The following is a 277,365-nucleotide window of genomic DNA, read 5'->3' on the forward strand; positions in this document are numbered from 1 at the left end:
TAAAAGCCAAAATCATAAATTCCATAAATTCATCTGTAATTTCTGTGGGCACATTTATGTGTTTGGAAATATATTGAAAAAAAGGACTAAAAATACCAATAAATACAATTACCACGGTGTAACAAAATTGACAAAAATCAATACACTCATCGCGAGACCTAGTGAAGTTGGTAGGTCTAGTAGTACAGTACCATTTTTAGAATCTTCAATATAACCTAAAACCGGAAGATCTTTGGAAAAAACGCTTTTTGTTGACTCAGGCAGACCAAAAAAAAATTATATCTCAAATTTTTCTTAACCGATTTAATATTTCAAACTGTTTTGGAAAGAGTTTGCCTTTGTACTTTCAAAAAGTTACACACACTTTTATATTTTTAAGGGGAAATGTGTAAAATACATATTTAGATCTAAATACAAATTTTTATATCTTTTTAAATTTGTTTACGATTCACGATAATTTTTGACCCATACTTTATTAGAAAACATATTTTTTAATATATTTTTTTTTTTATTTATGAAACGTTGAAATCTGATAAAAACTGACATTTTTTCGTAAAATCAAAAATTTACCAAATCTCTCATTTCTAATGCAAATTGTCAATTTGAATAGTAAAGCTTATATTTGTGTTGCATATCTTACGTTGATATTTTACTTCAGCAATCATATTTTATTCATAAAAATATGGGTTAAATAAAAAAATATTTAAAAAATATGTTTTCTAATAAAGTGTGGGTCAAAAATTATCGTGAATACTAAAAAACAAGTCAGAGTGCTATATTCTGCTATGCCGAATCTTAAATACCCTCCACCTGTAAGCTACTTTTTATGAAAACCCTAATAAATATTACTAGATAAGTATTTAATAAATTGTGAAAGTTTAAATTGTGCTTCCGTGATGAGGGTGCTATCATTTAGAAATCATATATACCTTTTATGGAGATATGGCCAATTATTGGCCAATCCGAACAAAATTTCGCAGAATTATATCCGACATTAAAATATTAGTATATTTTAATGAATATATTGACAAAAGTGACTTAAGGAAGTGGACCTTATATTTCTTATATACACAAAATATACTTATGTACATTTTTTTATTTATGCGGAATTTAATTCCGATATCGTTATTTATCAAAGAAATATTTGATTTTCTGAAGTAGACAGATATGACCAATTATGGACCGATCCGGAAAACATTTTGAAGGGTGTTTCATATCTACTTTAAACACATTCATGACTAACATTATACCGATATCTTCATTCATAGCTCCCATATAAGGTCCACTTCCGAAAATCACTTAAACGCATATATTTCATTGAATTCTAAAGCTAAAGGGATAAAATTATAACGTTTTGATTACATTTAAATCATACTACCACTTTCTTATCGGATCGGTCCATTATTGACAGTGTTGCCAATTTGGCACTTTTAGTGCTAGATCTAGCACTTTTTAAACTCATTTAGCACCAAAAAAATTAATCTAGCACCAAGCACTTTTTTTTAGCATTTTTACATTTTTTTCTGTAATTTTTTGGCATTTTTTAAACATTTCGTATTTTAATAATTTTTTAATTAATTTTAACTATTTTTCAGCAAAAATATGTTTAACATTTTATTGTACTAAAATAGCTAACAAACAACACTGTAGGTACTAAAAAATACAACAGTGTGGATTATTAGTGTTTTCAACAATGACAACAATTTAAATAACTGACAATTGCCTACACACAAACACGTCATGCAAAAAAAAAACAAGTATAGTCGGGCGTGGCCGACCATATGATACCCTACACCAGTTATGAATATTAAATGTGATTTATTTTTCATAATAAAGCATTTATCTTCAATATTCCCTTGTTCCGATACATTTAAGCAATTTATGGATGAAAAACTAATTTTCTGAAAGAGGCTTTATATGGAGGCTAGGGGCAAATATGGACCAAGCCCGATAAAATTTTGTGAATATATTTATATTTACATAATATTTTATTGTGCTGAATTTCATCGCGATATTTGTGTTTATAAGTTAACTAGCTATACCCAGTGTGCTTTGCTACCCTAAAAGGAATATGTATAAATAAATACCAGATTTATTATATGTTACATATGAAAGATGTCAAGCAAATTATTGCAAGTTCGCCAGTTTCTATCTATCGCCAATTTCTATCTATCTACAAAAAATTTGAATAATATAAGAGTTTCCAAGATGCACGAAATTTTGAATTTAATTCATATATGTTATGCCAAGCCACCCATTGAAAGTCCGCCCGTTATGCTCTAAATGTTCACATCAATTTCAAAGTTCTCCATGTAAAATTTGAAGATTCTAGCTCTAATAGTTTCTCAGATATACGAATTTTTCTATTTGATTCATGTGGGGGCTTCAAGGCCCCGCAGATGAAAGCCCGCTCTTTTTTTCCTCCAAAAAGTTCAGACGAATATTTAAGTTCTTCGTGCGAAATTTGAAGAATTTAGTTCCATTAGTTTTCCAAATAAACGAATTTTTGTCTTTAATTAATATGGGAGGTGCCGCTCCCCTCATGGGTAGTCCGCCAATTTATTACCTAAAATGTTTAGATGGATGATAAAGTTTTTCCTGCAAAATTTGAAGATTCTAACTGTAATAGTTTCCAAGATAAGCGTATTTTTGTATTTAATTTATATGGGAGGTGCCACGCCCCCTAATGATAGTCCGCCTACTTTTTGTCCTAAATAATTATATTGACACTAAAGTTGCTCCGACAAAATTTGAGGACTCTAACTGTTATATTATCTAAAATATACGGATTTAATATTTTCTTAATATAGGCGTGGCTCCTCGCCCACTTGGAATTTCAAAATAAAAAGTACCCTATTACCTATTCCAGAGATACAGGAATACCCTATGAAAATTTGAATAAAATCGGTTCAGCCGTTTAGTAGTCTATAACGTTCAAACATACAAACAAACACACATTCATTTTTATATATATATAGATAAAAATATACCATTTTTTGTAATTACTTTACGTGAGAGGCGCCAAAATTGGGGACACTAGCTGTTATAGTTTTCTAGATATACAGATTTTAATAATTCGATTTTAGTATTTACTTCATATGTCCAAAATATTTGTATTTAAACAAAAGTTACTTGTACAAAATTTGGGGACTCTTCACGTGAGACCTCGCTTATTTGAAATTTCAACATAAAAAGCAATTATAACTCCTTCCAGACATACGGGATGATATTGTGAAAATTTCAAGAAAATCAGTTTAGCCGTTTTACCTGATTAAATAAAAAACCCACTTAACGATTTTGAAAATTTTAACTATAATAGTTTTCCAGATTAACAATATGTTAGATATGAGAGATGCCAAGCAAATTATTGCAAGTTCGCCAATTTCTATATATCTATGAAAAATTTGTATTTAGTTCATATATGTGGTGCCAAGCCCCCCATTGAAAGTCCGCCCGTTATTCTCTAAATGTTCACATGAATGTCAAAGTTCTTCATGTAAAATTTGAAGATTCTAGCTCTAATAGTTTCTCAGATATTCGAATTTAATTCATGTGGGGGCTTCAAGCTCCCCGGATGAAAGTCCGCCCTTTTTCCTCCAAAATATTCAGATGAATATTAAAATAATTTGTTCAAAATTTTAAGAATCTAGTTCTATTAGTTTCCCAGTTAAACGAAATTTTGTATTTAATTCATATGGGAGGTACCAAGTACCCCGTTGGAAGTCCGCCCGTTATACTCTAAATGTTCAGATGAATGTCAAAGTTCTTCAAGTAAAATTTAAAGATTCTAGCTCTAATAGTTTCTCAGATATAAGAATTTATCTATTTTATTCATATGGGGGCTCCAAGCCCCCCAGATGAAAGTCCGCTCTTTTTTCCTTAAAAATGTTCAGATTAATATTAAAGTTCTTCGTGCAAAATTTAAGAATTTAGTTCTATTAGTTTCCCAGATAAACGAATTTTTGTTTTTAATTAATATGGGAGGTGCCGCTCTCCTCATGGGTAGTCCGCCAATTTATTACGCAAAATGTTTATATGGATGTTAAAGTTCTTCGTGCAAAATTTTAAGAATTTAGTTCTATTAGTTTCCCAGATAAACGAATTTTTGTATTTAATTAATATGGGAGGTGCCGCTCCCCTCATGGGTAGTCCGCCAATTTATTACCCAAAATGTTTATATGGATGTTAAAGATCTTCGTGCTAAATTTTAAGAATTTAGTTCTATTAGTTTCCCAGATAAACGAATTTTTGTATTTAATTTATATGGGAGGTACCACGCCCCCTAATGCTAGTCCGCCTACTTTTTGTCCTAAATGATCATATTGACACTAAAGTGGTTCCGACAAAATTTGAGGACTCTAACTGTTATATTATCTAAAATATTTTCTTAATGTGGGCGTGGCTCATCGCCCACTTGAAATTTCGAAATAAAAAGTAGCCTATTACCTATTCCAGACATGCAGGAATATGCTGTGAAAATTTCAAGAAAATCGGTTCAGCCTTTTAGTAGTCTATAACGTTCAAACATACAAACATACAAACATATAAACATACAAACATACAAACAAACACACATTCATTTTTATATATATAGATAGATAGATTTTGGACATTCAAGTAATTTTCTGAAGGGGACTTTGTATGGGAGCTAGGGTCAAATGGGGCCCGATCTTTATGAAATTTGGCAGGGTCATCAAGACTTCTATAAAACTTAGTTGTGCCGTATCGATATATCTGTATATTTAACATAATTATGAGCTCAGAAGCCCTTTTCGGGGGTTCTGTTCTATGGGGGCTAGATGAAATAATGGACCGATTTTAACCATTTTCAATAGGCTTCGTCCTTGGGTCAAATAAAACGTACGTGCCAAATTTCATCCAATTATCTTGAAAATTGCGACCTGTACCTTGCGCACAAGGTTTACATGGCCAGCCAGCCAGCCAGCCAGCCAGCCAGACGGACGGACGGACATAGCTTAATCGACTCATAAAACGATTCTAAACGATTGGTATACTTTAAGGTGGGTCTAGGACGAATATTTTTGTATGTTACAAACATCAGCACAAACCCAATATACCCTCCCCACTAAAGTGGTGTAGGGTATAACAAATCAAGTAAATTTTTGTTTTAAATTAAACTAAAGTCAAACAAAAATTAAATAATAAAATAAAGTTTTTTAAAGTGATAACATGAATAAAATGTATGCCCAAAAATTCCGCAAGGAATGGCTAAGTAACGAAAAATTTGAGGATTGGATAAAAGAGTCCGAAGATTCTGGAAAAGTCTTCTGCAAATATTGCAAAAGCGATATTTTGGCGAAGTTTAGTTGTTTGGAGAAACAAACAAACATGAAAGTGCTATTGGGTATATTACAAAAAATAAACCCATTCCATTCAAACCAGTAAGCTGCATTATGTATGTACATTGCTGTTCATAGCTCAATTAAGCCAGTAGACCACTTAGGTCAACTTTGTAAAGCAAAGTTTGACTGCGCATCAATAAAGCTACACCGTACAAAATGCAGCAAAATAATAAAAAATGTCCTCGGTCCACATTTTAATGAAGAACTTACCAATGACATCGGCAATAGTTACTACAGTATTTTAATCGACGAGTCAACAGATGTATCTTTCACAAAAACTTTAGGTAAGTTTCTTTGGTACTTAAAGATCTTTAAAACATATATTAATAATATACTTCAGCCAAAGAATAAAAGTAATTGTTTCTACATTTTTAAATATCGAAGAAATTCCTAATGGAACTGCCGAAAGCATTGTTATTTCTTTAAAATATACCCTGCAAAAATTTAAATTAAATAATAATAAATTAGTCGGAATTGGTACTGGCAATGCCAATTTAATGATTGGTAAATATAAAAGCGTCCATGTTGCACTAAAAAAAAGATGTTCCTTATTTGGTTCTTGTGAAATGCGTATGCAGTAAACCAGTCTTTGAAAGACTTTTTACCCACAAATTTGGAATTTATTGTTTATGAAACATTCAACTGGTTTTCAAAGAGCTCTATTCGTCAACAATCCTATAAAACTTTATACGAAAATTTGAATGGAAAAGTATGTTTTTTTATTATTTCCATACTTCAGCTTAATTATTATACCCTACACCACTTTAGTGGGGAGGGTATATTGGATTTGTGCTGATGTTTGTAACATACAAAAATATTCGTCCTAGACCCACCTTAAAGTATACCAATCGGCTTAGAATCATTTTCTGAGTCGATTAAGCTATGTCCGTCCGTCCGTCCGTCTGGCTGGCTGGCCATGTAAACCTTGTGCGCAAGGTACAGGTCGCAATTTTCAAGATAATTGGACGTACGTTTGATTTGGCCCAAGGACGAAGCCTATTGAAAATGGTTTAAATCGGTCCATTATTTCACCTAGCCCCCATAGAACAGAACCCCCCGAAAAGGGCTTCTGAGATCATAATTATGCTAAATATACAGATATATCGATAAAATACGGCACAACTAATTTTTATTGAAGTCTTGATGACCCTGCCAAATTTCATAAAGATCGGGCCCCATTTGACCCTAGCTCCCATACAAAGTCCCCTTCAGAAAATTACTTTAATGTCCCAAATTAACTTATAAACACAAATATCGCGATGAAATTCAGCACAATAAAATATTATGTAAATATAAATATATTGAAAAAATTTTACCGGGCTTGGTCCATATTTGCCCCTAGCCCCCATATAAAGCCTCTTTCAGAAAATTAGTTTTTCATCCATAAATTGCTTAAATATATCGGAACAAGGGAATATTGAAGATAAATGCTTTATTATGAAAAATAAATCACATTTAATATTCATAACTGGTGTAGGGTATTATATGGTCGGCCACGCCCGACTATACTTTCTTACTTGTTTTTAAACCTACTTTATTTTAAGGAGCCGTTAAAAAATACTAGAATTTCAGACACAAGATGGCTGTCTTTAGAAATTGCGGTTGTAAGAATATTTTTCCAATGGGATGAACTAAAGTTACATTTTGAAATGGTAAACATCAACCAAAAATGCCACAAAGCTTAAATCTTATACGAAATGTACAGGGACGAAACAATTCATCTATATTTAATTTTTTTGAAACCAATTTTACATGAAATACAAATTGTTAACAAAGTCTTTCAAAGCAGTGAACCCAACGCGCCTTTTAAAAGAAATAACTCTATTAATTAACTTCCTTAAAAAAATATATTCGATAACGAAATTATAAATGTATTATACGACGATTTCGAAGATAAAATTTTGTACACCTGTAGTCTTGGTCATGAATTCGAAATGCATGTGGAAAAATTAAAAAACACAGGTAAAATTCGAAAAAATAAAATACAATTGCATCAACTTTGTTGTTGGATTAATAACCCAATTAAAACAAAGGTAAGCATACATATATGTAAATACGCATAAAAAATACATAAACTAAACCCTTCTTTATTTAAGATTACCAGACAATATAAAAGTTTTACAAAATATAGATTTTTTTTGAACAAAACGTTTTGAGTTCCCAAAAGGGCGAAATTTTACCAATTTTAAAATTATTTTGCATTAGCGAGGAAGAAATTGGAAAAATAATTGACCAATATTCCAACATTCAATATATAAAGTGGATTAATAAAAATAACACAGTATCTTTCTGGGCAGAGGTAAAAGCATATATAGATGCCGGAGGGAACAAGAGATTCGAGGAGATTGCCAATTTTGTTTTAAAACTTCACTGTCTTCCGTGGTCTAATACGGACGTTGAACGTGTGTTCAGTCAAATGCACATCGTAAAGACAAATATAAGAAACCGATTACACCTACAGACAGTCAATTCTGTTTTAACAATTAGGTAAAACTTTATTGTTAAATTTTGGTTTCATAACTTTATGATATAATTTAATAATTATAATAATTTAGATACGGATTAAAAGGAACCGGAAAGTGTTGTTACCAATATGATGTCCCAACGAATTATCTGAAATTAATTGGATGGAGTGAATGTTATGATTATAATAATAATGATGATAATGACGATGACAATGACTGGACTTTTTAAATTCATCAAACTATTTTCGACAACTTATGTGATGAAATATAAATTTTAAAAGTTAATTTTTTAATAGTAATTTAATGACTTTTTGTTTTTTTAAGAATTAACTTCCGATTTTTGTTTTTAAAAAAAATTTAACATTTTATTTTTGATGTTTTTTAAGGAAAGATGTATTTTCAATTTCTTTATTCATAATTAAGTATGGAAATGAATTTTAAAGAAATGCAGATCTCATAGTTTACTATAATACCAATTTTATCTATTTACTTTTCTTAGAACTTTTTTAAAATTTTTAGCACTTTTTAGCATTTTTTGGAGAAAAATCTAGCATTATTTCCCAATAATGTTTTGGTCACAACTCCCATATAAGGCCCACTTCCGAAAATTACTTAAAAGCACATATTTCACTGTCTCATAAAACTATTTTGATAAAATTCGACACAAATATGTTTTGTCTAAATATGGATGAAAATTTTTCCGGTTAGGCCTATAATTAGTCATAGCTCCCATATAAGGTCCACTTCCTAAAATCACCTAATCGCATATATTTCATTTAATTCTAAAGCTATATGGATAAAATTCGACTTGAATGTGTTTTGTGTACATACAAATCATTCCAACAAAGTTTTTACGGATCGGTCCATTACTGGTCGTAGCTCCCACATAATCCTATTTCCGAAAATCTCTTAAACGTATATATTTCATTGAATTCTAAAGCTATAGGGATGAAATTCAATTTGAATATGTATGGACCGGATCGGTCCATATTTGGTAATAGCTACTATATAAGGTCCACTTCAAAGAATCACTTAAACGCACATATTTCATTATCAAATAAAGATATCTTGATGAAAATTTACGCAAATATGTTTTGTGTACAAAAGGAAATTTTTCCGGATAGGCCTGCAATTGGTCACAGCTCCTATATAAAATCTACTTCCGAAAATCACTTAAACGCACATATTTCATTAATTAAAAATCTATTGGAGTAAAATTCGACTTGATTTCTGCAAATCACTTAATACCACTTAATTCGTTATTAAATGATTATATCCTATATAAAATTCGTCATGAGTATGTTCTGTGTATAGATAAATCATTCTATTAATTAATATAAATTTTTCTGGACCTAATCAAAATTAGTTCGACATGTGCATAAATGTTAGTAAATCTCAATACGGAAACAAAAATTTTGCCAAGTTATCTAAAATTAGATGTTAGTTAGTTAGATAGTTTGAAAGGAGGATGTATATACATCAAATCCGAAGAAATACACCTAGGCCTCTATCGGGCCTGTTGTGCGCTCCTTAACCAGTGCCTCAGGTGTGAATCGAACTCACACTTAACCTAAATGGGTTTTAATAAAAAGTAGCTTGCTGGTGGTGGGTATTTAAGATTCGGCATAGCCGAATTTTTCTATGGAAAATCTAATACAGCGTTGTAAATTTAAATAAATAATACTATTTTTATTACATATACTAATTAACCAACCCTACAAAACTTGAATATAAAATTTACAAGTATTGCCAACTAAAACAGTTATGCTAATTAAAATTCAAAATATGGTTCATTTATTTCTGTCCTAAATATTTCCATAAATAGTAAAGTTACTGCCACAAGTTTTAAAATTGTAAATGTGAGATGCACATACATATTTACCACTTTCAATGCCACTTTCATAACGACTCCAGTTCGTACTAAAGACGATTTTAAAATTTAAAGAAAATATTTTTAGCCTCTCAGTCGCTCAAATATTAAAATATAAAATATATCTTGAATATATATGTTAACGCAAAAAACATTGAACCATTGCAAAACCTTTTTTATTTAAACTGCTGACACATTTTAAATGACATGTAAATTACCAAAATTAACTAATATTGCAAAATAACAGTTTGATTACCATGCAATTGATGCCAGCAATTGCTTACCATGCAAATTAATATTTACTTTTAAGTTAATGTAAGAATAAAAATTGTATTTAAAGTTAGTTCTAATAAAAAAATTTACAAATAAGGAAGTATTTTTTTTTAACGAATTAAAATATATAATTTATAACTGGCGCCCAACATAAAAGGATCATCACCTTTAGTAAGAAACACCCCATAGGCTGTAACTAAAGGGACGTACCGGCTGCGCAAGAAAAGTACCCCATAGGCTACATAGAAGGAGGAAAAGCACCCCAAAAGGCTGCAAAATAACAGCGAGAAAAGGACCGGTAACAACCAACCGAGGAAAGCTAAAAGAGAAGTTGCTGACACCTTAGTAGGAGCTAAATTCAAAAAGGATCTGGTCGGACTTCAAGCTTTGCTATGAAAGCTGTTATAGTATTAATGTAAGAACAATAATATTTAATATCCTATATTTATTTTATTTTATTTATTTATTTATTGAACGTTATAACCGAGCCTAAAAGGCCATTTATAGTTAAACAATTCTACTGAATAAATCTATAATACAGTAATAAAATAAATAAATTAATCCCTTTATTCATAAGCAACATTTACCCTATAAAAGTTTTACAAAACAAAATTTCTATAAAAAATTTGATTTACAAACCCTTATAAAACTAATAATCAAAGTATAAAAAAAACACTTCTAAGGGAATAAAATAAAAAAAATGATAATGTGCCATACTTATTTCTAGAACAAATTTAACAATAACGAGATACAACATAGATAGGATAAAATTAGATATGAAAAATAATTAGAAAATTAGAATAATTATTGCTATGTATGTAATTTAAAAAATTATTTATTATTATGTTTTGACAAAAATTTAAATTTTATAAACAGGTCAAAAGAAAATGCTAAACAATATCATTTTCACACATGTATTTAAAAATTTTTCGTTTAAAAGTATGATAAGAAAATTCAAAAGTTTTCAATGTTCTTGGTAATGTATTAAAAAGTCGTGCAACTCTCACGTAATATGATCGTTCTAAAATCGAAGTTAACTTTGGAATTATGATTTGACAATTACGTCTTGAATGAGTGAATGAAAAAAACGACATCAAATATGTCAAATTATTATTTCTGTAAATCTTATAAAAATATAATAAAAGCCTATACTGGATATAATTAATAAATGAACAACCTAAGAATTTGGATATGTAATCTGAAATATGTTCGTTACGACGCACAGCGTATACATATCTAACAACTCTGTTAAACAACAGCAAAAGTTTGCGAATGTTATAACCTAAAGTACCACTATAAACCTCCATACCATACAAAAATACAGGCATGATCAAGGAATTAATAATTACACACAGTTACTAAAGTATACATACGGTGCGTAATATATATGATTTGATGAAAAAAACGAGAAAAATTTACGGTTTAAACTAAAACAAATGTTTCTTTTATTAATAAAAACAAAATAACGCAAAATAACATAAAAAATCAATTCAATATCTTAGGAAACTTCAATTATATTAAATTTCACATTATCATAAAGTTACTTAAATATACATACCGTCTTAAAAATATATTATAAAATCTATTTTTTAATATCGTGTGTGGCCTCCTTTGGCTTCCACAACAGCTGACAGTCTAGCAGGCATTGACAATGCTAATTTTTTGGTCGTTTCTGCTGAAATTAAATTCCATTCTTCAATCAACGCCTGCTTCAATGTAGGGATGGACGTTACATTCCTTTTTTTAACGGCTGGTTTAAGGTGATCCCATAAATGTTCTATAACATTTAAATCAGGCGATTGTGGTGGATGCTCTAATTGAGTTTTAACATTGTATAGCAACCATTCTTTTACTATCTTCGAGGAATGCTTAGGATCGTTGTCCTGCATAAATATGCCATTTCTCTCGAGTCCTAGTTTTCTCATGCTGGGGAGGTAGCTATCCTTCAAAATGTCAATGTACATGGTCTTATCCATAGTTCCCTCAATAAACCTTAGACATCCAACACCACCTGCGGCCATACACCCCCAGACCATTAAAGAGCCTCCACCATGTTTAACTGTAGAATTAACGTTTTGAGGTAGGAATTCCGTGGTGGGTTTTCTCCAAACTTTGGCACGTCCATCTCCTCCGAAAACCATAAACTTACACTCGTCAGTAAATATAACACGTTCCCAAAATGTAGGATCGCTTAAGTGGATATTTTGGTATTTTTTTGCGTACTCTAATCGTTTTGTTATGTTTACGGCTCTGAGCAAAGGCTTTTTTCGTGCAACTCTACTAACGTATCCATATTTTTTAATGCAGCGACGAACTGTTTGGGTGCAAATTTTAATTCCATGACAGGACTCCACTTGATGTTTGATCTTGACCGCACTTTGTTTCGGATTTTCTTTAATTGATCTTATAATCGTCCTTTGCATTCTCTCACTGAGCACAGAAGGACGCCCAGAGCGTGGTTTACTGGCATAATTCCCATTTTTTTCAAAATTTTTTATTATTGTTTGTACTGTAGATTTGTTTAAATTTAATATTTCACCTATTTTTTTGCAATGATTTCCCTTCATTTTTTAACTTAACAACTAATCTCCGAATATCTTCAGAAATTTCTTTTGTTTTTGGCATTTGTAATATTTTTTCTCAATTGTTAAGAAAATATAAAAAAAACCTATGTTAATCTCACCCAATCAACTTCAACTAATGACACAAATTATATTTTCATAAAATTCTTAGCGGCATTTATAACGGTACATCAAAAAAAAGTTCGTATGTATAATTATGTAACACTGCAGGAATGCATTTAAAGTGTTTCATGGTTGTATTATGAAAATACTGACAGAAATAACACAAAAAGTGTTGTTAAATTCATAATTTAAGACAAAACTAATTAAAAATATAAAAATATTAGATTAAGAAATGTAATTTTCTACATAAAACAAAATTTGTCGGCCGTATGTATACTTTAGTAACTGTGTGTATATACTTTGTTGGGTCTCAGATGACTATTTCTTGGTGTTACACACGGAATGACAAACTTATATAAACCCTCTATCACCACTGATGGTGGTGGAGGGTATAATAATCAAAATGATTTATCTATACACAGAACATACTCATGTCGAGTTTAATAATAAATTATGTGGCATTAAGTGGTTTTCAGAAGTGAGCTAGATATGGACCGATGCTGAAAAAATTCCTTATATGGAATGTAACCAATTATGGACCGATGTGGAAAATGTTCACGGATGATTATACACAACACATTCATGTCGAACTTTACCCAGATAGCTTTATTTATTTATGAATTAAGCTCGTTTAAGTGATTTTCGGATGTGAACCTTATATGGGAGCTATGGCCAATTACGGACCGATACGGAAAAAAATTCCTTAGAATGATTTATGTATATACAAAACATATTCATGTCGAATTTTATCCCGATAGCTTTATTTATCAATAAAATGTGTTCATTTAAGTGATTTTCGAAAGTGGACCTTATATGGGAACTATGAACAATTGTGGACCGATACAGATCTACGTCCGTAGTTTTGATTCCTGTTCATATAATGTCAATATGTACAAAATTTTGTGTTGATACCGATATATTTGGGAAGTTATTAGCGATAAATTTATTTCCGGGAATATGTACCTTTGTATGGGAGCTATGGGAAATTTTGGATTGATTGTTACAATTTTAAACATAATTAATCTATAGATGGAAAAAATAATCTGTGACAAAATTTGTCGAATTATCTTTGGTAGTTTCTGAGAAAACTACTTAAGAATTAGGGAAAAAAAACTTAATTTTTTTTAGGTAGTCTGAAATTTTTACACATAACTTTTTACGTTGTGAACCGATTTGGCTGATTTTCAATACCAAACTGCTTAGGAAAACAGTGAATATGGTTGATTTCATTTGCTTAGTTTTAACGTGAGCGTGTTTTAACCAGACAGACAGACCGACAGACGGACATAGCTAAATCGAATCAGAATGTCATAAGGACCCAGAATATATATACATTGTTAGGTCTCAGATGAATATTTTTTGGTGTTACACACGGAATGACAAACTTATATATACCCTCTATCACCACTGATGGTGGTGGAGGGTATAAAAAAATGACGGTTTCCGTAGATTTTATTGAGGATTGTTATGTATTAATTTTAACGAATTATATTAAATTCATCTGGGTTAAAATGTAAAAAATCTGAAAATTTCCCGAAAAACTAGAAAATTTCGATTACTTTTGCTGTAACACAAACATTCATGATATTCCATTGAAATCGTCCATTGAATCGGACCTTTCTTATGATACCTTTGGAAGAAATATGAAACAAGTCAGAGTGCTATATTCGGCTATGCCGAATCTTAAATACCCGCCACCTGTAAGCTACTTTTTATGACAACCCTTATAAATATTACTAGATACGTATTTAATAAATTGTGAAAGTTTAAATTGTGCTTCCGTGATGAGGTTATCATTTAGAAATCATATATACCTTTTATAGAGATATGGCCAATCCGAACAAAATTTCACAGAATGACTTATCGAAAAAAAACACACTGTGTCGGATTTTATCCGTATATATTTATAATTGAATGAAATATATTGGAAAAAGTGACTTATGGAAATGGGCCCATCCAAATGATGCAAATGATCCAATTTTTTTTTATAAAAAAGATTTCTTATATACACAAAATATCCTTATTCCGATATCTTTTTTATCATTGAAATATGCGATTTTCTGAAGTGGATCTTATATGACAGCTATGAACAATTATGGACCGATCCGAAACAAAACTTTTTTTATAGCCTATTTATACCCTACACCACTTTAGTGGTTTGTAATTGGTTTGTAACGCACAATAATATTGGTCCTATACCCACCTTAAAGTATACCAATCGGCTTAGAATCATTTTCTGAGTCGATTTGCCTATGTCCGTCCGTCTGTCCGGCTGCCCGTGAAGATAATTCAATGAAATTTGGTACATGATCTTCTATTGTCCCAGGGACGAAGCCTATTGAAAATGGTTAAGATCGGTCCATTATTTCACCTAGCCCCCATACAACTGAACCCGATGAATAGGGGTTTTAAGTTCATAATTATGTTTAATATACTCGTATCTCGACAAAAAACTGCAAAACCAAGTTCTATACTAGCCTTGATGACTCTCATGAATTATTATAGGGTCTCATTTAACCATAGCCCCTATACAAATTTGACTTAAATGTCCACAATTTTATTCAACAACAACAAGACCTTACATGGGATCCCAGATATCTTTGGGATCTAAGTTTTCTATAATTCTTCTGTCGGTCTGTCTGTCTGTTGAAATCGATTGTCTGAAGACCCCAGATACTTTGCAATCTAAATCTTCCAGAAGTTTCCTATTTAAATCAGCAAATTCGGTCCATAAGTAACGGAGATATGAGCGAAAATCCGACTCAACCTCAGAAAATTTAGTAAAAAAATTAAGGTCCAACTATAATGTGCATTAGCTACCTTAAGTCACTTGAAACTTTCAGCAAGTACAATTTGATTAGTCAACGCCCTTTTTATTAGTCTAGTCACTTTTCCACGGTCTAATCAATGAATTAGTCCTTGGACTAGTATACGGACCATTCTATTGACTATTATATAGTCTAGCCTTTAGTGTAGTATCTATAGATTATTCTATTGTCTAGTTTACAGAGACTCTATGAATTATTGTTTGTACTAGTATAAGGACTATTTTATAAACTAGACCAGGGGTCGGCAAACTACGGCTCTAGAGCCAAATGCGGCTCTTTGGATGTGGAGCTGTGGCCCTTTAGTTTCATAAACACTTTCTTATTTTATAAACAAATATTTATATATTTTAAAATCTTTCTGAATCGATTAACGAGCAGTGTTTGTTAAAACTAACAAAACAATTCGCAAACGTTTTTACAATATACACAACTTTTCATCTTTGTTTAATCGTTTTGTACGTAAGCAAAATAAAGCAAATTCTTTTTGGGCGAGAAAGAACGAAAACAAAACAATTTGTTTTCAGTCATTTCCTTGCTTTTATTTACCATTGTGCCATTTGGAATTGGTACTGGATCTCTAGAAATGCAGTTGATCAATTTAAAAAGTAAAGCTTTGGTTACGGAAAATTGTCAAAGTTTAAAAGCCAGTTGATAGAGTTAGGTAAAAAGCCAACTAACAAATGAATGTTTAGAGTCGTTTGTGAAACTTTCTAAAGCCATACAAACCTATCTCTCCCACTGAATTTGTTCCATGTATAAGTTAGTATTGTAAGAAAATGTTTAATTCTTAAAATTTTTAATTGAAAAGTTCAGTATAAACGAATGGGGCATCATGAGCGCTCCTACGAAGTGCCATTAGATAAGATGTAAATCATGATCGTAGTTAGTTAGTTAGTTTGAAAGGAGGATGTATATACATAAAATCCGAAGAAATACACCTCGGGCCTGTTGTGCGCTCCTTAACCAGTGCCTCAGGTGGGAATCGAACCCACCACCTCCGGTCTACCAGACTAGAACACTAACCACTAACCCACCGGAGGCCACTGATCCTACATTTCGAAATTTTCATGTTTTTCGAATTAAAACATATTTTTTGAAAATTGAATGTATCGTAATTAATTAATAATATGGAGAGTTTGGATACAGTTAAATACTAAAAACTTGGTCTATTTGAAAACTTCAATATTGGTCAATTATGTTCGGATCCTCTTAAAATATGGTCGAGAAATTTTGTTCTTATAAAACTTGTTTGTGTGAAATTTCGTCGCTTACTGCTATTATTAAGTCACTTAGGAGCGATAGGGTAATTTTCTAGTGGTGATCTAATATGGTGGTAGGATCAATTATGAGTCGATAGTCACCAAATTTGGTAAAGAGATTTTTGTTCTTGTTTGTATTGAATTTCGTCATAATACAGTTATTATTAGGACAGTTATGAGCGTTAAAATCAAATTTGGAAGATAGATATTGGTTCTTATAAAAGTTGTTAATTTCGTTGAAATATTGCTACTGTTAAGTCAATTATGATCGTTAGTCATTTTCTGAAAAGGACCTTATATTGGGGTTGGTAAAATATGGTTCGATGTCCGCAATACATCACAATATAATTTCTGTATGCATAAAAAAAACTTTATCTTGATTGCCGCCAAATTATTATATTACTTTATGCTGTATTAGCTGCGTCATCAATTTTCGTTATTTTTACATTTCCTGATATACTTCGAAAAGCCTTTTAAATTATAACACTGTCGCCCTACTCTAATAAACTTCTATATTTTTAAAAAATGTATTCGAATGACACATAAAAATTCAAAAAGTATTTGTAGTCAAAAATCTATAAGAAAGATTCCTTGAAGGATGTCCTGTAGATAATTAAATCAAAAATTATGTTTTTGAAGTGAATTCATAAAGTATTTCGTCATATGAAATCCAAAAAGCCCTAAGTTACATTGAACAAATTTTTTAGGAGAAGCAAAAAACCGTTTTTGTTTTGCTTACGGAGATATGAAACTTACGCCCTTGAGAATTTTTTTTCTGAAACACAAAAGGGCGTAAGTTACATTAAAAATAGTAAGTTTTAACATTTTCAACTAAATTCAGATGGGGGTTTGTTGGTCAAATAGACCGAAACATGGAGGCTTCTTTGTTTTCATAAAGATTTTCGGAAATTGGAATTTTTCTTTGAAAAAATTCTAAAACTGTTAAAATAATCTCTATATTACAAGGATTAGCTAAAAGTGCCATTTTTGTTTTATTTGATGCCAATTTATAACATTTCACAGTTTCGAAGTTAAAAATTTAAATTTTCATGAATTTTAAGGTAATTTTAGAACATAACCTTTTAGAATTTCTTTGATAGGGACACTACGGACTAATGAAGCTGGTTTGGGATAGTTTTTTACGGAAAAAAAATTTCGTAACTACTTTTTTATTTTATATTTACAAAAATTTCGTGTATATTACGAATTATTATGTAATAAAACCCTTTTTATACCCTACACCACTTTAGTGGGGAGGGTATATTGCATTTGTGCTGATGTTTGTAACGCACACTAATATTGGTCCTATACCTTAAAGTATACCAATCGGCTTAGAATCATTTCCTGAGTCGATTTAGCTATGTCCGTCAAACTACTATCAAACTACAGGTTGCAATTTTGATGATAATTAAATGAAATTTGGCACATGATCTTCTATGTTATCGGAGACGAAGCCTATTGAAAATGGTTAACATCGGTCCATGATTTCACCTAGCCCCCATACAACTGAACCCGACGAATAAGACTTTCAAGTTCATAATTATGTTTACTGTAATCGTGTCTCGACAAAAAGCTGCAAAACTAAGTTCTAGCCATTATGACTCTCATGAATTTTATTATTATAGGGTCTCATTTGACCATAGCCCCTATACAAAGCCCCCTTTCAAAATTTGACTTAAATGTCCACAATTTTATACAACAATAAATGGCTTAAGTATATCTGAGGCAAGGTACAATTCAACTTTAATGCTTTATTATGAAAACTAAATCACATTTTTTTTGTAACAGGTGTAGGGTATTATATGGTCGGCCTCGCCCGACTATAATTTCCTACTTGTTTATTTTTACGTAAGTACGAAAACTTTTCGTAATATTTTTTTCGTAAATTTAAGCAAAATTAAACATAATGATATTATATTAATTATATTAACATTAAATAAAACTACCACATTTTTATAAAATTTTGCAAAAAGTATAATATATGAATTATTTTCATAATAAAAAGAAAAATTATTTTAAAATGAACAAAAATGTTTTCATAAATTAATATTTCGTAAATTTTATCGTATTTATTCAAAATTTTTTTTTACAATTTATGTAAATTTATTTTCTTAAGATTATTTTGCATTCCCAGGTAAAAAAGATTGTGTATGGATCATATATGGATTCATATATGAAGCATATATTTTCATATATGTTCATATCCCAAAATTGGTGAAATTATGCATAATCTCCATATATTTTCATATATTTCCATATTATCCATACATGGAAAATTTTTTCATATATGATTCCATATTTGACATGATCACATATCGCCATTTTTCGGATATGAACATATATGAATATATATGGTCCATATATGATTCATATATGATCCATATATAATCATATATGATCGTATTTCGTTAAATTTGGTATATATTACGAAAGAATTTCGTGGTGCGAAGCAACGAAAGATTCGTACAATGTACGACATTTTTCGTATATATTAGGCATGAATCTTTTTCAGTGTATTGATATAAATTAAAAAAAATATATTTTTTACAATTGGTATCAAAAAACACAATTTTTATTGGAGTTTTGTACAATTAGAAAATTGCATTTGCCATCCCTGATGTACAATAAAAAACAGGTGATTCGTACGGAATGTGCGGCCAGCACGCAGCAAAAGTACTTCCAAAAGAATAACATTTATCACCACTTCAAAAGTAGCACTAAGTGAACTTTTTTTACCTTCTGAAGATGTGATGTTATATTTGGGTTTTTGTATTAAATGTTTCTATTAGTCTAATTAATGTTAATATCATTTAAGTCAAATTAGTTGTATTCAATAATATGTACTACAATTTCACTTTCGAACAACTTCCAAAAAAAAAGCTTTAAATTACTTCTTGGGAATGACTTCAGAAGTAGTGAATTAGGAACCAAATAAAAAGGACATCCCTCCTATGACAAACCAGTGTTAAAATCATCACTTCTTTAGGTCTTTTTCAGTACTTCCATGGAGTGAATTCTACTTCTTTTTCGCTTCTTTGCTTAAGCAAATACAATTTGACGATACTCTCTTTTAAGTACATTATAGTTTGTCACATACATAAGTTTTATATGTATTCGCGCAGTTGCTTAAGCTGACTTCAGCTAGAGTTTCCAGTAAAAAATATCCAGTAACTTTATCATAGAGGGTAATTTTTAATTTACTCTCAATCAAAAAATATCCCAAAAAGTACGCGAACGCAAATTTGTAAAAAAATTGCAAGTTTTTGTTTATAAACAACTACCCAAAACCCGGCGTGCTTTGCTACTCCTGTCGATATAAAATAAAAAATATTCAAAATGTATTGAAATACATTTCTTGTTTAGGAAAATTTTATTAATATTTGTTTGTCACTATCCAAAACCATAAAGTAACAAGTAAGAAATTATAGTCGGGCGAGGCCGACCATATAATACCCTACACCTGTTACAAAAAAAAAATGTGATTTAGTTTTCATACTAAAGCATTTAAGTTGAATTGTACCTTGCTTCAGATATACTTAAGCCATTTATTGTTGAATAAAATTGTGGACATTTAAGTCGAATTTTGATGGGGGCTTTGAATAGGAGCTATGGACAAATGAGACCCTAATACTTACAATTGAAATTTTTCATAATAATTATTTGCTATTCTAAAGCCTTGGGATATACAATATTTTTCATTTTCCCTTCAGACGCGTAGATATGCAAATATAAAGGTTTCCCAACTCCAAGCATGCAACATAAAGCTGACCATGTGAGAAGTATGGATTTTCGAGATTTATTCCACACACTTGTAGGGATTAACCCAGAGATTTGTTTATTGTCATCGGGAATGCCAAACGTATATATATTCAAAAATTCTACAGGATAATTGACGACATCATCATTATTTGTAACAGTATCGATGGATTTATATGTTTTTAAAATACCATCGATTCTATTCAAAATAACATTATTGATACGATTAACGTCAATGTTTTTGGGTGCCAGTAAAGCACGCTCACATAACCAATGCCTATTTTTGAAAAAAAAACGAGGAATTTTTCCCTTTTTTTAAGTAAAGTTAGACCAGACATCACACCTCTTTTGAGACATTTTATTATTTTTAGATTGCGTCAATAAATATTTGTAACTTTTTAACTATTATTACAGTTTTTAAATTATTTTTAAATTGATTTCATATTGCTAAGAGTTGCATTTCTAATAATGATATGATCTGTATTAGTTGTAGAGCTGTATTTTCTCACATCATAGCCGATAAAATAAAATAAGTTAAATCCATATACAAGTCTGAAAGTATTGAGTAACTACTTTTTAATATTGAGTACCCGAAAAATAGGGCAAATGCTCGATACTCGATACACTCGAATATCTCGGAATATGATACAACTAGAGTCCTCAAAATTTGTGTGGACAATTTTGACATCCAAATGACTATTTTATGGAAAAATGGGAGGAATTCAATACAAAAATTTTTATATTTAGGAAACGCTTAAAGCTAGAGTCTTCAAATTTTGCACTAACAAATTTGTTATCCATGTGAACATTTTGGTAATAAATTGGCAGATTAGAAATAGTGGCGTGGCACCCCCCCATATGAATAAAATTAAAAAAAAAACATCGTATATCTGAGAAAGTATAAGAGCAAGAATTGCAAAAGTTTGTACGGGCAACATTGAAATCCATATAAACAATTTGAAGGAAAAATGGGAGGACTAGAAATAGGGGGCGTGACACTTCACATACGAATTAAATACAAAAATATCTGGAAAACGCTTTAAATTTTGCACGACCACTTTTGTCATCCATGTGAACATTTTGGTAATAAATTGGCGAATTAGCAACAGGGAGCGTGTTACCTCTCATATGAATTAAATACAAAAAATTCTAATATATTTAGAATCCTCAAATTTTGTACGAACGACTTTTTCATCCATGTGAATATTTGGTAAAAATTGGAGGATGATATTATTATTATGGGAGGCTTTAATAATAATGTATTTGATCATGTCAAGTCCTTAAGAGTAGCAGGTTAAATCTTTCTCTGATTCATAATTCTATGCCTACACATTACTATGTTTGTCACAACTCTACTTCTTTGCTGGACTATTTTTTGGTTTCTTCTCCTGAATTGGCTGATCAATTTCAGTGTCCGGGTATAACACGTAATTCTTTAATTTTTTTGTCGCTCCCCAATTTGTTGGTAAGCTATTTTATGAATTTTATGATTATGATTCGGTTAATATTGGGTCCATTGAAGCTATGGCATCTGAATGTGGTTTTGATGGTATGTATTTAACCAGCAGCTGATTATATTGAACAATGGTTTACAGATAAAGTTTCAATATTCGCGAATTTTCTATTGTTTTATTTTCTTATTCTTCTATTGCTTATTTTAAATGAAATATCTAATTTTTTTAATATTTTCTGGATTTTGTTGGGTTTTTAATATAAACTTCATTGAAATGTATCCAGATATGCTCGCCACTGTATGTATATTTTAAACCGATTTATGACGGATTTTCATTTTTACCTCGTGTATCAATACCCAACATACCCCGGTATGTATAAAAATTATATGTCAGTTATCGAACAAAAATTAAGTTTCATTATAAATTTTATGTTTCATTACTAGAACTATATATATTCTTGTATCTTATGAAAAAAAATTACCTAAACAACAAATTTAGTTTCAAATACAGAGTCATGTGTCTTTATTCATAAATTTGAATGTGAAATATTTGTGGACCCTGTAACATTAACAAATTTGGGCTGAATTTGATGAAATAATTATTTTTTATTGTATATGGCTTATTAAAGTAAAATTTTGCTGATTATAATAATTATATTCTCATATAAACAAAAATATTTAAGATTAAATTTTAAAATTTAAATTTTTACCATGAAAAAAGTTCCCTGCGTACGAAAGCAAAAACAATTTCTTTACTGCTAATCGATCATATACATCTTAGTAAATAATATATATAAAGATTTGTTCAATTATCTTTCCCGGTCACTGAGTAATAGCTTCTTGAAGTCAAAATTTTGCAATGTCAAATTCTGTATAATGTACATTATACGTTATGAAGGCGTTTTTCTTGCATATGATATTTTTGTTAATAGGAAAGCAATAACAAAACTTAAAAAAATAGCTAAAATTTAATGGTTTATGATCAAAAAGTATTTAATTTATATATACAGACGTTTTATTAAATTAGTTTTAGGGCAAATCTTTAGGTGAAAGATTAGATTAGCCCAATGGAGGTGGTTTAAACTTAAGCTCGAAATGCAAAAGTGTAAACAGTTGATGCAAAAAAATTAATAAAATTTTTATAAATATAAACATTAAAATGTTCTATTTACTGATTAGTATAAATTATAGACACTTCAAAATACATTTTTTTGTTTTAAATTTAATTTTTCATTTAAAATTACAATTTCATATTAAATTTACAATTGTCTTCTTCTTTTTTATAAAACATGCATTTTATTGATAACAAACAGTGAAGTTTTCTGTTGTTTTGTATGGCAACACTGCGAAGTTTAACCTTGTACTAAAAAACATCAAAGGGGATTAACATAAGATTAAATTTATTTTTGGATTAACTAATCTGATTATTAATTGGCATTTGATTGCCATCTTAAAACTCCGCTCTTAATAATTATCTGAATTATACACTAGAAATGTATAAAAAGATGAAATAGCCATATAAATTGTATGACATACCCGGGTATGTTGGGTATTGATGTACGTAATTTTTCTCGGGTATAGACAAGACGGTTAAACATTTATAAAGTTGTTGTCTATTTATTGGTTCTTTGAGGATTGTGCACTGTGAGTTGGTAGTAGTTTATGAATGCATTTTGCATTCCTCTAATTGATGAGCTGAAATTTGTTTATACCTGACTTTTGGAGACTATATGCCTTATGTATATTTTCTAATATGTGAGTGGTTTTCCCTTATTGAAATCTTGTATGTTTTATTGATATTAACATTAATATAGCCTTTTTTGGTTATTACCTTTTTTTTGTAATTTGGCTGGTTGTTGTGTTCTTGCATTGAAGTACTGTGATAATGGTGCTTTTGCAGTTGGAAATTCGTTGGATGTTATACTGTTTTTGATGGCTTGGACTGTTTAGATTGGTCTTTGAATTGTGTTATCATTGATAATATTATTGTTATTTTTGGGTCTTGTCTTTGTGATTTTCCAATATGATGAACTGCTGATATTGTCATAATTGTGTTCAAGAATGTATTATGTGATTATTTAACTTTGGATTGAAGTTTTAACAAATTTAGTTGAATGCATAACTTTCAATCGTTATTTACTTGTTATTTCATATGTTGGGTGCATTACTTGAGTATCTATTGGCTGATTGGAGATCTTACTAAGTATGCATATATTGAGCAGTCATTAATGTTTTGACTTGTGATTGCTTGGATTGAGCTTATATATTTAAATTTTTTGTATATTGTTGTTGCGATCTGCTTCACTGTTTTTGTTTTGGATTTAGTAGAGATGCCTTCATGCCTTGTTATTGGAAGTTAATAGTTTGTATTTTCTTTTACATTTTCTTTGTATTAATTAGCTTGTTTTAACCGACATGGTTTACTTCAATTTGAATTAGTCTTGTGATTCATTGTGTCTTCTATAAATATGTATATCGCCTTTTGCTGATATGATTCTGATTTATGTTGTATTGATTAGTCTCTCTTTTTATTCGCTCTTATGTTTTAAGCGGTGCTTTTATACCCAAAACTGTAACACATTCTGGGTTCTTATTAAATTTTAGTTCGATGTAGCTATGTCCGTCCGTCCTTCAGATAATGACTTTAACGCTAAATACTCGCTTAACAATACGAGTACGCCGATGAAATTCGATACAAACATGTTCTATACTAATCGAAATCTCTAACAAATTTTATGGGAATCGGTCCATAATTGACCTTACCCTCCATATCAGGCCCCCTTAAGAAAATTACTTCAACGCTCATTACTCGCTTAAAAATACGAGTATAGCGATGAACTTCGAGAAATAACTTTAAAGCTCATGACTGAATTAAAAATACAGCGATTAAATTCGACACAAATATGGTTTGAAGGTGGGTATATAAGATTCGGAATTTTGTGTTTTGTGCTATTTTTATAAAAAAAAAGAATTAATTTTTATAAAATACATTTAAAAAATATTTTATGTACCTATTTTTAATTATTTTCCTACCAAAAACCCACGATTTGTTTTGGTATGTTGATGCTTGTACTTGGACTACTGTTTTGATATTATTGGTTGGTTCATATCATTTTGATTGCATTTATTACAGGGTACAGATAGCGATCGAATTCAATTCGCTCGCGAGCGAGTTTTATTCGAGCGATTTAAATAATTAATTTTCCGGCGAATAAATCTATTCGACTCGCGAGTTTGATTTTTAAACTCGCGATAAGAGTTGAAAATTTAAAGAGCGTAAAATAGAACTCTCTCGCGATTCGAGTCAAAACGAGTTAATCGCGAGTTTTATAATTTTGTAAATGGAATAAATTTAAATTTATAAGGCATAATCAATTTATATATAAATATGACATAACCAAATAAGTTTCCCATTAAAATTATCTACACAAATACATATGTATGTACCAGGGTAGGTAAAAATATCGCTCGCGATCGCTATTTTATTTATATCGCTCGTTTTAAAATTCAAAATCGCGAGTTTTATTTTTCAACACGCGACCACAATTTTAATTAGAGTTTTATGTGTTTTGCATTCGCTTCGTAAGCGATATTTACATGTTTTTGTTTTTTCAACTCGCTTACGAGCGAGTGGAAAACGAGTTGAATTCGAGTTAAATTCGAGCCGAAAATCAGCAAAGTGTGTGTGCAAGAAACAGGTTCTGTTGTGGTAGTAAAAAAGAACCAATAATATGGGAAATAATTATGTATGTGGTATTGTGTAGCCGTAGGTTTAATGACGGTCTGACAAAGCAAAAGTGGGAAAGTATAAGAAATATATTGTCTACCTTTTTATTTAAATGTGTATGTTTTCTATCTGTAGTTATGTATGTACATACAGTGAATCAACTAAGTTTTTTGCCTACCTTTTTTTAAGAGAATTTTGTTTTTTGTTCATAAATAAAATTCAAAAAATCAGGTAAAAAGTAAATTTATGTTTTCCAATTGAAAATAGAGATTATGTAGAATGGGAAAACCAGGAAAAAAATATAAAAATAAAAATTTTGGTGCATTTGTTGTTGCATTTTATTATTTTTCATCAGAATTTGCACGTCAATAAAGTATTTTGCATATTGAAATTTCTAGTTATTTCGTTGGGTTTTTCAAATTATTTTTTAATTGCTTTTTGGAATTTATTGTTTTATTGTTAAAAGGACACGTGTTAAGTATTTTTCAATTGTAATTTTCAAAAATCATATCCTTATTGTGTGAAACTGTGTAGTTATTTGCATCAAAAATGTTTAAAGGGAAATAATGAGGCAATTCCAATATAAAAATTAGTTTAGATTTTTAGAACAAGTATAAATCAATGAAATTCAATTATGAGATGTTTAATCAATCATTAAAAAATATAAAATATAGAAATTGATGAAATAACACAAAGAATTATTAAAAAAAACGCACTGCGTTGTCTTTCAAAATCTTTAACTGCCAAAGGAGAGCGACTTGTATCCAAGCAAAAACCATTGAAGTCCTCATTTTTCTTCTCCAAAGAACACTATGTTTAAATTTGGACCTCTAAACAGACGTTAGGTTGCTTGGACACAATATAAAGTGAACTATCGTGTGATACGGGAAAAATACTTAATTTAGATATTTACAAATAGAGGCGGTTCTCATCACCTAAGATCCACAAAAGCAATATTTTTCAGCTAATACATACACTTATATATAGTTAGAACCCAAATCAAGAATAACTATCCAAATCCAACTACGCCTACTGTATTTTATTCATAAAATAATGCATTCAAAATATGAGGTAGAATATCAAGATTCTAGCATGTAATAGTTCTATAGTGGTAAACGGTGATATCCCCATACTTAGAGTGGCTAGGATGGTACTTAGTGTTAGCTTTATTGAATAAGAATCAATATTATACAATTCTAAATGAAATTCACACAGTACTCCCCAAATAGATGGGGTTTCCGTAATGTAGTTTTTATTTATCAATACAAAATGACCAAAAACCGAGATTATTTTTGCTATAATCTATAGATTTATACCCCACTAAAATTTTTTTTTCTAGGTCCAAATCCATTGATTTCCTAATATATCATGTATCCAATTCAAAATTACTTATTATTTTCGAAATTAAATCAAAGAAACGATAGATTTCATGTTAAGTCAAATATTGAAAAATTCTTATAGGTATATAGGATAATAAATCGGTTAAGAAATGTCCAAACTTAGTCGTTCCACTACTAAAATATCTAAAAAATGTTATTCTAATACATAGGAGTAATAAAAATATAAAATTTTATAAAATAATGCAGCAATATTAAAAAATGAACAAAAAACCTAAAAAGCAAAATACTTTATTGACCTTAAAAATTAACAATACGTTCACATTTTATCAAAAATCTCATTAATTAATATCACGATTTTACTTTTTATGGTAGAAAATTAAAATATAATATATTCTTTAAAAAATACAACGAACAAATTGCTTTATTTTGCTAAAAATAATTGTTCAGATAAAGTTTTTTCTTAAAATTTATAAAATTTTACATAGGCAAATTACTTAATTGATTCACTGTATGTATATTGATGGACATGCAAGTGATCTTTAAAAATTTTTTTATTTATTACTGCCGGTTTCTCTAAATGCGAAAGAACATTTTCTTTCATACAAATATATTGAAAACAACAAATAAATTAAAAATTTTGTTTTTGTTTTCAATATATTTATAAGAAAGAAAATGTTGTTTCGATATTTTGAAACAGGCAGTTAGATTATTGATTGTGAATCAAATGGTTTGGAAAATTATTATGAAGATAATAAAACACGTGTTGAATGTATGTATGTACATACATACATACATACATACATACATACATACATACATACATACATACATACATAACATACATACTACAGACATACATACATACATACATACATACATACATACATACATATACATACATACATACATACATACATACATACATACATACATACATACAATACATACATACATCATTCAACACGTGTTTTATTATCTTCATAATAAAATTTTCCAAAACCATTTCATTCACAATCAATAATCTAACTGCCTGTTCACAATATCGAAACAACAACATTTTCTTTCTCTTCAAGAGGTACTTTTTGAATTTTCTATAATATTTATCCTATCCTATACATAAAATTAAGTATGTAAGGATTGGAGTAAGTCATGACCTATAAAAGCGGACTTTTTGGTACTATTTTGTTCTACAAAAGGTACTTTTTGAAATTTCTATAATATTGAACTTAGAAACATGAAATGTATGTAGAGCCCGGATTAGGCGATAACCTATAAAAGGAGACTTTTTGTTACTTCTTCGTTCTACAAAAGATACTTTTTGAATTTTTTATAATATTGAACCTAGAATCATTAAATTAAGCATGTAGAGCCCGGATTAGGCGATAACCTATAAAAGGGGACTTTTTGGTACTTTATCGTTCTCCAAAAGGTACTTTTTGAATTTTCTTTAATATTGAACCAAGAGAGGTGGCATGTCATAATGTCCAATGTCATAATGTCCATGGACATTATGACACACCAAAAAATGACATAACGTCCATGGACATTATGTCACTTTTTTAAAATGTCATAATGTCCATGGACATTGTGACACTTTGAAATCAGAAATGTATTGGAAAATTTGTTTAAAATTTAAGATAGGGACGCTCTTATCCCGAAAAGAATTGCTCCTAAATTTGGTAATTGTTACATTTTGGACTCCTATTAAAAAGTGTCCTGGATAGCCGGCCTTCGGCCGGGCGCAGGGGTTTCAAACTCTGGGGTATTTCGAACACCGGCTCCGCTAAATTAAGCCTTTTTTGATAAATGGACTCTTTGAAATCCATGGACTTTATGTCCCATTGCTCATGGACATTGTAACACTTTTGAAATTGTCATAACGTCCATGGACATTATGACTCAATTTAGTGCGTCATAACGTCTATGGACATTATGACATTGGACATTATGACACGCCACCACCAAGAGACATGAAATTTTGTATTTATAGAGAGAACATGTATAGTGGGACTTTTTGGAACTTTTAAGTTAATACCAGCGTTTAAATATGCAGCAATGGCACAAGATTTCTTTTGTACGACTATGTAATAAATATAAAAGTTTCAAAATTTTTCCTTACTTCACTACAAGAAATATTTGTTCTGTTTGCAATTTCTTTTAGCAGACACAAAATTTTTCAAAACAATCAAAATATATTTTTCTGTTTTAGCAGCGCACGCACACAACAGTCAAATTACTATTGCCATGGAAAAATTGTGCAATAAATTGTGTTGGTTCTACTACTGCCAGTAGCAAAATGAGCAACTGCCAGTTGCAATTTATCGTATTTTTTACAATATGGCGGCTCCTTATATTTTATATTCAATACATATTTCAGGTTTTCTTTGTGATTTGCTGTGCTTTTTCACTTTGTTTGTTTTTATAATAACCAGAAATTAACCCAATGTTTTCATGCTTCTCTTTGGTATGTTGTACTGTATTTGTTATTCTAGAATGTTGAAAAATTTCCCGTTATTGTGTTTGTTGTATACTTTTGATAAACAAATTGTTTCGTTTTAGTGTTTTTGTAATATGAGTTTATGTATGTATGTATGTATGTATGTATGTATGTATCTATGTATGCATAAATATACCTTCAAAAAGTATGCTATGGCAAAAAATTGCTGTACAACAGGTAGAAAACGAATACTGTGAATGTGTGCTGCTAGAAATTTCAAAGTAATGTTGCAATTTTTAGTAGCAATAATATCAAAATGTGATGTTAAAATATTTTTAGTATTATGTTGATAGAAATGTGTATTTTACTGCAAGTAGTTACTAATATACTTATTAGTAAATTTAAACGCTGGTTAATACAAATCTGGAGGAAAACGATTTTTTCAAAATTTTTTGTTTTATGAATGATACATTCTTTGGTTTTTATGCACATACGCAACACCTTGATTGATCGAAAATCTATAAAAGGGGACTTACTGATACTTTTTCGTTTTACAACTGGTATTTTTTGATTTTTTGTAATAATTTTTTGTACTGGCTATTCTATTTAACACATCATGGTGAAGGGTATATAAGATTCGGCACAGCCGAATATAGGACTCTTACTTGTTTTACTTAAATGTGTTTCTATAACATCTAAAATTAAAGTAAATTCACTTTTTTACAGGACAAAATATAGTATAAATTTTATATATCATTTAAATTACTGGTATATCAATTATTTTCTCTTTTTGGTTCTGATTAGTGTTTATAAAAAACCGACTTTTGGAAAAACCGGCTTTTCGGTTAACCGAAAATTGACCATTTCTAGAAAACCGGCTTGTGGGTTAAGCGAGTATAAAAAAACCGGTTAAACCGGTTAACCGAAATGTTTGAAAATCTTTAAAATATTATAATATTTAGTTGAAAAATGTCATTTTGCGAAATATTATGAATTACATATTAAAATTATTGATTTCGCCGAACTGTGATATTAATATTATTAATTGAAGTGACATAACATATGACACAAAAAGATTGCTGATGAGGAGCGTAGCGGGCCCGAAAATGCATTCCATTCTGCTGTTGTGTCCGAAAAATTATATTTTCAGTATTCTTATAATTAATAAATAAAATTTGGAAAATAACTTATCCCCAAGTGGGACTCGAACTTGAGCCTGAAGAATATTCAATTTATAATATTATGAATTACTTAATAAGATATTTGCACTTTTTAGTATACTATATATATGTACATTAATATATCATAAGAAAACAAACTTATACAGATCTGACGATATTATTGATTCGTTAGGTATATGGAAGTTGGCATAGGAGGGATAAATTGACCTTTGAATATATAATGCATCTATATCAAGAAAAATTGTATGTCAAGGACTATCAAGTATAAATATTGTTCAGGCTCGCGACGATTCATCGGAAACGGAAGTAGACGACTGTCTCGACATAGACATCGAGCCCCTGCTTTAATTGTGACCTCCCTCCGCTCGCTACGCCTGTCGTTATTCAAATTACTGTGAATGACACTTAGGAATATTGACAGGTGTCATTCTGACTTTACAGTTTGTGAAAAACCCCAGCAGCATAAATTCTCGGACAGCGGCAACAACCCTTATGTTTCGATTAATAAAGTCCGTTTTGAGAAAGTTTGAAAAACTTCTCAATTTTTATTATACTCACGCAGTAAACAAGTAAGTGCATCCTGCATTTTATCATCAAAGTTATTTATTCGTCTTAATAATAAAAAATTTCTTCATAAAATGGTTGGAATTTGCTTAAATAGTTAATTATAACCTACACCACTTTAGTGGGGAGGGTATATTGGATTTGTGCTAGACCCACCTTTAAGTATACCAATCGGCTTAAAATCGTTTTCTGAGTCGATTAAGCTATGTCCGTCCGTCCGTCTGGCTAGCTGGCTGTCCATGTAAACCTTGTGCGCAAGGTACAGGTCACAATTTTCAAGATAATTGGATGAAATTTGGCACGCACGTTTTATTTGACCCAAGGACGAAGCAGTGAGTAAAACAGAAACAAAACCAAAACAACAAAATCGATTTACTCATTTGGTTTTGTATTGTTTTTGCTTTTGAGTACATTATGTTCATTAACTCAAATGTACGCAGCTAGAAAAGAAAACAATGGGAGCAAAACTGAAAATTTTGAGCGAAACATTTGCGCAAACGTTTCCTGATGGTTTTGCTCATTACAAAAACATTTTTGAGTAAAATTAAAAGAAGGCTTGTAGATTTAAGTTTTTGTAGATACCTATTAGGAATACAGTAGTAATAAAACCAAAAACAAAATCAAAACCTTACAAATTAAATGAAATCCACACACACACACTTTATGATTCGTTCATAAAATACGTTTCTGCAATTGTTTTGTTCTCAAATATACGATTGTAAAGGCGAATAAAAGCAAGTAGATGAGCGAAAAGCCAATTGTTTTGTTTTCGCTCTTTCTCACTTGAAAAGTATTTGTTTTAGTTTTGCTCATGTACAAAACGATTTAAAAATGTTGAAAAGTTTTGTACATTATGGAAACGTTTGCGAAATGTTTCGTTTAATAAGTTTGTCATACTGTGTGTAACACCAATAAATATTCACTTGAGACCCAATAAAGTTATCGAGGGACTATATTCAATAGTTTCTATCTAAAATAAGTTTTCAGGAGAGCAAAAAAAAAACTGTTTATTTCGCTAGTTCGTGAAGATTTTTGAATTTTTTCTTCTACAATATATTTTTACGACCATATTCTAAATCGTTATATAAAACAATTTAAAATTTTGCATTATTTGCAAAATTATTCACAAATTTATATCAGATTGAGCTTTTTTTCTGCGAAATCTTTTTTTATACCCTTCACCACCATCAGTGGTGATAGAGCGAATATAAGATTGTCATTCCCTGCGTAACACCGAGAAATATTCATCTGAGACCCAAGAAAGTATGTATATTCTGGGTCCTTATCTGTCCGTCTGTCTGTGTGTCTGGTTAAAACATGCTCAAGTTAAAACTAAGCAAATTAAATCAACCAAATTCACTGAAAATATGCATTGTTGTCCTAAGCATTTAAGTATTGAAAATCACCAAAATCGGTTCACAATCTAAAATGGTATGAGTAAAAATATCAGACTACCTCGAAAAAAATTAAGATTTTTTCATAATTCTTCAGTCGTTTTCTCAGAAACTACAAAAGATAATTCGATGAATTTTGTCACACATTATTTTTTTACATAAAGATTAATTATGTTGAAAATCAAAACAGTCGAGTTAAACTTTCCATAGCCCCCCTAAAAAAAGGTACATATTTCCGGAAATGTAATAATCGGTCAAGAACTACCGGAGTCAGAGGGGTTCAAAGTTGGACATTTTGGTCATACAGGGTTTTATTCAAATGAGTGTAACTTTTCACCTATTGGTTCTAACAAAAATTGTCCAAAGGAGTTCAGATAGCAATTTCTTCATTATTTCCAAAATTTTTAGATTTTTTTAAAGTAAATTTTTGTTTAATTTTTTTTTTCCAAAATAGGCCCTTTTTTTTTGCGAGTGGGATATCCATCAAAAAAATGTGTTTTTAACCCTATTTTTTTTTCAAAATGGATCACATGACATGAAATTCCACATATGTATATATAAATCATTCAGCGAAATTTTTTTCGAATAAGTACACAATTGGTCATAGTTCTCCGAATTTTTTTCCGGATAGGCCCGTAATTGGTCATAGCTCCCATATAAGGTCCACTTTCGAAAATCACTTAAACGAGCATATTTCATTGATAAATAAAGCTATCGAGGTACAATTCGCACGAATATTTTTTGTGTATGTATCAATCCATATAAGGTCAACTTCCGAAAATCACTTATGTGCCTTTATATTTTATTAACTAATAAAGCTATCGATGTAAAATTCCACGTGAATATGTGTTGTATAAATCATTATACGATATTTTTCACGGATCGGTCCATAATTGGTCACACAATTTCATTGACAATAAAAGTTATTGCGATAAAATTCAAGTTGAATATGTATTGTGTATATATAAATCAGTATACGGAAATTTATCCGGGTCGGTCCATAAAAAGTCATAGCTCCCATATAAGGTTCACTTCTGAAAATCACTTAATACCACATAATTCATTATTAAATGATTATATCCGGATAAAATTCGATATGAACATATTCTGTGTATTGATAAATCATTCTGCTAAAATGTATTCCAATTGATCCGTTATAGGTCGTAGCTCCCATATAACGCCAACAACATCGTTTAAAAAGTCCATATCCGAAAATCACTTACAATAACTTTTTTTTAGACCTAATTACTAAATGATAGTACCCTCACTATGGAAACAAAACTTATGCCGAGTTAAAACTAGATTGTTAAATGGGTTTTAATAAAAAGTAGCTTGCTGGTGGAGGGAATTTAAGATTCGGCATAGCCGAATATAGCACTCTAACTTGTTTTTTTCTTGGTTCAGATACTTAGATATGCTGGCTTTAGTTTTATCCCTTTCAATCTTTCCTAAGTCATCCTCATGTACATATTTTTTTAACTTTTCCGCTATGGCCAAAAACGGCGATACCGACAGATTTGTCATTAGTAAAATAAGCCAAAAGAATTAAAAAATAAAAACTTATTTTGCTGTTTTATATTTTAATACACTAAACAAACTATAATAAACTAGATTATTAACTTAACAAAAAAAAAAAATAAACCAAATTTTTACTGATTTTTTCTATATTTTAACCAAATTTTGTTCTACATAACAACCATTACATATATTTGGCGAATATGCCCCATGGGCAGTTTTGGGGTTTAGTTTAAATTTTTATCGGGCTTCAAATTACATTATCGAAAATATTATTATGCCTTATTGTACACTATTATTGACATTCTATCACTGACCAATATATTTTTTCTATCACAAAAACTAAAAAAATTACACAGGGAAATATTTTTACAGCCCGTTGAAAAACAATTAATCTCACCTGCCTCCCATATGTAAAGTTAATCTTTCAAACTTTCAGGGATGATAGATAATCGATGAACGAAAACAAAATTTGATAATGCGATAAAATCGATTACTCGGTTTTCAAGTTATTCGCTGTTGGCAGATGTGCCCCAAATGCGATGATCCCCCTTCTACCCTACTTTATTTTGTCCGTAAAAAAGTGAATTTAATTTTAGATTATATACAAAAAATATTAAATAAAATAACTTTGTTTTATTGTTATTTTTGTTTGATTGTATATTATGCCGAATCTTAAATACCCTCCACCTGTAAGCTACTTTTTATGAAAACCCTTATAAATATTACTTGATACGTATTTAATAAATTGTGAAAGTTTAAATTGTGCTTACGTAATGAGGGTGCTATCTATCATTTAGAAATCATATATGTATACCTTTTATGGAGATATGGCCAATTCGAACAAAATTTCACAGAATGATTTATCGATAAAAACACACTGTGTCGTATTTTATCCGTATATATTTATAATTGGATGAAATATATTGGAAAAAGTGACTTATGGAAATTGATCCTAATTTTTTTTCAAAAAAAGATTTCTTATATACACAAAATATCCTTATTCCGATATCTTTATTTATCAGTGAAATATGCGATTTTCTGAAGTGGATCTTGTATGACAGATATGAACAATTATGGACCGATCCGAAAAAAAAACTTATTTTTATATAAATTAAATGTATACTTTTCTTATTAATATAATTATCTTTGAATGCAAAAATGAGGATTAATAATATTTGTTTGGTAAATATGGTCACCCCAACCAGTATGTAAACAAAAATTATTTATTTGAAAATTTAAATAATAATTTGTTTGTGATAAAAAACCAAAAAAGTGCATTTAAAAATAAAAACAAAGAAAAGCTGAGAATTGAAAGATAGATTCGCAGTGCGTAAAGTTTAATTGTGCTCCAATCGACAAATTTACGCAACAATTTTTTGTGGAATCGTTCGTCGTGCTAAGCGAAATTCGTCGTTCGTCCTAATTGTGCGTATACCATTAAGTATATCTGAGGCAAGGTACAATTCAACTAAATGCTCTATTATGAAAACTAAATCACATTTTATTTTTGTAACAGGTGTAGGGTATTATATGGTCGGCCTCGCCCTACTATAATTTCTTACTTGTTTTAAAATATCTTTGGATATTTGCATTTAAGCGATTTTCGGAAGTGGTCCTTATTTGGGAGCTGTGACTAAACATGGACCGATCCGGAAAACATTTCGCAGGGTGTTTCATATATACTTTAAACACATTCATGACTAATGTTATACCGATATCTTCATTCAGTTATGTAAAATTTGCGTTTACGTGGTTATCGGAAATGGGTCTTATATGGGATCTATGCCCAATTATGGACCGATCCAAAATACATTTTGCAGAGTGATATATGTATATACAATACATATTTATGTTGAATATTACTTCAATATCTTTATTTCTAAATTAGTTATGTGCATTTAAGTAATTTTCTGAAGTTGACCTTACATGGGAGCTGTGACCAAGTATGGGCCGAGCCGCAGGCCCATACTTGGGTGTTTTATATCTACTTTAAACACATTCATGATGAATTTTATACCGATAGTTTCATTCAGTTATGTAATATGTGCGATTACGTGGTTATCGGAATGGGCCTTATATGGGAGCTATGCCCAATTATGGACCAATCCGGAAAATATTTTGCAAAGTAATATACACAAAACATATTTATGTTGAATATTATTTAATATCTTTATTTCTTAATTAGTTATTTGTATTTAAGTATTTTTCGAAAGTGGACCATATATGGGAACTGTGATCAAAATCGACCTATACAGATCTACGTTGGTAATATGATTTCTGTTCTTATTATATACATATGTGCAAAATTTCGTGGTGATACCGATATTTTTGCCGAAGTTATTAACGATAAATCTATTTCCGAAAATATGTACCTTTGTATGGGGGCTATGAGAAATTTTGAATCGATTTTTTGAGTTTGAGCATTTTTGATCCCTGGGTAAAGAAAATAAGGTGTGACAAAATTCATTCCATTATCTTTAGTAGTTTATGAGAAAACTCATAACTTTTTACGTTGTTAACCGATTTGGCGGATTTTCAATCCAATAGTGAATATTTTCAGTGAATTTGGCTGATTTATTTGCTTAGTTTTAACATGAGAGTGTTTGAGGCAGACAGACGGACACAGCTAAATCGACTCTGAATATATATACTTTGCTTTCCATATTTAATAATCATTTAACCCTTTCACGCACAAAACTAAACCGCTAGACTTTTTATGGATATGACTTCACCACACACTTTATTTTGACGTATATTGATCATATTAGATGAAAAATGGAAAAAGTGTTTTCGAATGAAGTGACATCAAATTCTAAAAATAACTTATTTTTCTTTAGAAATAACCGTTTACTGTAGCTGCGAACTTAAAATTACGCTCTATATCGAGAAAAATGTAAAAAAAATCTTGGGACACCGGTGTCCCGTATACGCGAAAGAGTTAACAGATTTTTCTCTGAAAGAATATAGCATGAATACTTTTGAATTTTATTTTATCCGATCGTGTATATAGCAGAGGTTAAATTTAAAATAAATTATTTTTATCATATGTGCAAAGAATTAATTAATCTGAAAAAATTAGACTTTTAAAAGAAAACCCAAATTATAACTCATTATTATTTTTATAGAACGAATATGAAAAAAAAATTAAAATTGAATTGTATATATTTCTCTTTTAAAGGTCCTGCATTATCGATAACCGTAATTTCTCTAACAGCCCATATAATGAGAGTAGTTTCTCCGAAATTTGGGCAATTAGTATCTGAAGAAGCAAACCGTTACGGTTATCTACGTCACATACATTCGCGTATTATAACGAACGCAGAAGAAATTGCTTTCTACGGCGGCCACAAGGTGGAACTTCAACAACTTAGACAGGCCTATAATCGCCTGGTTAATCAAATGAACACAATATTTACGCAAAAATTGTGGTTTGTAATGCTAGAGCAATTCTTTATGAAATATGTGTGGTCGGGTACAGGCATGGTTATGGTTTCTCTACCAATATTAACTGGTGCTGTTACAAGCAAATCAACAAGCTCTTCTAATAACGACTCTACAGTTAGTGAACGTACTCAGTACTTAACGACAGCAAGGAATTTGTTGATTTCCGCAGCCGATGCTATTGAACGTTTGATGTCTTCATATAAAGAAGTTGTTGCACTGGCTGGCTATACATGTCGTGTGGCAGGAATGCTTGAGGTATTTGAAGAAACCGCTCAAGGAATCTACAGCAAAACAACTGTTGCAGAAAGCAATGAAACCCAGGGTATTATTGAATTCCGAAATGGCAAACCAATAGCTAAAGGTCGTATTATTTATAAGAGGGATCCCGACATGTCAATTTCTCTTATTGCTGTACCTGTCGTTACACCCAATTGTGATGTTGTGGTACCATGTTTGAATTTAAGCATAGAACCCGGCATGCATTTACTGATAACTGGGCCAAATGGTTGTGGTAAATCCAGTTTATTCCGTATTTTAAGTGGACTGTGGCCAATATACTCGGGAGAATTGCATATACCTCAACCGGTTGAAGGAAAACCTTGTATGTTCTACATACCACAACGTCCATACATGTCAATTGGTAGTCTTTGTGATCAAATCATCTATCCCGATTGTCGCGAAAATATGCTAAGGAAGGGCATAACAGAAAACGAATTAAGATCCATATTAAAAATGGTTTCCTTAGAACATTTAGTTCAAAGGTAAGAGAAATATATATTAAAATTAGAAATTATTTATTAAGATGATACTGCAGCGAAATACATATTTATATCATATCATGTCTAAAGATTAATCGAAGATCCACCGCACAACTACTTATATAAATTTTTTATATCGTTTTTATACCCTACACCACCATAGTGGTACCCTACACCACTTTTGTGCTGATGTTTGTAACGCAAAAAATATTGGTCCTACATCAACCTTAAAGTATACCGATCGACTCCGAGTCTCTTTCTTAGTCGATTAAGACATGTCCGGCTTGCTTTGTGTCTATGTGCAAAAGGTATGGCCGCAATTTTTAAGATATTTTGATGAAATTGGACAAACGGTCCATTATTTCATATAGCCCCCATACAACCGAAAATTCTGATTTAGGCCTTTTAGCTAATTACTACTGTTTATGCCAAAAAATAACATATAGCAATTTTCCTTATTATCCATATTTTTCTTATTTTCGATGCAAACCCTACGTCAATGTATATCAATGCTGATTGCTATGTGTTGCAGTATACTTGTCATAATGTTCTAAAGTAACTGTCATAGTGTGATAAATGTCGTAGATGCTTATTTGCGCCAGATCAAATTCTAACTCCTAACAATACAGTCCACCTATCCTTGGTAAGAAATCCTTTGTCCAACCGTTTAATAAATATACATAGAAAAATCCTAATTCTATTGTTTTATTTCTTTGCCTTTTCTTCCATTTATTAAATTGTACTGAGTACAAAATCATTGGGATTTTGTTTCGGCTCAGAGAGTTCAGCACCTTTTCCTTTTCTCCATCCATTTCCTTCTTACTTAAGAGATTCACCCAAACAACTACCTCAAATATACCAGCATATCTTAAAAAATCGGCACAACTAAGTTTTATGTAAGCATAAATGATACTACAGTATTGATCGGTTCTCATTTGACTCTAGCCCCCATACAAACTCCTCTTCAGTAAATGCCTTAAACGTCCATAACCATTAGTATCGCGAAATTCAGCACACCATAGTATAATATTTAAAAATAAAATCGTCCTCCAAATTTGACCCTATCTCCCATATAAACCCTCTTATAGAAAATTTGTTTTTCATATACATAAAATTTTTTTATAAAAAAATAAATAATTTTTAAATACACTCATAACTGGTATATCATATGGTCGGCCATGTCCGACTATACTTTCCTACTTGTTTTTTTAAGAACAGCAATAAGACATTTTAGAATTGGCCTCAATTGTCGGGTCATAGTAGTTTTTCCCTTTGAATATTATATTTGAACATCGTGGAGTATTTATCATTAGAAATAGACATAGATCGACAGTTCTCACTGTTCAGTTTTACAACGTTAAAAATAGCTGCATGTTAAATAAATATTCTTAACAGTTTGAGTTCTTAAAAATATTTTTTTATAAAATGTATTTCATTGTATTTGATTTATATGGCAATATATTTTATTATTATAATTCCAGGGATGGTTTTGATGTTATACGTGATTGGAAAGATATTTTATCAGGAGGAGAAAAGCAACGCATGGCTGTAGCCCGACTTTTCTACCATAAGTATACATTTTTATTTAAGTTTACTTTCTTGTTAAATGTAATTGACACTATTTTTCTTTTTGTCGTAATTTAATAGACCGAAATATGCCTTATTAGATGAATGCACCAGTGCAGTATCAATTGATGTAGAAAGTTCAATTTATGAAACTGCCAAAAGTATGGGCATTACTCTCTTGACTATTACACATCGACCGACCTTATGGTATGTTTAGTTTATGATTCTGATGAAGGAATATTATTAATATTTGTTTTTTTTTTTTTTTTGTAGGAAATTTCACACACATATATTAGAATTTGATGGTCAAGGTGGTTGGAGTTTCCGTCAAATGGAAGCCAATGAGCAACAGAGACAGTTCCCAATGCATTAAATGTTATTTCGTTTTGTATTATAATTATTTTTTTAATTTTGTTTTATATTTGTACAATATAATTACGACTAATTTAATTGTAAATTTTGTGTTTTACTTAAAACTTCTTATTAAAAACATCGCCAGTTTCCCTCTAGGCTAGGTTTATTTTGAAAATAAATATAAAAAAATTATATTGTACAGTATGGAAGACATCGAGATATATACCGTACCCTCCTTATACTCGACAAATTTATGTTTTGAGAAATTAATATATGATAATACAATTCAGCATAAATATAAAAAGTGAGTAAATCATGGTAGTAAAAGATACAAGGTATATATAGGGCAGCACGCGAAATTCGACACATGTATTGATTCGGTATCGCTAAATACATCATTCTTTGTTTAGATTATTTAAATCAGTTCTCATTTAAAGTTAAGTTAAATAGGTGCAAAATCTACGTCACATTATATTAACAAAATTTAGGAAAATTTTACCTGTTTGATTATAATTACTTTATAATAAAATATTTTTTACACAATAACATGGAAAAAACCCACTTTTAGTTCCGAAATTTTTAAATTCCAATCATCCATCACACACTTCTAAATACTACCAATAATCGTCAAATGGTGACCCTGTCAATAACTTACACTACATATCGGTTTCGAAATTGGTTATTGTCCAAAATAATAAGATTTTAATATTAAATTAAAATTTCGGATTATAAGAACGTACTGTGTTCAAAATGGCCGAATCCAAGCATATCACATTAATTTCAAAATAATATCTCTTTTCAAAAGTTAAAAATTCAACTTCTAATATGTCATTTGGAAGGTCCAATGACCGTCACACAGTGGTATAGGAAAAAAAAAGAGGGAAATAATTCGGTAACTTCTAAACGGTTAATTCGATTTTAATGAAATTTTGTATGCACAAAAAGGAGGTGTTGTCGAGTTTAGGTTTTGAATTTGGACCTTATAGGCCAACCAAGGGCCCGGCGGGGGGTCTTCAAATTAGGACACCTCGGCTATGTTAAATTTTTAAAACGATCCTATTTCTTCATTTGAGTTCCGATTTAAAAAAAATTTCGTATATAGAATCTCCTCATCGAGCACTATAAGCAGTAAATTATCTCTTATAGTTTAGGAGATATTCGCATTTGAAAATTAAAATTTTAAAATTTTTACCGTCCTTACTTTATTTTTTTGATAATAGCGGGTCCAAATATTCCCGATTTTCGCCATTTTTTTTATTCGCTTAACAACAAGTTTATATATCAAGCAGTGAAAGAATTATGTAAAAATCATGACTGAGTCCAGAGTTATAGGCATTTTAATTTAAAAAATTAAAAAAAGGCGATTTTTTGCCATTTTTTTGGGAAAAAGGTATCTTTTTCTTTTTAAGTTATCTAAAAAGTTTCTAAGAAGATGTATATAGAATTTATACTTTTTGGAAAGCTGACTTTACATAAAATACGATAAATGAAACAAAACCTAAAAATTTTTGATACCGAGGGGACCAGGTCCATCCAAAAAAACCCTATTTTTTATGGAAAATTCAATTTTGAGCAAAAATTCTCAAATCGCATAGTCGATATCAAATTATAGTGACCTGTTTTATATGACCCAATATGTTCTTAATCATTTTGTAACGGGTTTCGATAACCCCGCCCCTGGTATGGATATAATAGGCAAAAAACCAAAAAATCACATTTTTGGGATTTTTTAAAACTTTTTTGGGAATTCCGGGATTTCTAATAAGAAAATTCGAAATTTTTATTTAATTTTGGATTTTGAGTAAAAAAATCTACCTAACTGAAAAATTTCATCAAAAAATATTCATAAATAAAATTTTTATTGCAATTTGAAAAATTTGTATCTTCGCAAAAACTGAATAAAAAACATTTTTTAATTTTTTTTTTAAAAAAATCTTCCGCGAATTTTTTAATTTTCAAATGTTTTTTAAGTGACTCAACATCTTTTAGAGAATTTTTACATATATTAAAAAAATATATTGAAAATAATAGTACTAGGTAAATTCTCTAAAAGATGTTGAGTTTTCCCTAATTAATTTGTAACTTAAAAAATCGGAACTCAAATGAAGAAATAGGATCGTTTTAAAAATTTAACATAGCCGAGGTGTCCTAATTTGAGGACCCCCCGCCGGGCCCCTGGTTGGCCTAAACCTAAACTCGACAACACCTCCTCTTTGTGCATACCAAATTTCATTAAAATCGGATTAACCGTTTAGAAGTTACCGAATTATTTCCCTCTTTTTTTTTCCTACACCACTGTGCGTCAGATCTAAAATCCGGGGTCTAAAGTGGAAAAATTTCGACCCAAATTTCAGGATTTCGGATCTAAAAGTGGATTTTTTCGAAGTTATTGTTTAAAAAATATTTCATTATAAAGTAATTATATTCAAATTGGTAAAATTTTTATAAATTTTGTAAATATCATTAAACCAAATATATAATGAATTTTTGCACTAATTTAACTTCAGCTTAAATGAGAGCTCAAATAACAAAAATATCCAGAAAAAAGTAGTAAATAATAACACGGTGTGACAAAATTACAAAAAATCAATACACTCATTGCGAGACCTAGTGAAGTTGGTAGGTCTAGTAGAGTAGATTACAGTACCATTTTTAGAATATTCAATATACCCTAAAAATCGGAAGATATTGGAAAAAAAGTTTTTTGTTGTCTAGACAGACCAAAAAAAATTATATCTCAAAATTTTCATAACCGATTTAATATTTTTCAACTGTTTTGGAAAGAGTTTCCTTTGTACTTTACAAAAAGTACACACACTTTTATATTTTTTAAGGAAATGTGTAAAATATTTAGATCTAAATACAAATTTTTATATATTTTTTTTTTTTAATTTTTTTACGATTCACGATAATTTTTGACCCACACTTTATTAGAAAACATATTTTTAAAATATTTTTTTATTTTATGAATAAAATAAGATATGAAAGGTTGAAATTAGATAAAAACTGACAGAAATAGATTTATTTTCGTAAAAATAAAAATTTACCAAATCTCTCATTTCTAAAGTAAAATATCAACGTAAGATATGCAACACAAATATAAGCTTTATTATTCAAATTGATAATTTACTTTAGAAATGAGGGATTTGGTAAATTTTTGTTTTTACGAAAATAAATCTAAAATAAAAAAATATTTGCAAAATATGTTTTCAAATAAAGTGAATACTGAATTGTAAAAAAAATGGAAAACAATATAAAAATTTGTATTTAGATCTAAATATTTTACACATTTCCGTAAAAAATATAAAAGTGTGTATACTTTTTAAAAAGGACAAAGGAAACTCTTTTTCATAACGGTTGAAAAATATTAAATCGGTTAAGAAAATGTTGAGATATAATTTTTTTTTGGTCTATCTAGTCAACAAAAAGCGTTTTTTCCAATATCTTCCGATTTTTAGGATATATTGAAGATTCTAAAAATGGTAAAATGATATACTCATCTAGGTCTATAAAAAGCATTATATCGCGTAATGAGTGTTTTTGAGTGTCATAATTGTTTTTAATAAATAAATGTGTTACTTTTTGATTTTGGAAAAAATAATATCCGTTTTTAAATAAAACCAATTATCAGCATTTCTGTATACTTATTTTTGTGATTAACTGTATAAATGAACTTTTTTATTTGTTCACTTACGTTTTGTGTTATCTAGAACAAATATTTATAATTTATTTATATATAATTCAAAATTGTATGATAAGATTTACATACATATCTTTTGCTCATCATTTTCAAGAATTATTTAGAATTTGAAATTATATTCTTCGAAAACTTTTTTGAAATGAAAAAAATATAAACTCAAAACCGTAAAAAGTTTCTTTACTCACAAACCATAAATGAAAACATACAGTGTCTCTCATAAGTATTCGAATTTGGGTAAACTATGAAAAGAAACCAAATTTAATAATATATTTTGTGTGGAAAATACATAAATTAATAAATTAATTTGTTATATTGTCTAGATAGTCCTTAGTTTGGATATCACGCCCCTTAAAACTTGAAAATTTTACATTTACTTAAATTAGTTGTGCTTTTTTTTTTAAATAGTCCATGAAACTACTCCACAAAAGTATGCGAATTTTTCCTGTATTTCATATTTGATCATATTATACGATACACAAATTCTAGAATCGCATGGTTTTATGCTTAATATTGTTTTAAGGGGTTACTATCAACCGCATGGATATATTTTTGACCCATTTGGTCCACAATTTTGGGGGATTTGTACCCTCTTTTCATGTAATATCATTAAAATGGCGATTTTTGGCTATATTTGTAATAATATTTTTTGTTATAAGGATCTGTACTTAAACGTTCCAAGATGTATTTTTGGTATCGTTTTTCAGTTTCTAATTGAATTATCTGGATCATAAGTCCCTTTTCATACCTCTAGGGACGATATTTTCCGACAAAGTTGTCTAGTGTATATTCATGTACATATTGGCACTAATATATTTTAAATTTTCAATATATTATAGCGGTATACAACCCCAAAACATGCCTTAACAAAACGTCATCCTATATAGTAGATTTCAGTTTTTACTACTCCACAGTGGGGCAAAATGGAAATTTTTTGGAAATAAATCTGGCATTTCTAAACGGCTGATCCGATCGGGATAAAATTTGGCGTGAGCGTAGCCAAGGAGTATTCGAGTTTAAGTTTTGAAGATGAACCCTGGAGATGCCCCAGGGACGGCGCTGTGGCGGCTCAAAGTAGGGTACCTACGACATGTAAAATTTTTAAACTCGTGCCATTTTTTTGTTTTTCACCCAAATACAAAGATTTTTATATTTTGTGAAAGCGCTCGACGAGATCTTGAAAAAACATGCTTAGACATACTACTTATCTCTTATAATATCCGAGTTATAGGCATTTAAAAATTTAGTGATACAAAATTTACCATACCTTGGTCCGCCTTTTTTTGAATACCGGGCGTAATTTTGGACCAAATGGACTCAATTTTTTCTTGTTAGTTAGACAACAAAATTTCCAATAATATACAAAAAATTTCAGATCAATATTGTTTACAGATCCAAAAATATACGTTTTTTAATCTAAAAATTCAAAAAATTTTAGATTTTTGGCGTTTTTTTTGCCAAAAATGTGTCTTAACTCTTTTATTAATAAAATAAAATTTTTATTAAGAACATATAACAATTTTAAAGTTTTCTAAAAGGTATCTTTACGCAGAACGCTTTGGCGTAAAAAACTTGTCCTATTTTTTGAAAATGTTGCCACTGCGTCCTTCCGAATATGACCTATTTTTTATCAATACTTCAACTTTGGGCGACATGTTCTAAAATCCCAAAGCTGGGATCAGAAAACTGAAAGCAGTTTTGGAAACCTCAATATGTTTTCTATTTACTCCAAAAGTATTTTCCCAGCCCTGAAAGAAATGTGGACCCTATGGGCAAAAAAGTAAAAAATCCCATTTTTGGGATTTTCATTCCTATTTTTGGGAATTGCGGGATGCCCTTTGACCTTTTCAATTTTTTTTTTGGATATTCTTATTTGAAATGACAAATTTAACAAGCGTTGAAAATTTCATTGAGTTTTGTTCATAAATAAAGATTTTGTCATATATTACATATTTGTTTAATTTCTAAAACTATGATTTATATCAAAATTTTAATAGGATCGCAGATAGCTACAACAATTTAGTCCATATTTATCCCTTAATATCATTTTTTAGTTAGATATGGAAATTCTCGACCCTTTACAAAAAATTTCAAGCCAATATCTCAATTACATTCAAAAATATGTTCATTTAAACCTGTGTCCTTTAATTTCATCTTTTTCATATTTTAGTATTAAGTATGACAGAACATACATTTGGTGTTGAATAAAATATTTGGACAATTTTTAAAAATTATTTAGTTAATTATTTTATTATAATATTGTATATAAAATAAAAAAATTATAATTTTATTATGAGCCACGCACAACAACACCTAAATCACCCCACACAAATTACCTTTCCCGCCCACCGAAATATAAAACACAATTTAATACAATATCATCAGTTAGTATAATAGCTTTTTTTATTTGAACTGTTTATCTTAAACATAATACAATTAATTCTTACAACCTACTTATATAGTTAATTCCTAACACTACTTATTTTCTATAAAATAATCTGTCATATCGGTATACATATCCAGAAGGTAATATAAGTCCTTTAAATCTTCCTTGTTTTGAGATGATAGAGTTTCATAACAAATCCATCTTTTTCGCATAGTTGAAAGAACAGGATCAGAAGATAGAAGTAAACTATTAAAAATATCTTCATTCTGTGATTGCCTGGAGCATTTTCTTGAGCTGAATAGTTGAACATGCTTAAAATCTCGATTCCTCGCTTCCTGGGCTTCTTCTGTTAACTCTCCAAGTGGAAGAATATTCGATTCAATTATTATTTGACCATGACACAATACTTTGTGTACTGTTGGTGTTAGTTCCCTCCATGGATACAGAGATACAAGTAATTTAGAAATTTCAGATGTGTATTCCCCAAATCGATTTTCATTAATTTTATGTTTACTATTCAGTGCCATTAAAATAGTTTTAACTCTTCGAAGCAACTCCTTGTCGATTCCAGTTATTTTTGAAGTAATTTCAAAATCACGAAAAAACCTTCTCGATGTATTACCGTCATTTGTACTACCGCAACTTGAAAGTGGTTTGTCGATGTTTAATCCCATCTGAACTTTAAATTCTTCTTGGATTCTGCTTTTTTCCGCAGCTCTCAGTTCTTTCAATTCTTCATTATTTTTTGTTTATTTAGTAGGATAGTTTGTTTTTTTTTCCTGGATCGCCTTGTATGATGGTAATATATTGTGTCCTTTTTCATGCAGAGCTTTCCTTAATATTTGGTACTTATTTCGACTGAGACCCAGTTCCAACATAAGCGCTATTGCTTCCTCTTCAGTAAAATTTGATTATGATGTTGGAGTTGGTATACTTTCCACAATTCGCTTAAGTCGTTTTGGTGATGCATTAGGAAGAATAGTTGCAATATGTACGACACCCATATGTTGGTTTTCCTTTTTCAGCATTTCGTTAAATGTATCAGCAATTTCCTCATTTGAGATTGAAAAAAGTTTTTGTGTGACCCTCTTTTTTTTACCTTGAACATAAGTCTTCGTATGACTTGCAAGGCGCTCCTGTTGATGTGTTGTAAGTTGAGATTTCCGTAGTAGTTTCCATCCAACTACAAAATTTTAATCGAAATTTCTTTTGATTTCCATCCACAGACTTACTTTTTACATCAAAAAGTTTTAAAAAGTTTTCAATTTTTGATATGCCTGTTTTGTCTACTTTTCTACTATATGTAGTTTTTATATAATTTGAAATGTCTTCAATTCTTTCTGGCCCTTTTGAAGATATACTCCATAAAACGGAACACAACTCTTCGTACTTTAATGTAATCTTCATTGTAGATTTATTAAATATGGTACTTAAAATCTGAGAAGTTTACTTATATACCAATTCTTGTCATTTCCGATACAAGTATTCCAAAGTAAAAAATTACGAATTGTCTACCTATTAACATTTAGGACTATATTACTATAACCTGTAATTCAGTCATTGATATTTCTTATTAGTGAATGAATCGAAATTATCATTACCTGTATATTTTTACCTACATGATCATAAACGAAACAGAACGAAATGATCTGTCGAAAAAATTTAGGTAAAAAATAGTTATAAATTTTTGAAAATTTAAGCATAATTAGACCTTTAAATTATAAGGATAAGCAAACAAATAGAAAATAGGTAAATATAAGATTTAAATATGTGCTGTCATACTTAATACTAAAATATGAAAAAGATGAAATTAAAGGACACAGGTTTAAATGAACATATTTTTGAATGTAATTGAGATATTGGCTTGAAATTTTTTGTAAAGGGTCGAGAATTTCCATATCTAACTAAAAAATGATATTAAGGGATAAATATGGACTAAATTGTTGTAGCTATCTGCGATCCTATTAAAATTTTGATATAAATCATAGTTTTAGAAATTAAACAAATATGTAATATATGACAAAATCTTTATTTATGAACAAAACTCAATGAAATTTTCAACGCTTGTTAAATTTGTCATTTCAAATAAGAATATGCAAAAAAAAAATTGAAAAGGTCAAAGGGCATCCCGCAATTCCCAAAAATAGGAATGAAAATCCCAAAAATGGGATTTTTTACTTTTTTGCCCATAGGGTCCACATTTCTTTCAGGGCTGGGAAAATACTTTTGGAGTAAATAGAAAACATATTGAGGTTTCCAAAACTGCTTTCAGTTTTCTGATCCCAGCTTTGGGATTTTAGAACATGTCGCCCAAAGTTGAAGTTTTGATAAAAAATAGGTCATATTCGGAAGGACGCAGTGGCAACATTTTCAAAAAATAGGACAAGTTTTTTACGCCAAAGCGTTCTGCGTAAAGATACCTTTTAGAAACCTATAAAATTGTTATATATTCTTAATAAAAATTTTATTTTATTAATAAAAGAGTTAAGACACATTTTTGGCAAAAAAACGCCAAAAATCTAAAATTTTTTGAATATTTAAATTAAAAAACGTATATTTTTGGATCTGTAAACAATATTGATCTGAAATTTTTTGTATATTATTGGAAATTTTGTTGTCTAACTAACAAGAAAAAATTGAGTCCATTTGGTCCAAAATTACGCCCGGTATTCAAAAAAAGGCGGACCAAGGTATGGTAAATTTTGTATCACTAAATTTTTAAATGCTTATAACTCGGATATTATAAGAGATAAGTAGTATGTCCAAGCATGTTTTTTCAAGATCTCGTCGAGCGCTTTCACAAAATATAAAAATCTTTGTATTTGGGTGAAAAACAAAAAAATGGCACGAGTTTAAAAATTTTACATGTCGTAGGTACCCTACTTTGAGCCGCCACAGCGCCGTCCCTGGGGCATCTGCAGGGTTCATCTTCAAAACTTAAACTCGAATACTCCTTGGCTACGCTCACGCCAAATTTTATCCCGATCGGATCAGCCGTTTAGAAATGCCAGATTTATTTCCAAAAAATTTCCATTCTGCCCCACTGTGTACTCGTAACTTTTACGTTTATGTTGCCCGTTACAATAACACTGTAAGTCCAAAATTTTGGTTTTAATTTGATCATAGTAAATAATATTTAAACAAATATCAACATTTTTGTGTTTGAGATCATAATGATATCGTGCCATGCAGCATGGAGGCCATTGGTATATAAAAATAATGATTTTACTGTTTTGAATGGTGTTTCTTCGAGGCATGTTTTGGAGTTGTACATTTCCACAACACATTGAAAACTTAAAATGTATAAAAGCTGATATCTAAAAGAATATATACCAGAAAACTTTCCTCGAAAATAGTTGATCCTAGTATTATAAAAATGGACTTAAGTTCCAATATATTGAATTAGCAACAGAAGAATGATCCGAATAATTTATCTTGGAACGTTTAAATACAGATTCTTGTAACAAAAAATATTATTTTTAGATACCCCAAGGGGTCTTTTAAGTGCCAATATCAAATATTTGTTTTATCTCTGGAAAAAAGGAGAAAAATTTACAATTATGGCCAAAAATCGCCATTTTATTCATGATATTACATGAAAAGAGGGTATAAATTCCCCAAAATTGTGGACCGAATGGGCCAAAAATATATCCCCTTAAAACAATATTACGCATAAAAACCATTCGATTCTAAAATTTGTGTTGCGTATAATATGATCAAATGTGAAATACAGGAAAAATTCGTATACTTTTGTGAGGCAATTTCATGAACTTTTTTTTAAAGCACAATTAATTTAAGTCAATGCAAATTTTTCAAGTTTTAAAAAGCGTGATATCAAATATAAGGACTATCTAGACAATATAACAAATTAATTTTTATTTATTTATTTATTTTGCACACAAAATATATTATTATATTTGGTTTCTTTTTATATTTTAGGTAGAAAAATGGATATTTCACGTAAATGTAGAAATTTAACCCTTTATGACAGGGTATATTTTTGAGTTTCAATGGAGAAAGTTATTTATTTTGTTCTAAATTGTATATCAACACCTTAATTAACTAATCTATGTATATTTCCTGTAAAGGCCAGAAAAAGCATTTCTGACAATGTTGCAAGACAAAAATTGTAAGTTGACACGGCTGTTAGACATTTTCTGAAAAATTTTCTGACAATATTGTAAGATCTAACAACCGTGTATACATAGCTTAAGTTGGTTTGAAAAATATAATATTTTTCTAAGTTATTATTACAGTTTTTTCAAAATCTATTTAAGGAAAGTAATATCAATGCGTTGACCGGAAATAAAGGGTTAAGTTTAATTGCATGTGATTACAGTTTTAATCTTTCACTTATTAAATTTTTGCCTATTTTATTATAATTACAAACAAAACAGCAGCAAGCAAAGTACAATTTTTTTTACAGAGTAAATAAAGAAAAATAATTTTATTCAAATATTGTGAAGCAGCAAAAAAACTTTAGGTACATTTAGACTTTAAAGGACTATAAATAACTTTATTCAATTACAGATAATTAGAGATAAAAGTTTGTTAAAAATAATTCATTCCTTTATAAATAAATTCAATGAAAAATTAGTATCCTTAAGAAAAATTAAAAGTACTTAAGATTTGTTAGTGTCCGACTAAACGCTTGCTGAAATTTTCTACCCGTATTGGTGCACGATTTAACTCACATTGCCCTTATAAAAAATAATATTATGCAGCAATCGGTATAAAATTTGCGCAAATCAATTTTATAATCCACAAATTTTCCGATTTTCGACATACATTATAGCATGCCATGGCATTTAGAACTTACTTGTGCAAAATTTTAAGACGATTGTTCCATAATCACATACATTCTAAGGGTTCAAACCGCATTTCGGAAAAACATTTGTCTGGGTGTTATGTTTAAAGTGGAAAAAATATTGACTATTTTTAATAATTCTTTATCAGCAGATAACATTTCTGAAATAATTTAATCATCTGGCTATTCATATTTGGCCCCTATTGTGCAGACGGACATACATATGTCGATTATTCGACATTTTCCAAAAACCGGTTTTCGAATAGTTGACATTTTAAAAAAAAAAACAGTTGACATTTTTCAATTTCAGAAAAAAACCGCTTAACCGGTTTTTCATTATAAATAACAAAATCTATTTTAATTTGAAAAAAAAATAACGATTATGTTTAAATATGATTAATAAAACATGGCCCGAACTGATTTTTAACAGTATACAAGATTATAACTTTAGATCTAGTCGTCTAATTTACATTATTACTTTAATGGATGAAAGTGGGACTTTTCCGTTAAACATAATAAACTATGTAATCCTAGCTTATTCCAAAATCCCTGTTTAGACAATTTTTATAGGCATTCCAACACTTAATATTTTATAATAATATTTTAGCCGCAAATTATTTATTGTACATAATTGGAATAAATTTTACAAATAAAATTTGTTAATTAATTAGGAAAATAAAAAAAGTTTAATAAAAGGTGTGTTACAAAAATATACTCTAGTTTCTGGACTCCAATATTTTTAAAATTTAGACGGGCTGCATTATTATTTATGTACTTCAAAATTTAATTTAAGTAATCTTTGAATACAAAGATTACTTAAATTCTATATTCGAAAAATCAACATTTAGAAAATACCGACACTGCAGAAAAACCGGTTGAAAAACCGAGTCGATAACCCTAATATGTACCTAGATCGACCAAGAATATTCCAAAGACACGGAATATATGTATGTAGAATTCTAATGCTATATCTTGATGTCTGATAACTAGTGAGAGCTTGAGTTTAAATGTTATGGAAACATTTTAAAATTGTGCGACAAGTTTTCCCAAGGTTCTTACCGTTTTGTTAGAGAAGGGCTATAGTTATACATGTATAGTTTTATACATCAATCCCTATTCAAGTTTACTACTTCGTACAGGAGTTGGAAACCCTAATATTTACATGTAAATATGTAAAAAAATGCGATAATATTGTAATATTCCCAAAAAAATCATTGATAAAACATATGAAGGGCATATTTTAAATTTTCCTAAATACTCATACACAAACTCAGATCAATACCAACTTTATTATTTTAAATAAAATTAAAAAGACAAACGTATATGTACGTAGAATATGATATTGAACTTCAAATATAAATATTTATTTGTTATTTGTGGCACCAATGTTTACGACAGCCTGTGTGGTCGGTCAGCACATTAGTTTATCTGTCTGCCAAGGCGGAATGTTGTTGCTGTGCAGCTCATAATGTGATGATGGTCATATAAAAATAAATACTATATACTACACTATGATGACAATAATTTACGATTGTTGTTCATAAGCCATATAATAATTTTTTTTATCTTAGTGCACCGACGACATCTATCCACTTGGGTAAGAGACAGCCAGAGTAGTTGTATTGATAGTGTCGTACATATTGTTAGAGATAAATGCGTGAATTGTTTTATATTTATTTTTTTGTTGATTTTTCTTTAGTTTTCTTTTAAAAACAAGAAAGAAACAGCTTGAATACAAAAATTTTTCCAGACGTACACATTTCCATTATCGTTTTCTTTTTTTGGTTCATTTAATACATATTAAATATTTGCTAAATGTATTTAAAATTTGGTTAATTATTTATATAAAAATTTATAAAAAAAACATCTTGTTAATTTATACGTAAAAAAATAGAACCAAACCAAAATATGTCAAATTTTAAAATACAGTTCAAAATTTACACTTTTTGCACTGTGTTGTGTTTTCTACAGCTGCAAATGGTTCATCCTGTTACAACGACGGGTAAGTTTGAAATAAAATATCGACCACCACACACAATCTATTGAACGGCTGCATGCATTTTACGTAGACAACTAACAAACAGACTTTATTCTGTGTTTATATAAACAAATATAAATGTACGTAGATACCATGCAGTAATATAAATAAATAAACATGTATCAAGATCAAAATATATGTTTTTTGTTATATTATTTATTTACATTTCTTTCATAATACATACTGGAAAAATGTGTCCATGTTTTTTTATAAAAGTGCAACTATGTTTGTGTGTAATTGATATGTACATATACATATGTATGTATGTACATTAGAGTACTCCAAGCTTGTATGAAGGAAAAAAAATTTATCCGACAGTCCACCGCGCCCCCTCTGGAATTGTTCTACGGCTTGTAAAAGTATGTCATGCAAATTAGGATGATAGAATAACAGGTGCCGCAACGGTTCTGAAGTTTCCAAGTACATTTACAAGAAGAAAAAATAGACTTTTTTCAGTTTTTGCTTAAATTTTGAAACTTTCTAATAAACTTTGCACTTTATTGTAAAGGAATCGCAATGTGCAAAGAATAAGCATTTCAGAAAGATAAAAAACACAAAAATTGGTTGGAAACTTCTAAAGTTATTGCAAATTCCCCAGACCATTAACGTGTCTCACAACACATATGTAAATTAGAAATGTGACAAAAAAATGTACTTATTTTTGAGCTATATTCTAAAAAAAACATTTTCTTACTTAAAATATATTTGTAATTACTCGAATAATAGGTTTTGTCCGTATATGATAACGCGAACTTGTTGTCAGCTATGGCAAAAAAGATTAATTTTTTCAACGGCCGTTTCAAATCTCCAATTTCAGTTTTTTTGAAACTTTGTTAAACTAATTTCAAAATTTTTAGAAGACCTCATGGGGATTTATGGAAAACAGATAAGTGAATAAAACGGTGGAAAAATTAGACCAATAATTCTCACAGTTTAGCTATACCTGCGATTTGAACTCTGCGGATTTCGGGAAAATCGCAATTTTTTGTACAATTTTAGAGAATACGTATTAATTCTTTACTGTTGAACATTTTAAACAAAGTATTTGCAGAGTATTTAAGACCAGATAATATAAAACATATATTTCAAATTTTATTCAAATCGGACATTCTTAACCCATAAAACGTGGTGTTCAAATGTCAAATTTTGCAAAATTTGTGAATTCTCAGTATACCATGTTGAAATATTATTTATTTGTTGGCCATATTTAATAAATATGACTGGAATTTTTAGTATAAAGTCTTATATTTAAAATAACAGCTATAAAAGTAAAAATTAACCCTTTAAAATACAAATTTAACCCCGAAATTCAAAAAATCGTAAAAACACTATCCATTTGAATAATGCTCTATATAATTAGAAGAATAACAGAAATAATACAAAAAATTATATATTAGGTATAGCTTATGAATTAACCCTTTTTAACCACATAAAGTTAGCATTTTTAGACATATTGGATTCAAAATCGAATAAAATATTTTTTTCTTTTAAAAATGTTCACCTCAAGTTTGACTATGGAGTTAAAGTATAATTTTTTATACTTAATATAGAATTTTTGTTTTATTTGTTATTCCTCTAATTATATGTATAGAGCATTATTCAAATTGATAGTTTTTTCGAATTTTTTAACCTTTGTTGTTTAATTGTTCCCAAGTGCCTTAAAGGGTTAATCTACCTTTTTTAAACTATTTTAAATATCGGACTATATACGATAAATTCCAGTCATTGTTAAATAAGACCGACAAATAAATATTATTTCGATATGGTACACTAAGAATTCCCAAATGTTGCAAAATTTGACCTTTGAACTCCACAGTTTATGGGTTAAAAATCTCCGATTTTTATTAAACATCGGATATATATTTTATATTATCTGGACTATAACACCGTACAACAAAATGGGAAAAATTGTTGCACACATGAGCAAGACCATATACGTTGGAAACTACATACTTAATATAGTTATACTACATTTTTGTTTTTTATTTTCTGATCGTTTCTTCCATTAAAAGGACTTTAAAGTTTGAAAGGAAGAGTAATCATAATTTAGCTAAAATTTGGTTTGGTCTAGTAGGTCAATATGGGTTTCGAATGAAAGAGGAGAATAACAGTATTCTTACGAATGAAATAATTTTAAAATGTCAGAATAAAAACCAGAAAAAAATGTCCTTTTATTTTTTATAGTAAATTTTTTTTAATATATGTTAAATGGAATAATATGGAGTTTTTGACTGAAAAATTTCATGTTTTTATCTTTATCAGTTTCTTGAAAAAAAAATTAAAAAATGTTTGATGGAAATAATTTTTATATATACCTTGGAATATCACTTGAAAGTTAAAAACAACTTTATTTTATGGTGGCTGGTCATAATGTCCATGGACTTTATGGCAAACCAAACAGTTTCATAGTGACCATGGAGGTTATTACACTTTCATAAGAGTCTCAATGTCCACGTGAAAAGTGGCATAAAGTCCATGGATTACAAATAGTCCATTTATCATGATAAGGCTTGATATAGTGAAGCCGGTATTCCAAATATAACGGAGTTTAAAACCCCTGCGCCCGGCCGAAGGCAGCCAATTCTGAAGACTTTTTTAAATGTATCCAAAATACAACATGTAGCAAAGTTTAGAGCAATTCTATCCAGGATAAGAGAACCACTTTCTTAAATCCTACACAAATTTTCCAATAAATTTATGTATGTTTTAATAATGTCACAAATACCATGGATATAATGACACTTTTAAAAGTGGGAGTTATGTCCATTGACAAAATGACTCTTTTAGGTTTGACAAAACGTCCATGAAATCTCCTAAGTTTAAAAAATAAATGTCCCAAAAAATTATTTTCCCACCGATTATTCCGAATAATTCGACCAAATCTATAATCTTTCGACTTATGATTACCCAAAAATTAGCCATAAAGTTATTTAGCCTTTTTTATTCATGGTGAGGAGGGGTGCGTTCCTTGATATACCTAATTTTTGTATTTTTTAATAAAAACTATAAACTTCTATATGGTTTAGAATAATTTAGGGCCTAATTTCGTAAATCCCTACTCCTCACTTCACTTATAAATTTTTAAATTAGAACAAGGGAACAAGTTTCGTTATTTGAAAAACAAAATGTATAGAAAATCATATTTTATAAAACACATCACCTGAAACTTCAAATCAAACACCTAAATTATGCAGGCGTTTGCTTTGAAAATTTATTGAAAAAATAAATAAAATCAATGTTTTTAATGCAAATGTACAATTTTCTTTAAGGAAAATTTGTTTTATTGGAACTACTCGATATCGTATAGGAGAGGACGCAATTTGGTATGTATTTTTATTGATACTACAATGGAACGCGTTCCTATGGAATGAGAAAACGTGCCGACGGTGCGCCACTGAATCAATAAAATTGGATTCCCACCTTCTCCATTACGCGATCGAGTAGCTCCTTATGTGAAAAAAGCTTCAGACAGGAATACATTATGTCAAATCATACATATAACACTACTACAATCCTTCCACAACCTAATTTCTTTGCTCGAATACAGTGTAATACATGAATAGTAGAAAATCAGGATTTTTTCTAGAATCTAGATCAATCATTTTTTCCAGTGCATTTGGACCAAAAATGTGGTAAAAATCTAAAATTTTATATGAACAGGTTTGTGATTCTGATAATTGGTTTGTACATTCGATAAATAATTTTAATCCAAGACACAATTCAGGCGTTATAGTGACAATCCAACGCAATAACGAAGTGATTTATAAAATCTACTATTTTTTCTAAAGCGTTCACCTTTTAATGTGAAGTGTAGGTGATGCGTTTAACCCAGGGGATTTACGAAATAACCCCCTTAATGGATATCAATTGAAAGTGGTAGATACCAACCACACATTAAGTATTTTTAACATGACATGATAAAAACTAAAAAAAATATCCTTAATGTTTTTTATACTTTCATATCCTACAAGGTTTTCCACATTATTATTATTTTTTAATTATATCGTAGAGATATTTTTCACATTGTCAAATTTCATATTTTTATTCTTATTATTTTATATAAAAAAAAACCTTTAAAGTTTTCTGATGTGAAAAATTTATTCATTTATTATCTTGAATAATTAAAAAAAAATTAAGAAGTTAAACAAATAGAGATGTGAACACCAAATTTGAAAGAGATATACTCCATTCTAATATCTTTTTTATAAAAATATTTTTTGGAAACAATTATAAGGATATTTTTTATATCTTTTTATTCTTAAAAAATAAAACTAAATGCAAGATATAAATATTAGATTTGTCCTCCTTCGATTGATACCTATATTGTTATAATAGGGTGGCTACAAATATTTTATAAAAAATTTTGAAAATTGTATGTACCTCCAATTTTAAAGACCTTTAAAAAGGACAAACGATCAAAAAAATGAAAAACTGAGTACGCAGCAGGGATGGCAAATTTGGTACGATGGTACTTTTTTTGATACTATTTGATGTTCAAAAGTACCGTGATACTCCCGAGTCTTATTTGATACTCTCAGGGCCAATATCTCAACCTCCGGTTATCGTTTAACAGGTGGATATACTGCTTGTTAAAATAATTTTTGTATGTAAAATGTCAATTTATCGTTTTGATAAAACATAATCAGACAATGAGAAAATGGGGGTCAAAGTATCTTTAAAAGTTCAAATTTGAAATTCTAAGATTGTTTTGAAATCTAGTTTTAAAAGCCACTTTTTAGAAGTATGTTTTGCAAATAACCAATGCAGCTCATTTCGAATTTTTATCTTGATTGACATTATATGAATATTAATCTAATTAAATTCCATTGTTAATATTATATGAGAAAATTACCAAAATTTCAATTTTGATAAAATATTTGACTTTAAAACTAATTATTTCCAAATGATAGAAGCTCGAAGGACTCAATTTTTATCTAATATAAAACGATATGTTTTGAAATTAAGAATTCAACCATAGATAATAAGAGAAATTTTTGGTGAAAATTATTTGGAATTTAAAGCAAATTATTGTTTCATGTCATGGATGGTCTTATGTATGGTCTCATGTGTAGAATTTGATATGACTATTGATTTTTTAACATATGATTTTTTAACAAATGAACACATGTACATCGAATTTTAATTTAATAACACATATGTGTTATTAAATTTGGGGCCCTAATAGGCCCCAAAATGGAAATTGCTGATGTTCCCACCGAAAATGAAAATTTAGTTCATTCTAAGATACCATTTCTCAAAATTTTTGTGAGACGATTTCAATGACATACACAAATTCGTATACAACACCAAAATGATTACAAATGTCGTAATTTTTCTGAAACATTTTAAGTTTTTCATATTTTTACATAGAAATATATAATGTAATTAATTGAAATTATTATATTATAAACCTCAACTAAATTTCACCGAAATGGTTTTTTCTGTTTTTCGAAATTCTTTATGTTTTGTATTTTATCTTAATATTTTAAACTCTATTTTGTCCCAGGTATTCTGTTAGTTATATTTATCTAACATACTTAATATGTACATCAGCATACGCTGATAGTATATAACACATTAGCTTTACAATAGTATATAACACTTTATGGTTTCATTCTATTATCAATCAAATTTTTCAGTTTAACTAACATACCCAGCAAAAATTTTCATTACCTAGTAATCTAGAAAGTAATATTGCAATCACGTGGAAACTAATTACTTTTGGGGTGAATAACTAATTATTTTTGTTCGACGAGGTTCAAATAATATGTACCTACCTTAAACAAATTAATAAATGGTTACTAATTTGATTACAAAAACTTTGCGAAATAACTAGTTACAAATAAACCTTCAAATATGTTATGTGATAGCTAGTTATTTTGGGCCGACTTTGTATGTAGAAAACAAAAAAATAAAAAAATTCCTCGGCCGGGATTTGAACCCAGGCATTCAGTTTTTTCTATGTTTCTCACTGCAGCCGCTTACTCGATGCTCCATTAACATGTTGCTTTTTATAATTTTGAGAACGGCTTTTTACAAAAATATATAAATGAATGTCATTTTGAAAAAAATAAACAGTATCCAGCAGGGCTCGAACCACGAACCCCCTGTTTGTTAAATGAACGACCTAGACAATTGAGCCATAACAAATCCAAATTATTTTGTTCTTTACCAGTAATAACCTATTCAGCTAAATGAAATAATGTGGATGATAATGAACACTCATTACCAAGTAATGTATGAAATAACTATTGGCTATTACCAAAAATTTCAGATTTTTTACTGGGTAGTAACATAATTTATCTAAATCTACTTGTTTGTTACGCTTGCTTTGTAAATAACAATTTCTATGTTATTTTTTACATTATTTCGCGATGTTTTGGTAGCGTAAATAGGATTCGATAAATTTTAATAAAATTTGATCTAGATTGAATTTTGAAAAACGGAAAAACCCGTTTCGTAGATTTTATTGATTTCAATTAATTATATTAAAATCATATATGTTAAAATGTAAAAAATCTGAAACTTTTACGAAAAATTTAGATTACTTTTACTGTTACACAAAAATTTACACAAATCTGGTATGCCATTGAAAGCGTCTCCCCAGGACCTTTCTAATGATACTAAAATTTTATATCTTTCCTTTGGAAGAAATATGAAAAAAAATCATAAAAACCTCAAAAAAGGACCTTTTTATCTTTTGATCCAGCTCGCCAAATATTTACCCCAGGACAAAAATTTTGAGAAACGCTATCTTGTAATCAATTAAACTTTAATTTTAGTTGATAACCAGGCCATCCTAATTTATATAAGAGATTTATTGACAATAAACTATAGTTACTAATATTTGTAGCAAATATTAGTATCATGACTGATTTTAATATACATATTTACGAAGTACAATATCGGGGAAATATTTTTATGGTAGCTATATGATAACATGGACATTGAAGTCATCATCAAATTATATCGAAAAAGTTAAGATTGAGGGACGGACAAAGATTCATTATATCAATATATGTATGTATATTAGGGTGATCGATTCTGTTTTTCAATCGGTCATAAAACCGTGTTTTCTGATTTACCAGTGTCGGTTTTTTCTAAATGTTGATTTTTTTCGAATATCGAATAACCCGGTTTTTTAACTTTTTAAAAGCCGGTTTCGAATACTTTTATTTGCTTTGTATTCAAAGATTACTTCAATTAAATTTTGAAATAAATAATAATACAGCCTGTCTAAATTTCAAGAAACTAGAGTATATTTTTCTAAAGCACCTTTGGTTAAACTTTTTTGGTTTTCCTAATTATGAAAATTTACTTGTAAAATTGATTGGAATAACTGTTGGATAAAATTTTATCAATCTTAAGATTATATTCCAATTACAATAATTAATTTGTCGCTGAAATATTATAGCAGTGTTGGAATGCCTATGAAAATTTACTAAACAGGGACTTTAGAATAAACTAAGATTATGATTCTTCCCAATTTTTTATATTAAAGAAATAATGTTTATTTTAAAAAATCAGTTCGGGTCATAATTTTTTTTCAAATTAAACTAGATGTTTTTATTTATAATAAAAAACCGTTTTCTCTGAATTTGAAAAATATCAACCGGTTTTTTTCAAATGTTAACAATTCGAACTACTCGAAAACCGGTTTTTGGAAAATGTCAAATAATCGATCACCCTACGGTATATATAACACCTTTTCTACTTCTGTTGTTGATTATTTAAAAATGTCTAAATATGTGAAGGTGTATTTAAGAAATTAACAACTTTCAGCAAAAAAAAAAAATATTTTAGTACTCTAAGATCCAAAAAAGTACCCTCTGAAATATTTTTTGATACTGAAACAAAATCTCATTTTCCATCCCTGGTACGCAGCTATACCACATGAATTATGTGCTTTCGTATGTATATGGTTTGGTTCGTGTGTGAAAAATGCTGTTGGACTGTGTAATACTCTGAAAATACTTTATTTAAAATGTACATTAGGAAAGAATTAATACGTATTCTCTAAAATATTACAAACAAATTCGATTTTCCCGAAATCCGCCGAGTTCAAATCGCAAGTACAGCTAAACTGTAACTCCTAAAAATTTTGAAATTTATTTACCAAGTTTCAAAAATTCTGAAATTAGAGATTTGAAACGGCCGTTGAAAAAATCAAACTTGTTTCACCATAGCTGAGAACAAGTTTGCGACAATTTTTGTGTTTTATATCTTTCCGAAACGCTTACTATGTGCATATTACGATTCCTTTACAATAAAGTTTAAAATGTATTGCTAAATGACCAAATTTTAGCAAAAACTGAAAAAATTTATATTTTCCCCTTGTAAATGTACTTGGAAACTTTATAGCAGTTGGAGCACCTGTTAACATTATCCTATCAGCCTATTTTTTTGTATGAGATAGTTTTACAACCCAGAGAGCAATTCAAGAGGGGGGCGGGCAAAATTCGCAACTTCGTTTTTTTGGAGCACTCTAATGTACATATACTAGCTATACCTTATGTGCGTCACTAGCATCGTTGCAATGAAATTATAAAATAAAATGAGTTTTATATTCGGCTATGTTGAATCATATATCATGTATACCTAACGTGACCAGATGGTTTTTGAATAAAAGCGGGATCCGAGTGATTAAAAAGCGGGTGTTGGAAGAAAATATTTTGAAAAACCGGGATTTTGAAAGTTGCCATTCATTAAATCGGAATTTAATAACACATAATACCAAAACAATAAAAGCGTAATATTCGACTAAGACGAATCTTATACATATACCCACAATCAAAACCTTGTCATTCATACATACGTATATCGATATTAATATGTGTATCTGGGTAAATTTCCGAAGATGCTCTTTTATAGAAGAAACAATTTTATATTTAGAGTTTAAGTTATTTTTTATATAAAAAATTTTATTGGTGTTACAACACTCAAACAATGGATCGTGTCACAAAAATATTGAAAATTCCGTTGAAATGTTCTTAATAAAATGCAAATATTTTTTTTTTAATTTTTATTTATTTTATTTTTTAAAAAAACGTTTTATAAAAATTCCTTAAAATGTTCAAGCAACTCAAAATCAATACTCATTTTTAAATATTTTACAAGCACTACTAAAGGATAATGCTGAATTAAAACCTCTTTATCGCAAAATTTTGACGTGGAGGAAAAAATAAATATTATTAATAGAACATTAACTTTACAAATCGAACTGAAACACTTTTATTTATATTTACCCACATTTTGAAAAGTTATTAAAAAGTTATTAAATATATTCTTTTGAATCTCTATTTTCTACCAAAATTTCTAAATTTAAAGTTAAAATTTTAAGCATTTAAATAACACTGTACAACACAAAAAAATTACAAGTTCCGACATATAAATTTTGATAGAAGAGACAAAAACAAAGGACAAGTGTATCAGCGTTTTGAAAGTTTATATATGAATTTCGTTTGTTAATTGGCATAAGAAACCATGTGACCCTTACATTGTAGGTAGAAAATGTGTTCAGCAAATTTATGTAAAATTTTAAAGAGAACATTTTTATAGAATATGTTAGCCCTCTAACTCCTCAAGGTACGGGTCTTTTTTGTCCTTTAAAAAAAGAAAAAAACAAAATTTAAGGGGTTAAAATGTTCCGCAAAAATTTTTTCCGTGAAATTCTACTACAAGTCCCCGAATACACCAATATGGACAATTCAACCAGAAAGTCAGAAAAAGGACACAACAAAAGAGAGCTTAGGGTTAAAAATTTTGCATGAACGAATATGAATATGCCAGAGTTGTGAATATTTTGTTTAAAATGTACAACAGTAAAGAATTAATACGTATTCTCTAAAGTATTACAAAAAATCGGATTTTCCCGAAATCCGCCGAGTTCAAATCGCAGGTACAGCTAAACTGTCAGAATTATTGATTTAATTTTTTACCGTTTTATTCACTTATCTGTTACCCAAATCTCCATGAAATCTCCTAAAAATGTTGAAAAAGAATAAATTTTTTTCAATATTTGGCACTTAATTTCCCCCTATTTTTTCAAAATGGACATTTTTGTATTATTTTTTTTACTCTAAAGTAAGCTTAGACTTTACGAGCTTTATAGTTACATAGTGGGATTAGCCCCTTAATTTAAAAAAAAATGATATTTTAACTCAAAAATATTGCCTTTTGAGTTCAAATATTTTTTTTTATAGATATCCCACTCGCATCCCACTTAGTATCCACAAAGCTCTTAAAGGCTAAGCTTTCATTTCAGCAAAAAAGCAACAAAATCGTCCATTTTGAAAAAAGGGGAAGATTAAGTGCATCCCATTATGGGACTATAAAGAAATTAAAGTAAATTGTCTAAACTTTCGTTTGAGCAAAAAAAAAAAAAAAAAAAAAAATTGGGGTTTTTGAGAAAAAAAAATTAACAATTATTCAAAAACAAAAATTAAAATAAAAATAAAAAATGTTGGAGTCATTGAAGAAATAGCTATCTGAACTCTTTGGACAATTTTTGCTGGGACACGCATTTGAATAAAACCCAGTATGACCAAAATGTCCAACTTTGACCCCCTCTAAGTCCGGCAGTTCTGGAGTGAGAGCGCTGAAAATTTGTGTCTGGCCTACTATCCAATAGCACTAACCTTGGTGCAAATTGGGTCACTTGACACGGAATGACCCATATATTAATAAATACATATGTATGTATGTACATAAATTTGTAATATAAATTAGGTTTGCCCCATTTGTATGGGGGAAAATGTTCCCAACTAAAATGAAAGTTTAATTGATTTTAAGACACCGCACAGTGGTATAGGAAAAAAAAAGAGGGAAATAATTCGGTAACTTCTAAACGGTTAATCCGATTTTAATGAAATTTGGTATGCACAAAGAGGAGGTGCTGTCGAGTTTAGATTTTGAATTTGGACCTTATAGGCCAACCAGGGGCCCGGCGGGGGGTCCTCAAATTAGGACACCTCGGCTATGTTAAATTTTTAAAACGATCCTATTTCTTCATTTGAGTTCCGATTTAAAAAAAATTTCGTATATAGTATCTCCTCATCGAGCATCCTAATTTGAGGACCCACCGCCGGGCCCCTGGTTGGCCTATAAGGTCCAAATTCAAAACCTAAACTCGACAGCACCTCCTCTTTGTGCATACCAAATTTCATTAAAATCGGATTAACCGTTTAGAAGTTACCGAATTATTTCCCTCTTTTTTTTTTTTTTCCTATATCACTGTGCACCGTTTCTCAAAAATTTTCTCCTGGAGTCAATATTTGGTGAGCTGGATCAAATGATAAAATGATCCTCTTTTGAGATTTTATGATTTTTTTTCATATTTCTTCCAAAGGAATAATACGAAATTTTGGTATCATAAGAAAGGTTCTTGAGCGACGCTTTCAATGGCATATAAAAAATGTGTGTGTAGTAGCAAAAGTAATCGAAATTTTCAAACTTTTCGGAAAATGTTCAGATTTTTTACATTTTAACACATGAATTTAATATAATTCGATGAAATTAATACGTAATAATCCAATAAAATTTATCGAAACGGTTTTTTCCATCTGTCAAAATTCAATCTAGATCGAATTTTATTTCAATTTATCGAAGCCTATGTACGCTACAAAAAACATTGCAAAATAATGTAAACAATAACATACAAACCGCTATCAACAAAGCAAGCGGAACAAACAAGTACATGTTTAGGATAAATTATGTTAATATTTAAGTTAAACAGAAAAATTTGATTTTTATAGAATAGAATGAAATTATAAAGTGTTATATACCAATGTAAATCTAATAAGATTGCGCTTATACTGATATACATATTAAATACGGGGGAGAAAAATTTAAAATTTTTAAATAAAATACTAAACATATCGAATTTCGAAAAACTGAAAAAACCGTTTCGGTGAAATGATATGAGGTTTATCTATAATAAATATATATAAAAATGAATGTGAGTTTGTTTGTATGTTTGAACGTTATGGACTACTAAACGGCTGAACCAATTTTATTCAAATTTTCACAGCATATTCCTGTATGTCTGGAATAGGTAATAGGCTACTTTTTATTTTGAAATTCCAAGTGGGCGAGGAGCCACGCCCATATTAAGAAAATATTAAATCCGTATATTTTAGATAATATAACAGTTAGAGTCCTCAAAGTTTGTCGGAGCAACTTTAGTGTCAATATAATTATTTAGGACAAAAAGTAGGCGGACTAGCATTAGGGGGCGTGGCACCTCCCATATAAATTAAATAACTATTACAGTTAGAATCTTCAAATTTTGCACGAATAACTTTAACATCCATCTAAACATTTTGGGTAATAAATTGGCGGACTACCCTTAGGGGAGCGGCACCTCCCATATTAATTAAAGACAAAAATTCGTTTATCTGGAAAACTAATGGAACTAAATTCTTCAAATTTTGCACGAAGAACTTAAATATTCATCTGAACATTTTGGAGGAAAAAAGGCGGACTTTCATCTGAGGGGTCTTGAAGCCCCTATATGAATCAAATACAAAAATTCGTATATCTGAGAAACTATTAGAGCTAGAATCTTCAAATTTTACATGAAGAACTTTGAAATTCATGTGAACATTTAGAGCATAACGGGCGGACTTTCAATGGGGAACTTGGCACCTCCCATATGCATTAAATATAAAATTTCGTTTATCTGGGAAACTAATAGAACTTCCCACTAAACAATTTTTGCCGAATTCGTACCGACAGTCTGCACAAGTTGCCGATTTCGTATCCGAATTCCGTCAGAATTCGTTGCGAAAATCGTATGAAACGTTGCTCGGAATTCGGAACTCTTTGTCTGAGGAAATTCGGAAAAATGTGCAGAATTTTCGGTCAGAATTAGGTACGAAATCTGATGTAAATTCCTGGGGAAATTCTGAAGGAATTTTCGACAAATCTGATTAAAGTCGGACAAATGTCTGATACCATATCTGACATTCTTTCGACATTTCGTATAAAAGTCTGATCAAATATAAGAAAGTCTGATAGATGTCGGATAAGTGTCTGACAGTTCGTTCAAAAATCTGATCAAGTGTAAGAAAGTCTGATAGATGTCGGATAAATGTCTGATAAAATGTCCGACAGTTCGTACAAAAGTCTGATCAAGTATAAGAAAATGGCCTGACTATTCTGATCAATGTCTGATGAAAACTATTTTCATATATATAATTTATTATGTTTTAATTTTATTAATTTTAATAATAATTTATAAGCTTCCATTATTCATGACTTCTTAAGGGTACATAAATAAATATAGAAACTTATAGAATATTTTATAAATTAATAAAATTAAACCATACTACTTACATATTATATACGAAAATAGAGTTCATTATATACATCTATTTAAAATTATAAAATTAAACCACAAAAAAATGATGTCATTTTTTGCTATTTTTTGTGTATTAACAAAGTTTAAAGAAATTTAAACAATAATCATCTCATATGCAGATGTTGTTTACTTGCTTTCCAAAGACCAACTAAGAAAATAAAAGAAAATAAAAATTAAATTCCCTTTTAAAGTACAGTTGACGAATTTCAAAATAGAAACAGGTTTGTGCATGATTTTTATTAAAAAAAAAACAAAATTTCCTTCCGATAATGTGCAGAGTTGTCGCAAAGTTTTCTTACAAAAGTACTGAAAATGGGAACAAAATGACCGAGTAAAAAATATCAGAAAATCTGCAAGGAAATTTATATTATTCGCTTAATTGTCTGACGAAGTTACAAAAACAAATCTCTTCAGATTATGTGCAGACTTAACGGATATAATTCTTAAGCCATTTTATATTTTACTTCAGAAAATGTACAGACTATTCTCCTTTATGTCTAAAAAGAAAAATAGAAATAAAAAAAAAATGTCCTCCGCCAATGTGCAGATTAGTCTCATAATTGTCGTAACACTTTCGACAATGTGCAGACAAGTCTGATGTTAATCGTTTAATACTTCAGAAAATGTGCAGAAAAGTCTAACCAAACAGTTTGCCGATTATTCTGTAAAATGTCTAAAGGAAATTTAGAAATTCTTAAAAATTCTGATAAAATATAAGAATTATTTCAGAAAATTTCTGACATCAGACATGTCTGAAAAAATTGTTTACTGGGTTGATTTATAAAATTTTGCACAAATTAGTTTAGTATTTATCTGAACATTTTGGACTTTCATGTGGGGAGCTTGAAACACCCACATAAATCAAATGGAAAAATTCGTATATCTGAGAAACTATTAGAGCTAGAATCTTCAAATTTTACATGAAGAACTTTGAAATTCATGTGAACATTTAGAGCATAATGGGCGGACATTCAATGGGTGGCTTAGAGCAACATATATGAATTAATTACAAAATTTTGTGCATCTTGGAAACTCTTATATTATACAAATTTTTTATAGATAGATAGAAATTGGCGATAGATACAAACTGGCGAACTTGCAATAATTTGCTTGACATCTCTCATATGTAACATATTATAAATCTGGAAAACTATTCAAAATCGTTAAGTGGGATTTTTATTTATACATATTCCTTTTAGGGTAGCAAAGCACACTAGGTATAGCTAGTAATGTAATAATAATTGAAATTATTATTACATTAAATAATTCTATGTAAAAATTTAAAAAATCCAAAAATTTTCAGAAAAATTATAACATTTGTAACAATTTAGCACTCGTATAAAATATTGTGTTATGTCATTGAAATCGTCTCTCAAAGACCTTTCAAATGATATCAAATTTGCATATGGTATATTTGCAAGATATATGATAAAAATCTTAAAAACCTTAAAAAAGGACCTTTTTATCCATTGATCCAGCTCACCAAATATTGACGTTAGGACAAAAATTTTGAGAAATAGTATCTTAGAATGAACTAAATTTTAATTTTCGGTGGGAACATCAGCAAGTTGTATTTTGGGGCCACCCTAATGTACATATATTAAACATTTTAATAATATTAATAAATATTTGAAGATTAAGATGACAGTCACTGTTGCCAATTTAGCTATTTTCTCGTCAAATCTAGCGATTTTTAATCCCATTTTGCGGGGAAAAATATGATCTAGCTATTAGCGGGAAATCTAGCGATTTTTCTTTAGATTTTAAGGCATTTTTTATTCATTTATATTTTGATAATATCGCTTAAAAGTTGCTACGAATGACGATATTTACATATATGTATGTATATAAAAATATGCATTCAATGTAAATTATTTGAGTTTTAGCTGTGTGTATTATACTTATTTTGAATGTTCTGAAGAACATAATTAGGAGCAAATATTTGTGCGTACAGGTAAAGTTATACGAAAAACTTTAAAAGGGGTATATTTTGTTGTACTCAATTAATATTTCAATTAACGAATATTTAATTATTCTAGTCTTTTAGTAAATGAGTGATATGATAATAAAATTTACCATAATTCTAAAAATTAGTGAACATTGGAAATAAGTGACGAAAGGATCGATCAATAAAGTCCTAAAAATTTACAACATTTCTAAGGCGTATAGGGCCGCATATCGATATTGCAGATAAACTTCCCACAAAGGGAGTATATAATAATAATCTTGGGTGCCCCGGTAGGTTAGTTGGTAGTATGCTAGCCTGTCAGTCTGGGGGTTGTGGTGCTCGGTAAATTAGGCTAGAATATAATTTGTAATTATATTGTAATGGAAAAATAAATAATACTCTTATGCCGAAAATAAAGGATCGATCCATAAAGGCCAGCATTTCGAAATTCAATTTATCTTTACAACATTTCTAAAGCAATCTGTATAGGGTCGCATATCGAAATTAACCTCAACTTGACAATTTTCCTAACCCAAAGTGAAAATATTTAACATAAAAAAAGATTCTCTTATGTGTTTGTTATAAGATGTGTTTGTATCACTATCCCATTCCTACGTATGTATATAGATTTCAGCGATAAATCGCTGACTTTTTAGAATAATATAAAAAATCTGAAAAATTTAGCTAGTTTTTTTTAGCTATTTCTTTTCAGAATCATATAATAGATATAATTTTAACGATTTATAGCTAAAATTTTCAAAATGTCTTGAATTTAGCTATTTTCTAGCTATTTTTCAGTCGACTTTAGCGATATTTTTGGGAAAAAAGTTGGCAACAGTGATGACAGTGGTTCTTTGTCCTGTTTTTTGGTAGCGTATTTTTTGTCTGTCTACCATTGGCATACTCGAAATGCTTTTGTGCTATTTTTTCGGCAGATTTGTTCATACAAAGATCTATGTAAATGAAATTAAATTATTCGTATAAATATTTACATATGAATAAATCAATTTAAAAATAGACTTACTTAGTCTTCCAAAAATGCATTGCTCTGCAAAGTTGTCGGAATACATCTTTCAGAAACTACAAATACAAATGCAAAAGAATATTTCGGATGAAAAGACAGCTGTTTTACCTTAATAACAAAGAGATTGTTTATGAAAATAAAAACATAGTCCATAATTAAATTTTTTAAGTGTTCAGTTACAAATTGTTAAAAATTCTTTTTGATTTCCAACTTGCTGGTAAAATGGTTATACTGCAAACTGTGAATAACTCTATAAATATATAAATATTGTATTAACTATAAAAATTATAAGGTTCGTACCTGTTAATTGACGGCTATTGTTGTTGATCTTTGAAAGATACTAGACTGCTGTTGCTGTTGGCCATAAATTTATTATTATATTTTATTTAGAAAAGTAATTTCCCTTCTCTCAATACATTTCATTTTCGGGTAATTAAATTTCCTTTCCTTTTTATACCCTATACCACTTTAGTGGGGAGGGTATATTGGGTTAGTGCTGATGTTTGTAACATACAAAAATATTCGTCCTATACCCACCTTATTAGTATACCAATCGGCTTAGAATCGTTTTCTGAGTCGATTAAGCTATGTCCGTCTGGCTGGCTGGCTGGCTGGCTGGCTGTCCATGTAAACCTTGTGCACAAGGTACAGGTCGCAATTTTCAAGATAGTTGCATGAAATTTGGCACACACTCCTTTTTCGGCAAGGACGAAGCCTATTGAAAATGGTTAAAATCGGTCCATTATTTCACCTAGCCCCCATACAACAGAACCCGCCGAAAAGGGCTTCTGAGCTCATAATTATGTTAAATATACCTGTATATTGATAAAAAGCGGCACAACTAAGTTTTATACAAGCCTTGATGACCTTGCCAAATTTCATAGAAATCGGGCCTCATTTGACCCTAGCTCCCATACAAAGTCCCCTTCAGAAAATTACTTGAATGTCAAAATTAACTTATAAACACAAATATAGCGATGAAATTAAGCACAATAAAATATTATGTAAATATAAATATATTCACAAAATTCTATCAGGCTTGGTCCATATTTGCCCATATTTTTTTTTTAAACGAACCTTCGAGAAATTTTGAAGCTTAGATAATTTCTCGAACATTTTTGATTCGAGATTTTAACGGATTGTCGGATAATTATCGAGGATTCTAAATTTTTTAAATTTTCGATGTCAAGTTTTCCCTTTTTTGCAAGATTTTTGAGATTCAAAAAAGTTTTTAAGTTTTATTCCAATAAAAAAAGGTTTATAAAAATAAATAAGTCTAAATAAAAAAACTCTTTTTACCATAAATAAAATAATATTTTATACCATTGACCGGTACTGATGACCTTTAATCTTTCATGTTATTGTGCACATTTTGTACATTGGTTCACCATACTGGCTAAGTTCACGCATAATCGGTGAGAGGAGAAATCTTCGCCTTTCGAGTTCAAAATGGTGGGTAGTTACAAAAATATATTTCAATTCATCATGACATTTTCAAGTATAATTTTATGGTATCTAAGACCACAGTGACAAGTAAACCCTTACTACTGATGTTAAGGAAAAATTTTGTAAATTCTTCATATGTGTTTCTTTATATAAAGTGTTCCGGAAGAGATTTTATTTAGTTAATCACATTATCTACACAATGTTAATATAAAATATAAAACAATATTGTTACCATTTAATAGGAAAATATTTTTCCTAAATAATGTATACATACCAATTATGCTATTATTTAAATAAATGATATTTGTTTACTTGCTTGGTATTTTTCAATTTTTTACGTAAATAATTCAAAATATTAACAAAGTTTTTTTTCGTTTAACGGAAATTTTTAAATTTGAAAATGTAAACAATAACAAACATTGACAGCTACGTAAACCAGGCGAATTAAGAAAAAAATTACCATCTTATCTGAATTCGCCTTTTTTTTGCTGGCACTTTCAAATGTATGCATACTGTCAAACTTTGAGAGAGAATTTTTATACCCTTCACCTTCGTTAGAAGGGTATATATAAGTTTGTCATTCCGTTTGTAATTTCTATAATATAATTTTCCGACCCTATAAAGTATATATATTCTGGATCCTTATAGATAGCGGAGTCGATTAAGCCATGTCCGTCTGTCTGTCTGTTGAAATCAGTTTTTAGAAGACCCCAGATATCGGCGAGATCCGAATCTTCAACATTTCTGTTAGACATGCTTTCGAGAATATCGCTATTTATCAGCAAAATCGGTCCACAAATGACGGAGATATAAGCAAAAAACCGAGACAACCTCTGAAAATTTCATTAAAAAATAAAATTTTTTCATGCTTTGATTAATAAGCAACAAAAACAACATTGCTTATTCATTGAGTATTTCGTTTCACATGTTTGGATGGCTGTGTGTTTCATTGGCATGTGTATATTGTTTTTGTTTCTTGTTGTATTCAGTTTTGTATGTTTGGATGGCTGTGTGTTTCATTGCCTTGTGTATATTAATATACACAAGGCAATGAAACACAAACACAAAAACAATATTGTTTTTGTTTGTTGGTGTACAGTTTCGTATGTTTGATGTCTGTTGGCTTTACTCAGTAAAGTTTATTTCGTTTTTTGAGTGTTTTTTTCGTTTAGCATTGTTGTTGTTCATTTTGTTTTGCTATTGCTATAATAATGATATAATAGGGAAAATTAAATAGGTACATAAATTTAAATTTTATAAAATTTATATTTTTTAAATGCACTATGGTGAAGGGTATATAAGATTCGGCACAGCCGAATATAGCACTCTTACTTGTTTTTATATGAAGTTTGACAGCTTCTGGCTTAATTTCCATGAACAAAAAAACAATCTGCTGTGGAAATGAATTCACCTTATTAGTTGCATCATGGTGAATTCATGAATTATGGAGTTTGACAGCTTAGGTTTTGAGAGAGAATTTTTTTATATGCAGTTTGACAGCTTCGGGCTTAATTTCCATGAACAAAAAAACAATCACCTTATTAGTTGCATCATGGTGGTGTTATTCAATCAGCTGATAATTTTTTTCTTAATTCGTCTGGTTTACGTAGCTGTTAAAGTTTGTTGTTTGGTTAAACGGAGAAAAACTTCGTTGATATTTTGATGTATTTATGTAGTAAAATTTCTAAAAATACCAAACATCTCGTATTACAAAAATGTAATTTAAGAGAAATATTTTTTCTATTAAATGTTAACATATTAAAGAATATTGTTTTATATTTTATATTAAGATTGTGTAGATAACGTGATTAACTAAAAAAATCTCTTCGATATTTTCCAAAAACTGGTTTTCGAATAGTTCAAATAGTTGGCATTTGAAAAAAACCGGTTGATATTTTTCAAATTCAGAAAAAAAAACGGTTAACCGGTTTTTTATTATAAATAAAATCTATTTTATTTTGAAAAAATTAACGTTATGTTTAAATTTGATGGCCCGAACTGATTTTAAACAGTTTAAAAGATTATAAATTTAGATCTAGTCGTCTGATTTACATTATTTCTTTAATGTAAACAAAATTGGAAAAAGTAGGACACTTCTGTTAAATATAAGGAACTATGTAATCTTAGCTTATTCCCCTGTTTAGACAATTTTCATAGGCATTCCAACATTTCAATAATATTTTAGCTGCAAGTTAATTATTGTAATTGGAATATAATCTTAAGATTGATAAAATTTTTGTTATTATAGTTATTCCAATAAATTTTACAAATAAAATTTGTTAATTAATTAGAAAAATCAAAAAAAGTTTAACCAAAGGTGCGTTAGAAAAATATACTCAAATTCCTGGACTCCAATATTTTTAAAATTTACACGGGCTGTATTATTATTTACTTCAAAATTTTATTTAAGTAGTCTTTGAATAGAAATCAAATAAAAGTATTCGAAACGGGTTTTTAAAAAGTAAAAAACCGCGTTATTCGATATTCGAAAAATCAACATTTAGAAAAAAACCGACACTGGTAAAGCAGAAAAAACCGGTTGAAAACCCGAGCAGATCACCCTAATAAAGAAACACATATGAAGAATTAAGCCGGACAGCGGCAACTACGTTATGGCTCAATTTTGAAATCTAAGAAATTAAACAGTATTGTTTTATATACATATACACTATGTAAATAAAGAGATTAACTTAAAAAAGTGTTCCGGAACGCTTTCTATAACAAAATCCATATGAGGTATTTACCCGCCGGGGTAGAATTATCCATTCGCAACAAAGATTCATTCATTCGTAATATAATTTTTTCATGAATATGTAATTATTTATGTTTATTTTTCACAAAAACTAAGTTTTACTTAACTTCAGGCACTTAGGTAAATTTTGCAAATTAATATGCCGGAATAGAATTTTTCGTTTGAAACAAACATTATTCAATTCAGAATATATTTTCTTCACAAATTTGAATATATTTATCTCTATTTTTTAATAAAATATAAAAATTTACAAAAGTTTTCATGAAATGAATTCGCCGTACTTATGGTTTTTGACATATATGTAACCAAATGCAAAAACAAAATACATGTAAAATGTTGTTGTTGCAGAACTGCCACCACCTTATCTGAATTCGCCTTGGACACTACCAAGGCGAATAGACTATAAGGTCATTTCATTTTGAGGCGAATTCATGACATTTTTTATATGGAGTTTGATAACTTCGGGCTAAATTTCCATGAACAAAAAAACAATCACCTGTTGAAATGACTTCACCTTATTAGTTTCGCCATGGACACTACATTATAATTAATATATCTTGCATGGCGAAACTAATAAGCTGAAGTCATTTGAACAGAGGATTGTTTTTTTGTTCATGGAAATTTAGCCAGACGTTGTCAAACTCCATATAATATATGTCACTTCTGGAAGATAGTTTGAAGAGTGTACACATTAATGTTGCATTTTAATCATCTGGAAGTGTACATTGTAGTCACTTCTGGATGATTGTCAGATGAGGCACAGATTTTACAAAAACAAAATACATTGTTTTCGAATATTCATCTTCTGCAATTATACAATTTAAATAGTGTTTATAAAAAACTGACTTTTTGAAAAACCGGTTTTTCGGTAAACCGAAAATTTACCATTTCTAGAAAACCGGTTTGTCGGTTAACCGAGTATAAAAAACCGGTTAACCGATATTTCTGGAAATCTTTAAAATATTATAATATTTAGTTGAAAAACGTCATTTTGCGAAATATTATGAATTACTTAATAAGATATTTGCACTTTTTAGTATAGATACATATGTACATTAATATATCATAAGAAAACAAACTTATACAGATCTGAAATTCGTTAGGTATATGGAGTTGCCATAGGAGGGATAAATTGACCTTTGAATATATAATGTATCTATATCAATAAAAAAATTATGTCCAGGATCATCAAGTATAAATAGTGTTCAGACTCGTGGTGTCATTCTGACTTCCTGTCAATCAACCTAAGCGCCATTAGTTTGTAAAATCCCCAGCAGCATAAATTCTCGGACAGCAACAACAATCCTTATGTTTCGATAAATAAAGTCCGTTTTGAGAACGTTTGAGAAACATCTCGATTTTTATTATACTCAGTAGCAGTAAACAAGTAAATGCATCCTGCATTTTATCATCAAACTTATTTATTCGTCTTAATATATAACAAATTTCTTCATATAATGGTTGGAATTTGTTTAAATAGTTAATTTTTTATTGGTTTAAATGTCAATCTTTTACTAGTTTTCTGAAATTGTAAATCTCCATTTTATATACATAATATATTTTTAACATTTCCTAACATTTGTTTAACAATCTTCAAATGCACAAACGGAAAATAATGTTTAGAAATATCTATCCAGAATTTTTAAAAATCATAATAAAAAATCAAAGAAAACATACAATTTTGTACTAAAAATTAGATTTTTTTGAAACCGGTTAACCGAGACTTAAAAACCGGATAACCCGGTTAACCAAAAACCAAGGTTTTAAAAAAACCGATTTGCAAAAAACCGAAATATGCAATAAAAACCGGGTTTTCGGTTAACCGGTTTATAACCATTAATTTTAAAACTTCTATATGATAGTTAGAATAGTACAAAACCAAAGAAAAAAATATAAATACTCCATTTTTTAACGTAAACGCGAAAAAAATAAAAATAAATAATGCAGAAATTTTGCTAGGTTCAGTGATGTTTTGTGTTTTGTCCTGTAATGTTCAGTTTCAATTATTCATTGTAAAATTTAAATTAGTTATTGAATTTAATATTTATAGAAAAATAGTGTAATTAATATATTGTGAATCTTAATTAGTAAAAAACAATATGACAGTGTTGTGTTAAAAATCAACTGTTAATAAACATTTAATAAGGTTTTTTTAGCTGGTGAAATTTATTAAATAAATGCCAAAAAGTAATTATCTTCAAGGATTATATAAATAAAACTGAAAAGTAAGTTGCCATATTTTACATTAAAATACTATGTTAAGCCTGGTTGGTACTCTGTTCAACGTTGCGAAAAATTTTATTTTTTTCATGCGAAAAATTTGATGTGCAACAAATGTAGTCTATGTCGCGATTTTGGAAAGTTTTTCGCTTTTATTGTTATAAAGTATGCACCATTGCTTTAAATACGTAAACAAAAACCATATGTTTTTTGAAAGCTGAATATAAAATAAATCTTAATAATATAAACTATTCAGTGTTTTTTATTTAAAATGAATAAAAATATGTTATTGAGCGCTTGTGAAGTAAATTTATTGTTTTGTTTATCATTTTTTAATGATTTTGTAATTTTTTCGGCTCGAGAAATAATAATTTTGGGAAAAACAATAAAATGTAATCAGCTGTTTGTTTTAATTTCGTGCGAAAGAAGTGCTGCTTATGTTATTTCGTAAGTTGGAAAACAAGGTTGCCAGATAAATTTTACAATGTTTTTCACAATAAGATCAGAGTACTGCTTTTGCGAAATTATTTCGCCAAAAAAAAGCATTTCGCCCGAAATTTTGAACAGAGTACCTAGCTTTAGGAATAAGTTAACAACCCTAAACGGCTCTCATTTCCATATGTCTAGTATGTTTAATGAACATATTTTTTATTTAAAATTTTGTCACTCTTATTGGTTTCAGAGTTATTTATAGACATTTAAAGATTTGCATCAAAAATGCATTTATATTAAAAAATATTATTTAGAAATTCATTTTTATGAAAGTGTACATTAGTGGTAATTGAATTTAAATATTTGCATCATAATTCTGATTCTGAAATAATGTACTTTAGTTTTAACAACTTTGTTTTAAACTTAGAATCATTTTTATGAAATGTCTGTTACATGAAAAATAATTTTCAGTACTTTAAAAAACTTAAATGCAATTGTACGATTTTATAAAACCACTGCGTGATTTATTTAATAACTTTTCTAATACCTTTTAGATTTTTTTGTACTTTTTGAACAAATTAAAATCGCCATAAAACTCGCGTTTTTTGGAATTTTTAAGAATTTAATGTAGATATGTCTTATATGTCTAATAGAGTATGTGTTTACAAAAATTAAAGAAATCTGAAGACCATCGGTCAATTCTTAATAAATTTCTCATGGAATTCATTATATGTATATTAATTGTCCAAAGGAATTTAGATAGCTATACACCTCGAAAGAATTATAAGGTACAACATTTTTGTTAAAATAACATAACATATTTTGATCTAAAATTTATTATGTACTATTTCATAAAATATTTTTATAAGTACACGTTATTTGTATAAAAAATATTCTATGTAATTTTATATTTGCAAATATTACAACAAATAATTTAAAAAGTTCATAGGAAATAATTATAGGGTACAAGTTGACTGTGATCTTAATATGCATGGAAATTTGTGTTTAATTCTTAAGGAATAAAAACATATAATTTTTAAATAAGCAAGGACTTGACAATTTACAACCATTTAATTTTTTTGTTGTTGGTATTTTTATAGATAATGGGAACTTTTGTCAATTATATACATATACTTGTATATTTTATTTGTATATTTTATATTTATATAGAAACATCAGAACTTTAATAAAAGTGTCGATTTGTACTTCCCAGAAGTTCAATGAAAAAATTTTGCTGTAAGACTTATACAAAGACCTGCGAATTTTACAATGAAATAGCTTCTTTTTAACAATTTAAGGAGGTTTATGGCGATATTTTCGCTAAAAATAGTATTTTCTTACGAAAAATATTTTTCATTAGGTTTTATTTATTTTTCATTAGATTTTATTTACGATCTAAGAAGTTAGTTTTTATAAAATAAATTAATCTCCTCATTTATTTATAAGTCTAAAATAGGTAAAATTCACGCAGACACAGACACAAAATTTTAAGTTTTTATATTTTTCCACATATCTACCAAATGACCTTGAAAACTACATGATTTGCTAAATTTAAATGTTTTATGATCGTTTTGTATAAAATATTCCAGAGTTTTTCCACTAGGCCATGGTTTTAGCGAAAGCCTTTTTAGATAATTAATTCATTTAAGTAAGGTTATGTTTAAGTCATAAAATGTCATGTTTAACAGTAAAAACAATGATTAAATTCTACTAATTAAAATTTTCGTTACATTCAGAACTAATTTGCTTTATAATTTAATATTCATTACAAATAGGGCCTTAATTGCACGACTTGCAATATGATAACCCTAAAACTGACGTAAATTTTCGAAAAATGTTTAGAAATTTTAAAATATTTTTTATAAAAGGGTAGAATTTGTACAATATAATAATAATCGATATGAATCTCCTACCTTTATATACATTATGACTTGAGACATCAGTGTTCGTTTTAGTCGACACATTTAAAATATTTTTGAAAATTAACTTTAAAAAATAAAATTTATTTTTATAATTTACTTGTCTTTGCTTAAATCTTACCAATTTGAGAAAAAAAAATAAAAAAATAATACAGAAATCAAAATTTTACATAATATTCAAGTTGTGCCTTATAATTATTATGAAATCATCGACATAAAAATGAAAACATTTCAAAAAATATATTTTTAGTTAAAAAATGTTTGACATTTGACGGATTCTAAACAGCATCCCCAAGAGCTTTTAAAAACACGTTACAAGAATATGAAAAATAAATTAGTTGTAAAGCCATGCGCCTAATTTTCTTGTAATTCTTTCGAGGTGTGTATTTCATCAATGTTTCCAAAAAAAATTTAATTTTTTTTAATATTTTTTTTTAAGTTTATTTTTTTTCAAAATGCGCTTTTCTTTTTTGCTCAAAAGAAAGCTCATACAATTTCCTTTAAGAGCTTTATAGTCGCTTAATAGGATACGAGTTATTAGCACCAGCTCTTTCTATTGCCAATCGTTAGGGTCGTTAACGTGTTCCTATCGTTAGTCACTGCAAATAATTTTAAAAATAATCCATGACTCAATAGTTTAAGATCTTTATAGACGGTTTAATTCCATGTTTTATTAATGTTTTAAAAAATTTTCATTAAAGGTAATGTTTTTTTTATTGATCGTTAGGGTCGTTAGGGTCCTATCGTTAGCCACTGCAAATAATTATAAAAATAATCCATGACTCAATAGTTAAAGATCTTTATAGACGGTTTAATTCCATGTTTTATTGTTGTTTTAAAAAAATTTCATGAAAGGTAATGTTTTTTTATTGACCCAAAACAATAAATAAATAAATAAATTAATTTTTAATTATTTGAATTTTTTAGAAAAGAATAGCAAATTAAAATACTTCTAGCCAAATTTAAATATTAAAATGGATCTGGTAAGTTATATAAGTATAATTTCATTACGCGGTTCAATTTAAAATGTCGATTATTTGCAGAAAATTTAAAAACTGAACCTGACCGTTTAAACTTTGGTGGGAAATGTATTGGGCAGAAGAGAATCCAATTTTTATTTCTTGCTAAAGTATAACAAGTAATTTAAATAAATACATAAGTATGTATGTATGTTCAATATTATTTTTGTTCATTTCATTAATGCGTTCCAAAATAAAACCTTTACAATTTGATAGAATGATCATAAAATTTATGAAGAACTGCAGTAATATTTTAGAGTCCAACGTTTTACAATTTTTGAAAGTGCACCAGTCAACAGTTGGAATATTAATACAGATTTTCTGAAAATTATCTTATTATTAAGGTAATAATTCTAATTTTTCATACATAATCATATTACTTTTTTTAAATTAGTTGTTAAATTAATTATTTTTCTTCATTATTTCAATAAAAACTATAAAACTTCATTTTATTTAGATTTATTTTTATAGATTTTATGTTGGTGAGTATACAAATAGAAGAAGAGAAAACTCATCTTCTAGCAGATAAGATAGGTACACTTTTAGAAGATAAGATAAGAACACTTCTAAATTAACATAAGAAGTCACTCCGAATCACTTCCTAGTCACATCTAGCAGAGTCTTTGGAAATACTATACTTCCAAGAGTCATCTAGAAGTTTCTTCTGCGGGTCTTCAAGAAGAGTCAGCTCTTCCCGACTGGTGACAAGAATTCGTATACTTTCGCAATATCGCTGACGAACTTTTAGCACATTTGGAAGTTTCACACGGGTAACTTCCGCAATAGAAAATGTTTGAAGGGAAGAAATATTTGTACTCTCATCTTCACAACAAGGCATGTGTGGAAAACTGAAATTTAGAGATAATATTAATCTAAAACAAATAATATTTTTTATACCCTCCACCACCATCAGTGGTGATTGAGGGTATATAACTTTGTCATTCCGTATGTAAAATATATGAAAATGAGCATATTTGGACTTAGCTCCAAGACATCACTTAAACGCACATAACTCATTACCAAATAATGATATCCTTACAAAAATTGTATTTAAAAAAAATTACGATCGGCCCATATTTGTTCATAGCTCCTATATAAGGTCCCCTCCCAGATATCACTTAAATTCAAATTACTCATTAACAAACAATAATACACATGCAAAATTTGACACAGACATTATTTATGTATACAAAATGTTATTTAAAATTTTTTTCACGATCGGTCCATAATAAGGGTCCCATCGGTCCCATACTAAGCCTCTTCCGAAAATCACTTTAATGCACATGACTTATTACAAAATAGCTACATATATAGATACAAATTTTGACAGAAATATAACTTTTATTTACAAAAATGTTACTGTAAAAACACTTTAACCGTATATAATTAATAGTAATTTTGCATATTTTAAGGCGCTATAAAATATTATAGAAAATCGTGTTAATAATGCTGCGAAAAAACTTGCAATTGTAACAGATTTAAAATATTTAATATTTGCTCGTCCTATTAGAAAAGATGAGAAACCCTATTTCCACAAATATTTGATTAACTAAGAGGTTATTAATATAAAAGTAGATGGTGGAGGGTATTTAAGATTCGGCTCAGCAGAATATAGCACCCTAACTTGTTAGTTTTAAAGTAGCAAATATTTTTTTGGCTTTATTTGCACATATTTATTTTAAATTTTGAAATAGAAATATGTGCTTTTTAACTATGTTTTTAATTAAATATATATCTATTAAGGGTAAAGATTTTGCATAATTTCATACATAAACAAGTAAGAAATTAAATTTGTCCCATGTATTTTAAAGGGTTAATTTTATTTGTATAGCTATTATTTTAAACATAAGACTTTATAATAAAAATTCCAGTCATATCTATTATCTATTTTTGGGTTAAGAATGTCCGAATTGAATAAAATTTGGAATATATATTTTATATTATCTGGTCTTAAATACTCTGCAAATATTTTGTTTAAAATGTGCAACAGTAAATAATTAATACGTATTTTCTAAAATTGTACAAAAAAATGCGATTTTCCCGAAATACACAGAGTTCAAATCGCAGGTACAGCTAATCTGTGAGAATTATTGATCTAATATTTCCACCGTTTTATTCACTTATCTGTTTTCCATAAATCCCCATGAGATCTTCTAAAAATTTTGAAATTAGTTTAACAAAGTTTCAAAAAAACTAAAATTGGAGATTTGAAACGGCCGTTGAAAAAATCAAACTTTTTTGACCATAGCTGACAAGTGCATTTACAAGGGGAAAAAAACAATTTTTTCCCCTTGTAAATGCACTTGGAAACTTCGGAGCCCTTGCGGCACCTGTTAACGTTATTCTATCAGCCTAATTTTTTGCATGACATAGTTTTACAAGCCATAGAACAATTCCAGAGAGGGGGACGCCCTGTCGGATAATTTTTTTTTCTTCATACAAGCTTGGAGCACTCTGGTGTACATCCTTCTATCAACGTAACTTTAACCTAGGTATTTAACCCTATTCCCCATATAAAGCATGTTTAAGAAAATCATAGACATATTTTTCTAATACTAATACTGCAGTTTGAAAAACATTCGCAAGACAAGTTAGTTAAACTTTTTATACCCTACACCACTATAGTGGGGAGGGTATTATACGTTTGTGCTGATGTTTGTAACACACAAAAATATTGGTCCTACACCCACCTTTAAGTATACCGATCGACTCAGAATCACATTTTGAGTCGATTAAGACATGTCCGTCCGTCCGTCTGTCCGGCTGGCTGGCTGGCTGTCCATGTAAACCTTGTGCCCAAGGTACAGGCCGAAATTTTCAAGATAATTTGATGAAATTTGGACCAAGCATTTTTTTTTGGCACAAAGTCGAAGCCTATTGAAAATGGTTGAAATCGGTCCGTTATTTCACCTAGCCCCCATACAACCGTACCTCCCCATTTGGGCTTTTTATGCCATAATTACGTCAAATATACTATTATCTCTCTAAAAATTGGCACAAATAAGCCCTTATTTGACCCTAGCCCCCATACAAACCCCCCTTCAAAAAATGTCTTAAATGTCTAAAATTGACTTGTAACCATTTGTATCGCAATGAAACTCAACATAATTAACTATTATTTAAAAATATATCCTTTTACCAAATTTAATGAGGATCGGCCTATGTTTGACCTTTACTCCTATATAAAGCATCATTTAGAAAATTTGTTTTTTATCAATAAATTGCTTAATACTTTGGAATTAAGGTAAAAATGGTGTAGGGTATTATATGGTCGGCCATGCCCGACTATACTTTCCTACTTGTTTTACTCTATCTCTATCTATTGGAGGTGTTTAGCAAGTTTTATATATATTTTATTAAATTATTGGAATAAAAAATGTTATTCGTTCGAATAGTCGAATAATTTTTAAAATGTAATCTACTACTACTACTGAATGAAAAAATATAGTAAATTTTTATTCGAATAATTGACAACCCTAATATGTACGTCACAACCCTATAGTACGGAAAGTGTCAATTGGCACCTTTCACTAGTTATATTAGTGCCGATCCACACTCGGAAACTTTAGTTGAGAAACTTTTTCATAATTCTCTTTTAAAGTTTCCGTAATGTCTACACATAGAAACTTTTGTTTCAGAAACTACGTGTTAATTGCATTGATTTGTTTTTGTACGAATGAGAAGAATAACAAAACAAGTTTCCGGGTACGAGGAACTCCGTACCGCGAGAAAGATGAATGATATTTCTTTCTCTTTCTCTCTCACGCAAAATCGAAAGTTTCCCAAAAATAGTGTGGACCGGAGTTACCGCATATCCAAATAACTAGTTACCTCTGGTAAATGAGATAAATTCCATAAAAAATATACATATGTTTTAAAAATCTAAGTTTGATAGCCACATGTATTGTTTTAAGTAACCGCATGGCACATTTCAGACGAAATATAATGCTGACCATTTGCATTTACTGAAGCAGAAAATGCAAAAATTGCTTCAAAAATTACATGTTATTTATAAAAACAATTAGAGCTTTGTATAAACAAGAGAGAGGTGGTGAGAGCTTCTAACTACAAATCTATAGAAACCAAGATCAACCTCAGTTTTAAGATTATTTTTTCTTTTTATCTATGACATCCTCATGTTAAATTCACTAGTAAATAACATTAATAGTGGGTTGAAACTAGTGGTAGTTCTTAGTGGGTGTTGATATCGCCGCAGCCGAAATAGTTTGTCGTACTGCAGAGTAGGTACAAAAAAGGAACAAATCTGTCTATAAATTATTAAATTAAAGTGAAAGTAAAAGAAGAGTAGGAAAATGGTAAGTATTAATAACTTATTAATATGTATTAAATTTTATTTTCCAGGAAAATTAAACAAATTATGCATAATATAAATAATTTCAATTTCCTTGACAGAAAATCGACTTTATGAATATCACACAAATTGAAATACTTATACATTTAATTTTATAAACGAAATGAGAATTATATCAAATTATTTTAGGCCACACAAAATTTTTTGCCAACTCTTCTAAAAGAGTTTTTTCTGAGCCCATTTTCTAATCAGTTCTGACTCATTTTTTAATCGTTTCTGACTCAGAAATTCTGAGTCATTTTTAGATGTAAGTGTTGCTATTTCATTGCAAAGAAAAACAATTACAAAAGAAACAATTTTTGATCTTCCAACTGGTCGAAATATGATCACAAAATAAGTTTTTAAAACCATCGTATTTTAAACACCAGGGTGTTCAATTTATGATTGCTATATATTTTGTTATTGTTTTTCAAATAATCAGTTTTCAATCATATATCGAGATCATTTTCGAAAAATTTTTTAAGCGCTCAACTTATTAATCACGTTTAGGTCATCAAAAGGAGTCAAAAATGAAACAGTTTACTGATTAATCATCCAACAATCTTCCAAATTCTAGCTGGGATGATATAATTGGACCACACATAAGGCGACCAGATTTTGGAAATGAAAATAGATGACATTTATTCGATTCAACATTTTTTTTACATATTTTACAACTAGCTTAAAGTTACATAGTTACTAAAAAATTAGCTTAAAGTTAACTCTTTACTAACTAACTTAATGTTAGTTGCAGAAAAGTCAAGGAATAGCTTTCTTTTGTATTCACTACTGCATTAATAAATTACATTTTAATATTTATATGTATACATGTATTTAAAATTTAACTATTAGTTATCTAAATTACACTTCGCTTTAATACAAGTAATGATAGTAGTTCGTTAAAATTAATATATGTATGTATGTACATCAGTTTTCTGCAGGGGAACTAATAATAACACCGGTATCCATAAAATTATGAATGATTTGTTAATTATTTCATTGATTCCCATTGATCCAAATCTAAAATAAATTTTAAAATGTTATGTGTAATGTTAACTGTTAATGTATTATATTTACAGTATCAATCAGCAGAATTTAGAATTTAGGGACCGAGATTTGAAATATTCAACCTTTTTTCCAATTTACTGACTCTAATTTCACAATGTATACAAGAAAATGACAAAAATGTAAAACAAAATTCCAAATAATAAAGAAACATGAGAAAACATATCGAAACAAAATGCTCTCCAGATAATTTTGGGGTACTCCTGCACAGTGTTGCCAGAAAATGTTTGACTCATATCCCCAATCTTAAGCTTGATGTCCCCAAAAAATTTTTTCATGAAAAACTCTCATATCCGTCCGACGCAAATATTTGCCATTGATAGACACTGTATGGTATTTAAAAGGCGCAATATCGGAATTTGATTTCGAATATGGCCCCAGAATACAGTTAAAACTAGAAAGTATACTATAAAGAATGGCAATTATTGGGCCACATATTTCCCTTGGCCCTATTTAGGTCCTCATTAGAAAATTACTTTAACGTTAATTATCTTTTAAAGGCATGTATAACAACGAAATTCAACATAAACAATTCTTATAACTCTCTACCAAGTTTCATGAGGATCGGACCAAAAAAAAAATTACACAAAGCAATAAAACCAACACACATCCAAACATATGTTTTTTTCCAATAAGCAATGTTGTTTTTGCTTCTTTGTCAAAGCATGCAAAAATTGTCTTTTTTGATGAAATATTCAGAGCTTGTCTCTGATTTTTGCTCATATCTCCGTTATTTATGGACGGATTTGGTTGATTTCAAATAAGAAACTTCTCGAAAGTATGTCTGACAGAATTATTTGGATTCCGAAAATATTTGCGGTCTTTAGAAAATTTCAATAGTCGCACAGACGTACATGGCAAAGATAACATTTAACAGAAATTATTTGTTCAAGGAATCCAAATTTAATCCAAATCCCCATTAAAGGACCTATTCCGAAAATCTTTCTGATGTTTACATCAATATGGGTAATTTTTAAAAATTTCGAACAAAAAATGAAATTTCGAACATACGTTATTTGCATTAAGTTATCCAAAATTCTCAAATTCGTTACGTTTTGTTGAAGTCCAAAATTTATATTTTTGAAAAATGATGTTTAATATCGCCTATTTTCTAAACTACTTATCTGATTTTATTATTCTTAGTTTTAAATTAGTGGTTATGTTTCTAGTATGGCAATTCTTAAAAAATTTTATTGTTACACCGTGATACAATTTTAAATCTTTTTTATTGGAATTGAACGAGACCATATACATATATGATACTAGAGGTCATTTAAAGTGAAACTGCATTTTCAGTTTATAGTTTTCTGGTCGTTTTTTCTTTTTAAAGGAATACAAATTTATTAAAATATATTTACTGAATTAGCTTAGGCAATATGGGTATCAAATGTTTTTTGTTGTTATTTTTCAGGACGAAAAATTATATTTTTTTTAAATAAATAGATGTTAAAATTTGTTTCTATAGCTTTATTATTTAAGACGTAAAAAATTATATTATAACTCTAATATGAAAAAAATTAATTTCTTGATACATAAGGAAATAAATGTGAGTAAAATATTGGACATTACTTTTTGGACTGGAACAAAACCAAATACGAGTGAAAGTAGAGAAAAAATATATAACCAATTTTCAATTTTCTGATCTAAAGGAAATATAAAATTTTCTTATTTAAAAAGAAATACATTTTTTAATATTAGAGTAATAATATATTTTTTTAGCCACTTAACTAATAGTGTTATAAGAACAATATTTATGAATGTATTTTGGAGAAAAATACATTAAAAATTCTCAAGGATATAAAGGAATGAAATTTTCAGAAAACATTATAAACACTTTTTCGTCCTGAAAAGTAAAAAAAAACAAAATATAATTTTGATTTTCATAGATTGGCCTCTTTAATTTGATACCCATATTGACGAAAACTATTAGATAGAAATATTTTAATATATTTTTATATTCTTAACAAGTTAGAGTGCTATATTCGGCTATGCCGAATCTTAAATAACCTCCATCAGCTACTTGTTATTAAAACCCGTTTAACAATGTTTCTAGTTTTTAGATAACTCTTCATAGGTTAAGTTTCCGTAGTGAGGGTACCATCATTTAGTAATTTCTTTATGTAACTTATTTTGATTAGGTCGAAAAAAATGTATATTAAGTGATTAAGTGCCGATGCAAAACAAATTTAGGAGGATGATTTGTATATTTACAAACCATATTTCTGTCGAGTTTTAATCCGACGTCGATATTTTTAACGAAATATACTCGTTTTATTGCTTTTGAAACGATGTTTTTTTCCTTATGTGGGAGCTACGACTTATAATGGACCAATTAGAAAACATAGATTTATCTATACACAGAACATGCTCATGTTGAATTTTATCCGGATATAATAATTTAATAATGAATTATGTGGTATTAAGTGATTTTCAGAAGTGAACGGAGCTATGACTAATTATTGACCGATCTGGAAAAACTTCGTGTACTGATTTATATATACACAAAACATATTCAAGTTGAATTTTATACCGATAACTTTTATTGTCAATGAAATTGTGCATTTAAGTTATTTTCGGAAATGATCCTTAAATGGGAGTTGTGATTATTTATCGACAGATTCGGGAAAAATTTTGCATAATCATTTCTATATACACAAAACATATTCACGTTGAATTTTAGCCCGATAGCTTTATTAGTTAATAAAATATGTACGTTTAAGTGATTTTCGGAAGTTGACCTATAACCAATTACGGGCCTATCTGGAAAAAAATCGTAGAGCTATTGATACATACACAAAACATATTCGTGCCGAATTTTATATCGATAGCTTTATTAATCAATAAAATATGCGCGTTTAAGTGATTTTCCGAAGAGGACCTTATATAGGAGCTATGACCAATTGTGGACTAATTCGAAAAACAAATCGCTGAATGATTTATATATATACAAAACATATTCGTGTTGAATATTACTCCACTAGCTTTATTAGTTAATGAAATATGTGCGTTTAAGTGATTTTCGGAAGTGGACCTTATATGGGAGCAACGACCAATTACGGGCTTATCCCTAAAAAAATTCGTAGAGTGATTGATACATACACAAGCCATATTTATGTCGAATTTTATCTGGATAGCTTTTTTTATCAATGATATATACGCGTTTAAGTTATTATCGGAAGTAGGCTTTATATGGGAGCCATGATCAATTGTGGACCGATAATAATCTACGTTACTGGTGTGATTTCTGTTCATATTATATTTTATATGTGCAAAATTTTGAGTGGATACTGATATATTTGTGGAAGTTATTAACGATAAATCCATTTCCGGCAATATGTACCTTTGTATGGGGGCTATAGGACATTTTGGATTGATTGTTATGATTTTGAATATAATTGATCCCTGGGTAAAAAAATTCATCGAATTATCTTTTGTAGTTGCGGAGAAAACTGTTTAAGAATTAGGAAGAAAACATAATTTTTTTCGATGTAGTCTGAAATTTTTACTTATAACTTTTGACATTGTTAACCAATTTTGCAATACCAAACTGCTTAGGACAATAATAAATATTTTTGGTGAATTTGGTTTATTTCTTTAGCTTAGTTTTAATGTGAGCATGTTTTAGGCAGACAGGCGGACATGGCTAAATCGACTCAGAATTTGATAAAGACCCGGAATATATATACTTTGTTGGGTCTCAGATGAATATTTCTTGGTGGTACACACGGAATGACAAACTTATATTATGGTGGAGGGTATAAAAAGGAGAAAAAATCAGAAGATGAAAAACTAGAAACGCAGTTTTACGGTTATCCTATAAATGTTATCCTATAAACAAATTCCAAAAAAAATCATGACCAAAGATATCTTAAAAATGTATTTTTTAATAATTCCTATACTAAAATTAGGTTATAATGTCAAAGACAACATATACAAAAATTCAAATGCGACCATAGGAATCTTTAGAAAATTAACTTCTAGTTTAAAATTTTTGTCTTTGATGAACAAAAAGAATTCAAAATTTTTAACAAAAAATAAATTGTTCGTCGAAAATTAATTATAAATTTATTTAATTTGTATGAAAATACTGTTGATTATTCACTGAAATAAAACATTTTTGAAATCTCCTAATGGTCCCATTCATTATATGTATGTGATCGCTTAGACTATATTCTAATTTTAGTGTTAGTATTATGAAAATCGAAGATAACTTTTTTTGAATATAAAAATCCCTAAAAATAGCGCAAAAATTATAAAAAAAATCCCCAAATTTTACGAAAATCCCCAAATCCCTCCCCACGAAAATCTGTCCCAAAATAAAACTTGAAATCCCCAATTTGGGGACAAATCCCCACATCTGGCGACACTACTCCTGCATTATATGATAGTTAGCTTGTAGCTTGTCTTTAAAAGTCGGTTGTTTAGCTCTGCATTACATTGTAGTTAACTTATAGTCAGTCTTTAGAAGTAAACTAGAAGTGAATTTTTCTCCTAGTGGACTACAAAATTGCTGGCAGGGATACTAGCGCCGGTATATGAATTATATTAAACAAGTACTGTTTGATGAGTTAACAAACGTGGTAAGCACAAAATGCGTTGCCAATAGTGAGCTTACCACATTTAGACAACGAATGTGCATAAGGTTTAGATTGCGACAACGAATTGTTGCAATGTTGACAAAATTGCGTGGACTACATTACATGTTGTTGTATGTATGTATGTACAGTGAATCAATTAAGTAATTTGCCTATGTAAAATTTTATAAATTTTAAGAAAAAAACTTTATCTGAACAATTATTTTTAGCAAGATAAAGCAATTTGTTTGTTGTACTTTTTAAAGAATATCTTATATTTTAATTTTCTACCATAAAAAGTAAAATCGTGATATTAATTAACGAGATTTTTGATAAAATGTGAACGTATTGTTAATTTTTAAGGTCAATAAAGTATTTTGCTTTTTTAGGTTTTTTGTTCATTTTTTTAATATTGCTGCATTATTTTATAAAATTTAATATTTTTATTACTGCTATGTATTAGAAAAACATTTTTTAGATATTTTAGTAGTGGAACGACTAAGTTTGGACATTTCTTAACCGATTTATTATTTTATATACCTATAAGAATTTTTCAATATTTGACTTAACATGAAATCTATCGTTTCTTTGATTTAATTTCGAAAATAATAAGTAATTTTGAATTGGATACATGATATATTAGGAAATCAATGGATTTGGACCTAGAAAAAAATTTTAGTGGGGTATAAATCTATAGATTATAACAAATATAATCTGGGTTTTTGGTCATTTTGTATTGATAAATAAAAACTAGATTACGGAAACCCCATCTATTTGGGGAGTACTGTGTGAATTTCATTTAGAATTGTATAATATTGATTCTTATTCAATAAAGCTAACACTAAGTACCATCCTAGCCACTCTAACTATGGGGATATCACCGTTTACCACTATAGAACTATTACATGCTAGAATCTTGATATTCTACCTCATATTTTGAATGCATTATTTTATGAATAAAATACAGTAGGCGTAGTTGGATTTGGATAGTTATTCTTGATTTGGGTTTGGTGATAAGTGTATGTATTAGCTGAAAAATATTGCTTTTGTGGATCTTAGGTGATGAGAACCGCCTCTATTTGTAAATATCTAAATTAAGTATTTTTCCCGTACCACACGATAGGTCACTTTATATTGTTTCCAAGCAACCTATGGTCTGTTTAGAGGTCTAAATTTAAACATAGTGTTCTTTTAAGTTCGTATATGGACTTTGGAGAAGAAAAATGAGGACTTCAGTGGTTTTTGCTTGGATACAAGTCGCTCTCCTTTGGCAGTTAAAGATTTTGAAAGACAACTCGGTGCGTTTTTTTAATAATTCTTTGTGTTATTTCATCAATTTCTATATTTTATATTTTTTAATGATTGATTAAACATCTCATAATTGAATTTCATTGATTTATACTTGTTCTAAAAATATAAACTAATATATAATAATTGCCTCAGTATTTCCCTTTAAACATTTTTGACGCAAATAACTACACAGTTTCACACAATAAAGATATGATTTTTGAAAATTACAATTGAAAAATACTTAACACGTGTCCTTTTAACAATAAAACAATAAATTCCAAAAAGCAATTAAAAAATAATTTGAAAAACCCAACGAAATTAACTGGAAATTAAAATACTTTATTGACGTGCAAATTCTGATGAAAAATAATAAAATGCAACAACAAATGCACCAAAATTTTTATTTTAATATTTTTTTTCTTGGTTTTCCCATTCTACATAATCTCTATTTTCAATTGGAAAACATAATTTTACTTTTTACCTGTTTTTTTGAATTTTATTTATGAACAAAAAACAAAATTCTCTTAAAAAAAGGTGGGCAAAAAACTTAGTTGATTCACTGTATATACTTGACAATGGATGTTATTGAAAAATTTTGTGTCAATTTGATACCAGGCGTGTATATTTATTTTTGCCTCTGTGTACATATAACATGTAATTGGAATTTTTTCCAAAATCTTTTTAAATTTGTAAACGATAAAATTATAATTTTTATATTTAATTTAAAAATAAATCATAATTAGTTTTCGCTATCACTCTAAAATTAGCGAAAAAGCTGAGATCTAAAAAATAAATTGTTAATACTCAACTTATTGTTGACTTTAATTTAGTTGAGCATGCAATAAAAATCTTATATTTGTCAAAGGTTTAATTAAAAATTTTTTAAGCTATTTGACTTTTATGAATACGATTTTTGTGAATTTTGCCTAAAATTGATTAATAAGCCTAAAATAATTTTTTATGAATAAAACCATAAATGTTTACAATGTAACAACTCTGTACTTAAAAAGTTTACAAAATGTTCAGTGGTTTATAATAAGAAAATAAGTGCTGCCATTTATTTTCAGAGTTCGGTAAAGTTACGTTCAGACCTGTAAAATATTTGCTCCAAATATTTATTATAAAATATTTAAAAAATTGCGTCAAACAAACTCAATATTTATTTCATGTGCAGACTTGAACAAATATTTGATGGTATTGTTTCATCAAACAATGCAAAAATAATTTGGTTCAAACACACAGATGTTTTGCAGCCCAAGCATATCGTATACATATTTTCATTAAAAAAAATCAATTTACCAATTTGTTTTAATTTTAAATATTTTTATTAGGTTTAAAATTAAATTTATATAATAAAAGTGTATAATATTAATATATAACACGATTGGAAAAACTTTGTCAAATCTGAACATAAAATATTTCATGTTAACAAACAGCAATGCGGATGATGATCATATAACAAGTTGATTTGCTGGCAAATAAATATTTTGTCATTGTTTCATCAATGTGAACACCAAAAGTCAAATAATTTACATCATTTTGGCAAAATAATTATTTGATCTTGCAAACCAAATGTTAGATCAATCAGCGTCAAATAACAGCTGTTCTTTTGTATGAGGTGTTATATCACCTCATACAAAAATGTAAATAGTGGCTTGAATGACTGGTTTTATTTTTTATAAAATAGTAATCCGAGACAAAGTAGTTGTGACATTTAATAGAAATTTAAGCAATTGCGTAATTTAAAGATAATTATTATTTTTGTTTATTTTGTTATTAATTGGTTGATAACAATAGTTATACTACATAATATATGCATATATAGTCTAGTTAGTAGTCTAGTTGGTAGTCTAGTCTATAGTCTACTATATAGTATAGGCTAGTCTAAATTCTAGTCTACGGTCTTGTCTATTGTCCAGTTTATAGTCTTGTCTATAGTCTATACTCTAATCTATATTCTAGTCTAGTTTATAGTGTAGTCTAAATTCTATTCTATAGTCTAGTTTATAGTCTAGTTTATAATCTAGTCTATAATGCAGTCTATAGTCTAGTCTATAGTCTTGTCTATATTCTAATAATTACTTGAGAAATTATTTAATTAATTTATTACTCAATTTATTTAAACAATTATTTATTATATTAATGGATGTAAAAATATATTAATAACTAGATTTTGTACCCGTCGTTGCCCGGGGTTTTAAGTGGTTTCATAACATTATACTTTAGTATTCTCCCGTCAGAGTAAACTAAAAAATCTAATTTTCCCTAACTTATTCATTTATCGAAAAATGCTAAAGGTCTCCTTATGAAGAAACTCCTTACAATTTTTGTGTGATCTTATAAAGCTATAAAAGAAATTTCATTGAATTTGAACAATATTTATAAAAGGTACCAACACAGTACCAAAACAAGTAAGAAATTATAGTCGGGCGTGGCCGACCATATGATACCCTACACCAATTGCGAATATTAAATGTGATTAATTTCAATAATTAAGCATTTCTGTTAATCTTATATAGGTTCCAAATAATGTCTGTTCATGTTCTGTTGTATGCTGACTAGGAAAAATAGAAGACCGATTTTAATCATTTTCAACAGCCATCGTCAGTAGATCAAGAGAATAGTATGTGACACATTTTAACAAATTATATTCAAAATTGCGATCTGTTGCGTGCACACAAGTTTTACACGGTCACAAAGACGGACATAGCTTAATAAGGACAAATATTTTTGAGTGCTACAAACATCACCACATTGTGCCGACTTTTGGATAGATAGTAGTATATTAGACGTAGTTAAAAGATAAACGAACGAAATCGGAAGGTCCGGATGTATGGAGGCTAAGGCAGAAATTGAGCCGATCCTTATAAAATGTATTATTGGGAATTATCTATATACATGTATAAAAATGAATGTGTGTTTGTTTGTATGTTTATATGTTTGTGTGTTTATATGTTTGTATGTTTGAACGTTATATACTACTAAACGGCTAAACCGATTTTCTTCAAATTTTCACAGCACATTCGTATGTCTGGCAATAGGCTACTTTTTATTTCCGATCATGGCGAAAAATGACAGTGTTATTTATAATTACATATCAAACTTAGTTGTGCCAATTTTTGGGAAGATAGTAGTATATTTATCGTAGTCATGAGCTAAGAGGCCCTAATCGGTAGGTCCGGTTGTATGGGGGCTAGGGCAAAAATTGGTCCGATCCTTATAAAATTTAATGTCGACATTTTATATAAAATGTTTATATAAAATCTATAGGCCCGATCATTATTTATAATTATATCCAACTTAGTTGTGCCGATTTTTGGAGAGATAGTAGTATATTTGACAAAGTTATGAGCTAAAAGGCCCAAATCGGAAGGTACGCTTATATGGGGGCTAGAGTAAAACTTGGTCCGATCCCTATAAAATTTATTGTTGGGAATTATGTTTATATAAAACTCATTTGTACCAAATTTCATCGTGATACTACTGTTTATAAGTGAATTGTGGACATTCAAGTCATTTTCTGAGGGGGACTTTATATGGGGGCTAGGGTCAAATAATGCCCGATCTTTACGAAAATCACTAGAATTATTAAGACATATATAAAACTAAACTTTTCCAATTTTTGTAGAGATAGCAGAACATTTAACATAATTATGAGGTCAAAAGCCCTATTCGGGGGTCCGGTTGTATGGGGGCTAGGTGAAATAATGGACCGATTTCAACCATTTTCAATAGCGTTCGTCCTTGGACCAAGAGAAGTGCATGTTCCAAATTTCATCAAATTATCTCAAAAACTGCGACCTGTAGAGTGCGCACAAGGTTTACATGGACACACAGACAGACAGACAGACGGACGGACGGACAGACGGACATAGCTTTATCGACTCAGGAAGTGATTCTGAGTCGATTGGTATACTTTAAGGTGGGTGTAGGACCAATATTTTTGGGTGTTACAAACATCAGCACAAACGCATAATACCCTCCCCACTATAGTGGTGTAGGGTATAAATACTACCCATACCCTCTTTCTCATTGAATTATTTATGTTATGTATTTTGTTTAATATATTTTGTATCATTTCAGAAATCGATGTTTTAGAACATTTATTAAGAAAATCACGTCAGAGAGAAACCTTTCCCTCTTTAATGATGTTTTGCAAAAACATTTTTGAAAAACACATTTTTAGACCGATTACGGAAAAATATTAATAAAAAATATATATTTCTCAAATTTCATAAAAGTACAAAAAATTTAGCAAAGGAACACATAATTAGCCTGTTTTCCCTATAGGGGTGGACTTTCGAATACACATATCTCTGAAACTAAAAACTCATCGTATAAAATATTTTTACTTTAGTACAATAAAAAATCAGACTTAAAACATATAAATACAAATTTTCCCTGTTTTTATACCCTTCAATTTCGTGAGAAGGGTATATATAAGTTTGCATTCCGTTTGTAATTTCTATAATATAATTTTCCGACCCTATAAAGTATATATATTCTGGATCCTTATAGATAGCGGAGTCGATTAAGCCATGTCCGTCTGTCTGTCTGTATGTTGAAATCAGTTTTCAGAGGGCCCCAGATATCGGCGAGATCCGAATCTTCAATAATTCTGTTAGACATGCTTTCGGGAAGATCGCTATTTAAAATCACCAAAATCGGTCCATAAATAACGGAGATATAAGTAAAAATCCGAGACAACCTCTGAAAATTTCATAAAAAAGACAATATTTTTGTATGTTACAAACATCAGCACAAATCCAATATACCCTCCCCACTGTAGGGTATAAAAACAAAATTCCAAATAATCTAGTCTAAATTCTAGTCTACGGTCTTGTCTATTGTCCAGTTTATAGTCTTGTCTATAGTCTATACTCTAATCTATATTCTAGTCTAGTTTATAGTGTAGTCTAAATTCTATTTTATAGTCTAGTTTATAGTCTAGTTTATAATCTAGTCTATAATGCAGTCTATAGTCTAGTCTATAGTCTTGTCTATATTCTAGTAATTACTTGAGAAATTATTTAATTAATTTATTACTCAACTTATTTAAACAATTATTTATTATATTAATGGATGTAAAAATATATTAATAACTAGATTTTGTACCCGTCGTTGCCCGGGGTTTTAAGTGGTTTCATAACATTATACTTTAGTATTTTCCCGTCAGAGTAAACTAAAAAATCTAATTTTCCCTAACTTATTCATTTATCGAAAAATGCTAAAGGTCTCCTTATGAAGAAACTCCTTACAATTTCTGTGTGATCTTATAAAGCTATAAAAGAAATTTCATTGAATTTGAACAATATTTATAAAAGGTACCAACACAGTACCAAAAATACTACCCATACCCTCTTTCTCATTGAATTATTTATGTTATGTATTTTGTTTAATATATTTTGTATCATTTCAGAAATCGATGTTTTAGAACATTTATTAAGAAAATCACGTCAGAGAGAAACCTTTCCCTCTTTAATGATGTTTTGCAAAAACATTTTTGAAAAACACATTTTTAGACCGATTACGGAAAAATATTATTAAAAAAATATATATTTCTCAAATTTCATAAAAGTACAAAAAATTTAGCAAAGGAACACATAATTAGCCTGTTTTCCCTATAGGGGTGGACTTTCGAATACACATATCTCTGAAACTAAAAACTCATCGTATAAAATATTTTTACTTTAGTACAATAAAAAATCAGACTTAAAACATATAAATACAAATTTTCCCTGTTTTTATACCCTTCAATTTCGTGAGAAGGGTATATATAAGTTTGCATTCCGTTTGTAATTTTCCGACCCTATAAAGTATATATATTCTGGATCCTTATAGATAGCGGAGACGATTAAGCCATGTCCGTCTGTCTGTCTGTATGTTGAAATCAGTTTTCAGAGGACCCCAGATATCGGCGAGATCCGAATCTTCAATAATTCTGTTAGACATGCTTTCGGGAAGATCGCTATTTAAAATCACCAAAATCGGTCCATAAATAACGGAGATATAAGTAAAAATCCGAGACAACCTCTGAAAATTTCATAAAAAAGACAATATTTTTGTATGTTACAAACATCAGCACAAATCCAATATACCCTCCCCACTGTAGGGTATAAAAACAAAATTCCAAATAATAAAGAAACATGAGAAAACATGTCGAAACAAAATGCTCTCCAGATAATTTTGGGGGTACTCCCGCATTATATGATAGTTAGCTTGTAGCTATAGCTATATAGACTATAGTCTTTAAAAGTCGGTTGTTTACCTTAATAAATACCAAATTTTGGAACATTTCTGCATTACATTGTTGTTCGTTTATAGTCAGTCTACTGAAGTTAACAAATAAAATCATAATAATAGAGAAACAGGAGAAAACATGTTGAAATACAACAAGTAGGAAAGTATAGTCGGGCATGGCCGACCATATAGTATATATAGTATATTTTAAAAATTTTTATTTTTCACAAAGAATCTTTTATGTTGAATTTTATCTTAATTCCAAAGTATTTAAGCAATTTATTGATAAAAACCAAATTTTCTAAATGAGGCTTTATATAGGAGTATAGGTCAAACATGGGCCGATCCTCATTAAATTTGGGAAAAGGATATATTTTTAAATAATAGTTGAGTTTCATTGCGATACAAATGGTTACAAGTCAATTTTAGACGTTTAAGACATTTTTTGAAGGGGGGTTTGTATGGGGGCTAGGGTCAAATAAGGGGCGATCATTACGAAAATCAGTGTCATTTATACTTATATAAAACTTATTTGTGCCAATTTTTAGAGAGATAATAGTATATTTGACGTAATTATGGCATAAAAAGCCCAAATTGGGAGGTACGGTTTTATGGGGCTAGGTAAAATAATGGACCGATTTCAACCATTTTCAATAGGCTTCGTCCTTGTGCCAAAAACATGCTTGGTCCAAATTTCATCAAATTATCTTGAAAATTGCTGCCTGTACTTTGCGCACAAGGTTTATATGGACAGCCAGCCAGCCAGCCGGACAGACGGACGGACGGACATGTGTTAATCGACTCAAAATGTGATTCTGAGTCGATCGGTATACTTAAAGGTGGGTGTAGGACCAATATTTTTGTGTGTTACAAACATCAGCACAAACGTATAATACCCTCCCCACTATAGTGGTGTAGGGTATAATTAATTCTCTCCAGATAATTTTGAGGCACTTTTGCATTACATTATAGTTAGCTTGTATTTAGTATTTAAAAGTCGGTTCTTTACGTTGCCAAATACAAAATTTCGGGACAGCTCTGCATTAAATTGTAGTTAGCTTATAGTCAGTCTGTAAAAGTAAACTAGAAGTGAATTTTTCTCGTAGTCGACTACAAAATTGCTGGCAGGGTCGTTTCATATGTTTGGATGGCTGTGTGTTTCATTGCCTTCTGTATATTGTTTTTGTTTTTTGGTGTATTCAGTTTCGTATGTTTGTATGTCTGTTGGTTAATTTGCGTTGTGTATTTTGTTTTTGTTTTTTGTGTATTTCGTTTAGTATGTTTGGATGTCTGTTGGTTTTACTGCCTTGTGTATTTTGTTTTTTGTGTGTTTATTTCGTTTAGCGTTGTTGTTGTTCGTTTTGCTATTGCTATAATAATGATATAAACGGGAAAATGAAATAAATTTTATAGAATTGATATTTTTTAAATACCTACACTGTGGTGAAGGGTTGGTTTATAAGATTCGGCACAGCCGAATATAGCACTCTTATTGGTTTTTTTTCGCCTTTTCTCCTATTTCGAAACGGAACTTTGCTACATAATAATAATATTTCAGACACTTTAAAAGCTTAATCAGAAATGTTTTTGTTTGAGTACAGACAATAATTAGTATTTACTCCCAAAAGTACGAATTTCGTCAATTTGCAAGATAATTTGATGAAATTTGGCACATACTCCTGCAAGGATGAATCCTATTGAAAATGGTTAAAATGGGACCATTATTTCGCATATCCCCCATACAATCGCAACCCTGAATATGGCTTTTGAGGTCATAAATATGTTAAAAGTTCTTGTATCACACCAAAAAATCGGCAAAACCTAGTTTTATATAAGTTTTAATGACATTGCTGATTTTCGTAATGATCGGCCCTCATTTGATAACATCTCCCATATTAAGTCCCCTTCATAAAAGGACATCATGGTTCAAATTCACTTATAAACACTAATATTACGGCGATATTCTACATAAATAACTTTAATGTAGACGTAAATCTCTACCAACATTTATAACGATAGGCCCATATTAACCACCTGCCCCCATATAACTCTCTTTTAGAGAATCCATTTTTTGGCAATAAATTGTTAAAATATTTCTGAATTAAGGTAAACATTAATTTAAATGCTTTATTATTAAAAAAATAATCAACATTTGTAACATAATCACTGGTGTAGGGCAACATATGACGGCCATACCCAAATATAAATATTTTCTTGTTTATTTATTTATTTTATTTATTCATTGAAGTAGTTTGAATTGTATGAAAATATGCATTTATCTTTACCCGTTTTTTTCCCCTAAGGCTGGGATTTCTAAATATATGTACATATGTCTGAGACTACAAAATCATAGAATAGAATAAAATCGTTCTTAAAGCACAAAACTTCTAATTTTGTCAGATTTTCGCCGTTTGGCCTATTGTCCCCTTCCGGTCCAATTTTCGCAACGGCACTTTGCTAATATATATTTGTAACAAATTAAGTAGTTTAATCGAAAATGCTTTTGCTTAAGGATAGACAAAATCAGTATTTACTACAAAAGTACTAATTTTACCCGTTTTCCACCCATTTTACCCTTTTTGCCCTCTAACATTCTCCAAGTATAGATTTTACTATGTTCGAAATTTGAAGCAAATCGGTCCAGCCGTTTAGACGTGATTGACGAACAAACAAACAAACGAACAGACTTAAGACTTTAAGATTCTACCACTAATAGTTTCTAGATAAACGAATTTTTGTATTTAATTCATATGGGAAGTGCTACTTCCCATATTGCTAGTCCGCCAATTTATTACCCAAATGTTAAAATGAATGTCAAAGTTCTTCGTGCTAAATTTGAGGATTCTAGATCTAAAAGTTTCCCAGATAAACGAATTTTTTATTTAATACATATGTGAGGTACCACGGCCCCCATTGCTAGTCCGCCACTTTTTCCTCCAAAATGTTCACATATATGTTAAAGTGCTTCGTGCAAAATTTAAAGATTCCAGCTCCAATAGTTTCCCAAATAAAGGATTTTTTGTATTTAATTCATATGGGAGTACCACGCCCCCTATTGCTATTCCGTTAATTTTTTGTCCTAAGTATTCATGTTGATACTAAAGTGGCTCCGAAAAATCAGAGGACTCTAGCTGTTATATTTTCTCAGATATACTAATTTAAGATTTTCTATATATGGGAGGGGCCACGCCCACAATAGCTAGTCCGCCCATATTGTCCCCATATGTTCATGTGGATGTCAGTTTCTGCGATATGTGATTTTAAATACTTATTGTGTATGTGGGCGTGGCACTTTGCCCACATGAAATTTTAAAATAAAAAGTAGCCTATAGTTCCCCCCAAAATGTTCACATAGTTGTTAAAGAGCTTCGTGAAAAATTTTAAGATTCCAGCTCCAATAGTTTCTTAAATAAACGACTTTTATACCCTCCACCACCATCAGTGGTGATAGAGGGTATATATAACTTTGTCATTCCGTGTGTAACACCAAGAAATATTCATCTGGCACCCAACTAGGGTTGCCAGATTCCGATTCGCAAAAAGCTGGACATCGGGTTTTAAAAAACGGGACAAAACAAAAAAGCTGGACATAAAAAAAAACCGAGAAAATGTTAATTTTGGTTTTGTGTAAATAATTTCACAGTGATACAGTGATAACTTAGTTTTTAAGAGCAAAAAATGTGTAAAAGCTCCATTTTTGAAGTTTTAAATTTTAAAAATCATAAGTACGTAAGCTGTACGTAAAGAAATTGACTATCGCTCGCAATAATATGTCTTTTCGCGTACTTTCCTGTAAGAAATATCCAGTAACTTTATGATAGAGAGTAATTTTTAATTTACTCTCAATCAAAAAAAGTACGCGAAAGCCAATTTTTTAAAAAAATGTGCAAGTTTTTGTTTATAAACAAAGATTAGTAATGCCCTTTTGCTGAAATCTCAAAAAAACAAATAATTGAAACTTTGATTCTTCTTATAAATAAATGGAAACTTAAAGTTAACAAAATATGTAGTATCATTAAAAATATATTATTGTTTTAAAACTTTATGATACAAACATATTATTAAAATAAAAATTTACACAAAATCGCTAAGAAAAAGACAAACTAAATTGTTTTAAAAACGCTAGATTGACAATATTTGTTATGATTTTTCACAATAAATAAACTCTTTTAAAAACTAGTTTATGATAAATAAAATTAAAATAAATCTAATTACAAATAATTTTTTAATATTCGTGTGTTATTAATTTATATATTTCTTTCAAAAAATTTAAAATTTACCAAATTTTCGATTTCTTTAGTTTGTTTACATATTCATAAAACAAACATATGTTGTTACTGGGGAAAAAATATCCAGTAAAATCAAAAAAATCTCTATCAACGAACTGTAATTTTTATCGCTCGAACGCGAACGGAATCCAGTAACAATTGTTGCAAATTGTTACAAATTATCGAGTACGCGAACAGACCTAATATTTATGACGATAGAAGAGGGAAATCATAACTTAGTTGTATAATAAATGTACAATCAGTGTTGGCTAACATGATTTGACAAAGATAACATAAAAATTATTGCAGTGTGCTAAAAAAATTCTATTTAGCTGGACAAATAAAATTTTAGCTTGAAACTGGACAAGCATCAAAAATGCTGGACAATCCAGCCAAAAAAGTTGGCAACCCTACACCCAACACAGTATATACATTCTTGCGCTTGTATTTATAAAAAAATCTTATTTTGCTTTTAATGCACTCAATAGTTAAAGCACACTTTAGCCTTAAAAACCATTAATAAAATTGTGATATTCATAAACAAATAATAAACGTATATTAACTATTGTGCTGATTTATGTTTAAGTTGGCAGCACTGTACAATATGGCTGTCATTTTATGTGTTCTTAATTTCATATTTTTGTTTATAATAGATTTTTGACAATAAAAACAAACTTTTAAGAAAAATAAATATATATGGCTTTAATAAATGTCTATTTAGTTCAGATGTATAAATATAACATATAATTTCTAATTATTATTAAAAGCATCCGAATAACGGATATTTTGCGACAAAATATACATCACTATGACACATTTTCTTATTTTTACTTATTTTCCTTGTAATTTTTGATAAATTTTTGCAAATATTGATAAATTTCTTTGATATTTGACTAATTTTAATGCCGGCGAATATATTTTGCATTAGTATAACACTAATCAATATAATTTACATGGTTAATTACTTTGTGGCATTATATTTAACCAACAAACTTTGAAAAAGCCAAATCAAATGATTTTGTCCATCATTTGGTTGACAGACGGGCATTTCCAAATTGCCTAAAAATAGTGCTGGACAATTGGAATATTGTCAAATATTCATGCATTAATCCAATAATGCCTAGATTTGAGTTTTTTCCTCAAAATATAATCGTTTAAAAATTTTCTGGGATTTTATTTACAAATTTGTAAACGTTAAAATTAGAATTTTTAGATTTTATTTTAAAAGAAACCATAATTAGTTTTCGCAATCAACCTAAAATTACCGGAAAAATCTTTATCTGAGAAAAAAATTGTTAAAAATCAACTTATTGTTGGCTTAAAGAAGGGTCGAGCCTACAATAAAATTCTTCTAATTGTCAATGGTTTATTGAAGGTGTTTTAAGCTATTTCACGTTTATAAATACGATTTTCCTGAATTTTGCCTAAAATTGTTTAATAAACCTAAAATAAGTTTTTATTAATACAGCCGTTGATCCTTATGAAATTCTGAGTCGATTTAGCTATGCCCGTCTGTCCCTCCGTCCGTCTTTCTGTGTAAAACACATAATTAGTTTTCTCAGAAACTACCAAAGATATTTCGATGAATTTTGTCACACAGGGATCAAGTATGTTCAAACTCATAACATTTGATCCAATTTCTTTTCGAATCGGTCCATTATTAGTCGTAGCTCCTATATAAGGCCCACTTCCGAAAATCACTTAAACGCACATATTTAATTGTCAAAAGGTATCTTGATAAAATTCGACACAAATATGTTTCGTCTATATATGAATTACTCTACGAAATGTTTTTTTCGGATAGGATCATAATTGGTCATAGCTCCCATATAAGGCCCACTTCCGAAAATCAATTAAACGCGTATGTTTCATTGATAAATAAAGCTATCGGTATAAAGTTCAACTTGAATATGTTTTGTGTACATATAAATCATAATACCAATTTTTCCCCGAATCGGTCCTTTATTGGTCATAGCTTAAACTCACATATTTCATTGTCAAATTTTGTTTTGTGTACATACATATGAATCACTCTACGAAATTTTTCTGGAGAGGCCTGTACTTGTTCATAGCTCCTATATAAAGTCCACTTCCGAAAATCACTTAAACCCACATATTTTATTAATTAACAAGTGCTATATTCGGCTGAGCCGAATCTTAAATACCCTCCACCAGCTACTTTTATATTAATACTTTTTTAATTGATCAAATATTTGTAGAAATAAGTATTCTCATGCCTTAAATAGAAAAACCCCAAGATTTAAACAGCTTAAATCTGTTACAATTCCAAAATTTATTGAACATTACATTTTCTTTTATATTTTTATAGCGCCCTTAAATATGCTTTAACGATATTTAATAGTGTGCATGTATGCATGTGTGTGAAAGATTTAAGGATTTTCAAAATACATATATATAATTTTGTTCTACACAAATTGATAATGCAACTAGTTAAATACGGTTAAAGTGCTTTTAGGGGCAGGACCTAGTATAGGAGATATGATCAATTATAGACCGATTTTAAAAAATTCTTTAAGCTAAATTTCTGTACATAAAAGCTATATTTCAGTCAAATTTTGTATCTATATCGTAATTTAGTAATAAGTAATATTATATATAATTTTTGTATACCAGACTAATATTTGTGCCAAATTTTGTATTAATAGCTTTATTTGGTAATGAGTAATGGGCGTTTAAGAGATTTTCGTAAAAGGACCTTGTATGGGAGCTATGACCAATTATGTATATAAAGACAAAATTTCAAAATTCTGTATCTATATCATTATTTAGTAATGAATATTGTGCATTTAAGTGATTTTCTGGAGGGGACCTAGTATGAGAGCTATGACCAAATATGGACCGATCGTAAAATAGTTTTATAGTGTAATTTATGTATATAAGTGCAATATTTGTGCTAAATGTATGGATATCAATATTTATACCCTACAAGACTTTAGTCGGGAGGGTATATTGGGTTTGTGCTGGTGTTTGTAACGCACAATAATATTGGTCCTATACCCACCTTAAAGTATACCATCGGCTTAGAATTTTCTGAGTCGATTTAGCTATGTCCGTCCGTCTGTCCGTCCGTCCATGTAAACCTTGTAATCAAACTACAGGTCGCAATTTTGAAGATAATTCAATGAAATTTGGTACATAATTGTCTATTGTTATAGGGACGAAGCCTATTGTTAAGATCGGTCCATTATTTCACCTAGCCCTCATACAATTGAACTTTCGAATAGGGCTTGTAAACCTTGTAATCAAACTACAGGTCGCAATTTTGAAATTTGGCACACGATCTTCTATGGTATCAGAGACGAAGCTTATTAAAAATAGTTAACATCGGCCCAATATTTCACCTAGTCCCCATACAACTGAACCCCCGAATAGGGCTTGCAAACTTTGTAATCAAACTACAGGTCGCAATTTTGAAGATAATTCAATAAAATTTGGCACACGATCTTCTATGGTATCGGAGACGAAGCCTATTGAAAATGGTTAACATAAGTCCATTATTTCACCTAGCTCCATACAACTGAACCCGCCGAATAGAGCTCTTAAGTTCATAATTATGATTAATATACTCGTATCTTGACAAAAAGCTGCAAAACAAAGTTCTATACTAGCCTTGATGACCCTCAAACATTTTATAGTTATATTGTCTCATTTGACCATACCCCTAATCTTAATTTTGTAATGAGTTATGCGCGTTCAAGTGATTTTCGGGAACGGACCTTGTATGGAAGCTATGACCAATTATGGACCGATCGGAAAAAAATTTCACAGTAATATATCTGTATGTGAGAGCAATACTACTACCAAACTTTATATGGATATTTTTAATTTAGTAATGTTATGTTATGTGCGTTTAAGTGATTTTCGGGAGGGGACCTTGCATGGGAGCTATGACCAAGGATGGACCGATCGGAAAAAGCTTTCACAGTAATATTTCTGTGCATATAAGCAATACTTATTCCAAATTTTATATGGATATCTTACTTTAGTAATGAGTTATGCGCGTTTAAGTGATTTTCGGGAGCTACGGCCAATTATGAACTGATTCAGAAAATTTTTTCTCTCAATGAATTCTATTGACATAAGATTTTAAGTTGTAAAATTTTGTGAAGATATCAGCATTCTGACGGAAGTTATTAACAAAAAGCTCATTTTCCGGGAATATGTACTTTTGAATGGGAGGTATATGAAATTATGGACCGATTCTGATAATTTTCAGCAGGAATCAAGATCCTGTGTAGAAACGAATGTATGATGACTTTCATGAAATTATCTTGCATAGTTTTCGAGAAAATTACATCAGAATGTATAAAATATGCTTATTTTTTTCGGAGTTGTTTTAAATTTTGATTCATAACTTTTCCTGATATTTAAGATTCGGCATAGCCGAATATAGCACTCTAACTTGTTTGTATTTAATTCATATTTTATTGCTAGTCCGCTGATTTTTGTCCTAAATATTCATGTTGATACTAAAGTGGCTCCGAAAAATTGGATGATACTTGCTGTTATATTTTCTCAGATATACTAATTTAAGCTTTTTTATATGGGAGGGGCCACGCCCACTATAGCTAGTCCGCCCATTTTGCCCCCATATGTTCATGTGATGTAGCAGTTTCTGAGATATGTGATTTTAAATACTTATTATATTTGGGTTTGGCACTTTACCCACATGAAATTTTAAAATAAAAAATAGCCTATAGATCCTTCCAGACATACAGGAAGACACTGTGAAAATTTCAGGAAAATCGGTCCAGCCGTTTAGCAGTCTATAAAGTCCAAACAAACAAACATACATATATACATACAAACACACATTCATTGTTATATATATAGATATCAGGATAAACAATTCTCTATAATTTTAAATTTTATAGATGTTTTAATGAAAATAATTTATAATTTGGTTATTTCCAAACAACCAAGGTTTTTCGCTGCATTGACTATACTAAATAGCTACAATATGACATTGCAGGTACACGATATGTCTCTTTTCCACTTGCACAAGGTATTGAAATGTAATTTGCATTTTTTTGTGGTAAAATTTTGATGAAAAACAATATTAAATGAAATTTTAGAATAAATAGATGTTATTATTTTATCTTTCTAGTAAATAAATATCTTTTTAGTAAATATAAACACATATATTTTTGGCTTTTGGTTTGGTTGTTTTCTTGTTATGTTCCTCTTTGCCTGCAAACAAAATCTTGCTTTTTTACTGTTTTATCCTTCAATTGTTTTACGAAATTATTTGTTATAATGTGAACACCGGGCAAACTAATTTTCACTATTTGTTTCTTCAAACAAAACGTCAAAACAGAAATACTCATTTTAAGCACATTATGAAATAAAAATGTACATATTTAACTTTTTGTTTTTAGGCCGAAATTTCTACGAAATCGTAGAAAACTATTGTAATTTCAATTAAAAAGTTTTTATACCCTCCTCCTACCATCAGTGGTGATAGAGGGTATATATGTATAAGTTTGTCATTCCGTGTGTAACACCAAGAAATATTCATCTGAGACCCAACAAAGTATATATATTCTGGGTCCTTATGAAATTCTTAGTCGATTCAGCTTTGTCCGTCCGTCTGTCTGTCTGTGTAAAACACGCTCACGTTAAAACGTAGCAATGGAAAGCAACGAAATTCAGCAAAAATATTCACTATTATCCGGTACAGTTTGGTATTGAAAATTACCAAAATCGGTTCACATGGGGAAAAGTTATGAATCAAAAAGTAAGCATTTTTTATACATTCTAATGTAATTTTCTCGAAAACTATGCAAGATAATTTCATGAAAGTCATCATACATACGTTTCTACACAAGATCTTGATTCCTGCTGAAAATTGCCAGAATCGGTCCATAATTTCATATACCTCCCATACAAAAGTACATATTCCCGGATAATGAGTTTTTTGTTAATAACTTCCGTCAGAATGCTAATATCTGATTTTACAACTTAAAATCTTATGTCAATAGAATTCATTGAGAGAAAAAAATTTCTGGATGGGTCCATAATTGGACATAGCTCTCATACAAGGTCCCCTCCCGAAAATCACTTAAACGCCCATAACTCATTACTAAATTAAGATATCCATATAAAATTTGGAATAAGTATTGCTCATATGCACAGAAATATTACTGTGAAATCCTTGGTCATAGCTCCCATGCAAGGTCCCCTCCTGAAAATCACTTAAGCGCACATAACTCATTAATAATTTAAAATATCCAAATAAAATTTGGTACTAGTATTGATCTCACATACAGAAATATTACTGTGAAATTTTTTTCCGATCGGTCCATAATTGGTCATAGCTCCCATACAAGGTCCCTTCCCGAAAATCACTTAAACGCGCATAACTCATTACTAAATTAAGATATCCATATAAAATTTAGTACAAGTATTGCTCTCACATACAGAAATATTATTATGAAATTGTTTTCCGATCGGTCCATAATTGGTCATAGCTCCCATACAAGGACCCTTCCATAAAATAACTTAAACGCGCATAACTGATTACTAAATTAAGATATCCATATAAAATTTGGTACAAGTATTTCTTATATGCACAGAAATATTGCTATGAAATTTTTTTCCGATCGGTCCATAATTGGTCATAGCTCCCATACAAGGACCCTTCCCGAAAATAACTCAAACGAGCAAAACTCATTACTAAATTAAGATATCCATATAAAATTTGGTACAAGTATTGCTCATATGCACAGAAATATTACTGTGTAATTTTTTTTCCGATCGGTTCATAATTGGTCATACAAGGTCAGGCAAGGTGTAAAAATAGACATATTTCAAAAATGTTCAACAGTCTTCGTCTTTGGTGCTACCAAAGGTCATATACCAAATTTTGTTGAATTATCTTCAAAAATGCAGAAGTTATAAGGGTTTTATTTTTTCAGTCGTGGTTTACCTTTTCATGGAATTGTCCATATATAAAAATGAATGTGTGTTTGTTTTTTGCTTGGACTTTGTAGACAGCTAAACGGCTGAACCGATTTTTCTGAAATTTTCACAGTCTCTTCCTGTATGTCTCAAAGGAGCTATAGGCTGCTTTTTACTTCAATATTTTAAGTGGGCGACGTGCCACGCCCACATACAAAATAAGTATTAAAAGTCGCATATCTCGAAACTGCAAAACTACGGTCCTCAAATTTTGTATGCAAAACTTTGACGTCCATAAGAATATTTTTGGATAAAATGGGCGGAATGGCGATAGTGGGCGTGGCACCTTCCATATCAAGAAAATCTTAAATCAGTATATCTGAGAAAATATAACAGATAGAGTCCTCAAATTTTGTAGGACCCACTTTAGGATCAATATGACTATTTATGGAAAAAGGAGGCGTACTAGCAGTAGGGGGCGTACTAGCAGTAGGGGGCGTGGCACCACCCATATGAATTAAATACAAAAATTCGCTTATCTGGGAAACTATTATTTTGCACGAAGAACTGTACCATCCATGTAAACATTTTGTGTAATAAATTGGTGGACTACCAATGGAGGTGGGGGGGCGTTCCTCTTCCCATATTAATAAAATATACAAAAATTCGTTTATCTGGGATACTAATAGAGCTAGCTTCTTAAAATTTTGCAAGAAGAGCTTTAATATTCATCTGAACATTTTGGGGAAAAAGGGTGGACTTTTATCAGGGAGACTTTGAACCCCCCATATGAAGTAAATAGAAAAATTCGTATATTTGAAAAACTATTAGAGCTAAAATCCTCAAATTTTGCAAGAACAACTTTAACATCTATGTAAATAAATGGGCGTTGTCGTTTGTCTAATAGACCTAAAATTTTCAAATTTTGCACGATGAATTTTAAATTTTTTTTAACTTTTTGGGGAAAATGGGCGGACTATCATTAGGGGGGTTGGAAGCTGCCATATGAAATAAGAGAAAAGATCGTATGTCTGGGGAACTATTCTTTGAATTCAATGTGAACATTTGGGTAATATATTGGCGGACTTGCAAATTGGAACCTTCCATATGAATTAAATAAAAAATTCATATATCTGAAAAAATATAAAAACTAGAAAATTTTACATGAAAAAAATAAAATCTAAATTAACGTTTGGAAAAATTGGCGAACTTGCAATAATTTGCTTGACATCCCCAAAATGAAAAAAATGTATATCTGGAAAACTATTACATTTAGAATCTTCAAATCGTAAAGGGTTTACCTTATTGTCAGCCTACGATTTTGTATTTGTTTCAAAATAAAAATGTTTGCGAAGGGAATTATTTCGATATTACGCAAAAATATAGATGCTTTTAACTATTTTGGAAGTTTTAATTCTAATTTTGTATTTCATATCGACGGTTTAAAAATCACATATTTGTTTTCTTGAAAGTTTTTACTAGTAAAGCGTTCATTTACTTTTTACTAATTTTGAGAGTAACTTTGTAAATTTTAATTTTACTTTTTCGTTGCAAGTATTTACTGGGAAAGTAAATGAACAGATCTATTGGTTTAAATAAAATCAATAGTTTAAACAAAAATCTTTACATATAATTATTTAGTGCAATTCAAATGCTTCAAAAGCATACAAAAAAAAGTATGAGATCCATTTTAAGGATCAGAAAGAAAAATGTAAAATATTTAAAATTTTATATGAAAAACACTAACAAAAACTGAGTAGTTTTCATACAAAATTTTTAAAATTGATAATTTGCTTTAGAAATGATTTGGTAAATTTTTGTTTTAACGAAAAAAAAAATTATATTTCTCAGTCAGTTTTTATCTGATTTCAACGTTTCATATATTATTTTATTCATAAAAATATGGGCTAAAATATGTTTTCAAATAAAGTGTGGGTCAAAAACGATCTTGAATTGTAAAAAAAAAATATAAAAATTTGTATTTAGATTCAAATATTTTACACATTTCCGTAAAAAATATAAAAGTGTATGTACTTTTTGAAAAGTACAGAATATAAAAGTGTATGTACTTTTTGAAAAGTACAAAGGAAACTCTTTCCAAAACAGTTGAAAAATATTAAATCGGTTAAGAAAAATTTGAGATATAATTTTTTTGGTCTGTCTAGTCAACAAAAAGCGTTTTTTTTTCCAATATCTTCCGATATTTAGGGTATATTGAAGATTCTAAAAATGGTACTGTAATCTACTCTACTAGGCCTACCAACTTCACTAGGTCTCGCGATGGGTTTATTGATTTTTTATAATTTTGTCACACCGTGTTATTGCTTAAATTTCTTTAAACTTTGTTAATACACAAAAATTAGCAAAAAATTACTTAATTTTTTATGGTTTAATTTTATAATTTTAAATAGATGTACATATATTTATATTATGAACTCTATTTTCGTATATAATATGTTTATAATTTTATTAATTTTAAAAATAATCTATAAGTTTCTATTATTTATTTATGTACCCTTAAGAAGTCATGAATAATGGAAACTTATAAATTATTATTAAAATTAATAAAATTAAACCATAATAAATTATATATGTATATGAAAATAGTTTTCATCAGACGTTGTCAGAATAGTCAGGCCATTTTCTTATACTTGATCAGACTTTTGTACGAACTGTCGGACATTTTATCAGCCGTTTAACCGACATCTATCAGACTTTCTTATACTTGATCAGACATTAGTACGAAATGTCGAAATAATTGAACGAACTGTCGGACATTTTATCAGACATTTATTCGACGATTCGTATCCGAAATCGGCAACTTGTGCAGACTGTCGGTACGAATTCGGCAAAAATTGGTTAGTGGGTACATACAAAATATATCCCTGATCTAATGCGAATTGCTTTCTTTAATTATTTCAAACTGATAACTGAAATATTAATTTCCGAAGCCTAATATTTAATGAAAATTTAAAAAAAAATTATAAATGGCAAACAAATTTTGTATTAAACATTTCTTTTTTCAGATGAAATTTCAAATCATATTAAAAATTGTTGTAATGGTGGTAAAGCTTTAGCCAAAAAACAAAATAATTGTGAAAATTATGAGTATGATATTTTAAGTATTTCTCCGCTTTGGCGAGGACTTTGTCATTCCACCTATGCTGTCTGTTGTTCACACGAAATGGAAAAAATGTATTGTGTGGCTGGCCGTTTAGCTGCTTTAACGGGTTCACGGTGTAACGAACAGTATAATACCACATCTTATTCTGATTGCTGTCGGGCCTGTCAGGTCGGCCTGGCCGTTAAAGCTTCTGGAAATTCATGTAATGATACACTTTTTAATTACTTTGCCGACATCGAGTCATTTAGAATTTGTTGTGGCGATACAACAGACAATAATAGTAGCGATATGAAATCTGTCGATGAGTTTAATGTAAATGGTACGAAAGCTTTAGATGAGAGCATCGGCGAAGCCAATAACCAGGAGAATGATGAGGGCACTATTATTTTACAAGATGATGATGGTAAGTACTTTTCAAGTTTTAGTAACTTTATGATAGAGAGTAATTTTTTAATTTACTCTAAATCAAAAAAAAAAAAAAAAAAAACAAGTTAGAGTGCTATATTCGGCTGAGCCGAATCTTAAATACCCTTCACCAGCTACTTTTATATTAATAACCTTTTAGTTAATCAAATATTTGTGGAAATAGGCATGGGTATTATTGTTTGTTAATTTGTAATGTGAATTTAAGTGATATCTGGGAGGGGACCTTTTATAGGAGCTATGACTAAATATCGTAAAATTTTTTTTAAAATAAAATTTTTGTAAATTTTGTAATGATATCATTATTTTGTAATGAGTTATGTGCGTTTAAGTGTATAGAAATTTTGTGTAGAAATTTTATAGAAAATTTATATAAAAGCAATTTTGTGCCATAATTTGTATGGAAACCATTATTTGGTAATGAGTTATGTGCTTTTAAGTGATTTTTGTGTAGATTTTCGGGTGGGGACCTTGTATGGGAGCTAAGACCAAATATGGACCGATAGTGAACAAATTTTACAGTATCATTTCTGTGTATATAAGCAATATTTGTGCCATAATTTGTATGGATACCATTATCATGGATACCGGTATCATTTTTGTACATAAAGGCAATATTTGTGCAAAATTTTGTATGAATATAATTATTTTAATGTGTAATGTCCACATAACTGATTTTCGGAAGGGGACCTACGGAGAGCTATTTGGAAATAGGTGATGTGCACTAAACTAATTTTCGGAAGAAGCTTTGTATTGAAGCGATCGGATCCATATTATGGGCCGATCGTGAAAAGAATTTAAAATAACATTTTGTATGTAAAAGAATTGTCTGTGTCAAATTTTGCATATTTGGTAATGAGTAATGTGAATTTAAGTGATATCTGGTAGTGGACCTTATATGGGAGCTATGACCAAATAGAGATCGATCGTGGAAAAATTTTACTGTAGCATTTCTATATATAAAAGCATTATTTGTGCCAAAATGTATATGGATACCATTATTTAATAATTTGTTATGTGCGTTTCTGTGATTTTCGGGAGGGGACCTTGTCTGGGAGCTAAGACCAAATATGGACAGATCACGAAAAAAAATTAAAGTATCATTTAAGGATTCCATTATTTGGTAATGAGTTATGTACGTTTAAGTGATTTTTGGGAGGAAATGTGGGAGATATGATCAAATATGGACCGGTAGTGAAAAAAAATTATAGTTTCATTTCTGTGTATAAAGGCAATATTTGTGCAAAATTTTGTATGGATATCATTATTTGGTAACGTGTAATTGGCGCTTAAGTGATTTTCGGTAGGGGACCTTGTATGGGAAATATGACCAAATATGGACCGGTAGTGAAAAAATTTTACAGTTTCATTCCTGTATATAAAGGCAAAATTTGTGCAAAATTTTTTATGGATATCATTATTTGGTAATGTGTAATGTTCGCTTACGTGATTTTCGGGAGCTACGGCCAATTATGAACTGATTCAGAAAATTTTTCCTCTATATGAATTCAATTGACATAAAACTTTTACCTGTAAAAGTTTGTAAAGATATTGTCATTCTACCGGAATTTATTAACAATTAATGCATTTTCCGGGAATATGTACATTTGTGTGGGATGTATATGTAATTGTGGGCCGATTCCGCTCATTTTTTACAGGAAACAAGCTTTCATATAGAAACAATTGTGCGCTGATTTTTATGAAATTATATCGCATAGTTTTTTGTATTAGAATGTGTTAAAAAAGCTTAATTTTTTCGGAGTTTTTTATTTGATTCAAAGTTCACTACTTCTGAAGTCATTTTTAAGAAGTAATTTTAATGCTCGTTTTTTGGAAGTTATTCGGAAGTGAAATTGTAGTATTATAGAATACAACTAATTTGACTTAAATAATATTAACATTAATTAGGGTAATAGAAACATTTAATACAAAAGCCCAAATATAAAATTTTTTATCTCATAAAAATGTAAGAACAAAAAATATATCTTCAACATTGAAAAATTATTTTCGCTTCTTCGGAAGTCCTTAAACATCTCTTTCTCAAAAGGTAAAAAAATCAATTGGTGCTACTTTTGAAGTGGTGATAAATGTTATTCTTTTGGAAGTAATTCATTTTATTTTTGCTGAAATATCAATCTCTAACAAAACACCAAAAAACAAACAATTAAAAATGTGATTTTTCTTATAAATAAGTAGATAAATATGTATTTAAAGTTAATAAAACATGTACTATAATACCATCTATATATACATATGTATATAAAAACAAGTAAGAAAGTATAGTCGGGCGTGACCGACCATATGATACCCTACACCAGTTATGAATATTAAATGTGATTTATTTTTCATAATAAAGCATTTATCTTCAATATTCCCTTGTTCCGATACATTTAAGCAATTTATGGATGAAAAACTAATTTTCTGAAATAGGCTTTATATGGGGGCTAGGGGCAAATATGGACCAAGCCCGATAAAATTTTGTGAATATATTTATATTTACATAATATTTTATTGTGCTGAATTTCATCGCGATATTTGTGTTTATAAGTTAATTTGGGAAATTCAAGTAATTTTCTGAAGGGGACTTTGTATGGGAGCTAGGGTCAAATGGGGCCCGATCTTTATGAAATTTGGCAGGGTCATCAAGACTTCTATAAAACTTAGTTGTGCCATATTTTATCTATATATTTAACATAATTATGAGCTCAGAAGCCCTTTTCGGGGGGTTCTGTTCTATGGGGGCTAGGTGAAATAATGGACCGATTTTAACCATTTTCAATAGGCTTCGTCCTTGGGTCAAATGAAACGTGCGTGCGAAATTTCATCCAATTATCTTGAAAATTGCGACCTATACCTTGCGCACAAGGTTTACATGGACAGCCAGCCAGACGGACGGACATAGCTTAACCGACTCAGAAAACGATTCTAAGCCGATTGGTATACTTTAAGGTGGGTCTAGGAGGAATATTTTTGTATGTTACAAACATCAGCACAAATCCAATATACCCTCCCCACTAAAGTGGTGTGGGGTATAATGAATGTATTTCTTTTTTTTTTTTTGTTTGAACATTATAGACTACTAAGGACATAGCTTAACCGACTCAGAAAACGATTCTAAGCCGATTGGTATACTTTAAGGTGGGTCTAGGAGGAATATTTTTGTATGTTACAAACATCAGCACAAATCCAATATACCCTCCCCACTAAAGTGGTGTGGGGTATAATGAATGTATTTCTTTTTTTTTTTTTGTTTGAACATTATAGACTACTAAACGGCTGAACCAATTTTCTTTAAATTTTTACAGCGTATTCCTGTATGTCTGGAATAGGTAATGGGCTACGCCCATATTAATAAAATATTAAATCCGTATATGTATTTGAGATAATATAAACATTTTGGGTAATAAATTGGCGGACTACCCATGATGGGAGCGGCACCACCCATATTAATTAAATACAAAAATTCGTTTATCTGGGAAACTAATACAACTTCATTCTTAAAATTTTGCACGAAGAACTTTAATATTCAACATTTTGGAGGAAAAAGTGCGGACTTTCATCTGGGGGGCTTGGAGCCCCCATATGAATAATATAGAAAAATTCGTATATGTGAGAAACTATTAGAGCTAGAATCTTCAAATTTTACTTGAAGAACTTTGAAATTCATCTGAACATTTAGAGAATAACCCCATTTCCAATATTCAAATTTTTCATAGAAAGATATAAATTGACGATAGATAGAAAATTGGCGAACTTGCAATAATTTGCTTGGCATCCCTCATACATATGTAACATATTATAAATGTGTAAAATTATTGTAGTTAGAATCTTCAAAATCGTTAAATGGGTTTTTTATTTATATTGCTTTTAGGGTAGCAAATCACTCTGGGTATAGCTAGTTAAAAATATATTATTGTTTTAAAACTTCTGTTACAAATCGCTAAAAAAGACACACTAAATCATAGTCCCCCAGAAAGAGAGGCAGATAGAAAAGCACAACTACTGATTGCACTGAAAAAAGGTTTGGCTATTTCCAATTTCAAAGAATGAATTTCATTACAGTAAAATGGAAACTTTTACAAATAAAATGCAATCAATGAACATAAAAATTGTAATTTCTTCACAGAGTTTGGCCAAGTGCATTAAATATTTACTGCTTTTGTTTCAGAAACTACGTGTTAGTGCCGGTCCACACACCGAAATTTTAGTTGAGAAACTTTTTCTTAATTCTCTTTTCTCATTCGTACAAAAACAAATCAATGCAATTTACACGTAGTTTCTGAAACAAGAGTTTCTATGTGTGGACATTAAGGAAACTTTAAAAGAGAATTAGGAAACTTGTGTGAAATAAGGAATTTTATATTATTTTTGTTTCTTAGTAGATTGTTAGGTTCCCAAAAAAAGTGCAAGCAGTTCAAAATAAATACTAATTTTCAAATAATTTACAAGCCCTACTGAAGGATAATGTTGAATTCAAAACCACTTTATTTGAAAACATATTTTTTTATTTTAGCTCATACTTTTATGAATAAAATAAGATATGGAACGTTAAAATCAGATGAGAACTGCCAAATATAGAATTTTTTCATAAAAACGAAAATTTACCAAATCTCTCTTTGTGAAGTAAAATATCAACGTAAGATGCAACACAAATATAAGCTTTATTATTCAAATGGATAATTTACTTTAGCAATAAGAGATTTGGTAATTTTTTGTTTTTACAAACAAAATTTTTTTTGTCATTTTTTATATAAACATATAAAAATTTGTATTTAGATCGAAATATTTTACACATTTCCGTAAAAAATATAAAAGTGTGTGTACTTTTTGAGTACAAAGGAAACTCTTTCCAAAACAGTTGAAAAATATTAAATTGGTTCAGATAATTTTGAAATATATTTTTTAGTCTGTCAAGTCAAAAAAAGGTTTTTTTCAATATCTTTAAATTTTTAGGGTATATTGAAGATTCTAAAAATGGTAAATGGTCAAAGTCGATAAAAAGCATTATATAAAACAAGTTAGAGTGCTATATTCGGCTGAGCCGAATCTTAAATACCCTCCACCAGCTACTTTTATATTAATACTTTTTTAATTGATCAAATATTTGTAGAAATAAGTTTTCTCATGTCTTAAATAGAAAAACCCCAAGATTTAAACAACCCCAAAATTTATTGAACATTACATTTTCTTTTATATTTTTATAGCGCCCTAAAATATGCTTTAACGATATTTAATAATGTGCATGTATGCATGTGTTTGAAAGATTTAAGGATTTTCAAAATACATATATATAATTTTGTTCTACACAAATTGATAATGCAACTAGTTAAATACGGTTAAAGTGCTTTTAGGGGCAGGACCTAGTATAGGAGATATGACCAATTATAGACCGATTGTAAAAAATTCTTTAAGCTAATTTTCTGTACATAAAAGCTATAGTTCAGTCAAATTTTGTATCTATATCGTAATTTAGTAATAAGTAATGTGTGTTCAAGTGATTTTCTGAAGGGAACCTTGCATAGGACCGACCGCACCCATGTTATGGACCGATCATGAAAAAATCTTGAAATAGAATTTTTGTATACCAAACTAATATTTGTGCCAAATTTTGTATTAATAGCTTTATTTGGTAATGAGTAATGGGCGTTTAAGAGATTTTCGTAAAAGGACCTTGTATGGGAGCTATGACCAATTATGTATATAAAGACAAAATTTCAAAATTCTGTATCTATATCATTATTTGGCAATGAATATTGTGCATTTAAGTGATTTTCTGGAGGGGACCTAGTATGAGAGCTATGACGAAATATGGACCGATCGTAAAATAGTTTTATGGTGTAATTTATGTATATAAGAGCAATATTTGTGCTAAATGTATAGATATCAATATTTTGTAATGAGTTATGTGCGTTTAAGTGATTTTCGGGAGGGAACCTTGCATGGGTGCTATGACCCAGGATGGACCGATCGGAAAAAAATTTCATAGTAATATTTCCTTGCATATGAGCAATACTTCTGCCAAATTTTATATGGATATCTTAATTTAGTAATGAGTTATTTGCGTTTAAGTGATTTTCGAGAGGGGGCCTTGTATGGGAGCTATGACCAATTATGGACCGATCGGAAAAAGCTTGCACAGTAATATTTCTGTGCATATAAGCAATACTTGTACCATATTTTATATGGATATCTTAATTTAGTAATGAGTTATGCGCGTTTAAGTGCTTTTCGGGAGGGGACCTATGTCCAATTATGAACCTATCCAGAAAATTTTTTCTCTCAATGAATTCTATTGACATAAGATTTTAAGTTGTAAAATTTTGTGAAGATATCAGCATTCTGACGGAAGTTATTAACAAAAAACTAATTTTTCGGGAATATGTACTTTTGTATGGGTATATGAAATTATGGACCGATTTTGGCAATTTTCAGCAGGATTCCAGATCTTCTGTAGAAACGAATGTATGATGACTTTCCTGAAAATATCTTGCATAGTTTTTGAGAAAATTACATCAGAATGTATAAAAAATGCTTATTTTTTCGGAGTTGTTTTAAATTTTGATTCATAACTTTTCCCGATGTGAACCGATTTTGCTTATTTTCAATATGAAACTGTATATATTTTTGCTGAATTTCGTTAATTTCCATTGCTTCGTTTTAACGTGAGCGTGTTTTACACAGACAGACAGACGGACGGACAGACGGACATAGCTAAATCGACCCAGAATTTCATAAGGACCCAGAGTATATATACTTTGTATATATATACTTGGTGTTACACACGGAATGACAAACTTATATATACCCTCTATCACCACTGATGGTGGTGGAGGGTATAAAAATTCAAATTCCACAAACAAAAAAGATGGGGGTATATTGATTTTGTCATTCCGTTTGTAACACATCGAAATATTGGTCATAGACCCACAAAAGTATATATATTCTGTGTTCTTATTAAATTCTAAGACGATGTAGCCATGTTCGTCCGTCTGTCTGTTGAAAGCACGATATAGTCTGAACGGAATAAGCTAGAGAGTTCAAATTTTCCACAAATATTTCTTATAGATACGGTTTGTTTTGTATTGAAAATAGGCAATACAAGTGGACCCTTGAAAAACAGCTTTAACGAACATATCTGTTTTAAAAGTACGAGTGTAGCGATGAAATTCGACATAAATAAGTTTAATATGAGCCAAAATCTCCCTTTTATGAGGATAGATCTATAATTGACCCTACCTCCCATATAAGGGAGTATAGTAATGAAATTTGACATAAGTAAGTCCCTGACGAGCCAAAACCTCTTTACCAAATTTTATGTCGATCGGTCCATAATTGACTCTATCCCCATATAAGGTCCCCTCCAAATAATTACTTTAACGCACATTACTGGCTTAAAAGTACGAGTGTACGAGCCAAAACCTAGGAAACTTTTATAGGAACGTAAATCTTCCTACCGAATTTAATGTGGAAAGTATTGGGAACTGATTTTCTATGTAAACATGTATAATATGAACCCAAATCGGTCTAAAAAATTATGAAACATTTTATAAAAACGGTCAATAATTCACCTCTACCTACCTCTACCTCTCACATAGGGTCCTCTTCAGTAAATTCCTTTTACGGCATATGGTTTGATGGTGGGTATAATAGATTCGGCATAGCCGAATATAGCACTCTTGTTTAAAATTTTTGTTGGTCTGTGTTATTAAACAAATCAGTATAAATAAAACTTTTTATACAGCATATTTCATATGTTCCTCAATAATTCTGACTAAAATCTGAATGGTCAAATATCAGTTGAAAAAATAACAAGTAAGAGTGTTATATTCGGCTTTGCCGAATCTTTTATACCCACCATCAAACCACTGCCATATAAATAAACTTTGATATTTTGAGTATTTTATTATTATATATCGATATTACTATTGACAGTGCTCTTTCGAATTAAAAATATTAATTTATATAGGAAGTAGGGTTATTTTTACATATATGGACCAATTCTCATAAAGTATGGGGGCTATGTGAAATCGTTGACCGATTTTGCCCATTTTTTAATACCATAATCAATAAAAATATATTGGAAAAATATTTTGGGAAATTTTCATCTCAATATCTCTTTTTTTGTGGACGCTATCGTGCCAACAACAGACAGACGGACGGACATAGCTAGATCGTCTTAGAATCTTACGAGGTCCCAGAATATATATACTTTATGGGGTCTATGACCAATATTTCGATGTGTTACACACGGAATGACAAAATCTATATACCCCCATCTTTTTTCATGGTGGGTATAAAAAAGGGAACTCCCTAGTTTTATTGTTTGTTAAATATTAGTGTGTTCTGACGGTTCAAATAAACAATCACTTTAAGTGAGGTTAAATTAAATTCACAATGGCCATAAAAATGGATTGATATTTTTCTTGTAATTCGCTAGGCAAGAAGCACAACTTTATAAGTTTAAAGTCACCGGTCCAAAAAGTTAATTTTCACTTGTCACAAAAAATATATATATATATAAAACAGACTGTTTGTTTGTAACGCTTTCACGCCAAAACTGCTGAACCGATTTACATGAAATTTGGACCGCTAATAGGTCTAATCCCTAAAGGAACAATAGGATATATAAGATCATGATCGGATGCCACGCCCTTTTTTACGCCCACTTTTTGTAAAACTATTATTACACCAAATTTGCAATCACATTATGCAAAAACTACTAAACGGATTTACATGAAATTTTGCACACCGATAGGTATAAGCTCGGAAAGAACTATATGCTATATATAAGATATATAAGATCTTCAGCCTCCTTCTACGCCCACTTTTTATAAAACTATCCTTACTTATATCCTATAATTATATAAAAAAGACTGTTTATTACGCTTTCACGGCCAAACTACTGAACCGATTTACATGAAATTTAGAACACTAACAATTCTATTCTAAAGTAGAACAATAGGCTATATAAAATCATGATTGAACGTCACGATTGTTGATTCATTCGAGACTTACTGAAAACTACTGAACCGATTTACATGAAATTTTGTATACCGATAGGTCTGACCTGAGGAGGAACTATAAACTATATAAGATCTGGTTCGGACGCCACGCCCCTTTTTATGCCAACTTTTTGTAAAACAATTATTGTACCAAATTTACGTTCAAGCATACAAAAAAGTACTAATACGATCTGTTATATTGAATGTTGTGGAATGAACAGTACGACACATTACATCTTCAAAACGTATATTATATAATAATAAATATATATAAGACTCTTTTATTATTATATTGATTGGATGCTACGCACATTTTTATGTTCAATTTTAGTATAATAGCTAAAACACCAAATTTCTAGGCTAAATATAAAAATACATGAACCAATTTTCAAGAAATTTACCAACAGACAGAGTATTTTTGGAATCAACTTTTTGATCTGGATTTTATGCTTCATGAAATTTTGCATGACAACAGTTCTATTGTAGAAAGTTATGTTTGAGAAAGAGAATGTTTAATACATCGAATCCGAATAAATACACCTGTTATGATCTTAATGAAATTCAATGACCTTTTTCAGTCAATTTTTTGTTACATTTATAATGCTTTTATGATTTATACTTCTTTTTGTATATGAGTTAGTTAAAATTTTAATAAAAAATTTTTATTTGAAAACTCTAAAATGTTTGTAGATCCTTAACTAACTTTACGATTAGGTAAAATAAAAATCTGTAATCAATTTAATTTATTATCAAAAATCGATTTTCATCTAAAGCGTGAAATCGGTTGTGGATTCGTATATCCCATAACTTATATATTCCACGCGAAAATCATATTACCAACGTAGATCTGTATAGGTCGATTATTGGTCACAGCTCCCATATATGGTCCACTTTCGAAAAATACTTGAACACAAATAACTAATTAAGAAATAAAGATATTGGAATAATATTTAACATAAATTTGTTTTGTGTATACATACATATATCACTTTGCAAAATATTTTTCGGATTGGTCCATAATTGGGAATAGCTCCCATATAATGCCCATTTTCAATAACCACGTAATCGCACATATTACATAACTGAATGAAATTATAGGTATAAAATTCATCATGAATGTGTTTAAAGTAGATATTTATAATTTGTCACAGCTCCCATGTAAGGTCAACTTCAGAAAATTACTTAAATGCACATAACTAATTTAGAAATAAAGATATTGAAATAATATTCAACATAAATATGTATTGTGTACAGCGTTACCGTTGGAAAATTTCGAAAAGTCGCAAAAAGTGTCAACGTAGGTAAAATCATTTCATTTGTATTTAAATGTGCATTAAATTGGTAAATAAATCAAAATAATTAACCACATTTTAATTAGCAATAAAATTATAATAATAATGCTCAGATATAAAATAAAAATTCAGTCGATATACCCAATACCAAATTATTTACCCCATTTTCATTATTTATCGACGCAATATTTTTCCGAATAAACGGAGGCTGAGAAGAGACATAAATTTGTATTAAATCACGATTTTTATATTCTAAAACGTTTTCTAGCTGTCACCGTAAGGTTTCAGCATATTAAGGACATTCATAAAATATTTTTCTAGTTAGACGATTCACCAATTTTGAATGTTAAATTAATTAACATTGTGTTCGAAAGATTTTTCTTTCAAATCGAAATACAGAGTAAACCCCCTGATCAATTCAAAATATGTTTGAAAAATTCCACCTCCCATGCTCACTATTTGTGGGCCGTTTCATCCGTAAAACAGTCAAATAGACAGAATAGATTTTTATAAAAGCCTAAATAAAATCGTTGAGCGTCTTCTACTTGTAAAAACATATTATTTTTATAAAATTTATGGGCTCATGGCTTAACCGCAAATTCCAAGATAATTGTATAAAATTTTGCACATCTGGGACCAAAAAAATAAATTTTAAGCTATTTTCGGAATTTAATCCTATATTTGACCACGGTTTAATCATTAATACTGAATTTCATTATCGTATATCAATAGTCACATGAACATCAATACTATTTTCGGATTCAATGGGGTAAGAACATTTTTATATAACAACAGTAATGAATGTTAAAGTCATTTTCTGTAGGAGGTGAATGTCCTATGGGTGTAGTGTCAATTATAAAAAGATCTTCATAAAATTTGGTAAAAAGATTTTGGTTCCTACATAATTTGTTTATTTTTTATGGGTTTATTACATCTCGATCCTCATAAAATTTGGTATGCAGTTTTCGGATTCCATAAAAGTTAAAGACTGTTATGAGCGTTAAACTTACATTTTGAAGGGGAACCTCTACTTGAAGAATGGCCAATTATGGACAGATTTTGTTTATTTAAAATGAGTTTTTGTCGAATTTTATTGCTGTACTGTTTTTCTGGGTGATATACATACATTTTTAAAGAAAGATACATATAAACATTTTAAAGAAAGATAAATATTGCCCATTTTCAATACTAAACAAACCTACCTACCCTCTAATTCTTTCCGTCCTGTCTCTATCATGCTTTCAACAGACAGACGGACGGACATGGCTAGATCGTCTTAGAATTCAATAAGGACCAAGACTATATATATTTTTTTGTAAATCCATGTCCTACATATATTTCGATGTATTACAATTGGAATGACAAAAACAATCACCATCTTTTTTGATGGTGTGTATTAAAATACAAAAATGTGTTTTATTAAAAAAGGGGCAAAAAGTGGCAAGAAGCGAAAGAACTCGCAAATTTAGTTCATTTTGACAAGGGGTCACAAAAAGTGGCAAAGCACTTAAAAAAGGGTCAAATTGCGACTTTAGTATCACAACGGCAACGTTGATTGTGTACACATAGTATATCATTCTGCAAAATGTATTTTGGATCGGTCCATAATTGGGCATAGATCCCATATAAGGCCCATTTCGATAACCACGTAAACGCACATATTTCATAACTGAATGAAGATATCGGTAAGATATGAAACACCCTGCGAAATGTTTTCCGGATCGGTCCATAATTAGTCACAGCTCCCAAATAAGGACCACTTCCGAAAATCGCTTAAATGCAAATATCCAATTAAGAAATAAAGATATTTTAAAACAAGTAAGAAATTATAGTCGGGCGAGGCCGACCACATAATACCCTACTTGGTTTTGCAGCTTTTTGTCGAGATACGAGTATATTAAACATAATTATGAACTTAAAAGCCCTATTCGTCGGGTTCAGTTGTATGGGGGCTAGGTGAAATAACGAACCAATGTTAACCATTTTCAATAGGTTTCGTCTGCGGTACCATAGAAGATCATGTGCCAAATTTCATTGAATATTGAGACCTGAAGTTTGATTTCAAGCTTTACAAGCTCTTTTCAGAGGTTCAGTTGTATGGGGGCTAGGTGAAATAATGGACCCATCTTAACCATTTTCAATAGGCTTCGTCCCTGGGACAATAAAAAAAATCTGACAGAAGTAAATCTATTACGAGCCAAAATCTCTCCATCGAATTTTATGAAGATGGGTCCATAAGTGACAATACCCCCCATATGAGGTCCCCTTCAGAAAATGAATATGTCAAATTTTATCGCTATAATCGTACTTTTAAGCCAGTACTGAGCGTTAACATTACTGCCTTAAAAGTACGATTATAGCGATAAAATTTAACATAAGTAAATCTATTACGTGCCAAAATCTCTCCACCAGTTTTATGTGGATCTGTCCATAATTGACCCCACTCCCCATATAAGGTCTCCTTCAGAAAATGACTTTAACTAAAATTTCTGGCTTAAAAATAAGAGTATAACGATGAAATTCGACTGAAGTAAGTTCCTGGCGAGCCAAAATTTCTTAACCAAATTTTGCTGTGGAAATATAATTGACCCTTGAAATATAATCGACACACATAAGTTTTATATGAGTTAAAATCTCTCTACCAAATCTATTGGTAGAGAGACCCTAGTTGACCCTACCCTCATATAGAGTCCCTTTCAGAAAATTACTTTAACAATAATTTCTGGCTTAAAATACGAGTACAGTTACGAAATTTGATATAAGAACTTTTATAGGAACTCAAATCTTCCAACCGAATTTCATGCGGACAATTACTGACATAAAAATGCGAGTACAGCGATGATATTCGATGTAAACATGTTTATATGTCTCAAAATCGAATTGCCAGTGTGTTAAGTTTAACCAGTTATTGTCAGATAAACGAAATTTCAAGCGTCTGCTTGCAGTATATGCAAATAACGAAATTCTTAAAATTACAAAAAACAAGTTAGAGTGCTATATTCGGCTGAGCCGAATCTTAAATACCCTCCACCAGCTACTTTTATATTAAAACTTTTCTAATTGATCAAATATTTGTAGAAATAAGTTTTCTCAAGTCTTAAATAGAAAAACCCCAAGATTTAAATAGCTTAAATCTGTTACAATTCCAAGATTTATTGAACATTACAAACCCCATTTTCTTTTATATTTTTATAGCGCCCGATATTTAATAATGTGCATGTATGTGAAAAATTTAAGGATTTTCAAAATACCTATATAATTTTGTTCTACATAAATTGATAATGCAACTACTTAAATACGGTTAAATTGCTTTTAGGGGCAGGACCTAGTATGGGAGATATGACCAATTATAGACCGATCGTAAAAAATTCTTTAAGCTAAATTTCTGTACATAAAAGCTATATTTCAGTCAAATTTTGTATCTATATCGTAATTTAGTAATAAGAAATCTTGAAATTGAATTTTTATATACAAAACTAATATTTGCGCCAAATTTTGAATCAATAGCTTTATTTATAATGAGTAATGTGCGTTTAAGAGATTTTCGTAAAAGGACCTTGTATGGGAGCTATGACCAATTATGTATATAAAGACAAAATTTCAAAATCTTGTATCCATATCATTATTTGGCAATGAATATCGTGCATTTAAGTGATTTTCTGGAGGGGACCTAGTATGAGAGCTATGACCAAATATGGGCCGATTGCAAAACAATTTTATAGTGTAATTTATGTATATAAGAGCAATATTTGTGCTAAATGTATATATATCAATATTTTGTAATAATATTTCTGTATATGTGAGCAATACTTGTACCAAATTTTATATGGATATCTTAATTTAGTAATGAGTTATGTGCGTTTAAGTGATTTTTGGGAAGGGGACCTTGTACGGGAGCTATGACCAATTATGGACCGATCGGAAGAAAAATTCCATAGTAATATTTCTATATGTGAGAGCAATACTTGTATCAAACTTTATATGGATATTTTAATTTAGTAATGAGTAATGTGTGTTTAAGTGATTTTCGGGATTGGACCTTGTACGGAGCTATGACCAATTATGGACCGATCGGAAAAAATTTCATAGTAATATTTGTATATGTGAGAGCAAAACATGTGACAAACTTTATATGGATATTTTAATTTAGTAATGAGTAATATTTCTGTCATATGAGCAATACTTGTACCAAACTTTAAATGGATATTTTAATTTAGTAATGAGTTATGTGTGTTTAAGTGATTTTCGGAAGGGGACCTTGTATGGGAGCTACGACAAATTATGGACCGATCGGAAAAAAATTTCACAGTAATATTTCTGTACATATGAGCAATACTTGTACCAAATTTAATATGGATATCTTAATTTAGTAATGAGTTATGCGCTTTGAAGTGATTTTCGGGAGGGTCCTTGTATGGGAGCTATGACCAATTATGGACCGATCGGAAAAAAATTTCATAGTAATATTTCTGTATGTGAGAGCAATACTTGTAACCAAATTTTTATGGAATTCTTGATTAGTAATGAGTTATGTGCGTTTAAGTAGATTTTCGGGAAGGGACCTTATATGGGAGCTATGACCAATTAGGACCGATCGGAAAAAAAATGTCATAGTAATATTTCTGTATGTGAGAGCAATACTTGTACCGAATTTTATATGGATATCTTGATTTAGTAATGAGTTATGTGCGTTTAAGTGATTTTCGGGAGGGGACCTTGTATGGGAGCTATGAGCAATTATCGACCGACCGGAAAAAAATTTCACAGTAATATTTCTGTACATATGAGCAATACTTGTAACCAAATTTAATATGGATATCTTAATTTAGTAATGAGTTATGCGCTTTGAAGTGATTTTCGGGAAGGGTCCTTGTATGGGAGCTATGACCAATTATGGACCGATCGGAAAAAATTTCATAGTAATATTTCTGTATGTGAGAGCAATACTTGTACTAAATTTATATGGATATCTTGATTTAGTAATGAGTTATGTGCGTTTAAGTGATTTTCGGGAAGGGACCTTATATGGGAGCTATGACCAATTATGGACCGATCGGAAAAAAATGTCATAGTAATATTTCTGTATGTGGAAGCAATACTTGTACCAAATTTTATATGGATATCTTAATTTAGTAATGAGTTCTGCGCGTTTAAGTGATTTTCGGGAAGGGTCCTTGTATGGGAGCTATGACCAATTATGGACCGATCGGAAAAAAAAATTTCATATGGAATACTTGTATCCCCAATACTGTCATAGTAATATTTCTGTATGTGAGAGCAATACTTGTATCAAATTTTATATGGATATCTTAATTTAGTAATGAGTCATGTGCGTTTAAGTGATTTTCGGGAAGGGTCCTTGTATGGGAGCTATGAGCAATAATGGACCAATCGGAAAAAAATTTCATAGTAATATTTCTGTATGTGAGAGCAATACTTGTACCAAATTTTATATGGATATCTTGATTTAGTAATGAGTTATGCGCGTTTAAGTGATTTTCGGGAAGGGTCCTTGTATGGGAGCTATGACCAATTATGGACCGATCGGAAAAAATTTCATAGTAATATTTCTGTATGTGAGAGCAATACTTGTACCAAATTTTATATGGATATCTTGATTTAGTAATGAGTTATGTGCGTTTAAGTGATTTTCGGGGAGGGGACCTTATATGGAAGCTATGACCAATTATGGACCGATCGGAAAAAAATGTCATAGTAATATTTCTGTATGTGAGAGCAATACTTGTACCAAATTTTATATGGATATCTTAATTTAGTAATGAGTTATGTGCGTTTAAGTGATTTTCGGGAGGGGAGGAGCTATGTCCAATTATGGACCGATCCAGAAAATTTTTTCTCTCAATGAATTCTATTAACATAAGATTTTAATTTGTAAAATTTTGTGAAGATATCAACATTCTGACGGAAGTTATTAACAAAAAAACTAATTTTCCGGGAATATGTACTTTTGTATGGGAGGTATATGAAATTATGGACCGATGCTGGCAATTTTTGGCGGGAATCAATATCTTGTGTAGAAACGAATGTATGATGACTTTCATGAAATTATCTTGCATAGTTTTCAAGAAAATTACATCAGAATGTGTAAAAAATGCTTATTTTTTTCGAGGTTGTTTTAAATTTTGATTCATAACTTTTCTCGATGTGAACCGATTTTGCTCATTTTCAATACCAAACTGTACCGGATAATAGTGAATGTTTTGGGTGAATTTGGTTAAATTATGTTGCTTGATATTTCTTTATGTTACACACGGAATGACAAACTTATATATACCCTCTATCACCACTGATGGTGGTGGAGGGTATAAAAATATAATAAAGAAAACAAAAACAAGTAAGAGTGTTATATTCGGCTTTGCCGAATCTTATATACCCACCATCAAATCACTGCCACATAAATAAATTCTGAAATTTTATTATTATATATCGATATTAATGAGAACATCCGGGTAATGTTTAAAAGCGGTCCATTAATGGGGGTTTAACTATTGACAGTGCTCTTTCGAATTCAAAATATAAATTTAAATAGGGAGTAGGGTTATTTATACATATATGGACCAGTTCTCATAAAAGAAGGAAGATTTCAGTTCCTTATTTATTTAAAATTTCATAGATCTATTTGTATTTTTAAGCCATTGATGAGCGTTAAAGTCATTTTCTTTAAGGGACCTTATACGGGGTTAGGGTTAATTATGGACCGATCGACCGATTGCGGTATTCGTATTTTTTAACCAGTACTGAGCGTTAACGTTATTTTCTGAAGGGGACCTTCAGATTAATTATGAACCGATCATCCTTAAATCTTGTATAACGATTTTTATTTATAAAAATCATATTTATGTACAATTTCCAGCCAGTAATGAGCGTTGTAGTCATTTTCTGAGGGGAATTTATATGGGGAGGGATAATTATGTACTGATCCTCATAAAAATTGGTAGAGAGATTTCGGTTCCTATAGAAGTTTTAGAAGTAGGTTGGGTCATATATATGTATATCGAATTTCATCGCTTTACTCCTTTTTATGCCAGTAATGAGCGTTCCACATAAAATTTAGTTAAGAGATTTTGACTCGCAAGGAACTTACTTGAGTCGAATTTTATTGCTATACTCGTATTTTTAAGCCAGTAATTTTCTGAAGGTAGGATCAATTAGAGACCGATCCACATAAAATTTGGTGGAGAGATTTTGGCTCGTATAAAATTTACTCATGTGAAATTTCATCGCTACTCTCGTATTTTTAAGCCAGTAATAAGCGTTAAAGTAATTTTATGGAGGGGACCTTAAATGGGGGGTAGGGTCAATTATTACACATAAAATTTAGTAGAGAGATTTTGGCTCGTACAAAACTTATTTCTGTGAAATTTCATCGCAATAGTCGTGTTTTTAAGCCAGTAATGATCGTTAAAGTCATTTTCTGAAGGCACCTTGTATGGAGGTAGGGTCAATTATGAACCGATCCACATAAAATTTGATGGAAAGATTTTGGCTCCTAAGATACTTACTTATGTCAAATTTCTTCGCTATACTCGTATTTTTACTGCAAAAATGAGCGGTAAAGTCATTTTCTGAAGGGGACCTAATATGGGGGGTAGGGTCAATTATGAACCGATCCACATAAAATTTAGTAGAGAGATTTGGGCTTGTTTAAAACTTACTTCTGTAAAATTCATCGCTACTTCTTACTTACTTCTGTGAAATTTCTTCGTATTTTTACGCCAAAAATGATCCACATAAAATTTAGTAGAAGGATTTTGGCTCGTATAAAACTCACTTCTGTGAAATTTCATCGCTATAGTCGTATTTTTAAGCAAGTAATGAGCGTTAAAGTAATTTTATGGAGGGGACCTTATATGGGAGATAGGGTCAATTATGGACCGTTCCACATAAAATTTTGTAGAAAGATTTTGGCTCATATAAAACTTAATCCTGTGAAATTTCATCGCTATAGTCGTATTTGTACGCCAATAATGAGCGTTAAAGTAACTTTATAGAGGGGACCTTATATGGGGGGTAGGGTCAATTATGGACCGATCCACCTAAAATTGGATGGAGAGGTATTGGCTTGCATAAAACTTATATGTGTCGAATTTCATCGCTATATTCGTATTTTTCAGCCAGTAATCACCATTATAGTCATTTTCTAAAGGGGACCTAAAATGGGGGTAGGACCAATTATGGGCCTATGTCCGCCTTAATTCACAATTTTATTTCCGATGTCAAAAAATTGACTTATACGAAATTTTGTGGCATTTTCTTCATAAACAACGAATTTGTGAATGTTTAAGCTCTTTACACAATATTCCGGGGGGTACATTTGTATGGGGGCTATGCGAAATCGTTGACTGATTTTGCCCATCTTCAATACCAAACATTTCTGATCAATGAAAATTATTTTGGGAAAATTTCATCTCAACATCTCTTTTTTTTGTGGACGCTATCGTGCCAACAACAGGCAGACGGACAGACGGAAGGACATAGCTAGATCGTTTTAGAATCTTACGAGGTCCCAGAACATATATACTTTATGGGGTCTGTGAATAATATTTCGATTTGTTACACACGGAATGTCAAAATCAATATACCCCCATCTTTTTTGATGGTGGGTATTAAAATATAAAAAATAAATAAAAAAACACAATTGCAGTGTTCAATTCGATTTTCTGCATAGCAACAGAATGACCGAACTAAGTGAAGAAGAAGAAGTGAGAACTGGCAGGTAGTAAAAGCCACTAAGCGGGGATGTTCGAAATCACCAACAAATCAACCTCCCATGAAGAGAGCCCTAAACGGTACTAATAATAGGTTTGAAGAACTTAGTGACGTAGAAGATGATGAGACTGATCATGAAACTAATAGACCTACAACTTCAAACGCAACCAATGCTACAAATATACCCAAACCTCCGCCGCTATTTATTCCAAACGTAGAAAATGTATCAAACATGATTAAAGACTTTTGTAAAGTAATTAAGCCAACCGAATTTTCATATAAGGCTTTAAAAGATAAGCAAATCCAATTGATGATAACAACAGCCGATTCTTAAAAATATTATTGACTTTTGCAATAAAAGCAAATTCAGTTTCATACTTATCAATTAAAGTCTGAAAGGGCATTTAGAGTAGTAATTAAAAATCTACATCATACTACACCAATAGATGAAATCAAACAAGCAATTGAATTAGATGGACACAAAGTAAGGAATATTGTGAATATACGCAGTAGGGCAACTAAAGAGCCATTGCCATTATTTTTTGTCGATCTTGAGCCAAGTGAAGATAACAAATCAATACATAATCTTAAATACTTTCAGTTGTATTCATAAAAAATGCTTATTTTAGATTTACATCACACAATAGTTAAAGTACACTTTAGACTTAAAAGTCATTAATAAAATTGTGGTATTCATAAACAAATAATAAACCTACATTAACTATTGTGCTGTTTATTGTTTAACTTGGCAGCACTGTACAATTTGGCTGTCATTTTCTGTGTTAGTGTTGCGAACAATTAGGATCAAATATTCGTTGAGTCGGTTTTCTTAATTTTATATTTTTGTTTATAACACATTTTTGAAAATAAGAACGAACTTTTAAGAAAAATAAATGTATACATGGCTACAATAAATATATATTTAGTTCAGATGAATGAATATAACATATATATTTTTAATTATAATTAAAAGTATTCGAATAACGAATATTTTGTGACAAAATAAACATCACTATGCACATTTTGTTATTTTTACTTATTTTTATAGCAATTTTTAATAAATTTTTGCAAATACTGATAAATTTATTTGATAAAAGACTACATTTTATTGCCGGAGAAGATATTTTGCATTAATAGAACACTAATCAATATAATTTACACTCTTAATTACTTCATGGCTTTATATATAGCGAATAAACTATGAAAAAGACAAATAAAATGATTGTGGCCATGATTTGATTGACAGGCGGGCATTTCCAAATTGCCAAAAATAGTATTGACCAACTGGAATACTGTCAAATATTCATCTATTAATCCAATAATGCCTAGATTTTAGTTTTCACCAAAATAGAAACTTTTAAAATTTATCTGGAATTTTATTTACAAATTTGTAAACGTTAAAATTACAATTTTTAGATTTCATTTCAGAATAAAACATGATTAGTTTTCGTCTTCAGAGACAAAATTTGTAAGAATTCAACTTATTGTTGGCTTAAAGTAGGGTCGAGCGTACAATAAATTTTTTCTATTTGTCATAGGTTTATTGAAGGTATTTTAAGCTATTTGGCGTTTATGAATACCATTTTCGTGGATTTTGCTTTATAATGTTTAATAAACCTAAATTAACTTTTTATGAATACAACCGTTTAACTTTGCAGCTATAATAGTAGAACCACCATGGAAAGTTAAAACACTTGTTCAATGCTACCGATGTAAAGAATTTGGACACAAAACCTTACAAAACCTTATCGTTGTGTGAAGTGTGCCGGGGACCACCCCACTGCTGAATGTGTAAAGAATAAAGAGACTCCAGCTCGTTGCACCAACTGCAACCAAGATCACCCAGCGAATTACCGAGGATGTAGGGTCTATCAAAGTATAATTAAAAATATCATCAACAATCCTCTGCAAATCAAATTCCTCAATACAAACACCAATAATTATATTAACACAGGTATTTCATATGCTGATGTTACAAAGTCAAATGAATCAAATGCATTTGCAAGATTAGAATCTTTAATGCAAAGCCAAATAGAGCAGACAAACAATATTCTAAGAATGCTACCCTCTTAGTTGAAAAACTATGCAAATAGATCTCAGGTTAGCAATATGAAACGCAAACAGTTTGTCTATTCATAGACAAGAAGTTGAAGCGTTTCTCAATGTCAACAAAATTGACTTATTATTGATTTCAGAGACACACTTTACCAGCAAATCATACTTTCATATCAATGGCTACACTCTTATAAATATAAACCATCCGGATGACTCAGCTCATTGTGGCACTGCAGTTCTTGTGAAATCAAACATAACGTTTAACATTTTGAATGAAATTCAAGAGTCATCTTTACAATCCACATTAATATCCGTTACATGCGACAACATTCCATTAACAATTGGTTCTGTTTACTTTCCCCAAAGATTTAATCTGAAACAAAATGATTTTAAAAGATTCTTCGATAAATTAGGCTCAAGATTTTAAATCGGAGGCGATTTTAACAGTAAACACCCTTGGTGGGGATCAAGAAGCCAAAATCCTAAAGGCAAAGAACTTTTCAAATGTATATAGAACAGCAATTTCTCCGTACTCTCAACAGGAAAACATACTTACTGGCTAACAGATCGGAATAAGATTCCAGATCTACTTGACTTTTTATACCCTACACCACTTTAGTGGGGAGGGTATATTGGATTTGTGCTGATGTTTGTAACATACAAAAATATTCGTCCTAGACCCACCTTAAAGTATACCAATCGGCTTAGAATCGTTTTCTGAGTCGATTAAGCTATGTCCGTCCGTCCGTCCGTCCGTCTGGCTGGCTGGCTGTCCATGTAAACCTTGTGCGCAAGGTACAGGTCGCAATTTTCAAGATAATTGGATGAAATTTGGCACGCACGTTTTATTTGACCCAAGGACGAAGCCTATTGAAAATGGTTAAAATCGGTCCATTATTTCACCTAGCCCCCATAGAACAGAACCCCCCGAAAAGGGCTTCTGAGCTCATAATTATGTTAAATATACAGATATATCGATAAAATACGGCACAACTAAGTTTTATAGAATTCTTGATGACCCTGCCAAATTTCATAAAGATCGGGCCCCATTTGACCCTAGCTCCCATACAAAGTCCCCTTCAGAAAATTACTTGAATGTCCCAAATTAACTTATAAACACAAATATCGCGATGAAATTCAGCACAATAAAATATTATGTAAATATAAATATATTCACAAAATTTTATCGGGCTTGGTCCATATTTGCCCCTAGCCCCCATATAAAGCCTCTTTCAGAAAATTAGTTTTTCATCCATAAATTGCTTAAATGTATCGGAACAAGGAAATATTGAAAATAAATGCTTTACTATGAAAAATAAATCACATTTAATATTCATAACTGGTGTAGGGTATCATATGGTCGGCCTCGCCCGACTATACTTTCTTACTTGTTTATATATAAAGGAATTCCAAGGGATCACTTGGATGTAAATGAATGTTTCGATCACAGTTCTGATCATTCTCAGTTTTTGTCACACAGTAGCTCACTACTTCATACTAACGATATTTATTTTCTTATAAAACGGACATTGATTCGTATATGTATTGGATAGAAAAGAAAGTAAATTTAAACATCTCTTTAAAAACTGGTACAGAAATTGATGAAAGTGTAGAATTTGTTTCATATTTGGAAAAGGTTTTTATACCCATCAATTTCAATCATCGATCTACAGACGAAAAATGTGTCCTCGATTTTCTTGATTGACCTTGTCCGATGGACCTTCCCATCAAACATATAACACCAAATGAGGTTCGTTTGGAAATTGATAATCTTAATTTAAAAAATCATCAGGATATGATCAAATAAATGCCCAAATCTTGAAATATTTGCCATAAAGGGGTTATTATTTCTAACAATGCAACGCAATGGAAATATGCGATGATTATTATGATTCCGAAGCCTAATAAACCGGAAAACTCCACATCGTCATATAGACCTATAAGTTTGTTGGTGACATTCTCGAAAATATTTGAAGGAATATTTATGCGTAGAATTTCGCCCTTGGTCGAAGAATTTAACATTATACCACATCATCAGTTCGGCTTTCGCCACAAGCATGGAACCCCTGAGCCATAGGATTGTACAACTTGTTACGGAAGCCTTGGAGAACAAAAAATACTGGTCAGCAGTTATTTTTTGATGTTCAACAAGCCTTCGATCGTGTGTGGCATGCGGGATTATTGTACAAAATAAAACGTCTTTTTCCTACTCCATTTTATTTGTTTTTAATATCGTACCTAACGAATCGATTCTTTTACGTCAAACATAACAATGATTACTCTGATTTTCTGCAAATTAACGCCGGCGTACCTCAGGGTAGTGTCCTTGGACCTCTATTTTATGCTCTATATACGTCCGATCTACCAATTTCTGAAAATGCTCTAGTTGCCACATATGCAGTTGACACAGCAATTTTAGCTGCGAGTAATTGCCCAACTGTAGCATTCCATTTTGTTCAAAATGAACTGAACAATTTACAAAACTGGATAACAAGATGGAATATCGAAGTGAATTTAAATAAATTTAACTACATCACGTTTACCATGAGGAAATAAAATTGTCAAACAGTTTCAATATACAACGAAATTATACCTCACACAAATTGTGTGAAATATCTTGGATTGTACATGGATCGAAGACTCACATGGAAAAACCACATCCAATTGGCTATTGCGACCTAAGTCTCATTTAAGTGTCGAAAATAAATTGAGAATATATAAAGCAGTTTTAAAACCAATATGGACATATGGGATACAACTTTGGGGAACAGCCTGCTTCTCTAACATAGAAATTTTACAGCGTTTCCAATCTAAAACTCTTCGAAGCTTTATCGATATTCCATGGTATGTTACCAATGATATAATTCACTGTGATCTTAACACGCCCAAAGTTAAAGATGAAATCAAGAGACACACGGAAAATTACCTTAAACGACTGGGTAATCATCCTAACTTATTAGCTATTTGCCTATTGGATGAAAGTAATGAAATTAAAAGATTGAAAAGATTGCACATATTAAACCTCCCATTTAGATTATAATATTTTGTAATCTATATATATAAAATGAATGTGTGTTTGTTTGTATGTTTGTATTTTTGAACGTTATAGACTACTAAACGGCTGAAGCGAATTTCTTGAAATTTTCACAGCGTATTAATGCATGTCTGGAATAGGTAATAGGCTACTTTTATTTCGAATTTTCAAGTGGGCGATGAGCCACGCCCACATTAAGAAAATATAAAATCCGTATATTTGGGATAATATAACAGTTAGAGTCCTCAAATTTTGTCGGAGCCACTTAGTGTCAATATGATCATTTAGGACAAAAAGTAGGCGGACTAGCATTAGGGGGCGTGGTACCTCCCATATAAATTAAATACAAAAATTCGTTTATCTGGGAAACTAATAGAACTAAATTCTTAAAATTTAGCACGAAGAACTGTAACATCCATGTAAACATTTTGGGTAATAAATTGGCGGACTACCCATGAGGGGAGCGGCACCTCCCATATTAATTAAAACAAAAATTCGTTTATCTGGGAAACTAATAGAACTGAATTCTTAAAACTTTGCACGAAGAACTTTAATATTCATCTGAACATTTTTAAGGAAAAAAGAGCGGACCTTCATCTGGGGGGCTTAGAGCCCCCATATGAATAAAATAGAAAAATTCGTATATCTGAGAAACTATTAAAGCTAGAATCTTTAAATTTTACTTGAAGAACTTTGACATTCATCTGAACATTTAGAGTATAACGGGCGGATTTCCAATGGGTACTTGGTACCTCCCATATGAATTAAATACAAAATTTCGTTTAACTGGGAAACTAATAGAACTAGATTCTTCAAATTTTGCACAAATTATTTTAATATTCATCTGAATATTTTGGAGGAAAAAGGGCGGACTTTCATCCGGGGAGCATGAAGCCCCCACATGAATTAAATTCGTATATCTGAGAAACTATGAGAAACTAGAGCTAGAATCTTCAAATTTTACATGAAGAACTTTGACATTCATGTGAACATTTAGAGAATAACGGGCGGACTTTCAATGGGGCGCTTGGCACCACATATATGAATTAAATACAAATTTTCATAGATAGATAGAAATTGGCGAACTTGCAATAATTTACTTGACATCTTTCATATGTAACATATAATAAATCTGGTATTTATTTACACATATTCCTTTTAGGGTAGCAAAGCACACTGGGTATATATATATATATATATATATATATATATATATATATATATATATATATATATATATATATATATATATATATATATATATATATATATATATATATATATATATATATATATATATATATATATATATATATATATATATATATATATATATATAGAATGTGTGTTTCTTTGTATATTTGAACGTTATAGACTACTAAACGGCTGAACCGATTTTATAGAAATTTCACAGCGTATTCCTATATGTCTGGAATAGGTAATAGGCTACTTTTTATTTTGAAATTCCAAGTGGGCGAGTAGCCTCGCCCATGTTAAGAAAATATTAAATCCGTATATTTTAGATAATATAACAGTTAGAGTCCTGAAATTTTGTCAAAGCAACTTTAGTGCCAATATAATTATTTAGGACAAAAAGTAGGCGGACTAGCATTAGGGGGCGTGACACCTCCCATATAAATTAAATTCAAAAATACGTTTATCTTGCACGAATAACTTTAACATCCATCTAAACATTTTGGGTAATAAATTGGCGGGCGACCCTTGAGGGGAGCGACAAAAATTCGTTTATCTGGAAGAATAATGGAACTAAATTCTTCAAATTTTGCACGAAGAACTTAAATATTCATCTGAACATTTTCACATCTTAAATACCCTCCACCAGCAAGCTACTTTTCATTAAAACTCATTTAAATATCTAATTTTCAATATTGAGGGTACTAATATGTATGCATATGTCTAACTAATTTTAATAAGGTCGAGAAAAATTTATATTAATTCCGTAGAATGATTTATATATACAAAATACACATTTATGTCGAATTTTATCCCGATAACTTTGATAGTCAATGTGCATTTGAGTAATTTTCGGAAATGGTCCTTATATGGGAATTGTGACCAATTATCGACCGATAAGAAAAAATTTCGTATAATGATTTATATGCCAAAAAAAATTCAATTCGAATTTTACTTTTATTTTAATTTTATAATAGAATTTTAATTTTATAATAGATTTACTAATTAATGAAATATGTGCGTTTAGATGATTTTCGGAAGGGCTTTATATGTATACAAGATATGACATTACACAAAACATATTTTGTCGAATTTTATCAAGATATCTTTATTTGATAATGAAATATGTGCGCCTAAGTGAGTTTTTTGAAGTGGACCTTATATAGGAGCTATTACCATATATGGACCAATCCGAAAAAATTTCGAAGAGTGATTCATATAAAGACAAAACATATTTGTGCCGAATTTTATGCTTATAGTTTTAGAATTTAATGAAATATATGCATTTAAGTGATTTTCGGAAGTGGACTTTATATGGGAGTTATGACCAACTATGAGCCTTTCCGGAAAAAAATTCGTAGAGTGACTCATATAAATACAAAACATATTTGTGTCGAATTTTATCAAGATAGCTTTATTTGACAATAAGCTTTTAAGTGATTTTCGGAAGTGGGCTTTATATGGGAGCTATGACCAATATTGGACGGATCCGTAAAAAATTTTGTGGAATGATTTGAATGTACACAAAACATATTTTTATCGAATTTCATCCCAAATATTGGACGGATCCGTAAATTTTGTGGAATGATTTGAATGTACACAAAACATATTTTTGTCGAATCCCAATCCCAATAGCTTTAGAATTCAATGAAATATATGCGTTTAAGTGATTTTCGGAAGTGGGCCTTATATGGGAGCTATGACCAATTATGGGCCTATCCGGAAAAAATTTTGTAGTGTAAATCATATTTAGACAAAATATATTTATGTCGAATTTTATCACGATAGCTTTAGTTGACAATGAAATATGTGTTTTTAAGTGATTTTCGGTAGTGGGCCTTATATGGGAGCTATGACCGATCCGTAAAAAAATTTGCAGAATGATTTGTATGTATACAACACATACTTGTGTCGAATTGTATCCCGATAGCTTTATTTGACAATGAAATATGAGCTTTTAAATGATTTTCGGAAGTGGGCCTTATATGGGAGCTATGACCAATAATGGACCGATCCGTAAAAAATTTGGTAGATTGATTTGTACGTACACAAAAAATATTTAACTCGAATTTTATGACATTAGCTTTATTCATCACTGAAATATGTACGTTTAGGTGATTTTCGGAAGTGGACCTTATATGGGAGCTATGACCAATTGTGGACCGACTGAGATCTACGTTGACTGTATGATTTCTGTTCATATTATATTTGCATGTACAAAATTTTTTACTCATAACTTTTTACGTTGTGAGCCGATTTTGCTGATTTTCAATACCAAACTGTTAGGATAATAATAAATATTTTGGGTGAATTTGGTTGATTTCCTTTCCTTAGTTTTAATGTGAGCGTGTTTTACACAAACAGACAGACAGACGGACATAGCTAAATCGACTTAGAATTTGATAAGGACCCAGAATATATATACTTTGTTGGGTCTCAGATGAATATTTCTTGGTGTTATACACGGAATGACAAACTTATATATACTCTCTATCACCACTGATGGTGGAGGAGTGTATAAAAATTAGGGTGATCGACTAGATTTTTCAACCGGTTTTAAAACCGGTTTTTTCTGCTTTACCAGTGTCGGTTTTTTCTTAATGTTGATTTTTCGAATATCGAATAACCCGGTTTTTTCACTTTTTAAAAACCGGTTTCGAATACTTTTATTTGCTTTGTATTCAAAGATTATTTAAATGAAATTTTTAAGTAAATAATAATACAGCTAAATTTTAAATTATTTGAGTCGAGGAACTAGCGTATATTTTTCTAAAGCTCCTTTGGTTAAACTTTTTCGATTTTCCTAATTAATTAAAAAAATTTATTTGTAAAATTGATAACTGTTTGATAAAATTTTATCAATCTTAAGATTATATTCAATTTACAATAATTAATTTACGGCTGAAATTTTATGGAAGTGTTGTCCTAAACAGGGCTTTTGAAATAAGCTAGGATTACATAGTACCTTATGTTTAACAGAAGTGTCCCACTTTTTTCCTAATTTTTTTATATTAATGAAATAATGTAAATCAGACGACTAGATCTATAGTTATAATCTTTTAAACTGTTAAAAATCATTTCTGGCCATGTTTTATTAATCAAATTTAAACATAAACATTAAGTTTTTCAAATTAAAATATTTTTTTTATTTATAATGAAAAACCGGTTAACCGGTTTTTTCTGAGTTTGAAAAATATCAACCGGTTTTTTTTTTTTAAATGTCAACTATTCGAACTATTCGAAAACCGGTTTTTGGAAAATGTCGAATAATCGATCACCCTAATAAAAATGCTAGAAAAAACGCTAACAAAAATAAGATTTTTTATTGTAAAATATTTAAATTTAATTTTTTTAAATAAACTACATAAATAATATTTTTAGCTCAGTACGCAAATGGACCAACTCCACTTATTATGGGTCGATTTTAATACAGAACAAATTGTTTATAATAACTAGTTTTAGAGTTTTTTGATTCTTACTTTATTCCAAAAAGAGGTTTTTTTATATGGCTCCCCTAGAATTTTTCCAAAATTGCTTTATTTTTTGGTATTTTTTAACTGCATAAATAATGTTTTTCCCTTAATATGCAAACGTAATAAATCCACTTATTATGGGATGATTTTAATACGGAATTAGAAATGCTTATTCAATAAATTTGTTTGAATTTTTTAGATCGGAAGTAAACAACCAGATTCTGGAACTGCGACATTGCAACTAATAATATCGCCATTAATTCTCGAAACAGTTCTGTCGAAAAATGTTGTGATTGAAAAGTTCCGATGAAATCATTTCTTTCAATATTTCCATTGTTACAAATATTACATTGGGATACTAGTCCAGATTTTAAAAACAACTACATCAACCAGTAGAAAAATATCTTGAATTTATTGTAAAAAAATTTAATTATAATTGACGGTTTCCAAAAATTTATCTCAATCTTAACAATTTGAATCATAAATCGCTGGAAATAGATATAGTTCTAAAGAAGGTGTACTTAAATCATTGATTAAAGAACTAGTTCCAGAAACGTTCCATTGAACGAGTTTGTTGATGCGTAACGCAAAAATTTTTGGTTGTGAATATTTTTGAAATTGTGTTTACAATTATAATGATATTTCTATTTAAAAGTCTAAAGGGAAGACACAAATGAAATCCTTTGTAAAGAATATTACAATTCAAAAAATTTTTGGAAATGTATATGGAATATAAGATTTTAGTTTAGCTTTGTTCCATAGGAAGTGGCCCTTTTAAAATGTAACTTTAGCTCATCAAATACGAACCGATATTTCTACAGATAACCAGTAAACATTAATTTTTATGTTGTACATAATTAATTAATAATTAATTTTTAACCATATTTTTACAGAAGAACAATTAAAATTGGCATACAAGAATATGTCCAAAAAATCCTAAAATGTGCTAAAAAAAAGTGCCCAAAAACATATGAAACATGCTAAAAAAGATGCTAGGTGGTAGATTACATTTTTGGGTGCAAAATGAGTTTAAAAAGTGCTAAATCTAGCACTAAAAGTGCTAAATTGGCAACACTGGTTACAACCCATTCCTCATGAATTTCGGTAGGAAAATTTACGTTCCTATAAAAGTTGTTTAATCGTATTTTTATTCCAATACCGAGCGTAAAGTAAAGGGGACCTTATATATGGTGAAGGGTAATTTTGGATCGATCCACTAAGCGGCATTTACCCTGAAAAGCTGACCAAAAAGGCAAAATGAATTTAAACAAGTTAGAGTGCTATATTCGGCTATGCCGAATCTTAAATACCTTCCACCTGTAAGCTTTTTGAAACCCATCTAAATAGTTTCAGAGTTTTAATACATTTTATTAGTAGTTGCTTTATAAAAAAATGGAGCTAACTTTGATCAAGTCTATTACTAGTTTATGGACTTGTTATGGAATTTATGGCCAATCTGAAAAAAATTCGTAGAATGATTTATCGATACACAAAATACAATATATCGGATCTTGTTCATATATACTTGGACGTTAATGAAATATATGGGGTAAAGTGACTTAAGGAAATGGATCTTATATGAAATCTTTGACTAATTATGGACTGATCCAAATATTTTTCAGAAAGAGTTAGCGATATCTCTTTTTGTCAATGAAATATGAAAGTGGACCGTATATCGGAGACCACACAAATTATGGGCCCATCCAGAAAAAAATTAGGAGTGATTTATATATATCAAAAACATATTTATCAGGAATTGTAGTCCGTCATCTTTATTTATCAATGAAATATGCGATTTTTGCAAGTGGATCTTATATGAGAGCTATGACCAATTATGGACTGATCCGGAAAATATTTCTCAGGATGGTTCATATCTACTTTAAACACATTTATACCGATATCTTCATTCAGTAATGAAATATGTATCTTCAATGGATACAAACGTACATTTTTGGCGGATTTGTATCACCTCGAGGAATGTACGGTTATACTTTTTTTCAATTAACATGTTTTGCTTGACCTTAACGCATTTATTTTCTAATTATTTTCATTGTCATACTAATGATGTCATGGACGCTGTCAGTTGCCCCACGAAATCGTTTACACACGATTTTACTTATATTTGGTACATATTTCATCCTATTCGAATAATAAGATGCCTTATTTCTATAGTTCTTAGATCGTCGCAGGATCTATCTTCATAAAGACACCACGGAATCCACAATAGAATAGAACTGGATACATTTTTATACCCTCCACCACCATCAGTGGTGATAGAGGGTATATAAGTTTGTCATTACGTGTGTAACACCAAGAAATATTCATCTGAGACCCAACAAAGTATATATATTCTGGGTCCTTATGAAATTCTGAGTCGATTTAGCTTTGTCCGTCCGTCTGTCTGTCTGTGTACACGCTCACGTTAAAACGAAGCAATGGAAGGTAACGAAATTCAGCAAAAATATTCATTATTATCCGGTACAGTATGGTATTGAAAATGAGCAAAATCGATTCACATCGAGAAAAGTTATGAATCAAAATTTAAAACAACTCCGAAAAAATTAAGCATTTTTTATACATTCTGATGTAATTTTCTCGAAGACTATGCAAGATAATTTAATGAAAGTCATCATACATTCATTTCTACAGAAGATCTTAATTCCTGCTGCAAATTGGCAGAATCGGTCAATAATTTCATATACCTCCCATACAAAAGTACATATTCCCGGAAAATTAGTTTTTTGTTAATAACTTCTGTCAGAATTCTGATATCTTAACAAAATTTTTCAAATTAAAATCTTATGTCAATAGAATTTATTGAGAAAAAAATTTTCTGGATGGGTTCATAATTGGTCATAGCTCCCATACAAGGTCCGCTCCCGAAAATCACTTAAACGCACATAACTCAATACTAAATTAAGATATCCATATAAAATTTGGTACAAGTATTGCTCACATATACAGAAATATTACTATGAAATTTTTTCCGATCGGTCCATAATTGGTCATAGCTCCCATGCAAGGCCCCCTCCCGAAAATCACTTAAACGCACATAACTCATTACTAAATTGAAATATCCTTATAAAGTTTGGTACAAGTATTGCTCTCAAAAACAGAAATATTACTGTGAAATTTTTTTCCGATCATAGCTCCCATGCAAGGTTCCCTCACGAAACGCACTTAAACGCACATAACTCATTACAAAATATTGATATCCATAGATTTAGCACAAATATTGCTCTTATATACATAAACTACACTATAAAACTGTTTTTCGATCTGTCCATATTTGGTCATAGCTCTCATACTAGGTCCCCCTCCAGAAAATAACTTAAATGCACAATATTCATTACTAAATAATGATATAGATACTGAATTTTGAAATTTTGTCTTTATATACATAATTGGTCATAGCTCCCATACAAGGTCCTTTTACGAAAAATCTTAAACGCCCCTTACTTATTACCAAATAAAGCTATTGATACAAAATTTGGCATAAATATTAGTTTGGTATACAAAAATTCTATTTCAAGATTTTGTTCACGATCGGTCCATAACATGGGTGCGGTCGGTCCTATGCAAGGTTCCCTTCAAAAAATGACTTGAACACACATTACTTATTACTAAATTACGATATAGATAGACAATTTGACTGAAATATAGCATTTATGTACAGAAATTTTGCTTAAACAATTTTTTACGATCGGTCTATAATTGGTCATATCTCCCATACTAGGTCCTGCCCCTAAAAGCACTTTAACCGTATTTGACTAGTTGCATTTGTGTAGAACAAAATTATATATATGTATTTTGAAAATCCTTAAATCTTTCACACACATGCATACATGCACACTATTAAATATCGTTAAAGCATATTTTAGGGCGCTATAAAAATATAAATGAAAATAAAATGTTCAATAAATTTTGGAATTGTAACAGATTTAAGCTGTTTAAATCTTGGGGTTTTTCTATTTAAGACATGAGAAAACTTATTTCTACAAATATTTGATCAATTAAAAAAGTATTAATATAAAAGTAGTTGGTGGAGGGTATTTAAGATTCGCCTCAGCCGAATATAGATAGCACTCTAACTTGTTAATTTTAAAGATGCAAAATCGTAGAAAAATCGGAACATAAATTGTTTGTCCGATTTTGCATTTGACTTTAAAATGTTTATGTGTCTTCTTTAATGTAGAATATTTCCGTAAAGAAAAGGAAACTGTTGCAAATTTGTATCAGAATAATAAGCTAGTATACCACTTAAATCTTACAAATAGTTAAAATCACAAAAAACTAATTTTTAAAAACATTTTTTATTTAATTTAAAATAATTAAAAATCATGTCCGACTTTGGGTTTTAATCACTGTATGTATACACAAAACGTATTTATGTCGAATATTATTCCAATATCTTTATTTCTTAATTAGTTATGTGCTTCTAAGTGGTTTTCTGAAGTGGACCTTATATGCCCTATTATGAACCAATCCGAAAAATATTTTGCAATATCTTTATTTCTTAATTAGTTATGAGCATTTAAGTGATTTTCGGAAGTTGACCTTATATGGGAGCTATGACCATTTATGGACCGATACAGATTTACGTTGTAATATGATTTCTGTTCATAATTTTCAAAACCAAACTGTACCAGATACTAAAGAATGTGTTGGGTGAATTTCTTTAATTTCTATTGCTTCATTTTAACTTGAGCGTGTTTTACACAGACATAGAGACAGACGGACGGACGGACAGACGGACATAGCTAAATAGACTCAGAATTTCATAAGGATCAAGAATATATATACAGATGAATATTTCTTGGTATTACACACGGAATGACAAGATTATATATACCCTCTATCACCACTGGTGGTGGTGGAGGATATAAACTATTAGAGCTAAAATCCTTAAATTATTCGCTAACAACTCTGACATGTGAATATTTGAATCTAGAATCCTCAAATTCTGTACGAAGAATTTTCACATTCATGTGAACATGGGAGGTAACATACCCCTATTGTGGACTACCAAAATGGGCTATGGTACCTCCCATATGCATTAAAATAAAAATTCGTACAACTGGGAAACTAATAAAACTAGAATATTCAAAAATCGTAAAGTGCGGTTTTTTTTATACTGTTTTTAGGGTAGCAATGCACACTGGGTATAGCTAGTATGCTCTAAAAATAAAAGTTTTAATTATTTTTTAACATTGCAAAGCTCAAAGTGATATTTCATCCTACAAGATTTGTTTTTGATAATTGATTCATCTCATAGTATGAAAAACTAGTTAGTATAATTCCGTTTTATGTTCAGATAACCAATGGTATTTATTTTAATTGGTATTATCATAGCATTAATAGTAAACCATTAATAATTTTTTAAACGACAAAAATAAATTGGTCTCATGAAATCCGAAGTTATCGGTTTTATATCTGATTTAAAATTGATGGTTTATCGAATAAAAAACTACAACATTGGTTCATTATTTGTTTATTATTTAAAAATTTATAAAATGTATTTTTTTAATTTTAGATTTGGCACTCTAACTTGTTTTAATTAAAAGCTTGTACTGAGTATCAATTAAATAGTTTTTTTGTTTTTACAGATGACATTTGTGGAAAATTGCCATTATGCGAACACATTTGCGAAAATACCAAAGAGTCATACGTCTGCAAGTGTCATCCAGGCTTCAAATTAAACGACAATATGGTAACTTGTACACCTATATCAGAAATGATAGTAACAAACAGTACAAACAATGGCACAAATCATAATGAACTGGGAAATATTAATGAAAAAACTGATATGGAGGCCGAAGATGATGATGTCGATTTTGATACTGAAATTGATAAAGACGATGAGCATGATCTAATTGTTAAGGATACAACGTGTCCGAATGGATTTAAAATTGATCCCTTGCGACCAACTCAGTGTGTAGATATTAACGAATGTTTATTAAAATTGCATGATTGCAAAATTCATCAAACTTGTATTAACATAAATGGTGGTTTCCGATGTATTAATTTCAATTCGAAAATTTGCGAATTTGGATTTGCATTCAACAAAGAAACCAAAAAATGTGAAGGTAAGCAAGATATATGTTTGGAACAACGTAATAATGTTAGGAAGCAATTTTTTTTTTATCAAAAGGACGTTTTAAAGGACGGAAGGTACAAAGGTACCAGCCACAATCACTCGGTTATAGTCAGTTGCACATTAATTTGTTGATCATGTCCTAATTGTAAAGTAAATACTTGCAACGAGTGTGTAAAATCAAAATTTACAAAATTACTCTCAAAATGCTTTACCAGTATAAACTTTCAAGAAAGCAAACGTGTATTTTTAAATATTTTTAAAAATTTTGGCTTTAAACTGGGATTAAAGCTTCTAAGAGCGGGTTTTTGAGTTAGCAATCAAATGCCAATTAATAATCAGATTAGTTAATCTAAACATAAATTTAATCTGATGTTAATCCCCTTTGATGTTTTTGAGTACAAGATTAAACTTCGCAGTGTTGCCATACAAAACAACAGAAAATGTCACTGTTTGTCATCAAAACAATGCATGTTTTATAAAAAAGATCATTCTTAAGTTTAAACCACCTCCATTGGGCGCTTTAACTTGCAAACAAAAGTAACTGAGTACTCAAAAACAACTCTCGAGGGTTAATTTTAATTTAATCACTAATCTTTCACCTAAAGATTGGCCCTAAAAGAGTTAAACTCACCTGCAATTTACGTAATATCGAAATATTTAAGTTCGCAAACATTTTTGTTTTAAAACATACACAAAATTGTTGGCTGGCAAAAGGGTAAACAAAAGATAGCTGTTCAATTTTGTATACATAGGAAAATTATAACTAGTATATAATAGAACTTGTAATAGTTTGCAACGAGAGAAAATGTTTACGCTCTTGGTTTTTGCTCTTCTTGCAAGTTTTCAGAGTAAAGCTGGAGGCAGTGTTGCCAGAAAAATTTTGACTCATGTCCCCAATCTTAAGCTTGATGTCCCCAAAAAATCCCCATTTTTAAATTGAATTCCCCATAGTCTTTCCCAAAATTTATTCATGAATAAATAGGCATTTGATTTCGAATATGGCCCCGCAAGCAAGGTTCAGTATACGTAGAAATTTTTGCCTTCCTTGTGAAGAGACAGATTTCCGTTTTTGCCGGAGCAAAAAAAAAAAAAACAAGTTAGAGTGCTATATTCGGCTGAGCCGAATCTTAAATACCCTCCACCACCTACTTTTATATTAATACTTTTCTAATTGATCAAATATTTGTAGAAATAAGTTTTCTCATGTCTTAAATAGAAAAACCCCAAGATTTAAACAACTTAAATCTGTTACAATTCCAAGATTTATTGAACATTACAAACCCCATTTTCTTTTATATTTTTATAGCGCCCTAAGATATGCTTTAACGATATTTATGTGAAAGATTTAAGGATTTTCAAAATACATATATAATTTTGTTGTACATAAATTGATAATGCAACTACTTAAATACGGTTAAATTGCTTTTAGGGGCAGGACCTAGTATGGGAGATATGACCAATTATAGACCGATCGCAAAAAATTCTTTAAGTAAAATTTCTGTACATAAAAGCTATATTTCAGTCAAATTTTGTATGAGAGCTATGACCAAATATGGACCGATTGCAAAACAATTTTATAGTGTAATTTATGTATATAAGAGCAATATTTGTGCTAAATGTATATATATCAATATTTTGTAATGAGTTACGTGCGTTTAAGTGATTTCGGAGCTTGTATGGGAGCTATGGCCAATTATGGACCGACCCGAAAAAATTTTTCATAAAAATATACCTGTATATGTGAGCAATACTTGTACCAAATTTTATATGGATATCTTAATTTAGTAATGAGTTATGTGTGTTTAAGTGATTTTCGGAATGGGACCTTGTACGGGAGCTATGACCAATTATGGACCGATCGAGAAAAAAAAATTCCATAGTAATATTTCTATATGTGAGAGCAATACTTGTATCAAACTTTATATGGATATTTTAATTCAGTAATAGGTTATGTGTGTTTAAGTGATTTTTGGGATTGGACCTTGTACGGAGCTATGTACTTGTACCAAATTTTATATGGATATCTTGATTTAGTAATGAGTTATGTGCGTTTAAGTGATTTTCGGGAGGGAACCTTGTATGGGAGCTATGACCAATTATCGACCGATCGGAAAAAATTTCACAGTAATATTTCTGTGCATATGAGCAATACTTGTACCAAATTTAATATGGATATCTTAATTTAGTAATGAGTTATGTTCGTTTAAGTGATTTTCGGGAAGGGTCCTTGTATGGGAGCTATGACCAATTGTGGACCGATCGGAAAAAATTTCATAGTAATATTTCTGTATGTGAGAGCAATACTTGTACCAAATTTTATATGGATATCTTGATTTAGTAATGAGTTATGTGCGTTTAAGTGATTTTCGGGAGGGGAGCTTATATGGGAGCTATGACCAATTATGGACCGATCGGAAAAAAATTTCATAGTAATATTTCTGTATGTGAGAGCAATACTTGTACCAAATTTTATATGGATATCTTAATTTAGTAATGAGTCATGTGCGTTTAAGTGATTTTCGGAAAGGGTCCTTGTATGGGAGCTATGACCAATTATGGACCGATCGGAAAACAATTTCATAGTAATATTTCTGTATGTGAGAGCAATACTTGTACCAAATTTTATATGGATATCTTAATTTAGTAATGAGTTATGTGCGTTTAAGTGATTTTCGGGAGGAGACCTTGTATGGGAGCTATGACCAATTATGGACCGATCGAAAAAATTTTCACAGTAATATTTCTGTGCATATGGGTAATATTTATGCCAAATTTTATATGGATATCTTAATTTAGTAATGAGTTCGCGCGTTTAAGTGATTTTCGGGAGTGGACCTTGTATGGGAGCTGTGTCCAATTATGGACCGATCCAGAAATTTTTTCTCTCAATGAATTCTATTAACATAAGAGTTTAATTTGTAAAATTTTGTGAAGATATCAACATTCTGACGGAAGTTATTAACAAAAAACTCATTTTCCGGGAATATGTACTTTTGTGTGGGAGGTATATGAAATTATGGACCGATGCTGGAAATTTTCGGCAGGAATCAATATCTTGTGTTGAAACGAATGTATGATGACTTTCATGAAAGTATCTTGCATAGTTTTCGAGAAAATTACATCAGAATGTGTAAAAAATGCTCATTTTTTTCGAGGTTGTTTTAAATTTTGATTCATTACTTTTCCGATTTTGCTCTTTTTCAACACCAAACTGTACCGGATAATAATGAATGTTTTGGGTGAATTTGGTTAAATTATATTGCTTCGTTTTAACGTGAGCGTGTTTTACACAGACAGACAGACGGACGGACGGACATAACTAAATCTTCTGAGTCGATTTAGTTATGTCCGTCTGTCCGTTCATAAGGACCCAGAATATATATACTTTGTTGGGTCTCAGATGAATATTTCTTGGTGTTACACTTTTATATACCCTCTATCACCACTGATGGTGGTGGAGGGTATAAAAAAAAATCACAAAGCAATAAAACCATCACACATCCAAACATATGTTTTTTTCCAATATACAATGTTGTTTTTGCTTCTTTGTCAAAGCATGTAAAAATTGTCTTTTTGATGAAATATTATTTATGGGCGGATTTTGTTGATTTTAAATAAGAAACTTCTCGAAATCATGTCTGACAGAAATATTGAATTGTTTGGATCCCGAAAATATCTGGGGTCTTCAGAGAATTTCAACAGACACACAGATGTATGTACATGGCAAAGATAACATTTAACAAAAATGATTTATTTTAGGAAATTTATCACTCTTTTAAATATCGGGCTTTAATTAATCCAAATCCCCATTAAAGGACCTATTCCGAAAATCTTCTTGATGTTTACATCAATACGGGTAATTTCTAAAAATTTCGAACAAAAAATGCAATTTCGAACACACGCTCTTTGCATTAAGATATCCAAAATTCTAAAATTCGTCACGTATTATCGAAGTCCAAAATTTGTATTTTTGAAGAATGAAGTTTAATATCGCATATTTTCCGATTTTATTATTCTTGGTTTTAAATTAATAGTTATGTTTCTAGTTTGGCAATTCTTAAACCGCACAGTGGGGCAGAATGGAAATTTTTTGGAAATAAATCTGGCATTTCTAAACGGCTGAAAACGGCCGTCCCTGCAGATGCCCCAGGGACGGCGCTGTGGCGGCTCAAAGTAGGGTACCTACGACATGTAAAATTTTTAAGCTCGTGCCATTTTTTTGTTTTTCACCCAAATACAAAGATTTTTATGTTTTGTGAAAGCGCTCGATGAGATCTTGAAAAACATACTACTTATCTCTTATAATATCCGAGTTATAGGCATTTAAAAATTTAGTGATACAAAATTTACCATACCTTGGTCCGCCTTTTTTTGAATACCGGGCGTAATTTTGGACCAAATGGACTCAATTTTTTCTTGTTAGTTAGACAACAAAATTTCCAATAATATACAAAAAATTTCAGATCAATATCATTTACTGATCCAAAAATATACGTTTTTTAATTTAAAAATTCAAAAAATTTTAGATTTTTGCCGTGTTTTTGCCAAAAATGTGTCTTAACTCTTTTATTAATAAAATAAAATTTTCTTTAAGAACATATAACAATTTTATAGTTTTCTAAAAGGTATCTTTACGCAGAACGCTTTGGCGTAAAAAACTTGTCCTATTTTTTGAAAATGTTGCCACTGCGAATTTCAGATCAATATCATTTACTGATCCAAAAATATACGTTTTTTAATTTAAAAATTCAAAAAATTTTAGATTTTTGGCATTTTTTTGCCAAAAATGTGTCTTAACTCTTTTATTAATAAAATAAAATTTTTATTAAGAACATATAACAATTTTATAGTTTTCTAAAAGGTATCTTTACGCAGAACGCTTTGGCGTAAAAGACTTGTCCTATTTTTTGAAAATGTTGCCACTGCGTCCTTCCGAATATGACCTATTTTTTATCAAAACTTCAACTTTGGGCGACATGTTCTAAAATCCCAAAGCTGGGATCAGAAAACTGAAAGCAGTTTTGGAAACCTCAATATGCTTTCTATTTACTCCAAAAGTATTTTCCCAGCCCTGAAAGAAATGTGGACCCTATGGGCAAAAAAATAAAAAATCCCATTTTTGGGATTTTCATTCCTATTTTTGGGAATTGCGGGATGCCCTTTGACCTTTTCAATTCTTATTTGAAATGACAAATTTAACAAGCGTTGAAAATTTCATTGAGTTTTGTTCATAAATAAAGATTTTGTCATATATTACATATTTGTTTAATTTCTAAAACTATGATTTATATCAAAATTTTAATAGGATCGCATATAGCTACAACAATTTAGTCCATATTTATCCCTTAATATAATTTTTTAGTTAGATATGGAAATTCTCGACCCTTTACAAAAAATTTCAAGCCAATATCTCAATTACATTCAAAAATATGTTCATTTAAACCTGTGTCCTTTAATTTCATCTTTTTCATATTTTAGTATTAAGTATGACAGAACATACATTTGGTGTTGAATAAAATATTTGGACAATTTTTAAAATTATTTAGTTAATTATTTTATTAAAGACTATAACATTGAATATACAATAAAAAGTTATAATTTTATTATGAGCCACGCACAACAACACCTAAATCACCCCACACAAACCACCTTTCCCGCCCACCGAAATATAAAACACAATTTAATACAATATCATCAGTTAGTATAATAGCTTTTTTTATTTGAAATGTTTATCTTAAACATAATACAATTAATTCTTACAACCTACTTATATAGTTAATTCCTAACACTACTTATTTTCTATAAAATAATCTGTCATATCGGTATACATATCCAGAAGGTAATATAAGTCCTTTAAATCTTCCTTGTTTTGAGATGATAGAGTTTCATAACAAATCCATCTTTTTCGCATAGTTGAAAGAACAGGATCAGAAGATAGAAGTAAACTATTAAAAATATCTTCATTCTGTGATTGCCTGGAGCATTTTCTTGAGCTGAATAGTTGAACATGCTTAAAATCTCGATTTCTCGCTTCCTGGGCTTCTTCTGTTAACTCTCCAAGTGGAAGAATATTCGATTCAATTATTATTTGACCATGACACAATACTTTGTGTACTGTTGGTGTTAGTTCCCTCCATGGATACAGAGATACAAGTAATTTAGAAATTTCAGATGTATATTCCCCAAATCGATTTCCATTAATTTTATGTTTACTATTCAGTGCCATTAAAATAGTGTTAACTCTTCGAAGCAACTCCTTGTCGATTCCAGTTATTTTTGAAGTAATTTCAAAATCACGAAAAAACCTTCTCGCCGTATTACCGTCATTTGTACTACCGCAACTTGAAAGTGGTTTGTCGATGTTTAGTCCCATCTGAACTTTAAATTCTTCTTGGATTCTGCTTTTTTCCGCAGCTCTCAGTTCTTTCAATTCTTCATTATTTTTTGTTGATTTAGTAAGATTCTCTGGCACACTTCTATATTTGAGGTCGTATGCTATGTGTAAAAAGTAATCCAAAAATCGTATTCTGGCATGAAGTGGTGAAATTCCGAAAGACAGGTCTTCTTCATTAATACTTCTGCTTTTGTTTATATTTGAGAATTGCGACTTTTTCTCATTACATATTGAGCATCTCCAGAAGGAAGAAGTTTCTGTTATGGCATTGCTGACCTTTCCATCAATCATTGTTAAGCTTAGCTGATATGATACGTTAATAGAGAATTCCTTTATTTTTATGCAAATGGGCTCCAGTGCATTTATTTCATCTTTTAAATATTCCACTAAATCTTTTGTTGTTTTCTTTGACTCCTTTATATGTTCAAATCCAATGGGTCTACAAAAATTTTTTGAACCCGGAGTTGTATTTATATATATATCTTCAAATGAATTTCCGATGCTTGACGATGATGGATTAAGGGAATATGAACGAATTCGTAATGGCACTAATGATGACATAAATACACTTTTGTAGTCTGCTAATGTCCGACTTCCACAAGCTTGTTTGTATTCTGGAAGTGCTGATAAACCGTCACATCCCCACTTACATATTAAGACAACATCACAGTTATGAATTTTCCTTAGTTGGTCTTCTGAAAAGTCTGACACAATTCTTGATCCTGTGTTTTCGAGCAAAGATGATATATCAATACAAGCTTCCACATCATTAACAGCAATAGGTGATGGTAGGATAGTTTGTTGTTTTTCCTGGATCGCCTTGTATGATGGTAATATATTGTGTCCTTTTTCATGCAGAGCTTTCCTTAATATTTGGTACTTATTTCGACTGAGACCCAGTTCCAACATAAGCGCTATTGCTTCCTCTTCAGTAAAATTTGATTGTGATGTTGGAGTTGGTATACTTTCCACAATTCGCTTAAGTCGTTTTGGTGATGCATTAGAAAGAATAGTTGCAATATGTACGACATCCATAGGTTGGCTTTCCTTTTTCAGCATTTCGTTAAATGTATCAGCAATTTCCTCATTTTAGATTGAAAAAAGTTTTTGTGTGACCCTCTTTTTTTTTGACCTTGAACATAAGTCTTCGTATGACTTGCAAGGCGCTCCTGTTGATGTGTTGTAAGTTGAGATTTCCGTAGTAGTTTCCATCCAACTACAAAATTTTAATCGAAATTTCTTTCGATTTCCATCCACAGACTTACTTTTTACATCAAAAAGTTTTCAATTTTTGATATGCCTGTTTTGTCTACTTTTCTACTATATGTAGTTTTTATATAATTTGAAATGTCTTCAATTCTTTCTGGCCCTTTTGAAGATACACTCCATAAAACGGAACACAACTCTTCGTACTTTAATGTAATCTTTATTGTAGATTTATTAAATATGGTACTTAAAATCTAAGAAGTTTACTTATATACCAATTCTTGTCATTTCCGATACAGGTATTCCAAAGTAAAAAATTACGAATTGTCTACTTATTAACATTTAGGACTATATTACTATAACCTGTAATTCAGTCATTGATATTTCTTATTAGTGAATGAATCGAAATTATCATTACCTGTATATTTTTACCTACATGATCATAAACGAAACAGAACGAAATGATCTGTCGAAAAAATTTAGGTAAAAAATAGTTATAAATTTTTGAAAATTTAAGCATAATAGGACCTTTCAATTATAACGATAAGCAAACAAATAGAAAATAGGTAAATATAAGATTTAAATATGTGCTGTCATACTTAATACTAAAATATGAAAAAGATGAAATTAAAGGACACAGGTTTAAATGAACATATTTTTGAATGTAATTGAGATATTGGCTTGAAATTTTTTGTAAAGGGTCGAGAATTTCCATATCTAACTAAAAAATTATATTAAGGGATAAATATGGACTAAATTGTTGTAGCTATCTGCGACCCTATTAAAATTTTGATATAAATCATAGTTTTAGAAATTAAACAAATATGTAATATATGACAAAATCTTTATTTATGAACAAAACTCAATGAAATTTTCAACACTTGTTAAATTTGTCATTTCAAATAAGAATATGCAAAAAAAAAAATTGAAAAGGTCAAAGGGCATCCCGCAATTCCCAAATATAGGAATGAAAATCCCAAAAATGGGATTTTTTACTTTTTTGCCCATAGGGTCCACATTTCTTTCAGGGCTGGGAAAATACTTTTGGAGTAAATAGAAAACATATTGAGGTTTCCAAAACTGCTTTCAGTTTTCTGATCCCAGCTTTGGGATTTTAGAACATGTCGCCCAAAGTTGAAGTTTTGATAAAAAATAGGTCATATTCGGAAGGACGCAGTGGCAACATTTTCAAAAAATAGGACAAGTTTTTTACGCCAAAGCGTTCTGCGTAAAGATACCTTTTAGAAAACTATAAAATTGTTATATGTTCTTAATAAAAATTTTATTTTATTAATAAAAGAGTTAAGACACATTTTTGGCAAAAAAACGCCAAAAATCTAAAAATTTTTGAATATTTAAATGAAAAAACGTATATTTTTGGATCTGTAAACAATATTGATCTGGAATTTTTTGTATATTATTGGAAATTTTGTTGTCTAACTAACAAGAAAAAATTGAGTCCATTTGGTCCAAAATTACGCCCGGTATTCAAAAAAAGGTGGACCAAGGTATGGTAAATTTTGTATCACTAAATTTTTAAATGCCTATAACTCGGATATTATAAGAGATAAGTAGTATGTCCAAGCATGTTTTTTCAAGATCTCGTCGAGTGCTTTCACAAAATATAAAAATCTTTGTATTTGGGTGAAAAACAAAAAAATGGCACGAGTTTAAAAATTTTACATGTCGTAGGTACCCTACTTTGAGCCGCCACAGCGCCGTGTTTGGGGCATCTGCAGGGTTCATCTTCAAAACTTAAACTCGAATACTCCTTGGCTACGCTCACGCCAAATTTTATCCCGATCGGATCAGCCGTTTAGAAATGCCAGATTTATTTCCAAAAAATTTCCATTCTGCCCCACTGTGCAATGCAAAATATCTTCTCCGGCAATAAAATGTAGTCTTTTATCAAAGAAATTTATCAGTATTTGCAAAAATTTATTAAAAATTGCTATAAAAATAAGTTAAAATAACAAAATGTGCATAATGATGTTTATTTTGTCACAAAATATTCGTTATTCGAATACTTTTAATTATAATTAAAAATATATATGTTATATTCATTCATCTGAACTAAATATATATTTATTGTAGCCATGTATACATTTATTTTTCTTAAAAGTTCGTTCTTATTTTCAAAAATGTGTTATAAACAAAAATATAAAATTAAGAAAACCGACTCAACGAATATTTGATCCTAATTGTTCGCAACACTAACACAGAAAATGACAGCCAAATTGTACAGTGCTGCCAAGTTAAACAATAAACAGCACAATAGTTAATGTAGGTTTATTATTTGTTTATGAATACCACAATTTTATTAATGGCTTTTAAGTCTAAAGTGTACTTTAACTATTGTGTGATTTAAATCTAAAATAAGCATTTTTATGAATACAACTGTTATACATTAAATGTTATAAACCAAATAAGAATTATATAAATTCATTTTAGTACATTCCAAAAGTTGTTTTGTTGTTGTATTCCACAAGTAGACATAAAAACATAACTCAAACAAAAACATTTATTGAATAAAATAAAAATATTTATAAAAATCGAAATTAAATTTAAACAAGCGATTGTTTGGAAAAAAAATTGACATATTTTTTTATATGTACCTACACATTACAAGGCCAAACATGCATTACTCTGTCGGCCGTTAACGCCCCAACCGATTCGGCATCTTATAGCAATTAATCCATCGCTTGCACTTTCTCTAATTTCCAATGGGACACAAAGTTTTGCATTATCCAGCCCTATTAGAAGTTTTGCTTTCACTGACGTGTATGACAAATTGGAAATATTTTTTAAATGTTCGTTTTGAGTGATGTCCTCTTTTGTGAGTGTTTGTATAGGAAGGTCGAGGTTGGAAATAGTTCTTACATTGTGTAAAGCCATTTTATTTGCAACCTGATCACTCGGTGATATTTGCAAATATACTTTTTTGAGCTTTCATCGGTTTGTGTTATATCACCCGTCCATTGCAAGCATAATTCTTATGTAGTCCCATCCAAGCCTAACTCTAATGCAAGCTCGTTTTCGATTAAAGTGCACGATGAACCTTTATCAATTAGAGCAAACGTATTTAACGAATGAGTTTTCCCATAGAGTGTGACCGGAACATAACGAAACAGTGACTTATTTTATTTTTTGTGAAATAAAACCCACGAGTTATCGTTTGCATTTTGTTCTTGAGGCTTATTTTGATGTTGACCAAGATTCACATTATGCAAGAGGGGATTATGCGGTATTTTACGATTGTCCACGTCACATTGTTTTTTTGAGAAACAGCATCGCAAGGAATGTTTTTTAAAGCAGCGCAGACATTGGTTACTTTCACGAATAAAATTCCACCTTTCATTTACGGATAAAGACAGAAATTCTGAACATTCAGCTAAACGGTGACTCTGAGAACATTTTAAACAAGAGATTGTGGCTATATAATTTTTAGTGTTTTTATCGACTGTATCATGTAAATGTAAACGTTCTTTCCCGGACCCTTTTGCTTCATCCATGTTTGTAGGTGTAAATGTAGTCACGTGAGATGTGCAAGTAGCTAAGTTATATAGCCATCCATCAAAAATGATAATGTCGACACTTGGAAAAGAACAACGATATCGTCCCCAGTCTAATTTCAAATCACACGGTAATTTCTGAACTAAATCATCTAATAATATTGGATCATTAAGATAATCTCCAAGACCCATTGCCCGCATTGTTGTTCTGTAGTTTTGTACAGCAAGGGCAAGTTGTATAAGAGTATCCAATTTATCTTTTCGCACCAGTATGTGTTCTTTAAGTTTTCTTTAAAAAGCATGGTGAATTATTTCTGGTCTTCCATATAACATGCGTAGAGTTTCAATAGCAAAGTTTACAGTTGCTGGCATCATCAGCTTGCCTCTCACGTATCAGATTTTCTTGATCTGTAAATCCGCATCTCTCCGTCGACTGCACATAGTTAGTTATAAAAATTGGCCATTCCTCTGGATTGCCACAAAAGTTTGGTAAATCTTTACTAATTGCTTGACGTGCTGCAACCTGCGACGTGGATAACGACACATCAGCTGTTAAGTTATTTGCATGTGATTGCAAAATAGTATTGTTATACATAAACGCCGGCTTCTGAAAAGAATTATTTTGTTGTAAAAACGACGGGTTGAATGCATTAGAAGAATGAGAAATTGAAGAATTCAAATAATTATGAGTTAATGGTATAGAGGAGAGACGAGGCACTGCATGCGTTTGTATCGGATTAAACGAACCCTAAGAAAGTGTGAATGGATTTACATATGTAGAGAGAAAACTTTGGTTCTGCCTATTGTTTACTGTATTATTAACATTAGAAACATGAGGATAGCCTAAATGGGAATTTATAGTGGGACCGCTGAATTGGAAAGCTTTTACTGGATCAACATTTAAAATAGATGAGTTGTTATTCCTTACTATATTTTCCTTTTGGGATCCAAACGTTGGGATACTTGATACGCCGAGAGTGCTTGTTGTTTGCGCTTGATTTAAACCAGACATGTGTGCAGATAAATTTTCACCTTGAGTTGCGACACTTTCAGGCAATTGAGCGTTTGTAGCGGCAAACGTGGAAGGGGCTTGTAAAGTGGCATTGTTTTCTATAACAATCGATTTTCTTTTCGCAGGTTTGGCAATTATACGAGCTCGTTTTGGTGGTTGTCGAGTTAAACCAGAGCGAGCGCGGGAAGGGGTGAAGGAGGAACATTTTCTTACCTTTGTTTTCTGTTTGGCTTGGGACTGTGAAGTGTTAACCTCTGTATCTGGATCGTCATCAATTTCACTAAGACCATCATTCTGCTTGCCTGGTTGATTGATCTAGATTTGTATTTATTTTCCATAATTAGGTTTATTAGGAATTATTCAAAGTTAGAGGTTATATTGCGTAATCCACAAGTGAGACGTAGTTTTCAGCAAATATTACTACAGCTAAAATCTGCAATTTTATAAAGTTAATTCAATTCAAATTACAGAATACACATATAATAATTATGTATACATACACTTCTGTTTAAATTAGGATTTACAATACCTTGTTGCTTAACAAATAATTTCTTTGGTACAAATTTATATAATTCTCCAAACGTGGATTAACAAATTATCAATTTAAGAAATGAAAGATAATGCAAATATGAGAAATTATAAGTAAAAGGAATTAAAGAAAACAAGTGTTGTAAAGCGAAAAAATAAAGAAATAACATTTATAAGTAATGTAATTATGGTGATTTTTAAATTTCATTACCAAATAATGGTATCCATAGAAATTTTGACACAAATATTGCTTTTATATATAGAAATGATACTGTAAAATTTCTATACAAAATTTGCCACAAATATTACTTTTGTATTCAAAAAAGTAATTTTAAAATTCGGTATATATTTGATCATAGCTTCCGTAGCTCTCGTTCAGAAAATCACTTAAATGCACATAACTCATTACCAAATAATGATATCCTTACAAAAATTTTATTTAAAAAAAAATTTAAGATCTCCCAACGTTTGGTCATAGCTCCTATATAAGGTCCCCTCCCAGATATCACTTAAATTCACATTACTCATTAACAAACAATAATATCCATGCAAAATTTGACACAGACATTACCTTTGTATACAAAATGTTATTTAAAATTTTTTCACGGTCGGTCCATAATATGGGTCCGATCGGTCCCATACAAAGCCTCTTCCGAAAATCATTTTAATGCACATCACTTATTACCAAATAGCTACATATGTAGATACAAATTTTGACAGAAATATAGCTTTTATTTACAGAAATGTTACTGTAAGAACACTTTAACCGTATATAATTAATAGTAATTTTGCATATTATAGAAAATCATATTAATAATGCTGCGAAAAAACTTGCAATTGTAACATATTTAAAATATTTAAATCTTTGCTCGTTCTATTATAAAAGATGAGAAATCCTATTTCCACAAATGTTTGATTAACTAAAAGGTTATTAATATAACAGTAGCTGGTGGAGGGTATTTAAGATTCGGATCAGCCGCATATAGCTCTCTAACTTGTTTTATTTTAACATTTGAATATTTATATATAGGAATTTTTACGAAAAGTATTCTTTTGTCACATCAAGACTCGCCACTGCCTCAGAACTTTTTGATTTTTACGTAAATTTACTGTTTTACATCCTTTGATTAAAAAGTCCATGAAAAATAATTTGTTGATCATATTTGTTTTGACCATATCTCCGATTCTTATGGACCGATTTTACTGCTTTTAAACAGCTAAATTCTTAAAAACATATCTAATTGAATTATCTAAGATATATTCCGAAGATATATGGAGCCTTAAAACTGATTTTAAAACACAGACGGACAGACATTTGGTGCGGGGACTTTTCTAATAACCGCGAAAAAATAATAATGTAGTTTCTCATTGTTTTTAATGCTCTATTCGACTATTTTATGCCAACTTGTATATTTTAAAAAAATGTCAATAGTTATATCCCTAATGTATATAACTCATTACTAAATTATTTTGTCTAATTTCTGTATCTATATCACTATTTGGTAATAAATATTGTGTATTCAAGTAATTTTCGGAAGGGTACCTTGTATGGGATTTATTATTAAGTATAGACCTATCAGAAAGAGAAATTCAGTAACATTTAACTACAAAATTTTGTCGTCAAATAGTAAAAATTCGTAAGTTAACAATAATTGCGGTTATGTGGTATTCTGAATTTTATTTCACCGATGTTTTTCGTTAAACATAATCATTAGTTAACGAAAAGTATCGACAATGTAACGACAAATAAAAAGTTCACGTTAATAATTTTATATTTTAAAAATATTTCAATACAAAACTTTTGACATTCTCATATTTTTCCGAACTTTGTCGTTAAAATATTCTAAGATCGTTAAAAAGTTACAGAATTGAAAATTCGTTAATGCAACCAATATTTACGATATCAGTAGTTAAAATTAAAAAATTACGGAATTGCGGTACTAAAGCCCCTTGGAAAATTTTTGCTAGAACCAATAGGTGAAAAGTTACACTCATTTGAATAAAAGAAATATTCATCTGAGACCCAACAAAGTGTATATATTCTGGGTCCTTATGAAATTCTGAGTCGATTTAGCTATGTCCGTCTGTCTGGTTAAAACGAAATTCACTGAAAATATTCACTGTTATCCTAAGCAGTTTCGTATTGAAAATCAGCAAAGACGGTTCACGACATGAAAAGTTATGAGCAAAAATTTCAGACTACCTCGAAAAAAATTTCGTTTTTTTTCTAATTCTTGAGTAGTTTTCTCAGAAACTACCAAAGATAATTCGATGAATTTTGTCATACGTTAGTTTTTTAGCCAAAGGATCATTTCAAAAAATTTCTAACAGGTTTTTTACCTTCCCCTTTTCGATTTTGATGAAACTTGGTACACATACTGAAAAAATGTTACTTTTGGTTTTGTGTAAATAATTTCACAGTGATACACCAAAAATTCCATTTTGTTATAGTCCATAGAGTACGAATATATTTTTAGTTTTCCCCGATCACTTCGTTAACTTAGTTTTTAAGAGCAAAAGATGTGAAAAACTGCCCTTTTTGAAGTTTTAAATTTTAAAAATCATAGAAGAGTGAAATCTTAACTTAGTTGAATAACAAATGTACAAACAATGTTAGCTAACATGATTTGACAAAGATAACATAAACATTATTGCCCAAGTTATTGCAGTGTACTAAAAAAAATCTATTTAGCTGGACAAATTAAATTTTAGCTTGAAACTGGACAAGCATCCAGCCAGGCTGGCAACACTATATGTGAGTGAGTACAAAGAGAATAAGAGTAACATACATATGTATTTGTTTGGCTATACATTTGCCAAACAAATAAAATAGATAATGATGGTTATACATAACTAGTTCATACATAGTTATACATAACTAGTTCAGTCACGAGCAAAACTGAAATTCTAATGCACGCGTGCATAGGCCAAGAAATTCTGCTGACGCTTTGTTGACACACCTACACTATAAGCTTGTGTGTATTAGTGTGTCTGTGTTTTACTAAAATTTGGGACAGAGTACCTAGCTTAAATTGTAAAATTTGTAAGAATTCTTTTGGTATTTGTAAGAATACTTTTGGTATTTGTAAGAATACTTTTGGAAATTTGGGACAGAGTACCTAGCTTAAATTGTAAAATTTGTAAGAATTCTTTTGGTATTTGTAAGAATACTTTTGGTATTTGTAAGAATACTTTTGGTCCACAAAAATACTTTTATTTAGCGCATCACAAAGGACACAAAGACTTTGAATTTTTTCGAAATATGTAAAAATTATCGTAATTTTAAGAATATTTCGATCAAAAATTTACAAAAATATTAAGCGTATTATTTTATGACTTTTAATTTATGTAGGAATTCTAAAGCACTAAAAGTAATTCTGTGGAATAAAAGTACATCAAACAATTTTATGTTTTTTTTTTCTAAAAAATTTAGGAAACTTTTTTTATAATTTGTATTGAGATCATGATTTTCAATTATTTTTTTATTTTTTTCGAGTTCACTACAACAATACACACATCATTTGACACGTGTGCCCTCTTTAAATTCACAAAAAGCTGTTTTTCGTTACACTTTTCTTAAGGCTTAGACATTTTTTGAGATACATTTTTCAAGATTTTTTTTTGTATTTGAATTTTTTTATCAAATAAATGATGAACATAGTTTTTCCGATTTTTTTGAAAAGGCCTACGTTTGTGGGCTAGGTGAAACAATGGACCGATTTTAACCATTTTCATTGGGTCAAAAGAAGAATTATACACTCCCCACTATAGTGGTGTAGGGTATAATTAACCAAAGTTAATACCGCTTCTACAACTTGAAAGGAATACCTATATATTTTCTTTTCATTAGTTATTGATTTTATGTCGATTAAAAAATATAACTCTAGGGACCACCTAACAATATTTATGTAAAGTTTAATATCAATATCCTCAATAGTTTACTAGAATTATTTTCAGAAAATGTTGAATTACTCTCAGAAAATATCACAGAAAAAACTAATTTTAAATAAATTTCAGTTAAACAATTAATCGAAAATTCTAAAAGGGTTCAATTCATTTTGTATTTGAATCATAAAATGTATAATCAAATACGTATTTAACAACAACAAAGTTAGAAACAAATAAAAATTTTGTGTATGAAATCAATCAAAAATGAAACTTCAATGAATAAAATAATTGAAAACGAGGTTTTGGTAATAGAAATCGTTTTTCAGTTTTTCTATGAATATAAAGAATTTTAAAATTATAATTTTTAGTTAAATTTGTTTAAAAAATATGTAAAAAAAAACAAGTTAGAGTGCTATATTCGGCTGAGCCGAATCTTAAATACCCTCCACCAGCTGCTTTTATATTAATACTTTTTTAATTGATCAAATATTTGTAGAAATAAGTTTTCTAATGTCTTAAATAGAAAACCCCCAAGAATTAATCAGCTTAAATCTGTTACAATTCCAAAATTTATTGAACATTACATTTTCTTTTATATTTTTATAGCGCCCTAAAATATGCTTTAACGATATTTAATAATGTGCATGTATGCATGTGTGTGAAAGATTTAAGGATTTTCAAAATATATATATATATATAATTTTGTTCTACACAAATTGATAATGCAACTAGTTAAATACGGTTAAAGTGCTTTTAGAGGCAGGACCTAGTATGGGAGATATGACCAATTATAGACCGATCGTAAAAAATTGTTTAAGCAAAATTTCTGTACATAAAAGCTATATTTCAGTCAAATTGTCTATCTACATCGTAATTTAGTAATAAGTAATGTGTGTTCAAGTGATTTTCTGAAGGGAACCTTGCATAGGACTGACCGCACCAATGTTATGGACCGATCGTGAAAAAATCTTGATATAGAATTTTTGTATACCAAGCTAATATTTGTGCCAAATTTTGTATCAAGTGCTTTATTTGGTAATGAGTAATGGGCGTTTAAGAGATTTTCGTAATAGGACCTTGTATGGGAGCTATGACCAATTATGTATGTAAAGACCATACATGGGTACACTGCAGTATAATTTTATTGCATTACACATTTCAGTAATCAGTAAATTTCAGTAAATTTTTATTGATTACTGAAAAAATTACAGTATTCAGTAAAATTTTACTGAATACTGAAAAAAATTTCAGTAAACAGTAAAAAATACTGGTAATGCAAATCTTACTGAATATTGAAATTTGTTTCAGTAATCAGTAAAATTTTCAACCAAAATGCATTATTAGTAAAAAAATATTATATTTAACTAAAATTTTCATACAACTATTATCATATAGATCTCTTTTACTCTCTTTTCTATTAATAATCTAATATTATAAAATATAATAAATGCTTCCAACAACTTTTTATTGGCCGACAAAATAATTTAAGATTTAGGCTATTATAAAAATTTGTACATAGCTAAGTTCTTGTCTTCTGAAAAGATTTACAATCCCAAAAATTAAAATTTATCGCACTATAGCTAATTGTGATGATAAATATGTCTTATATTCAAAAATATGTTGAAAATATAATTTTCAGTAAATTATTAGATTGTACGGAATACTGTAAACACATTTTCAGTAATCAGTAAAATACTGCATTTTTTTGCAGTAACCAGTAAATTTATTGCAATTTTTTGCAGTAATCAGTAAAATTTGCTGAATACTGAAAATATTTTCAGTAACCAGTAAAAACTTACTGAAAACTGAATTTTTTTCAGTAATCAGTAAGCTTTACTGAATACTGAAAATTTTTTCAGTATTACAGTAAAAACTTATTTTTACTGCAATTTTACTGGTACTGCAAAGTGCCCATCTATAATAAAGACAAAATTTCAAAATTCTGTATCTATATCATTATTTGGTAATGAATATTGTGCATTTAAGTGATTATCTGGAGGGAACCTAGTATGAGAGCTATAACCAAATATGGACCGATCGTAAAACAGTTTTATAGTGTAATTTATGTATATAAGAGCAATATTTGTGCTAAAAGTATGGATATCAATATTTTGTAATGAGCAGGGAAACCGAAAACATGCTCTAAAAAAAGTGTTTTAAGCGCTTTAAATATGCCGTAAAAAACTCAAAATATGCTCTTAAAATTTAAAAAATATGCTCCAAAAATAATTATTTTAAATTATATTTTAACATTGAAAAGCTTGAAAAGACTGAAATTGTAATGAAATAATAAATATTTAATGTCATATTTCATCCTACTAGATTTTTTATAATTGATTCATCTGATAGTTTGAAGAACTAGTTTAATAGAACTCTGTTTTACCTTCATCCATTTGGTCCCCAAAAAAAACATATTTCAAACGACAAAGTTTGACACATTTCTTGCAATTGTATTCATAGCTTCACACAGAAAAACGCCGATACACGTGAACTTAATTTTCGGTCGTAGAATCTAGTGGCATACTCCGTTTTGAAAAGTTAGGTCAAAATCGGGAGATATTGGATTTTAAAGTTTACACTGTTTCTGAGGTGTTTTTTGATTATTTAAATTAAAAAAACTTTCACGCATAGAAAATTATGAATTAATTATGCATATACATATATTTAGCTTTTTATAATTAGTTCGTATGTCTATGCGTGAAAACTTTTTTCAAAAATTTAAAAATTAAAAAATCACCTCATAAACAGTTCATACCTTAAAACACAGTATCTCCCGATTTTGACCTAAATTTTCAAAACGGAGTAAGACAATAGATTCTACGACCCAAAATTAAGTTTTGGTATCTCGGCGTTTTTCTGTGTCTTTTTGACATACTTACAGTGTTATCAATACTAGTTTTTTAAACGATAAAAATGGATTGGTGTCATGAAATCCAAAGTAATCGGTTTTATGTCCGATTTAAAATTTAATGCTTTATTGAATAAAAAATATAACATTGGTTTTGATGAGACTAATGTATTTTTTGCAGTTTTCAAGTTTTACAAAGAAAATAATTTTTTTCAAAATTGTAAAATAGGCTAAAAAATTAAAAAAAAATAAAAAAAATTAAATTTGATTTTTTTAAATAAAGTTTTGAAAAGAAAATTAAAAATGTACAAAAATTAAAAAAAAGCGAAAAACTTCAAAATATGCACTAAAAGAGTAAAATATGCTCTAAAAACTCGAAAATATGCCTTGAATATGCTACAAAAGTCAAATCATGCAAAATTATGCTCTTATGGGTAAAATATGCAAAAATATGCTCTAACAAATCGATTCCAAAATTCTTAAATTGGTCTGAAACGTGTAAATATCTTATCCATGAGTCCATACGACGCACCACAAAAAACATGCATTTGCATATTTTGGTTTCCCTGGTAATGAGTTATGTGCGTTTAAGTGATTTCCGGGAAGTGATTTTCGGGAAGGGTCCTTGTATGGGAGCTATGACCAATTATGGGCCGATCGGAAAAACATTTCAGAGTAATATTTCTGTATGTGAGGCAATACTTGTACCAAATTGTATGTGGATATCTTAAGATAGTTGAGTTATGTGCGTTTAAGTGATTTTCGGGAGGGGACCTTGTATGGGAGCTATGACCAATTATGGACAGATCGGAAAAAACTTTCACAGTAATATTTCTGTGCATATGAGCATTACTTATTCATTACATTACTTATTCATTACATTACATTACTTATTCAAAATTTTATATGGATATTTTAATTTAGTAATGAGTTATGCGCTTTGAAGTGATTTTCGGGAGGGGACCTTGTATGAGAGCTATGTCCAATTATGGACCCATCCAGAAAATTTTTCTCTCGATAAATTCTATTGACAATTTTCAGCAAGAATCAAGATCTTGTGTAGAAACGATTGTATGATGACTTTCATGAAATTATCTTGCATAGTTTTCGAGAAAATTACATCAGAATGTATAAAAAATACTTATTTTTTTCGGAGTTGTTTTAAATTTTGATTCATAACTTTTCCCATGTGAACCGATTTTGCTTATTTTCAATACCAAACTGTACCAGATAATAATGAATATTTTTGCTGAATTTCGTATATTCCATTGCTTTGTTTTAACGTGTGCGTGTTTTACACAGACAGACAGACGGACAGAGCTAAATCCACTCAGAATTTCATAAGGACCCAGAATATATACACTCTCTTGGTGTTACACACGGAATGACAAACTTATATATACCCTCTATCATCACTGATGGTGGTGGAGGGTATAATAATACATACACTGAAAATAATCAATGTTTAACTTTACGAAAAAAAATTTCGTAACTACTTTTCTCGTAATATATACGAAAATTTCGTGTATAATACGAAATATTGTTTAATCAACCCCTTTTCTAATTTTACGAAAGTACGAAAACCTGTCGTAATACATTTTTTCGTATATATTAAGAAACTTTGTTTTCTTTTACAAAAATAATTTCGTTAAGGCATGTAATATTTAACGAAAGTAACGAATTTTTTTCATAACAAGATTATTTAGTAATATACAAGAATTATTTTTGATTTCACAAAAAAATTATTTTGTTACGATTTTTTTTGTTATTTTCGAAATTTTAAGGGAGTTAAATTAAACGTAATTTTTAATTTACAGGAAATTAGCTGTCTAATTTCCTGTAAAATTTTTTATGTTTTTTTAAAAAACATAAAAAAAATTGTTTTTTTTTTTATTCGCAATCTTTTTCAAAATTTACAATTATTATTTTAAAAGAAAATTATTTTGCATTTTACAAAAATATTTCTTACAATTTCGTATATATTACGAAAGAATTTCGTGGTGCGAAACCACGAAGCATATCGTACAATGTACAACAATTTTCGTGTATATTAGGCATGGATTATTTTCAGTGTAGATATGTATGTATAATATTTTTCTATTTTTTTGTTTTTAGAAAAATAAAAAATATAAATATTCACTAATGCATTATTCATTTATCACATATTTTTCTTTTGTTTTGAAATAATCGTATTTAATATAAATAAACATACTGCATCAATATAGATCATACAAGCGCAGCGAGCTCTCAATTGAGCTCTCTGGTTTATTTTCCAACACACGTACGTAACTTCCAAACTGAGAGAAGTTTTAGGATGGAGTTACACATAGAGAAATCTCTGTTGTTAAACATAAAGATAAGTTCTTGTTTGCCGAAAGTTATTTTTGAATATGAGAATGTTTGATATTTAATATTTATTTTAATTTTAAAATGTTTGAAGAAAAATTATCATTAAATACGTAAAAAAATTTATTTGAAGAATTTTTCTCTGAGTAATTGTAAAAAATAATGGGAATTTTAATAAATGTGAATCAGTGACATAAACTCCTAAACAAATATAATAATGATATACAAGCCTATTTACAACATTATCCTGTAAATATTTTCAATTAATTGACATTTATACACTGAAAAAATCCATGCCTAATATAAACGAAAAACGTCGTATATTGTACGAATCGAAATTCTTTCCTAATATATACGAATTTGTACGAAATATTTCAGTGTAATGCAAAATAATCTTGGAAAAATTAATTTTCATAAATTGAAAAAATTGAATTTTGGATAAATATGGTAAAATTTACCAAATATTAATGTATGCAAACATTATTGTTCATTTTAAAATAATTTATCTAATTTTAGTTCAAAATTATTCTCCACACGGATTTTAATTTTTTTTTTTTTATGAAAATATTTCGTGAATAATATTATACTTTTTCTTAAATTTTATAAAAATGTTGAAGTTTTATTTAAAGATAATTTAATTTATATCATTATGTTTAATTTCGCTAAAATTTATGAAAAACAAGTAGGAAAGTATAGGCGGGCATGGCCGACTTTTATGTCGAATTTTACCTTAATTCTAAAGTATTTAAGCAATTTATTGATAAAAAACTAATTTTCTAAATATAAATATATAATTATATAGGAGTATAGGTCAAACATGGGCCGATACTCATTCAATTTGGGAAATGGATATATTTTTAAATAACAGTTAGTTATGTTGAGTTTCATTGCGATACAAATGGTTACAAGTCAATTTTAGACGTTTAAGACATCTTTTGAAGGGGGGTTTGTGTGGGAGCTAGGGCCGTTCATTACGAAAATCTGCAGTGTAATTTATACTTATATAAAACATATTTGTGCCAAGAGATAATAGTATATTTGACAGGGACGACCCTGTGCCAAAAAAAACATGTTTGGTCCAAAATTGCGGCCTATGTATGTATGTATGTTGTATGTATTGTATGTATGTATGTATGTTATGTATGTATGTATGTATAGTGTATGTATGTATGTATGTATGTATGTATGTCTGTATTTATTTATGTATGTATTTCTGTAAATGTTGTTGTATGTATGTATGTATGTATGTATTATGTATTATGTATGTATGTAGTTATGTATGTATGTATTCTGTCGGTATGTCTGTCTGTCTGTCTGTCTGTCTGTCTGTCTGTCTTCTGTCTCCTCTGTCTTCTTTCTGTCTTCTGTCTGTCTGTCTGTCTGTCTGCTTCTGTCTGTCTGTTCTGTCTGTTGTCAGTCTGTAATTCTTCTGTCTTCTTTTACTGTCTGTCTGTCTGGTCGTCCTGTCTGTCTGTCTGTCTGTCTGTCTGTCTGTCTGCTGTCTGTCTGTCTGTCGGTCTGTCTGTCTGTCCCTGTCTTCTGTCTGTCTGTCTGTCCTGTCTGCTGTCTGTCTGTCTGTCTGTCTGTCCTGGTCATGTATGTCTGCTCTGTCTGTCTGTCTGTACCTGCTCTGTCTGTCTGTCTGTACTGCGTCTGTCTGTCTGTTCTCGTCTTCTGCTGTCTTCTGCTGTCGTCTGTCTGTCTGTCTGTCTGTCTGTCTGTCGGTCTGTCTGTCTGTCTTGTCTGTCTGTCTGTCTGTCCTGTCTGTCTTCGGTCTGTCTGTCTGTCTGTCTGTTCTGATCTGTCCTGTCTGTCTTCGGTCTGTCTGTCTGTCTGTATGCTGTCTGTCTGTCGGCTGTTCTGTCTGTCTGTCTGTCTGTCTGTCTGTCGGTCCTGTCTGTACTGTCCTGTCTGTCTGTCTTGTCTGTCTGTCTGTTCTGGCTGTCTGTCTGTCTGTATGTCTGTCTGTCTGTCTGTCTGTCCTGGATCTTGCTTCTGTCTGTCTGTCTGTCTGTCTTGTTCGGCTTGTCTGTCATGTCTGTCTGTCTGTCCTGTCTGTCTATTGTCTGTCTGTCTGTCTGTCTGTCTGTCTGTCTGTCTGTCTGTCGCTGTCTGTCTGTCTGTCTGTCTGTTGTCTGTCTGTCTGTCTGTCTGTCTGTCTGTCTGTCTGTCTGTCTTCTGTCTGTCTGTCTGTCTGTCTTTGTCTGTTGTCTGTCTGTTGTCTGTCTGTCTGTATGTGTCTGCATGTGCTGCATCCGCGCACCCTTGCCCCGCGGGTCCTTCTCTTTGATTTTGTCTGATTCCGAAACAACGGTAATCACTCAATCTCTTCTTTTTGCTGTTTATTCTCTTAACGCAGAGCTTCCAAATAAGCGCCATTTTCATTTTCAATTTTCTATTACGCAAAGTGAAATATTTTATATTTGCTGGAAAAAGTGAACTTTTTTCGCGAGCCACAAAAATGCAATGCAATGAAATAACAGTAAATTTATGATTTTTATTGCGTTTTGAATGAAAGTTTCTTGAAGAAATTAAACAATACGAATATTATAATAGTAGTAATTATTATCTAATCAAAAAATAACTATTATTAAAGCTCTATAGGATAAGAATTCATGCTTGAAATTGGTTTGTTTTTTGAGTGAAAAATTTGACGTAAATCGATCTGTATTACGATTTCACCTGAGAGAAAGCGTGGAAAGGTAACAGATAGTGGTCATCTTTTGAAAACTACCACTTTTAGAGACCGTCACATGATTAAATTGTTCAAAATCGCCTCACGAAAGATGTCAGTGGATGTTGCTGGTTTCACAAAGGAGCATATGGGTGACTCTATTGGAGTTCAAATTGCCCGCAGAAGGTTTAACAAAGTGTAATTTGCTTGGAAAATGATTCACAAAGAAATCCCAGATTAGTAGAGTCAATAAAAAGTACCGCTTTGAGTTTGAGAAATGTGTTAAGCATTGGTCAGGTGGTACTGTAAATGCTTGACATATAATCAGTGATTTCATTGCGAAAATCTCGCTTCTTGAACCACTCCAAAATGGATTTTTCGACATATGTGACTATTAGACGAATATATTGTCTTTGTCTAGGCCATCTAGTAAGAAATTTATGGTATCGGAGCCAAATAAATTTTATTTGCTCACGTCGTCACATAAGACCTTAACCCGCTGTTCACTTGACCAATGCTGATACGTTTCGCAAAATAACGGGGCTTGTTTTTCTTGACTCTACTGATGAATGGTTCCTTAGTAAAATGTTTTCCAAGCAAATTACACTTTATTAAAACGTCCGCGAGCAATGTGAACTCCAATAGAGTCCAATAGAGTGCTCCTTTGTGAAACTAGCAACGTCCACTATCTTCTTTCGTGAGCCGATTTTAAACAATTTAATCACCTGACGGTCTTTAAAAGTGGAAGTTTTCCATAGACAACCACTATCTGTTCCCTTTCCATGCTTTTTCTGAAGTGAAATCGTGATTCATATCGATTTACGCCAAATTTTTCACTCAAAAGAACGAACCAATTTCAAGCATGGATTCTTATTCTCTAGAGCTTTAATAATAGTTCTTTTTGATTAGATAATAATTACTACTATTATAATATTCGTATTGTTTAATTTCTTCAAGAAACTTTCATTCAAAACGCAATAAAAATCATAAATTTACTGTTATTTCATTGCGTTGCATTTTTTGTGCTCGCGAAAAAAGTTCACTTTTTTCAGCAAATATAAAATATTTCACTTTGCGTAATAGAAATTGAAACAAAATTTCGCTTGTTTGGAAGCCCAGAGTTAAGAGAATAAACAGCAAAAGAAGAGATAGATACATTACCGTTATTTCGAAACAGACGAAATCGAAGATCATATCGTCACGCGTTGCATTTTTGTGCTCACTACTGTATGTATGTATGTATGTTGTATGTCTGTATGTATGTATGTATGTATGTATGTATGTATGTATGTATGTATGTCGTATGTATGTATGTATGTATGTATGTATGTATAGATGTATGTATGTATGTATGTATGTATGTATGTAGTATGTATGTATGTATGTTGTGTATGTATGTATGTATGTCTGTTATGTATGTATGTCTGTATGTTTATGTATGTCTGTATGTATGTATGTTGTATGTCTTGTCTGTCTGTTGTATGTATGTATGTTCATGTTTTAGTTTATGTTGTCTGTCTGTCTGTTGTATGTATGTCTATGTCTGTCTGTTTGTTGTTGTCTGTCTGTCTGTCTGTTTCTGTCTGTCTGGTCTGTCTTTGTCTGTCTGCTGTCTCTTCTTTTGGCTTTTCGCGGCTCCGGCTGCTCCTTTTTTTTTTTCCCCAGTGTCTTCCTCCATGTCTGGAAGGAACTATGGGCTACTATTTATACGAAATTTCAAGTGGGAGGGGTGCCACGCCCCCTAAACTTGTATTAAACAGTCGCAAGACTCAGAAAGTACAACTTAGAGTCTTCAATTTTTTGTATGACATTTTTGACATCCATAAGATTATTTCGGACAAAATGGGCAGAATGGTATAGTGCGCGTGGCATATGAAGAAAATATTAAATAAGTATATCTGAGAAAGTATAACAGATAGAGTCCTCAAATTTTGTCGGAACCACTTTAGTGTCAATATGATTATTTAAGGAAAAAGGGGGCGGACTAGAAGTAGGGGGCGTGGCACCTCCCATATGAATTAAATACAAAAAATCGCTTATCTGTGAAACTATTAGAGTTAAAATTTTGCACGAAGAACTTTAACATCCATGTAAACATTTTGTGTAATAAATTGGCGGACTACCAATGGGGGGCGTTGCTCCTCCCATATGAATAAAATATACACAAATTCGTTTATCTGGGAAACTAATAGAGCCAGCTTCTTAAAATTTTGCACGAAGAACTTTAATATTTATCTGAACATTTTGGGGAAAAAGGCGGACTTTCATTAGGGGGCTTGAATTAAATAGAAAATTTCGTATATCTGAGAAACTATTAGAGCTAAAATGCTAAAATCCTCAAATTTTGCAAGAACAACTTTGACATCCATGTGAACATTTGGGTAATAAATTGTAGTTGTCGTTTGTCTGGGAAACTAATAGACCTAAAATCTTGAAATTTTGCACGAAGAAATTTAACATATATTTCAACATTTTGGGGAAAATGGGCGGATTTTCATTAGGGCTTGTTAGAATCTCCTATTCTAGTTAGAATTTTCAAAATCGTAAAGTGTTGTTTTATTTACATTGCTTTTAGGGTAGCAAAGCACACTGGGTATAGGTAGTCTATAATATAGATGGGCACTTTGCAGTACCAGTAAAATTGAAGTAAAAATAAGTTTTTACTGTTTACTGAAAAAATTTTCAGTATTCAGTAAAGTTTTACTGATTACTGAAAAAAAATCAGTATTCAGTAAGTTTTTACTGGTTACTGAAAATATTTTCAGTATTCAGTAAATTTTACTGATTACTGCAAAGAATTGCAATAAATTTACTGGTTACTGCAAAAAAAAATGCAGTATTTTACTGATTACTGAAGATGTGTTTACAGTATTCCGTACAATCTAATAATTTACTGAAAATTATATTTTCAACATATTTTTGAATATAAGACGTATGTATTTATCATCACAATTAGCTATAGTGCGATAAATTTTAATTTTTGGGATTGTAAATCTTTTCAGAAGACAAGAACTTAGCTATGTACAAATTTATATAATAGCCTAAATCTTAAATTATTTTTCAGTAAAATTTTACTGAATACTGTAATTTTTTCAGTAATCAATAAAAATTTACTGAATACTGAAAATTTTTTCAGTAATCAGTAAAAATTTACTGATTACTGAAATGTGTAATGCAATAAAATTATACTGCAATGTGCCCATGTATGGTCTATATCAGAGGAGCACAAGATTGCCATTACATAGCACGCGTGATAGGGTAAGAAAATTCTGCTGACGCTATGTTGATACACATACACTATAGGTTTAATTCTTCTTCTTTTTATAATGAGCAATATCAGTTGGTTTGCTCTCAACTTAAAAAACTAAATCAAATCAGTTGCTGATCAGCACTTGTCGAAGTAAGGTCTGTACGCGACGTTTTTAAAATACACACAGAAATACAACAACAAAATTTTGAGAAAGCCGAATTAATGTAGGACAACATGAAAGAACAGTTGATAGTTTTTTATATATAGACTTTGATATACGCTGGCTGTCAAAATCCATAATAAATATTTGACAGTTAGCATATGCTTTATAGTTTATAGTCATTTTATTAGTATACTTTTATTTTGAATTGAATTCTGTTCTCTGCTACTTTACCAACACAAATAAAACTATGGTAGTCTATGGTAGTATGTGTTTGAGCAACACTGGTCTATATATACAAAAACGAATGTGTGTTTGCATGGAATGGTACCTCGCATGTGAATTAAATACAAAAAATCGTTTATTTGGGAAACTATTGGAGCTGGAATCTTTAAATTTTGCACAAAGCACTTTAACATCTATGTGAAAAATTGGCGGACTAGCAATAGGGGCCGTGGTACCTACCATATGAATTAAATAAAAAATTCGTTTATCTGGGAAACTATTAGAGGTATAATCTTAAAATAAACATAAAAGTGAAAATTTGGAAGTAAAATGTGCGGACATTCATTTGAGGTTCTTGGAACCTCTCATATGAATTAAATACAAAAATGTGTATATCTGAGAAACAATATACACACACATCCAATCAAAAAATGATTTCAACAGACAGACAGACGGACATGGCTTAATCGACTCCGCTATCTATAAGGATTCAGAATTTAAAGGGTCGAAAAATAATATTTTGGAAATTACAAATGGAATGACGAACTTATATATACTCTTCTCACGAATGTAAAAATAAAAAAAATTTGGAAGGATTCAGATTTAAATAGGTATATTTTGAGATATTGAATTGAAATTTTTTTGGAAGATAAAATATTATTTATGCTAAGCAAAAGTAATTACTATGGGTTACATTTGGATCAAATTGTACCTAATATTTACAAAATTAATAAAATTTTTTATACAAATTTTAGTTTTAGAAACTCAAGAAACAAGTTATATGTAATAAAATCTTTATTTATTAACAAAGTTTAATGTAATTTTCAAAGTTTTTGAAATTTGTTATTCTAAATAATAAAGTGTAAATTAATTTGTGAAAAGGTGAAAGAAAATCCCGCAATTCCCAAAAATTGGAACGAAAATCCCATTCTCTCTAGGATCAGAAGAAAATACTTTGGGCATGAATAGGAAACACATCAAGGCTTCCAAAACTACTTTAAGTTTTGTGATCTCAGCTTTGGGATTTTAGAACATGTTTCCCAAAGTTTAAATTTTGATAAAAAAAATACGTCAAATTCATAAGGTCGAGATATTCAAAAAATAGGACATATTTTTTATACCAAGATATTTCCCATAAAGATGCCTTCCAAAACATAAAATAGATATATGTCTTTAAAGAATGTAGACATTATGTAGGCACTTTTCACTCCAAAAAATTGCATTTTTTAAATTTTTAAATTGAAAATCGTTTATTTTTGGATCCATAAATGCTATTACCCTGAAATTTTTGATATGTTTTTGGTAATTTAGTGGTCTAACTAATGCAAATTTTTGAAATTCAATTTTCATATGCCTATAACTCGCAAATTATAAGAGGTAAATAACACATTCAAGCATATCGGATGGGAAAGCAAAAAATAACACGTTTAAAAATTTTACATGTCGAAGTTACCTTACTTAGAGCCCCATAGCGCCGCCCTGGGGCATTTGTGGGATCCATTTTCATAGCTTAAACTCGAATAAAAATAAAATTTTATTCCAATTAGACTAGCCGTTTAGAAATGCCAGATTTATTTCTAAAAAATTTCCATGCTGTCCTACTGTGTAATGTGCAGATTTGTCGCAACGTTTTCTTACAATAGTACTGAAAATGGGAACAAAATGACCGAGCAAAAAATGTGCAGACTATTCTGTTAAATATCTAAAGGAAATTTATATGATTCGGTTAATTGTCTGATGAAGTTACAAAAACAATTCTCTTCTGATATTGTGCAAATTAATCGGATATAATTCGTAAGCCATTTTATATTTCACTTCAGAAAATGTGCAGACTATTCTCCCTTACGTCAAGATACTTTTTATTAAAACCCAATATAAATCATTCGAGACTTACAGAAAACTACTGAACCGATTTACATGAAATTTGGTATACCGATAGGTCTGACCTCAGGAGGAATTTTAAACTATATAAAATCTGGATCGGACGCCACGCCCCTTTTTACGCCAACTTTTTGTAAAACAATTATTATACCAAATTTACGTTCAAGCACACAAAAAAGTACTAATCTGATTTTCATAAAATCTGTTATAATGTTGTGGAATGAACAGTACTACACATTATATCTTCAAAAAGTATAATATATAATAATAAATATATATGAGACTCTTTAATTACTCTTTCACTACATAATTACTAAGCCCATTTACATAAAATTCGGCATATTAATAGGTCTGACCTCAGAAGTTAAAAATTACTCTATATGATGTTGATTGGATGCTACGCACATTTTTATGATCACTTTTAAAATAACAGCTATAACACCAAATTTCTAGGCTAAATATAAAAACCATGAACCAATTTTCAAGAAATTTGGCAACAGACAGTGTATTTTTGGTATCAAATTTTGATCTGCATTTTATGCTTCATGAAATTTTGCATGATAATAGTTCTATCGTGGAAGGTTAGGTTAGTTTGAGGAAGAGAACGTTTAACACATCAAATCCGAATAAATACGCCTATACCACTAATTTTGGGCCTGTTGTGATCTTAATGAAATGCAATGACCTTTTTCCGTTCATTATACCCTACACCACTTTAGTGGGGAGGGTATATTGGATTTGTGCTGATGTTTGTAACATATAAAAACCTTAAAGTATACCAATCGGCTTAGAATCGTTTTCTGAGTCGATTAAGCTATGTCCGTCCGTCCGTCTGGCTGGCTGTCCATGTAAACCTTGTGCGCAAGCTACAAGTCGCAATTTTCGAGATAATTGGATGAAATTTGGCCTATTGAAAATGGTTAAAATCGGTCCATTATTTCACCTAGCCCCCATAGAACAGAACCCCCCGAAAAGGGCTTCTGAGCTCATAATTATGTTAAATATACAGATATATCGATAAAATACGGCACAACTAAGTTTTATAGAAGTCTTGATAACCCTGCCAAATTTCATAAAGATCGGGCCCCATTTGACCCTAGCTCCCATACAAAGTCCCCCTCAGAAAATTACTTGAATGTCCCAAATTAACTTATAAACACAAATATCGCGATGAAATTCAGCACAATTAAATATTATGTAAATATATATATATTCACAAAATTTTATCGGGCTTGGTCCATATTTGCCCCTAGCCCCCATATAAAGCCTCTTTCAGAAAATTGGTTTTTCATCCATAAATTGCTTAAATGTATCGGAACAAGGGAATATTGAAGATAAATGCGATATTATGAAAAATAAATCACATTTAATATTCATAACTGGTGTAGGGTATCATATGGTCGGCCACGCCCGACTATACTTTCTTACTTGTTTTTTGTTACATTTATAATGCTAATGATATATAGGTAGTTAAAATTTTATTCAAAAATTTATTTTTATTTGAACACTCTACAATGTTTGTAGGTCCTTAACTTACATTACGATTAGGTAAAATAAAAATCTGTAATCAATTTAATTTATTATCAAAAATCGATTTTCATCTAAAGCGTAAAAGCGGTTGTAGATTCGTATATCCTATCACTTATATTTTCCACCGGAAAACTATTCTTATTTCAAAACCTGTAATCCGATGTATATCCTCAAAAAAAAAAACTATTTTAAAACAGAATCGGATGTAGTTTACTACGATCGAGAAATAGCATATGGAAATTTTTTATCAATGTTATATTGTTGTAGATCCGTATATATTATCCCCATCGCTTATATTTTCCACCTACGATGCCACTTTGGTATGCAGAATAAAAACTACTGAGCAAAAACCGCTCCTAAAATAGGGTAAATAATATATTTATATTACATTTTTCACAAAAATTCGAATTTTAAACTTAAATCTACAAATCCATCTATGTATATTACATGAAATCCGAAGAAATACACCTAGGCCACTATCGGGCCTGCTGTGCGCTCCTTAAAGATCCGTAATCATTCATATTTTCCGTACAAATCGAGTTTTATATCAAAAATATAAAATTTAAATTTATTGTTAAATCGATATAACAATAAAAATCTGCGATAAGTTAAATAAACCATCAAAAAATTATCTTGATATAAATTCGGTTATCATTTTTTAAATGCAGCTCAAATCTAAAAAACCATGATATTTGACTACTCATTAAAGTGTCCTGAAAGACAGCACATTTGCAAATCTCAAACGATGCCTATAAAACATTGTTCATATAAAATATGTATGAATTCATCTTTCAATATCTTTTTATACCTTTAGAAAATTATCCACCAAAAATTCTGCACGTATGTAGCGCCGTATTTATTCCAAGCTTTTCAAATTAAATAATGATTTTGAATAATTCCATCACACACTTTCCATTAACAAATTCCGAAATTTTGTATTTAAAGGAAGATGTGGATATTTAAATAAGTAAAATTATTTAGGTACGATATTTGACCTTTAAATCTTTATTTCTTCGGATTTAATAAGTGGTGTCTAAATCCATCCAAAACTTTAGTCTGGATGCATAAGCTAATTAATAAAAATAATATTTTTAAACATACTTTTTTTATAAATGGTATAGGAAAACAAAAAGAGGGAAATAATTCGGTAACTTCTAAACGGTTATTTCGATTCGATTTTGTATGCACAAAGAGGAGGTGTTGTCGAGTTTAGGTTTTGAATTTGGACCTTATAGGCCAACCAGGGGCCCGGCGGGGGGTCCTCAAATTAGGACACCTCGGCTATGTTAAATTTTTAAAACGATCCTATTTCTTCATTTGAGTTTATTATCTCTTATAGTTTAGGAGATATTCGCATTTGAAAATTAAAATTTTAAAATTTTTACCGTCCTTACTTTAGTTTTTTGATAATAGCGGTTCCAAATATTCCCGATTTTCGCCATTTTTTTTTTATTCGCTTAACAACAAGTTTATATAGCAAGCAGTGAAAGAATTATGTAAAAGTCATGACTGAGTCCAAAGTTATAGGAATTTTAATTTTAAAAATTAAAAAAAGGCGATTTTTTGTAATTTTTTTGGGAAAAATGTATCTTTTTCTTTTTAAGTTATCTAAAAAGTTTCTAAGAAGATGTATTTAGAATTTATACTTTTTGGAAAGCTGACTTTACATAAAATACGATAAATGAAACAAAACCTAAAAATTTTTGATACCGAGGGGACCAGGTCCATCCAAATAAACCCTATTTTTTATGGAAAATTCAGTTTTGAGCAAAAATTCTCAAATCGCATAGTCGATATCAAATTATAGTGACCTGTTTTATATGACCCAATATGTTCTTAATCATTTTGTAACGGGTTTCGATAACCCCGCCCCTGGTACGGATATAATAGGATTTTGAGTAAAAAAATCTACCTAACTGTAAAATTTCATCAAAAAATATTCATAAATAAAATTTTTATTGCAATTTGAAAAATTTGTATCTTCGCAAAAACTGAATAAAAAACATTTTTTAATTTTTTTTTTTTTAAAGTATTCCGCGAATTTTTTAATTTTCAAAAATTATAGGAAAACTCAACATCTTTTAGAAAATTTACCAAGCACTATTATTTTCATCCATAAGGTTAACTCTTAAATTTGTTACATATATGGATGAAAATAATAGTGCTAGGTAAATTTTCTAAAAGATGTTGAGTTTTCCCTAATTAATTTGTCACTTAAAAAACATTAGGTAGGCATGTTATATATCAATGGAAAGGTAATTTTGTCTATTTTTCAAAACTGTATATCGGGAATATTTGGACCCGCTATTATCAAAAAACTAAAGTAAGGACCGTAAACATTTTAATTTTCAAATGCGAATATCTCCTAAACTATAAGAGATAAATTTTAAAAATTTAACATAGCCGAGGTGTCCTAATTTGAGGACCCCCCGCCGGGCCCCTGGTTGGCCAATAAGGTCCAAATTCAAAACCTAAACTCGACAACACCTCCTCTTTGTGCATACCATCATCACAGTCGGATTAACAGTTTAGAAGTTACCGAATTATTTCCCTAATTTTTTTTCCTATACCACTGTGGGATGTATATTTGAGCAACAATGACGAAAAAACGGTGGTTTTACTCTTTAATGAACACCTCAAAATTGTTTGTCAAATTAAAAGTTGTTTTGTTTTCTTTGCCAAGATCAAGGATTCTTAATATTTTCCTAGGACAGTAAAAAACGTAATTTTGTTCTTTTTAAAGGAATTTGAAATCAATGAGCGCAAATGTTTCATGATTTTGTGCAGAATTTCGTATAATCGTTCCAGAAAGTGATTTTAAGGATTAAAAAAGGCAAAAAAATATAATAACTATTTTATCGTTATAAGCTAAATTTTGATATGTATGTATGTATGTATGTATGTATGTATGTATGTATGTATGTATGTATGTATGTATGTATGTATGTATGTATGTATGTATGTATGTATGTATGTATGTATGTATGTATGTATGTATGTATGTATGTATGTATGTATGTATGTATGTATGTATGTATGTATGTATGTATGTATGTATGTATGTATGTATGTATGTATGTATGTATGTATGTATGTATGTATGTATGCATGTATGTATGTATGTATTTATGTATGTATGTATGTATGTATGTATGTACGTATGTATGTATGTATGTATGAATGTACGTATATAATTTTAATATTATTACTAGATATACATTTAATGATATTTATTAATGAATGAACAAATATTTTTTTTTTTATGTTTTACAGAAATTACAAACTACATTAAAGGGGGATTCAAAACTTCTCTATCTCCCTTGGCTTCAATTAAAAATGATTCGATAAAACATCATTATAGTACGAAAAAATGTGGAGATGGTTTTTCAGTGGAAAAACGATAATTGTGTGGACATAGATGAATGCGAAAATGACGATATGGCCTGTGATAGTAATCAAAATTGTGTAAATGATATTGGTGGTTACCACTGTGACTGCAAAATTGGTTTCAATTTGGATACAACGACGAATGCATGCGTCGATATTAATGAATGTTCTATAAATAATCATAACTGTTTACCGACGCAACGATGTGACAATACTATTGGCAGTTACGTATGTACGCGCTTACAAAGTTGTGGTACTGGTTATACTTTAAATGCGGACAGTAGCACCTGTGATGATAACGACGAATGTGCATTGAATACTCACAATTGCAAAGAAGGATGGGAATGTTTTAACACAAAAGGTTCATTTCGTTGTTATCCCAAGCCAACTACGACTACAACAACCACCACTACAACAACACAAAGACCAACAACTCCATCTACGTATAGTACTTACTATTCTCCTCCTCCCTATTACAAATACCGAAACAGTACATCGTACTATAGCGGATATAATGTACCTTCTTATGTTTCGCATCAGACCTCCAGTCGTCAATCTTATGAGAGCAACTCGCCACCATCACCTTACCACCATCGAGGATATATACCGTGTGAAACTGGATTGCAGAGAAATCATTTAGGGGTTTGTGTCGGTAGGTTTTATGATGTTTAACACTGTGAAATGAACAAGCTAGAGTGCTATATTCGGCTTTGCCGAATCTTAAATACCCTCCACCTTAAAGTGGTTTTATAAATTATCAAATTGTATGAATTGATTTAAATTTACCTTAATATTTTAGACTTACTTTCATTAGGCCTTACAATATGCAATTAAAAACAAAACTACCACTTAACAGACTGTTACAGAGCGTACTAAATTTAACAAATGTTAACCTATGTTCTGTATTTAACCGTTATGTCAATACCCACATACCCGGGTATGTTTTTCATTTTTGAAGTGATATATCTCGAGATCTATATATCGTATCGGCTTGAAACTTGGACTATGCTTTCAGAGTAATGTTTTCTATACATTTTCCAAAAATTAGTTATATATGTATATATATATATATATATATATATATATATATATATATATATATATATATATATATATATATATATATATATATATATATATATATATATATATATATATATATATATATATATATATATATATATATATATATATATATATATGTATATTAAACCGATTTATGACCGATTTTCTATTTTTACCTCGTGCATCAATACCCAACATACCTGGGTATGTTACATTACATTAACAAATATGGACCGATTTTGATGAAATAATTTTGTAAGTTTAAATTTTAAAATTTTAATTTTTGAAAAAACTTCCCTACTTACGACAGCAAAAACTATTTCATTAATGCTAATCGATTTTGTACATCTTAATAAATAATATATAAAAAGTTTTGTTCAATTATCTTTCTTGGTCACTGAGTAATAGCTTCTTGAAGTCAAAATTTTACAAAGTCAAATTCTGCATAATGTACATTATACGCTATGAAGGCGTTTTTCTTTAGGGTTTTTGCATATGATATTTTTGTTAATGGTTTATGATCAAAAACTATTTAATTTATATATACAGACGTTTTATTAAATTAGTTTCAATAATTATCTAAATTATACACTAGAAATGTATAAAAAGATGAAATAGCCATATAAATTGTATGACATACCCGGGTATGTTGGGTAATGATGTACGTAATTTTGATCGGGTATAGACAAGACGGTTACAATATTTTCTATGTGTGAGAAAAATGTATGGCAATAGTTATAGTTATAAAACTTATATAATTTTGTACGGGAGATACAATAGATTTTCAACGTTGTTAATCCTATGAAAAAAAAAAATAAATTAGCTTTTAAATATTTATTGTTGAATCGAATTTGACACTTAATTTGATTTTTAAAAATATTTTAATTATTTATGACAAAAAAAGATAAATCGGATACAACACTTCATCATTTTGTTCTTCGTTAACTAATATTTTTCATATAAAAATGCCATGTTATTTTCAGTTTGTAAAAAACATTACTGCTGAATAACTTTTATCAACACTGATGTTGCTGAATAGCATAAAAAATTAAATAGTTACATTTTCTCAATGTGCACATTTTATTTGATCTTGGGTTAACAACACTTTTTTACACAAACAGGTAAGGGCATGCATTTCTATGTGAACATTAGTTGCAAACAATTACGAAGCTAGTTAATAGTGTAGTGGGAATGGCGTAAAACTAGCAGTTTTGGACAGTTTTTATTTATTATTTTTTTGCGAAAAATAATCAATTTTTTAATCCCTATGGGTGGTACAAGAAATTGTGGACTGATTTAGATTTTCAACACAGCGGATTCCCAAACTATATGTATGACAAAATTAAACTATAAATATTTGTGCCAAATTTTTTATGGATATCATTATTTGGTAATTAGTAATATGCGTTTAAGTGATTCTCGAAAGGGGACCTTGTATGAGAGCTACGACCAATTACGGACCGATCGTTAACAAATTTTACAGTATCACTTCTGTATATAAAAGCAATGTTTGTGCTAAATTTTGTATGGATATCTTTATTTGGTAATGAGAAATATGCGTTTAAGTGATTTTGAGAAGGAGACCTTGTATGGGAGCTATGACCAATTGTGGACCGACCGTGAAAAAAATTTACAGTAAGATTTCTGTAGATAAAAGCAATATTTGTGCCAAAGTTTGTATGAATATCGTTATTTGGTAATGAGTTATGTGCGTTTAAGTGTTTTTCGGAAGGGAACCTTTATGGGAGCTATGACCAATTATGGGCCGATTCAAAAATTTTTTCTTTATATGAATTCTATTGGCATAGAATTTCGGCATTATTTCGGAAGTTATTAACAATAAATTATTTTCGGGGAATATGTACATTTTTATGGGAGGTATATGAAATTGTGAACCGATGACACCAAGAACCTGACACCAAGAGTTATATCTCTGATAAAATTCATCAATTTATCTGCAGTAGTTTTTGTAAAAAATACAACTAAATATGTGAAAAAGCACAATTTTTTTTGAGGTTATCTCAAATTTTTACTCATAACTCTGAACCTATTTTACCGATCTTCCTGATTTTCAATACCAAAGTGGATACCAATTTATATTTTGGGTGAATTTTATAAAGTTCCGTTGCTTCGTTTTAACGTGAGCGTGTTTTAAACAGACAAATGGACAGGCGGACGTATTTAAATCGACTCAGAATTTCATAAGGACGCCACCAACACTGCTATGTAAGTACTATTTTCATGACCTTCGGAAGGAACCACATTATATGGATCGTCTACTTGGCAGTGTTGGTGGCGTCATTGTATGGGGAGCAATTTCCTATTATGGCAATTTCGAGCATCAGTTTTAAGCTCAAGAATAAATGTTAAGGACTACATTGGGTTAATAAAAAAGGCTTTTTTCGGTTTTCAATGACCTATATGGACCTAGCCCTTAGATCCTATAACAAGATAACGTCCACACTGCCCGGATCGTAAAATCTTATATAGAGTTCCAAAATGTTGAATTGTTGAGCTGGCATCCATATTCACCAGACTTAAACATTATAGAAAACTTGTGGAAATGGGTTGCCCGAAAACTTTATGAGTCTGGAAAACAGTATTCAACAATTCCTGAACTAATCTATGCAATTAAAGAAGTACGGAGCTCAGTGCAACTGAATTACATGGCCGAGCTATATGAATCACTTCCAAACAGGATTTGTGAAGTGTTAGTCAACCAAGGAGGTTCAGCACATTACTAAAATAGCTTAGTTTAATTTATATCGTTGTAAATAATCAAAATCAATAAGTTTTAATTTCAAAAGTTGTTATAAAATCACTTTTTCTGGGGGATGTTATATTCAAGTGCCGAATTTTTAACAGTAGCTTTTTTCGGTTAATTTACCAAAAAATATATATAAAATCAAATATCACAGATATGACAGCCATTCATATCACATTTTATTCAGAACAAAAAATACTAGAATGAGGGGGAAAAACAAGTTTCCAGAAATTCCTGATCCAAAAATATAAGCTTTGAAAAAAAAATTATAAATGTGCTATTCAAGTGGCAAGGAGTGTATGAGCAATTGCATTATATCAGTTTTTATAAAAAGCAGACTTTTCCTTTTGACCTGATCGCAGTAGCAAAAAATAAAAAAACTTAATTTTTTACTGAATAATGCAAGGTCTGTATTAACTTCAATGCAAATATATGGTTAAATAAAATGTTTTAAGTGTGAAAAAATTTTGGTCTAAAATATGTTATTTGTGTAATAAATATTTTGGATAGTCTGACATTTAGTGTAACTTTCAAATGAGATTCCCGTGGATTCCCGTATAATGTTTTATTGTATATGTATCTGTATAATGTCCACTTTTGAAGAAAAAATTTTTTGCTGCTAATACCTGCAAATACGTTTTTGTACCCTCCACCACCATCAGTGGTGATAGAGGGTATATATAAGTTTGTCATTCCGTTTGTAACACCGAGTAATATTCACCTGAGACCCAACAAAGTATATATATTCTTGGTCCTTATGAAATTCTAAGTCGATTTAGATATATCTGTCTGTATAAAACACGCTCACGTTAAAACGAAGCAATGAAACTCTATGAAATTCACCCAAAATATATAAAAACAAATTGTGCTTTTTCATATATTTATTTGTATTTTTTACAAAAACTACTGCAGATAAATTAATGAATTTTTTGTCAGTGATATAACTCTTAGTGCCAAGATTAACATTGCTAAAAATCGGAAAAATCGGTTCACTTTTTCATATACCTCCCATACAAATGTACATATTCCCCGAAATTAATTTGTTGTTAATAACTTCCGAAATAATGCCGATATCTTTACGAAATTTTACAAATTTAAATTCTATGCCAATAGAATTCATATAAAGAAACAATTTTCTGAATCGGTCCATAATTGGTCATAGCTCCCATATAAGGTCCCCTTCCGAAAAACACTTAAACGCACATAACTCATTACCAAATAACGATATTCATAAAAACTTTAGCACAAATATTGCTTTTATCTTCAGAAATCTTACTGTACATTTCTTCACGATCAGTCCACAATTGGTCATAGCTCCCATACAGGGTCTCCTTCTCAAAATCACTTAAACGCATATTTCTCATTACCAAATAAAGATAGCCCTACAAAATTTAGCACAAACATTGCTTTTATATATAGAAATGATACTGTAAAATTTGTTTACGATCGGTCCGTAATTGGTCGAAGCTCTCATACAAGGTCCCCTTTCGAGAATCACTTAAACGCATAAAACTCATTACGAAATAAGGATATCCATGCAAAATTTTGCACAAATATTGCTTTTATCTACAGAAATCTTATTCTAATTTTTTTTCACGATCGGTCCATAATTGATCATAGCTCCCATTTAAGGTCCCCTTTCGAGAAGCTATTAAACGCATATTACTAATTACCAAATAATGATATCCATAAAAAATTTGACACAAATATTTATTGTTGAATATTGTCATACATATATTTTGGAAATCCACTGTGTTGAAAATCAAATCAGTCCACAATTTCTTGTACCACCCATAGGGATTAAGAAATTGATTATTTTTCCCAAAAAAATAAATGTCCAAAACGAGCAGGATTCGAACTGAAAATCTCCCAGTTGCTAGTTTTACGCCATTCTCACTACACTATTAATTAGCTTCGTAATTGTTTGCAACTAATATTCACATAGAAATTCTCTTTCCTGTTTGTGTAAAAAATTTTGTTAACCCAAGATCAAATAAAATGTGCACATTGAAAAAGTGTAACTGTTTAATTTTTTATGCTATTCAGCAACATCAGTGTTGATAAAAGTTATTCAGCAGTGACGTTTTTTACAAACAGAAAATAACATGGCATTTTTATTTAAAAAGTATTAGTTAACGAAGGACAAAATAATGAAGTGGTGTAGTGGATGGAACGGAGAATTAACAAACTGAGCGTTGCCGGTTCGATTCCTGGTCGATTTATCTTTTTTTGTCATAAATATTTAAAATTTTTTTTAAAAATCAAATTAAGTGTCGAAATTCGGTTCAACAATAAAAATTTAAAAGCAAATTATTTTTTTTTCATAGGATCAACAACGTTGTAAATCTATTGCACCTCCCGTACAAAATTATATAAGTTTTATAACTATAACTATTGCCATATATTTTTCTCACACATAGAAAATATTTTAAATGCAGAACATAGGTTAACATTTGTTAAATTTAGTACGCTCTGTAACAGTCTGTTAAGTTTTGATTTTAATTGCATATTGTAAGGCCTAATGAAAGTAAGTCTAAAATATTAAGGTAAATTTGAATCAATCCACAAAATTTTATAATTTATGAAACGAGTTTAAGGTGGGGGATATTTAAGATTCGGCTAAGCCGAATATAGCACTCTAGTTTGTTTTAGATGCAAATATAGATAACATATCCATTACTAAGGGAGAGCTTTGTAAAATGTGCGGAATGTCGAAATAAATAGAAAGCAAACAGATTTATATGAAAAACACATAATAATATTTTACGTATAGTGGAATACCAAACGACACGTTTTGGGGGTGGAAAAGGTCTCCTAAGTACGTAAAATAAGCAAATTTGAACAAATTTTGTTCAGATGTATGGAAAATTTTCAAGTTTTTTTCCATCAAAATTTTATAATTTAACAAGTAAGAATGCTATATTCGGTTATGCCGAAACTAATATACCCACCATCAAATCTCTCCTTATATGAGAGGTAGGGTGAATTATTTAACGTTTTTCATAAGTTTTTATATCTTTTTTGGTTCATATAAAACATGTCTACATCGAATATCATTTTCTGACACTTTCCACATTAAATTCGGTAGGAAGATTTATATTCCTATAAAAGTTTCTTAGGCTTTGGCTCGTACGAAACTTACTTACGTCAAATTTCATCTCTACGCTCGTACTCTTAAGCGATCTCCATAAAATTTTATAGAGAGATTTTGGCTCGCATGGAACTTACGTATGTCGAATTTCATCGCTATACTCGTACTTTTAAAAGAGTAATTAACGTTAAAGTCACTTTCTGAAGGGGACCTTATATGGGGGGACCGATCGACATAAAATTTGGTAGAAAGGTTTCGGCTCCTAAGATACTTACTTATGTCAAATTTCATTGCTATACTCGTATTTTTAAGGCAGTAGTGAGCGTTAAAGTCATTTTCTAAAGGGGAACTTAAAAGGGGGGTAGGGTTAATTATTGACCGATCCATATAAAATTTGGTAGAGATTTTGACTCGCATAAAATTTATGTGTGTAGAATTTCATCGCCATATTCTTATTTTTAAAATTTTGGCTTATATGAAACTTGTTCATGTCGAATTTCACCGATATATTCCTATTTTTAAGCCAGTAATGAGCGTTATGGTGATTTTCCAAAGGGGACCTTATATGGGGGGTACAGTCAATTATAGACCGATCCTCATAAAATTTGGAGATTTTGGCTCATATTAAACTTTTTTATGTCGAATTTCATCGCTAAACTCGTACTTTTAAAACAGATATGCCCGTTAAAGCTGTTTTTCGGGGTTCCACTTGTATGGGGGCTATCCGAAAACGTGGACCGATATTGGCCATTTTCAATACCAAACAAACCTTATCTATTGGACTATGATAAGGCATAGCTTCCATATACCCATAAACTTCGAAAATTTCGCCATCCTGATAATACAAACACACAAAACTATTTCAAATGTACAAATACCATATTACTGACCCTTCTGATGATAATACCTATAATCGGTCATATAAATGCTAAACGGCTCCCATATAAAGCCAGTATCCGAAAATCACTTTTTTCCATACATTTCATAAAAATATCATTTGTTGAATTTCTGTGCTCTTTCTTCCACTTATCAACTAATAAATCATAACTATCACCTAATTAAATAAATTGCATAAATATCACATCTTTTTAAATAACAATATTTCACAATTCGAGGGTGAGAAAATTTACGTAATGTGACGTGATATAACAAACTTTGAAATTCTATAAAAAATAAACCCGCTTAGATAATTTTTTTTTCTTTTAAATTGATTTCTATATACAAAACTTGTTTTAGATTCAAAGTTTTGAATACTTCTGAATGCCAGCTAAAAAGTTATCGGGATATATCCTGTTTCAACGTGACGAAGTCTATAAAAGAAAATCGAAAATTTGACTTTTAAGGATCTGTTTTATATTTGTTTTAAGATAACTATTATTCCAACAAATATTTTCCGATAAAATTCCGTTTAAATATTAGCCTTTAAAATAATAAAAACTATTAAAAGAAAATGCTTCTAAAGGTGAAGAAATATGCCTGAAATATTATTGTAACTTTCGATTCCGATTTCTCATCATAGTGGTTAAGAAGAGCTTTAGGGCCTTTAATATAATAAAATTTTAATATTTTTCTATAATAATACAAGTTGAAATTTTATTTTTAATGACTTTTAGTTTTTGAGCCACGGTGCCCATATGCAATACATACATACATAGAGTGATTTATACATACACAATTTATTTATTTATCAATGAAATATGCTCGTTTAAGTGATTTTCGAAAGTGGACATTATATGGGAATTATGAACAATTACGGGCCTATCTCGAACAAAATTTGTATAGTAATTGATAAATACACAAAACATATTCGTGCCGAATTTTACCCCGATAGCTTTATTAGTTCGAAAGTGGACCTTATATGGAAGTTATGACCAATTGTGGACCGATTCGGAAAAAATTTCATAGTGTGATTTATTCATACACATAATATATTCATGTCGAATTTTATCTCGAGTTGAGTTGATACCGATATATTTGAGGAAGTTATTAACGATAAATCCATTTCCGGAAATATGTACCTTTGTATGGGGCCATGGGAAATTTAGGATCGATTGTTTTGATTATCAACGTAATTGATCCCTGGGTAAAAAAATAACATGTGAAATAATTCATCGAATTATATTTTGTAGTTTCTGAGAAAACGGCTTAAGAATTACAAAAATTCGTATTTTTTTCGAAGTAATCTGAAATTTTGACTCGTAACATTTAACGGTGTGAACAGATTAATTGCGAGCATTCTTTACATTCCTAGTAAATAATACAAATGTCAAGTGACCCAACTCAAAAAATCGATTTTGATGAAATTTGCAGGAAGGTTAGTACTATTTGATAGTAGGCCAGACACAAATTTTCAGCTGTATTGATCCAGAACTGCCAGACTTAGGTCAAATGAGTGTAACTTTTCACCTATTGGTCCTAGCAAAAATACTCCAAAGGAGTTAAGATAGCTATTTCTTCATTGTTTAAAAAAAATAATAAATTTTAAATTTTTTTTAAATGGGCCCTTTTTTGCCTAAAAGAAAACTTATAAAATTTCATTTAACGGATATGTATCAAAAAAATTATTCTTTAACACAAGAATAAAATGTTTTTCAATACTTGGCACTTAATATAAAAAAAGACAGAAAAACACAAAATTGTTTAAAAAATGTTTGAGTTATTAAAATTTCCCGCGATATTTTTGTGATTCTGAAGACGCATAAAAGTAAATATAAGATTTTTTTTTTTTTTTTTAGTTTTGAAAAATTTTACAAAAAAGTATTATGTTTATCTTTATAATATATATTTATAAATGTGCTAGTACGAATTTTTTTCAAATTGGATAACGCTTACTTGGTTTAGTCTGTGGTTAAATAAGGTCCATTATTAACAGCATCTCCAAACCTTCATTTTCAAACTTTAAAAAATTTTGTTAAGTGGATTTTTAAAAATTAAAGTTTTCTATACTGGATATTATAAAGGATATATGTACATAAGAATTAAACACAAAAAGAATGAGCTCAATAATTTCTAAAAAAAAATCATGGATAATAAAGGTAATCATGGTTAAACGATACAGAAAAATTTAAATCAATCCTAAATAAAACAAGTAAGAGTGTTATATTCGGCTATGCCGAATCTTATATACCCACCATCAAACCTCGTTTGTTTTGGAGATGCTATTAAAATAATGGCCCTTTTTGATCACAGACTAAACCGAGTAAGCTTTATCCAATTTGAACAAAAATTCGTACTAGCACATTTATGAATCTTATATTTACTTTTATGTGTCTTCAGAATCACAAAATTCTCGGGGTAAATTTTAATAACTCATAACTTTTATAACCAATTTTGAGTTTTTCTATCTTTCTGGAAAGACAATTTTGTAGACATTACGATTTTGCTATAAAATGGTGCAATAATTAATACTTAAAGCCTCATTTTGTGGAAAAACTCCAAAAAGTGCCATTTTTTCCAATATAATCGCATTTACAAACTTTAGCGGCGATGAGCTGGTTTTACCCTCAAAATAATTGAATAATATTTTACAGTCTTCCATTTGTCGTTAAAATATAACATAATTTCACTAGTAGAAGTTGATCCGAGAGAAAAGCCTATTTTCGACCCACCCTATTTTCGACCCACCTAACGTCCATTTTGAAAAATAGGAAAAATTAAGTGCCAAATATAGAAACAAAAATATTATTCTTGAGTTAAAGAAAACATTTTTTTGATAGATATCGCACTTGCATCTCACTATAAAGGAAATTGTATAAGCTTTCTTTGAAGAAAAAAGGCCCATTTAAAAAAAAAAATTGTTTAATTAATTCCTTTTTTGGAAACAATGAAGAAATAGCTATCTGAGCTCCTTTGGACAATTTTTTGCTAGAACTAATATGTGAAAAGTTACACACATTTCAATAAAACCCTGTATGACCAAAATGTCCAACTTTGTCAACCTCTGACTCCGGCAGTTCTTGACCGATAGAGCTGACAATTTGTGTCTGGCCTACTATCCGATAGTCCTACTATCCCCTTGTTCCAAATTTCATCCAAATCGGAAGACATCGATTGTAAAAGTTGGGTCACTTGACAAGAAATTCCCCATATATAAATTATATTATTTTTTAATATTCATATTTGGAACAGATATTAATGAATGTTTGCTGTCTAATAATCCGTGTGGATCACATCAACGTTGCATTAACACAAATGGATCTTACCGCTGTCAAAATCGATTAAAATGCCAGGCTGGCTATAAGTCCAATCCAAAAGGCACTGAATGCGTAGGTGGGTTTCAAAGAACGCTCTTCAAAATATAATTTTTTTGAATTTTATACTAATTATGAAATTACAGACATCGACGAATGCGAAACTGGAGAACACAACTGTGTTGATAATCAAATTTGTCGCAATCGCAATGGGGGTTTTGTATGCTCTTGTCCTCCAGGTCATCATTTGAGCCATTTGCCAAATGGTGAATCTAGGTGCGTCGATATAAATGAGTGTGATCAAAAAGGTCCATCATTGTGCCCGACCAACGCTCAATGCATCAACACAATTGGCTCCTATTTCTGTGAATGTAAATCAGGTTTTCAAAAAAGTAAAGAAAATGAACGTATATGTTTGGATGTGGATGAGTGTAATGAAATTCCTGGTCTGTGCCATCAAAAATGTGTTAACTTTTTCGGAGGTTACCGTTGCACCTGCAATAATGGTTATGAACTTGGGCCCGACAACAGAACTTGCATTGATGTCGATGAGTGCGAGGTGCAACAGACTCATAAACTTTGCATGGGCTTTTGCGACAACGTCCCAGGTTCCTATGAATGCTCTTGTCCACGCGGTTACACTTTAGCTAGTGATCGTAACACTTGTTTAGATATTGATGAATGTGCTACAGGAGAGTTTTGTACCGGTCGTAACGACGTGTGTACAAATAAACGAGGTGGTTATAAGTGTACAACAATTCACTGTCCATTTGGGTATATAAATGATCCTGAACAAAAAACGTGAGTATCACAGCTACACTGTATTTACATTTATATTATAACATTTACAGACAAATAACATTAACAATATACAAAATATTTCTTTGATCCTTTTGATTATTTTGGGGGAAACATAAAGTTATAAAGATTTGATTTGGTCATTTTCGTAAAATTTGGTGATTTTTTATATATATTAATAATTATTTTCATTCTAGTCTAGTTTTTTTTATATAAGGGTCGTATTAAAATATTTTAAACAGGGTTCGCACCTTACCTTCTCCGATTGAGAGAAATTTGGTATGTGTACTCTATGAATAAATACAAAATTTAACGTTCTAAAGATAATTTCTAAATAAATCTTGGTGTTCACATTTTTGAGAACTAAAATTACAATGTAGTCTAAGCGATCACATATAAAGAATGAGAATATTAGGGGATTTCAAGAATGTTTCATTTTAGTGAAGTAATCAACAGTATTTTCATACAAATTAAATAAATTTATAATTAATTTTCGACGAAAAATTTATTTTTTGTTGAAAATTTTGAATTTTGAACAAAAAGTTCATCAAAGACAAAAAAATGGTCCCATTCAGATTTTTTATATGTTTTCGTTGACATTATAACGTAATCTTAGTACATATAAGAATTATAAAAATTAAAAGATACATTTTTGAGATATCTTTGGTCATGAATTGTTTTTGGAATTTGTTACCCTATAACACCGAGCAAGAGTATTTATTGGCAAAACTGAGTTTTTAGTTTTTCAGTTTCTGATCTTTTCTCCTTTTTAAAAGCTTTTATTTAACTTACTTTGTTAGATGGTACAAATTATGTAACTGAAATTTCCCGTTGTCCAATTTGGCTGAAACTTGGTACACATAAAGACACCTGAAGACAATGGAATGTTATGTACAATAAACATCAAAAAGAAGAATTAAATTTAATTTAAAATTAAATAATTTTAAAATATATATGTACACCCTGTGGTTTTTGAATTGAAAAATGGTTTGTGAATTTGAAAAAAATGGAATTGCCAGATATTAAAATTTCAAAGCAAATTGGAAAAAAAATATTTGTTTGAAGTTTCTTCGTTTGTGCTCAAACTAAACAAAAATTGAAAAAGTTAACAAATTATATAATACTTAAAAGCTTTTCATAAAAGCCTCTTTTTAAATAAAGAATATAAAGAATATAAGAATATAAAAATATAACAATATAAGAACATAAGAATATAAAGAATATAAAAATGTATTAAAATATTTCTATTAAACTAAAGAGGACAATCTAAGGAAATCAAAATTATATTTTGTTTTTTACTTTACAGGAGGAAAAGGTGTTCATAATGCCTTTTGAAAATTGCATTCTTTTATACCCTTGAGAATTTTCAATATATTTTTCTCCAAAATGCTCTTTTAGTTAAGTCGCTAAAAAAAGATATTATTATTACTCTTATATTAAAAAATTAATTTCTTGTGAAATAAAGAAATGTTATATTTTTGATAGTTTAAAGTCATTAAGATCCTTTAAATTAGAAAATTGAAAACTGAAAAAATATTTTTTTTCTCTCTTTTCACTAGTATTTGGTTTTGATCCAGTCCAAAAAGTAATGTCCAATATTTTACTCACATATATTTCCTATATATTTATTTTTTTTTTCATATTAGAGTAGGGTAGAAGGGGACCATACGCGGCCTTAAATTAAAACCAAAATACAGATATAAAAACATATTTTACTGTTTTATACTTTAATTCATTAAACAAAGTAACCAGATATTTATTGTTTATTTCACATAACTTAACAAAAAAAAAAAAAAAAAAAAAAAATAAAACAAATTATTACTGATTTTTTCTATATTTTAAGAAAATTTTGTTCTACATCACAAGTATTACATATATTTGGCGGATGTGCCCCCAGTTCTGTGGTTTAGAGTAAATTTTTTTCGGGCTTCAAATTATGTTATCGAAAAAATTATTATGTCTTATTGTTCACTATTATTAATATTTTATCACCGACCGAAAAAGTTAGCACAAAAAATTCACACAGTGAAATATTTTCACAGCTCTTTGAAAAACAATTAATCACGTCTGCGGCAGACGGTCTGCCTCCCATCATATGTAAAGTTAATCTTACAAACATTCAGGGATGATATATAATCGATAAATGAAAACAAAATTTTATAATGTGATAAAATCGATTACTCGGTTTTCAAGTTATTCGCTACTGGCAGATGTGCCCCTATGGCAAATGATCCCCCTTCTACCCTAATAATATAATTTTTTTACGCCTTAAATAATAAAGCTATTGAAACAAATTTTAACCTATATTTATTAAAAAAAGGGAAATTCCCAAGGATATGAAAGGATGAAATTTTCAAAGAATATTTTTTATAATTGCCATTCTTTATAGTATACATTCTAGGTACCAACTTATCCTAAATCGATTGCTGTTAGTTAATATATGAATGGCTGTTTTAACTGTATTCCGGGGTCATATTCGAAATAAAATTCCGATATAGCGCCTTTTAAATACCAAACAGTGCCTATCAATGTAAAGTATTTGTGTCGGACGGACTTGAGGGTTTTTCATGAAAAATTTTGGGGAAACTATGGGGAATTCAATTTCAAAATGGGGATTTTTTTGGGACATCAATCTTAAGATTGGGGACATTAGTCAAAATTTTTCTGGCAACACTGCTCTCGAGGGATATTAATTCGAGCGAAATAAATTATTTATTTTATTGTGAATATTAGAGATGAGCGATCCAGTGATTTCTAAAGAACGTCGTTCTATGTGAACGTGATTTGGAAATCACTGTTCTTTAAAACAGTGACTGTGATCACGGTTTTCACTTATAAATCAAAACAATATTAGGTAATATTTTTATACCCTCCACCACCATCAGTGGTGATAGAGGGTATATATATATATAAGTTTGTCGTTCCGTGTGTAACACCAAGAAATATTCATCGAGTTAAATATGTATTGTGTACATAGAAATCATTCTACCAAATTTTTTACGGATCGGTCCATTATTGGTCATAGCTCCCATATAAGGCCCATATTATTTCATTGTCAAATAAAGATATCTTGCTAAAATTCGACACAAATATGTTTAGTCTAAATATGAATCACTCTACGAAATTTTTTCCGGATAGGCCCATAATTGGTCATAGCTCCCATATAAAGTCCACTTCCGAAAAACACTTAAATGCATATATTTCATTGAATTATAAAGCTATCGAGATAAAATTCGACAAAAATATGTTTTGTATACATACAAATCATTCTAAAAATTTTTTTACGGATCGGTCCATTATTAGTCATAGCTCCCATATAAGTCCCACTTCCGAAAATCACTTAAACGCACATATTTAATTGTCAAATAAAGTTATGTTGATAAAATTCGACACAAATATGTTTTGTCTTTATATATAATCACTCTACGAATTTTTTTCCGGATAGGCTCCCATAGAGCGTCCACTTACGAAAATCAGTTAAACGCAAATATTTCTTTGAATAAAAAAGCTATCGGGATAAAGTACGACTTGAATATGCTTTGTGAGCATATAAATCATTCTACCAAATTTTTTCCGGATTGGTCCATATATGGTAATAGCTTCTATATAAGGTCCACTTCAAAAAAATCACTTAAACGCACATATTTCATTATCAAATAAAGATATCGTGATAAAATTCGACACAAATATGTTTTGTGTAAGGTCATAGCTCCTATACATATAAAGTCCATATTCGAAAATCACCTAAACACACATATTTCATTAATTAATAAATCTATTGTAGTAAAATTCGACTTGATTTTTTTTTTTTGGCATATAAATCATTATAAGAAACATTTTTCTTATCGGTCGATAATTGGTCACAACTCCCATATAAGGACCATTTCCGAAAATTACTGAAATACACATTGACAATCAAAGTTATCGATTATATGATTATATCCAGATAAAATTCAAAATGAGTATGTTCTGTGTACAGATAAATCATGATATTGAAATGTTTTCAAACTGGCTTATTAATACACATTTTTTTCGACCTAATTAAATTCAGGTAAAAGACATATATTTCGCACAAGCACGCTCATCTTTTTTTACGTAATTTTTTTTACGACCTCACACATTTTTCATAAATTTTGTGTTTTTTACCAACGCCATAAAACCGGTTTTGCCGCACACATTATTTGTATGTGAGTTTTAACCGTTATGTCAATACCCTCATACCCGGATATGTTTTTCATTTTTGAAGCGATATATCTCGATGTAATGTTTTCTATACATTTTCTAAAAATTAGTTTGATATATATATTTTAAACCGATTTATGACCGATTTTCCATTTTTACCTCGTGTATCAATACCCAACATACCCTGGTATGTATAAAAATTATATGTCAGTTATCGGACAAAAATTAAGTTTCATTATAAATTTTATGTTTTATTATTAGAATTATATATGTATATTCTTGTATCTTATGAAAAAAAAATTTACCTAAATAACAAATTTAGTGTCAAATACAGAGTCATGTATTTTTATTCATAAATTTGAATGTGAAAAATTTGTGGACCCTGTAACATTAACAAATTTGGGCCGATTTTGATGAAATAATTATTTTTTTATTGTATATGGCTCATTAACGTAAAATTATGCTGATTATAATAATTTTATTCTCATATGAACAAAAATATTTAAGTTTAAATTTTAAAATTTTAATTTTTGACCATGACTTCAATCTTTTTTTGCAAAAAATCTTTTTTTGCAAAAAAGTTCCCTACAAAAACAATTTCTTTAATGCTAATCGATTATATACATCTTAATAAATAATATATATAAAGTTTTGTTCAATTATCTTTACCGGTCACTGAGTAATAGCTTCTTGAAATCAAAATTTTGCAATGTCAAATTCTGTATAATGTACATTATACGCTATGAAGGCGTTTTTCTTTAGGTTTTTTGCATATGATATTTTCGTTAATAGGAAAGCAATAAGAAAACTTTAAAAAAAATTGCAAAAATTTAATGGTTTATGGTCAAAAACTATTTAATTTATATATACATACGTTTTATTAAATTAGTAAAAACCGGTATGTTGGGTATTGATACACGAGGTAAAAATAGAAAGTCGGTCATATCACTTCAAAAATTAAAAACATACCCGGGTATGTGGGTATTGACATAACGGTTATACAAATTCTATTAATTTTGATATCTCTTGCGAGAGAAATTAAAAAAATCAAAATACATACATAGATATCGCTCATGAAGTGAACATAAAAATTAAGAGTTTAAATAAAAATAGTTCTCGTGAGTTTAAAAATAATTCTCTTGAAAATGAGTTGAATAACGAGAGAAATAAATAAAATTATATTCACGAGTGCAAAAATTACCTACATTGATAGAAACTAATAATGCAATTTTAAACTAAAGCTATGTACACACTGTTGTCAGATCTTACAAAATTGGCAAAACTGGTAAGACCTGTTTCACACTGGGAAACTTTTGTTGAGAAACTTTTGATTTTGTGTGTGAGTGAAAGAGATGGTTGATATTTCTTTCTCTCACACACAAAAATCAAAAGTTTCCCAAAAAAAATTTTCCAGTGTGAACCAGGTCTAATATTATGTATATAATGTACTGACAATGAAAAATTTTTACCAACATGTAAATTGTCACTTCAGACGGCTATCTGCCAGACAATTGTAAGACAACAAAAATTTTCAATTCAAACTTTCTAAGATTGTTGTATAGCAAAAGTTGCCAGACTCATTTTAGCTGCATTTGATCATTTAATTCACCGTGTTGCCACTAGAAAACATTTATCTGATGCATAAAACTCGCAATGACAACGTAATTTGTTTACATTTTGTTGGATGTCTGACATAATTCTTGTTTTACAATATATTGACCAAGCTTTTTCTGACAACGTTGGAAGACAACAATTTTCTGAAAATTTTTCTACCATCGTTGTAAGATCTGGTAAGAATTAATAAAAATGTTTCGAATAGCATTTTATCTTGCCCTAATAAACCTAATCTATTGGCCATAATCGGTTACAAATTTCTACTTAAAAAAATTTATACATAAAAAATATAATTATATAACAAGGAACTAAAAAAATAAATTATTAATATTAAAATCAATTGTAAAATAATTTTGAAAGAAAACAAGTTAGAGTGCTATATTCGGCTATGCCGAATCTTAAATACCCTCCACCTGTGAGTTTTCTGAAACCCATCTAAATAGTTTCAGAGTTTTAATAAATTTTATTAGTAGTTGCTTTAAACCAATGGTGCTAACTTTGATCATGTCTATTACTAGTTTATGGACCTCTTATGGAAGGTATGGCCAATCTGGAAAAAATTTCGCAAAATTATTTATCGATACACAAAATATAATATATCGGATTTTGTTCACATATACTTGTATGTTAATCAAATATATGGGGTAAAGTGACTTATGGAAATGGATCTTATATGAGAGCCTTGATCAATTATGGACTGATCCAAATATTTTTCAGAAAGAGTTAGCGATATCTCTTTTTGTCAATGAAATATGTGCGGCTAAGTATTTTCTTTGGAAGTGGACCGTATATCGGAGACTAGACAAATTATGGGCCCATCCAGAAAAAATTTAGGAGTGATTTGTATATCAAAAACGTATTTATGAGGAATTTAGCCCGGTATCTTTATTTATCATTGAAATATGCGATTTTTGGAAGTGGATCTTATATGGGAGCTATGACCGATTTTGGACTGATCCTGAAAATATTTCTCAGGATGGTTCATATCTACTTTAAACACATTCATGACGAAATTTATACCAATATCTACATTCAGTAATGAAATATGTATATCCATTGACCACTTACGATAGCCATTACATGGTAGCTATGACCAATTAATGACTGATCCGAAAAAAATTTGGTAGTCATATATGTATTCACAAATCATATTTATGTCGAATACTATTCCAACATATTTATTTCTTAATTAGTTAGTTAGTTTTGTGCTTCTAAGAGGTTTGCGGAAGTGGACCTTATATGGGAGCTGTGACCAATTATATCCGGAAAAAATTTCGCAGGCTCTTTTATATGTACTTTAAACACATTCATGATGTATTTTATACCGATATCTTCATTTAGTAATGAAATATGTGAATTTACGTGGTTATCGGTAATAGGCCTTATATGGGAACCATGCCCAATTATGAACCGATCCGAAAAATATGTTCCAGAGTGATATATGTATACAGAGAAAATATTTATGTGGAATATTATTCAAATATTCTTATTTCTTAATTAGTTATGTACATTTAAGTGATTTTCGGAAGTGGACCTTATATGGGAGCTATGCCCTAAGGTGTGTTTCAAAATTATAAGAACAAATATAATTTTCGAATTTCTCTTCAAGTATTGAATGGATCTACAAAAAATTTGTACAAATAATACATTTTAACATTTACTATTTATATATATACAAAAAAATAAGTTTGAGATTCTTGTTGTTGCATTTCTGGAAGTTTTCCGTTATTTTAATGTTTCATAATTATAAAACCAAATAAATAAAAACCCATTATGCAACTTAGTAGGCCAAAAATCTTGGATATAATTGGTCCTAAAATAAAGAAAAAAATTGTGGCTTTGATGTACCATGTAGATTTTTTAATTCTAACCCTGCAAAAGGTAAAATTTCGGCCATAAAAGACCAACTTTTGAAATTGAGGCAAATTGTTCAGAAATTTGATAGGATTGACAAAGTTGTTAATTTTTTATTTATCGTGATAATTAAGCACAAACCAAGTGATCAGCATGACAGAAAACTCTTTCCCAGCGAGAAATACCCCATATTATTCGTAAAAAGATTGGCGTTTCAGTGCCTAAAATAACTGTGTGGAGGACAACTTCAGAAATAAATAATTCAAAATAATTAAAAATTATGGAAGTTCCGCGGTTACTACCCCATCATGTTACTGCAAAGCTCCAGTTCGCGAAAGAAAACATGCAAGCAAATTACATCCAAGTATAACTTTATCTATTTTTTTGTAAATGGGAAAATAGCTATAAATTTTACATCATTTTATATTTTTGAAGGAAAAAAGTGGAATCCAGATAGAAAATAAGGATACTGAGGATATGAGCAAGGATTCTCTACATTTTTCCAAGAGAAATTTTGGTGATGGTTGGTGCAGCTTTTTGCTCCGATGTCTGCCTCCAATTCCAATTTCATTCATGTAAAATTAACAGCACGTCCTATGCCAGAACTCTAGAAATTAATTTTGTGCTTTTTATGGCACAAGGTCCAACAAAAAACTAAATTTTCAGCAAGAAAATGCTTTTATACCCAACATTAGATTTTTCAAAAACTGGTTTAACACCAAAAATACACCTGCTTTACACAGGAATCATCAAATATTGATCAAAATATAATAAAAACTTTAGTAAAAATGTGAATTCTGGAATATTAAATCTTCTAAAATATAAGGGAGGCCGAATTACCAAATAATTTTTTAAAATTATGTTTAATTTTTAAAAAATAATGAAATGTTTTTATAATTTTGAAACACAGGCAAACTTGTTATTTGAAAAATATTAGAAATTACGAAAGAAATGGAGACAAATTGCACATCGATGAAAAGCACGTTCAAAGATGATCATGTTTCCAAAATAATTTATAAAATTTATTAAGCATTTTTATGAAAAATATTATAATAAAAAGTGTTCTTATAATTCTGAAACACACCTTATTATTGACCAATCCGAAAAATATTTTGCAGAGAGATATATGTACATATATACAAAACATATTTATGTCGAATATTATCCCAATATCTTTATTTCTTAATTAGTTATGTGCATTTAAGTGATTTTCGGCAGTGGACCTTATATGGGAGCTATGACCATTTATGGACCGATACAGATTTACGTTGGTAATATGATTTCTGTTCATATTATATACATATGTACAAAATTTCGCTGTGATACCGATATTTTTGACGACCCATTTTCGAGAATATGGACCTTTGTATGGGAGCTACGGCCAATTTTGGAACGGTTCAGAAAATTTTTCCTCTATATGAATTAAATTGACATAAAACTTTTATTTGTAAAAGTTTGTAAATATATTGTCATTCTACCGGAAATTATTAACAATTAATGCATTTTCCGGGAATAAGTACATTTGTATGGGAGGTGTATGAAATTGTAGACCAATTCTGCCCAATTTTTACAGGAATCAAGCTTTCATATAGAATCAATTGTGTGCTGATTTTTATGAAATAACATCGCATGGTTTTTATGAAAATTGTGTTATAATGTGTTCAAAAAGCTTAATTTTTTTGGAGTTTTTATACCCTCCACCACCATCAGTGGTGATAGAGGGTATATATAACTTTGTCATTCCGTGTGTAACACCAAGAAATATTAATCTGAGACCCAACAAAGTATATATATTCTTGGTCCTTATGAAATTCTGAGTCGATTTATCTATGTCCGTCTGTCCGTCCGTCCGTCTGTCTGTCTGTGTAAAACAAGTTCACGTAAAAACGCAGTGAAATAAATTGTTGAAATTTGGCCAGAATATTCCATATTGCCCTAGGCAATTTGGTATTGAAAATCGGTTTACATTGGGAAAAGTTATGAATCAAAATTTAAAACAACTCCGAAAAAATAAGCATTTTTTCACATTATGATGTAATTTTTACTAGAACTATGCAATATAATTCCATGAAAATCATCATACATTTGTTTTTACACGAGGGCTTTATTTCTGTTGAAAATTGCCGGAATCGGTCCACAATTTCTTATACCTCCCATACGAAAGTACATATTCCCCGAAAATGAGCTTATTGTTAATAATTTCCCTCAGAATGTTGGTATCTTAACAAAATTTTTCAAATTTAAATTCTATGTCAATAGAATTCATATAGAGAAAAAATTTTCTAGATCGGTCCATAATTGAACTAGCTCCCATACAACGTCCTCTCCCGAAAATCACTTAAACGCGCATAACTCATTACTAAATTAAGATATCCAAATAGAATTTGGTACAAGTATTTCTCTTATATACTGTGAAATTTTCTTCCGATCGGTCCATAATTGGTCATAGCTCCCATACAAGGTCCCCTCCCGAAAATCACTTAAACGCACATAACTCATTACTAAATTAAGATATCCATATAAAATTTGGTACAAGTATTGCTCACATATACAGAAATATTACCATGAAATTTTTTTCCGATTGGTCATAGCTCCCATACAGAAAAACACTTTAAGGCACACAACTCATTTCCAAATAGTGATATCCATAAAAAATTTTGTCATAAATACTATTTTTGTACACAGAAATATTATTTCAAAATTTTTTTACGATCGGCTCATATTTGGTCATAGCTGCCATACAAGGTTCCCTCCCGAAAATCAGTTAAACGCACATTACTCATTACCAAATATTGATATACATACATTTAGCACAAATATTGCTCTTATATACACTGAAAATAATCCATAATCCTTTTTTCGTAATATATACGAAAATTTCGTGTATAATACGAAATATTGTTTAATCAACCCCTTTTCTAATTTTACGAAAGTACGAAAACCTGTCGTAATATCTTTTTTCGTATATATTAAGAAACTTTGTTTTCTTTTATACAAAAATAATTTCGTTAAGGCATGTAATATTTAACGAAAGTAACGTTTTTTTTTTCGTAACAAGATTATTTAGTAATATACAAGAATTATTTTTGATTTCACAAAAAAAAATATTTTGTTACGATTTTTTTTTTTTTTTTGTTATTTTCGTAATTTTACGGGAGTTAAATTAAACGTAATTTTTAATTTACATTTTTTATGTTTTTTTAAAAAACATAAACATTTTTTTATAATTCGCAGTCTCTTTCTAAATTTACAATAATTATTTTAAAAGAACTAAAATATTTATGTCTTAAAAAAAATCGTAAAATGAACAAATTTTTTTTTTTCTAAAATTATATAAAATTATTTAGCATTTTATTAAAATATTTCGTACAATTTCGTATATATTACGAAAGAATTTCGTGGTGTGAAACCACGAAGCATTTCAGCAATGTACAACATTTTTCGTGTATATTAGGCATGGATTATTTTCAGTGTACATAAATCACACTATAAAATTTTTTCACGATCGGTCCATATTTGGTCATAGCTCCCATACAAGAAAATCAATTAATGCACAATATTCATTACCAAATAATGATATAGATACAGAATTTAGCCAAAATCTTGTCTATATATACATTAATGTGACATAACTGTTCATAGCTCCCATACAAGGTCCTCTTACGAAAATCTCTTAAACGCTCATTACTCATTACCAAATAAAGCTATTGATACAAAATTTTGCATAAATATTAGTTTTGTATACAAAAATTATATTTTAAGATTTTTTTCACGATCGGTGTGTGCGATTGGTGTGCGATCGGTCCCATACAAGGTTCCCTTCCGAAAATCACTTAAACACACATTACTTATTACTAAATTAATATATAGATACAAAATTTGACTGAAATATAACTTTTATATACAGAAATGTTACTTAAAGATTTTTTACGATCGGTCCATAATTGGTCATATCTCCCATACTAGGTCCTGCCCCGAAAATTTGAATTTCCTTAAATCTTTCACACAAATTATTAAATATCGCTAAGGCATATCTTAGGGCACTTTAAAAATATAAAAGAAAATGGCGTTTGTAATGTTTAAATCTTGGGGTTTTTCTATTTAAGACATAAGAAAATTTATTTCTACAAATATTTGATCAATTAAAAAAATATTAATATAAAAGTAGCTTGTGGAGGGTATTTAAGATTCGGTTCAGCCGAATATAGCACTCTAACATCTTATACCCTTCACCTTCGTGAGAAGGGTATATATAAGTTTGTCATTCCGTGTGTAATTTCCAAAATTTCCGTCTGTTGAAATCAGTTTTCTGAAGACCCCAGATATCTTCGGGATCCAAATCTTCAATAATTCTATCAGACATGCTTTCGAGAAGTTTCCTATTTAAAATCAGCAAAATCCGTCCATAAACAACGGAGATATAAGCGAAAATCCGAGACAACCTCTGAAAATTTCATAAAAAATAAGCAACAACAACACTGCTTATTCATTGCGTTGTGTATTTTGTTTTCGTTTTTTTTTTGTGGTCATCGTTTCGTATGTTTGGATGTCTGTTGGGTTTACTGCATTATGTATTTGTTGTTGTTTATTTTGTTTAGCTATTACTATAATAATGAAATAAATTTAAATTTTATAAAATTGATATTTTTTAAATACACTATGGTGAAGGGTATATAAGATTCGGCACAGCCGAATATAGCACTCTTACTTGTTTTTTTTTTAATTTTGTTTCATAACTCTTTCCGATGTAAACCGATTTTGCTCATTTTCAATACCAAACTGCCTAGGACAATAGTGAATCCTTTTGCATCGTTTTTACGTGAGAGTGTTTTACACAGACAGACGGACATACTTCCGGACTGACTTCCTTATTGATACATATAATTAGTTTACTGACTTAAAAAGTCGGCTTGAAATGCTTCATATTAATTTGCAAAAATATCGATTTGGTGCAATCGTATTCAAAAAAGTACAATTTTAAATGCTATTCAAATTCAAATTTTCAGAAAAACCGGAGTAAGATTTGGAATTTTAAGGGGGTAAAAATGGGTTTAAATCGGTAATCTCGCAACTTTAAACTAATAGAGATATCAAAAAAAAAAAAAAAAGATTATTGTGTTGTCTTATATTTAAAAAATTATGGAACACGTGTTTGGTACTTTTTTGAAATTTAACCCATTTGGGGCAAAATGGGTAAAAGTTTAGTGTTTTTTTTGGTAATTTGTTTTGTTTGCTTGGTGAAAGTTAGCAATAATATCAGCTGAGCTTTAAAGTTTTTCAAGCAATTGTATCCAAAGCATACAGACATACATACATACAATACATACATACAGCATACCAGACATCCAGACATACATAGGACGAAGTTACAGAACAGAACGGACTACAGACGGACATACAGGACAGACAGACAGACATACAATACAGCAAGACAGGACAGAATACAGACAGACAGACATACAAGGACGACAGACAGGACAGACAGGACAGACATACAGACATAACAGACAGGACAGACATACATACATAGCAGACATACATACATACTACCGACATACATACTAATAACATACATACATACATACATACATAACATACATACATACATACATACATACATACATACATACAGACATACATTACATACATACATACATACATACATACATACATACATACATACTACATACATACATAACATACATACATACATACATACATACATACATACATCATACATACATACATACATACAATACATACAATACATACTATTACATACTTACAATACATACATACATACATACATAACATAACATACATACATACATACATACATACATACATACATCATACATACATAAGACAATACATACATACATACATACCATACATACATACATACATACATACATACATACATACATTACATCTACATACATACATACATACATACATACATACATACATACATACATACATACATACAGACATACATACATACATACATACATACATACATACATACATACATACATACATACATACATACATACATACATACATACATACATACATACATACATCATACATACATACATACATACATACATACATACATACATACATACATACATACATACATACATACATACATACATACATACATACATACATACATACATACATACATACATACATACATACATAAAATCATTCAACAAAAACACTAAAACGGTTATTTCCCATAAACAACTTGCTTATCAAAAATACAACGCAAAAACACTTTTGAGTCGATTAAGACATGTTCGTCCGTCCGTCATGAAATTTGGACCAAGCATGTTTTTTGGCACAAGGACGAAGCCTATTGAAAATGGTTGAAATCGGTCCATTATTTCACTTAGCCCCCATACAACCGTACCTCCCGATTTGGGTTTTTTATGCCATAATTACATCAAATATACTATTATCTCTCCAAAAATTGGCACAAATAAGTTTTATATAAGTGTAAATGATACTGCAGATTTTCGTAATGATCGGCCCTTATTTGACCCTAGCCCCCATACAAACCCCCCTTCAAAAAATGTCTTAAACGTCTAAAATTTACTTGTAACTCAACATAACTAACTATTATTTGAAAATATATCCTTTTCCCAAATTTAATGAGGATCGGCCCATGTTTGACCTATACTCCTATATAGAGCCTCATTTAGAAAATTTGTTTTTTTATCAATAAATTGTTTAAATACTTTAGAATTAAGGTAAAATTCAACATAAACGTTTCTTAATGAAAAATAAAAATTTTTTTAAATATACTATGGTCGGCCATGCCCGACTATACTTTCCTACTTGTTGTGTTTATAAGTTAATTTTGGACATTCAAGTAATTTTCTTTGTATGGGAGCTAGGGTCAAATGAGGCCTGATCTTTATGAAATTTGGCAAGGCCATCAAGGCTTATATAAAACTTACCTGTGCCGCTTTTTGTCGATATATATGTAGCTCAGAAGCCCTTTCCGGGGGTTCTGTTGTATTGGGGCTAGGTGAAATAATAGACTGATTTTAACCATTTTCAATAAGCTTCGTCCTTGGACCAAAAAAGCGTGTTTGCCAAATTTCATCCAATTATATTGAAAATTGCGACCTGTACCTTGCGCACAAGGCAAGCCAGCCAGACTGACGGACGGACGGACATAGCTTAATGGACTCTGAGCCGATTGTTATACTTTAAAAAGGCAAAAGCTGAACATAGTGAAGCAAATACAACCCCAGCTTTTTTGTTATTATATGTATCTCTAACACTAATATACATAGAAAAAATTTATAAACAAATTAAGGATACACATTTGATACTTTTTGAATATGCGAACATTTAATGGGTTAACATTTGATTTATTTACTAAAAGGAATATGGGGCATTTCAAAAATTTAAATTTAGCCAAATTACGATTGACGATTTTTGATACAAAAATGAAAAAAGTAATATTTATAGTTATTTTATTAATCAAATTATTAAAATTTTGTTCATCTCTCATTTATGTTTTAAACAAAATATAACAGGAGATTAATGAAAAATTAAGAATATTAGTTTATCAATTGCGTATAATTATAGTAAATTTGAAAAAATGAACGATGAAGTCATAAATTTGATTTATTAAAAAAAGGGTTATAATAACATCTTTAGACTAAATTTGCTACTTGTACCAAGGACGAACCATAATGAAAATAGTTAAAATCGGTCTATATACATACATATGTATCATCCCACCAAAAACAAAATCCTAAAAAACATTTAACATTTTAAACATTTAATTATTTAATTTAAAATTCCCAAGAATCATACTCTGAAGTATAGCCAATATCGTTCACCCAGCTCCTTATAAAACTCTTTAAAGCTAGGTATAAAGTTATTTGTATATTTTGTTAGTGTACTTTTTTAAAATCTGACAATTCGTCAAAACAAGTTCTGGATATTTTTAAATTCCTCTATAAATTTCATACTTTGGTCCTAGCCACCATATAATATCGACATCAGAAAGTTACTTGAACTTTCTTAATATAAATATTAGTACCCCGATGAAAAAGATATGCTCTTCAGATGAAAACCAACATCAATTATTTGATATAATAAATAAACGCCCTAATAAATTTTTTATACCCACCATCAAAAAAGATGGGGGGTATATTGATTTTGTCATTCCGTTTGTAACACATCGAAATATTGGTCATAGACCCACAGAAGTATATATATTCTGGGTCCTCATTAAATTCTAAGACGATCTAGCCATGTCTGTCCGTCTGTCCGTCCGTCCGTCCGTCTGTCTGTCTGTCTGTTGAAAGCACGATAGAGTCCGAATGAAAAGAGCTAGAGGGTTGAAATTTCACATAAATATTTCTTATAGGTAAGGTTTGTTTGGTATTGAAAATGGGCAATATCGGTCCACGTTTTCGGATAGCCCCCATACAAGTGGCCCTCGAAAAGCAGCTTTAACAGCCATAACTTGTTTAAAAATACGAATATAGCGATGAAATTCGACATAAGTAAGTTTCTTGTGATCCAAAATCACTGTGCAAAATTTTATGAGGATCGGTCCATAATTGACCCTACCCCCCATATAAGGTCCCCTTCAGAAAATGACTTTAACGCTCATTACTGGCTTAAAAATTCTAGTATATAGATGAAATTCGTCATAAGTAATTTTCATACGAGTCAAAATCTATCTAAAAAATTTTATGTTGATCGGTCCATGATTGACCCTACCCCCCATATAAGGTCCCCTTCAGAAAATTCCTTTAACGCTTATAACTGGCCTAATAATACGAATATATAGATGAAATTCGACATAAGTAAGTTTCATTCGAGTCAAACGAGGTTTGATGGTGGGTATATAAGATTCGGCATAGCCGAATATAACACTCTTACTTGTTAGATTTCAATTCATTCTTCACAGAAAATACTCTGAATGTGTTTTGACAAACCTATAAATAAATCCATTTAGACTAACTTCCTACCAAACGAGAAAATTCCTATCAACGAAAAACTCAAAATGACAACGCTAGATCAGAATTTGTACTACACTTCATCAGCATTAATCCCAAACTCTAAATAAATGTATACTTATATGCATAATTTTTAAGTAATTAGTTGTTAACGATTTATTGACGATTTTTTAAAATGTTTGTGACGATTTTGACGTTTTTATAATTTTGACGATTTGTCATAAAAAAGCGTAACAGCCCTATACACATATTCTTAGTATAAATACGAAGTCCAACGTTCTCCAAAATGTCCAAATTCATTAGGGATTAGATTTAATCGAGGTTCAAAGTTCACATTTTTTATTTATTTATATTTTCTGAACTATTTATCCGAATTTAATCGTTTTAGCCCCTAATTAAAACCTATGTCTAGTAGTTTGACAATACTTTATTCAAATAGCTTTAACATAATGACATCAAAAAACGTCTTTTAGTCAAGGATATCTCAAGAAAGGTACCCTCCATTTTATTTAAATCTTTACATAAGAATGCTTATAGTCTAATAAACAATATATAATAAATTCAGAATGGGACAATGAGGGAATTTCAAGTAAATCAACTTTAGTTAAATTAAATATTATTTTCTGACTTGAAGATGTAGAAAGTCAGCAATCACGATTAAATGAAAATTTTGTGATATACATAAGTTCAACGACCTTAAATGCACTAATTTTAATAAAAAGTTGTCATACAAGATAATGTATACAAATTATTAATGACAAAACAATATATATAACTTCCAAAATTCCAATGATTTACAGTTAATTTTTTGCAATAAAAATGGAGATCAGTGGATTTACATTGAGTGAGCAATAATTCACTCAGATTACATAGATGTATTCTGCGCAATAACTAAATATTGCACTATGGTTTAGAAAGTCATTTTGATATACATATAATATCTGAAATAAGTTAAGGATAAAATTATGTTCTATTAATTGGGATCTTTATATATTAAAAATAATAATTTTAAAAATATTATTTTGTATATAAAATATTGTAAATATTACCTATTTTTGAAAGTAAAAGTTTTTAAAATTTATTATTTTATTGAAAATAATTATCATAAATTTTAAATAAAAATTCAAAGTTATAAAATTACATATTAGGTATAACAAGTTAGAGTGCTATATTCAGCTATGCTGAATCTTAAATACCCTCCGCCTGTAAGCCATCTAAATAGTTTGAGTTTTAATAAATTTTATAAGTAGTTGCTTTATAAACCAATAAACTAGTTTATGGACCTGTTACGGATGGTATGGTAAATCTGAAAAAAAAATTCGCAGAATGATTTATCGATAAACAAAATATAATATATCGGATTTTGTTCATATATGTTAATGAAATATATGGGGTAAAGTGACTTAAGGAAATGGATCTTATATGAGAGTTTTGACCAATTATGGACTGATCCAAATATATTTCAGAAAGAGTTAGCGATATCTCTTTTTGTCAATGAAATATGTGCGGCTAAGTATTTTTTTGGAAGTGGACCGTATATCGGAGACCAGACAAATTATGGGCCCATCCAGAAAAAATTTAGGAGTGATTTGTATATATCAAAAACATATGTATTTAAGAGGAATTTTTGTCCGGTATCTTTATTTATCAATGAAATATGCGATTTTTGGAAGTGGATCTTATATGGGAGCTATCTCAGGATGGTTCATATCTACTTTAAACACATTCATGACGAAATTTATACCGATATCTTCATTCAGTAATGAAATATGTATATCCATTGACGTGGACACTTACGATGGCCATTATATAGTAGCTATGACCAATTAATGACCGATCCGAAAAAAATTTGGTAATCATATATGTATACACAAAATATATTTATATCGAATATTATTCCAATATCTTTGTTTCTTAATTAGTTATGTACTTCTAAGTGGTTTTCGGAAGTGGACCTTTTCAATTATGGACCGATCCGGAAAAAATTTCGCAGGCTCTTTTATATGTACTTTAAACACATTCATGATGAATTTTATACCAATATTTTCATTTAGTAATGAAATATGTGAATTTACGTGGTTATCGGTAATAGGCCTTAATGGGAACCATGCCCAATTATGGACCGATCCGAAAAATATTTTCAAGAGTGATATACATACATATGTATACAGAGAACATATCTATGTCGAATATTATTCCAATATCTTTATTTCTTAATTAGTTATGTACATTTAAGTGATTTTCGGAAGTGGAGCTTATATGGGAGCTATGCCCTATTATGGACCAATCCGAAAAATATTTTTCAGAGAGATATATGTATACACAAAACATATTTATGTCGAATATTATTCCAATATCTTTATTTCTTAATTAGTTATGTGCATTTAAGTGATTTTCGGTACAGATTTAGGTTGGTAATATGATTTCTGTTCATATCCCAGGAAAAACTTACATTGAAAAGTAATGAGTTAAAAGCTAATAAAACCTCTTTTCACTACATCACCAATGACGCTGATGTCATTGGAGGCAAGTACTTCTAAGCTCGCTTACAAATAGGGAGTTAAAGAAGTACTTGCAATTTCTCTTAGAAAACAGTTGTCGAGTAAGTTGTTTTGTTTTTACTAAAGCTATGTATACATGGTTGTCAGCAGTGTTGCCAGAACTCCCTCAGAATAAAGTGCAAAATAACGGTCAAAAAAGTACAAATTCGTTGAAAAAATTGCTAAATTCAAATCAAGGTTTTAAAAGTCCATTAAGCCATGTTTACCCGTATGTGCGGCTGGCTGTCCAGGTATAATGTACAGGTCGCAATTTTTCACATAATTCAACGAAAATGCAAAAAAAAATTCAAAAAAAATTGGAAAAAAAAAGTAGGACTTTGAACATGATCCTCCCCGATTTCGATGAAATTCGGTACACACATTCTTCATGTAAATACGGAATTTAAAGTTCTCCAAAATTTTCATATTCGTTACGGTCCAGATTTTTTCGATGTTTAAATTTCATATTTTTTTTTTTTGGGATTTTTTTTTTTTAACATGCATTAATTATTACATCGTATATTTCCTGAACTGTTTATCCGATTTTAATCGTTTTAGTTCCCAATGAAAGCCTATGTCTTGTAGCTTGATAATATTCAAGATATTTAAAAATGTAATGTTTTATTTGATGATGAACACAAAAAAGTTTAAGAATTTGAAACAAAAATGAAATTGTTTATGAACAAAAAATTAAAATTTTTGAAATTTGTAGGGAAATGATGTGGATTATTTTACTAAAAGTTGATTTACTTGAGATCCCCTCATTGTCCCATTCTGAAATGTTTATATTTTATTGAAAACACTATAAGCAATCTTATGTGAAGGAATAAAGAAAATGTAAGGTACACTTTTTAAGATATTATTGATTAAAGGACGTTGTTTGATGTCATCATCCTTAAGCGACATGGCCACACATCAAATTTGTTGACTCAAACTCTAAATTTTTGATTGTGTTAGTAAAAAAAACTCACACCGCATATATACTAGGGTGATCGATTACTCGACATTTTCCAAAAACCGGTTTTCGAATAGTTCGAATAGTTGACATTTAAAAAAACCGGTTGATATTTTTCAAATTCAGAAAAAACCGGTTAACCGGTTTTTCATTATAAATAAAAAAATATATTTTAATTTGAAAAACTTAATGTTTATGTTTAAATTTGATTAATAAAACATGGCCCGAAATGATTTTTAACAGTTTAAAAGATTGTAACTTTAGATCTAGTCGTTTGATTTACATTATTTCTTTAATATAAAAAAATTAGGAAAAAAGTGGGACATTTCTGTTAAACATAAGGTACTATGTAATCCTAGCTTATTTTAAAAGCCCTGTTTAGGAAATTTGCATAGGCATTCCAACACTTCCATAAAATTTCAACCGTAAATTAATTATTGTAATTGGAATATATTCTTAAGATTGATAAAATTTTATCAAACAGTTGTCAATTTTACAAATAATTTTTTTAATTAATTAGGAAAATCAAAAAAGTTTAACCAAAGGAGCTTTAGAAAAATATACGCTAGTTCCTCGACTCGAATATTTTTAAAATTTAGACGGGCTGTATTATTATTTACTTAAAAATTTCATTTAAATAATCTTTGATTACAAAGCAAATTAAAGTATTCGAAACCGGTTTTTAAAAAGTGAAAAAACCGGGTTATTCGATATTCGAAAAATCAACATTAAGAAAAAACCGACACTGGTAAAGCAGAAAAAACCGGTTGAAAAATCGAGTCGATCACCCTAATATATACATGTGAGTTTTTTCACTAACACAATTAAAAAACTTACCGTTTGAGTCAACAAATTAGGAACTAAAACGATAAATATTTTATAAAATATACGATGTCAAATTTAATGCTTGTTGAAAAAAATCTTAAAAAATTTGAACTTTGAACCTTGATAAAATCTAAACCGTAATGAATTTTGAAGAACTTAAAACTTCGTATTGATACAAAGAATGTGTGTACCAAGTTTTATCAAAATCGGAAAGGGTAAGGTACAAAACCTGTTTGAAAATTTGTTTAATGCCCCTAAGAATAAGTATATACCTACATATATATGTATATGTATATTAAATAACTAATAACACTAGGTAACAACGATTTTGTTTAGGATATAAAACCTATATGGTTTTCTTTGTTTAGGACGTCTAAGACTAGAAAAAGTATGTATTTAAAAAATCTAGGACGTCAAATCTTTTAATTATTCATTAAAAAAATGCTAAAAAAAGGGTTAAATTCGAAATAAAAAATTTTATATTTATAGTTTTAGTTATTTTTTATATAAACAATTTTATGGGTCTTATTCACAACACTTTAGCAAAGGTATTCTTATGGCAAAAATATTGAAAATTCAGTTGAAATAATCTTAAATCTCGGTGAATAGATGTCAGGTTTATTATTCATACTTCTAAGAGCTTTTAGGAAACAATATAAATGTTAATGTGACAAATGAATTATGAGGGTTATATTCAAATACGCAAGTTTGTAATTTCTCCTCTATATAAATCCTCTTTCAGAAAATAAATTTATTCTCAATAAATTATTAAAACATTTTAGTATTATGATACATTCGAAAAAATGATTTGTTTTAAAACATCCTTCTTAGAGCTCGGTCCGTGATCCAAACAATTAAGATCCTATTCCGAAAATAAAATCGATACACTATATAAATTTGAGCATAAATCTAATAAATGAGCAATTCTTGGTAAAACGTCTTGTGTTGGTGCGTATGTATTCGGCATTCCTGAACTTTTACCTGTTTTTATATGTTCATACATTTTTATTTTATTGTATATTTTAAATTTTAATGATTTTTTTCAGAAAAATGTTTTTGGAAGATATTAGCCGTTTTAGCATGTAGTCACTACATTGTTAACAAAACAACGCTCGTTTAGCTTATTTTTTCAAATATTTGTTTCGATTATTGCATAATAATATTTGAAATAATTCACTTCTTACTTTAATTTATAGTGTAAATTATAAATTACAATAAACATATACAAAAAGTTTTCGTGAGAATTTCTTAAAATTTCACATCTCAAGACTAAATTTTTGCAGTTCTCTATAGAAATTAATCTTTAAAGTTCTTTAATTATAAAAAAGTGCAAAATAGAAGAAAAAATGCCAAAAATGCACTTTTAATGCTAAAAATTTCTAGCAAAAGACGAAAAAGTGCTATAAAGCATCTAACACTTTTTTCTAAAAAATAAGTGCAGCCGACGAAAAAAAGTGATAGAATTGCACTTTAAATGCCGTTATGGCAACACTGGTTGTCAGAGCTACCAACGTTAGCAGAAAAATGTTCAGAAAATGTCTAACAACCGTATAAACTTACAATTTCTGTTAGAAAAAGCATTGTCAGTATATTGTAAAACAACAATATTGTCAGACATCTAACAACTGTGTAAACACATTACGTCGCCATTGCCAGATAAATTAGCAATAAATCGGCAATTAAAAAAAAAAATATTTTGTACCAAAGAATCATATCACAAATTAATCAAAAATCACAATATTGTTGTTACATATGTACGTAAGTAAGGGAATTTTTATTCAGAATTGGTTTACTGGAATAACATCTATTAGAATTTGTATCACTTTTGCAGAAAAATGTAAATATATAATTATTTGTGGAATACTACCCTGTAAAAAATTTTAAAATTTTGGTTATGATTGATGTAGTTATTTCATACATTACTTGGCAGTGAGTGATCGTTATCAACAACATTAATTGACTTTTTCAATAGGATTGTTTAGAGCCTGCGTCTAATATGCACATTCAGTGCTAGATTTAAGCAATTTATGGATGAAAAACCAATTTTCTGAAAGAGGCTTTATATGGGGGCTAGGGGCAAATATGGACCAAGCCCGATAAAATTTTGCGAATATATTCATATTTACATAACATTTTATTGTGGTGAATTTCATCGGTATAGTTGTGTTTATAAGTTAATTTGGGACATTCAAGTAATTTTCTGAAGAGGACTTTGTATGGGAGCTAGGGTGAAATGGGGCCCGATCTTTATGAAATTTGGCAGGGTCATCAAGACTTCTATAAAACTTAGTTGTGCCGTAATTTATCGATATATCTGTATATTTAACATAATTAGGAGCTCAGAAGCCCTTTTCGGGGTGTTCTGTTCTATGGGGGCTAGGTAAAATAATGGACCGATTTTAACCATTTTCAATAGGCTTCGTCCTTGGGTCAAATAAAACGTGCGTGTCAAATTTCATCCAATTATCTTGAAAATTGCGACCTGTACCTTGCGCACGGACGGACGGTATACTTTAAGGTTGGTCTAAGACGAATATTTTTGTATGTTACAAACATCAGCACAAATCCAATATACCCTCCCCACGAAAGTGGTGTAGGGTATAATGAACAACAACAACGCTAAACAAAATAACCACACAAAAAACAAAATACACAAGGCAGTAAGACCAACAGCACCCAAACATACGAAACTGAATACACCAAGAAACAAAAACAATATACACAAGGTAATGAAACATAGACCTGGTCCACACTAGGAAACTTTTATTGAGAAACTTTTTCTTAATTCTCTTTTGAAGTTTCCTTAATGTCCACACATAGAAACTTTTGTTTCAGAAACTACGTATTAATTGCATTGATTTGTTGTTGTACGAATGAGAAGAATAACAAAACAAGTTTCCGAGTACGAGAAACTCCGTACCGCGAGAGAGATGAATGATATTCTTTCTCTTTCTCTCTCACGCAAAACCAAAAGTTTCCCAAAAAAAGTTTCCTAGTGTGGACCGGCAGATACGAAACGAAATACTCAAAAAAAAAAGAAAAAACAAAATACAAAATGCAATGAAACCAACAGACATCCAAATATACGACACTGAATGCACCAAGAAACAAAAACAATATGCACAAGACAATGAAACACACAGCCATCCAAACAAATGAAACGAAATACTCAATGAATAAGCAGTGTTGTTGTTGTTGTTGTTGACAAACTTATATATACCCTTCTCAGCGTTGCCACTTTGGTCCAGTTGGACCAAAATTGGTAGTTTCAAATCCCTGAAATGACTTTTGGTAGTTTGGTTGGTAGGTTTAAATTTTGGTCCAAATTTGGTAGGATGAGATTTATAAACATTTCTGACCTTGTTATGGCAAAGTAATAAGAATTTTAATAAATACGTCAATCTTAGGTTTATCCTTGTTAAATTTATATTGTTTGTTCTAAGAAAATATTAAGTTTCTATGTATTTCAACATTTCTGATTCGTGAATGTTATTAAGTTAGTTTGAAATGAGGATGTTATATAAAATCCGAAGGAATACTTGTAGGCCTGCATCAGTCCCGTTGTGCACTTCCTCACCAATGTCTCAGGTGGGAATCGAATGCACGACGTCAGGTCTGACTATAACATAAACCACTAACCTACTGTAGGCCACACTAATTCATTTTTTTCTAAGAAGCCAGATTCATGAATAAATATATAATTTGGTGGGTCTACTACCTTACAAACGGAATCACAAAATTAATATACCCCAATTCTTTTTTGATGGGTATAAAAATATTAGGGGTATATTGATTTTGTGATTCCGCTTGTAAGTATATAGTTTTTCTAGGTTCTTATTAGATTCTAAGACGATATAGCCATGTCCTCCCGTCTCTCTGTTGAAACAGTTTTTTATCAACCGAAATCTATGTCGACTGGTCCACGATTGATCCTATTACAGCCATATATCCCCTTTTACGGAAAATAATTTTATTATCAATAAATAGCAAATTAGTTAACCGTAGTATAATAAAAGGATTTATCCATAAAGTCCTCAATTTATACGATAGATGCTGATGGTGGATATACATATGTGATGCATCATAGCGGAATATAATACTATTACAATTTTCTCGGGAATGATTTTGGTACAAATTTTGTCGAAAACAGCAATTATGTATTTCATAACTATATAGTATTTGGAAATTTTGTCTAATTACGTAAAAGTAAACAATTGATTATTTAGAACAAATCATTTTATGATATTACATATTAGTTTTAAAAATAATGGAACTCTAACAGAAGCAATTGTCCCTAAGTAAAAATTTGGTAGTTTTTGTAACGTTTTGGTAGTTTTTTGTCGGAACTTTGGTAAGAAAAATAAATTGTGAGTGGCAACGCTGACCATTCTCACGAAGGTGAATCTTTTTATTATTAAAAAGCAATACATCTTACTTAACAACTATTTTGTAAGAGTTGTGCGTAGAAGTACTTGCCTCTAATGACATCACCGTGTTAAAATAATGACTTAAAATGCTAATGAAGAAATAGTGAAAAGAGGTTTTATTAGCTTTTTAACTCATTACTTTTCAATGTAAGTTTTTCCTGGGATTTATTCTAAACTGTTTTAACATATATAAATCGTAATATAGTCAGGGTGATGGTAATACTTGTTTTATCATATTTTTATGATTTGATTTCCTCTAAATTTACTTATGGTACGGACCGATCACAAAAAAATTTGACAATTAGAATTATGTTCCTATAAAACTTGTTTATGTCGTTGCTTTACTATCATTTTGAAGCAAGTTATGAGCGTTAGAGTCTTTTGTATGGGGGCTACGCGAAAACATGGACCGATATGGCCCACTTTCAATACCAAACAAACTGCATGAATAAAAAATATTTGTGCAAAATTTCAGCTCCTTAATTTTGAAAATTTTATCGGTGAAAATGTATTTAATGAATTGTGTATTTTTGTATTGTCATTACTCGTTCCACCTTTTTCTAATATGCCGCAGGTGAAAGGCTTTTTATTTCAAAGGCTATAATTAAAAACAAAATTCGAAATCGTATTTAAGCTGAATTTTTATGTTCACTAATACAAATTCGAAAAGAATTTGTTAAGTGGCCTTAATAATAAACAGATTTTAATTTTATACAAGTTTTATGAATCAAATTTAGTATGGAATATAACTAATTATATGGCAAATAAAATAAGATCGTTTGAAAATTATCAACATGAAGATAACGATGAAGATATAGTACTAGAAATATTGGAGTCATGCACTTCATAATCAATATTTTAATAAAAACTAGAAAAAACAATAATTTATATTGTTGTGTTATATTAAAAAATTTTAACACTTTTTTTTTCTTCTGTAGAACATTTTAGCACTTAATTTTTTTAAGTTTTAGTGTTGACTGGTTCTAGTCGATATTAGAAGTTTTTTGAAAAAATATTGTTTTTTAAATTTTTGTTAAAACCATTCCAAATAGCACGATCAAATAACTCGTTAATGGAGCATTCAGTAAGAGAATAGACTAATAAACACAGAAAATTACTCTAAAGCCGATTTTAAATCCCAGAAAGTGGGGTAAGCACATTTGTAATCAGTTATTTTCTGGTTATCGTCAAACAAAACCCGGATAGGTAAAAATTTTGCTGAGTAAATTTTAATAATGGGATTTTTATCTCCAGATTTTTTAACTTTTCCACATTATGTGTAAATTTATTTTCGAACCATAAAAAATTTCTTAAACATTTTAGCACCCTTTGATCAGACTTTTGGAAACCTATTCAGGATTTTCATACATTAATTGTGTTTCCTTTTCAGAATCGATCCAATTGACATTGCTGATGGAATGTAAATTTTCTTTTTCCAATTGTTTTAAAAGCTCCATGTTATTTTTGTTTTTGTAAAGTTATAAAAATTCTTTAGATTGATTGGGTTAAAAATCGGCATTTTTGAAGCAAAAATCGGGAAATCAGCACTTTACTATTTTGAAGGTAAAATATCGGCAAAATGCCGTTGAATCTGCAAATCTAGCAGGCATGACCACAATATTGCCAACCACAAGACGATATTTTGCTCTCCATACAAAATGTATGAAAACTCATTGTCGACAGCGGTTGTGGTTCCAATTATAATCAAGCTGTGACGCGCAACGCTGGTATACAAAATCATATTCATGTCGAATTTTATTACGATAGCTTTATTTATCAATCAAATATGTGCGTTTAAGTGATTTTCGGAAGTAGGCCTTATATGGCAGCTATGATCAATTGTGGATCGATTCAGATCTACGTTGGTAATATGTTTCATATCATATTCATATATACATTTTGTGGGAGGGAAGTAGTTATTAATTTTTGCAGTTCTCTATAGAAATTAATCTTTAAAGTTCTTTAATTATAAAAAAGTGCAAAATAGAAGAAAAAATGCCAAAAATGCACTTTTAATGCTAAAAATTTCTAGCAAAAGACGAAAAAGTGCTATAAAGCATCTAACACTTTTTTCTAAAAAATAAGTGCAGCCGACGAAAAAAAGTGATAGAATTGCACTTTAAATGCCGTTATGGCAACACTGGTTGTCAGAGCTACCAACGTTAGCAGAAAAATGTTCAGAAAATGTCTAACAACCGTATAAACTTACAATTTCTGTTAGAAAAAGCATTGTCAGTATATTGTAAAACAACAATATTGTCAGACATCTAACAACGGTGTAAACACATTACGTCGCCATTGCCAGATAAATTAGCAATAAATCGGCAATTAAAAAAAAAAATATTTTGTACCAAAGAATCATATCACAAATTAATCAAAAATCACAATATTGTTTTTACATATGTACGTAAGTAAGGGAATTTTTATTCAGAATTGGTTTACTGGAATAACATCTATTAGAATTTGTATCACTTTTGCAGAAAAATGTAAATATATAATTATTTGTGGAATACTACCCTGTAAAAAATTTTAAAATTTTGGTTATGATTGATGTAGTTATTTCATACATTACTTGGCAGTGAGTGATCGTTATCAACAACATTAATTGACTTTTTCAATAGGATTGTTTAGAGCCTGCGTCTAATATGCACATTCAGTGCTAGATTTAAGCAATTTATGGATGAAAAACCAATTTTCTGAAAGAGGCTTTATATGGGGGCTAGGGGCAAATATGGACCAAGCCCGATAAAATTTTGCGAATATATTCATATTTACATAACATTTTATTGTGGTGAATTTCATCGGTATAGTTGTGTTTACAAGTTAATTTGGGACATTCAAGTAATTTTCTGAAGAGGACTTTGTATGGGAGCTAGGGTGAAATGGGGCCCGATCTTTATGAAATTTGGCAGGGTCATCAAGACTTCTATAAAACTTAGTTGTGCCGTAATTTATCGATATATCTGTATATTTAACATAATTAGGAGCTCAGAAGCCCTTTTCGGGGTGTTCTGTTCTATGGGGGCTAGGTAAAATAATGGACCGATTTTAACCATTTTCAATAGGCTTCGTCCTTGGGTCAAATAAAACGTGCGTGTCAAATTTCATCCAATTATCTTGAAAATTGCGACCTGTACCTTGCGCACGGACGGACGGTATACTTTAAGGTTGGTCTAAGACGAATATTTTTGTATGTTACAAACATCAGCACAAATCCAATATACCCTCCCCACGAAAGTGGTGTAGGGTATAATGAACAACAACAACGCTAAACAAAATAACCACACAAAAAACAAAATACACAAGGCAGTAAGACCAACAGCACCCAAACATACGAAACTGAATACACCAAGAAACAAAAACAATATACACAAGGTAATGAAACATAGACCTGGTCCACACTAGGAAACTTTTATTGAGAAACTTTTTCTTAATTCTCTTTTGAAGTTTCCTTAATGTCCACACATAGAAACTTTTGTTTCAGAAACTACGTATTAATTGCATTGATTTGTTGTTGTACGAATGAGAAGAATAACAAAACAAGTTTCCGAGTACGAGAAACTCCGTACCGCGAGAGAGATGAATGATATTCTTTCTCTTTCTCTCTCACGCAAAACCAAAAGTTTCCCAAAAAAAGTTTCCTAGTGTGGACCGGCAGATACGAAACGAAATACTCAAAAAAAAAAGAAAAAACAAAATACAAAATGCAATGAAACCAACAGACATCCAAATATACGACACTGAATGCACCAAGAAACAAAAACAATATGCACAAGACAATGAAACACACAGCCATCCAAACAAATGAAACGAAATACTCAATGAATAAGCAGTGTTGTTGTTGTTGTTGTTGACAAACTTATATATACCCTTCTCAGCGTTGCCACTTTGGTCCAGTTGGACCAAAATTGGTAGTTTCAAATCCCTGAAATGACTTTTGGTAGTTTGGTTGGTAGGTTTAAATTTTGGTCCAAATTTGGTAGGATGAGATTTATAAACATTTCTGACCTTGTTATGGCAAAGTAATAAGAATTTTAATAAATACGTCAATCTTAGGTTTATCCTTGTTAAATTTATATTGTTTGTTCTAAGAAAATATTAAGTTTCTATGTATTTCAACATTTCTGATTCGTGAATGTTATTAAGTTAGTTTGAAATGAGGATGTTATATAAAATCCGAAGGAATACTTGTAGGCCTGCATCAGTCCCGTTGTGCACTTCCTCACCAATGTCTCAGGTGGGAATCGAATGCACGACGTCAGGTCTGACTATAACATAAACCACTAACCTACTGTAGGCCACACTAATTCATTTTTTTCTAAGAAGCCAGATTCATGAATAAATATATAATTTGGTGGGTCTACTACCTTACAAACGGAATCACAAAATTAATATACCCCAATTCTTTTTTGATGGGTATAAAAATATTAGGGGTATATTGATTTTGTGATTCCGCTTGTAAGTATATAGTTTTTCTAGGTTCTTATTAGATTCTAAGACGATATAGCCATGTCCTCCCGTCTCTCTGTTGAAACAGTTTTTTATCAACCGAAATCTATGTCGACTGGTCCACGATTGATCCTATTACAGCCATATATCCCCTTTTACGGAAAATAATTTTATTATCAATAAATAGCAAATTAGTTAACCGTAGTATAATAAAGGATTTATCCATAAAGTCCTCAATTTATACGATAGATGCTGATGGTGGATATACATATGTGATGCATCATAGCGGAATATAATACTATTACAATTTTCTCGGGAATGATTTTGGTACAAATTTTGTCGAAAACAGCAATTATGTATTTCATAACTATATAGTATTTGGAAATTTTGTCTAATTACGTAAAAGTAAACAATTGATTATTTAGAACAAATCATTTTATGATATTACATATTAGTTTTAAAAATAATGGAACTCTAACAGAGGCAATTGTCCCTAAGTAAAAATTTGGTAGTTTTTGTAACGTTTTGGTAGTTTTTTGTCGGAACTTTGGTAAGAAAAATAAATTGTGAGTGGCAACGCTGACCATTCTCACGAAGGTGAATCTTTTTATTATTAAAAAGCAATACATCTTACTTAACAACTATTTTGTAAGAGTTGTGCGTAGAAGTACTTGCCTCTAATGACATCACCGTGTTAAAATAATGACTTAAAATGCTAATGAAGAAATAGTGAAAAGAGGTTTTATTAGCTTTTTAACTCATTACTTTTCAATGTAAGTTTTTCCTGGGATTTATTCTAAACTGTTTTAACATATATAAATCGTAATATAGTCAGGGTGATGGTAATACTTGTTTTATCATATTTTTATGATTTGATTTCCTCTAAATTTACTTATGGTACGGACCGATCACAAAAAATTTGACAATTAGAATTATGTTCCTATAAAACTTGTTTATGTCGTTGCTTTACTATCATTTTGAAGCAAGTTATGAGCGTTAGAGTCTTTTGTATGGGGGCTACGCGAAAACATGGACCGATATGGCCCACTTTCAATACCAAACAAACTGCATGAATAAAAAATATTTGTGCAAAATTTCAGCTCCTTAATTTTGAAAATTTTATCGGTGAAAATGTATTTAATGAATTGTGTATTTTTGTATTGTCATTACTCGTTCCACCTTTTTCTAATATGCCGCAGGTGAAAGGCTTTTTATTTCAAAGGCTATAATTAAAAACAAAATTCGAAATCGTATTTAAGCTGAATTTTTATGTTCACTAATACAAATTCGAAAAGAATTTGTTAAGTGGCCTTAATAATAAACAGATTTTAATTTTATACAAGTTTTATGAATCAAATTTAGTATGGAATATAACTAATTATATGGCAAATAAAATAAGATCGTTTGAAAATTATCAACATGAAGATAACGATGAAGATATAGTACTAGAAATATTGGAGTCATGCACTTCATAATCAATATTTTAATAAAAACTAGAAAAAACAATAATTTATATTGTTGTGTTATATTAAAAAATTTTAACACTTTTTTTTTCTTCTGTAGAACATTTTAGCACTTAATTTTTTTAAGTTTTAGTGTTGACTGGTTCTAGTCGATATTAGAAGTTTTTTGAAAAAATATTGTTTTTTAAATTTTTGTTAAAACCATTCCAAATAGCACGATCAAATAACTCGTTAATGGAGCATTCAGTAAGAGAATAGACTAATAAACACAGAAAATTACTCTAAAGCCGATTTTAAATCCCAGAAAGTGGGGTAAGCACATTTGTAATCAGTTATTTTCTGGTTATCGTCAAACAAAACCCGGATAGGTAAAAATTTTGCTGAGTAAATTTTAATAATGGGATTTTTATCTCCAGATTTTTTAACTTTTCCACATTATGTGTAAATTTATTTTCGAACCATAAAAAATTTCTTAAACATTTTAGCACCCTTTGATCAGACTTTTGGAAACCTATTCAGGATTTTCATACATTAATTGTGTTTCCTTTTCAGAATCGATCCAATTGACATTGCTGATGGAATGTAAATTTTCTTTTTCCAATTGTTTTAAAAGCTCCATGTTATTTTTGTTTTTGTAAAGTTATAAAAATTCTTTAGATTGATTGGGTTAAAAATCGGCATTTTTGAAGCAAAAATCGGGAAATCAGCACTTTACTATTTTGAAGGTAAAATATCGGCAAAATGCCGTTGAATCTGCAAATCTAGCAGGCATGACCACAATATTGCCAACCACAAGACGATATTTTGCTCTCCATACAAAATGTATGAAAACTCATTGTCGACAGCGGTTGTGGTTCCAATTATAATCAAGCTGTGACGCGCAACGCTGGTATACAAAATCATATTCATGTCGAATTTTATTACGATAGCTTTATTTATCAATCAAATATGTGCGTTTAAGTGATTTTCGGAAGTAGGCCTTATATGGCAGCTATGATCAATTGTGGATCGATTCAGATCTACGTTGGTAATATGTTTCATATCATATTCATATATACATTTTGTGGGAGGGAAGTAGTTATTAATTTCCGGGAATATGTTCCTTTGTATGAGGGCTATAGGAAATTTTGGATCGATTGTTATGATTTGTAACGTAAATAATCCCTTGGCAAATTCATCGAAATATCTTTGGTAGTTTCTAGAATATAGATGAATATTTATTGGTGTTACACACGGAATGACAAACTTATACCCAGCGGGAAAAAGAGGCAGTAAAGAGGCCTTACTGAAGGCATTGTTTTGCAGACACAAGCACACCCCGCTGCATTGCAAAATAATTTCAATTTAGTACGGCGTGCCATTGTCACCCAAGTGCTTGCCTTCTTGCTTCTGTTAGAGCGCTGATAGAAGGCTTATTTAAAAAGGCCTTCTGTTGTAGGCCTATTAGAAGGACTTTCGCTGACGGCTTATAAGAAGACCTATAACGTAATGCTTGTGGAATATCTTCTGCGAGAAGGCTATGAGAAATTAGTATCGCATCTTTTATAACGTGTTAATATGTCTCTTAGAAGGCCTAAAAATCGAAGTCCTAGCATTTTTTCCCGCTAGGTATATACTCTATCACTACTAGTATTGGTGCAGGGTATAAAAATACAAAGCACTATGGTATATTCTTAATTGTTTTTACTTCTATTGCAATTTTTGTTGGTTCAAACTTTTAACATAACTTAGGTACTTAGCGTTGATAAATCTAAAATATGTTTTTAGGAATACGATTCAGAAATTAGAACTTCTGAACAAAATTGCAATATTCGAGTGCAATTTCGAAAAATTTTAACTTTGAAAGAATATATGGATAAATATATGAATAAAAACAAGTCAGATTTCTATATTCGGCTGTGCCGAATCTTATATACCCTTTACCAAGTATGTTTAAAAAAACAGTTTATATTTATTTTTATACCCTACACCACTTTAGTGGGGAGGGTATAATGGATTTGTGCTGATGTTTGTAACATACAAAAAAATTCGTCCTAGACCCACCTTAAACCAATCGAATTATACCAATTAGAATCGTTTTCTGAGTCGATTAAGCTATGTCCGTCCGTCCATCCGTCTGGCTGTCCATGTAAACCTTGTGCGCAAGGTACAGATCGCAATTTTCAAGATAATTGGATGAAATTTGGCACGCACGTTTTATTTGACCTATTGAAATGGTTAAAATCGGTCCATTATTTCACCTAGCCCCCATAGAACAGAATCTCCCGAAAAGGGCTTCTGAGCTCATAATTATGTTAAATATACAGATATATCGATAAAATACGGCACAACTAAGTTTTATAGAAGTCTTGATGACCCTGCCAAATTTCATAAAGATCGGGCCCCATTTGACCCTAGCTCCCATACAAAGTCCCCCTCAGAGAATTACTTGAATGTCCCAAATTAACTTATAAACACAAATATCGCGATGAAATTCAGCACAATTAAATATTATGTAAATATAAATATATTCACAAAATTTTATCGGGCTTGGTCCATATTTGCCCCTAGCCCCCATATAAAGCCTCTTTCAGAAAATTGGTTTTTCATCCATAAATTGCTTAAATGTATGGGAACAAGGGAATATTGAAGATAAATGCTTTATTATGAAAAATAAATCACATTTAATATTCATAACTGGTGTAGGGTATCATATGGTCGGCCACGCCCGACTATACTTTCTTATATATTAGAATTTAATTTAATTTTATAAAATTTCAATTAATTTCTGTATTTTATTATAATTTTACATTTTATATCTGCATCAAAGTAAGTAAAAACAACAATAACAAATAAATGCATCATCTGTAGTACAAGCTGCATTTTGAATCGACTTGTATCTCTGCACACGTATCACACCTAACATACACACAAACAAATATAAACTGTATTAGCGCAGAAAGAAATATTAACCGTTTACTGTAATACCACCCTGAAACTGTATTACCACCATCAAACAAATATGAGCTGTATTACCAACATATTACTGCCTTATCACCTTGTTGTTGTGTTTTATGCTTTTATTTATAATTGGTTGAGGAAATTTTCAGAGGTAGTTTCAGATTTTTGCCCATATCTCAGTTATTTATGGACCGATTTTGCTTATTTTCAATAGGAAACTTCTCGAAAGCATGTCTGACAGAATTATTGAAGATTTGGATGCCGAAGATATCTGGGGTCTTCAGAAAATTGATTTCAACGGACATGGCTTAATCGACTCCGCTATCTATAAGGATCCAGAATATATATACTTTATAGGGTCGGAAAATTATATTGCGGAATTTACAAACGGAATGACAAACATATATATACCCTTCTCACGAAGGTGAAGGGTATAATTACGTGACTCCTAAAAATTCATTTTATCAATTGCAAAAATCATATGTATATTAAACATATTTTTTAAAGAGATAGTTAATAAGTATGAGTTATGCTTTAGAAGAGTAAATTTGTCTGTAAATGCTAATGATGTCATTTGAAAAATTAAAAATGTATATATGGTTGTTAAATCCTTTATTTTAGCCGCTGCCGTCTTACAAATAATATGTGTGAAGGAGAGGATTGTTTTAATAAACCTTCGGCTTATACTTACAATTTCATAACGTTTGTGTCAAAGATGATGGTACCACCAGAGGGCAGAACCCTTTTTAGCTTGAAAGGACCAGCCTGGTATGACGACATTGAATTTGATATGAAAATCGTTAAAATACAAGCAGCTGCAAATATCGAAAAAGCAACAAATAACCATTTCGGGTAAAAGCATTCAGTACTATTACCAATGTACAGATGTATATTTAATATATTATAAACTTTGTCTTTTTCAGAACGACGAAGGGTCATCATGAGGTGCACTTGAGTCTCAAGCGTTCCTTAGAAGGTCCCCAAGAAATTGAAATTGATTTAACAATGACCGTCTTTACTAGAGGTTTGCCGCGCGGCAAAAGTGTAGCTAAAGTTTTTATAATTGTCTCACAATATACTTTTTAAACATATTTTTATATTTGTACATAATTGTATAAAATGTTTACCTTATGAATCCCAAAATTTGATAAATATAGCACTTTTATACCAATTATATTGTATTATATGTATTCCACTACAAAAGTAATACTTTATCAAATGCATAAAGTTTTACAAGCAATATTAGATTATTAAAAAACAAGTAAGAGTGCTATTTTCGGCTGTGCCGAATCTTATATACCATTCACCATAGTGTATATAAAAATTCATTTTCCATACTATGTCATTATTATAGCAATAGCAAACAGCAACAACGCTAAACGAAATACCTAGCTAGTATTTGGAAGATTGTTGGATGATTAATTAATAAGTTCAGTGCTTAAAAATGACTCGAAAATGATCCCGATATATGATTGAAAACTGAATATTTGAAAATCAATAACAAAATGTATAGCAATCATAAATTGATCATCCTGGTGTTTAATAACTTATTATGTGGTCACATTTCAAGTAATTGTTTTTGATTGTAATGAAACAGCAACACTTACACTTAAAAATTACTCAAAAACGATTCAAAAATGAGTCGAAACTGATTAGAAATGGGGCTCATTAGCAAAATATTTTGTGTGGCCTAAAATGAGTTGATATAATTCTCATTTCGTTTATAAAATTAAATGTATAAGTATATGAATTTGTGTGATATTTATAAAGTCAATTTTCTGTAAAGGAAAATGAAATTTTTAATGATCTTCTACGGAAGATAGTTGGGCGGCAATCACTAAAGTCTAAATAATTCCAATTAATGTTTAAAATCTGATTTATTTGAAAAACAATAACAAAATGTATACCAATCATATAATCCAGGTGTTTGAATTATGATTGTTTATAAATTTAGTTTGTAGTTATATTTCGCGCAGTCGGAAGATCAAGAACTGTTTTCTGTTGTATTGTATTTGTCTGTAACAGACATAAAAATTACTTAGAAAAGTCTAAAAAATTACTATAATATGATTCGGAAATAACTCTTAAACAACCAGTAATTTTTTAGCTTGAAAGGACCAGCCTGGTATGACGACATTGAATTTGATATGAAAATCGTTAAAATACAAGCAGCTGCAAATATCGAAAAAGCAACAAATAACCATTTCGGGTAAAAGCATTCAGTACTATTACCAATGTACAGATGTATATTTAATATATTATAAACTTTGTCTTTTTCAGAACGACGAAGGGTCATCATGAGGTGCACTTGAGTCTCAAGCGTTCCTTAGAAGGTCCCCAAGAAATTGAAATTGATTTAACAATGACCGTCTTTACTAGAGGTTTGCCGCGCGGCAAAAGTGTAGCTAAAGTTTTTATAATTGTCTCACAATATACTTTTTAAACATATTTTTATATTTGTACATAATTGTATAAAATGTTTACCTTATGAATCCCAAAATTTGATAAATATAGCACTTTTATACCAATTATATTGTATTATATGTATTCCACTACAAAAGTAATACTTTATCAAATGCATAAAGTTTTACAAGCAATATTAGATTATTAAAAAACAAGTAAGAGTGCTATTTTCGGCTGTGCCGAATCTTATATACCATTCACCATAGTGTATATAAAAATTCATTTTCCATACTATGTCATTATTATAGCAATAGCAAACAGCAACAACGCTAAACGAAATACCTAGCTAGTATTTGGAAGATTGTTGGATGATTAATTAATAAGTTCAGTGCTTAAAAATGACTCGAAAATGATCCCGATATATGATTGAAAACTGAATATTTGAAAATCAATAACAAAATGTATAGCAATCATAAATTGATCATCCTGGTGTTTAATAACTTATTATGTGGTCACATTTCAAGTAATTGTTTTTGATTGTAATGAAACAGCAACACTTACACTTAAAAATTACTCAAAAACGATTCAAAAATGAGTCGAAACTGATTAGAAATGGGGCTCATTAGCAAAATATTTTGTGTGGCCTAAAATGAGTTGATATAATTCTCATTTCGTTTATAAAATTAAATGTATAAGTATATGAATTTGTGTGATATTTATAAAGTCAATTTTCTGTAAGGAAAATGAAATTTTTAATGATCTTCTACGGAAGATAGTTGGGCGGCAATCACTAAAGTCTAAATAATTCCAATTAATGTTTAAAATCTGATTTATTTGAAAAACAATAACAAAATGTATACCAATCATATAATCCAGGTGTTTGAATTATGATTGTTTATAAATTTAGTTTGTAGTTATATTTCGCGCAGTCGGAAGATCAAGAACTGTTTTCTGTTGTATTGTATTTGTCTGTAACAGACATAAAAATTACTTAGAAAAGTCTAAAAAATTACTATAATATGATTCGGAAATAACTCTTAAACAACCAGTAATTCGGCTCATTAATGACTAAAAAAAGATAAAAAAATAAATGACTTATTTATGATCAGAAAATGAGCGCATATATGATCATTTTAATCGTGCAGAAGTGTCATAAATGACTCGAATGTGATCAAAAATTTCAAAAAATGCTAGCTGGGTTAACACACAAAAAACAAAATACACAAGGCAGTAAAATCAACAGACATCCAAACATACGAAACAAAATACAGTGGTTTCCCGGTTTAACGAATACTCAGTTTAGCGAATTCGCGATTTAACGAACGGGCAAATTGTTTCCATTGAGTACCTTATATTACGAATGAATGAGTAAATTTTGTACTCGATATAACGAATTTCAAAAAAAATTTATATAAAAAATAATATGGAGAGATCACTAAACTTCATTATTAACCAAAAGTAATAACATAAAGTACTGCTCAAAAATATAGCGCACCTTGTGTTAGGTTTTTATTCTTTTTATATCATTACAATAAATTAAGTTAGAAAAACATGATTGATGGCCAATTCAAGAACGAAGTCCAGTTTATGTAATAAGTATCAAAATTCGGTGTAAGTCGGCAAAATAACGGTAATAGGGCTTTTTATACAAAACTAACCATAAAAAACTGTTTCATAATTATAGTGCACTCTTTGAAATACGTTGAAACAATATTGAAAAATGTTAATTAATTTTGAAAAATTGCAATTAATTCTTATGAAAGGACAGTTGTCTATGCTTCTAAATGCAATTTAATTTGATGTGACAAATATTAAGCAGTTGTCTTTGGTTATTTTTGCTGAAATGTGTCTTGTACTTTATGTCAAAATATGCCCCTAATGGTTCAATAGTCCAATTTTTTTAATGAGAATTATATCTGGTGACATTGGAGATAACTTTGACATGAAATTTTAAAATTTTTTTCCCAGGTAAACAACAGCCTGACCCTCTAACATGGGTCACTTTTTGGCAGATTTAAGATTGTTATCAGGGTGCATTTATAAGGTGAAGTCAATTCTACAAAAACAACAAAAGTAGATACTTCTGTCAAAAAATGTACATGTTGCCACCGTGTTTTGTTTTAATTTACCTTACAAAAAGACAATCCCACATGCCCAAAAATCTCTTCACGTAAAGTAAATATGTATTATAAGATAAAATTTATTAAAAATTATACATGAATTGAAAAATTATTCACAAACAAAATTTTTATTTTATAAACGGTATTTTGTATCGAAATTTTGTTTTATAAACCTTTTATAAAATAAAAATGTTGTTTGTGAATAAGGTGGTTAGAATATTATTTATTATTTACTTATTAAAAAAGTAAATAAATTATCAATTAAAATAACACAAAATTAGTATTAGATTACAAAATTGTAAGTAGTAGCAAAAATACAAATTATATACATATTATTTTTTATCAGTCAATATTGGGAACTTATAATACCGTGTAGGTCTCTACTATTGTCGTATAAGAAATATATAATGATCTTTATAGAAATGTGACCAAACCACTACCATGGAAAGTTGTTAAAAATTAAGATATCTATGATAAAATCGAATTTTAATTATTTTATTTACAATTGTGAGATGTTTGTACTCTCAATTGATTAGTAAAAAGTTCCCTATAATTGATAAAATAGATGCATATTTAAGACAAATAGTTTGTGCAATTTTTGAGTATTTCGCATAAATTTACTACGGATTAAAATGAATATAAAATTTATTTATTAATTTTTTGTCCTAAAAATATAATGAATCCCTAGATCAGAGAAGCTCAATATGGCCGTGTCATAGCACGCGTGATAGGGTAAGAAAATTCTGCTGACGCTAAGTTGATACACATACACTATAGGTTTAATTCTTCTTCTTTTTATAATGAGCAATATCAGTTGGTTTGCTCTCAACTTCAAAAACAAAATCAAATCAGTTGCTGATCAGCACTTGTCAAAGCAAGGTCTGTGCGCGACGTTTTTAAAATACACATAGAAATACAACAACAAAATTTTGAGAAAGCCGAATTAATGTAGGAGAGCATGAGAGAACAGTTGATAGTTTTTTATATATAGACGTTGCTATACGCTGGCTGTCAAAATCCATAATAAATATTTGACAGTTAGCATATACTTTATAGTTTGTAGTCATTTTATTAGTATACTTTTATTTTGAATTGAATTCTCTTCTCTGCTGCTTTACCAACACAAATAAAACTATGGTAGTATGTTTTTGAGCACCACTGCCCTAGATAGATGTACATATTTTTTCGGATTGTGGCAACTCTAAATGGTGTACTTTGACAGTTGTATCTACCTTAAATAAAAAAAATGAGTGATCAGCTGTTGAATTGACTTCACCTTATAAGTGCACCCTGATTGTGATGATACAAATTGTAATAATTTTATGAAATTTCACCATAAAACCTTAAAAAACTTGCTTCTAATGTTTAATAATTATCTATGGAATAATAACACATCATTACTATAATCTGAATATGCTTAATTCTATTCAATCTAAACCTCACATGTAATATAAAAAAATTAAGAACTAATCCGCAAATATCTAATATCGTATTACATCGATTTGATAATAAATTTGTATATTAATTAATTAAAAAGAATAGTTTTCGTTCGAATTGACCTCTATTTTCCATTTTTTGAAATTAAAATTTCCATTTACTGAAAATAAAATTTCCATTTATAAGAATTTTAAAAACATTTTTTGGTGGTGTTTTAGTTAGCACATGTGCATGTCTTAGCATCCTTTTTCTTGGCCTATTATCTTTTTTTAAGAATATAAAAATACTAGAGTCACTAAATTTTAACCTTTTGGAGAAAATATGATCACATTTTTGGGCCTATTTAAACATAGGCCTAGTTGAAATATTAAAAACGCTCAATGCTATCGCGAAATTCAGAAATTTTGGATCTATCAAGGAAATATTCTCATATAACATTGACCAAATTGTTATCAAATGTTTATAAATTATATTATGATCAGGGACCGTAACCGTTATGATTTTTATAATAAAACTCAAAAAATAATAATTATTTTGGATTTTTATTTATTTTTTTTTTTTTGGTGGAAATAATAATTATTTTCTGATTTTTATTTTCTTGGCAATAAAATAAAAATCAAAAAATTATTTTTTTTTGGCCGTAATAATAATTATTTTTGATTTTTGTATTTTTGGCAGAAATAAAAATCATTAAGGTAATATCATTTTTGTTTATTCATTTGTTTGTTAATTCGCTTGATATTTTTCTTTGCTTACTTGTTTATTTGATCTTAGATAGTTTCTTTGTTTGTTCGTTAGTTTGTTTATTTGTTCGTTCGTCAGTGTCTTTGTTTGTTTGTTTGTTTGTTTAATTATTTGTTCGTTAGTCTGTCTTTGTTAATTTGTTTGTTCATTATTTTATTTTAAGATAAAATAATATAAAATATAGATTTATTTAGTTATACATTTTATTATTTATAAAATTGTTTCTTTATTGGTTTGTTTGTATCAAGCTAAAATACAAATTACGTTGAAAAGTACCCTCTGAAATATTTTTTGATACTGACACAAAATCTCATTTTCCATCCCTGATTAAATCATAGAAAAGTTGTTATTCGCTTTAACGAATTTTTCTTTTTTACGAATGGGCCTGAAATTATATCTTTCGTTAAACCGGGAAACCACTGTACACAAAAAAAAAACAAAAACAAAGTACACAACGCAATGGACCCAACAGACATCCAAACATACGAAATTGAATGCACCAAGAAACAAAAACAATATACACAAGGCAATGAAACACACAACCATCCAAACATACAAAACGAAATACTCAAAAAAAAAAAAAAAAAAAAAAATACACAACGCAATGAATAAGCAGTGTTGTTGTTGCTTATTTTTGAAATTTTCAGAGCTTGTTTATGGGCGGATTTTGCTGATTTTAAATAGAAAACTTCTCGAAAGCATGTCTGATAGAATTGTTGAAGATTTGGATCCCGAAAATATCTGGAGTGTTCAGAAAACTGATTTCAACTGACAGACGGACATGGCTTAATCGACTCCGCTATCTATAAGGATTCAGAATATATATACTTTATAGGGTAGGAAAATTATATTTTGGAAATTACAAACTTATATATACCCTTCTCACGAAGGTGAAGGGTATAACCAGCTATACCCAGCGTGCTTTGCTACCCTCATCGTAATGAAATAAAATAAATATTATTGTAAATTTTCAGTCAGTCCAATATACATTTATGTATACCTGCAATATCAAAAAGTCCCCTTTTATAGATTTTCATACAGGTTCCTAGGTTCAATATTTCATAGATTTCCAATCAATAATGATTGATTCTAATTTCAATATTACAGGAAACTCAAAAAATATCAGTTGGAGAACGAAAATGTAACAGAAAGTCCCTTTTTTAGATTTTAGTTGAATAAGGATGCTGCATGTTAAATTTTCAACCAGAAGTTCCTATCATACAGATTTTTATACACTCAGGAAGCCGCGTGTCCAATTTTATGTTTTTAGGTTAAATATTATAGAAAATTCAAAAAGTATTATTAAAAAAAGTACCAGAAAGACTCTTTTTATATATTTCATGTTTTTTGTTCAATATTATAGAAAACTCAAAAAGTACCTTTTAAAGAGCTAAAAAGTACCACTTCCCTTTGATAGATTCTCATTAACTCCGGGGTTCACATGCTTAATACCACGTTTCTAGGATCATATTATAGGATTATATTATAAAAACACAAAAAGTACCAGTTAAAAAACGAAAAAGTACAAAAAAATAGTCCTTTGTACCGGAGTTTCAAGTAACACCCCATTGGTATATTTAGTGTTACTAAATCTATCAATTTCTCCAATTTTATTCAAATTTGGTGAGTGAGTTTGAATAAAATCAAATTTTCCCTTTGGCACTTTTTCCTCCCTATTGAGTAATAAACATTTTATTATAAAAAGTGGCAATATCGTAGTATTGTATTCATTGACACACAGAGGGATAAAAAAATATACACGCCTGGTACCAAATAGACACAAAATTTTTTAACAACATCCATTGTCAAGTATATACATTAGAGTGATTCAAGCTTGTATGAAGGAAAAAAAATTTGTCTGACAGGCCGCCCCCCCCCCCTCTAGAATTGTTCTATGGGTTGTTAAACTATGTTATACAAAAATTTAGGCTGATTGGATAACGTTAACAAGTGCCGCAACGGCTCTGAAGTTTTCAAGTGCATTTACAAAGGGAAAATATCGTTTTTTTCAGTTTTTGCTCAAATTTGGCCATTTAGTAATAAATTTTGAACTTTATTGTAAAGGAATCGTAATGTGCACGCATTTCGGAAAGATATAAAACACAAAAATTGCTTGAAAACTTTAAAAGTTATTGCAAACTCCCCAGGCTATTAACGTGTCTCACGGCACATAAATTCGAAACGTGACAAAAAAAAAAAAAAAAAAATAATAATTTTTTTGGGATATATTCTAAAAAATCATTTTGTTACTTAAAATATATCTATAATTATAATAATCTATAATCGAATATTAGTTTTTTGCCCTTATAAGATAATGCTAACTCGTTCTCAGCTATGGTCAAAAAAGTTTGATTTTTTCAAACGGCCGTTTCAAATCTCCAATTTCAGTTTTTTGAAACTTTCAAATTTCAAAATTTTTAGGAGATCTCATGGGGATTTATGGTCAATAGCTAAGGCTATTAAACGGTAAAAATATTAGGTCAGTATTTCTTACAGTTTAGCTGTACCTGCGATTTCGGGAAAATCGCATTTTTTTGTAATATTTTAGACAATACGTATTAATCCTTTACTATTGCACATTTTATATAAAGTATTATCAGAGTATTATAGTCCAGATAATATAAAATATATATACGAAGTTTTATTAAAATCGGACATTCTTAACCCATAAACTGTGAAGTTCAAAAGTCTAATTTTGCAATATATGGGAATTTTTCGAAATAATATTTATTTGTCGGCCATATTTACCAAAAATTAATGGAATTTATCGTATATAGTCCGATATTTAAAACAGAGTGAAAAAGGTAGATTAACCCTTTGACGCACTTGGGAATAATTTAACATCAAAGTTCAAAAATTCGAAAAAAAACATTATATATTTGAATAATGCTATATATAATTAGAGGAATAACAGAAATAAATCAAATAATTCTATATTAAGTATAAAAAATTATACTTTAACCCTTTTTGACTATGGAGTAAACTTGAGGTGCACATTTTTAAAAGAAAAATTTTGTTTTTAAAAACTTATAATTTACGTAATCCTTTTTTAGGGTCGATTTTCAATCTAATAGGTCTAAAAATACTAACTTTATATGGTCAAAAAGAGTCAATTCATAAGTTTTTATACTTAATATAGAATTTTTTGTTTTATTTCTGTTATTCCTTTAATTATATAGAGCATTATTCAAATAGAGAGTGTTTTTTCGAATTTTTGAACTTTGGTCTTAAATTGTTCCCAAGTGCCTTAAAGGGTTAATCTACCTTTTATTCACTCTATTTTAAATATCGGACTATATACGATAGATTCCAGTCACTTTTGGTAAAGATAGCCGACAAATAAATATTATTTCGATATGGTACACTAAGAATTCTCAAATATTGCAAAATTTAAAATGTGCAACAGTAAAGAATTAATACGTATTCTCTAAAATATTACAAAAAATGCGACTTTCCCGAAATCCGCCGAGTTTTTTTGAAGCACTCTAATATACATACATACAAAAACAACATGTAATGTAGACCACGCAACTTTGTCAACATTGCAACAATTCGTTGTCGCAATCTAAACTTTATGGACATCCGTTGTCTAAATGTTAACAAACGTGGTAAGCTCACTATTGGCAACGCATTTTGAGTTTACCACGTTTATTAACTTTTAGACAACGGATGTGCATAAAGTTTAGATTGCGACAACGAATTGTTGCAATGTTGACAAAGTTGCTTGGTTTACATTACATGTTGTTGTTTATGTCGATCTTAGCTCCACAAATAACATTTATTTTTTAACGGAAAAATAAAAGTCTGATTGAAACAGTTAAAAAATGAGTTTTATTTTTCCGTCATAAAATAACAATTATTTGAGGAGTTTTATTTTATCCATCAGAAAATAAAACTCATTTGGGTAGTTTTGTTTTTCCAGTCAAAAAATTAAACAATTTTTATATATATTTTTTCAGTCTCTTATTTTATTGAGTATATCTGACCAAGTCTATTAAATAGTTGATTTGTACTGACATTGAAAACATCTGAATCAAAAACGACATATGGTAATTTTTCTGTTATTACTGAACACAAACTTTTTTAATTTGTTCGGAAGGCATTATTATAGAAAATGAGTTTTATTTTCTGACGGAAAAAATAAAACTCCTCAAATAATTTGTATTTTGTGACGGAAAAATAAAACTCTTTTTTTTAAGTTTCATTTGAATCTTTATTTTTAGGTTGAAAAATAACTTTTTATTTTAAAGTCAAAAAAAACTGTTATAAATTAACTTTTTTGATATAACTTATAACTGTTACGGTCCCTAAAAAAAAATTAATTCTATAAAATGAAATTTTCCCAACTTTACATTTGTCGAAGATCGATCTGTAGCCATCGTCCGCATTGTAAACGACTTGATCAACTTCGGCTAAAATTGACACTTTTGTGTAAGAACGCCCTGTCCAACATAAAGGAGAACGAGAGAAACATCAAAAAACAAACCAACGATAGTCAAATGTGGAAGGTAATACGTAGGTTGGGTTGCACGAGTCGAAAAGAAACTGAAGCTGATAGTTTAAATGTTGAGGAGATAGCAAATTCACTTTGAATAATTTGAGACCTAATGTTTTAGGGCAATTCATATTAGATAACTTTTCTGATAATACAGATTCTTTTTCTTTTGATCCAGTTACAGAAAATGATATTATTGAACTCTATTAAATCTAATGCCACCGGTCACAACATCCCCATTAAATTTATAAAAATAATTTTTCCTCTCATTTCTTCCAGTCTTCTACATCTCATTAATATTATATTTAGTGTCGGTATTTTTCCCATCACTTGGAACTTTGGTAAAGTTGTACCTATTACTAAAAATGGAAATTATGATTGTGACAGTTTAAGGCTTATAACCATATTCCCGGCAATGTCTAAAATTGTGGAAAACTTAATGAAGACACAAATTTTATCTCATTGTGAACAACTTTCATTAATAGATCGAAATCAGTATGCTTTTCAAAGGAATCTTAATACTACTTCTTTATTGCTCTCACTTACTGAATCTATTAGGAGAAGATTAATAGTCATGAAAGTTGTACACTAGTTTCTTTAGACCTTACTAAAGCTTTCGATCGCATAAATCATAATATTCTTATAAGTAAGTTACATGAAAACTTTAATTTTTCTACACCAGCATGCTAATTAGTATATTCTTGTCTAACTGATCGATCCCAATATGTTTCCTTAAATAGATCTAACTCCACTATTGGTCTTATTACCTCGGGTACCCCAAGGGTCTGCACTAGGACCTTTATTTTTATTTATATATTTAAACGATTTAATTTCTGTCACGAACAATGACTTTTGGCAGCCTTTTGTCTTCGCAGATCACATCTTCTTGTTATTTGCTGCTAATTCAAACCGTTCTGTAAATGCCCATCTCAATTCCATATATCTGGATGTAAGAAGGCATTGCAATTATCTTCATCTTATAAATATTTGTCATCCCTCAGATTAATTAGTGGTCGTGAAATTGCATTTGGTGATTCTATAAAGTGTCTCGGTGTTATTTTAGACAATAAACTAAATTTTTCCGATCATGTAAATTTTATTGCTAATTCATGTTGCCTTGAATTGAGAAGACAGTATCAGTTAAAAGCTTATACAGCAAAACTTATTAGAAGTCAACTAGCCTTTTCACTCATTGTATCTCGTGTTAACTACTGCCTTGAGGTTTATTCCCTAAATATTTGCAGTGTAGTGTTTGTATATGTTGGTATGGTACAACCATACCAAAACAAAGGAAACTGGTGTTAGCGGCTCTGGTATGCTCGCGTTTGCCGGGCTTGGAGCTCGCCGGATGGGGGTGGTTCTTACTGCCACTCTAAACATCTACACACACATAAAAAATCATACCAGCTAAATAAGATAAACAAAATAAAAAAGTCTGAGAAACTAATAGAACTAAATTCTTCAAATTTTCTATCAATATTTAAAAAAATTTTAGATATTAGCAAAAAATTTAAACAATTTATGAGAATCTATCCTAAGATATTACAACAAATAACAACATTGGTAATATAAATAAAAGTATAACAATCCGATTTGAATCCGATGAACATAATTGTAGGAAAAATATAGTAAAAAACCCACGCTCTATATATTAAAAGTATGAATAAAAAAAAGAAGGTAAGAGAAACTTTGGGGACCAAATTATAACAAGTAAGAAATTATAGTCGGGCGAGGCCGATCATATAATACCCTACACCTGTTACAAACAAAATATTTTTTAGTTTTCATAATAAAGCATTCAAGTTGAATTGTACCTTGCCTCAGATATACCTAAGCCATTTATTGTTGAATAAAATTGTGGACAATTAATCGAATTTTGAAGGGGGCTTTGAATAGGGGCTATGGTCAAATGAGAACCTATAATTAAAAAATTCATGAGGGTCATCAAGGCTAGTATAGAACTTGGTTTTGCAGCTTTTTGTCGAGATACGACTATATAAAACATAATTATGAACTTAAAAGCCTTATTCGTCCTGTTAAGTTGTTGGGGGCTAGGTTGAATAATGGACCGATGTTAACCATTTTCAACATGCTTCGTCTACGGTACCATAAAAGATCGTGTGTCTAATTTCATTGAATTATCTTTAAAATTGCGACCTGTAGTTTGATTACAAGGTTTACAAGCCCTATTCGGGGGTTCAGTTGTATGGGGGCTAGGTGAGATAATGAACGGATGTTAACCATTTTCAATAGACTTCGTCTCTGGCGCCATAGAAGATTGTGTGCCAAATTTCATTGAGTTATCTTCAAAATTGCGACCTGTAGTTTGATTACAAGGTTTACAAGCCCTATTCAGGGGTTCAGTTGTATGGGGGCTAGGTGAAATAATAAACCGATCGTAACCATTTTCAATAGGCTTCGTCCCTGGGATAATAGAAGATCATGTACCAAATTTCATTGAATTATCTTCAAAATTGCGACAAAATTCTAAGCCAATTGGTATACTTTAAGGTTTGTATTGGACCAATATTATTGTGCGTTACAAACATCAGCACAAACCTAATATACCCTCCCCACTAAAGTGGTGTAGGTTATAATTAAATAAATTGGTTAGTTGCTATCTATCAAGTTTCTCAGATGCACAAATCTTGACTTGCTGCATTTATCATTAAATTACAATGTCAATTCTTCTATGTACGAAAGTATAGTTTTCTGGTTAGACAATTTATGAAGTTCACGAGTGGAAAATCTGTAAATTGTATATTATTTTCAGATTCTTATTTTGAATAATTTGTAACCGTTTTTATACGTCTTCGCACAATTATACCATACAGGACACGCATATGTAAGTATAGGCCTTATACACATTTTGTATAACATAAGCTTATTTTTAATATTAAGTTTTCTTTTCCTATTTAGTAAATAGCCTTTGTACAAACATCATTTAAGTGTTCTTTGAACAATAGTTTCCGATCCAGGGTCACACCAAGGTATTTGATGGAATTTGAGAATAAAATACGGTTTCCTTGAACCATAATAGGGTAGGAATTCTTTTCTGGGAGTTGTTGAATGGAAAGATGATTGCTTGTGAATTGTCTTCATTGATCTTAATTTTCCATTTGGTGAAATATTTATTAACCGATATTAGGACTTTTTGAAGGCGTTTGACAATTGCGTTTGAAACTTTTCCTCGACAAATAAATGCACTGTCATCCGCGTAAAAAGCTACTTCGTTCCCACTAAGAGACTTAAAGTCTGAAATATATAACGAGTACAAAAGGGGTGACAGCACCGACCCTTGTGGAACGCCGGCAGGTATTGGTTTTTCATTTGAGAAACTACCTTCAACTTCGACTGTAAAGCTTCTATCAGTAAGGAAACTTCTAATAAGTTTTACTAAATATGGAGGAAAATGCATTTTGTGAAGTTTGTAAATAAGACCAGCATGTCATACTGAATCAAATGTCTTCTCAATATCTAAAAATAGTAGTCCGGTGGAGTACCTCATTTGCTTATTATGTATGATAAGTTTGACGACTCTTTTGAGTTGGTGAATCGTAGAGTGAGTTGGCCTAAATCCATACTGACTATTACGAATAAGATCATTATCATCAACATGAACTTTTAGTCTAGCGAAAATTAAAAGCAAACTATAGATACTTCAAATTTTCCATTAGAAAATAAACCATTTTGTCAGGAATAGTTCGTGTTGTGAGAACAACTTACCGTAGCGATAGATTTCCCTGTTAACGAGTAATTCACATGTTTTTACCCGAAACGCTAGTTGGATACTCGTCGCAGCTTTGCTCCCAGACAACTCAAATTGCTAAATTTTAGTCAGCGCTTAGATGACTATAATTCCTAACCCTGAATGCATGGTTCCAAAGGGTGCTATGACGGAATTGCATCTATGACTAGCGTCTCACGATCACTACGTGGTCATAAATTATTAGACTTAGTCTGGTTGAGCACTCGGCGAACTACTCGTTAACGGGCAAACCGTCACAACAGCCTATTGTTCCACAACACAAATGAACTTTCCTGGTCGTAGGTAGAAAATAACAAACTGTTAAATAGAATAAAGGCAAAAATATCACTAACAAAATGTTTTGTGTAGAAAAAGTATCTACTAACTCATTTATACAAAATAAAGGAAATAAAATAGGTTTTATCATTTTGGTTAGAGCTAGGAGTAGGTAGAATCGTTGGGACTAGAACCACCAAAGATGTTGAAACTATTGTTTCAAATCTTTGGCATGAAATACCCCCAACGATTTCCCTTGAAGGTCTTCAACCTCATATAGGCTATTTCCAATAGGTCTGACAATTCGGCATTTTAAAAATTTCCTGGCTAGTTTGGCATTAAAATTGTTTTTAAAATCGCTTTGTTGAAAGTTGCGGCGATAAACCTCTTGACCTGGTACAAACTTGACTTGACGGCAACGGGTATTGTATGTCTTCTCGTTTTTCAAATATGCTTTATGCAAATTCTCACGAATTTTCTGCCGTACTAAGTCCATTTTTACGGGTTTTGGTACTATGTTGGTTTCCGGATCATGAAGACATCGTAGCTTCTTAGCAAGCTTATATACACTTCCGTGCGAAATCATGTTCATGCCGAACAGTGCGAAGTACGGCGTAACTCCAATCGACGTTTGTACTGACGACCTCAACGAAAATTCTATTTCTGACAGGTATTTGTCCCACTCAGTACAGAATCGACTGGTTTACGCGCTCTGAGGCATTTACCTGTGGTGAGTGGGTAGCGGTTTTAACATACTTAACGCCAAAGTTATCGACCATGTCTTGGAACTCTTTACTAACGAACTGTTTTCCGTTGTCTGACACAATTACTTCCGGGGTACCAAATTTGTGGAATACTTCGGATATTAGGAATCTTATTACATTTTTAGCATTTGCCTTAGCCATAGCTTTTAATAGCACAAATTTCGTAAGGTGATCCAGAACGATGAATATGAATGAATTCCCGTTTTTGGACCGCGGATACGGACCTAGAAAATCAATGAAGATTTTCTGGAACGGGCACTCCATTTGAGATTCCGCTCCCATGGGTGGTCGTAAAGTTGAATTGGCGGGTTTTGTCTCTCGACAGATTTGGCAATTGGCAACAAACTTCCGAACCTGTATATTTTGGTTTGGCCAGTAGAAGTATTCTTTGACCCTTCGGAGCATTTTTCCGAAACCTCCATGTGCTGCTTGAGATGGATTATGGCACTTGGCAATTATGTCTTGGGTTAATTCGAGGGGAACCCAAGTTTCCAAGCGAAGTACTCGTTTATCGGCAAAACTCGTTTGTAGACCAAATCGCCTACTACCCTTCAAATCTGGTAGACGTTCTGTAGTTTCCTGGATTTTGGCGATTAAGTCCAGGTAACATTGACCTTTGAAATACTCAGACTCCAAATCTATTTACCTCCACAGATACTTCCTCCAGGTTATACCTCGATAAGGTGTCGGGAATGATATTTTTGGATCTGGACCAGTGTTCAATAGAAAACGAAAAGGCTTGGAGGTGTAAACTCCACCGAGCTAGTCTGCCACTGAGGTCCTTATGGGACATTAGCCATTTGAGACTACTGTGGTCAGTAATGACTGTAAACGGCAACAGCTCGATGTAAGGCCGGAATTTTTTTATTACTACGGCCAAGCACTCTCTCTCGGTGACAAAACAGTTTTTCTGGCACTTGTCAATTTATGTGAGACATAAATCGACGTCGTCTTCATCTTTTTGGAACAAAACTGCTCCCAAACCGACGTCTGAAGCGTCGCATTGGACATAAAAGTGCCTGTTGAAGTCCGGATGCCTAAGAACTGGTGCTGTCGTAATTGCAGATTTCAACTTGTCGAAGGCTTCTTTAGCTTCGTCTGGAAAACTGAAGACTTTTCCTTTCTTGAGGGTGTTAAAATTGGAGTAGAAATGATGGCATAGTCGGGAATGGAGCGCCTATACCAACCAGTGGCTCCCATAAAGCTCCTAACCTGTTCAGCGGTTTTCGGGTAGGTATATTTCATAATGGTATTAATTTTATCAGGATCTGGCTTTAATTTCTCTCCTCCTATTATGTACCCTAGGTACTTCAATTCCTTGAAGCAGAATTTGGACTTGGCTACATTGATGGTCAGACTCGCTGAATCCAAAAATGCGCTACCCGATCCAGCAATTCCAAGTGTGTCTTAAAGTCTGGCGATACTATCAAAAGATCATTTAGAGAGACGAAAACTCTATCACGAAGTGCTGCGGGGATCACTTTATCCATTAGACGACATAACCTTTGGGCTGCATTACACAACCCAAACGGCATGACCGTAAAATGGTAAAGTGGTCGTCCTGGCACCGTGAATGCAGTTTTCTCCTTACTAGATGCATCTAGTGGTATCTGCCAGAACGCGTCTTTGAGATCAACGTTTGATATGTAATAGATATCCCCTAACCGGCTGAGAAGACCTTCAATGTGCGGATAGGCGTCCTTAACCGAGAGAGCATTTAACTTACGAGCGTCCAGACACAAACGTTTCTTCTCGCCCCTACGGACGAGAGTAACAGGATGGCTTCAAGGACTCTCGCTCTGCTCAATGACCCCAAGGTTAAGCATCCTATCCAGCTCTGCGTACATCAACTTCTGCACAGCTGGTGAGACGGGATAATGTCTGTCTTTAACCGGAATCGCTTCGCGGTAATCGATTTTATGACATTCGAGCGTAGTCTGGCCAAGACCTTTCTTCATGCAGCAAGGAAATGACGCCACAACTTTTTCTAAAGCCGCCTTATCGTCGGGAGTGAGTACATGTATTTTGATGCTGTCCTTAACCTCTTCCGACTCCGGACACAAATCTACTCCATTAGTAGAAAGACTACACAAGGCAGGCAATAGGCCGAAGCTCTTCGTGAAGTCTACACCTAAGAATATACGCCTACTTAGCGTTGGTACTAAGTATAAGGTAACTTCATTTGAATAATTATTAAAGTTGATCATAGCTTTTACACGCCCGACAATCTTATGTGGACTGCCATCGGCCGTTTTAACGTTGGACTGAAATTTTTGAACTGGTAGGCCAGATTTCTCCACTAACTCCATACAACCTTTACCTAGACAAGAAAGCGTGGCTCCACTGTCCAATAGACCATCAACCTCATGCCCATTTATAGGAATTTTCAAATAAATTCTGGCATCTTTACCTTCATACAAACTTGATGACATTATTTCATGCTTTATTCTTTTTCTAATCTTGTAACGCTCCTAGCTTTCTTAATCTTGTTAGAGTCCTGCCCGAAAATTCTTAACTTTGCTTCATTATATTCATGTATTCTCTGATGTAGTGATTTAATTACGTGAACTTCAGGAGTCAAACGTACTGAATTAATTATAATTTGGGTAGGTCTGAACGGTGTATCATCCGGGATTAGGCTTGGTTTGAACGAGTCTCCCCCATTTGGAACTCGCTCCCCTTCAGGTTTCCCTGACGTTTAGGGCACTTAGGCGTGACTACATCATCCCTGCCGCACCGGAAACAAAATATGCGCCTATTAGGTGAAGGACAGTCCATGAAGCTATGGCCTGGCTGTTTACAATTCCAGCAAATATACCGGCTACTAGTGGCTAAGGCGTCGATTTCGAGTATTGGTATAGGCACTTAATCTCCAAACTGGAGTTCATGGACTCGAGCTGGGGCGGGTTGTCTAGACTGGAAAGTCTGCCTCTGACTGGTGATTAAATTTTCAGCTCTTTTCGCCTGTTGACAAAACTCATTTAGACTGGAAGTGGTCACGGAAAATAGCAAGTGCGACAAAGACGGTTTTAGATTACTTTTCATAATCTCCACTAGGTCTCGTTCAGAATAGGGGTTCCGCTGCTGATTTCTTAGCTTCATCACACCATTGTAGAAACTTTCAAAGCTTTCCATCGGCATTTGGCGACGATCCATAATTTGTTTTTGTAACTGGAATTCGTTCTCAAATCTTCGGAACTGGGTAAAGAATGCTCCCACCAACTCATCCCAGGACTGTATTGGCCTTAAATTACGTAGGTTCCAATACCAATCCAGCGCCTGGCCTTCTAACAGATGATGAAAACCTCGTAGGACGTCATTGAACGCGCAGTTGTAGTCCTGTCTTAGAACGTCTACTCGAAAAATTAAGTCTTCAGCACTCATGGACTTCGAGGTGCCGTCGAAATTAATGCCCCATTTGGACAATTCCATCTTTCTTTGAACGGCGAATGCGCCGTGGCGAATTCCTGTTGCAATTCGGTTCGCAACTGCCGTATTTGTCGTTGCAATTCCTCCCGCACAAAAGTAAACATATCGCCTCCGGAGGTGCCGATGTTAACAGGTTGAGGAGCTGTCGGCGGGACATTTGCTCGGAACTCTTGTTGCACGTTCTTGGCGGTAAGACTGCTGTAGTCTGGCAATGTAATTGTGCTGTTGGAGGTAGCAGACTCATTTAGAAACCCAGAACGTTCATGGGCCATAGACATGAATTGTTGAACCGCCGGCATAACGGTCGATGTAGTTGTCGTAGCTGTGTTGGCAATCGTATACGTCGGATGCGCAGTGGAAACTACAGTTCCTGCAGTCGTGCGTGTAATGTTCTCCATATTGGAAATATTATTATGCTCAGTTTGTACACAATTCCTAGCCGAGCGATTTAAGACCATTCCTAATGAATAAATATCTAGTTCGAGGAATGACCCAACAATACAAACTCAACCAAAATAACAAAATGACAAAATATAATAAAATATCAAATCGAAGATTTGTATATATAATAGACCACTAGTAAAATATAACTATTTATCTCTATGATAAATATTGGCAAAATACTAAAAAAATGCCTCCTCTTTCCCAAAGGAAAACTAAACAAGTAAGAGTGTTATATTCGGCTATGCCGAATCTTATATATCCACCATCAAACCTCGTTTGACTCGAATGAAACTTACTTATGTCGAATTTCATCTATATACTCGTATATTTAGGCCAGTTATAAGCGTTAAAGTAATTTTCTGAAGGGGACCATATATAGGGGGGTAGGGTCATTTATGGGTCGATCCTCATAAAATTTGGTAGATAGAATTTGGTTCGTATTAAATTTATTTGTGTCGAATTTCATCGCTACACTCGTATTTTTAAACCATTAATGAGCTTTGCAGTCATTTTCTGAAGGGGACCTTATATGGGGGGGGTAGTGTCAATCATGGACCGATCCTCATAAAATTTTTTAGATAGATTTTGACTCGTATGAAACTTACTTATGTCGAATTTCATCTATATACTAGTATTTTTAAGCCAGTAATGAGCGTTAAAGTCATTTTCTGAAGGGGACCTTATATGGGGGGTAGGGTCAATTATGATCCGATCCTCATAAAATTTTGCATATTGATTTGGATCATAAGAAACTTACTTATGTCGAATTTCATCGCTATATTCGTATTTTTAAACAAGTTATGGCTGTTAAAGCTGCTTTTCGAGGGGCCACTTGTATGGGGGCTATCCGAAAACGTGGACAGATATTGCCCATTTTCAATACCGAACAAACCTTACATAGAAGAAATATTTATATGAAATTTCAACCCTCTAGCTCTTTCCATTCGGACTCTATCGTACTTTCAACAGACGGACAGACAGTCAGACAGACGGACGGGCGGACAGACGGACAGACGTGGCTAGATCGTCTTAGAATTTAATGAGGACCCAGAATATATATACTTTTGTGGGTCTATGACCAATATTTCTATGTGTTACAAACGGAATGACAAAATCAATATACCCCCATCTTTTTTGATGGTGGGTGTAAAAATCAACTCTAAAGAAAAGGACGTAAAGATTAAAAAAAAAAAATAAATAAATCTAAAACGTTCGTAAAGATAAAGCTAAAACGTTCTACAAAGAAACTTAAAATCTCAATCCAAAAGGACCGAAGATAAATCTTGAAATATCTTCAAAGACAAATTAAATCAAATCGTTTGCAGGTAATGAAAAAATATATTATTGTTCGTAGATATGTTTCTAATTGTTTCTTTTCAATTTTGGTTTCAGGAGATGCAGACAAGGAAAAAGTAAAATGGATAAACTTTTAGTAGTTGTTTCCCACCGAAAATTTTTAAAGGTGCAACTAGAATATTGTTTGATAACCTAGAACCTCTAGGACTACCCTTACTACTTCACTGCGGACAAAACGCATGTTTTTAAAACAAATACTCTATGGACTATTGTTAAAGAGGGGGCTAGCCTTAGCTATTCTTTCTTCACAACTTGAGCATTCTGAGAGCCTCAAATTGTTTGGAAAGGATAGGCTGAAGAAACTATAATTCTGCATTACTATATTGTTCACACCACACGTCGCAACGCGAACTAGACTAGGGTTGTCCTGCTGTTCGGGACTTACGTAGGTGTGCAAAATATTGACCATGCACAATTATAGCTTCCCATCTATTGAAATGGAGAAAAGTAAAAACTAAATTTACTATTTCGTCCGATGACGTCGCTACAATAAGGGACTCTAGGTATGACCTAACAGGACTTACGTTGACATGACTAAATAGGATTAGAAAACTAACTAAAGATCAGGCTATGGACCTACTCGGGCCCCACGTTGGGCGCCATTTTATGTAGTGTAGTGGTTGTATATGTTGGTATGGTACAACCATACTAAAACAAAGCAAAGGAAACTGGTGTTAGCGGCGCTGGTATGCTCGCGTTTGCCGGGCTTGGAGCTTGCCGGATGGGGGGCTGCCACTCTAAACATCTACACACACACAGAAAAAATCATACCAGCTACAGGAGATAAACAAAATAAAAAGATAAAAGGAGCACCGAGTAGGTGTGTCTGTCTCCCTGCTGAAACGTACCTACGAACTACTGATGGCTGGCAGATGTTGTGCCAGGTTAAAACCCCTCCCACTCGGGATTGGGTAATCCCGCCATGACATCCTTATATTAGGGATGTTCCAAAATTTACCCTGCAAACATTCCTTTCCCTACTTACCGCCGCTTACGTTGTTTGGCCGATCATTTGAATTGATTAAGACTTTTAAAAATTTCATTTAAACATTATAAAAGTTAAATTTTATTATCGAAATTATTCTCAGCAAACTTTGACAATAACAATAGATTTAGATTTAAAATTTAGTTTAGTTTTAATTTTAAGTTCAGATTTAGGCTTTAAAATTTAGATTTAGCTTTAGTTTTAGGTTTAGATTTATGTTTTAAAATTTAGATTTAGTTTTAAGTTCAGATTTAGGTTTAAATTTAGGTTTTAAAATTTAGATTTAGCTTTAGTTTAGTCTAGGTTTAAATTTAGGTTTAACTATATGCACTCAAATTTATGTTTACGTTTCAAAGGTTTATAATTTTGCTTGGGGATAAACGGGATCTGGCAAGTGTTTTTCCGCGACAACTAGCTGGTTTACGGGAGCAACTAGCTGGTTTACGAGCGGGAAGAGTTCTTTTGGCGGATGAGGCTTTCCTGTCCGTCCGTATTAGGGTCCGTTCGGGTAAACCCGGTAAGTAATTGAAAACATATTTTAAGTGAATACTCCTTTTAAATAATTTTTGTTTGTTTTCACAGGTTTTTTGTTATAAATATATATGGCTAAGACCACCTGAAATCTTAAAATCATGCGTTACTTTGTAAGAGGCCTGAGCTCAACCCTGTTCGCGCACGTTGGGAAAAAAAAAACGGAATGGATTCGATACGATGAACGATAGGTAAGCCTAGCAATACGAATATATATTTATCTATTCTAACCTTTCCTTTTTTTGTAGAAAATTATTTAAAAAGGACACTCGTCCGGTCCGTCTTGTCGTCCGGGTGCAAAGGAAAACCAAAACTTATACCACAGCACCCCAGACGTGGTGGTGCTGAAAAGCAGCTTCTCCCTCGTTGGATGGAGTCGTGTTGCAGTTTGTTGCCGGTTTGTTTGTTTTGCTTTTGTTTATTTTAAGATTTAGTTTTAAGTTTAGCTTTAAGTTTTAACATTTTTTTAATAAAATTTATTTGATTTATCAAAAAACAATCAAAAATTTAGTTTTATTTTTTTTTATGAGGCCACAGACTCTCTATTTGGAGCAAAGATAAAAAAGGCCGACATTTTTTTCTTTTGGCACCGAGAAACCTCGGTTACCAATATGGCTTCAACAAATTTTCAGCAATTTGTTTGCTTACATACAATTTTTTCTACATCTAATTTATTATTGTTTACTTTCTCTTCTTTCTAAATACAAAAAAAATCCCTTTTCTTACTGTTGCCACCTGTTTCGTGAGCTTCTTCTTTAATTTGGTAGCTCTACTACAGGGTGCACACGACATATTTTAGAAAGAGTTGTCAGAAAGTTATACGTTACGTATTTGATATCAATATTCAAGAAGGCGTCATGAAATAACTCCTCACGAAATAACTCAACAAAACAAAAATGAAATAACTCCCTAAAAATTTGTTCAGAAAGCAAAAACAACGAAATTTGGGGATTTAATTCGTTTTTTGGGGCATTATTTCACATTTAAAATGGGGAATTATTTCATTATGAAATAATTCCTCAAAATTCAAAATGAAATAAATCCCTAAAAATATTTTTTTTTATGAAATATTTATTAAGCGAAGACGTTGTTGGACATACCATATAGTAGGTAGTCCTTGCGCCCCACCGCAGGCCGGCTATTAAGGGAATCTTTATTTAGCGATTAAACTGAAATGTATTAAACTTGTATCAATCTGAACATTTCGTATTTAATTAATGAACGAAAACTGATTTAGAAGTAATTCAGGTCGCATATAATAAATAAATAATAAATTGTAATATCACCATTTACGGTGATTTCTTTTCTGGCATAAATGGTGCATTTATCCTGCCTTTTGCCCTTCTTTGTGTTCCTTTGTTAAAAAAATTTAACTTTGTAAATGAATAACGTGTTCTTTTCAAATAATGTAGCCCTAAAAACCTGAAATATGCTACATGTTTCACCCTGAATTTAATCAAAGGGTTGGAAGTGCAGCACTATTGAAACAGCTGTTCTTGTTATTGTTTTGAAAAAAAAATAACAAAAAAAGTATTTGTTTTAAAAGTGTTGAAATGGAGGCAAAAAGTATAATTTTGGAAGATTTGTTGGAATCCTCTTCATCGTCAGACGAGGAGGACATGTATCCATTATTATTGGCACGAAAGTACTTGCCGCGAGTTAAAAATTTTGTTGAAAATGTTATTTATCAGTATTCCCCAATGATGTGAGTAAATACACATATTCCAAGTGTTGGCTATTTGTAGTTTAATATATTTTATTTCTCCTCAGTTTAAAAAAAATTTGCGACTTACCCGAGAAAGCGCACAATACCTGATAGAAAGATATTCTAACTGGTATTTGGTAAGAACGTATCAAGGAGGAAGAAAGCAGATAAGTGTAGAAACACAAATTCTTTAATTTTTGTGGGTAAATTATTTAAAATAAAAAAACGTTAACTAAAAAGTATTTTTACAGGTTTATTGGCAACAAAACAACCTTTAGAGAGGTGGCAAATGTGTTTGACATGTCATTATCAAATCTTCATAATTCTTTCCAACAAGTTTTAAAATTTTTATTGGATGAAATAGCTCCTGAAGCTATAAAATTTCCGCAAAGTATAATGGAAAAAGCAGTTATTTCCAATGATTTTCAACACGTGTGTGACAGAAAGTAAATAACTTTCTATAAAAATATTTTAAACTCAATATAATTTTTAGATATCTGGTTTCCCAAATGTTTTAGGGTGCATAGACGGAAGCTATATTTCTGTTAGAACTCCTAAACACAAAATCCGTTCTACATACGCAAATAGACATGATACAGTGTCAATAACTCTGCAGGGCATCTGTGATTCGAAGCTGCGTTTTTAGACGTATATACAGAATATTAAAACTTTCATTTATAGGCAAAGAATTACAAAATTTATGTGCACCAAATTACCATTTATTGGGAGATTCAGCTTATCCACTAAGGGAATACCTTTTAACACCATTCCGTGATTATGGCAACTTGAGTGACTCCGAAAAAAACTATAATTTGAAATTTTGCCAGTCACGTGTCAAAATTGAGAATGCGTTTGGTGTTCTTAAAAGTCGCTTTCGACAATTGATGCGACTTGATTTCCATAATGTGGAAACAATGGCACAATTTGTAATTGCAACTTGCGTCCTCCATAACATTTGCATCGAAAAAAATTATTTGTTTAATGAAGAAGTAACTATCAATGAAATACGTATAAATTCCGAGCATAACGACGATGATAGACGTGATAGATTGTTAACGCAGATGGGACAAACGAAAAGAAATGAAATTAAAGACCTTTTGTATAATTCAACAAGATAAATATATATTTTAATTCTATAAACATAGTATCACAAAAAATTATTTGTACTTTTTTTTTTTAAATTATATGCAGTTTGTCTTATTTATTTTTAGCTTCCAAAACTTTTTGCAGTAAGGCCATTTTTTCCTGGTGTCGTCTTTCCTTAGCTTCTTCCTTCTTCTCTGCAATTTCTAGTAATGTTTCTTGAATTCTTTTCTTTTTTATTTTTGTCTCTTCAGTTTTTTTAATGTCTTTCTTTTCTACTTTTAAAAACTTTTGGCTGCTTATTTGGACCTCCGGTTCGATGGAGTCATCCATTAAACTTATTTTGTTTAGTTCTTCTTCAAAATCTATACTTTCCCTTTTCGAACCGGAGGATTTGTTATTTTCAACTGACACTTTTTTTCTTTTTAATATAGTTTTATACCGCTCCTCGCACTGCCTGGGAGTTTTATCTGGAATTATTGACGCAATGTCTGCCCACATTTCTTTCTTTGTTTTAAATTTCTTCATTGGACCAATATCAACCATGTAATTGGCATAAAATACCAAGAGCTGTCTAGTCTCTCCATCAGTCCACACTAAAAAAGTAATTTCATTAGTTAAATAAAAATGTATTTAATGCAGCCTTTTTACTTCCTTTGAATTCTTTTGCATGTTGTTGGTGATTCAGAGGCCTCGGATTCAATTTTCCTTGGTTTATAAGTATTTAATTTAAATTTTTTATACCCTCCACCACCATCAGTGGTGATAGAGGGTATATATAACTTTGTCATTCCATGTGTAACACCAAGAAATATTCATCTGAGACCCAACAAAGTATATATATTCTTGGACCTTATGAAATTCTTAGTCGATTTAGCTATGTCCGTCTGTCCGTCCGTCTGTCTGTCTGTATAAAACATTCTCAAGTTAACACGTAGCAACAAAAATTAACGAAATTCACCCAAAATATTTATTATTGTCCTAGGCAGTTTGGTATTGAAAATAAGCAAAATCGGTTCACACCGGGAAAAGTTATGAATCAATTTTTTACACATTCTGATGTAATTTTCTCGAAAACAAGCAAGATAATTCCATGAAAATTACCATACATTCGTTTCTACACAAGAGTTTGACTCCTGCTGAAAATTGCCAGAATCGGTCAACAATTTCATATACCTTCCATACAAAGGTACATATTCCCGGAAAATGTGTTTTTTGTTAATAACTTCCGTCACAATGTCGAAATCTTTACAAAATTTTACAAATTAAAATCTTATGTGAATAGAATTCATTCAGAAAAAAATTTTTTGGATCGGTCCATAATTGGACATAGCTCCCATACAAGGTCCCCTCCCGAAAATAACTTAAACGCAAATAATTCATTACTAAATTAAGACATCCATATAAAATTTGGTACAAGTATTGCTCTCACATACAGAAATATTACTGTGAAATTTTGTTCCATCGATCCATAATTGGTCATAGCTCCCATACAAGGTCCCCTCCCGAAAATCACTTCAACGCGCATAACTCATTACTAAATTAAGATATCCATATAAAATTTGGTATAAGTATTGCCCATACGCAAGGAAATTTTACTGTGAAAGTTTTTTCTGATCGGTCCATAATTGGTCATAGCTCCCATACAAGGTTCCCTCCCGAAAATCACTTAAACGCACATAACTCATTACAAAATATTAATATCCATACATTTAGCAAAAATATTGCTAAAATTATGGAAAAAAATTAAAATAAAAACAAGTAAGAAAGTATAGTCGGGCGTGGCCGACCATATGATACCCTACACCAGTTATGAATATTAAATGTGATTTATTTTTCATAATATCGCATTTATCTTCAATATTCCCTTGTTCCGATACATTTAAGCAATTTATGGATGAAAAACTAATTTTCTGAAAGAGGCTTTATATGGGGGCTAGGGGCAAATATGGACCAAGCCCGATAAAATTTTGTGAATATATTTATATTTACATAATATTTTATTGTGCTGAATTTCATCGCGATATTTGTGTTTATAAGTTAATTTGGGACATTCAAGTAATTTTCTGAAGGGGACTTTGTATGGGAGCTAGGGTCAAATGGGGCCCGATCTTTATGAAATTTGGCAGAGTTATCAAGACTTCAATAAAACTTAGTTATGCCGTATTTTATCGATATATCTGTATATTTAACATAATTATGAGCTCAGAAGCCCTTTTCGGGGGGTTCTGTTCTATGGGGGCTAGGTGAAATAATGGACCGATTTTAACCATTTTCAATAGGCTTCGTCCTTGGGTCAAATAAAACGTGCGTGTCCAAATTTCATCCAATTATCTTGAAAATTGCGACCTGTAGCTTGCGCACAAGGTTTACATGGACAGACAGCCAGACGGACGGACATAGCTTAATCGACTCAGAAAACGATTCTAAGCCGATTGGTATACTTTAAGGTGGGTCTAGGACGAATATTTTTATATGTTACAAACATCAGCACAAATCCAATATACCCTCCCCACTAAAGTGGTGTAGGGTATAATTAAACTATAAAATTGTTTTACGATCGGTCCATATTTGGTCATAGCTCTTATACTAGGTCCCCTCCAGAAAATCACTTAAATGCACAATATTCATTACCAAATAATGATATAGATACAGAATTTTGAAATTTTGTCTTTATATACATAATTGGTCATAGCTCCCATACAAGGTCCTTTCACGAAAATCTCTTAAACGCACATTACTCATTACCAAATAAAGCTATTGATAAAAAATTTGGCCCAAATATTAATTTTGTATACAAAAATTCAATTTCAAGATTTTTTTCACGATCGGTTCATAACATGGGTGCGGTCGGTCCCATACAAGGTTCCCTTCAGAAAATCACTTAAACACACATTACTTATTACTAAATTACGATATAGATACAAAATTTGACTGAAATATAGCTTTTATGAACAGAAATTTTGCTTAAAGAATTTTTTACGATCGGTCTATAATTGGTCATATCTCCCATACTATGTCCTGCCCCTAAAAGCGCTTTAACCGTATTTAACTACTTGCATTATCAATTTGTGTAGAACGAAATTATATATATTTATTTTGAAAATCCTTAAGTCTTTTACACACATGCATACATGCAAAATACTAAATATCGCTAAGCGCTATAAAAATATAAAGAAAATGGTGTTTGTAATGTTCAATAAATCATGGAATTGTAATAGATTTACGCTGTTTAAATCTTTGTATTTTTTCTATTCAAGACATGAGAAAACTTATTTCTACAAATATTTGATCAATTAGAAAAGTATTAATATATGTATAAGTAGCTGGTGGAGGGTATTTAAGATTCGGCTCAGCCGAATATAGCACTCTGACTTGTTTCTTTTTAAAATATTGATTTTAATTGCAACAGGTTCTTGTGACAAATTTATAAACAAACAACAGCTGACTATAGGTGTTGATAATTTTATTTTTGTAAAAGCAGAATGAACGTTAAAATCGCTAAAAAAAATGTTTCATTTTATTTTAGCGATATGAAATTTACTAGTCGAGGTCTACAAAGAAACATGATTGCATAAAGGGCAATGATTTTTGTTCTTTTATGATCGTTTAAAATGAACACATTATGAGGGTTTGTGTAACCTCTAATAAGTGCCACAAAACATGTTGGCAATATTTTTTATCAGAAAAGAAATCACCATTAGTAATTACCAGTGCAACCAAAAATATGCAATATCATATTTTTTGCTGCGCGTCGTATGGACACGCGAGTTGGCTATTTATCCATTTGAGAAAATTTAACGAATTTTGGCATCGATTTGTAAAAGCATATTTTTACATATTTTGTTCTTTACAGCATATTTTTGCATATTTTAAATTTTACAGCTTATTTCCGCATATTTTACACATAATCGCATTTTTCTATTGCTTATTTCGTTCTTTACACCTAACCTTTTCAAATTTTTTATAATTTTGTTTTTAAATAAAAACAGATTGAAACATTTTTTTTAGAAATTAATGAATAGAAAATGTTTTTAAATTTTGTATTATATTTTATTAGAAATTAAAAGTTTAAGGCCCATTATTATAACTTGGTAATAACTAAATATAGGATTTTATAACCCCGACAATTTGTATCTCGTTATTATATGTATACGGGAAGGTAAGCTGGCGGAAAGGTCTCCGTGTGCTTTATCGATGTCCTTTAACTAAAGTACAATTCAAATGACTAGAAATGAATTGTCTGCATTATAAAATCCTACCTTTAGTTATTGCCAAGTTATAATAATGAGGTAAATAACATTTTAAACCCATTCCCTAAAAATAAATTCATAAAGTTAAATTTCTTTTTGATGACACAAGAATAAAGCTTGTTTAAAATGGTTGAAATCGGTCTACAACCGTACCACTCGAATTGGCCTCTCGAGCTCAAAATTATTTAAATGTTTCAGTATCTCTACAAAAATCGACACAACTTAGTTGCGTATAAGTCTAAATGTTACTGACAATTGTCGTAATGATCGGGCCTCATTTCATCCTTGCCCCCATACAAAGTCCCCATCAGAAAATGTCTTGAAAGTCAATAATTCACTAGTATCACGATAAAATTCAGCATAAATAACTTTAATATAAACGTAAATCCCTCTACCAACATTTATAAGAATAGGCCCATATTTACCCTTGCCCCCGTATAACCCTCTTTCAGAAAATTACTTTTTTATCAATAAATTGTTTAAATATTAACCTACTCACTGGTGTAGGTCGTCATATGGTCGGTCATGTCCGACTATATATTTTTTACTTGTTTGTCTTTCAAATGTAAAATTTTATTTTAGAAATTTAATCAATGGAATGTAAAGCAAAAGAATTAAGAATCTTAATCCTTTCCTAGAAAATTACACAGGTCGACAAAATTTGAAAGAGAAACCCAGAGACCAAAGTTTACTTTTCTGAATTATTGAGCATCGCTTAATCTGAATCCAATTTCTTTCTCGTGTCCTAAAAACTGAAAAATCCTGTTTTTGGCCATATTTAAAACCTTATAAAAGAGGGAAGAAACCTTCATTTATAAAATCCGTTATGTGATTCGAAAGTTCAATCTGTCGGCTTTAACCCCCGTATTCAGTATTTCAGACGGACTTTTTATTTTTAAAATTTGTATGAAAATTACTCAGTTTTTAAATATTTTTGAGTGCTTTTCATATTAATATTGAAAATAAAATTTCCGTACGAGATACTGAATACGGGAGTAAAATAAAAGTTTAAAAAATTGAGACAAATAAGTTTGTCATAGAATAAAGGCAACATTGAGTTTTTGTAAGTTTATGGTTGTTCCAAGCTTTAGGTTAACATATCTCGAAGAAACATGGATATATGACGGAGGTTAAACCTTTTTTTAAGTCGACAGATTAGACTTTCAGATAACATAACGGATTTTATAAATGAATGATTCTTCCCGCTTTTATAAGGTCTCAAAAATGGTAAAAACGGTGTTTTCATTTGGAAAATGGGAAATTTTAAGTGCATATTTTGTATGTTTTTAGAGCATATTTTTAGTTTTTAAGAGCATTTTTTATGCGCATAAAACACTTTTTTAGAGCATATTTTTGGTTGCCTGGTAATTACATTATATATATTAAGTAATTTATATAATTTATGTACCTTTTATGGAGAATAAAATTTCGCAGAATGATTTATCGATAAAAAACACACTATGTCGGATTTTATTTTAATAAAATATTTATATTGAAAAAAGTAACTTAAGGAAGCTGACCTTATATGAGGGCTATGACCAATTATGCATTGATCCAATTTTTTTTTACAAAGATTTCTATAGACACACAAAAAATACTCATTATTTTTTTATTTATGCGGAATTTTATTCCGATATCTTTATTTATTTTCTGAAGTGGATCTTATATGACAGATATAACCAATTATGGACCGATCCGAAATAAAATGCGGTAGAGTCATATATATGTATATACCCAAAACATATTTATGTACAATATTTATAAACTAGCTGCGTGTACCCGGCGTTGCTCGGGCTTCTTCGAAAAGTAAAGGAAATATTTTTCTACCTGTAATGACTTTTTTTGAAATAGATACCAAAATTTAGCTTATAAGGATAAAATAATTATTATATTTTTCTGCCTTTTTAATCCTTAAAGTCAGTTTCTGGACCAAAAAGTCCCTTAAAAATGTAGAAATTGAAAATCAGCTTAAATTAGGAAATTTTGACTAATATGTGGAAAAATTTAAGAAACATTTTTTGAAAAATTATACTGAAATCAGCATTTTCAGTCACTGATAGGGAACTAAGGACACTTTCAAATTAATTTTTTTCTTTTTTCCATGTGCAGCAGATTTAAAGAACTGTTTAATTTAAATTAGGTCACACCGTACTTTGAATTGTAGTGCCCCTGGTGTAAAGAGGTAAAAGTCTTCGGGAGCATTTTATTAATTTCAAAAATACGTACCATTAACCGTACAAAATTTCAAGTGATTTTTTTTTCTGTTTGAAAAAGTACACGCAATTGAAAAAACTCTGTAACTATTATGAGAAATTCTGCACAAAATCATAAAAAATTTTGCGCTCATTGATTTCAAATTCCTTTAAAAATAACAAAATTAAATTTTTTTCTGTCCTAGGAAAATATGAAGAATCCTTGATCTTGACAGAGAAAACAAAACTACTTCTAATTTGACAAACAATTTTGAGTTATTCATTAAAGAGTAACCACAATTTTTTTCGACATTGTTTCTCAAAAATACATCCATTTATAAAAAAGTATTTTTAAAAATATAATTTTTACTCATTAGCTTTTATGCATCCAGATGAAAGTTTTGGATGGATTTAGACACTTCTTATTAAATCCGAAGTAATAAAGGTTTAAAGGTCAAATAGTTAGATATACAAAACAAATACCCAAATAATTTTACTTACTAAAATATGCACATCTTCCTCTAATTAAAAAATTTCTAAATTTGTTAATGGAAAATGTGTGCTGGAATTATTCAAAATCATTATTTAATTTAAAAAGCTTGGAATAAATATGGCGCTACATACGTGCAGAATTTTTGGTGGATAATTTTCTAAAAGTATAAAAAGATAATGAAAGATGAATTCATACATATTTTATATGAACAATGCTTTATATGCATCGTTTGAGAGGTCTACCTATATAATATTTGCAAAAGTGCTGTCTTTCAGGAGTAGTCAAATCATGGTTTTTTTGATTTGAGCTGCATTTAAAAAATGACAACCGAATTTATATCAAGATAATTTTTTGATGGTTTATTTAACATATTGCAGATTTTTTTTGTTATCTCAATTTAACAATAAATTTAAATTTTATATTTTTGATGTAAAACTCGATTTGTATGGAAAATATGAGTGATTTAGGATCTTCATTGTTTTCTCGAATTGCGAGTTATTTAAAGTAAATGTTTAAAGAGTTATATAAATAGAAATTTTAAGGGGAGATATGAATGATTTTCTGGATGGATTTGTAGATTTAAGTTGAAAATTCGAATTTTTGTGAAAATGTAATAAGAATATATTATTTACCCTATTTTAGGAGCGGTTTTTGTTCAGTAGTTTTTATTCTGGATAAAAAAGTGGCATCTTAGACATTCATTCAAGATCTAATATAGTTTACTGTTTTCTCGATCGTAGGAAACTACATCTGATTCTCTTTTAAAATTGTTATTTTCTGAGGATATACAGCAGATTACAGGTTTTGCAATAAAAATGGTTTTCTGGTGGAAAATATAAGTGATGTGAGTAGTATATACGGATCTACAACAATATAATTTTGATAAAAAATTTCCATATGCTATTTTCTCGATAGTAGTAAACTACTGCCGATTCTGTTTTAAAATAGTTTTTTTTTTTTTTGAGGATATAAAGCGGATTACAGGTTTTGAAATAAGAATAGTTTTCCGGTGGAAAATATAAGTGGTGAGATATACGAATCTACAACTGATTTTACGCTTTAGATGAAAAACGATGTTTGATAATAAATTAAATTGATTACAGATTTATATTTTACCTAATCGTAAAGTAAGTTAAGGACCCACAAACATTTTAGAGTTTTCAAATAAAAATAAATTTTTGATTAAAATGTTAACTGCCTAAATAATAATTCTCATATACTGTAAGAAGTATATACCATGAGCATTATAAATGTAACAAAAAATGGGCGGAAAAAGGTCATTGCATTTCATTAAGATCACTACAGACCCGAAATTAGTGGTAAAGGTGTATTTTTTCGGATTTAATGTATTAAACATTCTGATCCTCAAACTAACCTAACCTTCCACGATAGAACTATTGTCATGCAAAATTTCATGAAGCATAAAATCCAAATTGGCCAAATTTCTTGAAAATGGGTTCATGTGGAAAATATAAGTGATGTGAGTAATATGTACGGATCTACAATAATATAATTTTGATAAAAAATTTCCATATGCCATTTTCTCGATCGTAGTAAACTACATCCGATTCTGTTCTGTTCTACGATAGAACTATTGTCATGCAAAATTTCAAGAAGCATAAAATACAAATTTGCCAAATTTCTTGAAAATGGGTTCATGTCTTTTATACCCTCCACCACCATCAGTGGTGATAGAGGGTATATACTATAAGTTTGTCATTCCGTTTGTAACACCGAGAAATATTCATTTGAGACCCAACAAAGTATATATATTCTTGGTCCTTATGAAATTCTGAGTTGATTTAGATATGTCCGTCTGTCTGTCTGTATAAAACGTGAGCGTGTTAAAACGAAGCCACGGAACTTTATTAAATTCACCCAAAATATTTATTGATATCCTGAGCAGTTTGGTATTGAAAATCTGCAAGATCGGTGAAATAGGTTCAGAGTTATGAGTAATAATTTAAGACAACCTCAAAAAAAATTGTGCTTTTTCACATATTTATTTGTATTTTTTACAAAAACTCCTGCAGATAAATTGATGAATTTTATCAGAGATAACTCTTGGTGCCAGGATCAACATTGTTATAAATCGGAAAAATCGGTTCACAATTACATATACCTCCCATACAAATGTACATATTCCCCGAAATTAATTTATTGTTAATAACTTCCGAAATAATGCCGATATCTTTACAAAATTTTACAAATTTAAATTCTATGCCAATAGAATTCATGTAAAGAAACAATTTTCTGAATCGGTCCATAATTGGTCATAGCTCCCATATAAGGTTACCTTCCGAAAAACTTTTAAATGCACATAACTCATTACCAAATAACGATATTCATACAAACTTTGGCACAAATATTGCTTTTATCTACAGAAATTTTACTGTACATTTTTTCACGATCGGTCCACAATTGGTCATAGCTCCCATACAAGGTCTACAAAATTTAGCACAAACATTGCTTTTATATACAGAAATGATACTGTAAAATTTGTTTACGATCGGTTCGTAATTGGTCGTAGCTCCCATACAAGGTCTCCTATCGATAAGCACTTACACGCATAAAACTCTTTACGAAATAAAAATATCCATACAAAATTGGCACAAATATTGCTTTTATCTACAGAAATCTTATTATAATTTTTTTACGGCTATTCTGTTATTCTAAATGTGAACATAAAAATGTGCGTATCAATCAATATCATATAGTCATTTTTAACTTCTGAGGGTAGACCTATTAATATGCCGAATTTTATGTAAATCGGTTTAGTATTTATTTAGTGAAAGAGTAATAAAGGAATCTCATATATATTTATTATTACACAGAAAAAAGTTTGAGCATAAATATTATGAGCAGCTTTCATTGACTAAAGTTAATAATATTTAAGAATAAGTTCCTAAATTGTATGAATTTTTTCATTTTTATTTTTTTAAACATAATCTAGAAGCCTTGACTTAAAAAATAAAAAATTTTCTTTCTGTTTTTCTATTTGTTAAAAAATGTTTGAAATTTTCTTTGGAAAATTTTTTATTTCTTTATGATTTTTAGATTGAAAACAATGAAATATGCGCGTAACTTGCAGGATTGTCTGAAGAATGGATGTTTAGCTATATTGCTGATGTTTTCCATTTCATATTTTGTTTTCCAGTATTTTTGTTTATTTTTCATAAAAATTCGATAATTATTATTATTTTCTAAAAAAATGGAACATTGGATATTTATTGCAATTTTTTATGAAAATCAAAGAAAATAAGTAAAAAAAAAATTCATTCATGTACAAATTCATACATTTTATGAACTTTTAATATTCCAAATGAAAATGGTTTGGGAAAAAAGTCATGTTCGATTCATACAATTAATTACAAAATTCCTTCCAGTTATGTATTATTTTTTTCTGTGTATATATTATATGTTTTGAAGATATAATGTGTCGTACTATTCATTCCATAACATTCATTATAACAGATTTCATGAAAATCGGATTAGTACTTTTTTGTGTGGACGTAAATTTGGTATAATAATTGTTTCACAAAAAGTTCGCGTAAAAAGGGGCGTGGCGTCCGATCCAGATCCTGAGATCAGACCTATCATGTAAATCGGTTCAGTAGTTTTCTGTAAGTCTCGAATGAAAATTTTGTATAACAATTATATAGAAAACAAAAAATGAGCATAAGAAGAATTGTGACGTCAAATCATGATTTTATATAGCCCTTTGCTCCACTTAAGAATAGAACTATTAGAGTTCTAAATTTCATGTAAATCGGTTCAGTAGTTTGTCCGTGAAAGCGTAACAAACAGATTTCTCTTTCATATAATTATAGGATGAGATATAAGTAAGGATAGTTTTATAAAGAGTGGGCGTAGAAAGGGGCGTGTCATCGGATCAGGTTCTTATATATAACCTATAGTTCTTTCCAAGCTTATACCTATCGGTATGCAAAATTTCAGGTTAATCGGTTTAGTAGTTTTTACATATTGTGATTGCAAAACTGGTGTAATAATACTTTTACAAAAAGTGGGCGTAAAATGGGGCATGGCATCCGATCAAGATCTTATATAGCCTATTATTCCTTTTGGGGTTAGATCTATTAGCGGTCCAAATTTCATGTAAATCGGTTTAGTAGTTTTGCCGTGAAAGCCTAACAAACAAAAACATATATATATACATATATAGGATGAAATATGTGTGTTTAGGTGATTTTTGGAAGAGGGCCTTCTATAGGAGCTATGATAAATTGTGGGCCGACTGAGATCTACGTTGGTAGTATGATTTCTATTTATATTATATTTGTTTTTTTTTTATTGCACAAAATTTGAGGGAGTTATTAACGATAAACTAATTTCCGGGAATATACACCTTTGTATGGTGGCTATGGGAAATATTGGATCAATTATTATGAGTTTGAACATTCTTGATCCCTGGCACAAAAAAATAATGTGTGACAAAATTCATCGATTTATTTTTGGTAGTTTCTGAAAAATACTTAAATATTGGGAAAAAAACGGATAATAGAAAATGTTTTGGGTGAATTTCGTGATTTTTTGCTTCGTTTTTACGTGAGCGTGTTTTACACAGACAGACGGATGGACGGACGGACGGACGGACATAGATAAATCGACTCAGAATTTCATAAGGATCAAGAATATATACACTTTGTTGGGTCTCAGAGGAATATTTCTTGGTGTTACGCACGGAATGACAATGTTATATATACCCTCTATCACCACTGATGGTGGTGGAGGGTATAAAAGATACAGTGGTAGACAATCGTCTAAAAAACATAGTATTTTTCTTTTAATTACATATGTGGAAAGTTAAAAAAAATTGTTTTTACTATATTATTTATTTTTTAATTATTTTTATTGTATTTTTTAATACAAAACTACAAAAAAATCGCTTTCTAATATATACTTCAAATTCGACTAGACATTCGTTTGTACGCATATACAACTAGGTACAGTTGTTTTCGCTTAATTGATTTTTTTAAATCTTCCAGTTTTTAGTATTTCAAAACTTTTTCACGATCGGTCCATAATATGTGTCCGATCGGTCCCATACAAAGCATCTTCCGAAAATCACTTAATGCACATCATTTATTACCAAATAGCTATATAGATATACATTTTTACAGAAATATAACCTTTATTTACAGAAATGTTATTGTAAAAACACTTTAACCGTTTATAATTAATTGTAATTTTTTTAGTAAAATTAATTTAGTATAAACAAATTCTAAACAACAGTACACATATCTAAATTTCCTTAAATATTTCACACACATGCATACCTGGAAGTTATTAAATATTTTTAAAGCATATTTTAAGGTTCTATAATATATTATAGAAAATCGTATTTATAGTGCAGCGAAAAAACTTGCAATTTTATCAGATTTAAAATATTTAGGTTAGGTTAGGTTAGGTTATGTTGATAAGAGGATGTATAGTACATCAAATCCAAAGATATACACCTAGGCCACTATCGGGCCTGTTGTGCGCTCCTTAAAATATTTTTGATGGTGGGTATAAAAACAAGTGAGAGTTATATTCGGCTGTACCGAATCTCATATACCCACCATCAAATCGTATGTCGTAAAAGAATGCTCCCCTATTAACATCAGGGTGATATTTGGGATATGGCTTAAGTCAATTATGGACCGAGCTCTTTTGAACTAACAAAATATTAATACCCTTATTCTATAACTTAAACATTTTGTGTAAAATGTTATTTTTTAACATAAAAGTGCTCTGTTAGAAATTTCAACAATAGGTGTTTTTGTAGTGATAGTATCTTTAAATTGCAGAAAACAGCGATTTTTGCAAATTAGAACATTAAGGGGTAAAAAAGGCAAAAAAACGTGTTAAACAGTTCACGCATTAGATATACAAGAAAAGTAGATGCAGATGAACTGCATCGACTTCTACAAAAAAAGTAGATGGGTGTACGTTTAGGGTGTAAAAAAGATGACTTTTATGGCCGTTTATAACTTTTTAACTAATAAACGGCTGGACCGATATTCATGATATTTTCACAATGTCTTCCTGTATGTCTAAAAGGAATTATTTTTATTTCGAAATTTCAAGAAGGCAGAATGCTACGCCCACATTCGAAATAAATAGTAAAGGTCGCGCATCTCAGAAATTTCAACAGCAAAAGTCATCAAATTTTGTATGGACAATTAAAGCATCCATATAAACATGTAAGAACAGAATTTTGAGGGCTCAACCATTGCACGAATATCTTTAACATCCATGTAAACATTTGGGGTAATAATATTCGCGAAAATAAACGATATCAAAAGAAAATTATAACGTTTTTTCCCGAATAGGTAAAAAAATAACAAAATAATTGTAATAATTTTGACAAACAATTTTTGTTACCATATGAAATAAAATTGAAAATATATTACCACATCAAACTAATTAAACTAATCAAACAAATTATTTTTAAAATTGTTCTAAACTTTAAAAAATTGTGCATCTGGTAAATTTGAATTGATTATCAAATTCACAAACCAATTTTAAAACTGTTATTATTATAGAATACAAAATATCCATGCTAACGTTTTTGTTTCTGTACATTTACAGAAACGAACGAAAAATTATAGAATAAGGGTATAATTTTTGAAAACAATATATTTTTGTTCAATTTTTAAACCTTGAGCGTATGAGTAATATTCTGAAGAGGACCTTTATATGCATCAATTATGAACCGATACTCATAAAATTTTGTACATAGATTTCGTTTTATATAGAACTTGTTTATGTCAAATTTCATCGCAATACTTGTATTTTAAATAAGGAAAACTCGTATTTTTATAACCAAAACTCTTTCCTGAAGGGAACTTTTTATAGGGGCTAGGGTCACACAGTGGTATAGGAAAAAAAAGAGGGAAATAATTCGGTAACTTCTAAACGGTTAATCCGATTTTAATGAAATTCAAAAATTCAAAACCTAAACTCGACAACACCTCCTCTTTGTGCATACCAAATTTCATCAAAATCGGATTAACCGCTTAGAAGTTACCGAATTATTTCCCTCTTTTTTTTTCCTATACCCCTGTGGGTCAGTTATAGATCAGTCCTCAAATTCGGAATGAAGAATTATGTTCTTAAGTATATACTTTTTTATGTCGATTTTCATTGCTGTACTAGTGAATTTTCCTCATCAAATTTTCTAAAGAGGATCTTATATTAGGTGGCGTGTCATAATGTCCATAGACCTTATGACACACCATAAAGCGACATAATATCCATGGACATTATGTCACTTTTTTAAAATGTTATAATGTCCATGGATATTGTGACACTGACCAAAAAAACATTTTGGATTTCTTTAAAGAAGTGTCCTGGATAGACTTCCGGGCTAGGGGTTTTCAACTCTGGGGTATTTCGAATACCGGCTTTGCAAATTAAGTCTTTTTGACAAATTGACTCTTTGAAATCCCTGGACATTGTAACACTTTTGAAATTCTCGTAACGTCCATGGATGTTATGACTTAATTTAGTGAGTCATAAGGTCTATGGTCTATTGCCCTATCCTCATAACTTTTTGAAGACCGATTTTGGTTCATATAAAACTTGTTTACATTTTATTAGCGTTAATGAAATTTTCTAAAGGGGGCTTATATGGGTGGTAGGGTGAATTACCGACACATTCCGCACTAAATTAGGCAGCGAATTTTATACTCGTATTTTTGAGTCAGTAATGATCGTTTTAGTAATTTTCTGAAGGGGACCTTATATGGGGGATAGGGTCAATTATGGACCGATCCACACACAAATTGGTAAAGAGATTTTGACTCGCGAGGAACTTACATACTTGTGTCAAATTTTATCGCTATACTCGTATTTTTTAACCAATAATGAGCGTTAAAGTAATTTTCTGAAGGGGACCTTTTATGGGCGGTAGGGTAAATTATGGACCGATCCTCCCTTAATTTGCTAGAGAGATTTTGTGTGTCAAATTTCGTCACTATATTCATATTTTTAAGCTAGTAATGAGCGTTATAGTTATTTTCAGAGGGGGGCCTTATATGGGAGTAGGGTCATTTATGGGCCTATCCAAAAAAATTGTTACATAAGTTTTGGCTCGTAACGAACTTACGTGTATCGCATTTGATCGCTTTACTCGTATTTTTAAGCCAGTAATAACCGTTAAAGCCATTTCCTGAAGGGGACCTCGCATGGGGGCTAGGGTCAATTATGGACTGACCAACATAAAAGTTGGTAAAGAGATTTTGGTCACGAGGAACTCAATTGTGTAATATCTTATTGCTATATTCGTATTTTTTAGCCAGTAATGAGCGTTAAAGTCATTTTCTGAAGGGGACCTTGTATAGGCGGTAGGGTCAATTATGGACCGATCCTCACTTAATTTGGCAGAGACATTTTGGCTAGCATAAAACTTATTTGTGTCGAATTTCGTCACTATATTCATATTTTTGAGCCAGTAATGAGCGTTGAAGTAGTTTTCAGAAGGGAACCTTATATAGGGGTTAGGGTCATTTATTATCCGATCCTAAAAAAAATTGGTAGAGAGGTTTTTGAAATTAAGAAACTTACTTATACCGAATTTTATCGCTATAGTCGGGTTTTTAGGCCAGTAATGAGTGTTCAAGTCATTTTCTGAAGGTTCCTTATATGGGGGGTAGGGTCAATTATTTAGCGATCCTTAAAAAATTTGGTAGACAGATTTTGGCTCATATGAGACTTATTTATGTCGAATTTCATCGCTATACTCGCACTTCTAAAGCATCGACTCCACCAAATTTTTAATGGTTTTTATTAAAATATCCTGCCAACATTCCTTTAAGGTGTATTTCTCGTAAACCTTGGAAGTTTTAAATCCATAGGGTTGCAGTCGTGACTGCAAGCTGGCCATTCGAGAACATCAATGTTTTTATCCGAAAACCAAGCTTTGAGCCTAGATACATGAATTGCTGCATTATCCTGTTGAAATACATTATTTTTATCAGGAGTTCTAGGAGTTCTGTGTACATTTCAGAATTCATTTTGGTAGATATAAAGCAAATTGGTAGTTGACAATCATAGGAGAAAGCTCCCGACATCATAAGACTTCCTTCACCGAATATTCTCTTCGATCTTACTACGTCATGTTTGCTGAGATCGTACCAATATCAACTGTAGCGTTTTGCTGAGCCCATTTCTCATAAAAAGATTAATTCAAAATTAGTTTTGTTATAGTAAATAATATGAATATGATTAATTTTACCTTTTTTTGATAGGTTAGGTTGATAGGAGGATGTATCTACATCAAATCTGAAGAAATACACCTAGGCCACTATCGGGCCTGTTGTGCGGTCCTTTTCATGGAAAATTTTTGTTGGTATAATCAAAAAAAGTTCTTATGGGTTTCTCTCACCCTTAATTTTAATTCTGTCCTCGTTGCGTCAAATGGTTTACCATTCGTCAGGTTAACTACATCGAGTTCCCTTCCCTTTAAAGCTATTACATTCGCTCTTTCATTGCCGACTATTCCCGAGTTGCCGGGTACCCATATGATGTGAACCTTACATCCGGGAGAGTATTCTGTTAGACCTTTTTTACAATCCAATACGGTTTTAGATTTAAATTTATTACTTTATATCGCCCTAATTGCCTTCTGGCTGTCGGTAAATATGTTAAGCCCTGTAGGCGCCATATTTATTCTAATCCAATATACGCATTCCGTTATTGCTCGGAATTCTGCCTGGAAGCTAGTGTTGTGATTAGGTGGTATATTTCTGTTTCTGGGTCTTCAGTATAAAAACCCAAGTCTACTTTGTCTCCTGTTGCCATCCGTGTAGCAACGGATTCCTATTGGTATTTGCTCTAAAGTTCCGCTTGACCAAGACATTCTATCTGGGATCAGAGTTTCAAAATTTCCGACATATTTTGTCTCTGGTATGCGATCGGACACGACCGATAACTGTGTATAGCCTTCCAATGTGTCCATATACATTGATGACGTGTCCTATAACCGCTTTTGTCCACCGGGTTAGCATTGAGGCCTCTAGGTTGAGCCCAGCTCAAGATCGTGTTCAGAACCTCCTCAGCCCTTCTACACAAGTAATTTGGATCCTTTCCCTTTAGAAGTATTAGGACATCGTCTGGATAGCAGACAGGTCTAAGTCCTTTCTCGGTTAGTGTCCCTAGGAGGCTATTTATGTTACCCAGTGGTTACCCTGAGTAAAAGCGACAAAATGACACCCTGTGGTGTACCGCGAAATACCCTTTTCCCGATGGTTATATCGTACATCTTTCAGCTTATCCATCTCATAAAACTGGTCTAAGGATTGGATAAGAGCATCAGTGTGTACGTTATTGAAGGCGCCTTCGATGCCAATACATACCGCCAGTGTATACAGTTTGCTTTCGAAGGATTCACCTATATAGTAGACAACTTAATTCAACGCCGTTTCTACCGATCGTCCCTTTACATAAGCATGCTGCTTATATTTGAGATCTCTGTCTGGTATACTGCTTTTAACCATACTATCGACTATCCGCTCCAAGGTTTTAAGTAGAAAGGACGTAAGACTTATCGGTCGATAGGACTTAGGTGTCGCATAGCTAGGTTTTCTTGGTTTGGGTATAAATATTACCCTTGCATCCTGCCATTTAATGGGTATATGTTAATTTCAAGCATGCAGTAAAAATCTTTGAAAGATGTACGGAAACCAGTCCTGCTCTCCTCTGCAAAAATACCGGGAAAATGCCATCAGGTCCTGCAGCTTTATAGGGCTCAAAGATTTTGATGGCCTCCTTAACCATGCCAGTTGTAATAACTATTTCTGTGTTAGCCTCCACTTCCTACAATATCGCTTCATTTATGGTACCCGATATTCCAGGTAGGAAGTGAGAGTTCATTAGGAGTTTCATTGTCTCATCCATGTCCTCCAGCCTCCTGCCCGTGCCATCAATCATAAATTCCGGTTGGACATGAGTTTTGGATAGGAATTTTATATCTTCGATGGGTCAATTACTGTTCACAGAAAATTTTCCCTGTTACCCAAGGTTTCTCCTGAGCAGATATCCGCTCTCGCGGCATCTGTATTTGTACGTATGTATGTACATATAAATTTCTGATATTCAATATTAAACTACATAAGAATATAATCAAAATTTTGGGTAAAGTTTGACAAAGATGGATGAACAGAAGCATGAATGGACGGACATAGCTAAATCGACTCAGAAATAATATGTTTTTAGACAGAGAAATTGCATTTAATTTAGTTTTTAAAAAAACTATTAAAAATGTTAATTATAAAATCGACCAGGAATCGAACCGGCGATGTTCAGCTTGTTGATTCTCCGTTCCATCCGCAACAACACTTCTTTATTTTATTTTTCGTTAACTCATATTTTTCATAGAAAAATGCCATGTTATTTTCTGTTTGTACAAAACACTGCTGCTGAATAACTTTTATCAACACTGATGTTGTTGAATAGCACAAAAAATTAAACATCCCAGCTAAAAACGATCATATATGATTATATATGAACTTTAGAGAACTCTATGTTCTATGGGTTGTAAAACTATATACTACAAAAAACAAGTAAGAGTGCTATATTCGGCTGTGCCGAATCTTATATACCCTTCACCACAGTGCATTTAAAAAATATTAATTTTATAAAATTTAAAATTATTTCATTTTCCCGACATTATAGTAATAGCTAAACAAAATAAATAACAACTACGCTAATCGAAATAAACACACAAAACACAAAATACCCAAGGCAGTAAAACCAACAGACATCCAAACATACGAAATGAAGTTCACAAAAAAAAAAAAAAAAAAAACAAAATACACAACGCAATGAAACCAACAGACATCCAAACATACGAATACACCAAGAAACAAAAACAACGTACACATTGCATTGAAGCACACAAAAATTCAAACATACGAAACGAAATAATCAATAAAACAAAATACAAAGGCAATGAATAAGCAGTGTTGTTGTTGTTTACTTTTTTATGATATTTTTAGAGGTTGTCTCGGATTTTTGCTTATATCTCCGTTCTTTATGGACGGATTTTGCTGATTTTAAATAGAAAACTTCTCGAAAACATGTCTGATAGAATTATTGAAGATTTGGATCCCGAAGATATCTGGGGACTTCAGAAAACTGATTTCAACAGACGGGTATATATAAGTTTGTCATTCCGTTTGTAATTTCCAAGATATAATTTTCCGACCCCATAAAGTATATTTATTCTGAAACATTATAGATAGCGGAGTCGAGTAAGCCATGTCCGTCTGTCTGTCTTTCTGTCCGTCTGTCTGTTGAAATTAGTTTTCTGAAGACCCCAAATATCTTCGGGATTCAAATCTTCAATAATTCTATCAGACATGTTTTCGAGAAGTTTTCTATTTAAAATCAGCAAAATCCGTCCATAAACAACGGAGATATAAGCAAAAATCCGAGACAACCTCTAAAAATATCATAAAAAATTAACAACAACAACACTGCTTATTCATTGCCTTTGTATTTTGTTTTTGTTTCTTTGAGTATTTCGTTTCGTATGTTTCTTGGTGTATTCAGTTTCGTATGTTTGACTGTCTGTTGGTTTCATTGCGTTGTGTATTTTGTTTTTTTGTGCATTTCGTTTCGTATGTTTGGATGTCTGTTGGTTTTACTGCCTTGTGTTTTTTGTTGTTTGTGTGTTTATTTCGTTTAGCGTTGTTGCTGTTTATTTTGTTTTGCTATAATAATGATATAGTCAGGAAAATGAAAAAAAAATAAATTTTATAAAATTTATATTTTTTAAATACACTATGGTGAAGGGTATATAAGATTCGGCACTTCCCAATATAGCACTCTTACTTGTTTTTTATGTTTTTGCTCAAATTTTGCACTTTATTGTAAATGAATCGTAATGTGCACAGAGTAAGCATTCCGGAAAACACAACAAGTTTGAGTGCTATATTCGGCTGGCCGAATATTAAATACCAGCTACTTTTATATTAATACTTTTTTAATTGATCAAATATTTGTAGAAATAAGTTTTCTCATGTCTTAAATAGAAAAAGATTTAAACAGCTTAAATCTGTTACAATTCCAAAATTTATTGAACATTACATTTTCTTTTTTTTGTATACCAAACTAATATTTGTGCCAAATTTTGTATAAATAGCTTTATTTGGTAATGACTAATGTTCTGGCATTTCTAAACGGCTGATCCGATCGGGATAAAATTTGGCGTGAGCGTAGCCAAGGAGTATTCGAGTTTAAGTTTTGAAGATGAACCCCGCAGATGCCCCAGGGACGGAGCTGTGGCGGCTCAAAGTAGGGTACCTACGACATGTAAAATTTTTAAACTCGTGCCATTTTACTTTTACTACTTATCTCTTATAATATCCGAGTTATAGGCATTTAAAAATTTAGTGATACAAAATTTACCATACCTTGGTCCGCCTTTTTTTGAATACCGGGCGTAAATTTGGACCAATTTTTTCTTGTTAGTTAGACAACAAAATTTCCAATAATATACAAAAAATTTCAGATCAATATCATTTACAGATCCAAAAATATACGTTTTTTAATTTAAAAATTCAAAAAATTTTAGATTTTTGCCGTTTTTTTTTGCAAAAAATGTGTCTTAACTCTTTTATTAATAAAATAAAATTTTCTTTAAGAACATATAACAATTTTAGAGTTTTCTAAAAGGTATCTTTACGCACAACGCTTTGGCGTAAAAAACTTGTCCTATTTTTTGAAAATGTTGCCACTGCGTCCTTCCGAATATGACCTATTTTTTATCAAAACTTCAACTTTGGGCGACATGTTCTAAAATCCCAAAGCTAGAATCAGAAAACTGAAAGCAGTTTTGGAAACCTCAATATGTTTTCTATTTACTCCAAAAGTATTTTCCCAGCCCTGAAAGAAATGTGGACCCTATGAACAAAAATGTAAAAAATCCCATTTTTGGGATTTTCATTCCTATTTTTGGGAATTGCGGGATGCCCTTTGACCTTTTCAAATTTTTTTTTTTGCATTTTCTTATTTGAAATGACAAATTTAACAAGTGTTGAAAATTTCATTGAGTTTTGTTCATAAATAAAGATTTTGTCATATATTACATATTTGTTTAATTTCTAAAACTATGATTTATATCAAAATTTTAATAGGGTCGCAGATAGCTACAACAATTTAGTCCATATTTATCCCTTAATATCTTCTTTTAGTTAGATATGGAAATTCTCGACCCTTTACAAAAAATTTCAAGCCAATATCTCAATTACATTCAAAAATATGTTCATTTAAACCTGTATCCTTTAATTTCATATTTTTCATATTTTAGTATTAAATATGACAGAACATGTTTAAATCTTTATTTACCTGTTTTCTATTTGTTTGCTTATCCTTATAATTGAAAGGTCCTATTATGCTTAAATTTTCAGAAATTTATAACTATTTTTTACCTAAATTTTTCGGTTCTGTTTCATTTATGATCATGTAGGTAAAAATATACAGGTAATGATAATTTCGATTCATTTACTAATAAGAAATATCAATGACTGAATTACAGGTTATAGTAATATAGTCCTAAATGTTAATAGGTAGACAATTCGTAATTTTTTACTTTGGAAAATGACAAGAATTGGTATATAAGTAAACTTCTCAGATTTTAAGTACCATATTTAATAAATCTACAATGAAGATTACATTAAAGTACGAAGAGTTATGTTCCGTTTTATGGTGTGTATCTTCAAAGGGCCAGAAAGAATTGAAGACATTTCAAATTATATAAAAACTACATATAGTAGAAAAGTAGACAACACTGGCATATCAAAAATTGAAAACTTTTTGATGTAAAAAGTAAGTCTGTGGATGGAAATCAAAAGAAATTTCGATTAAAATTTTGTAGTTGGATGAAAACTACTACGGAAATCTCAACTTACAACACATCAACAGGAGCGCCTTGCAAGTCATACAAAAACTTATGTTCAAGGTCAAAAAAAAAGAGGGTCACACAAAAACTTTTTTCAATCTCAAATGAGGAAATTGCTGATACATTTAACGAAATGCTGAAAAAGGAAAACCAACCTATGGATGCCGTACATATTGCAACTATTCTTCCTAATGCATCACCAAAACGACTTAAGCGAATTGTGGAAAGTATACCAACTCCAACATCACAATCATATTTTACTGAAGAGGAAGCAATAGCCCTTATGTTGGAACTGGGTCTCAGTCGAAATAAGTACCAAATATTAAGGAAAGCTCTGCATGAAAAAGGACACAATATATTTCAACAGACGGGTATATATAAGTTTGTCATTCCGTTTGTAATTTCCAAGATATAATTTTCCGACCCCATAAAGTATATTTATTCTGAAACATTATAGATAGCGGAGTCGAGTAAGCCATGTCCGTCTGTCTGTCTTTCTGTCCGTCTGTCTGTTGAAATTAGTTTTCTGAAGACCCCAAATATCTTCGGGATTCAAATCTTCAATAATTCTATCAGACATGTTTTCGAGAAGTTTTCTATTTAAAATCAGCAAAATCCGTCCATAAACAACGGAGATATAAGCAAAAATCCGAGACAACCTCTAAAAATATCATAAAAAATTAACAACAACAACACTGCTTATTCATTGCCTTTGTATTTTGTTTTTGTTTCTTTGAGTATTTCGTTTCGTATGTTTCTTGGTGTATTCAGTTTCGTATGTTTGACTGTCTGTTGGTTTCATTGCGTTGTGTATTTTGTTTTTTTGTGCATTTCGTTTCGTATGTTTGGATGTCTGTTGGTTTTACTGCCTTGTGTTTTTTGTTGTTTGTGTGTTTATTTCGTTTAGCGTTGTTGCTGTTTATTTTGTTTTGCTATAATAATGATATAGTCAGGAAAATGAAAAAAAATTAAATTTTATAAAATTTATATTTTTTAAATACACTATGGTGAAGGGTATATAAGATTCGGCACTTCCCAATATAGCACTCTTACTTGTTTTTTATGTTTTTGCTCAAATTTTGCACTTTATTGTAAATGAATCGTAATGTGCACAGAGTAAGCATTCCGGAAAACACAACAAGTTTGAGTGCTATATTCGGCTGGCCGAATATTAAATACCAGCTACTTTTATATTAATACTTTTTTAATTGATCAAATATTTGTAGAAATAAGTTTTCTCATGTCTTAAATAGAAAAAGATTTAAACAGCTTAAATCTGTTACAATTCCAAAATTTATTGAACATTACATTTTCTTTTTTTGTATACCAAACTAATATTTGTGCCAAATTTTGTATAAATAGCTTTATTTGGTAATGACTAATGTTCTGGCATTTCTAAACGGCTGATCCGATCGGGATAAAATTTGGCGTGAGCGTAGCCAAGGAGTATTCGAGTTTAAGTTTTGAAGATGAACCCCGCAGATGCCCCAGGGACGGAGCTGTGGCGGCTCAAAGTAGGGTACCTACGACATGTAAAATTTTTAAACTCGTGACATTTTACTTTTACTACTTATCTCTTAAAATATCCGAGTTATAGGCATTTAAAAATTTAGTGATACAAAATTTACCATACCTTGGTCCGCCTTTTTTTGAATACCGGGCGTAAATTTGGACCAATTTTTTCTTGTTAGTTAGACAACAAAATTTCCAATAATATACAAAAAATTTCAGATCAATATCATTTACAGATCCAAAAATATACGTTTTTTAATTTAAAAATTCAAAAAATTTTAGATTTTTGCCGTTTTTTTTTTTGCAAAAAATGTGTCTTAACTCTTTTATTAATAAAATAAAATTTTCTTTAAGAACATATAACAATTTTATAGTTTTCTAAAAGGTATCTTTACGCACAACGCTTTGGCGTAAAAAACTTGTCCTATTTTTTGAAAATGTTGCCACTGCGTCCTTCCGAATATGACCTATTTTTTATCAAAACTTCAACTTTGGGCGACATGTTCTAAAATCCCAAAGCTAGAATCAGAAAACTGAAAGCAGTTTTGGAAACCTCAATATGTTTTCTATTTACTCCAAAAGTATTTTCCCAGCCCTGAAAGAAATGTGGACCCTATGAACAAAAATGTAAAAAATCCCATTTTTGGGATTTTCATTCCTATTTTTGGGAATTGCGGGATGCCCTTTGACCTTTTCAAATTTTTTTTTTTGCATTTTCTTATTTGAAATGACAAATTTAACAAGTGTTGAAAATTTCATTGAGTTTTGTTCATAAATAAAGATTTTGTCATATATTACATATTTGTTTAATTTCTAAAACTATGATTTATATCAAAATTTTAATAGGTTCGCAGATAGCTACAACAATTTAGTCCATATTTATCCCTTAATATCTTCTTTTAGTTAGATATGGAAATTCTCGACCCTTTACAAAAAATTTCAAGCCAATATCTCAATTACATTCAAAAATATGTTCATTTAAACCTGTATCCTTTAATTTCATATTTTTCATATTTAGTATTAAATATGACAGAACATGTTTAAATCTTATATTTACCTGTTTTCTATTTGTTTG

General features: G+C 30.3%; 2 protein-coding genes and 1 pseudogene across 4 annotated transcripts; all 3 read left to right on the forward strand.

Moving 5' to 3' along the window:
• The first annotated feature begins 37,244 nt into the window (after positions 1-37,244).
• LOC119606564 (ATP-binding cassette sub-family D member) lies at positions 37,245-40,337 on the forward strand. Its single transcript, XM_037960121.1, has 4 exons — positions 37,245-38,317; positions 39,796-39,885; positions 39,962-40,087; positions 40,154-40,337. The coding sequence occupies exons 1-4, from the start codon at positions 37,245-37,247 to the stop codon at positions 40,251-40,253; spliced, it is 1,389 nt and encodes a 462-aa protein (XP_037816049.1). The 3' UTR covers positions 40,254-40,337.
• Positions 40,338-52,668: 12,331 nt separating this feature from the next.
• On the forward strand, positions 52,669-228,586 carry LOC119606563 (fibulin-2-like). Of its 3 annotated transcripts, XM_037960119.1 has the most exons (9): positions 52,669-52,721; positions 52,824-53,126; positions 111,018-111,518; positions 145,925-146,404; positions 181,143-181,908; positions 192,305-192,445; positions 192,513-193,167; positions 228,034-228,264; positions 228,336-228,578. In XM_037960119.1, exons 5-9 carry the CDS (start codon positions 181,248-181,250, stop codon positions 228,496-228,498), a joined length of 1,851 nt encoding a protein of 616 aa, XP_037816047.1. In that variant the 5' UTR covers positions 52,669-52,721; positions 52,824-53,126; positions 111,018-111,518; positions 145,925-146,404; positions 181,143-181,247; the 3' UTR covers positions 228,499-228,578. The 3 variants fall into 3 exon arrangements, with proteins under 3 accessions (XP_037816047.1, XP_037816046.1, XP_037816048.1); XM_037960118.1 differs by having other exon boundaries at positions 52,694-53,126; positions 228,336-228,586; XM_037960120.1 differs by lacking the exon at positions 52,824-53,126 and having other exon boundaries at positions 52,694-52,721.
• A 23,111-nt stretch (positions 228,587-251,697) lies between these two features.
• On the forward strand, positions 251,698-252,967 carry LOC119606565 (annotated as a pseudogene).
• Positions 252,968-277,365: the final 24,398 nt, after the last annotated feature.

The sequence above is a fragment of the Lucilia sericata genome, unplaced genomic scaffold (genome assembly GCF_015586225.1).
Source record: "Lucilia sericata isolate MDLA Ls3-8-SP2 unplaced genomic scaffold, ASM1558622v1 Contig000602F_arrow, whole genome shotgun sequence".
NCBI classification, from domain to species: domain Eukaryota; kingdom Metazoa; phylum Arthropoda; class Insecta; order Diptera; family Calliphoridae; genus Lucilia; species Lucilia sericata.

Coding starts and splice junctions, on each gene's coding strand:
- LOC119606564 (XM_037960121.1), top strand. CDS start 37,245: ATGAAAAAAAAATTAAAATTGAATTGTATATATTTCTCTTTTAAAGGT. Junction 39,886..39,961: donor GCCCGACTTTTCTACCATAA/GTATACATTTTT, acceptor GTAATTTAATAG/ACCGAAATATGCCTTATTAG. Junction 40,088..40,153: donor ACACATCGACCGACCTTATG/GTATGTTTAGTT, acceptor TTTTTTTTGTAG/GAAATTTCACACACATATAT.
- LOC119606563 (XM_037960119.1), top strand. CDS start 181,248: ATGGTTTTTCAGTGGAAAAACGATAATTGTGTGGACATAGATGAATGC. Junction 181,909..192,304: donor TCATTTAGGGGTTTGTGTCG/GTAGGTTTTATG, acceptor TATTTGGAACAG/ATATTAATGAATGTTTGCTG. Junction 193,168..228,033: donor AATGATCCTGAACAAAAAAC/GTGAGTATCACA, acceptor CCTTTATTTTAG/CCGCTGCCGTCTTACAAATA.